Source organism: Lampetra fluviatilis, chromosome 6 (genome assembly GCF_964198595.1).
Source record: "Lampetra fluviatilis chromosome 6, kcLamFluv1.1, whole genome shotgun sequence".
Taxonomy (NCBI): domain Eukaryota; kingdom Metazoa; phylum Chordata; class Hyperoartia; order Petromyzontiformes; family Petromyzontidae; genus Lampetra; species Lampetra fluviatilis.
The window spans coordinates 903425-1187557 of record NC_136280.1 but is presented as its reverse complement, the minus strand read 5'-3'; the positions used below and the strand labels follow the sequence as shown (position 1 = coordinate 1187557).

Below are 284133 nucleotides of genomic sequence, written 5' to 3'. Positions count from 1 at the left end.
CGTGGGGGGCCCTCTCGACCCCCAGGCCGATGGGGGCGCCACTCACCGCGGCTTGGCAGCTGCTGCCGCCGCCGCTGGGTGGCACCGCAGAGACGCCGCGGCTGCCGGAGTCGCTGGCTCGGCGGCGGGAGCGGGGGGACGTCGACGCCCAAACCCACCCGTCAATCAACACCTCCCACCACCACCTACCCCCCCCCCACCATCCACCCACCGCCCCCACCACGCGCTTCGAGGAGTCGTCCCCGTTCGTGCGGACGAACTGCGCGCTTCTTCTTGCCGAACCTTCGGGGGAGTAATCGGACCGCTGCAAGTCCTCGCCTGAGCCGCGGCGTTCACGCAACGCGAGGTCGCGACGACGCGGCGCTTAACATTTGGGGAACGCGTTGAGCGAAACGCGGCCCCTTCGTAACGGAGCGCGCCCATTGTAAAGGAGAGCGCCCATTGTAACGGGGCGCGCCCATTGTAACGCAGGCCGCCCATTGTAACGGAGGGCGCCCATTGTAACGGAGGGCGCCCATTGTAACGGAGCGCGCCCATTGTAACGGAGCGCGCCCATTGTAACGGAGCGCGCCCATTGTAACTCAGGGCGCCCATTGTAACGGAGGGCGCCCATTGTAACGGAGGGCGCCCATTGTAACGGAGGGCGCCCGTTGTAACGCAGGGCGCCCATTGTAACGGAGGGCGCCCATTGTAACGGAGCGCGCCCATTGTAACGCAGGGCGCCCATTGTAACGGAGGGCGCCCATTGTAACGGAGGGCGCCCATTGTAACGGAGGGCGCCCATTGTAACGGAGCGCGCCCATTGTAACGCAGGGCGCCCATTGTAACGGAGGGCGCCCATTGTAACGGAGGGCGCCCATTGTAACGGAGGGCGCCCATTGTAACGGAGGGCGCCCATTGTAACGCAGGGCGCCCATTGTAACTGAGGGCGCCCATTGTAACGGCGGGCGCCCATTGTAACAGAGGGTGCCCATTGTAACGAAGGGCCCCCGTTATAACGGAGGGCGCCCGCGTGATATTGGAACCGGTCCTTGGGTCTCCTAAATTCACCATCTCGCACTGGCCAACGTGGTGAAGTATGGCTCAACGACCAAGCAGCATGACCGACACGGCTTATCGCAGTCATTGTCAGCTGCAGAATCATCATCAGCAGCATTTCATAATATAATCCACAGCCTTCTTTGTCAATCAACTGCTGGATGGATTAAAGCTTACTCACGCTGTGTCCGTCATGGAGACTTTTCGCCCATGCTTCACCCCAAGTTGCTGACGTGGGAGGAGTGGAGGCTTGGGGACCGGTTCAGGTATCACATCGCTGCGCCACGGACGTTAGCCGTGGGCGGGAATCCAACTCATGTTCGGCCGGGTTCCTAGCGCCGTGCGCTAACCACCGCGCCACCACTCCCCCCCCCTCCCTCCCTCCATTGAATAAAACATAACATAAATATACAATTAGACGGAGATTTGTGCAAATTAATTGGCAGGGAAACGAACCGGAATCCACCCAAGAGCCCCCCCCCCTCCACTCTCTCCCTGTGATGATGTACGGATTGTACGGGGTAATTGCGAGCGTTGTGAATTACATTCCCTCTCCGTTATCGCAGCGTTCGTGTGTCGACACGCGGCACGACAGGCCCTCAAATCTAAGCGCGCTTCAAATCGCAGTCACATCCAACACAGATGGTGTGACCCGTCTCCACGAGACCCAGGGTTCGTAACTCTCTCTCTCTCCCTTTCTCCCCCTTTCTCTTTCTCCATCTCTCTCCCGTGGTGCTGCACTCCGCAGTGTCACTGCACTCGCTCGCTCAATGCTTGCATCTTTCACTCGCTCAATTATCCCACCCACCCATCCACTCAACTCACTCGCTCACACACATACACACCTATTAACACACCCACTCATCTATTCATCCACTCTCACACCCACATACTCTCACTCAATCGCCCACCTACCCACTCACTCACCCACCCACTCACTCACCCACCGACTCACTCACTCACCAACCCACCTACCCACTCACTCACCCACCCACCCACCCACTCACTCACTCACCCACCTACCCACTCACTCACCCACCTACTCACTCACTCACTCACCTACCCACTCACTCACCCACCTACCCACTCACTCACTCACCCACCTACCCACTCACCCACCTATCTACCCACTCACCCACCTACACACTCACTCTACCATTTCACTCAAACCTCGCGACCGCCGCGGCGTAAAGAGGCCCTCATCCAGCAGTGGATTATCTAAAGGGCTCAATAACAACCCGGCCGCCTTTGTCTCCCTAGTGGCGATGTTTGCACACCGCACCAGGTGTCTCGTTTGAGGCTGAGTCGACCTAGACGCACACGCGCATGCACGGGTCGTGCGCGAGTCACGGTGAGGCCGGGTAAAGGGGCGGCCCTGCAATGACATGCTCCTTCCACTGCTGGCGGGAAGAGCGTCACAGCGGCTGTCTCGAGTCGTGGCGGTGTGTTTGGCCTACTCTTCCACCCTGGGCAGGCGTCTTGCAAACAGTACGAGTACCCACTATCACCCTACCAGTGACGTCTGTGGGATGTGTGTACTCAGTGTGTACGTATGGGATGTGTGTGCTCTGTGTGTATATATGGGGTGTGTGTACTCTGTGTGTATGTATGTACTCTGTGTGTACTCTGTGTGTACTCTGCGTGTACTCTGTGTGTACTCTGTGTATATGTATGTGTGTACTCTGTGTGTACTCTGCGTGTACTCTGTGTGTACTCTGTGTGTATGTATGTGTGTACTCTGTGTGTACTCTGTGTGTACGTATGGGGTGTGTGTGCTCTGTGTGTACGTATGGAATGTGTGTACTCTGTGTGTACTCTGTATGTATGGATTGAAACCAGATACTGCTCTCACAGCCACTTGGCTCATCTGTCTTGAAATTCGAGTGCAAACAAACAAAGATCCCCCGTATAGCCTTCACACACTGTTGGGGCAAGTGCTGGGGGGGGGGGTTCGCATGGCTGTCATCACGCCCGGCCGCCTTTGTCTCCCTAGTGGCGTTAGACGTCCACACCATCCATCGTACCAGATATCCATCTCGGGGTGATGTGAGCCGTGGGCGGAACTCAAAATCGAGTCGCCGGGTTCGTGGCGCAGCGCGCTAATCACACGCGCTGCTGTTCACACCCACACTCTGACACACACAAAGACAAAGCTCTCCCGTATAGCCTTGCTCTTCTTTTGGGGCAAAGCGCTGTTAGCGAGCACCTTTGAAGGGCGGCACGGCACACGAGCGGGTGGGTGGCCAACACCACACCCGGCCGCCTTTGTCTCCCTCCAGTGGTGAGGTTTACTACACACCGCACCAGGTACTTATTTGAGGCTGAGTCGACCTCAGAGAGGCCCAGGACCGGTTCAGATAATCGTCACCGGTGTTGGTGGCCGTGAGCGGGAATCGAACTCGGGTCGCCGGGTTCGTAGCGCAGCGCGCTGACCGCTGCACTACCGCGTACACAAAGACAAAGACTCCCCCCCACCCCGTATAGCCTTAGCAGACTGTCGGGGCAAGTGCTGTTAGCGAGTAGCACCTATGAAGGCCGGCACGGCACACGTCACTCACACCTAGATACACAACACACTGAGCCTCCCTCCTCCACGAACACCTCCCTCCATTCTCAATCAACCAAGCAATATTTTTTCTCGCAAGGGAAGCCCCCTGGGTTCCCAGTCGGCTCTCCGTTCTCATCTGTAGCGCACCAGGCGTGGACGGATCGCGGATTATTATGGCCAACCAATAATAACAACAACCACAAGAACGCAATTACCATTTGTGTGGTCACGATGTCGCGTGATTGCCTCGCCAATTAAAAGTGTCCTGCATCACATGTCACGGCGACATGGCTCTTCAATTCACGACTTTTTATTTCATCAGGCAAGGCCCACTGTGCTAGGCGGCTCTTCTCGAGAAGCGACCTGGCCACGCAGATGAACACGTTGTCCTGCTGCTGCGGAGGGAGCTGGTAGGAACGTTGGGTTGCTCGGTCAATGGCCTGCAGGGTCAACGGCGGCGTGGTGTATTCCGCAAATATGCCCGACTGTGAGGGCGGGCACAAGCCGGCGTGAGTAGGTTAAACGTTGAGTTTTATAAGGGCACCACGGGGTGACCAGCCCCTCCCCACCCAGCCACATCCCTCCCACCCCCCACCCAGCCCCACCCTCCCCACCCAGCTCCTCCTCACCCTCTCCACCCAGCCCCTCCCTGCACGACGGACGGACGGACACAATAATCCCCTGTGGGCTGGTGTAACCAGGAGGTTCCGACCAGTATAACTCAACGAAGTAGCTTATCATGTTGGAAAGTTATAGCAGCAACCAAAGACTCTAAACGCGTGGTGATGTTGATTCTAAATGTGGAGGGAAAACCCGGAGGACCCGGAGATAAATCCACGCGACCACGGGGAGAGTGACACACAAACTCCAAATATACAGCAGCGTCAGGGTCGAGATTGAACCCACGACCTCCTGCATACCGGGCGAGGTAGTCAACATCTCGCTACTGTGGCACCTCAACAATTGCCGCGCCCTGCGGTGTCCCGGCAATCGTTGTCTTTTAATGCCTCGACCAATATCGTGCAGAGTGAATGTTGGGGTTGTTTTTGTTGAGATCGCGTTGATGTGAATGATGCCGTCAAACCATCCACACACCGTGCCGATGAGTTACCCCCTCGGCACAGCGATGTGTGGGTGATTAACTCACAGACACGTTCTGTTTACGTGACAACCCTTACTAATTGGCTGTGTCGGGGTGGTGGTGGCGGGTTGCACGACACATTTGATATCCACGCGATCTCACCCAACAAAAACAACCCCACCTCTTGATCGCGTTTCTCTCTCCTTGCAAAAGCCGCCGGGGTCTCTTTGAACCGGGAGATTTCCCCGCTCCACGACGGGCCACTGTTTGCCCAATCCCGCTAATGAAGGAGCGCGCCAGGGAACTCGAGAACCGGAGAAAACCCGGCACCGGCTCTGCATACTTCATCCGAGGGTCTATCGGGTGTCGCACTGCGAGCCATCCTCTATCCGCTGCTGGAGGGGAACACACAGCTTCGCCCCGTCGGGTAAATGTTTCACGGGGAGTTGGGTTTCCGAGGGCGCGACCCCCAGGATAAGTGGGCCGGGGGGCGGGGTGTGGGGGGCTGGGGGCTGGGGGAGAGTTGGTGGGGGTGGTGGGGTGTCAAGCCAGGGCAGGGCAGTGGATGAGTGGGCAGCTGTTGACCCGGGGAGGTTGAAACAAATTACACGAATAAATGTACGGTGTAGGTGAATGAATAAAAAAGAACGAGGTACGCGAATTAATATTTTGATGAAACGATGACATTCACAAACCCCACGTGTGAAACCACGAACAAATGGGTACGATTGAATGAATGATAACTAACATGAATACGTTGTTGAATTAAAAGTACTGTATATATATTGAAGTACGGGAATGAATAAATGAATGAATGCGCTCACAACGCGTGACCCGTCGCGGTTGATGATGTCTCCTCGCGGCCGGACCGCGCGCTCCGCTAATGGGCCGGCCAATTCCAATTCATTAGCGAGCAGCCCGAACGGGGAGAGCTCAATACTCTCTCTCTCCCTCTCTCTCCCTCTCTCTCCCTCTCTCTTCCCTTTCTTTCTCCTCTCTCCCCCTCTCCTCTCTCCCCTCTCTCCTGTTTTTTTTAGGTTTCTTAATTTATTTAAAAATCTCAAGTACAGCCCCGGATGAATTACGCATCAGAAGTCTCAGGATGAATACCAAAACAAACCACGTGAAACACTCCTGACAATTACCCAACAATCGTATATTCACACCGTCACCACGCACGGTGTAACGATCTCTGTGACTGACACGGCGTGGAGTGGACTTCATCCGGCAGTGGATTGCCAAAGGGGCTTTCTGTACATCAGTTTCACACGTAAAATACAACAAAAACCCACAAAGATGTAGCGCATAACAGAACCCACATTATAATTACTGTAGCCACTAGAATCTATCCAAGTACGGCAAACTATATACACACAATCTTATACACGTGTTGTTATGCAGGTATCGGCGACTGAACGCCACACGCCTTACTGAACCGTGGATGGTTTTCGATGCAATCCTATCCTGTTTGGTTCACTCTCAGTGTGCAGACATGAGCCATAATATTTACATGAGCTTACTGATAGGTAAATATTGGTCAAGGCACATTGACTCAGGGGGGACGACTGACCTGTGCGAGAGACTTATGCATTCGCTCGACCCACACACCCCAGCAATGCCCCCCCCCCCTCCTCATCCACCTCCCAGAAGCCCGGCACAGTCCCGTGACGGTACACATCTCCCCCCACGACAGGTTAAGAGGTTAAGAAGTTAAGAGGTTAAGAGGTTAAGAGGAGGCAGACACGCATCATGATGATGATGTGTGTAGCTCCTTCGTCAATTTACTGCCGGATGAAGGCCTCCCTCCCCCACGTCATATCTGCTTTGTCTTTAGTTTGTTTCCCTTGCTCACCCCACACCTCCGATGAGCACGGTCGGCTACTTACGGTGGTGCGAAATGCGTCCAACACGCATCCCAACACATTCCTGCGGAGGGAGCTGGTAGGAACGTTGGGTTGCTCGGTCAATGGCCAGAGTCAACGGCGGCGTGGTGTATTCCGCAAGTATGGCCGACTGTGAGGGCGGGCACAAGCCGGCGTGAGTAGGTTAAACGTTGAGTTTTATAAGGGCACCACGGGGTGACCAGCCCTTCCTCACCCAGCCCCTCCCCACCCTCCCCTCCCCACCCAGCCCCTCCCCACCCAGCCTTTCCCTACCCTCCCCACCCAGCCCCTCCCCACCCAGCCCCACCCCTCCCATTTTTGGATGCACGACGGACGGACACACTAATCCCCTGTGGGCTGGTGGAACCAGGTGGTTCCTAGCAGTAACATACATGTAGCGCTATCTCCTTCCTTCTCTGGTACACGAGAGAGACGTCATCGGTCATGGTGGCTCCCCAACCGCACTTCTCCACACTCGTCAGGGTGGCTTGGTGGAGCGGAGGGGCCCACCAGGACTGGTCCGCATGTTACTCGCAGCGAGGCGACAGAATATGCAAGAGATAGAGGCGACGGAAATGAAGACAACAGAGATACAGATGAGACAGCTGTGGCGGGACGAGCAGGAGACGAGACAAAGAATGTGTCAAATGAAAGATGAGACAAATTAACTTTTGATGTTTATTGAAATATATTTTTCTGACTTTTTGCTTTGTCCCTATATTTTTCCTGAATCCAGAGCCCACTGCACATCAACTTTATTGCTGAATTTGCCCGTGTCGAGCGCCACCGCCGATTATTCCACAACGGGAATCGAACTTGAGTTGCCCTGTGCGTGGGGACATGCATTACTGCTCACCGATTTCCCAGGGTGTCAAATGCCCGCCAGTAATGGTCAACGCTCTCTTTTACTCGCGGCTTTTACACTTCTTTTATATCCCACCCCACCCTGCCCCTCAGCAAAATTTGCGTCACAGAGTAAATTCACCCGTCGTCAGACGAGCAGCCACCGTTTACACGATGATTTCTGTTTGTTAAAGCAAACAACTGACCCGCGAGAAGCTCTGTGTGTGTATCCTGGTTTGCGTGCTTTTAAAATGTTAACTTAAACAAATACACCCAACAACTGACTTCTTAACAGCAACACACCGATTTTTGCCTCGTAAAACACGCCACGATTTAAAGCACCACCCACAGCAATCCCGCCGATAGTTTGTTTTGACGCTAATAATTTAGATCAATCCACTACGGGGTTCAATCCACTCCTCGGTGAATGTGGTTTGCCAAAAAAAATGATCATTTCCACAAAAACAGCATTTCTGACCGTTCCGAGGGGAAACTGAGCACCGTTACCCAACGACCAATGACCGAGATGACAAACGAGCGGACGAACTAACGAACAAACAGTTTTCAAGTGTATTTATGAGTTATAGCCCTGTGAGCCATTCGGCTCTTGAATCGGGTGCAACCGAAACAAACAAAAAACAAAAACATGAACAAGAAAACATCTTCAAGTGACTACGTGACTAAGTGCAAACTGAAAATCCAGGAAAAAAAACCCAGCAAAAATTCCAGAAAAAAGCACCGTACACCAACGCTGTGTGCAAAATCCCAGTGGGATGCAAGTCAAACAACAACAACAAGCACAAGACAACTTAGATTAAGGCCATCAATCTAACTCCGTACTACTACAACAAACAAACATGGCCAAACCAGAAAACATTTTCGAAATCACCAAAATAAATCCATAAAAGCAATGTAACAGTGATCATAGGAACTGTGACCGAATTTTCACAATAAACGACATAAACAACATGTACCACCAAACCCGGCAGCCGTAGAACGAGCGCAGTCGAAACGCATCCGACGGGAGCGACCGCCTCGACTTCGACTCGTGGCCCTGGCGGACGGTGGCCAGCAGAGCGTCCTGGTCAGCCCGGTAGCCCAAGCGCCGCCAGACAGCGCCCAGGCGCTGCAGCTCCTTGCCGGACGTGAGGCCCAGCCGGCGGAGGTCGTGGCCGCTCACGGGGAAGGCCGGCGGCCTCCGACCATCCAGCTCGACGTCGGGCCCCGCCTCGCCCAGGGAGCTTAGCAGCGGCTCGCTCGCGCGCGCCGTCGCCTCCCCGTGCGGTGACGAAGGCCGTGATGGAGCCGAGCGGGGTCGTCTCCGTCAGCGTCGGGCCGCAGCTCCCCGCGGAGCTTGTCGACGAACGCCGCCAGGTTGCGCTCGTCCTTGGAGAGGCGGAGACGCGCGTCCAGCCGGCCCACGTCGTCGGCGCAGCGCAGGGGCGCCGACAGGAGCGTGACGGGGCGCGGGCTACGTTCCCGGCGCACGGCAGTCATGTGTGTGGTGCCACGCCGAGCTCGTAGATGAGAGCGAAGAGGGGTCTCGCGTGGTGTCCCATGAGCGACTTCTTCAGCTCCACCCAGATGCGCTCGCCCGCGATGCCAGTCCGCCCGCCCGCGTCGCGCTCGATCGCCGCCAGCGTCTGCGGCTCGTGCACGGATCCATAAAACCTGAAATATCGCACGATGCGGAGATAATCTTCCTGGATGCTTTTATCTGGGTCTCCTACGAAGCGCACCTTCTTATTTTTCTGATCCTCCATCCCGTTGAAATATTCGTAAAGTGTCCCATCAGAGTCCGTCTGCCAGTCGGTGGTGAACTCCACCTCGGCGTGGCGGCCGTCCGTCGTCACGTCCACTCGCAGCGTCGTGATCTCAACGCTCTGCTCGTGCACCTTGCGGCGATGGTGCGAACGCCGGCCGCTGAGAACATCTCCTTCATCTGTGCCGGGGTGGCGGACGTGGCCGAGTCGATGTCCTGAGGTCGTTTGCCGCTCAGCAAGTCCCGCACGGCGCCACCCGCAAATCCGCAGCTCGTGCCGGTGCTCCGAAATCAGCGCGGCAATGGCTTTGAGGCCATCAGTGAAGAGGCACTGGAGCTCGCTGGTGCCCAGCCTCATGGCGCGGCCCTCCACCCGGGAATGCAGCGTCCTGAAGGCAGCACGAGTCGGCTCCACAACATCCGCTGCACGCGGCGGCTGGGTCCAGTGAACTTACTCCTCCCCAGGCTCACCAGCGTCGCGATGCAACCTTGAAAACGCCCGACGGCTGGCGACGAGACGCTCTTCGAGGGCGTTGTCGCACTGCATGGGCCGACGCTCTAAACGTTTCGCATCACTGCGACATCTCTGCCACCGAACCTGTAAGGGACGGGGCGAAGGGGGGGGGGGGTATACAATCGACAGGTATGCCCCCCCAAACCTCCCAACACCGACATCTATGCACTACCCCCCCCGCAACCTGGACCCAGCATAGCCCCCCCCCCCACCGGGATTTAGTCTGCACAGAAATCACGCAGGGACCTCCGGTCCCCCAGTAATCCTGTAGACCCAACCCTACTGCACACTCGTGCACCGTGACCCCCAGAACCCTCGAACAGAGCCCCCCCCCCCCCGATCCACACACACAGACAGAGAGCCCCCCACCCCCGCCCCCTTCCCCCCAGGGGTGTGGGGTGCGGCGAGGTGGTGAGCCGGCACGAGGCCACGGCGAGGCAACGAGCTCAAGAGGCGGCCCGCACAGACAGGTTCACGAACTCACTCGCAGCAGCAGCAGCACTGCGCGTTATCAACAACAACAACAACAACGTAACACGAACAGCAATTACCCTTCATTGGCCGTCACGGGTGCCACGCTCAGGACAACTTGGAGTGGCCACCTCAAAGCCCGGCAGCACGCGGCGCTGGAAGCGCTCGCCGGAGGGTGCCAAGAGCCGAGGAGGGTGCCCGGGGAGCTGCCGTGCGCGTGCCTCGGTGCCACGTGGGACGCGTCTTCTTCCAACGACAACACAAATGCAGCAGCGCCTTTAATTATCGCGAACGATTGATCGATCCCCTTCCGAATCGCATTGACCAGGTGATGACGACGTCACACGTCAAGCTCCGTGTGACGTCACGCTCCGTGTGACGTCACACGCAGCGTGACGTGTGACGCCATCGCCTTGGCCGAAGAGGCTTACCACGTTGATCGCCGTGGTTTTATTACCCAAATTATTTTAATCGGTGCGCGGTTTTAACTCTAGGTTTAACTCTAGGAGAGAAGGCCTCGAATAGCAACACGACTTTAAAACTCAAATGTCATCGATGTACTTCGCTGGACTCTCTATGTGCTGTGGAGAAGGGACATGAATCGAAACGTGTTTTTTCCAGCTTTTTTTGTTATTGACAAACACGTCGGAGCTACTGTTGTTGTTGTTGTTCTCTGTGCACCACTGCAAACGGATGAGAAGCAGCAGCAGCAGCGGCCAAATACATTGCCGAATATCTTATCGGATCATCTTCATGCCGCTAATTGTGGCTGAACACATCTTAAAAAATACAAACTCGACGTACCAGCAGCAGCAGCAGGACCCTCCGACACATTGCGCGTCGCACGCCCCAGCGACGTGCCTCTCCCAGGCAGATCATCATCATCATCATCTTCTGCAATGAATAGCACGATTAAACAGGGAGGAATCAGTTTAATGCGCTCAGGGGTGAATGCGCTGCGTGCCACGTTTCACCTCGTCAAGAGCGAGTTGAGAGACCCCGTGGGGGAGGTGGTGGGGGGCTATGCTTTGTGCGCTCTTGGCCATTGGTGATGAGCTTACAGCCCCAGCGCAGGACCCGCGCGCATACAGATTAGCACCGGAGACTTCAGGTACCATCACGCGCTCAGTGTGGATTACCCGGGGCTACGCAGCGGGGTGGGGGCTCAGGTGTGTGGGGTGTGGGGGGGACTGGTGAAGAAGGCAACCGCTTGACAGTAGCGGACTCCGTGACATTACTACGGTCGCTTCTGTCTTCTTATTCTTCTTGCGTACGGCTGCTGCTGCTGTAGACGCAAAGCAGCCACCTACAGTGACGCATTCAGGCGATGAAGCCAGCAGCTTGCGGGTGACGTCATCACGCAGATGTTCCCTGTGACGTCACTGCACCCGCGTGCCAGCCGTGCGGAGAGGATTCGAGGCAGGAGAGCAGCCAGCAAAACTCGTAGATCGGATGCAATGATCATGTAGAGTCGTGTACTGGATGGGTTTTGCGTCGAATTCTAATCTAGCCGAGAGTGTGGGGGGCCCTTGCACTGTGCTGTGCCAGCCCCCCATGTACTCGACTCGTCCTGATTAATGGTGGGAGGGGGGGGCAATCAGGGGGAGGTAGGCCAGAGAATAATAGCGCCGGGAGAACAATCGCTTTGTTCTCTAGCGTAGGGGGGAAGGGGGAGGGGTCAAAGTAAAAGGGGGGTGGGGTGTTTTTTAACACCCAGCAGCAGCGGCAGCAGCCGGGGGCTTTCGCGACCAATATCATCCATGACAGAGGTTGTTTGGGTCAGATCGCCCGGCTAGAAATGTGTCGTTAAACCCGGCGCCACCCGACACAGCCGATTAGTAAGGGTTGTCACGGAATTGGCACGTTTCGTGACACGCCTTGACAATCGGCTGTGTCGGGTGGTGGCGGGTTTAACGACGCATTCATATTTACGCGATCTCACCCAAAAACCTCTATTGTGGTGGGGGGGGGTGTGTAATATTGGGGTGCCCCCCCCCCCCGGCTTGAATGGCGGAGGTTGTGGAGGGTAAGCCGTGGGGGTCGCCCTTAGGGCGAGTGTCACTCCCGCCGGGACCCTGAGGGGTTTCATATCCCCTTCCAGGCATTCCCGTCTGGTTGACTCAACGCAGGAGCCGCATCAGGAGAGAGACCCCCCCCCCCACACACACGTGGCATCGAACTCATTTCATTCCCCCTTGTACCACCGTTCACCAGCTGTGTGGGATTTGTGATGTTCTTTCACTGCAGGAGAGATTTGTCTTCCTGGCAAATCGCGTTCAGGGTCTGGAGCAGGGCTTGCTGGCGATCCGATATCTTTACTGGCTTCAGATCGCCCCCCCCCCCCCACGGTGTCTCCTCTTAATCGATGTCCGATAGGTTCGTGGCGCATAATAAAACCACAATGCGTCACATCTCGCGGTGAGGTTTCGCAATGTCTGGCAAGGTCAGAATACGTGGGAAGAACGGAGAGTTGTGCCTGGGGGTGCATCTGGGGCAATCCCCACCATCATAGATCCACGCGCACTGTCTTACAGCCAAGCCTGACTGCTGACGAGACGCTGAATGTTAGAACCGGTCCAGAGTTTTACCGACGTTGAATCAATTATTGCTCCTACGAAATTTCCCCTCCCAGGAAGAAGACGCTGATGGCGTGCGTAGAAACACAAACGTGCGTTTTACGTGCGGGGACGAGATATGGGAAGAATGAGTGACTATTATCTGCTTAGTTATTAAGCGTGGTGAAGTATGGTCAAACGACCCCCACGAACGAGGCCTACGTCCATCAGCATGGGAGTCAAAGAGGTCTGTTTGAAAACGACGTGGGACACAACAACAGCAACAGGAGCCACACGCGATGGAGGCGTGGAGGAGGGGAGGGCTGGGGGAGGTGGTGGTGGTGGGGGTTGCCAATGAGAGGCCCATGCCCTCCCGGCCCATCTGCTCCTGTTTCACCTGCACGCTCAGTCTCCATGCCCCGTATTTAACCGTGCGGGTGAGAGGAGCATGGAAACCCCACCTCCAGATTAGCACGGTCGGCTACGTACGGTGCGAAAGAGGTTCAACATAATACCAATAGACGTCATTCCACCATTAAGTGGCGGTGACGTCACCACGTCGCCTGTGCCAGGCCAGGTGCACTTTGAGGCCACGTGAATTGTCGAAGGCTCGCTGCTGACAGGATGAGGTCTCGGGACAGACCCAGCAGGTGCCATGGGTTGGCTGACTGAGATGACTGGTCGATGCACACCAGGTGTACTCCTCTACTGTGCCAGGCTAGGTGCAGGTCTCGGGACAGATCCAGCAGGTGCCATGGGTTGGCTGACTGAGATGACCGGTCGATGCACCGTCAGCTGTGCCAACTTGCCGCATCTTCGCCACCGGCGCTCCACTCGTGAGCATCGCTCCTCTGCCCTCCGTTGTTGCTGGAGGGCGACTGCTTCAAACTGCCCCATGAGCGTCCTTCACGAGTCTCCTCTGGCCACACTTAACATAATTGCGATGTTTACACACCGCACCAGGTACTCATTTGAGGCTAAGTCTACCTAGGGGAGGCCCAGGCCCGATTCAGATAATCGTCATTGATGTTGGCCATGAGAGCGGGTATCGAACTCTGGTCGCCAGGTTCGTAGCGCAGAGCGCTAACCGCTAACACTATACACACATACACACACATACACACACATACATACACACATACACACACACATACACACACATACACACACACATATACACACACATACACACACATACACACACACATACACACACACATACACACATACACACACACATACACACACATACACACACATACATACACACATACACACACATACACACACACATACACACACACATACACACATACATACACATACATACACACATACACACACATACATACACACATACACACACACACACATACACACACATACACACACATACACACACATACACACACACATACACACATACACACACACATACACACACACATACACACACATACATACACACATATACACACACACATACACACACACATACACACACACACATACACACACATACATACACACACATACACACACATACACACACACACATACACACACACATACACACACATACACACACATACACACACACATACACACACATACACACATACACACACACATACACACACATACACACACACATACACACATATACATGGACACACTCGTCCACTCGCACGCGACATCACGGCACATGGGTTTTGTGGCGGGGTGCGTTCTGCGGTAATGGAGCGGTTTGCGCGCTGTGCCCCCCCCCCCACTCTGGGCTGTGCCCACCCCCCCACTCTGGGCTGTGCCGCACCCCCCCCCCCCCTGGGCTGTGCCCACCCCCCACGCTGGGCTGTGCCCCCGCCCACTCTGGGCTGTGCCCATCCCCCCACTCTGGGCTGTGCCCCCCCCCCACTTTGGGCTGTGCCCATCCCCCCACTCTGAGCTGTGCCCCACCCCCCCCCACGCTGGGCTGTGCCCCCCCCCCCCCCACTCTGGGCTGTGACCCCCCCCCCCCCCACGCTGGGCTGTGCCCCCCCCCCCACTCTGGGCTGTGCCCCCCCCACTCTGGGCTGTGCCCCCCCCCCCCATTTTGGGCTGTGCCCATCCCCCACGCTGGGCTGTGCCCCCCCCACGCTGGGCTGTGCCCCCCCCCACTCTGGGCTGTGCCCATCCCCCCACTCTGGGCTGTGCCCATCCCCCCACTCTGGGCTGTGCCCCCCCCCCCCCCCCACTCTGGGCTGTGCCCATCCCCCCACTCTGAGCTGTGCCCCCCCCCCACGCTGGGCTGTGCCCCCCCCACTCTGGGCTGTGCCCCCCCCCCCCCACGCTGGGCTGTGCCCCCCCCCACTCTGGGCTGTGCCCCCCCTCCCACGCTGGGCTGTGCCCCCCCCCTGGCTGTGCCCACCCCCCCCACTCTGGGCTGTGCCCCCCCCCCCCCACTCTGGGCTGTGCCCACCCCCCCCACTCTGGGCTGTGCCTCCCCCCCCACGCTGGGCTGTGCCCCCCCCCCCCACTCTGGGCTGTGCCCACCCCCACCGTGGGCTGTGAGTGACACCCTTAATCAATGTGTAATCGGTTCAACTGAGTCGCAGACGTAGACTCCGACACACGGGGCAACTTCCCCTTAGCAGAATAACAACCTATGGTGGTGACAACCAGGCTAACTACACTAATTACTACACTAGTTACTACACTACACTAGTTACTACACTAGTTACTACACTAGTTACTACACTAGTTACTACACTAGTTACTACACTAGTTACTACGTAACTGCTGCTACAGACCGAGACCAACAGCTTGGGTCTAGGTCCATGTTTTGGAGACTCGTTGAACGTAGAACGTAGACGAAGGTTTCTTCCAGGATGAACAACAACAACAACCCCGGTCCCTCACGGGACCCGGCTTCTATTCTCTGTGGGCGTGGCCGGCTCCGCCCTTGGCCACGACCACCTTCCAGAATCCTCGGGAAGAATCTGGGTCCCAATCACGTGACCTCTCCCAGCCCCTCTGGGGGCCCCTCTGTAGACTTAACTGGTCACGTGTCCTCCCGAGTTGAGTAACCTCATCCCTCGGCCGGCACTCACACACCCTGTCCTGTAGGGTTGGCACTGCACGCAAAGCGTGGTGCCATCCAGCGCTATCAATCAGCGCTCACCGGGCCCCTCTAGGGCCGGTACTACACCCACACCACTGTGGTATCCGCGATGTCGTTACACCACACGCCGTGCCTCTCTAGGGCCGGCACTGCTCGTTGACATCCCGCGATGTCACTACATCACCCCCCCCCCCCCTCGTAGAACTCAGCCATCCCGGCTGTCAACTCCCCCTCAACAATACGACAAAGCCTCTTAGTGTGCCTCAACAAATAAATACCCCATCCCATATATACAATATATACAAAGACAAACGGGGGAAGGGGACAGAAGTACAGAACAACAATAGGCGAACACAAAGGAAGAGAGAGAAGGGAAGAGAATACAACAACACGTAGTAGCGGTAGACGCTGCCAACCCCTTATGTCGTTGCAAGAGCAGGTGCGCCTGGATGCATCTTGCAGCCTTGAGAGAAGACAAATCGTCTTGGTCGACGGCCGGCAGGACGATGTTGAGGTCCTTCGCCAACGTCATCAATCTCTCGAGGACCAGCGAGTCGACTCCGTCGTAGTCCATCTTCGGGAAGGCAGCCTTCGCTCGCGCCAATAGTGCACTATGGAAGGCGAGGGGCCTCTCGCCCTCCCCCCTCCTCCGCGCAGCTAACTTATGGCGAACGTTTGATAGCGGTTCGTAGATTGCCGCCACTTCAGCAAAGGCTTGTTGTAGCGTGGCCCTCTCCGACGGTGGGATGGTGTGAAACGCCGCCAAGGCGTCGTCGTCAAGCGCGGCGGGCAGCGCTCTCAGCGCTTCCGTCCACCCCGCCAAGTCGCAGTTCGTCTGGAACCGGCGCTTGAAGGCCACCCAGTCGCCTCCGGCGGCTGAAAATTCTTTAACAAAAGGTCGACGTCGCCTGAGGGATGGAATCTCAACATGCGAACTCGAACAAAATGGCGGCCGCATGCGCGGGCTGCGCCATGGAGCTTTCCCGCTGGCGGGAAACGGCGACGGGATGCTCGACCACGCACAGCTCCGGTGCTCTCTCCTCCACCGCTGGCTCTTCACGGTCGAGTTAAGCGACCACCGCAGCTACGGCCTCTAGGAGTTCCGCGAGGCGGGTGCGGAACGTGCGGCGCTCTTTCCCCAACGGCGGTGAGCTGTCGCTGAGATGGTCGTTGCGATGCTCCGCCGACGGCGCCTCACTCCCTTTTCTCCGGGGTCGCCATCCACGGCACTGTCTGAGGAATAATGCCTTCGTCGTCCTCGTCCTCCAACAACTTCCTGGTATGTAGTCTGCGTCGCGTAAGCATCACCTAACTCGGCCTATCTTACTGACAAAATAATGTTTGGCCACTTCCGACACCAGTTGTAATGAGTTCAACTGAGTCACAGACGTAGACTTGGAGGCAATACATTTATTCAACTCCACCACACGCGGTAACTTCCCCTTAACAGAATCACAACCTATGGTGGTGAATCCTGTCACGACCATCACTGAATGTAACACAACAACCGCCATTCGCCACTTTGTGCCAGGCTAGGTGCGCTTTAAGGCCACGTTAAGTTGTTGAACGCCCCCTGGCAGGAGGTCACGGGACAGCAGCCAGCAGGTGCCATGGGTTGACCGAGATGATTGGCCGATGCACCACCTGTGCACAACACACACTCACACACCCTCGTATGCACGGGGCACGTTTCCGTAAACAATATAACGAGCGAGAGAAGGAGGCGGGGGTCAATCACTGGAGGGCGCAAGGGCGGCGAGATGTTAACTACCTCGCCTGGTCTACAGGAGGTCGTGAGTTAGACCCTGACGCCTGTTCTATATTTGGAGTTTGCGTGTCTCTCTCACCGTGGTCGCGTAGATTTTTCTCCGGGTCTTCCGCTTTTTGCCTCCACATTTAGAATCAACATCACGCGTTCAGAGTCTTTGGCTGCTGTAAATTTCCACACGATGATAGGCCACTTCGTCGATCTATCACTTGTGATAGCCACGTGGCCTCTGAGCTACACGGCAGCTCAGTGGGGCCTCACCGGGTAAAAGATAAAAACCGAGATTAGTCGCTCACTCCGCTGGGGACCCGGTGGTGGAATCGCGCATGCGGGCGAGGAGCGCACCAGGGAGGTAGCGACCTCCCTGGCGAGGAGCGACCTCTGAACTGGTCCCGTACCCCCCTCGTCACCCCCCCCCTCGCACTGACCACCGGCGTCGTGAAGTATGGCCAAGCACCCCCTACCATCAACACGGCGCGAGCACGAAGAGTCCCCCGTGTAGCCTGAACAGATTGTTGAGGAAGGCCGGCACGGCACACAAAGGGGTGGCGATGTTTACACATCGCACGGGGGTACTCATTTGAGGTTGAGTCGACCTAGGGGGAGGCCGAGGACCGGTTCAGATAATCGTCACTGGTGTTGGCCGTGAAACGACACACACAGACGCACACCAAAACACACACACATCCAACACACACACACATCCAACACACACACACACACAGCCAACCCACACACACACATCCAACACACACACACATCCAACACACACACACACACAGCCAACCCACACACACACATCCAACACACACACACATCCAACACACACACACACATCCAACACACACATCCAACACACACACACACATCCAACACACACACACACATCCAACACACACACACACATCCAACACACACACACACATCCAACACACACACACACATCCAACACACACACATCCAACACACACACACAAGCTGCCTTCCACTTGATTCAAGGTGCGTGCTCATAGCGACCCGGGATTGCCCAGCGGCGGGGGCGAGTGGACGCACTGAGGGACGTGGGGGGGGAGTCTGTAAGGGGGGCGGGCTTTAGAGGGACAGGGTGGGCAGCGGGGGCAGCGGGAGCAGCAGGAGCCCCCCGCTCTCCCCGTGGTCCCGTGAACAGCCCCGTGTCCAGACCGCGTCACATCCATCATCGGCGCGTAACCGCAGCGACCGCAGCGATGCTCCTCCCTTCTCCTCCCTCCCGCGTCTCCCACCGCGATGCACAAGGAGCCCGCATCCAGCACAGCCCCGCCCCTCTCCATCCATTGCATTGACTCACCCCCCCCTCCCCCCAATTTATTTCTCCCCACAGACCCCCCCCCAATCACACAACACCACCTACAACACGCACGGCGTAGGTCTATTGCCGGGATCGAGATGGAGTGGTCGCGGAGCAAGGGTGGAGGAGGGAAGGGGGAGGGTGTGGATGGAGGGAGGAGAGAGAAGAGGGATTGAGGAGAGAGGAGGCAGGAGATTCATGGAGAAGAAGGTTGTGGAGGAGGGAGGAGAGAGGGACAAGGAACGAGGGATAGACGAGGGGGGGGGGTGGAGCAAAGATGAGATGAGAGAGCGGAGCTGGAAGCAGCCAGAAGGCGGCAGGGATGGTGAGATGGAGAGAAAGAGATGGGGGGAAGGAGGGAGTGAGGTGAGGGGGAGAGAGAGAGACGGAGAGACGAAGGGAGGGAGAGATCAGCCGGGTAGGAGTGGGAGGGTTAAGGACCCGCCTTCGCTCAGACACACGCAAGTACGCACGCACGCACACGCACGCACTCACACACCAGCGCGCAAGGACATCAATGCACGATGCACATAGCACGCTAACACGCCTGCGCATTACACGACGCGGGCACGCACACGCACACACCGCACACACGCGCGCACGCACACACACAGGCGCGCACGCACGCACACCGTACACACACAGGCGCGCACGCGTGCACACACACCGTACACACACACACGTGCGCACACGCACCGAGACGCACCGAGAGACATGCGGTTCGTCACCGAGCGAGCAGCGGTGACGGTCTCCTCCCTCGGTCGCTCGCAGTCGCCATCGCTTCCTTCCCGTCGCTCGTAGCTCGAACGCTGCCGAGCGTCCTCGCATGGCCGGCCGAGTCGAGTGGCAAACGCGGAGGCGGTGGCGGAGGCGAGGAGGAGGAGGGGAGGAGGAGGGCGCAGATCCACTGGACGGACGCGGCGAGCTCCACAGATTCTCACGTAGGGCGGCAAATGTCTCCTACAGTGCTCGGCTCGGCTCGATTGTGAATCTGTGCGGTAGCAGCAGCAGCGGCAGCAGCAGCAGCACCGTCAGTAGCAGCAGCAGCGGTAGCGGCTGAAGCAGTAGCAGCGTCACAACAGCAGCAGCAGCATTGTCGCCGTCATCATCATCAGCATCGTCGTCGTAATCAGCAGCGGCGGCAGTGGCAGAAGCATCATTAGCAGCAGCGGCGGCAGCTTCATCATCAGCGTCATCATCAGCAGTATCGGCATCAGTCCTCTCGTCATCAGCAGCAGCAGCACCACGATTAGCATCAACCGCAGCATCAGCAGAATCGACAACCGCTGCAGGATCATCACCACCACGGCCTATCCACTGCTGAATGAACGTCCGGCCTCCCCACGTCGTCTCCATCCCTCACGGACTCGTCCGCGTCGCCCCACATCACCACCGCCACCACCACCATCACCGCCACCACCACCTCCGCGCTACGGAATGACGATCAGCGCCGTTGCGGATTTCCGTCCAATTCTGCTTCTCCCGTCACCACCGCCGCCACCGCCGCCGCCACCGCCGCCGCCACCGCCGCCGCCACCACCACCGCCACCACCACCACCGCCACCACCATCGCCACCACCACCACCACCGCCACCACCATCGCCACCACCACCACCGCCACCACCGTTGCGTACACGGAGGGGGTAGGAAACCGCTCCGTGTCGCCGAGACGCGGACCACGTGCGCGAACACTGCACCCGCGAGGCATCCATCCAGCAGTGGACGGACCACGGGCTGAGTACGCAATGTCATGGCACGTGCACGTGGATTTGTTCATCGCTGTGCCCGTGCGTGTGTGCGTGTGCGTGTGTAGGACGCCCCGGTGAAGGAGGATTCCGACCGCTGTCCTCGCGCGCGTGAACATCGGTGAGACGCGCAGTGGCAGTGCGGCGAGGTGAGCACACGGGCAGACGAATCGTGTATTTGTCACAGGGAGACGGAGGGACGCGGGGTGGCCGTGCGGCTCGCATGTCTGGGGGTGCCGAGCCGCCGGCACCGCTGAAAACGTGGGCTCGAATCCTCGCTCGAGCCGCACAGCCGCAGTGACTGACGTCGAGGTCACGGCTGACTCGTGTCGTGACGGCGCAGACTCTCACCGAGGTCCATGCACTCGCACCGATAGAGCCATAGACTGAGACAGAGAGAAGCAGAGACTCGTGTGGAGACTCGTACACTCCCACAGGGAGCCAGAGACGTGCATGGAGGCCCACAGGCTGCGCTGTGGTAGCTGCGCACGTGGCCTGTAATGCAACAGTGTGGAGCAGCGAGGGTTGGTGGATCACGCACACACACAGCGGTGACACCCATTCCCGGGAGCGTCGGTGTCTCCGTCTCATGGCTTGGCCAGGGTGTGTGAGTACAGCGAGTAGGTTACCGTCCACCTCGACGGATATTGAGCGTTACCCACCCCCCCTCGCACGCGTGGGGGTTTCTCCGGCCGCTCCCGCTGACTCTCACAGTGTAAACAACGCATTCACTGATCGTGCCAAACAGAGGACCGCAGAGCTGGGGAAATTGTTGGCGTCGTTTCTGGCTGGCATCGCGCTCGTTTCTGCGTGGGGTTCCCCGCGCCTCTAAACCATTCTCCCTCCCTCTCTGTCTCTGTCTCCCTCTCTCTGTCTCTGTCTCTCTCTCTCTCCCTCCCTTTGTCTCTGTCTCTCTCTCTCTGTGTCCCTGTCTCTTTCTCTGTCTCTCTTTCTCTGTCTCTCTCTGACTCCCTCTCTCTGTCTCTCTCTCTCGATCTGACGTTGAACGAAGGCTGCCCGTTCCCAATTCTCGATATCAACAACATTCCAGCGGGATGCGCCTGCACCCAGCAACATCACCACTCCCCTCCCTCCCCTCCCCTCCCCTCCCCTCAGCTATCCCCGTTAGCATGGCCGTGGCACGTAAAGTCCGGACCCTCCTGGCTCTCAACCTCCTCATGCTGGCCGCGCTGCTCCTCTTCCTCGTCTACTCGCGCTCCGTGGACCGCACCGAGCCGGCGGTCGTCGAGGCGATGGCCACGGCGGGCGAGGCGGCCTCGAGGGCGGCCGCTGTGGCCGCCCGGGCCCGGCTGACGCGCGCCCGGGGCAAGGCGAAAGCGCGGGCGAGGCGCGCGGGCGAGGCGGGGTTCGACGCGGCGGCGGTGGGGGACCAGGGCGGCAGCGTGGAGGGCAACGCGGGTGGCCAGGGGGCTGTCGGCGGGAGGAGAGGGGACCCCGAGGGGCTCCTCAAGCGGCTGGAGCAGCTGGAGCAGTTGGTGTACCGGAGACTCGGGGGTGAGCCGCCTCCTCCCCCACCCCTCCCAGGCCGCGTCCGACCACCGGTTCGATTCCTGGTTCGATATTGGGACCGCTGCAGGGAGCTCCACGTGGCTCAGGATAAATGGAGCTCAGCTGATGAACACTTCGTAGCACGCTTTCGCGACCAATGTCATCCATAATAGAGGTTTTTGGGGTTAGATCGTGTAAATGTATAAATGTGTCGTTAAACCCGCCACTACCCGACACAGCCAACTAGTAAGGGTTGTCACGTAAACAGAACGTGGCCAATTCGTCACTAGTACAGCACCACTGGTAGTGTGTTGGAGAGCCAAGCCACAACATTTACAATCCGAGAACGACGTTTCGCCAGAAATTACAACCAGCTTCATCAGGCGACAGCCAGAGTTGTGGACAAGTCCACCTGTTTCGTTCCTTACACAGCTGATCGCTGTCTGCCTTGTCACACTGGGTCCACGTGCTCCGTACGGGCGCTGTGCCCGCCAGCGACACGCCGCGTGGCTCCGGGTTGAGGAGGCTACAAACTCCGCCTCGGGGTTGTCCAGTCTCGGCTGATAGCGCATGGCACGTGGAGTCATCATCATCATCGACATCAGCTCACGCAGAGACCCGCATAGAGACTCGCGCACAGATGCCCATCATGCGAGCACAGAGAGAGAAAGAGATCCATGGACCTCACGGAGAGTCCCAGAGACTCGCGCGGAGCCACAGAGGTTGACATGGAGGAGATGATATTTTATTTAAAAAAAAACGTAAATTGTAAAAAAACTAATTATAACGTAAAGATAATGTCATTAAATATGGCAGAGAATGGGGCAACTATGGAATGTCTAGGTGACGGAAAAAAATGTAATAGTCAAACTGTCTTGTTTAAGAATAACTAATAGGGGCAATCAACTAAATAGACAGCGGTATATTACATCACCTACTTTGTTTATGTCGGAATGTGTTGTTGTTGTAGTTGTCGTCTTGCTGTCCGCCCGCCCGCTCTGTCTGTGTGATGCGTCTCTCGCACGATTTGGCTCGACTCGAAGGCTGCCGACCCCTGCCCACAACGCTGATCGATCCCTCCCTCCCTCGCCCCCCCCCCCCACACAGACGGGGGTCGCTTGGGCCCCCCGCTGCTGGCGCCGGGCCCGCAGGGGGGGGCCCCCCGTTGGGAGCGGGGGGGGCCCTCCCCGAGGGCCCCGGGTCACGTGGGGGGGCGGCCCGGGAGGCGGAGGGCCGCGCGTCGCTGCTGCAGCTGCAGCAGGGGCAGCAGGGGGGGCAGCATGGGGGGGATGACGATGAGGAGGAGCTGTACCACAAGTACGGCTACAACGCGCACCGCAGCGACCGCCTGCCGCTCCTGCGGGACATCCCCGACTACAGACCCGGCGGGTGGGTGGGGGGGGCGGGGGGCACGGGGGAGGGGGGGTGAGTTTATATGGGGGAGGTGGTGGGTGGAGGAGGGGGGCGGGGGGCACGGGGGAGGGGTGAGTTTATATGGGGGAGGTGGTGGGTGGAGGAGGGGGGCGGGGGGCACGGGGGAGGGGGGGGTGAGTTTATATGGGGGAGGTGGTGGGTGGAGGAGGGGGGCGGGGGCACGGGGGAGGGGTGAGTTTATATGGGGGAGGTGGTGGGTGGACGAGGGGGGCGGGGGGCACGGGGGAGGGGGGGGTGAGTTTATATGGGGGAGGTGGTGGGTGGAGGAGGGGGGCGGGGGCACGGGGGACGGGGTGAGTTTATATGGGGGAGGTGGTGGGTGGAGGAGGGGAGCGGGGGGCACGGGGGAGGGGGTGAGTTTATATGGGGGAGGTGGTGGGTGGAGGAGGGGGGCGGGGGCACGGGGGACGGGGTGAGTTTATATGGGGGAGGTGGTGGGTGGAGGAGGGGGGCGGGGGGCACGGGGGAGGGGGGGGTGAGTTTATATGGGGGAGGTGGTGGGTGGAGGAAGGGGGCGGGTGGGTGGGGGTGAGTTTATATAGGTGGCGGGCGGGCCGTGGTGGGGGGGTCGAGGTCACGTGGGGGAGGGGGGCTTGCATTAAGGAACGAGAGAAGGGGGGGAGCGGTAGTGCGGTGCGCTACGAACCTGGCGACCCGAGTTCGATTCCTACTCACGGTCAACACCGATTACAGCTGTAGCTGTAGTTACAGCTGTAGCAAAAGCTGTGGAGGTCGGGTGGAGGGTAGAGGGGGAGAGTAGGGGTGGAGGGTAGGGGTGGAGGGTGGAGGGTAGAGAGGGGAGGGGTGGAGGGTAGGGGTGGAGGGTGGAGGGTAGAGAGGGGAGGGTAAGGGTGAAGGGTGGGGGTGGAGGTAGGGGTGGAGGGTGGAGGGTTAGAGAGGGGAGGGGTGGAGGGTAGGGGTGGAGGGTGGAGGGTAGAGAGGGGAGGGTAGGGGTGAAGGGTGGGGGTGGAGGTAGGGGTGGAGGTAGGGGTGGAGGGGTAGGTTGAGGGCGATTTGCGTCACTGCCTCCCACCACGTGGTAGTGAATAAGTCAATTGTTTAATTATTGATGCTGATGATCGCGTCTGCCCACAGCATCATCGCTAACGCCGCCACGTTTCTGATTTGCATATTGCATTATAATGAGTGTGTGTGTGTCACTGTGTGTGTGTGTGTCGCTGTGTGTGTGTGTCACTGTGTGTGTGTCACTGTGTGTGTCACTGTGTGTGTGTGTCACTGTGTGTGTGTCGTGTACGTGAGTGTGGGGAGCGGTAGTGTAGCGGTTAGCGGGAATGGAACCCGGCGACCCGAGTTCGATTCCCGCTCACGGCCAACACCGGTGACGATGATCTGAACCGGTCCTGGGCCTCCCCTAGGTCGACTCAGCCTCAAATGGGTACCTGGTGCGATGTGTAAACATCGCCACTAGGGAGACAAAGGCGACCGGGCGTGGTGCTGGCCACCCACCCCCTCGTGTGCTGTGCCCGCTTTCATAGGTGCTCGCTAACAGCACTTGCCCCAACAGTCTGTTAGGGCTACACGTGGGTTCTTTGTCTTTGTGTGGGCAGTGGTTAGCGCACTGTCCCGAGTTCGATTCCCGCTCAGAAGCAAACACCGGTGACGAATACCTGAACCGGTCGTGGGCCTCCCCTAGGTCGACCCAGCCTTAAACCATCAGTCTCATTGGGCGTGACAAAGGCAGCCAAGCGATGTTGCTGGCTGCAACACCTCAATAGAATAGGTGCTATTCGCCAACAGCACTTGCCCCAAGAGTCTGTCAAGTCTATACGGGTGGTCTTTGTCTTTGTGCACGGACGCGTGGTCGATTGGGGCGCCGCGTGATGAATCGCGTCCCGAGCGAAGCGCTGCAGACTGCAGGAGCGCCACGCGCACCAGAGACAAAGATCCCCCGTGTAGCCTTCACGCAATTTTGGGGCAAGTGCCGTGGGCGAGCATTTATCAATGCCGGAACGGCGCACCGGATGGTTGAGCGGGGGGGGGGGGTGCCCAGCATCACGCCCAGCGATGTTAGCACATCGCAACAGGTACTCATTTAAGGCTGAGTAGACCTAGGAGTGACATAGGACCGGTTGAGATCATCGCCACTGGCGTTGGCCGTGAGTGAGATAGGAAGTCTTGGTCGCCGGGTTCGTAGCGCAGCGCTCACCACTGAACTACCGCTCCCCACACACCACACACACACAGACAAAGATCTCCCGTGTAGCCTTAACAGACTGTTGGGGCAAGTGCTGTTAGCGAGCACCTATGAAGGCCGGAACGGCACACGAGGAGGTGGGTGGCCAATACCTCGCCCGGCCGCCTTTGTCTCCCTAGTGGCGATGTAAACGCACCGTCGCAGGTACTCATTTGAGGCTGAGTCAACCTAGGGGGGGGGGCAAGGACCGGTTTAGATCAACGTCACCGTGAGCGGGAATCAAACTCGGGAGGCCGGGTTCGTAGCGGCAGCACGCTAACCGCTACACCACCGCTCCTCACACACCACAACACACACGCCACACACACACAGACAATGTCATAGTTTCCTTGTCAGCGGATACTCGTGTCGAGATTGAATGCGACTCACGAGGGCGAGGTGGGGGCCCGGGGGGAGAGGAGGAGGCCGAAGGGGGAGGGGGTGTGCGCGCGGGGATGAGGGGAGGGGGTGTGAATGGAGGGAAGCCCTCATAGGACGCGAAGTGACCAGGTCACCTTGCATGACCGGGTGACTTCACGTGACCAGGTCACGTTATGTAACCGGGGGTCATTTCGCACGAGCGGATAATTTCGCGTTAGCAAGTGCGACGAAATGTGTGGCCAATGTTTGGCCTCGCAGCTGTGGTTGGCTTGCCTTGGGGTGGGAACATCGTCGCGCCAGGCGTCGCCAATGCTGCAATGTCACACGCGGCTCGCACACGCTGCACGCGCCCGATGATTGCTAAAACACGTGCGCCGTGAACGTGGCGTGATGTTAACTCCCTCGCCTGCTACGCAGGAGGTCGTGGGTTCGATCCCGACCCTGACGCCTGTTGTATATTTGGAGTTTGCGTGTCTCTATCTCTCTCCGTGGTCGCGTGGATTTTTCTCCGGGTCCCTCCGGTTTCCCCCTCCACATTTCGAATCAACATCAGCGCGAGTGAGAGTCTTTGTCTGCCGCTATACATGTCCACGTGATGAGCCAACTTCGTTGAGCTGTCATTCGTGATAGGCCAGGCCGTGGCCGAAAAATAAGCTTCACAGCTCAGTGGGGGCTTACCTGGTAAAGTAAAATAAACATGTCTAGTTTATTAAGAGGCTGCAAAGACAAGAATGACCCCGTGTAGCATTGGACAGATTGTTGGGACAAGTGAAGTGACCGAGCGAGCGCCTATGAAGACCGCCACGGCGTTTTACGCACCGCGAACTCGCTCGAGACGGAGTCGACCGAGCGGATGCCCAGGACCGGTCCAGATCATCGTGCACTGGTGGTGTTCGTTGGCCGTGAGTGGGCATCGAACTCGGACTGCCGGGGTTTGGGGCGAAGCGTGCTGAAGCGCTGCACACAGCAAGGCCTACGACCGCGGGGTAGATGGCGTGCATATGAACGCGCTCGTTAAAGAGCCACACACACGCGCGCGATCTCTATCGATGTAAAGGACAATATAAATTAGGCGGATGATAACCGACTTGTTCGTGTGGTTTCAAACAGCTGGGCGAGTCTAAGGGGCGGCGGGGGGGGGGGGTAACTCCTGTTAACCCCCCCTCCCCCTATCCCCATCCATTAAAGGCACGCTCGCTAATTGGCTGCTCGGTGATTCTGCGTGCGCGCGCGAATCGCCCGTCTGAGCTGCGCGCCTCTCTCTCCACCACTACCACCATCATCATCCCTCCCATCCACCGCCCCTCCCTCCACATTCTATCCATCCTCTCATCATCTCTGTCTTTCTCCACACCAACCCCACCATCACGTATCCGTCCTTGCCTCTCCCCATCTCTCTCTCTCTCTCCCTTCCTCTATCAACAATGCCCCCCCCTCCCTTTCCCATCTCCCTTACGTCAATTCGATCCTCCCACCTTCAATCCAATTCCCCTCCAACCACCATTGTCAACATCGTTGTCCCTACGACCGTAAACTCCTCCCCCCCCTCGTCCTGCCTACCTCACCCTCCCTCTCCCACACCTCGACATCCCCCCCTCCCTCCCCTCCCTCCCTCCCCTCCCCCTCCCCTCCCTCCCTCAATTCTCCCCCCCCCGCTCCGCTCGCCCCACCCCCTCGGCTCCCTTCCCTCCCCATTCCCTTAATCCCTCCCACCCCCTGCGCCCTTACAAAGACAAAGCGCCCCCCGTAGCCTTAACAGACTGTTGGCCAAGTGCAATAAGCGAGTGGCACCTATGAAGGCCAGCACGGCACCACCGAGGGGGTGAGGGCCCAGCACAACGCCCGACCGCCTTTGTCTCCCCAGTGGCGATGTTTCACTACACACTGCACCAGGTACTCATTTGAGGCTAAGTCGATCTAAGGGAGGCCCAGAACCGGTTCAGATAATCGTCGTCGTCACTGCAGTTGGTGGTCGTGAAGGGCAACAGAACTCGGGTCGCCGGGTCCGTTAGCGCAGCGCGCTCCCTCCCTCCCCCTCCATCCCCCCTCCACCACGTCTCTCCCTCCCCTCCCTCCCTCCCTGCCTCCCCCTCACATGTCTCTCGCTCCCCTCCCTCCCTCCCCCTCCCTCCCTCCCCCTCACACGTCTCTCGCTCTCCTCCCTCCCTCCCCTCCCTCCCCCTCCCTCCCCCTCACATGTCTCTCGCTCTCCTCCCTCCCTCTTCCCTCCCCTCCCTCCCCCTCACATGTCTCTCGCTCCCCTCCCTCCCCTCCCCTCCCTCCCCCTCACATGTCTCTCGCTCCCCTCCCTCCCCTCCCTCCCCCCTCACACGTCTCTCTCCCCCCCCCTCCCTCCCTCCCTGCCTCCCCCTCACATGTCTCTCGCTCCCCTCCCTCCCTCCCCTCCCTTCCTCCCCCTCACGCGTCTCTCGCTCCCCTCCCTCCCCCTCACACGTCTCTCGCTCCCCTCCCTCCCCTCCCTCCCCCCCCCTCACGCGTCTCTCGCTGCCCCCCCCCCTACCCCGGGCAGGTGTAAGGAGCTGCGCTACGCGGCCGACCTGCCGCAGGTCTCCGTGGTGTTCATCTTCGTGAACGAGGCCGCGTCCGTGATCGAGCGCTCCGCGCACAGCGCCGCGCGCCGCACCCCCGCGCATCTCCTGCGGGAAATCATCCTCGTGGACGACGCCCAGCGACGACCGTGAGTGGCGGGGGCTGGGATGGGAGAGACGGGAGGGAGGCGCGTGGGGAGTGGAGGGGTGGAAGGGAAGTAGGAGCGAGGGGTTGTCGGGAGGAAGAGACGGGGAGAGGGCGCTGTAGGGATGGTCGCGGGTTGTCGCGGATGGATGATGCCGGCGAAGATCGCGAGCGATTTTGGGAATATGGTGGGGGAGGGGTGGGAGGGGGGATGTGAGAGATGGGGGGGGTGTCTCGTCCCAGGAGAGGCTGCTGAGGGTGAGTGAGGTCCACGCTGTGGGGGGGGGGGGGGGGTCACATCGCGGCATCTCTCTTGGGGGCTTGCTCCTGGATCGGCCAAACATCCCGGCACAGCGGGGGCACCTCTTGAATACGTGAATTGATCATGCCCTGACCGACGGAGGTTATTGAGAATTTGATGATCGGTTGATTTTTTAAATCAACAATCAGTAATGCTTGAATTAATTGACCGTTAACGATGATTGTAGACGAATGTTACTTATTGTAAAAGAAAAATCGACTCGTGATTAATATATGGCCTCGTGGACGATGATTAATTTCCCAGTCACCTTCGTAATGAGCAGGCCACTCACTCCACGTGACCAGCTCGAGTTGCGGACCTGGTCTCCCTTGCAGGATCGGGTTGTCTTGCATGGCGATGTTGGTGCTCATCATGACGATGTTGATGCTCATCATGACGATGTTGATGGTGATCATGACGATGTTGATAGTGATCATGACGATGTTGATGGTGATCATGACGATGTTGATGGCGATCATGACGATGTTGATGGCGATCATGACGATGTTGATGGTGATCATGACGATGTTGATGCTGATCATGACGATGTTGATGTTGATCATGACGATGTTGATGGCGATCATGACGATGTTGATGGTGATCATGACGATGTTGATGCTCATCATGACGATGTTGATGCTGATCATGACGATGTTGATAGTGATCATGACGATGTTGATGCTGATCATGACGATGTTGATAGTGATCATGACGATGTTGATGCTCATCATGACGATGTTGATGGTGATCATGACGATGTTGATGCTGATCAAGACGATGTTGATGCTGATCATGACGATGTTGATGTTGATCATGACGATGTTGATGGCGATCATGACGATGTTGATGGTGATCATGACGATGTTGATGCTCATCATGACGATGTTGATGCTGATCATGACGATGTTGATAGTGATCATGACGATGTTGATGCTGATCATGACGATGTTGATGGTGATAATGACGATGTTGATAGTGATCATGACGATGTTGATGCTGATCATGACGATGTTGATGGTGATCATGACGATGTTGATGCTGATCATGACGATGTTGATAGTGATCATGACGATGTTGATGCTGATCATGACGATGTTGATGGTGATCATGACGATGTTGATGCTGATCATGACGATGTTGATACTGATCATGACGATGTTGATGGCGATCATGACGATGTTGATGGTGATCATGACGATGTTGATGCCGATCGTGACGATGTTGATGCCGATCGTGACGATGTTGATGCTGATCATGACGATGTTGATGGCGATCATGACGATGTTGATGGTGATCATGACGATGTTGGTGCTGATCGTGACGATGTTGATGCCGATCGTGACGAGGAGGCGCTGTGCCCTCCCTTCTCCGCCCCTCCAGCCGACCTGAAGGCCCCCCTGGAGGGGCGTCTGAGGGGGTCGCTGGGCCCCCTCGTTCGCTTCGTGCGCAACTCCAAGAGGGAGGGCCTCATCCGCGCGCGCATTGCCGGGTGGCGCGAGGCCACGGCGCCCGTGGTGGCGTTCTTCGATGCGCACGTGGAGTTCGAGGAGGGGTGGTGAGACACGCGGGGGGGGGGGGGGGGGGGGGGGGGGCACGCGGTGGCACCGCCAGGGACACGGTCGCAGGCAGCGGCAGCAGCAGCAACCGCCAATAGCCACTGTTGATGGTCACGGTGGTTGATGTTGTTGGTGGTGGTGTTGGTGGTGACGATCATGATATCAGTAGGGATAACGACGTCGGTAGTGACGATGATGATGGTGATGATGAATTTGGTGATGATGTTGTTGATGATGACGATGATGTTGAAAACGATGCTGATTTAGATGATGACGAGGATGTTGATGATTACGATGAAGTTGTTGATGATGAAGTTGTTGATGATGATGACAACGATGAAGTTGATGATAATGTTGAGGATGATGTTGATGATAATGTTGATGATGTTGATGATGATAATGTTGATGATAATGTTGATGAAGTTGATGATGATAATGTTGATGATGTTGATGATAATGTTGATGATGATGTTGATGATAATGTCGATGATGTTGATGATGATAATGTTGATGATGTTGATGAAGACGACAATGACGACGATGACGTCTTGGTCCCGTCGTGAGCAGGGCCGAGCCGGCGCTGGCGCGGATCCGCGAGGACCGCTCCCGCGTGGTGCTCCCCGCCATCGACAACATCCGTCACGGCTCGTTCGAGGTGCAGCGCTACCACGACTCGGCCCACGGCTACAACTGGGAGCTCTGGTGCATGTACATCGCCCCGCCGCGCGCGTGGGTCCAGCGCGGCAACAAGACGGCACCCATCAGGTGTCCCCCCACTCCTCGTCATCGTCACCACCACCATCACCACCACCATCACCACCACCGCTATAACCATCTTCATCTTCACCACCACCACTATCATCATCAACAACACCATCACCACCACCATAACCATCATCATCACCACCATCATCACCACCACCATCATCACCACCACCATTATCATCATCACCACCATCATCACTACCACCATTATTACCACCAGAACCACCATCATCACCACCACCATCATCACCACCATAATCATCATAATCACCACCATCATCATAATCACTACCGCCATCATCATCATATTCACCATCATCCTCAACACCATTATCGTAATCATCAGCACCACTATAACCACCATAATTATCATTATCATCACCACCACCATGATCACCACCATAATCATCATCATCACCACCACCACCAATGATTGGCGCACGGCGCTAATGATGATGCCGATGACGTGGTCGGTAGCCTTAGCAATGATGCCGATTCTGCCGATGCGGCAGTTTGACGGCGATGATCACGGCGACAGCAATGAGAGCGATGACAGCGATGAGAGCGATGACAGCGATGAGAGCGATGAGAGCGATGAGAGCGATGATGCTCAATGACGATGCCGATGCTGTCTTAGTTGTAGTGCCGATGACGCCATTGACGATGCCGCCGCCGCTGCTGCCGCCGCCGCCGCTAGCGCCGAGTCAGCGTGCCCTTGCGTGTGAATCGAAGCGCGAGGAGCGCCGAGTGCGAGGGGCCCCTTGGGAGTCCGCGCGTCTCCTCGCATCGCATCCACCTCCCAACGACGGTCACGTGACGCGCGCTGCTGCCCCCCCCTCCCCCCATGAGGGTCACGTACAGAATGAACCCCTTTGGGGGGGTGGGGGGGGGGTCGCAGGGTGGAACTAAATGATTTAACCCCCTTTGGGGAGTGGAGGGATGAATGATTAAATCTATTGCTGGGTAAGGGTGGATGTTTGATTGAACGACTCGAGCGGGTGGTGAGAATGAATGATGGAGTCTCCTGTAAAGCTCCCAGGGGGGGCGGCGGTGGTGGGATGGGGGGGGGGTGAATGATTGTGAGCGATTGAATCACGTGAATCGTTCAGCTGAAATGCTCCCGCACTGAAACCCAGCCACACTCTTGCTGATGAGGCGGCTCAGAGAAGTCAAAATTCGGTCAAAGCTTTGCTCGATTGGCAACACTCATTCACTAGGGGAGGGGGGGGGGTAGCGCGCCATTGCCGTTTGTGGCATTGTGACGGAACAGACCCTGGGCTGTTTCACCACATACGGCCATCTCTACCCTCCGGCAAAGCACGACCCCAAGTCTCCCGTGCGACCTTTCTGACATTTAGTTTTTGTTTTGTTTCCTATAAACACAACATTCGGGGCACAGGCTCAAAACGTCCAAGCGACCAGCAGACACGCGGCCACGTGAGAAGCTGCCGCGGACAAGATCCCACCTCGTCCCTCGTGAGGTCTCTTCGCCTCTTCGCTCAGATGCCGGCGATCCAACGGGGGGACTGCTGATGGATGCCGACATCTGCAAATCTTTAGACCAAAACACCTCCAAGGCAGGAAGCCGAATCGCGGAGCCGTCGGCCGTTAGATTCAACATCTGGATTCAGCGCCGATGCGCAGCCTCCACATTGATAGGCCACGAAACGCCCCCGCGTTGCAAAAACGGCGGTCAAAATAAAATAATACGTAGGTTGTACCCTTTTTGGCCATGATAAAACCGTTGTGTTAAGATGTTAAAACACCAAACTGAAACCTTTTGCAAGGAATCACGTCACTGCATTAACCACATCTACTTGTGGTGAGCATGCCCTGGTAGTGGTTGCATTGTCTTTGCCATTGTTAAAGACAATGCAACCACTACCAGAGAATGATTTTTGCTTGTAAAAGTTTTCATTTTGGTGTTTTAACATCTTAACGCAAATATTCCATTGCCAGAAAGGGTAAAACCTATTCTTATATTTTGATGCTGGCAAAGGGAGGTCCCATGATGAAACGGCAAATCAAGTTGAACGAGTTGTGTCCCGAAATACAGAAGCATGTCGGAAGGCTCCCGGATCTAAATGTCAGATGTGTTCAAGCTTTGTCTCGCATCCTCAACGTCTGAGATCGCCCGCAGGAACATTTACGCTCGCTCAGAATCTTTTTTCTCCTTCATGCCGGAGGAATCCGATGAGCTATGAAGATCTTTTTCAAAGAATGTCCACAAGGACATCCGTGACCGTCCTCCAACATTCATGAGCACATCAAGTCAAACTGGAGTTCTCCCCGTTTGCGCCCCCGTGTCCCCACGTCCCCCCCCTCCCCTTCCCGCCCAGGACCCCCGCGATGATCGGCTGCTCGTTCGTCGTTCACCGCGAGTACTTTGGAGAGATTGGGCTCTTCGACCCGGGCATGGACGTCTACGGCGGAGAGAACGTGGAGCTGGGATTCAGGGTGAGTGCCAGCGCCGGCCCTCGGCTTGGGGCCCTGGCCGCGTTGGGGCCCCTGGCCGCGTTGGGGCCCAGCACTACCAAAGGTCCCCTTTGCTCTCCCCGCCCCCCCCCAAGTTCACTCTGTTCCTTCGCGGCGAATCACTGTCACGATGCTCCCCACCGCACACAACGGCTCTGCTGCCCTCCCCCATCCAAGACGAGCCGGAGCACGCGACCTGACCGCACGGGTACCACTTCGGTTGTGCTCGGTGGTGCGGCCATCGAGTGTGGTGGTGCAGGCGGTCGACCGGTGCGGTGTGCAGACATCGCCACTGGGGAGACAAAGGCGGCCGGGTTGTGGTGCTGACCACCCAACCCCTCGTGTGTCGTGCCGGCCTTCATGGGTTCTCGCTAACAACACTTGCCCCAACTACAAGTACTTTATTGAGCCCTTTAGATAATCCACTGCTGGATGAGGGCCTCCATTACCGCGGCGGGAGCGAGGTTTGAGTTAAATGGTAGAGTGAGTGAGTGGGTAGGTGGGTGAGTGAGTGAGTGGGTAGGTGAGTGATTGAGTAGGTGGGTGAGTGAGTGGGTAGGTGGGTGAGTGAGTGAGTGGGTAGGTGAGTGAGTAGTTGGGCGAGTGAGTGCGTGGGTAGGTGGTGAGTGAGTCGGTAGGTGGGTGAGTGAGTGGGTAGGTGGGTGAGTGAGTGGGTAGGTGGGTGAGTGAGTGGGTAGGTGAGTGGTTGGGTAGGTGGGTGAATGAGTGAGTGAGTGAGTGAGTGGGTAGGTGGTTGAGTGAGTGGGTAGGTGGGTGAGTGAGTGGGTAGGTGGGTGAGTGAGTGGGTAGGTGGGTGAGTGAGTGGGTAGGTGGTTGAGTGAGTGGGTAGGTGGGTGAGTGAGTGGGTAGGTGGGTGAGTGAGTGGGTAGGTGAGTGGTTGGGTAGGTGGGTGAGTGAGTGAGCGGGTAGGTGGGTGAGTGAGTGGGTAGGTGGTTGAGTGAGTGGGTAGGTGGGTGAGTGAGTGGGTAGGTGGGTGAGTGAGTGGGTAGGTGAGTGGTTGGGTAGGTGGGTGAGTGAGTGAGTGGGTAGGTGGGTGAGTGAGTGGGTAGGTGGGTGAGTGAGTGGGTAGGTGGGTGAGTGAGTGGGTAGGTTGGTGAGTGAGTGAGTGGGTAGGTGGGTGAGTGAGTGGGTAGGTGGGTGAGTGAGTGGGTAGGTAGGTGAGTGAGTGAGTGGGTAGCTTTGTATTTGGTGGAGGCAACGCAACTGCGCCAGAGCCCACGGGGCCGAAGAGGCGCAGGCGCCAGGCGAGGAAGTGGAGGGCCAGGGGGGTGGTGACCGAGAAGGCGACACACTTAAAGGAAGTCGACCTAAGGGAGGCCCAGGACCGATTCAGATGAATCGTCACTGGTGTTGGCCGTGAGCTGGGGAATCGACTCGGGACAAACTCTGGTCGCCGGGTTCGTAGCGCAGTGCGCTAACCGCTGCGCCACAGCTCCCCACATATGCGCAAACACAGACATGCGGGGCTACACCTTGACATGCTTCTGTACAGATCGCATGCTACCAGTGCTGCTCTGTCCACGACCTTTCAGAAGGGCCAAGCAATGTGCTGTGGGAAGAAGCCGGAGAACCGGGAGAAAACTCATCACCAATAGCGGGGAACGCTCGGGTTCCAGAGCCCACTTGCTGTACTGCCCGCCTCCTGGCCACGTCACGGTCCAGCGCCGGGAGGGACTTCCACAAATCTCTTGGCGATCCAAACCAAACCAAACCCGTTCGCGCGATCCTCACGTGAAACTCCCCGCGACCGCGCTGTTAGATCGCGCGCGCGCAACAACAGCAGAAAACAACACGGACAATCATCATAAATACTGCGCTCAGAACAATCGATTCTCAAATCGATGTTCGACTGGAGCGACGCTGGCCGGGAGCGCAGTGGTTAACGGCGGAGCGGAGCCGCGCGCCCCGGAGGAGGAGTCGCGGAGCCGTGCGGACGCGCGCTCAATTACAAGCGGGCCGACCGACTTACTGCGGATGGAGAGACAGCGCCCCCCTCCCCCCATAGCCCCCCCTTCCCCCTATAGCCCCCCCTTCCCCCCATAGCCCCCCACCCCTTAGCCCCCTTCCCTCCATTGCCCCTCCCCCCCGTCATCCCCTCCCCTAGCACTCCAACCACCCATACTCCATCCTGCTCCAATCTCCTACCCTCCGGCACCCCCCTACCTCTCTCCTCCACCACCCCCCTCCTTCCCTACCGATCGCCTCCCCCCTCTCCTCCTCCACCACCCCCCTCCTTCCCCTGTACCCCCCCCTCCCTCTCCCCAACTAGCCCCGGCCCCCACCCCGTCCACACGCACGCAGATTCTCTGGCCCAAACCAGAATTAATTATCTCCAAAATATTGATCGCACATTTGTTGGATCTTTTTTGTTGAATTTCTCAAAATCTTCCTCGTGCGGCGGAGGTGGAAATGAGCTTCCAGCGAGACCCCAAGACCACAGCCGCACACGCAGATTCTGCGTGCGTAGTAATCGTCGTCGTCGTCGTCACTTTATCACAGAATACGAAAAACTCACACTCGTCAATTAGCACTGCCCACACAATTATAACACAGGCGGCGTTTCAGGCAATCACCCTTCTTCATGGCCATGTCGCTCTTACGAAGAAGGATCAGTGCGCGCGTACGCAACTACCACGCGATTTAAGGGGCCATTGCCCGAAACGTCGCCGATTATAACAACCCACCGCCATTCGCCACTAAGTGGCGGTGACGTCACCACGGCGCTTGTGCCAGGCCAATGTGCACCTTAAGGCCACACACACACTCACAGTGTTACTACTGACGAACACGTTGAGAGTTTGTTGTTGTTGTCTGTTGTTGTCGTCTGTGCTTGTGCACCACTGCCAACGCAGCAGCAGCATCAGCAGCATCAGCAGCATCACCAACATCACAAACCCGAGCGGCGCGAGTTCACCCCGTGGACCCTCGCCGCACAAATGTTGACGTTCTCCCTGCGGGTGGCGGCACAAACCACCACCCCCGACGAGACGTAGGTGGGGGGTGATGAGGCGAAGTGGCATCTAGAGTGACAGACAACGAGGATCGGTTATTTTCCTTACAGCCTCTAACATTGTTGGGGCAAGTGCTGTGAGCGAGTAGCACCGATGCAGACCGGAGCCGCACACGAGTGGGTAGACGGCCAGCACCATGCCCGGCCGCCTTTGTCTCCCTTGCGGCGACGTTTAACACCGGCGCACCCAGGACCCGTTCAGATAATCGTCGCCAATTTAAGGCCGTGAGCGGGAATCGAACTCGGGGTCGGCTCGGGGTCGCAGCATAGTGCGCTAACCGCCGCGCCACCATTCCACCCACACGCGCGCACGTGTGGGTGAAACCGACAGCACCATCATCACGACCCCACCGCGACCCCACCGCGACCCCACCACGATCCCGAGAGGGACAAAGTCATGCCGCGTGCGTCCGACAACGCCGCCGCCGCAACCACCACCAACGCGGTGGGATTTCGCTCTCGTGAAACGGGGTGGGAGAATGATTTCCCATCCCAATTACCCAATTACAGCCCTCATTGGGTCGGAAACGCGGCGACCTTGTAAAGCCCGCTTTCCTCATGACACCACTGATTTGCCCGAGTCTTTAACGAGAGTTAAACGCACTCACGAAATCGCGGGACTGCCCCGGTATTGACTCGAAGGCGAACAACATTTTACACTTGCGCAGATTACCGTAGCCGATAATGATGATGGCGTGGGGAGCGGCGGCGCAGCGGTCAAAGCAAACCGTGGCGTGGACCCTCTGCCACCCGAGTTCGATTCCTGATTGCGAAGCGCGGGACACGTGGAGGTCGAGCAGGCCGGAGGGCGGCGGCTTTACCGAGACCGGCATTGGAGAGGCGGCCTCAGGGGTGGCCGGCAAGGGGAAGGCCTCTTAAGCCAGGACAAATGCAGGGCGCTTCAAAACAATGTTTGAACACTTCTGAGAATTTGCAACAATACGCCAAACGATTACTTTGTGTTGAAGCCAGAGGCGGGGGGGTGAAGACTGAGAGCGCATCTTGGAAATCTGATTAACTCGAGACTGCAAGAAGACGATGATGACGACGATGTCGCTGCGTGGTCCTCCCCCTGGGCGTGTGCGTGGCGCAGGTGTGGCAGTGCGGCGGCAGCATGGAGGTGCTGCCGTGCTCTCGCGTGGCGCACATCGAGAGGCGCAGCAAGCCGTACGTGCGCGACCTCGAGTTCTACATGAAGCGCAACGCGCTCCGAGCCGCCGAGGTGTGGATGGACGAGTTCAAGAGCCACGTGTACATGGCCTGGAACATCCCCATGAGCGTGAGTCGCTCAAACAGAGACCCGCAGGGGAGGGGCAACGTCAAATATCTCCGTTGGCTCTTCACGGGCCGTGGCGGCGGTGGTGGTGGTGGCGATGCTGCTGCTGCTGCTGCTGCTACACGTGGTCGACTGTAACCCAGCACTGGAGAGGCAGCGGCAGCAGCAGCAGCGGCGTGGGTTGGCGGATCACCGCACTGATGTCGTCAAACTCCCTTCCCCCGCCCCGAGGCGTGGGGCCTTCTCCGGGCGCTCCGGTTTCACCCCGCACTCATAATTAATGTGGCAGCATCCTCCTGCACAAGAGTCATACGACTCACCTGTGGCTTTCCTGGATAAATGAGTAATGAGCAACACAAATATATCACGATAAATTATAGCTCTTCGCAAGGGTGGCCTGGGCTACATCGAGTAATCTTCAAGTCACGATCGTAAGTGCAGTACAACATTGCATGCTCCGCTTCACATCGGTTTGTGGGGGTGCATGAGAGGACCGTCGGGGGCTGTAGATCGTGGTCTCTGCGTCTGTCTCGGGGTCAGCGTCTCTCTGTGTCTACACATGGTCTCTGCGTTTGTCTCGGGGTCAGCGTCTCTCCGTGTCGTCTCACCGGCCCCCAATACCCCCTCCACCACGCCCTTCCCCTCATTTGCATAGACCCCCCCCCCCCCCCCACGGTGAGCACGTCACGTGCGCCCCCCACCCCCTGACACGTGCCTCCATCACGCTCCGCCATGTGGCCGCCGTTGAGGGATTTTGTTGTTGTTGCCGCAGTCGCGTTTGGCTGCGAGCGTCTTCCCGCAACGATGAGGATAAAATAAACAAACACCAGCGGCGGCAGCAGCGGTGTGCGAGTGGGAGGCGCGGCACCGCCGTGACGTCACTGAACTCCTCGTCCTGCACGGCCTGTCCCGCTGTGCACATGCCCCCCACATGCCCCCCACATGCATCCCTCTCCTGCGCCTTTCGCTCTCTCCGTCTCTTAACCCTTCCTGCTCCGCTCTCTCATCTGGCTCACTCCGTGCCTCCCTCTCTGGCGCTCTTCCTACCTTCCACCGTGCCACCCGCCCATCTCTTTCCCGGATTATTGTCCTCCCCGACCTCCCTGCGACCCTCTCTGCCTCCCTCTCCTCCACCTATCAATTAGCCCGCTCACTGCCACCCTCTTCTCCTCTCGATCTCCCCAGCCGCTCTCCCACCCCATCTCTCTCGAAACATCCTCGCCTCTCTCACCCTCTCTCACCCGTGTGTTCCCCTCTCACGCTCTCCCGGCATCTCCCCCTGGCTCTCTCCAACCCTCTGTCCCACTCTCCTCCCTTCTCACCTGCCTCCCTGTGCCTCCCCCTCCTCCGCTTCCCCCCCCCCCCACATCAGAACCCCGGCATTGACATCGGCGACATCACGGAGCGAGTGGCCCTGCGCGAGCGGCTCCAGTGCAAGAGTTTCGAGTGGTACCTGGACAACGTGTACCCCGAGATGCGGCGCTACAACAACACGCTCGCCTACGGCGAGGTGCGTGCCCACCACCGCCCACCCATACCTCGCCTTCGATGGGCTACATTTTATAATACAGGGGTGCGCTTCAAAAAGAAATGTTGACACTTCTGAGAAATTGCAACAATACCACGAGAAGTGTTGTGCTTCCGGGCTCTGGAGACCACCTGGAGAAGATTTCGGGCGTCCGTTGACAATGATGGCGAAAGAGTGGAGACTCTGACTTTTTGAAGCTTATTAACATTACATTTGTTGTCATGTTACAGTGTATTCGTGATTTTTCCATTAAAAACGATAGTCCCATATAAGTGTTAACATTTTTTAAAGAGTTATCCCAATTGCGCTATCGCCCTCGTCGGCGTCGCCAGTCGCGGCTCAAATACAAGTCGAGCCGTTTTACTCGCCGCACACGCCGGATGATCGCGACACGCGTCCCACGCGACGCAGAGAGCGCCGAATCAAATTGAGATGCAAAATAACAAAGACGACGTCGCGCCTACTACCACCTGCCCGCACTTGTCTCTCCACGTAAAACAAAACTCAAATTACACATCTCATCGGCCACACGGCCTTCTGGGAGTTATTTGTATTTCAACAGCATTGCTTCAATAAAAGCAAACACCGGACCCGTTGCAACTTTCAGTGTCTCATCAGCAGACTAATGATTATTTCGCGGTACAAATGAAGATGGAGGTCTTTGTGTGTGTGTGTGCACGCGGGTCCCAAGTGACGTAGAGGGCCGGTTAAAATTAATTGGATTGCAGGGAACTGCTCAAAGTCAATTTAAACTCTTTTCTGATTAACAAACCTTCTCAAACCTGTGGGGGCATGGCAGCCCGGGACACGCCTCAGCTGATGCGTGCGTGGCCCTCAAGAGGAGAGCCGCTCGATGTCTGGATTGGAAGTGGCATGAGCATCATGGCCGAACGTCAAGAACGACGAAGGGAGTGGCGGTCAAGGAATGGGACGCGTCCGAGAGGACGCCCATCGCGGAGATGGAGCGAGAATAACAATTGAGACTTGTAGCGCGCCGCACAGGATTCGCTCGCTCTCGAAGCGGGGAATGCAGCAGCCACTCAGTGTGCTGGCATCAACTCCCCTCCCCCCCCAGCTCTGGAGTCCTTTATATATGAAGGTGTTTTCAGCCAATTAACAAGTAATTTTACCAGTGGGAGGAAACCGGAGTACCCGGAGACAAATCTACGTGTGCGAAGGTCCAACGCTGTATCCCATACAGATGGAAACAGATGGAGATTAGTCCGTACTTTGCCGCACAGTCTTCTCTCGGCAAGCCAGGGTATGCACAGGAAGATTGTGGGGGTCACACGATGTTTGTGTGATCCACCAACTAACATTTAACAAATAACTTAATGTGCAGTGGCTAAGGTCGATTGTTACGTTGCAGGATTAGGGGAGATGGCAGCTGCTTGGATGAGGCCTTCATACCAGCAGTGGATTCGTTTTAAAAATCTTCACTGCCGCGATCGTTCAAAACTCCCACGTCAATGACCGCGTCCATCATCGTTCACAGGACGCTTCGCTCCGACGCGCGACAACCCCTGACATGGGGCCGGCTCGATATCCCACGCAGGACCAGGCACACTCAAAACACGGGAGATCAGACGGAGCAATTTCCTCGTCAAATACCAGCAGGGAATTCATTCCATTTCATTGCCAAAGTAAAATCACAACTTCATTGATTGACTAATCGAGCCGCGACTAAAGTATAAAAAAAAACTTGGCAGGATCCCTCCCGAAGTAAAAGTCTTGAGACTCGTGTTTTCCTGGTTAACGCGACTCAACCGTAAACGGCTGAAAACATCTTAATATGTAGAAGACTACAGAGCTTTGGGGCTGAGGGGGGTTTGGAGCCCCTTTATCATTGCCTGGCTGCTGCTGCTGCCTTCCATGCTCGTCTGTGGTTTTTCCTGACGCCTCCGAGTCGTCCGTGGATCCCTACGCGGCGGCGCCCCGCTACAAGTCGACGAAGTAATTCTCAAACGAGCAAAAATAGATTTAGTGCAGTCACGGCGTGGCTTGTTAAACGTTGTACGTATGTATGTAGAACTTCTTTCGCACCGTACGTAGCGAACCGTACTTTGGTATAGTATGTCAAACAATTTCGGTCTGGAATTCAGATTTTTTTTTGGTTTTAAAAAGGGGTTGCCGTCCCGTGTGCAGATGAGGAACAGCAAAGCGAACAACTTCTGCCTGGACCAGGGACCCCCGGAGAACAACACGGCCATCGTGTACCCGTGCCACGGGTGGACGCCGCAGGTGGGGCAACCACGGCAGGCGACGAGTCGCCACGCTCGGCCTCGCCGTGACACCGCACCACGACACGCCTCGCCACGCCTCACAGATGCCACGCAATGGCACACCTGGGCAAGCCACACCGTGGTGCACGCCACGCCACACCAACACGACACACCGCAACCGCGCCAGGATACACCGCACCATGGCATCACCGCACCACGGCATCACCGCACCATGGCATCACCGCACAAAGCCTCAATCTTGGGTCACGAGGGCTCGCGCATCCCCGCCGCCCATCATCAAGCAGGACGCGGGCAAGGTGGTGGCGGTGTGAGTGGTAGGCAGCACAGCCGGCGGTTGCAAAATATATGGGGGGGAGGGGGAGTCGGGGACACGAAAATGATTTCCAACGCCACTGTTTCGAGCAGAATTTCTCAACTCCACTCCATGCGACACCCCCCATGACGGTCCAACATTTCATGACTCCCAATCTCTTCTCACTCTCCTAACTCTCCCCTCTCATCTGACTCGACTCCCCTACCTCTCCCCTCTCATCTCACTCCACTCCCTTCCACGCACTTTCCTCCCTCTCCCCTCTCATCTCACTCTACTCCCCTCCAGGCACTCTCCTGCCTCTCCCCTCTCATCTCACCCGACCCACCTCCAACAGCCAAGGCAAATCTGTCGAGGCCCCCGGTCAACCTTCTCTCAGTGGGCGTCGCTCAACCTCCTCTGCCGCCCCCACGGTTGGGAACTCCCCAGCCACTCGTGCTGTCGACTCCCTGTCCCATGGTCCAACCCAGGCTCCGGAGTGGCCTCTTCTCCTCTGCCGAGTGACCGACTGCCTCTCTCTCTATAATCGCAAGCGCAGTTTCTGTGCGGCACCTTGAGCTGCTGCCACATCCACGTTCTATCGTTGTGTTACTCCTCTAAGGATGCATTAGGCAGCGCGTGAGACCGGCACGCTTTGCCAAATAGGGACTCGTCAGTGAGTCGCGACCACACCACCAGCCGATAACGACGGATACGCGCAGTCCGGGCGCGTATACCGTAGCACGCAATGCACTCCGTGGTACTCAATGTGTACCGAGCGTAGACGTAATGCGCCCACATTTGCGCCAATTTGCATATCTAAATTGGGCGCACATTTGAGAAATGGGTCAGGTGATATTGCCTCTTAAGGCCGCATTCAATTAATGGGAAACTCTACGCCAAAGTAAGTTTTAATTGGCAATTATCCATAACTGGCGTGCACAAATTAGCCTGGCGGCCCAAGTTGAGGCGCAGGAACCGAGGCGGGCATGCCGCCGCATTCCGCGCGAATTGCCGACCGCGTCGATGTCCCAGCCATGCGAGCAGCGACATTGGCGAGAAATTCACGCACGCGCGCACGCACACGCGCGATAATAATAAGAATATTATACAGCCCATTGCCATTCCATTTCTGTATGTATGTACGTTGAAATTATTTTGCTACCGTACGTAGCCAACCGTGCCTCGCCATACAAAGACAAAGATCTGCCATATAGCCTTCACAGACGCTCGGGGCATGTGGTGTTAGCGAGCTCCTATGATGGCTGGAACAGCACGCAAGAGTGTGGTTGCCAGCACCACGCCCGCCTGGCTTTGTCTCCCCAGTGCCGATGTTTTCAAATCACACCAGGTACTAATAGGGGAGGCCCAGGACCGGTTCAGATAATCGTTACCGATGTTGGCCGTGAGCGGGAATCGAACCCGGTTCGCCGGGTTTGTAGCGCATTGCGCTAACCGCTACACTACCGCTCCCCATGCACATACACACATGTATGTACACACACGTCCAATGCTTTTGTCAATGCACTGCTGGATTAGGAGCTTCTCCACACCGTGTGGGTTGTGGGGGTCAATTGATCGCAATATTGGTCAGCGCGAGCTGGAGAAGGCGGGGAAGCAGAGACGTGCGAGCAGAGTACAGTACAACGATTGGTTTTAATGGATATTTCTTCATTGCCCTCAGCTATAACCGATAACGACCAATCTTATGCACGCTCATGCAATTCCCAGGAGGTGGAATTGAGCCTAATCAACTGCAAAACCAATCTCAATATGCCAAGGCCCTTCCTTAGAGTGAGCGGCGACCGCTACACTTGAAACACCCGGTTTGAGCGCAGGTGGCTTGTAACCTGGATCCGAAGCGAGGTTCTCCAGCTGTACCAACTCAGCGCTGCCGAGCGCGAGAGTCTGGCTCCTGCCGCTGCCCAGTGACAGTCCCGTTACCGCACCTGCCACGCGTCCCGTTTGAACGCGGCCATCCATTGGCACGGCCAGCGTCACTGGGCAGGTGAGTTAGCCCGACACGTTGACGGGTGACACGGGCCAGCGACGGTGCCAGGGATACCGTCGCTGCGTTGTCTACCAGAGCGACCGAGACGTTAGCCAGTCAGGGCTGAGGAACTTCTTCACCTGACTCCGAGGTCGGATCGGACTTTCGACCACCTTCGGCGGGCAACCATTACATGGACACGAGAGGCCCTTGCAGTGACAAGAGGTGGCCGATCACGAGAGTGTCGTTGTCTCGCGAAAGATGGTCCCCTCTGAAATCCATTGAGTGCAGCTAAGATGCTTGGGAGAACAGATAAAACATCGTTTGTGGGCCGCGTCGAAGTGGTTAAGCCTCACGCCCCCGCCCCACCCCGTGCCCGCGTAGAATGAGGGTGAGGGCTGTACCCGGCCCGTGGGCCTCGCGTGCCTCGCGCCCGGCCTAGACACACCAGAGGCCCCGAGCTCGACGCCGTGGCCCACAGGCCCAGCCGCTTGGCACGGGGGAACCTGTGGCACGGAGGCCGCACATCCCAAACGGAGACCGCACAGCGAGCGGACCACGGCAATGTGCGGTGCATCCCGACAGCTGTGGCAGAGGCGCCCGAGTGGCACAGATGCGGAGCGGTAGCAATGTCGCTAACAATGTTCACGACAATGCCGGGGGGGGGGGGGGGTGGGGGGGCAGAAGCAAGCAACGGCGCAGCCCTCGGCCCACGCGGACGAAGCTCCCTCCGCGTGAGCGGAGCGCAGCCTGGCCGCGTCCCGCGAGCAGAGGTCGCGGCGAGAGCGTGGTGTGCCTGCGTTCAGCGGTGAACGAGCGCGTGTGCGACCTCAAGAGCAAGGGCGATGAGAATGTCGGCTGCGTGCGGTGCGAAAGAAGTTCAACATACGTAAATACGAGAGTGCTTGCAGAGCGTGAATGAGAGCGAGTGCGAGTGTGGTGTGAGTGACAGAGTGGTGCATACAGAGTGGTGTGCGTGTGAGAGCGAACGCGAGCATGCCAGCCATTGTAGGGAGTGGTAGTGTAGTAGCGTTTAGCGCTACACTGCGCTATGAACTCAGCGTCCCCAGTTCGATTCCCGCTCGCGACCAACACCAGTGCCGAATGTCTGAACCAGTCTTGGGCCTCCCCTAGGTCGACTCGGCCTCAAATGAGTACCTGGTGCGATGTGTTCCGCTAGGGAGACAAATGCGGCCGGGCGTGATGCTGGCCACCCACCCCATCGTGTTTCATCCCAGCCTTCATAGGTGCTCGCTACAAGCGGTTGCCGCAACAGTCTATTACGCCTATACGGGGGATCTTTGTCTTTGAGCTATTGTCAGAGAGTGGGTTGCATGTGGAACGTGAGACGGCAAGTGTGAGAGTGTGAGAGTGAGCGAGCCCCATCTGGATCTGGAGCGTTGAGCGCTGCGACATTGCCACTCGCTCGTGACGTCACCGTCGTCGCCTCCGTGATTAAGGCAATTGCCACTCGTCAAGCGCAAATTGACTTTAGGCAATTAGAGCGATGATACATTCACAGAACCTGGAACGCGCGTCCCGACAATCGCGTCCCATTACCCCCGCTAATGGGGCCTGCGCAACAACGGAGCGCCGATTTTATTAGGAACCAGAGATTTCGCCTCCTCCTTCCTCCTCTTCCACCTTCCAAGTACTCCCAGCGATCCCAAGTCTCGACACATTCTCACAATTGTCAAGCCTATTGCGGAGAGAGAGAAAAAATAGCAAAGCTCGCAAATGTGCGTTCTCCTTTGCCTACTGGTGTAGCTGTCGGGCGTGCCATCATTGGACCTCCGATGAGCACGGCTGGCTACGTACGGTGTGAAAGAAGTTCAACGTACGTACGTGCAGGCATTGCAGCTGCACCGGTGGCCGCGGGCCGGATTGGCCCAGCTGCTGAGGGTGGGGGTCATTTAATTCCTTAAATCACGGTCCATGCCAACGATGGACGTCACTGACAACCACCACCTCCCCCACCACGACCGCGACGAAGTGAGAGCCGCCTCCCCGCGCCCCCCTGGGGGCTGACGAGCGCCGGGTGACGGCGCTCGTCGTCGCGAGCCCGCGGGCGCCGTGCTCCCTGGCTCGGAGCCAGGCTCGGAGCCTGGCTCGGAGCCAGGCTAGGAGCCAGGCTCGGAGCCAGGCTCGGAGCCAGGCTCGGAGCCAGGCTCGGAGCCAGGCTGCGCGCTCCACTGAGCCTGCAGCCCGGCCCGCTCCTTGTGATGGAGCAGAGACGGGGACGACGCGATTCGGAGTTAGGGATTTGGGGGCGGGTGTACTCCGAAATAGGATTAGGATTCCCTAAACAGGGTTTGGGGAAGGGCATTGTCAATATCACCACCACCACCAACCACCACCACCAACCACCGCCACCCATCAACCACCGCCACTGTCACCAACCATCACCATCACCGAGCACTACGCCAGGGTCGGATTGGAATCTTGGCAGACGTGCGACCGCGACTAACTGTGCAGACCATTCAAGCCCAGAGGCACAGGGGCCAAACAGCATCGATGCCTCTGGTTATATAAAACACACAACACCCACGATTTAAGGAATAATGATGTAAATTTCACACCATAGGCTTTCGGGACCAATATCATTCGTATTGAAGGGTTTTTTGGGTTAGACCGCGTAAATGTGTCGCTAACCCACCACCACCCGACACGGCCAATTAGTGAGGTTTGTCACGTGAACAAGGAAATTGCACCTGGTAGGCCCACAGTGATGACGTTACCGTACTCTGTTTAAGACCAGGAAACAGGAAGACTTCTTCACAATTATGGCAAAATCGCCTGATGAAGCTGGTTGTAAAAACGTCGCATTCTAATTGTACACGTTGTGCGTTTATTCTTCGACACACCGGTGTGCTCAAGTAGTAACTAATTTCACGTTTTGTTTACGTTATAGCCCTTACTAATTGGCCGCGTCGGGTGGGTTAACGACACATTTATATTTACTTCATCTAACACAATTTTTTTTATTTATTATAAATAATAATGTCACCAAAATATGAACCATGGACTTTGACAAAGTAAACGGAATAAAAGATCACGAGCGGGCAGCCAAGCGTGGAGGGGTGGAGGCATGGGGAGAGACCCGCGGGCCAGAGGGAGCGACGACACCGCAGGTTAGAGACGACGTCCCGTGACCGGTAAGCACATTCGGCGGGCTCGGGGCAGGACACGCCGCACGGAGGAACGATGGGCGAAGCTACGGAAGGGGCACCACGGAGGCGAGATGTCAACTGCCTCGCCTGGTATGCAGGAGGTCGTGGGTTCTATCCCGACCCTGCCGCCTGGTTCCTCCGGTTTTTCCCTCCACATTTAGAATCAATGTGCGTTTAGAGGATTTGGCTGCTATAAATGTCCACGTGATAAGCCACTTCGTTGAGCTATCATTTGGGGCCTTACCTGGCAAAATAAAACAAACATTGTACGGTTGAGTTTTAAGGACACAATGCCGAGAGGATGTCCCACCACACGGCATTACATCAGATCGCGGGCAGGCGGTTCGTTTGCAGAGAAGGCGACGGCTCGACAAGGCATTCATCCAGCAGCGGATAGAAGGTGACCGATGATACATTTGAACAACAACAGCAACAAACAACCGTTGCGGCACGCAATGTTCGGGTCGCGTGCGTGGAGTCTCGGGGTTCTCGGAGGGGTTTGTCTCTTTGTGCCGATTAATCCGCGAATGCGCCGCCGAGTGAGAGTGGCTCAGCTGGATTTTTCTCTCCGTGGCACAAGACGGCGTCTCGACCTCAGCAGATTAAGAAGTGCGCGGTGGCGAGGAGGGGATGGGAGGGGGGTGGGCGAGAGGGGGGTGGGGGTGGAGGAGGATTGGAGTTGGGGGAAAGTGCTGGAGCCGAGTGCGGAGTTGGGCCTCAGCCAATTCAGTCACTGGCCCCGTCCAGCCAGCCACCGTCGCCACCGTTAATGTGAAAATCGCCAACAAATACAACCAACCTTCCATCACCATTACTGCAAACATCATCATGCACTATTCACCCACTACCACCACCACCACCACCACAGTAAACATCACCACCAACTCGCCCATACCAACCGCACACCGTTTAAACACTTTTACCGCATCGCGAATTTCAACGCTAAATCATGTCACTTCACCAACAGTGGCGGGGAAGCAAAATGGACGCAATTCATGCTTCGACAATGAATTCAATAACCGGCAGCGTGCCGCGGGACTTAGACGGAGACCCGAGAGAACACGTCGACTTGGATAGCTACAGACTTACACAGCGGCATCGCGATCGCGTGTGTGCAGGAGGTGCACCTGCATCAAGGCTGTTGAACTTCTTTCGCACCGTGCTAATTAGAGGTGTGACCGAAGTGGCCCAGACCTCCAGGGCTCTGAAGAAATGGGGGAGGGGGCAATTGGAAAGGGGGCCACTTTTTATCCCCTGCACCGGGGGCCCCACGCCGACCACGCGTGCGTGCGTGCGTGCGTTGCCTTCGACCTGTGCCGCAGCTGGTGCGCTTCACGGCGGATGGGCGTCTCCAGGTGGGGGCGACGGGCTCCACCACGCAGGTGCCCGACACGCGCTGCCTGCAGGACGACGGGTCCACGCGCCGCCCGCGCCTGCTGCCCTGCCGGGGGCCCGGGCCCGACACGCGCGACAACTGGGAGTTCACGCAGGTGCGTGTGTGTGTGTGCGTGTGTGCGCGCGCGTCTTTGTAATGTATGTGGGGAGCGCTGGTGTCGTGGTCAGCGCGCTGCGCTTCGAACCCAACGACGCGAATTCGATTCCCGTTCATGGCCAACACCAGCGATGATTTTTTTTTAAACAATCCTGGGCATCTCCTAGGTCGACTCAGCCTCTACTGGACATCTGTGAAAAAGACTTTCATATCTCATCGGATTCCTCCAGCATAAATATTCTGATTCTGAAATTAGTACACGGTGAGGTGTGTAAACATTAGCACTGGGGAGACAAAGGCGGTCGGGCGTGGTTTTGGCCACCCACCCCCTTGCGTGCCATGTCGGCATTCACACATCCACTCCAACACCCACGTGACAAACTACAACTACCCCGAGCCTGGCTCGTTTTCAGATCACGTCCTTCCAGGTGACATCAATTCTGACATTGAAAACACTGTAACAACATCTGCCCCTACAGAACGGACCCGTGGTAAACCGCAAGACCCGGCGCTGTCTCGAGGTGGAGTCCACGCCCAGCGGCCTGGAGCTCGTCATGCACGTGTGCTCGGGCCAACAGTGGAACATTCGCAACCTTCTGTGAGTGCGGATCACGGGACTGGGGACTCCTGTGAGCGAGCGTCGTCAGATTCAATCACCCGGAGAGCGAGCGCTGGACGGTGAAACGGCCTCCTTGTGGTTGAGAGGGTTGTGGAAACGTTCAAAGCGGTGGGCAACGCATGGCAGATTATCAGCATTCTGCAAGAGAGAGAGAGAGAGCTTTAGAAAGTCAAGAGGAGAGAGCGAGGATTTCAGAGCCGCAACCACCTGAGAGAGAGGAGAGTCACGGGAAGGGTCACTGTGGTGGACAGAGCGAGGGGGAGCGCTCCGTCCCCCCTCCCTCGGGAGGGAGCGACCAAGCCGCGGTGAGCTCACGGTGAGAGTGGAATTCCGAGAATTGACCCTCTGAGAGAGTGCGAGGAGACGGCTCACGGAAGAGGAACGACGCCCGACGCTGTGCCCCCCCCTCCCCCCCCCCCCCGCAAGAATCCTCGCTCGCAAAAGTCCGCCCCAACTTTTGCGCGCACAGTATATCTTTTTTGCCAAATGTAACTTTGGAAACGCCTTAAAAGTCGACTCAGAAAAAGCAAGTGCATGAACGACAATACTTGTACAGGTAGGTGTTTAAATTAATGTACGTGTACGTCCGTCTTCGGCGTTTGACTTATAGCGGCCATCTCGGTGTTTTTAATTTCTAACGGCAGCTCCTCGTGCCCGACGTCGAACCAGCTGTACGGCGCTGCCAATGTAACCCAGCCGAGGAAGAGGCTCGTGATTTTGTTTTGTAGGAGACAGCGTGTGGGGGGCGGGGGGGTTAGAGTTACGTGTCTCATCACAGCTGTTTCGTGGTCACTTTCGGGAAAGACAATCCGTCCCGTAGGAATGGGCAGCGCACTTTTGCCACAAGTACCCGAGCCCCACTGCAACTCCTGCCCCCCCCTACCCCCACCACCACATTCACATCACCACCTCTGAATGATCAACATCAGAACAACAACAACAACAACAATTCCACCCACCACCACAGTTAAGATGTAATTCACATCGCACCCCTCGCGATGAAGTGCTTCACGAGCCCCCGAGTGCTGCGTAATGTGTTCAAGGAAGGAAGAAAAAAAGGTTAATGATGAAACTAAAAATTGCCTAGGCCAGTTTACGAGATCCATTTTGTAAAACATTAGCGGAAATCTCAAGAGTCGCTTGCCGAGGGAGCGAGAGTTAACGTCACCACATTTAAATAATTAATATATTTATAAAATGATTCATCCCCACGAGGGGCTGAAAAGGGCTGCCAGACACACCGATACGATGCGTGCAAAGTGTCACATGCAGCAGCATTGTGTGGTATACAATGCATGACCCTCTTGTCACGTTGGTGTGTGGGTGTTAATACAAGGGTGTGTTTCACCAACAACAAATTAAAATAACTCACAAGTCCATCGCACTAATTGGCCTTCCAGACAAACATTTCCCAGCAGCGGTTGACAATTATTTTCCAGCAGCAGTCAAATTCTGGACTGGCTTCGACTTCCCGATCCTCGTCCCATTTTAAACAATTCGCCGCCGTTATCGGCAAAAAGCTCCTCGCTGAAGCCCACGGGGATGTGTGCAGCGCGGTTACAATTCCACGTCCTTGACACTGCTGATGAACTCTGGGAACTGCGGCCCCCTAAGGGGGGCTGCAGCCCCTCGCGCCTGACCTCAGGGGGGTCTCGTGCTCATCAACTCCGGAATCCCGACCTTGGGTCGTTAAGAGGCCTCCTGATGGATCAGCAGCCCGGCTGCCTCTCACAGCTCCCACACAGACACACACACAGAGACGGAGCCAACCCCAGCCAGAGCTGCCAGACACTCGACAACCACCGTGAGACATAACATCGCCACTCGCTCGCTCGCTCGCCCAGTCGCACTTCGCTCACAGGCTGCCACGTGGCGGATGATGCCCCCTCCGCTTCACCGTGAGCGCAGCAGCTTCCTCACCTATTCGTCTAATCTCTTCCCTGCAAGTACAATGTAATCATCTGAACCGTGTCGTTTCTTTACCGATTACGCTTCAGTATAATTTCTTCACCGAGCATAGTCTGATTGTTTCACGGCAGTATCGCTTCATCTCTTCAGTTTAAGTACAGTCTTACCTTGTAAGTTCAGCATCATCTATTCACCAAGTAGGGAATTCTTAACAAAGTACACGACCATAACACTAATTAACAACGGAATGTCTTCATTGCAAGTGCTGTGTAATTCATTCACGAATTACAGTTATATTATTCGCATGTACGGTATCGTTACACTGCAAGTAGTACAGCATCATGTCTTCACTATGCTTGTGTGACGGCACCCACACGAACACGACTACAGCATCATCATCATCATGGTGTTGTTAGAGGTTTTTGTTTCAATTCCACAGCAGCAAATTGGGTTGAGAGCGATGGAGATGGGACGTGGGAAGTGTTCTGTTTTATTCATATCGAGAGGTTATCCCTCTCCTTGAAACAGAATCCTCGACGGGAATTACACACGCACAAAAAACACCCCCCCCCCCCCATAGCCTTCAACACACACGCTTGGGAGGCCATGCGCTGTGAGCGGGCAGCACCTAGGAAGGCCGGCACAGCACACGAGAAGAGAGAGGGGTGGGGGGGGGTGGCCAGCACCACCGTCCGGACAGCTCTGGACCCACCAGTGTTGTCGTTTACACACCGCACCAGGTACTCATTGTAAGACTGCAGATAATTGCCACTGTTATTGGTCGTGAGCGAGAATTGAACTCGGCGGTTTCGTAGCGCCGTGCGCCAAACCACTGCGCCACCGCTCCCCACTTACAAACACACGGACGGACAACAAGCATTGAGACTGAAACAGATAAGCCATAAGCCATGATTATTAAATAAATGTAGTGTAACCAATTAAAGTCGAAATATTGATGAGGTTGTTTTGGGTTAGATCGCGTAAATGTGTGTGCCGTTAAACCCGCCACCACCCGCCACTTAGTAAGGGTTGTCACGGCAACAGAACATGGCCAATTCGTCACGATTCCAGCACACCGCTGTGTTGGAGAGTAAACCCACAGCATTTACAGTCCGAGCACGACATTTCGCCAAATATCCATATGCGAACTTCGTGTACAAACCACGAGGATGCATCAACCACAAAAATCATTCACATCTTCCATGGCCCATTATGACGTCGCGTCACTGATCCACGCAGTTGGTCATGGGACACTGTTTGGCCATACTTCACCACGCTGGTCAATGCCAGTTCGGGAAGGGGGGGGGGGGTCAGCCAGGACAGGTTTGGATACAGCTCGACACGTAACCATAGATCCACACCCCCCGTGGCGTAGCAACGACGTTATTAGCTCGGGGGGTGCGGCAATCGGTCAGTTGGGGCCCCCCAATATTTGATTTGTCTTGCACGGTCGCACCGAGGGTGTCGTCGTCATCATTATTATTATACATCGCGGCTCCTCTTTCCTAGGACCTTCCCCCAATTCGCTCCGGAAGCAGGGCTCTGCTCCTCTTCACTGGATACGCGATGACAACAACAACAACGACCCGCTATGCCAACAACAACAACAACACAGAGGCAAGCGTGCGGTGCGCAATTTGCGGCAGCCAAACGTTCCTCCCCTCATTAAGTTAAAATAAAACGTGGGACGCAGATGAAAGCATTTTCATAAAAAAACAAGTCTATTTGAACCGCGTTTTAAATAAGTTTCTTGTTCTTTGACACGGTTGTTGAAAACAGATCTCGGGGGGCCCCAACTCGTGGTTTTGGCCAGCAGTGGTGGTGGGTGGGGGGCAAGGCACCCCCACGCTCGTGACACTGCTACCAACCCCGTATGCCCACCATCGTCAGACGTGCTCTACCCACTGCTAGCTGAAGGCCTCTCTCCTCAAAGCCGTCGCCATCTCTCACGGCCAATGCGATGTAAACAATGTAAACGATCCATATAGCGAGCACGCACACGAGCCGATTACATCGCTCCATCTCTGCAGGAGACGTCCCCCACTTTTCTTCACGGTAAAAATGTATATCTCTAACCCGCGTATATTCTCTAATCCACGTGTTCGTCTTCCTGCATGAGTGCAATTCCGAGCATGAACCTCTCCCCATGTTTTATCATCATGATCTACCCACTGCTAGATGAAGATGAATACGAGGTCTCTATCCTAAGCATTGTGCTCCAACCCCACGCGTTCCTCCATCTGTCTGATGGTGTAATCCTGGACTTGGCAAACACAACTCAATACCCCCCCCCCCACCACGAACCGTGGGGGTCACGCGGGCCCCCCAAACTCAAGCCCATAAAAAATGCACCCCAAGACCGACATCCCCACCCGGTGGAGATTGCACTGCCACTTCACACTGCGGTTAGCATTGCGGTACGCGAGATGTAATGATTACAGATGAATAATATATAGACCTAATGTATTATACATGAATGACGTGTTCGATCATTTAAAATTAGGTTGGTTGGGGAGAGGGGTGGTGAATGCGTGTGTATGTTTGCGTTTATGTATGTATGTTATGGGGTGGAACTATGCATCAATTGCCATGTCCTACCGGATTGTACGACGCTCCGGAAAGTAAGACGCACCCCATAACTCGTGCCCGATGTCCATTTGAAGTTATAGTAAACAAATCACACACACACGCACTACCGACTTGTAAGACGCACTCGCAACTTAAGCTTTAAAATGCAGGGGGAAATGGTGCTTCTTACACTCTGAATATTGCCGTAAATTTTTAATCTTCAACTTAATCGAATCGCGTGCATTGTGTTAATGAGGCGCTACAATACACCATACAGAGACTACTCTACTTACGAACACCCGACTTACGAATTTTCAAGAGATACAAACAAACCTTGTCCGTATGTCCAGTTACCTGTTCAGATCGAGAGTCGCAAGTTCAACCACCGCACAATAGATGGCGGTGGTGGCACCTACATCTGTAGAACGTGAAGAACCAGTGGTATCTACAGAACATGAAGAACCAGTGGCATCTACATCTGCAGAACATGAAGAACCAGTGGCATCTACAGAACATGAAGAACCAGTGGCATCTACAGAACATGAAGAACCAGTGGCATCTACATCTGCAGAACATGAAGAACCAGTGGCATCTACAGAACTTGAAGAACCAGTGGCATCTACAGAACATGAAGAACCAGTGGCATCTACATCTGCAGAACATGAAGAACCAGTGGCATCTACAGAACATGAAGAACCAGTGGCATCTACAGAACATGAAGAACCAGTGGCATCTACATCTGCAGAACATGAAGAACCAGTGGCATCTACAGAACACGAAGAACCAGTGGCATCTACATCTGCAGAACGTGAAGAACAAGTGGCACCTACATCTACAGGAGATTATACAAATGTAACCTAACTCGTTCGTAAGTAGAGGAGTCTCTGTAATGTAACTAAATTCTAGTATTTAATTGTATCTCGAACATGGTACTGCTGTAATCATATATAAATATAAACAAAAACTCACACTCGGCAATGACAGCATGGACCTAAAATGAAAAGAATATAAAATCGGCGACGTTTCAGACAACTGCCCTTCATAGCACAGGGTCATTTCCCGAAACGTCGCCTATTATATGCTTATATTTTAAGGCAGTGTTATTGACGAATGTGGCAATAAAAGGAAAACAAATATAACGGGCAACGTGTCGGGCAATGACCCTGTGCTGTGAATTAGGTCCATTGCCTAAAACGTCTTTATATTTTGTTTCCGTTTAAGGCCGATGGTGTTATTGACAAATGTCGAGTTTTTGTTGTTATCTGTGCACCATATGCCAACGCACCAGCAAATGTCTACAATTCCATAGTTCCACCCCTAAGTGTGCGTTTGTGTAAATATCAAAGACACATCAGCAATTTAACATAATCAGGAGAGTATATATATACACAAACATATATGGCATTGTGTGTGTAAAGCGTGCGACTTGAGTGTGGCTCTGGGAGTCGATCTGAACACGTGCGTCTCTCTCCACGTGCGTCTCTCTCCACGTACGTCTCTCTCCACGTGCGTCTCTCTCCACGTGCGTCTCTCTCCACGTGCGTCTCTCTCCACGTGCGTCTCTCTCCACGTGCGTCTCTCTCCACGTGCGTCTCTCTCCACGTGCGTCTCTCTCCACGTGCGTCTCTCTCCACGTGCGTCTCTCTCCACGTGCGTCTCTCTCCACGTGCGTGCGCTGAACAAGAGGCCCGCACAGCTAACCCGCTCGTACATTGTTCCATTTTAAGAGGGCTCACACAACTCACAACATACGGATGCATTTCGACATGTATATTTTGTGATATTACCTAAACATTGCTATGCTATACGCTCATGTTGCAGCCCCAAACCATCGGTCATTAAATCACGGCCATCATCATCAACAACAACAACAATCATCATCATACTTTCTGGTTCTTTCCGTAAAGTCACGTAGATAAAAAAAAACGTTTCGGTCGCAACACAAGCGTCCGTCTTCAGGTGTGAAAATCATCATATTCTACTCGGGTCGATAAAATAAATACCTATTTGTGGGAATTCCACAAAGGTTGCCCGCACGGAGACACGTGGCCGACGCCAAGTACATGTGCATGCACTCTATAGCCCCCTTTTGTCATGAATCTACCCACTGGATGAGGGTCGTAGGTTGTTGTTTTTTGTCCCACACTTAACCGCCACGCTCGCTAGTGCCGGTTGGTGAATGTGGGCAGCAGACGACACAGTTCAGCAAAATACTAATTTGCTGAACCGCGCCACTACGTAGCCCCGCAGTAGCCTCCTATAACATCGTGTTATGCGTGGTGGTGGTGGTGGTTGTGGTGGTTGTGGGTGGTGGTGGTGGTTGTGGGTGGTGGTGGCCCATCCAAGCACTGCGGCAGGCTCACGACTTGCTGAGCCTGCTCGTTCGGCTTCATCGACTTTTCGAAGTGAATCGACAAATAAAATTGTCACACGGATCTGCCTCTGGCGAGGAGGCTATTTCCCTTGGTGTTCTATCAGCAATATCAGCAGCAGCATCAGCAGCAGCATCAGCGTCACGATGTTTGTTTAACCGTGCATCATTCCCTTCGGTAAAATAAATGAAATGCAACTAACAACTCTGCCAAGTCTGAATGATTGAGTCTGAATGATTGAAACGTGCACGCACAAAACACGTGCACCCGGCCCCGAAATCCACTGCTGGACGTCATGCTCGTCGTGGCAGGGGATCGAACTCAGGCTGCCACTCCCCGTGAGGACATGGGCTGTTGTCGTGTTGACAGCGAGCACCCATTCATCCCGGAGGAGAGCGGCGTGACCGCAGCCCGGCTTGGCTGCCTTTGTCTTCCGGGACACGTACACACACTCACATGCGCGCACGGCGTGCTGACGATGTTACCACTCACGACGTTTGCAGGAGTTTGGGGAAGCACGCGGGCACGGAGCTGCACCACGTGATCATCTCACTCGCTCTTGTGGCCACGTGGTCAACACCCACGTTTTACTTCACCACCACTACTACTACTACACTATTATTAATACTATACCACTACCTGTACTTTACACGGTACAGGGACTCCTCTATTTACGAACACTCGACTTACGAACTTTCAGAGATACGAACAAACCTGGTCCCGTATGTTATAGTTGCCTGTTCGGACCGAGAGTCGTTGGTTCAACCGCCATAAAATAGATGGCGTTGTTGGCATCTACATCTGGCAGAACGCGAAAAACCAGTGGCATCTACATTTGCAGAACATGAAGAACCAGTTGCATCTACATCTGCAGAACGTGAAGAACCAGTGGCATCTACATCTGTAGAACCTGAAGAACCAGTGGCATCTACATCTGCAGAACGTAAAGAACCAGTGGCATCTACATCTGCAGAACGCGAAAAACCAGTGGCATCTACATCTGCAGAACACGAAGAACCAGTGGCATCTACATCTGCAGAACGTGAAGAACCAGTGGCATCTACATCTGCAGAACGTGAAGAACCAGTGGCATCTACATCTACAGAACGTGAAAAACCAGTGGCATCTACATCTGAAGAACATGAAGAAGTAGTGGCATCTACAGAACGTGAAGAACCAGTGGCATCTACATCTACAGAACAAGAACCAGTGGCATCTACAATATACAGCACTGCATGATATACAACAAAGAAAAAGACCTCCCTATAAAGGCCGGCATGGCACACGAGGGGGTGGATGGCCAACATCTACGCCCGGCCGCCTTTGTCTCCCCGGTGTCGATGTTCACACATCGACCCTAGGGGAGGCGGCCCAGGACCGGTTCAGATAATCGTCGCCGGTGCCGGCCGTGAGTGGGAATGGAACCCCGGGCCGCGCTGACCGCTGCACCACCGCTCCCCACTCCGGCACGTGGCCCAAAAGCGGCCACGTGGCCCTCCACTGCTGGATGGAGGCGGCGAGCAGAGTGCGGCAGGCCTCGCACGCGGCGCCGTGCCGCCCTGTTGAGCTGACGCGGCTCGTTTGATGAATTATCGTAATTAGCCCGGTAATAATCATAATAATCACTGACAAGTTAAATTAAATTATAATTAACGAATCTATTAGGTTGATGGCCTCGGCGCGCGGAGCCCGGGAGGCAGGAGGCCCCCTCGTGGCCTACGCGGTAATTGTCTGTAAACAGGCGGCTGCTGATATTGCTATTGTGATTAATATTGTCACTGTTTCGATTTAAAGCTTTTGTGACTGCAGGGATTCATCTTCTTGGTTCTTTCGGTAAAGTCACGTAGAAGGGAAATAATAAAATAATAAAAATAAAGCATAATGAAATATTATTATTTTATTATGTTTTATTTTTATAAAGCATAATGAAATATTATTTTTTTTTGTTTTATTTTTATTATTTTATTATTTCCCTTCTACGTGACTTTACCGAAAGAACCAAGAAGATTGTCACTGTTGTTGATGATTACATGTCTAAAACATTGTTTTGTGGGATCGTTAATGTTAATGGGCGGGATTATGCCGCGATTTAAAGCGGGAGCGAGAATTTTTGAGGGGGTATGGGGTTTTGTATGTTTTATAAATCGTGACTACAATGCTAAGATACTGTTAGTGACGTTAAAACCGTTGTCTTTGTGTTTATTTATAATTTGTCTACAACTGCGCTAATAATACAGTGCAAGTGCGTTTGACGTTTTTTAAATGTAGGACATTGAAGGACTGCTATTTTACCCTCACGGCCGCTATTTATATTATATTTTCATTTATAAAACACTACACTGCTGCTGCGATCCCCGCCGACGTTATAACTGTAGTTGTTTTATTTATAAAAATGCGTACTAAGATTACGACAAAATGATTATGAAACGATTTTGGCGGAAACCGTGGCAGTTGTGGTTCTTAACGCTTCTGGGAGGCCTTGTCCACGTGGCAGGGGATGTAGCTCAGTGGTAGAGCGCACGCTTCGCATGTGTGAGGCCCCGGGTTCAATCCCCGGCATCTCCACACTTTTTTCTTGGCGCTCGTAAACCTTTAAACTCGCGGCAAACGGGCACTTTACTTGCAATTGTTATACACAAATTGTAAAGTTCATACATTTTTTTAAAACATGGACAATTTCCCTATTTGCCTACTACGCACGCCCCGTTCTCACCCGTATAAAATGAATCGATGATTGGGACTTGGTAATGTTTGATGCGCATTCAACCAAAATCAATTCACCGAGGAAGCCAATCGCCTTTCACACAGCTGTGTAAGAAGGCTAATGTGGCGAGATAGGTCCGGCTGGGCCCCCGGAACTGGCAGTCATGATTTGGCTGAAGATTCAAATCCGTTTCAGCGCAGTCATGCCAAGTTCTCTCTCGTCAGGTGCGGTTCCTCACCGCCCCCTAGCGGGGGATTCGAACCCGGGCAGGCATTGGTGTGTGAAGGACGGTCATTGCACTGTGCGACTGCATGTTGAACCTCTTTCGCGCCGTACGTAGCCAACCGTGCTACTTGGAGGTGCGGTCAAGGGGTGACAACTCGCCCGGACACAGATGGTCCTTGCCTACAAACGTGTGGCATTTCACCATTACGAGCTCAAGCAAACCGAACTGCTGATGAGACACTCAATGTTGAAACCGGTCCGGAGTTTGGCTTGTGTTGAGAACCAATGTTGCTGAAGCCATGCACTCCCAGAAGGCCGTGTGGCAAATGGAAAATAAAAAAAAAACGTGTTATGTTGTGGACGGATATGTGGAGGCGTTCTGTCTTGTTGTTGTTTCTCGACAGATGACCTTTGAGACCAGGCGAGGTGGCCACCCATGACCAAATAGCCAGGACTGTATTTATTTCGTCCGATCGCAACGCTCGGAAGCCGAGCATCGTCTTTGTCTCTTCTCAACACGTGGACATACCATCCAAGTCCTACCTCGATTACATGTCCAAGGATATGAGTAACCCTGCTTAGGATCGACCTTCGCTCTGCCTCCTTTCCCTTGCAGTATTCCTTAATTTGGGTGATTCTGAAGGGCCAATAGGCTCGAGTTAATGTGGACATTTTAATCTTCACTGGGGGTATCGTACTTCAAACGTTGTGCTTTCTCCGTTGGCACTACATATTTAAAATTTCAGTGGCACATTAAGTATTTACTCTAATGGTTCACAAACCCAAAGCACTCGCACACACAAAGACAGCAACTATAATTACAGCAAACAAAAATGTTGGGTGTTTTTTTTTTATGAATAAGTGCATTTCATATTAACCCTGGAGGATAAAATACAAATGCAACCGGAATTTCAACAACAAAAAATAACAAAAACGCCACTCCGGACAAATGCGGCAGCACGCAGCGCAAACGCAAATTTACAAAAATAATAACACAGGGGCAGAGGTGTTTTTACAAACGCTCTGAGCATTTAATCCTTTGAGAAACTGTCACGGCGACACTCCGCTCCCCACTCAGCTGTGAAAAATTAAAAAGGGAGCGCGGTGCCGGCGCTGATGACTCCAGGTCTCGTCAGTGAGATCGGAACGTCCACAATGGGATGTCTTTTTGAAATCTTCCAGCCTCGTCCAGGCGAACACAACTTCACTCCGATTCGCTGTTGCCGTCCGAATCTTCTCTTTTCACCTGCTGGAAACGGTTCACAACAACTATTTCAATATTTATGTAATGCTTAAATGCAACCGCATCTCATTAGTGAGGCACAAAGTCAGGGAAGATGCATGCATGGGAAGTGGAGTTGGGTCAAGTAGGGGACACACGGGAAAGGGGAGAGACCGGAACACTGAGGCAAGGCCCAGGGCGGGCCATGTTTTAAAGGTAATTGAAGAAACATTTTTAATCCCCCGATAGATGACAGCCTCCCCCCCATGCCGTGTAAGCCATGGAGGTTGTTTGACCTTGCTTCCCCACCCCCGGTCGGTGTGGCTTTGTGAAATCAGGCTGCGGGGAGGCTTGTACACTGGTTCTGATATTACACACAAAGCGATGGTAGCCGTGAGTGGAAAATTAATTCAGGTCACCGAGTTCGGAGCACAGCGACCTAACCACGGCGTCACCCCCCCCCCCCCGCTCCCTCATGTTTTACAATGATTTAAGTTATTTTCTTGGGCATGCGATGCATGGGCAATTTTGAAGATGGACAAATGGACAGATGCATACATCAAGTGAGGGAGCCATTATCTTATTTTTGCAGGCCGCTGGATTTTTGCCGATTCAGCATCTACATGTATAGTTTATAGGTTAAAGAATGCTGCGCCTACCAGGAAACAGTGATTGAGAGTTACGGCTGGCTGTGAAACGCTAAAGCAGGGCGATATTCGGCATAATGGCCAGTTTATAACAAGCACACCCATATACGTTACCGTTAAAGTCCACCATGCCAGCCGAGTTACCGCATTATATTGTTTTAAATGCACCCTATCAATAATTACTCTTAAAAACCATATCAATTCACTGCTGTATAAAGGCCTCCCCCACACTGTCTACGTAAGCTGTGCACCACGTGTTGTCTTTGTGTGTACATGTGGAGGGGAGGCGCACTGCGCCACGAAGCCTGCGCAGCCCCGCCCCCCATCGCCATTCCTGCTCACTGTCAACATCGGTGACGAATATCTGAACTGGTACTGGACCTCCCCTAGGGATACTCAGCCTAAAACGGGTAACCTAATGCGGTATTTAAACGTCCCCACTGGGGAGACAATGGCAGCTGGGTTCGACGCTGGCCACACCACCCCCCTTGTGCGTAGTGGCCTTAACTGGTGCTCAAAAACTGGACTTTCCCCAACAGCGAGTTGTAAGCTACACGGAGGATCTTCGCGAGTGTGCGCGTGTGTGAGACTTGCGCTGTGTACGGCGCGCGCGAGGCTGCTCGTGAAGTCGTGCTTGTCCAGCGTGCCGAGCCAGCGCCGCATGCTGCCCTCCTCGCGCTCCGCCGCCACGATCCCCGCGTGCACGTGCCGCTCGGCGAACTCGGCCAGCGCCGGCGCCAGCTCGGGCCACGCGAGCGCCGCGTGCACGCCGTCGCCCGCGTAGCGCGAATCGTAGCGGTCGTAGTGCACGCGCTCGAGCACCAGCCCGAGCCCCGGCGCTTTCGGTACGTCGAGCTTGTCGTTGGCGAAGGCGTCCTGCATGCGCTGGTCGCCGGCGTGGCCCCGCGCCACCGCCACCACCAGCCCCACCATCTTGCGGATCTGGTGCAGCATGAAGCTCTGGCCTGAGACGGTGGTGGCATTGACAAAGGGGGGGAAGACGATCGTTCAAAATTGGATGTTAGTTTACTGGGTTGCTTCGGTATCCGAGACGGTGTTACACTCCCATTTGTCTTCCTATAGGTGAAATAAAATACAATCTGCAGATCGCCGCAGGGCAACTGAAAAGGTAGCATGCTGGAACAAATGTTTAAAAAATTTATTTTAAAAGATTTGATTGTGCCACCAGCATTCTTGATATTATATTCTCAGGTTTTTTCGGTAAAGTCACGTAGGTAAAACATTAAAAGTAATGAAAGTAAAATAAAACAAAACAAAAATAAAAATAAAATTCACGACGTTTCGGAGGCAACACAAGTCTCCGTCATCAGGTGGGACCGTCACAGCCAGATTAGCTGCATCAAGTGAAGCAATGATTCAAAATGTAATCCCTTATAAGCAAGTTGAAGGGGGGGAGGAGAGGGGGGGGGGAGTTCATCAGAAAGTGGTAGCCAATGAATGGAACGTATCGGGAGGGAGGGGGGTGGGAGGGGGAGGGAGCCAACAAAACATTTGGCGACGGCTTGGCCGCGGCTGCTGCGCACGCCAACACAATGGGCAGAAAGGGGGGAGGGGAGGTCTGATACACATGATAGAACAAAGGAACGAAAATGCCCATGTTTATAAACATGGAACAAAGGAACGAAAATGCCCATGTTTATAAACATGGGCATTTTCGTTCCTTTGTTCTATCATGTGTATCAGACCTCCCCTCCCCCCTTTCTGCCCATTGTGTTGGCGTGCGCAGCAGCCGCGGCCAAGCCGTCGCCAAATGTTTTGTTGGCTCCCTCCCCCTCCCACCCCCCTCCCTCCCGATACGTTCCATTCATTGGCTACCACATTCTGATGAACTCCCCCCCCCCTCTCCTCCCCCCCTTCAACTTGCTTATAAGGGATTACATTTTGAATCATTGCTTCACTTGATGCAGCTAATCTGGCTGTGACGGTCCCACCTGATGACGGAGACTTGTGTTGCCTCCGAAACGTCGTGAATTTTATTTTTATTTTTGTTTTGTTTTATTTTACTTTCATTACTTTTAATGTTTTACCTACGTGACTTTACCGAAAAAACCTGAGAATATGAATCATTGCAGTCACGAAAGCTTCAAATCTAGAATTCTTGATATTACTTGGAGTTCCAGAGGCAGGGAACATAAGATTCAAAGCCAATGCCTCTCCTTATGTTCGATAAAAATGTATGCACATGCGAGCCCATTTTTGTCAATCCACTGCTGAATGAGGGGTTCACCACACCGTGTGGGTCACGGGGATAATTTTCCCATAATTCACCACTCATCATGACAGATTGAAGGTGGGGAGGATAGACCCAGAAGCACAGCACGGAATAGCTTTTGCTCGTCTGCCCTCTGCTGCCCAGGACATGGCAAAGCTCCACGGCCACCTTTAACGCGTGCTATATGCATTGTGGTCACCCATTCACGCAATGAGCCAAACTCAACCCACGCTTATGTTTGAGATATCACGAGGTCGGGCACAATTCCGGGTGATTAGTTCATAGGCGTATGTAGATCAGCACTCGGATAAAGAAAACCGTGCAATCTGCCGCAGTGAGTAACGCTACGTAAACATGGAAAATCACGCTGCAGGTGTCCTCAGGAGCATTTAGTGCCGTTCCCCGACAGCCACGGAAGATCCCTCCCCTCGGCTTCCTGGGCAGCTGGAGAATCATGACAGCAAAACAGAGTGAAGCAGCGGAGGCTGGGTGGCAGAGAGGGTGGCGAGGACCTCTGATTCGGATGAGCGCAAACTCGATCCCATGTTGCAGCGACGGCGGCTGGCAGTACGCTTCTGTCACGTAGCGCCGTGCGCTCGCCTCCTGGGCGCCCTTGCCCGACGTGAAGTTGTGGAAGTTGTGAGTTCCCACGTAGCGCCGCAGCAGCGCGTTCACGTGCGACAGCGTCTCCTCCGGCAGCCGGAAGCTCTCCTCCCACGCCGTGTCCCGCTAGCGCACAAGGCGGACGTCACGTGACAGGCAGAAGATGAAGATAACCCACGTAGCCTACGCAGACTGCCGGGGCAAGCGCCGTTGGCAAGCTGCTGTGTTAAGGCCAGCCACCCATCCTAGTCTCCTCAATGCGAATGTTAACACACCGCACGCCGGGTTCTCGTTTAAGGCTGAGTCAACTTGGAACGGTTTTGTATGTATGTTGAAGTTCTTTCGCACTGTACGTAACCAACCTTGCTAATCGGAGGTGCGGAGTTCATATATTAGCCACTGATGTTAGCCATGGTTGGGGAATGAATTCAGGTTCGTAGCACAATGCACAAACCACTGTGCCACCACTCCACCCCGATCACCATCAAACCTATTTGCAGTGATTTTAGCAAGATTAGTGGATCTTTTGTTTTTTGCTCTGGTTAATTTGCACATTCCCACCCTGCAACGTCCCATAACTGCCACCACTGCCACCACTACTGACGACGGCCTTTGGCTGTGATCTTCCTTGTAAAAGATCTGCTTAGCTCAATGGGCCTCACCAGGACAAATAACGTCCAATTCTGAGAGGGAGTTAAACAAAACATTACTTTGGAATTTTGGAAATACGTCAATCGCACGGACGACGATGACGACGAACGTCTGCCCCGAATTTGATCGCGTGAGCAGCCGAGACCCCGCCTGCGTTGATAACGGCGGCCTCCGGATGCACGCGGCCAGGAAGTCTCTCACCTCCCCCTCCCCGTCCCACTCGCCCTGTCCCTTGGGCCCAAACGTGAAGCTGGGCAGGAGGTAGATGTAGGTGCGCGCGTCGCAAAGCTGCTTCGAGTTGAATCCGTTCGTAACCCTCTGCATGCCTAACCCAGTGACAGCAGGACGAGAGAAAACAACGCACCAATTACCAACAACGCGACTGTATGGACAGATATGATATTAAACATTGGTTAAAGCCATTCGATTAGAGTAAACTCTCTCAAAAATCTGGGATAATCGTGGGGGGAGGAGGCATGGACCAGATAAAACATAAACACAGAAAATGGACTTGGGCAGGAGACTAAGTGCCGAGCGGCAGCTAAAGGAAGAAAAGCGCACAAGAGGCCGTGCCGCAGGAATGGAGCCACGAGGTCGGCTCGTGCGGAGGTGCTGGGGTTGATTGTTGCACCGCTGTATCGTCAAGGACGGTGGCGACGTTTAGCCATGGAACGACGAGAGGCGACGATGAGGGGTCGGTGAAGGTCAAGTTTGTCCTCACCCATGATGCGGATCTGCTGGGGCAAGTGGGCGTTGATCTTGTTCACAACATCGTCGATGAGCCACATTTTGAGGGACACCACCTGCCCAATGGCTGAAACACCCTAGCAGACGCGTACACAACAAGAGACCCCATTAGCACAACAACTATATATAGATAGCAAGTCATAATAATGACATACAAACCTTTGTAAATCCAATGGTGGATGAAGAGCATCCCCACATTGTTTTAGTCATGGGGCCTGTCTGACCATACTTCACCACAGTGGACAGTCAGTGAAATGGTTCATAAAGCACTCGCCGCTGATATTAGCCACGGCCGTGAATTTAACGTGGATCGCCAGGTTCGTAGGGCAGCGCGCTTACCGCCGATGGGGTCTCTCTCGCACGACAAAAACAACAACCTGGTCACCCGTGCAAATGAGACTGTGTACGTATGTACGTTCAACTGCTTTCGCACCGTATGTAGCCAACCGTGCCAATCGGAGGTGCGGAATAATGTGTGCGTGCGCTCTCGCTGACCTTGTCCGTGCGCGCACAGCGCTGGAAGGACATCTTGCGCATGTCGGCGGCGTGGTTGTCGGGGATGCACCCGGCCCGCACCAGCGCCTCCACCAGCTCGTCCTCGATGGTGCGGTACGCCGCGTTCCCTGCGTTTCGCTGACGGCCACATCCATCCGGAGAGAAGCGGTAGAGGAGCAGCCCCGCGATCGCTCGCGCCACTCCTCGCGGGAGGCCCCCCCCCCCCCCCAACTAGAGGGAGCTCAAAAGAGTCCCCTTTTAGAGGGTATTTCCTTTTGGCTGCTCTTCTACGTTGACGTATGGCAAAGATGTGCGAGTTCTAGATTTGAAGTTTTCGTGACTGCAAGGATTCATACTCTTTGGTTTTTTCGAAAAAGTCACGTAGGTAAATTTTTAAAATAAATTAACTGACGCTGTAGCATACGCTACAGCAATTTTACTGGAGCAGTTACACTTGATGACGGAGGCTTGTGTTGCTTCCGAAACGTTGTGAGATGTGTGAGTACCCACAGCACCACCACACGGGACCTGCAGATCGATGAACTGTGGTGTTGCCCATTTATACTGCTAGGTGGACAGAGGCAGAGCGACTTAGGAAACTTGCCCCACCGTTTCAAGTGCCACGACGGGAGATCAAACCAACGACCAGTGCGGCATCTGATGGGGAAAATCGGAGGAGGAAAATGGAAGAATCTACCCCGGTGATGAATCAAGGACCCAGTCGGCATATGGACGGATGCAGTCGCACACCCAGGTAAACATGATGTAGGGAGGCAAATTTTATACTCATATCTGGAAAGAAATGGATTGCGTTGTATAATGCGAGATAGAGGTATGGAATCGGCTCGTGTGCACACGCTAGGTGGAATTGAGGCCTTCGTCCAGCAGTGCATTGACCATGGCTGATGATGCTGAATATTAAATGCATCTAAAATGAAATATACATCGGGAATTATTATTTTATTATTTGCACTTTCACACTCATTAGCAAATCAAAAGAACGCTTTCTGACATCGTGCCAACAGCTTTACGAGACGTCACGGGGGACGCGGGCTACCCCGTGTCCCCCTCTGTGTGGCACCCCGAGATTGATGACCGCGTGGTAAGCGTTCGGAGACCCGGCAAAGGTTTGGACCCCGCGGTAAAATCAATTTGACCCCCATTACGAGAGGGGGGCAGCTCTCAGGCAGGGGTCGATGGGAAGCACCCTCCACCACAACTCCACTGTGGGCTCAAGAGCAGTTACACACCAGCAGGGTTAGTTACCACGGGAGATTTGTGGCTTAAATTGTCGCCACACAGTTTGTTCTCCCTCACTGGTTCCTACCAAGTGGCCCCCCCAACTCACTCAGCTCCTTGGGCTATCAGCAGCAGCAGCATCACACGTGGACATGGGAATTATCATGAGTTGCTGCTACACGGGAGCAAAGTGCCTATGGCCATTGCCTCACATCATCCCCTTCAGAATCAAGAGTCTGTATTTAGACTGCTGGAGGTGGAATCCGATGAGCTATAAGGCTCTTGTTCGCAGATGTCCCGTAGGGGCGGGTCAGCAAGTTGCAACAGCAAACACTACTACAACAACAACAAACGATATGAATGTATAACAGAGAAGAAGTTAAACGAGTCGCTAAATATAAAACTTTTTTTAAATGCTTCCCCTTAATTGATTTTCATCGCAAGCCGAGAGCAAATCCAGGAGTGTACAATGTAAGTAATGTCTCAGAATCGGTTGCCGATTGCACAACATAGTCAAGAGGTTTTTGTTGGGTTAGATCGCGTAAATATATAAATGTGTCGTTAAACCCGCCACCACCCGACACAGCCAGCTAGTGAGGGTTGTCACGTCAACAGAACGTGGCCAATTCGTTCCTGTAACAGCCACACCGGTGTGCTGTACTATTACATTACACTATACACTACACTACTTTACACTTCACTACTATACACTACACTACTATACACTACACTACTATACACTACACTACTATACACTACACTACTATACACTACACTACTATACACTACACTACTATACACTACTATACACTACACCACTATACATTACACTACTATACACTACACTACTATACACTACACTACTATACACTACTATACACTACACTATACACTAGTGCTGTACTAGTGACGAATTGCCACGTTCCATTTACGTGACAACCCTCACTAGTTGGCTGTGTCGGGTGGTGGCGGGTTTGACGACACAACATTATTATATTTACGCGATCTAACCCAACAAAAACCTCGATTATGGATATTGTTCGCGAAAGCCTAATACGTGTTAAACTGCATAGCATACCTCAACAGCGCTACACGATATAAACAGACGATAAAACACAGTCCTGCGTGTATATAAACACACACACACCAATCGCACACCGATGCTCAGACATTGGCGACACCGTCTCAAGAATCCACCCGCCGTTTGTTTGACCAAACTGCAGCCAGGGCCAGGGGGGAGTTTAACAACAACAACCACAACCAGCACAGAGTACCCACGAGGTTAACAACACCAACACCAACAACCAGCACAGAGTACCCACGAGGTTAACAACAACCACAACCAGCACAGAGTACCCACGAGGTTAACAACACCAACAACAACCAGCACAGAGTACCCACGAGGTTAACAACAACCACAACCAGCACAGAGTACCCACGAGGTTAACAACAACCACAACCAGCACAGAGTACCCACGAGGTTAACAACAACCACAACAACCAGCACAGAGTACCCACGAGGTTAACAACACCAACAACCACAACAACAAGCACAGAGTACCCACGAGGTTAACAACAACCACAACAACCAGCACAGAGTACCCACGAGGTTAACAACAACCACAACAACAAGCACAGAGTACCCACGAGGTTAACAACAACCACAACAATCAGCACAGAGTACCCACGAGGTTAACAACACCAACAACAACCAGCACAGAGTACCCACGGGGCCCGCACCTGCATGCCGTGGTAGCCCTTGCCCGAGTAGGCCACGAGCAGCGCCACCTTCTTCTTGGGGAACTTCTTCCTCGCTGCCTCGGGGCCCCCCTCGACTCCTTCGGGGCCCCCCTCGACTCCTTCGGGGCCCCCCTCGAGCCGGGCCCTCTTGGCCACAGGCGACCCCTCGGAGTCCACTGAACCCCCCCCTTCCTTCTGCTGCTGCACCCCCTGGCTGCTGTCCCCGTTCTCCGCGGGGCCCGGCGCCTCCCCGTTAGTTTCGGGGCCCCTTCGACTCTGTGCCTCCTCCTCCTGCAGGAGGAGGAGGGGGGCCGGGCCCCTGCCGTGCCCGTTGCCGTGAAGACCCCTCGAGTCCCCCTTTTCCTGGGGGCCCTGGGAGCCCTGGGGGCCCTGGCTGTCCCCTTTCCCGTCGGGGCCGCGTGCTTCGCCGTTCTTCTCCATAGCGACCGCGTCCCGGCCACAGTCAGGAGCGAGAGGCGGGCTGGAGGTGTGGGGACGAGGAGGGGAAGGGGCGAGAGTTGCGGAGCACGGCGATGCCATGCGGACCGCCGCGTGTCCTCGTAGCAGCAGCAGCAACAACGACGGCGGTGGTGGTGGTGGTGGACGGAGGAATGTGCCGAGGTGCAGACACCAGCGCAGCGACACCAGCGACGCCTGCCGCATCCAGGGCGCAGCCAAGACGCATGAGCCACGGGGGGGGGAGACGAGGCGAGGCTGCGGGGGGGGGGGGTGCTCTGGACTAGGGATTCAACTCCTCATTTCTCCTCCTCCACGTCGCCGTCGTCTTCTCCTCCAGCGGGGCTCTGCTCCAGCCGCTGCCGCTGCCCCCGCCGGCGTGGACGGGAAGGCCGCCCGCCCGCCTCCTCGTGCGAGGCAATGGGGCGGCCACGTTGGGTCAGGGTACCGTGAGCCGCGTGTGCGAGCACAAGCTGCAGCAACACGCTCGTCAATCACACTGCCTTACTAGTGGAGGGGGATGTATAAAGCGACGTTTCGGGCAAGGTTCCTTCTTATTCGAAGCACGTGCGAGACGGGGGGGGGTGACGTTTCGATGACGTGACCCGGGGAGGGGGGCCGCGTCGACTGCGGGCGCGTGGCGCCCCCTGAGTAAGATGGCGGCGCGCGCCCACGTGGGCCCCGCCGCGCGGAGCCGGCGAGGCGCACGTGGGCAGCACGTGGCGCGCGGTGGGGGGGGGCGGTCCCTGCAGCCACCGCGATTAAACTTGCAAGGGCTCATTGTGTGACACTTTGATTACAATAATAATTCATGGCAATAATAATATCATCACCACGATGCACGGGAAAGTGGCCCGTAGATGTCCACTGCACATCTTGTAATTTGTTTCCAACTTCCTCTTGTCTGGTGCCAAGATGCTCCAGTCCAGTAGTGCCACATCCCTCTGGTAATAATGTACAAAGGCATTGCATCTGGCAGGAGGGTACAACGCGTGGTGGGCTTTAGCCGCCTTTATCCATGACTTCTTGAGCTCGATTATGATATTTGTCTCAGTCCACTGCTGGATAAAGGCATCCCTTCCCGCTATCCACCACGAGGGTTGTTGTGTGTTGAAGGTGGTTGCTCAGATATAATTCTCCATGAATGTTAGTCGTGGACGGGAATTTAATTCAGTGGCCGTCTGGGAGTGTGCTCACGTACCCAGATAATATAGTTACGTATACAGCAGTGTGAACATTACAGCACTATGGATATACCGCATTTCAAGATGCTGTGTTTTAGAGATAGAATACTGGAATGGACTACATAAAATACAAAAGTTTCGACTTAGTTTGCAATCTAATATAAACAGCGAAACATTTACAATGTCCAACTGGCCACTGGGTCCAAGCATAAATCAAGATGTCACTGTGATGAATTGTCTGTAATGTACACAGCGACGCCTCATCTTTCATATCCAGCTGCACTTAAAAAAGACGGAAGACAAAATAGAGTTAACCTTTTTTTTTATATATAAAAGAAAAGAGTTACGTTACAGCAACAGAATACGTGAGAGAGTGCAGGGGGGTTTAATGCGTTGACGTTTATTTTACAAAGATGCGTCGCGGTTCACTCAGCACCAGGCCTCCCTCCTTGCATGCTTTCTTGAAGCTCTGCACCTGCAACGGCAACAGTTCGTCTCAATCTCGGTCTGTCTTCCACAATTATGCACGCGCCACGACCAGACACTGCACAATCGTGCCAGTGTTGAGAAGAAGAGTGATGTCATGAATAAAACATACAAGCAAAATACAAACGTTATATAAAAAACACATGGCACATTTAAAGAGGGCAGTATAATGTGTTTTAATGTATGCGTTTCTAATTGAAAACAATTGTGGTCGCCCAAGTGTTATTATAGGCTGCTGTGGGGCTACATGGTAGGTAGCAGAAAGCAGTGCAGCTAAATCTATTGTTGTACTGTATCATGCTGTGACCCACCGCCTTCACCAACCTGCAGCGACCAGTTGACAGCACGGAATGCAGGCAAAGGAAGGGCATCTGAGACTATGGGGGCGGCAGAGGAGAAGGAGCGAGAGACACGCACGCACGTACCGCCGCGCTCTTGTAGGACCAGGGAATGTGGCGGAACACGGCGTAGCTGATCCCGCTCTCCAGGCAGCGCTGCGCCAGGACGCGGCCCACGTTCTCGGCGGCCGCCACGTCGCTGGTGCTGTGGAGGTGGCGCTTGATGGCCCACTCGTGGGTGCTGACAGAGACGACCACGTGGCGGCTGCAGTGCTCCACCCAGGCCGACACGTGTTGCTGCGTGCGATCCAGACACAGCCTGCAGGGGTGGGCCGTGAGCGGTGCGTCGTTCATTTTTCTGCCGGTTTATATTTCATGTCTAAAGCGGCAACCATGGCCACTCTCCATCCCCGCGTGCCCCTGGCGTGTTTGTCTGCCTCTGCAGCGTGTGAACTCTCTTTGTTTGTTAGCCATGGTGGTGAGTTTCGTTGGTCCATAATGAGCGCAAGTGATGGACCGAGTCTCTCCCAACAAAAAGTGACGAAACTATCAGGAAATTATTGACCATTGGCCATAATCCTATCTGCTTAAACCCACTTTATTTCCTTAATATTAAAACAGATTATTTGGTGGTACTGAGTTAGCAGCAGTGCTTTAAACACCGCTTTGACATGCAGTGTTATTTCCTTTTAAGGTAAAAACACTGCCTCTTTTGGCATTGTTATTTGTTGAGAATCCGTTAATTTTCTTAATAGTCTGACATCATTAGCCTGCTTATTTTCTCTAATCCATGTCATCTAGTCACGGGCTATTCGTGGACTATCATGGTTTTTTTCACAACACCACTCAGACCTTTAATTCTGGTCCATGGAAGTCTCTCACCGGTGCCAGTAGCAGCGGTTGGGCCACACGGTGTCCCAGCCGCGGTCCTTGAGTGCGAGCGCCATGCGCTCCAGGTTCCTGGGGTTGCGGTTCACGAAGTCGGGCCGCACCGCCTCGTTCTGCGCCGTGCCGACCTCTTCGTGCTGCTGCTGGGCGAAGGAATGGGTGGAGGACCCGGAGGACGACCTCGCTCCTCCTTTGCCAGGTAAAGGACAGCGGCAGTTGAATCAGACCAGCGGGACACACATTCGCAAAGGCATTGGGTGTGAATAATTTTACAGAGCGTGCGTTGTTGCTCTGGGGACCGGGAGATCAATAATCGGATGTCCGGTCGCCGCATTGACGCCATTCATCGCGATTTCTCACTTAACAGAGTGGGCCCCGTGAAGGCTGCCATCTGAAATTGCAGTTGTTGCTCTGCATCTACATCAGCCATACGAAAGAGAAGATGGTACAGAGCCGTGTCAAACGGTGAAGGCTTGCCCACGCTGTGAAAGCCATGGGGGTGATATGACCATACTTCACCACGCTGGTCAGAGTGGATTGGTGAAGCTGGGAAGCACAGTACAGCACAAACATGGATTTGTTGCACTGCCCTCTGCTGGACACAAAGTGTAGTCCCACCGACGCGTTTCACACCCTGCCATACATAGTGGCCGCCCATCCACCCAATCACCTCTGTAAGCCACCACTGTGGAGGAAGTAGCATGGGTTGGTGGATCACCGCAAAAATGTTGCGAAATTTCCTTCCTGTGGGCGTCGAGGAGGTTGCCGTACCCTGGCTCGTCACGAGATTGAAGTACAGCGGGGATCGAGTGTTTCCCCCTTGCACGTGAAGGGGTTTTTTTCCACCCGGGGGCTCCGGTTTCCTCCTCCCACGTGTATAATAAACACTCGTCATTAATTTGCTGAAAATGTCTTCCAATAAAAACCTGCTGTAGCAGGACCCTCCTGAGAAACAGTCCTACGACTGAGTTGTGCCTTTCCTACTCGTGTAAGTAAATTATTATCGACCCTGTTTTGCGTCCTAGATTTGACGAGACGAGCGCATTCTTCTTACTGACAGTCAAGTCACCCGCGATTGTTATTTCAAGTTAACTCTGCAGTATTTCCCTTAATTAGCCCACGCGATGCACAATAACACAACATGAAGCGGACAACAAGAAGTGCCGATTAAACGGCGAAATGAAATTTTGTATTTGACGTTTTGTAACGATACAGGGGGCTCTCGTATTCACTTTACAGAGCTGTCAATAACATGTCCCCTCGTGCATCACCGGGGTCCCCGTAAACCCCACGGGTAATCCGTGCTGGTCCCATGGGGTTCGGGAAGCCAGGTCTCCAACCCTAACCCATGGTGTATTCGAGCCCCGTGAGTCTCCAGGAATCTTGATTCTCGTGGCCTCCGTAACACCCAATCCCTGTGTGTCCCGAGGGTCGCGTCGGTGACTAGGAGATGTCAACTACCTCGCCTGGTACGCAAGAGGTCGTGGGTTCGATCCCGACCCTGACGCCTGCTGCTGCTGTTTTTTTGGACTTTGCGTGTCTCTCTCTCCCCGTGGTCGCGTGGATTTTTCTCCGGGTCCTCCGGTTTCCCCCTCCACATTTAAAATCAACATCACCACCACGCGTTTAAAGTATTTGTCTGTTTACATTTACACGCGACAAGCCACTTCGTGGACCTATCTTCTGTGGCCAGGTCGCTTGTGAAAAAGTGCGATATAGCTCAGTGGGCCTTACGTGGTAAAATAAATGAAAGTTTCGTCGCCGAGATTCCGGTGGATCCCGTGTGCCCTCGTGGACCCCCTCCCCATCCCCCTGGATCCCCTCGATGCCCCCAAGTGTTCCCCCGATACTCGCGAATTCGCGCGCGTTCCGTTGTGCCCCTGAGGAGTATCCATAGATCCCCTCCCCTCTCTCATCTCCCGATGTTCCCCCGCGTACCCCTGCGAGTCCCCTCGCTCCCCGTGGACCCCCTCACGATCCCCGTGGACCCCCAGGACCCCCAGGACCTCACGACTTGCCTGCCAGGCCCCTACCAGCCGCCGCGTCCTTCCCTCCGCCGCCCAGAGTCGCCCCGACGCGCCTCGCCAGGCCGCGGCACACCCCGGCAAAACGCATTTCAAGGATGTCCCGGAGTCTCGCGGGGTTCCAGGGGGTCTCACGGGGTCACCGGGGGTCTCACGGGGTCACCGGGTCCCCTCGGAGTCCCCTCGGAGTGTCTCTGGGTCCGGAGGCTCGGGGTCAAACCTAAGGCGCACGCCGTGACCTCTCACCCCTGGCGGCTACGGCGGCTCCGCGGTGCCCACAAGTTTCGCGTTTTCATCCACAACCATGATTATTTTATTAAATATTCTAAGTCTATTTTTATGGTTGAATAGACACGAGACTCACTAACGTAACGATACACTTAATCTATTAATTATTGGTAAATACATTTTTTATATTTTTTGTTATTTCATGTATGTAATCCTCTTGCTTAATAAACATGACATTGGTTAAGGGGCCGTCCATAAATGACGTCACGCGATTTTGGACGATTTTTGACCCCCCCTCTCGTCACACGGCGTCACAAAGTCAGACCCCCCCTCAAATATGACGTCACAAAGCTCTGCCCCGCCCCCCCCAAATAAAACATGCTTCAAATCGCTTTAAACTATTGTCATTGTAGTGCGTGTTTAATGTGCCGCTGCACTCTGATGTTATAGGAGAAAACATTTATTAAAAAGTCTATTTAATTAAGTAGAACGTGTTGTCAATCTTTATTTAAAGTTGCGCATTTTGATGTGACGTCACATTTCTCACCCCCCCCCTCGTCACACATGTCTGACCCACCCCCCTAGGTGCGTGACGTCATTTATGAACGGCCCCTAAGCCATTAAAGCTTTGTTTTTTGGCAATAAACACGGATTTACGTTCCTAAGGAGGGCTCACGAACATGTGCACGCGTCATTGTTACGCGTCTATGAAACAAACGCCGCTACAGTCCCTAATGCAGGAGAGGCTCGCTCGGTGTCAACATCGTGTAGGTGAAGGCGCAGCCCCTGAAAGCGCTCGCCCGCGGCACTGCTGCGGGAAGAGCCTCCACAGGAGGCATCTCGAGACGGGCTTCCCTCGAGAGGGTGTTTTTGGCCTCCTCTTCCACGCTGCGCAGACGTCTTGAAAGGGGGTGGGGGGGGGGAGTAACTTGCTGACCCGTCCCGACTGAACATCTCTGAAAAAGAGCTTTCTAGCTCATCGGATTTCTCTCGGATAAATATTCTGATTCTGGACTCCGGTCTACTGAACTCATATACGCGGCTGGCTTTGACAAAGGCGGATTATTAATTTGAAGTGCACCATTTAATTCACAACTGCCGTGCCAGGAGATCGAACCCGTGACTTCTGGATTCAAAATCCAGTGTGCAGCATCTCCAACCGAACGTTTATTATATCCGGTAATTGATGTAGAATATTTCTCTTCCCAGATCACAATGACAATGAACTATCAGTCGGGGGGGGGGGGGGGTCTGATGTTTGTGTTTAATCGCTCTCTCTGCTGTTGGTATCGCAACATCTTCTCAAATCTTTAAAGTTGGTGGTCTACTCACGACATCATGGACACATTCAGTTATACTGGTAGGAACCTCCTGGTTACACCAGCCCACAGGGGATTAATGTGTCCGTCCGTCCGTCGTGCATCCAAAAATGGGAGGGGTGGGGCTGGGTGGAGGGGAGGGTGGGGAGAAGCTGGGTGGGGAGGGTGGGGCTGGGTGGGGAGGGGCTGGTCACCCCGTGGTGCCCTAATGCTCAACGTTTAACCTACTCACGCCGGCTTGTGCCCGCCCTCACAGTCGGGCATATTTGCGGAATACACCACGCCGCCGTTGACCCTAGCCATTGACCGAGCAACCCAACGTTCAGCAACCCTACCAGCTCCCTCCGCAGGAATGTTTTTGAGCTAGCGGTCTGGATCAGGCTGAGGGATGATGCATATGCAATACACATTTGCGTATTTGCTAATACGATAAGCTTACCCCCGCTGTCGTTGTTTGGTAGGTTTGGCATGCGATAGGTGCGTGTGTGAATTGCGACTTAAAGGTTCCGTGACCCAGAACCGGTTCTGATCGCACGATCCACTGTGGTCACTCATGGCCCGGAATATAACCTCGTAGCCGGATAGCAACATCGCGGTTATCGAAGCACCGCACCACCACCACCACCACCGCTCCAATCCCCGAATGAAATTCACCCATCGCAAAACACTTCATTACCGAAGCCGGTAAATGTTATAGCATTTATTAATTCGCTTCAACGACGACACGAAATCAAACCATTCCGTGATGTCGGTCTCACCTCCGACGTTAAAGCAAGACCCAGGGATGTGGGTTACGTGGTCAGGTCCCATGAATGCAAGTGCAATAGTAACCGTTTGGATAATACAAATTATGATCTCCCCCCACCCACCAACCTCATTATCAAAGGGAACATTTCCTGTGAGATTATTTAATTTACGTCAATGGAAACAGGGTCTCACCACCGCTCGGCAACCCTTCCAAAAGTCGCGTGTGGCTTCAAAACCTTGCCGCAATGTCCATCACACAACGTTGCCGAGTGCGTCGACTGCGCATAGTCATGCCGATGTGTGCTCCAGAGGGAGCTCTCAGCACGTGGAGCGAAACGTCGGACGTCGCAGCGCACGACACGCGGTACGACGCGAGAGTGCGTCGGACAGGTGACATTTTAAAACTTTTAGTTTTCAGTTAATTTGTGTAAATTTCCCAAGTCTTGATTTTGGCCCTTCCAAAGTTTACGAAAACAAGACGGGTATGAAGTTAGTATTCGTAGAGGCCATTTTGTTGTGCTGCAGAAAACCCTGCAAGTCATTATTCTGTTTCATGCAACTGGTCACAAGCTTCCAAAAATCCACGACGGGTTTTTGGAGATCGGTCTCGGTACTCGGGGGGTATTTTTACAAAACGTCATAAGGCAAGTCGACAATTTGTGAACACCCAGGAATGAGCGAACAAGTTTACCACGTCGACCCAACACGGGTCAGTCACCGCATACTCTTCAGGGTACATTCACTTGTATTGCTAAAAACAATATGGATTTCTGTTAGCAAGGCTGATGCAATTGGTGTCACGGCCTCAGCAGAGAATCTTAAGATACTCTACACATGCAAACAAAAGCAAATTCATATGTAGCCCGTTCTACAGAATCCCCATATTTTTGTAAGGGTCCCCATGGACCGTGTATTCTTCATGCCCTGGCAAAAGACAAACACTCGGTGTTTATCGACACAATGCAATACAGAAGAGAAAACGTGGCAAGTTCAAGTGTTCAGAATGGAGCACCTCCATTACAATACATTTTTCCATCGAGTTAAATCACGCCAGGTGGCCCATCGCCACGTCGCGATTGGTGGGGTTAGCGTGGCTACTCCCACCTCTTTCAAGATGTCTGGATACCTCCTAGAGGGGCTCTACAGGTCCTTCCGCTAGCAGTGGCGTGAACGTTATACGTGCAGGGCTGCACCTTTACCTTGTATGCCAGGCGTGTATTAAGCACAATGCAGAAGTGGCTGAACACCTGAGCAGCGCTTGCCACATGCCACTTGTGTGCAATGTGTGCATGCAAACGTGGTATTACGTATACATTCCGTGTAACGATCTTCATGTGGACATTGCAAATTTTCTTTGTCAATAGAGCAAGATTCAATATTGTCTGAATGGTACACCTCGCACCTCGTCTTCACAGCTTCAGGAAGCCAAGAAAATGCACTTCCAAAAATAAGAGGAAATTAAATAATCTTGTTAAAAACAAATCACCTGTATGCATATATATTTCGTTATTCTAAAACTCAAGACACTATAGTTTACACGTATTTAATATATATTTTTAATCATGCCTGCCTAGTTTGTTATTATCCCATTCCCGAAAAAAATAACTTTTGGCACAAAGAATATTTTTGGGCTACGTTTTTCAACATCCACCATCGACTTTACTGCAAAAACAGCGCAAGGGGCGCTCTCCGCAGCACTGCGCCGGAGCCCTTTCACTTTGCACGTCTGAACGATCATAAATACGGCGGTCAACGAATGGAAGTGTCAATCAACGACACTCGACAATTAACGACCTCGGGTAAGCAACGCTAAAAATGTTGCGATATTTGAATTTGTGGAAAAGGGAAGGTGCCCGTTTAACGGATGGTGCTATGACGATGCCGGAGAGAGTGAGGAATCATCACGCGTGTCTGCTTCTCAGCAGTATCGTTGCGAAGGAGAAAGGAGCGAACTTGTACCCCATGCCAGAGTAGAACTTGTTCTGGAACTCCACCCTGCAGTCGCACGCGCACACACACCAAACACACGTGCTCCAAGTACACAGCTACAACCGTCATACACAAACAGGTGGTGGTAGTAGTGGTGATATCGCCACCTCATTACCAAATCACCCGTGATGCGTCCGATCTCAACAGATCTCGGAAACTAAAGCAGGGCTGCGCTTGGTTGGTGCTCGAGGGGGTGACCACCAAGTAATGAACTGGCGTTGTAGGCCGACGCAGGGCTACGCTGCGGGTGGCAGCTGACACGCAGAAAGGCACCCGAGTCGGGAATCGAACCCGGGCTCTTCCTGCAGCGAGGCACGAGCGTTACCACTGCGCCAACCTGCTGCCCCAAGGCTTGTGGGGACGCAGGGAAGTGAGCGGGACTCACCAGTGGAGGCGCAGGGCGTGCAGGAACGCGGAGAGACCCTCCATGAAAAGCAGGATCACCACGGTGAGGGAACCGAAAAACCCAAACACCGGCACCAGCAGGGGCCCGCCTGCCGAGCTGGGCAGCTTCAGTCCGGTGCGCATCACCATGTTCCACAGCACCTCCGACAGCTCTGCATGGACGCAACGTAGGGCGCAACTGTGAGGTGGTTGTTATTTAATAATACTTCACCACGCCGGTTAGTGCGGATTGTTGAAGGCGGGGGAGCATGGAGTACAATGGCTTTTACTTCAACTACCCCTGTATGTATGTATGTATGTTGAACTTCTTCCGCACCATACATAGCCAACCGCGCTAATCGGGAGGTACCCCTCTGCTGGCCACCACGGTAGACCCGTAGCGACCTCTTTAATAAGCTAACAACGGCGATGAAAACACAAAATGGAAGTTTATTAAATAAGCGAGCGAAACAACAGAGAGGTCCGAACAAATACGGGGCGGGGGGGGGGGTGCGCGGGGCAGTAGGCGGGGGGCAGGGGAAGGGGAGGTGGGGGTGGGGGGATGACACGGTGGGAGGATGACACGGGGCGAGACGACACGGGGCGAGACAACGCGGGAAAACCTCACGGCACCTGCGTGGGCGAGGCTCAGGGCCCACAGGCGCAGGTAGGAGGCCGTGTTGGAGATGCAGCCCAGGCAGTACTCGATGGTGTGGATCGCCTGGTGCATGAACGTGTCGCCGGTGTCAAACTACAGGAACACGGACAGAGTGGGGACGAGTCTCAGGGCAGGGCTTCTCCAACTGCACTTTTTGGCGGTGCCACGCAAGTGCTGTGGTGACATCGAGAGCCGCGTGGGATCAAGCGTGGCGGTGTCGTGACCTCATACCGTCGACACGCGTGACCGCTAACCTCTATCGCTCGTCTCCATGCCACTCTGTACTCGTTTTTATCACTTTAATCCTACTGACCGTTATGTACGTATGTTGAACTTCTTTCGCGCCGTACGTAACCAACCGTCTCTTGCCTACAGCTCTGCCGTCTCGCTGATCTATCTCTTGTCTAAGGCTCTGCGATCTCTTCCTTCGAAGGCCGCGTCTGGCCCCCTGGCCAGCGGGTCATGAAATCTGTCTTCAGATCAATGCGGAAAGACGCAGCCTGTTTGGTTTTCCTTTCCAAAGATTCGTGAACAAAAAATTCGGAGAGTGATCATCCGTCTACCTTTACGAAGCGACTGCACAATCCTTACCATGTTCAAAATGACAAAGCCTTTAAAATAAAAGTGGCCCCTTTGCTCCGACGCGTTCACACCTCCTGCGACAGCAGTCGGCGTGCACCGCGACACACACGTCCTCCGCGTGTCCCAACGCTCGTGTCCGCGCGGCATTACGTCGCGCGTCGTGCCACAGTTGTACAAACGCGGCACGCGCGGTGACTTCACCTTCTCGGCGCCGGTGTCGGCGCCGGCGTCCGCACCGGGTTCGGTGTCCTCCTCCGGCATCAACATGGAAACGGTCACATCATCCGTCTCGTTGATGAGCGGAATGTACTCCTCCTCTTGGTACCTGCGTATGCGCTGCGAGCTCTGGCACACAAGCAAATGGCAAACGCAACCTTGCATTATCATTGGATACACTTCACGTATGCACACGTACAGCCCTTTGTCAATGTCACTGCTGGATGAGGGCCTCCACATGCCGTGGGGGTAGTCAAGGTTTGCTTGCTGTGTGGCCAGGTGGTTCGGTGGACGTGTGGCCCGGTGGACGTGTGCTCGTGTGGCCGGGTGGCCGTGTGGCTCGGTGGACGTGTGCTCGTGTGGCCGGGTGGCCGTGTGGTTCGGTGGCCGGGTGGCCGTGGGCCGTCTGGCCGTCTGGCGAGAGCCACGGTCGCCGCTGTGTTTGGCGTTGTGGAGTTGGCGCACCCCGTCTCGACGCGAGTTGGCGCCGTGGCGAGCCTGCACCATGTGCTTGCGATAGAGCACGTAGGGCTTCCCCAGCAGCAGCAGAGGAACCATCAGCAAGGCCACCATCATCAGGAAGTATTGCAGCCCCTCCTGAGGATGCACACACCAACATAGATTACAAACAAAATTTAAAATCCCTACGTAGCCTCAACAGGCTGTGAAAACAAGCAGTGTTCACCTATAATGGCCGAGACGGCGTACGGGGAGGTGGTGTGGCCAGAAACACGCCCCACCAACCATATCTCTCTAATTCTGATGTTCATACACCACCGAAGGTACTGTACATTTGGTGGTTGATTGGTCCAGATATTCATCACTAATTGTGGCCTGTTGTAAGAATCAAACTCAGGTTGCCAGGTTTGAGCACTGTGCACTACCACACTACTGCTCCCCCAGGGGGAAGGGGGAGTGGTTACAAAGACAAAGATCCCCCGTATAGCCTTAATAGACTGTTGGGGCAAGCGCTGATTGTGAGCGCCTATGATAACCCGCACGGCGCATGAGGGAAGTGGTGTGTGGTCACAGCAGCACGCTCGCCCGGCCGGTCGGCCGCGTCTGACGGTGCGACGTGCCTGTCCCGCAAAGAGCAGGCCCGGGCCGCCCTTTTCCCGGGACGAGGGGCGGAAGAGGAACATGTTGATGAAGATGATGAGGATGCTGGGAGCGGTCTGCGCGTCGTCCACACCCCACGCGCACCACTTGTAGAGCACCATCAGCACGAGGTATCCGAAGAGGAAGAGCATGAACACCATCTCTGGTATGAACACGAGCCAGATATCCAGAGGGCGACGGAAAAACCTGCCACAGTGCCGCGCAACCACGGGGTTAGCCAAGTGTAGTAGTGGTGGCTGCGATATACAACTGCGGTATACGACTGCGGTGTACAGCTGCGGTGTACGGCTGTGGTGTACGGCTGCGGTGTACGACTGCGGTGGTTTATGGCTGTAACCACAGTGTTGCTGTGGGCGGTGGTGAACTATGAATTGAGGGGTGTCCTGAAAACACATCATCACCACGACCACCATGCCTTTCGGTCATAATGGTTGTTTGGTCATACTTTACTACGCTAGTCGGCGCTGGTTGGTGATGACAGTGTGCCTCAGAATCAAACTCGGGTTAACCAGGTTCAAAGTACAGCGCGCGAGCCACCATGCCACCGCTCCTCCCCACTTCCCTGGTGTGTACGTGTGTGAACGAGCGACCGTACCGGTGGTTGAAGACACTCAGGATGACTCCAAAGGTCATGTGCACCATGCCCAGAATGATGGACATCTTCATCTTGTAGGAGTTGAGGAACGTGAGGCGATTGGCGGCCAGGTTCCAGATCTGCAAACGCACGATACCTAAGTCACATAACCTGTGCATTGCCTTTCAATAGGATAGCAACCCCTTAAAATGCAACGAGTACCCCAATTAAAACACAATTCGACGTCATTTGAATTAAAAAAACTGGATGTTTGAAACATGTTGGTAATAATAATCATCACTATTATACTTTACAAGCCTTTGTGAATCCACTGTTGGATGACGGCATTTCCCCATGCCGTGTCGGTCATCGGTGTTGTTTGACCATACTTCACCGAGCTCGTCAATGAAGTGCTGGTGGAGGGCTAGCTCAGGTATCACTTGCCGAGAATCCAACTCGGCGAACTGGGATCATAGCTCAGTATGTCAACCGCTGCACCGCCGCTCCCCCCCAGACTCATTTATGGGCACCGCGGTGGCGAGATGTTAACTCCCTCGCCTGGTAGGCAGGAGGCTGTGGGTTTAATCCCAAACCTGATGCCCGTACATATGGAGTTTGCATCTTCTCGTTGTGGTTACGTGGATTTTTCTCCGGGTCCTCCGGTTTTTCCCTCCACATTAGAAATATGCCCTTATGGTATTTGGCTGCTATATATTTCCACGTGATAAGCCACTTCATTGGGCTACCATTTGTGGCCAGGTCGCTTCTGAAAGAGAGCTACATAGCTTAGTGGGCCTTACCTGGTAAAATAAAAATTGTTTAGTTTACATATGACACAAACTAATCGAATCTAGATATGGTATGTGCACACTTTAGAGATACAAATCGTATTATACTTAAAAGTATATATGTTTAACTTCACTGTATTGCAGGGGTGACATCCCCTGCGATGGATCAAATCTTTATTTGCGTTCATTCACTGAACCAACAGACTTGGGCCAATTCCACAGGACACGCTATTGCACAACACTGGGCAACACGAGGCAGTGACACGAAGCGGCGGTGACTCACGGGGTCAATGCCGAAGGGGTAGGGTCCACTAAATACCCCCTCCACCTTGGGGTCCAGGCTCAGCAGCTTGTTCGCCCTCACGACCTCCGTTCTGTGACAAAAAGCAGATTTTAACACCTTCCTCCCTCCCTCCCTCCACTTCTGTCCACCCGGCAAGACAAACGGCTACACGAGGGTCAAGTCTCGCGGCAGGCCGCGTGTTGGTGCAGTAAAGGTGTGGGTACTCCCACCTTTTCCACGACGTGTGGCTAGGGTGGAAAAGTAGGCCAAATACCATCCGCAGGGGCTCCGTGGAGCTGCCTCGCGTGGAGGCCCCTTCCGCCAACAGTGGCGTCAGAAAGGAATGGCAGTGGCACTTTTACCGTGATACTTTGATATGAAGCTGAGACTGAAATGCTTATGTGCGTGTGTGCGAGTGTGCCTGTGTGTGTCTGCTTGTATATTCGTGCGTGTGCATGTGTGTATGCATGTGTGTGTGGGGAGCGGTAGTGTAGTGGTTGGCGCACTGCGCTACGAACCCAGCGACACGAGTTTGATTCTCGCTCTCGGTCATCAACAGCGACGATTATCTGAATCGGTCCTGAATGGGCCTCCCCTATGTCGCCTCAAATGACTACCCGGTACAGTGTGCAAACAAAGGCGGCTGGGCGCGGTGCTGGCCACCCACCCCTCGTGTGCAGTGCTGTCCTTCATAGGTGCTCGCTAACAGCACTTGCCCCAACAGTCTGTCCAGGCTATAACGGGGGATCTTTGTCTTTGTGCGTGTGTGCTTCTAGGCAGTGTGAGTGTGTGCACGTGCGCGTGTGTGCATATGTCCACGTACGTCCAGGGCCCGGATGAGTACATGGCCGTCACGTTCCAGGACGAGGAGAAGAGGTCGATCGACTTGGAGAAGCAGTCGTTGTAGATGAGCCCCGTGTAGATGGAGAAGAGCCCCATCAGCAGCACGATGTAGCGACCCTGGAAGAATATGCCGAAGATCTGGACGCACACACGCACACACAGACATCGTCGTCATCATTTACTACTCGCCTGGTGTACAGGAGGTTGTCGGTTTGTTCCCGACCCTGACGCCTGTATTTTTGGAGTTTGCATGTCTCTCTTCCTGTGCTCATGTTGATTTTTCTCTGCGTCCTCCGCTTCCTCCCTCCACATTCAGAAATGTGCGTTTAGAGTATTTGGTTGCGAGAAAATGTCCACGTGATAAGCCACTTCGTTGAGCTATCATATGTGGCCTGGTCACTTCTGAAAAAGAGGTACGTATCTCAGTAGGCCTTACTTTGGTAAAACAAAAATAGACTTTAGATTTTGGAAGAGAAGACCTGGGTAAAAATGTTGCTTGACAGTGTTGCCGTTCATTTCACCGTAGGTTACCTCCCAAGGTACGTCCCACTGACCTCAACCTCCCCGTATGCACCCCCCCCCCACTCCTCTTCTGCTGATTAGACCGTTCCCAAGCTGACACCCCCCACCCACCTCTCCCCAGCCACCCCCATCGTCACTCGCGGTTAGGCCAGTACCTCGCTCTCAGCGGCCTTGGGTGCTAGACGCTTCTCCATGATGACCATGGCCAGCGCAAAGAGCAGCATGAGAATCCCGTGGCCAAAATCTCCGAACATGACGGCGAACAGGAACGGGAAGGTGATGATGGTGTACGGCGCTGGGAGACAACACACACACACACACATGTCAAACATACTAATGACTATTTAAGCTATACATTTTTTTTTTTACCAGGTAAGGCTCACCGAGCTATATAGCTGTGTTGCAGAAGCGACTTGGCCGCAAATGATAGCTCAACGAAGTGGCTTATCATCATGTGGAAATTTATAGCTGTCAAATACTGTAAATAGATAAGCCTGTGGAAAGCACAAGGAGTTTTGTGCAAGGTCCAAAAGACTAAAATAACAAGACATGATACAGGCATGCATACACTTGGATTCAGTTACACTTTACAATGAGCGTTTGTTTTGGGATGGATTGAATTTAGTGATACGGAAGCAGATTGGGGAGCTGACGGGGCAAAACAAGTATGCATATTTGTAAATCGTCATTTTTGCTCTGGTTTGTGTCTCTCCAAGTTTTGTGAAATCCTTTGATAAATGTGTCCGGTTTGCAAAGTCCCTCATAGCAACACAACTTTGCACTAAAGTTTGTTTCATTTTGGATCAACTTTACAATAGGTACCCACCCACCACCACCCACCTCCGTTACGGACGGACTGACAGAGCTAACAAATTAACGATGATTTCAACTCTAGTCTGACAGCGTCGATATAACAGCGACGTGTCCTGGCGCACCTGGGTTGACCTCGCGGTAGCTGCCGACCCCGTAAGCGTCCACGATGCCCTGGAAGCCGCCCGTCAGCTTGTTGGTGCGCAACAGCGTGGGCGGAGACTCGCGCGTGGGAATGCGCGTCAGGAATGATGGCAGCGACGCGCCGCCCTGGATCTGTGCCCGGTCAGCGGACACACACAGCAACGTTACAGACAAGTGGCGTTGCAAGCGAGTGGCGTTACACGTACAGCGGCATTACGAAAGGCACAGTGGGCAGGTAGTTAGTTATTAACTCAATTCAACAATCGTGCCTTTTTATATTCATATCCCACTTCACCACTTTCTATGACTGATAGATAAATCCTCTGAACTCTAAACATTTGGCTCTGAATATAATTATTTTGTGTTTCGTTTGTTGTCCTTCCCCCGCGCCTCCGATTAGCATGGTTGGCTATGTACGGTACGACAGAAGTTCAACATATGTACATACAACATAAATCTGCACCAGTAGATTGTGCAGCAAAACAGATATCATAACGTTTGACACGGAGACTGAATGAACGCAGCATGGGTCATTTAGGATCAGGGGGTGTTTCGACGATGGGGGTCACAAAAAGAATAATGTGGAGGTGCCGAGAGAGAAAGGCTGCAAACAAGAAAGGTGGCCATATTCAGGACATAACATAAAGAGTGTCATCACAGCTGGAGGACATGGCAAACACGATTCTGCAGGGGAAATGAAAGGGAAGAGAAGATTGAATCGGATCGGTTGGCGAAAGGACGTGTCCGGCTGGATGGTACCGTTCGTGAGAGACGCAGAAGATCGGAAAGCACCCGTCACGCTTGCTCAGTGACGAAGTGAGACACTAGAAAGATGGTGGGGCAGGGATGCGCGCACACGTGCTCGTTCGTGATGCTCACGGAGACTTGTCGCAGCACGTCCTGCAGGCTGCCCAGGTCCGCCGTGGGACACCACACCTCCGCGATGAGGCAGCGGTTCGTGACGTCGTAGCGGCACAGGTTGAGCGCGTGGTAGATCGCCTTTGTCTTGCGCACCTGTGCAGCCCCGCGGGCAGAGGCAGACAGGCGACGAGACGGATTGATGTAATAAGGGTGACACTGAGAGACAAAAGGATGCAATAATGTCCGAAGCAACAAAGCTGGTAGAAGACAAAGACGGAGGGAGTTTATTCGGCGAATTGTTTACGCGGCTCTTGAGCCGACGGGAGAGGAAGAAGATGGGATCATATTCATGTTGCGCACCTGCGCAGCCCCGCTCACGCACAGCGCATGCAGGCACGGTTGTATTACAAAAATTAAAATTGTTTTGGAATTTTCGTCAATGTACGGGTAGAGCGGTGGGTGCAGTGGTTAACACACTGCGCTTGTGAACCTGGCGACCCGAGTTCGATCCCGAGCCACGGCTAACATCAGTGGCGACTGATGGCTGCACCAGACCTGGACCTGCTACTCGTCCCCCTTTGCAAACCCACCAGTGGACCAATGCATGGAGGTTTTGCGGAGAGAAAAAAATCGTGAGATACCATCAGGGAAGATTTCTTGGATCTGGACCTCACATCACCAGAAAAAGCCAGACCCTGCCAGAACTAGCAACGGTTGGAGATTTGCCGCGAATGGGGTGTTGCGGTGGCGAGATGTTATCTCCTCGCCTGGTGAGCAGGAGGTCGTGGGTTCGGTCCCGACCCCGACAGCTGTATATTTGGAGTTTGTGTGTTCTCTCCGTGATCGCGTGGATTTGTCTCTGGGTCCTCTGGTTTTTCCCTGCACATGTATAATCAACGTTCGGTTACAGTATTTGGCTGCTATCAATTTCCACGCGATAGGCCACTTTGTTAAGATATCATTTGTGGCCAGGTCACTTCTGAAAAAGAGCTATATACCTCAGTTGGCCTACCTGGTAAAATAAAAAAAAAGTTTAGTTTAGAGTGCACTTTCAGCATGTGCCGAATTGTCAGTGTCATCAAGGCATCAAGTCACGTCTTGAGCTGCCAACGCGCTCGGCTCACCTGGAGCTGCCAGGTGCTGATGTTGTCCACCGCCTTGAGCAGCATCTGGCGCAGGTAATCGTCTGTGCGCAGCAGCACCTGCCACGAGGGTGAGTTAGTGGGTTGTTGGATCAGGAAATTAACTGCTGATGCTGTCTGCTCGGTGTGAAATGTTCCAATCTGAAATAAGAAATTATAACTATTTGTTAAAATTTCCCCCCCGTTTGTAGTTTTCTTCACTCTGTTAGCCTAAATTTTACATTTAACGTATAATTTGCATGAATCGAAAATAATCTAATCTCATAAAGACAAATAGATGCACGTATCATGGGCGTAATAATAGATTGTCATCAGTCTACGCAAACACACACAAAACCATCCACACATTGACACAAACTCATCCAGTGGCACAAAACCCATTCAGACAGTGGCACAAACTCATTCACACGGTGACACAAAATCCATCCACACGGTGACACAAAGCCTTCCTCAGTTGCGAACAGCTGATACTCTCCGAGGTGTACCAGAAACGCACCACTTTTATGTCCTCGATGCGCGTGAAGAGCCCCATGAGCAAGTCTCGCCTCTCCTTCTGCGTGTCTGGGTACGGGTAGAGGTGGCAGTGGTAGCTGGGAGGGAGCGGGAAGGGAACGGTTACTCGACACATATCCTCCGTTTCACGAGTCGCTAGGAAGGCGCGGCTGAGCGACGGTCGACAACGATGACGGAGCGGCGGCCAAGGGGATGGAATGCGACGGGAGCGATGAAATAATCTCGCGTGTAGGTGCTGGGTGGATTATTGGATCGAGAGAATCGTTAAGAGATGGCAACGGCTCGGGGAGGTCTTCATCCGGCAGCGGATTGATCGTGGCCGATGATGATGATGACCAGAGAAGGGGGAGGTGAGCAATATGCATCGGAAAGGGTGAGAGCTCACCATTCGCAGATCATCCGGACCTTATTGCCGATCTGCTCACCCCAGTACGACACCAGGATGACGCACCAGTTCACATTCTCGCCCTGTTCCACACACCACGCATGTCAGGCCATAATCAATATGAACATAATAACCTTTGTGTATATGAATATATGAATACACAAGGTCAACTCAGCCTCAAATGAGTACCCGGTGCAGTGTGTAAACATCACCACTGGGGGGGGGGCGGGGAGGCCAAGGTGGTTGAACGTGGCATTGGCAACCCACCCTACTGTGTGCCGTGCCCGCCTTAATAGGTGCTCGCTAACAGCACTTGCCCCAACAGTCTATTAAGGCTACACGGGGGATCTTTGTCTTTGTGAGACATTGAGAGTTGGCGAGTCAGACCGAGTCGGGGTCCTCCAGAGGCTCCGGGATCTGCATCTGGTGGAACACCATGTAGCCACGGCAGGCCCTCCACAGCATCCGCTCCAACGCCGCCACCTTGCCGGGGTGCACCACGCCCGCAATGAAGCTGCGCGCGCACACACACGCACACACGCATACATACGCACGCACACACACGCGGAAGCACGCACACACCAATGAAGAGAACAGCTGTCATCTCAGGGCCAGCGCTAGCGGGCTGCTGGGGTGGGCCCTGCACCACAAAGTGTCCCCCCCCTTTGGCACCACCGAGGGTGTCACTCTCCCCCTTAGTGGTGAATCACTCTGACGGTTGTTTACCCCCTACACCACAGTTCTACTGCCCCCCCCCATCGACCTGGTCCATTAGAGAGGAGCTGGAGCCACGTCATCTACATACCGTTTCCCTGCAATGGGCAGGGGATGTGAAACAGAATTAAAACAATAAATTCTGCTGGACTATTTTAATAATAAACCTTCATACTTCATGGGGGGTGGAGAGGTGGCGCAGTGTTTATAACATGTTATAGTTATAACGAGAAAATCTTCATGGCAGGGCATATAGGCTCATGATGATGTACCATGTAATAAACTTCTGCAATTCTGTTTTTGTTTATGCGTTTGACTGCAGTGTGATGTTCATTACATCATGTAGGCTGTGTAAGTTATAGATTTAATATGTTTGTATACGTGTCCTTGTGTGTTTGCTACGTCACTTGACACCCTGGACAACCCGACAAAATGACATTTTCTATCTCAAGGAATTATGCAGGTAAAAAAATGGTATTAAGTAAAATATTTCGGAGGGAAGACATTCAGTAGAATCATGAGACCTCCTTTGCCAGTATTAAATGATGATAATAGGGTTTTGCCCTTTATGGAAATATTGCCAGAAAGAGAAAAACCCTATTATCATTCAGTAGAATGGTGCAGATGCGTGCAACCAGTAGAATGTTGCAGATGCGTGATCGGCAGTAGAGCTAGCGGCTAGCAATCAGAAAGGTTGCAAGTTCTAATCCCGTTGGGGGGGTTGACTCATTCCTCTAGGATGGATAAGATGAGTACAACTTTGCTGGGAAAGTCATCAGCGGTTTTCTTAAGGAGAGGCTCGCTCCTGTCTCAGGTCCGCATAATTTCCACCGCTGGCTCTGCAGGGCCATCAACTGGAGGGGAGTGCCAATGCCTTAATGGTAATTCGAGCAGAGCAGGAAACTGCTCTGCGACTTGGACCGCGACGGGAGAGCGAGCTCGCGGCCATACCTTAGTCGGGCTCCCAGGCGCTGCACAAGCCCAGAGTTCACCAGCGGCTCCTTTTCCACTGACGGAAATTCCTCGTACTCGCTGGATGTCTGCTCGATAATTTGCTCCTGCACGGTAGGAAGAGAGAACACGATGGAGAGGCCACGGACCAGCTGATCCAGCGGGTGGCATTTCACGTTGACAGGCAACTCCCACCAATTTCTATTTTATTGAATAAGTCACATTCCGATTTAAAGCTTTCGTGACTGCAGGGATTCATCTTCTTGGTTCTTTCGGTAAAGTCACGCAGAAGGGAAATAATAAAATAATAAAAATAAAACAATAAAATACGGTCTGTCTTTCCGACAGACCTGTTCTTCACCTGAGGATGGCTGCTTGCGTTGTGGCCGAAACGTCGTGAGAATTTTTATTATTTTATTATTTCCCTTCTACGTGACTTTACCGAAAGAACCAAGAAGATAAGTCAAATTCGTATCATTTTTATTATATTGAACTCTGCATTTATAGAGCGTAAATGTCTGAGCAACTCAAAGTGCCTTCTATCGCATCTCATCTCAAACATTCCAAGGGGACCCCCATTGGCAGCTGTCCCTTTTTGGCACGAGTTGACTGGGTACCGGGCTGCAAGTGGGCATGAGCCTGTGAGTAGAGGGCAATGGTTTGACAGTCGTAAGTTAATTGTGTGGGCATATACCGCCCTTTTGTCAATCCACTGCTGGATTGACAAAAGGGTTATTTCACCATACTTCACCACGCTGGTTATTTGCATATCCATTTGTTTTATCAGTTTCAGCCTTGACGAGCTCATATGCCTGTGTGCATGCAAATCAAAACTTTCAACCCATCACAATTCTTTTTGACGATTTCCATCAATCACATTTGCCCATAAATTTCATGTGAAATGAGGCCGGGTGAGATGCGGCGTGCGGGTGGGGAGTGGAGCAGAAGGTGGGGACGGGGGGGGGATAAGGCGGGAGGGATGGGGTGGGGGTGGAGGTGGAGAGCCGTGTGGAGCATGGGTGATGGCACCTCGGACTGGTCCCGGAAAGCCTCGGAGATGCGCAGCACGTGCGAGTACTCCTCCAGCTCGAGGCGGTTGTGCCGCAGCGTGTCCTGGTTGCGGCTCACCTCGCGCAGGTCCCCCTCGAGCTTCTCCGACTCCGTCTGAGCCACACGCGCGCAGCGGTGCGCGCACGCGTAAACACGACGACAAATAATCCTCCGTCTAGTCTGTACCTCCCTCTAATCTATGATTTGTTAATCCCAGCAGCAAAGCCATCCTGAGTCTTACGATTCTTTTTTCAGAAGGGTCCTGCAAAGTTTGTTTGCGGTAAGGGGGCGACGTTGCTACGTGTAATCCCAAATAGCAACACGGCCCCCGATTGTGAAAACTAGATAACCCTTCTGAAAAAAATTGTAATCCCAGTTCACAGGTAATAAATACACTTCACCACGCTGGTTATTTGCATTTCCATATGTTTGATCAGTTTCAGCCTTGACGAGCTCATATGGGATGTCTGGCCAATACCAGTTACATTGTATGGGATTTTTTTTGAGCTATAGGAGTAAACCGAATAACCCCGAGGAAACCCAGAGAGCAGCGGAGAACATAAAGCTCCATACAGAAAGGCACCCGAGTCACGAATCGAACTCAGGAGCTTCTTGGTGTGAGACACAAGCGTTGCCACAACCACGGTCACTGTTCCCATCAGTTTCACTCACCGATGTTGGGACTGACCATTAATCTCATCCATACCGTGTTCAACCCGTGCTCATTACTTCTCCCTCTACTCCAGCCTCCTCACGACCATCTACTCAATGCGATCATTTACACATAGCTGCATAAGAATTAGCAGTCTGCCTCCTGCAGCGGATCGATAATGGATGATGAGGATGACAATGATTCGAGAGTATCAACAGACCGGACAGCCCTGGCTGACACAGCGAAGACGGACCTGTATCTGCAGCAAGTCACGGGCCAGAGGAGCGCGGGGATTCCCACTCGTCAGAGGCAGCGCGACGCCGGCCTTCGTGATCTCCTTCTCGATGTAGTCTGGGCGATGGCCGACAGGGGCAGGCGGAGACACGGGCAAATAAAGCATGCCGTTACCGTTTGTCATCACGTTGAGAGACACCAACGCAAGGGATCAGAAAAACAAGTGAGAGACATCGGATTGACCGTTGAGAAAAGTAACAGGAAACGGTCATTAGCGGCGGTGTGGAGAAGAGAAGTAAAAACACAAATTTTGTGCCCTCCTCCCACATCTTTCTCTGCGCATAAAGTAAAGTATTTATTTTAACACGTGCCGTCGGTCGAACTGCCCTTCTGGTAGTGCATTTTTTCAGCAGCAATTCATTTAAAAACAAAAGTGTATTGTTTATGTGGGGAAACAGACGTGTGCTTCTTAATGAATAAAAGCGGGTTTTTGGGCAGGCATGATGGTCGATAACAACACGGCATCCACTCTGGATATGGAGCGAGGAAATCAGTTTGTGTGCAGGTGTCAGGTGGATTGCTTCATCGCAAAAATTTGAGATATGGATGATGACTTGGGGAGACCACCCAGCAGTGGAGTGATCATGGCTGATGATGATCACGTCTTATGTTCTCAATAAACCTGAATATAATGCAAGTTAAAACCAAGCCATGAATGCAAACATCACAATTGAGCCAAGACAGTTGCAAGAAATATAAATGTTTGGCAAGTATATGAAGTATTCCATCCTGTGAAGCTAGGGAAACATAAACTACAAGTCCCTAATTTTCCACAATTACACTCACTGAGAATTTTCTCCATGTCCTCGCACCTCCTGATGTCCGCCACGTGCTTCCGCTGAAAGGCGCTCACTTGTGCGTTCAACTGAAGACCAAGCACATGACACACAAGAGACAAATGACAAAGATCTCGTTATAGCCGTAAAAATTGCTGGGGCACGTGCTGTGAGCAACAATCCACTACGGCCGGCATGACGCACAAGCCGGTGGTGTGGGCAGAACCATGCTCGGCCGCCTTCGTCTTCGCCAGTGGCGATGCTTACACGCAACTCTGGGTACTCATTTAAGGCTGGGTTGAGCTGGGGGAAGGCCCAGGACCGGTTACAAAAACCCCTCGCCACTGACATTAGCCATGGCCCGGAAGAGAACTCAAGTCGCCAGGTTGGTAGCACAGTGCGCTAACCACTGCGCCATCGCCCCCCCACTCCAAACGCACACACTCACCACTGGTCCGCAAGGCACAAGCAGATACAAATCACTTTTGACATAAGCCTCCGATGCTCAAATAACAACTTTAATTTTTCACATTCACAACATACCCGCTGGGCTTTCGTGGGAAAACCAGGGTGCAATATTTTTTACAATGCCCAAAAGTGATTTTATATCCTACAGCACAATGAGACCGCCTCAAGCGAGCACAGTTTGTAGTGAATGGCTATGAACAATATATCATCAGAATCCTAGCAACGGAATTACTTTTGTCCTTGTGGATGCGAGGGGAAAGGGAAGATTTTGACAAAAATGCCTTCGGGACCATTCAACATAATAATAATAATAATTTACAGATCTTTGTCAATTAAATGTTGGTTGAAGACCTTTGTAAACTGTCAGTCAAGGAAGTTATTTTACCATACTTCACCATGCTGGTCAGTGTGGCTTGGTGAAGGGGAAGCCCAGGTTCTGATATCAATCCCCACTCATGAGCCGTGATCAGGAATCAAACTTAGGTCATAGGGCTCATAGTGCAGTGCGTGAGCTATTGCACCACCGTTCAACGCCATTGAACATTATCAGCATTTATAAACAGTTTAGAATCCATGCATCAGAAGGTCAAGATGTCACCATTGCCAATAACGCTGATGCCTGTACAATATCACAATCGCCAAAGCCTGTGGTTTTATTTTTACTAAGTCAACACCTAATCACCAAGTTCCACTCGCGCAGTTTGCTACCGTGTGGATTCTTGTTTCCCCTTTGGTTTCTGCCCTCATTGGGCAAAAGTTCAAGCCGAGCTGGGCATCGTGGCTCAAGAGCACGTGCACCGCAGAGATGGAGTGATATTCCCTGCACCGTCCTCCTCCTCCTCCTCCCCCCTAGGATTCTCCCGTGCACTCAAAACAAAAAGCGAGCGACTGTCCCCACAGATGCAGGGAAGGAAACAGAGATTAAAGCTTAACCATCTCTGAAGATATTCACCCAATCATAGCCCATATTTTTGTCCAATCACAGACCTGCCTTGGGCTGTCCTTCCCCATTAGCAGCCCTTTCTAATTCCTATTTGAATTAACTTTCTATTACCCACACGATCTAACCCAGAAGAGAAATTGCGAATCGTGACATTGGTCAACAGAAATGAATGCCTTGCAGTCGGCAAAGAGGTTTGAGATGCGGTCGCATTGGTAACGCACTTGAGAGACCGTTTTAGACTGGAGCTGTACATACATCTCTGAACTCCACCAGACCCATCTCTCCCAGCTCGCTCATGCAGCTGTAGGCGGTGCCGTCCTGCAGGAACAGCTGGGCCAAGCACATCTCCTCGCTGCGGAATATGGAGCCCATCTCTGCTACTGGTGGCCACCACCACCACCTCCTTCACCTCCTCCTCCTCCTAGCTGGTGGTGCTCCAGCCGAGGCTGGATTCCTGTGGCACGCGTGCAGCGTTAACGAGATAGCACAGCAAGTGGGTTAGTTAAAACCACCTGTGAACGCGTGGCAAGACAGCGTGCGTCTTGGATGAAAAGTAATATCTGCCGATGGGGAAAATGTAAAATGCTACTGTACATGTGTGCAGTGTGGCATGAAATCACTTGTATATGGAGAGGAAATATGTTTAGGCACAACAATGAAGAATGATGGGAGACCACGAAAATTGGAGTTGAGAAAAACCGAGTTACACTTGTGACGAGTGAAGAAGTGGTTAGCTGAAAACCCGGCTGCCCGAGTTTGATTCCTAGCCACGGCTAACACGAGTGGTGAGTGATATCCGAAACGAACATCCTACGTGGCAAAGCTTGGAGAGGCCTTCATCCAGCAGTGGATCAACCAAAGTGTATTAATCGAGGCTAACGACACGCACCGTTACAGAAGTTGCCGACTCGCATATCACCGAATGTGTTTCGGGTATCGCTGGCAGTCAGGAGTAGGTGGCGCGTGACTCGTCGCCACAGCCAGACTGAGATGTCCTCTTGACGTTCTACCAGGCGCGCAAATATTTCACAGAGCCGGTTGAACTGCTTGATGAGGCTCAATGATGTGGGCTCTCACGTCGTTCTAGAGACGTGTGTCTAAGTGTGGCTCCCCTCCCCAGAGCCACGTAGAGCGGCGATTATTGCCGGTGGATACAGCATCGCCGGGGTCACGGTTCGACTACAGCGGCCGCCCTGATTAATACTACGATGTGGGGAGCGGTGGGGTATGAACCATAAATAAAGATACCACGCGCAGTACGCTTCGCAGTCGAGGGTCCTGTGAAGTCAGGGTTCAAATGTGAAAACAGAGTACACCCGATAATTCTCGACTGGGATGACACAGCAACAACAATCAGAATCAGTATTTATACTGGAGGAATCCGATGAGCTATAAGGGGCTGGGTCAGAACGTTAAGAGTTGAGGCCTTGCCGGGCAGTGAAGCCGTCAATTCAAAAACTCTGAACCGCGGCGACGGACGCCAATGTACTGTACTCGAGTACAGTGCGCAGAGTACAGTACTCGAGTACAGTGCGCAGAGTACAGTGCGATGCAGTCCACGCACGCAAAGAAGAAGATAACACATGTACAGTGCGTACAGTATGGTTTCGTGATTGCGTGTAGTACAGATGTCTAGCAGCGCACGTGTTTACAGTACGAGCAGCGTGCCGTCTGGCGTGTTCTGTGCAACATCGCTGTTGTGCTGCGGGTCACAGCGCGTGCTGTATTGTAGTGTACTGCAGGTGTACTGTACAGTGGGTGACGATGTACTGTAGGTAGGTGTACTGTATAGTGGGCGACGGTGTACAGTAGCTAGGTGTACAGTAGCTCGTGTGTCAGTGTCGTTGTTTTGGCGATGGTTGAGCGAGGCCGATTGCGCGCAGCGACCAACTTGAGTGGCGAGTCGCGCGCAACGTCGCTGCAGTCGCGGACAGTGGAGGCGTAAAGTGACGAGGATTCCGTGAGCACGACAGTAACGAGGTGTGTGTGTGTGTCACGAGGTGTGTGTGTAACGAGGTGGTGTGTGTAACGAGGTGGCGTGTGTAACGAGGTGGCGTGTGTGTAAAGAGGTGTGTGTGTGTCACGAGGTGTGTAACGAGGTGTGTGTCACGAGGTTGTGTGTGTGTAACGAGGTGTGTGTAACGAGGTGTGGTGTGTAACGAGGTGTGTGTAACGAGGTGTATGTCACGAGGTTGTGTGTGTGTAACGAGGTAACGAGGTGTGTGTAACGAGGTGTGTGTCACGAGGTGTGTGTAACGAGGAGGCAGGGCGCCGTCGTGACCTGTCAATGGGCACTCGCCGTGATGGTGACTGGCGAGGTAGTGGAGGTTGTCAGCGCGTGTTATCTTGTTGTAACCGGTGAAGAATATTTCGTAGTAAGGAGGTGAGTAGAAATTAGATGTCGTGTGGAGTAGCTTGTGGTGACGAGGTGAGTAGTGAGTGGTAGCTTGTGGTGAGGGGTCGTGATGAGGTGAGTGGTGAGTAGTGGTGGTGACGAGGTGAGTAGTAGTGTGGAGTAGCTTGTGGTGATGAGGTGAGTGGTGAGGGGTGGTGATGAGGTGAGTGGTGAGTAGTGGTGGTGACGAGGTGAGTAGTAGTGTGGAGTAGCTTGTGGTGACGAGGTGAGTAGTGAGGGGTAGCTTGTGGTGATGAGTTGAGTAGCTTGTGGTGAGTAGTGAGGGGTAGCTTGTAGTGACGAGGTGAGTAGTGGTGGTGACGAGGTGAGTAGTGAGGGGTAGCTTGTGGTGACGAGGTGAGTAGTGGTGGTGACGAGGTGAGTGGTGAGGGGTAGCTTGTGGTGACGAGGTGAGGGGTAGCTTGTGGTGAGTAGTGGTGAGGGGTGCGAGTGAGATGAGAGCGAACGAGGTGACTTCTGTCGTGACGCGGCAGCAGGGAGGGGGTGAGGGGGAGGAGGTGAAGGGGGCGGGGCTCCACCCCGCATCGCTTCCGCCTCGCGCTGCTATCGCGAGACGCCTTCCTCTCGCGAGGTTTCCTTTCCCTGAGCCATTGCCTCTGTCTCACAACAAAGGCGCGCAGAGGCGTGTGTTTTCAATCGTGGTGGTAGGTGGGGGGGGCAACACAATCAACACCGTCCACCGCCACATCATCATCACCACCAACTCCACAACCACCGCAATCACCATCACCACCACAACCACCAACTCCATCACAACCACCACAATCACCAACTCCATCACCACAATCACCAACTCCACCACCACAATCATCGATTCCACCACCACAATCACCAACTCCACCACTACAATCACCAACTACACCACCACAGCCACCACAACCACTGACTCCACCACCACTACAATCACCGACTCCACCACCACCATAATAATCACCAACTCCACCACGGTTACCACCATCACCGACACCACTGCCATTTACTGCATTGAACCCAGATTGCCGATTTCACAGCCCAGCAGTGTGCTAAACACTGCGTGCACGCAAGACACATTCGACGACGATCCGTGTTCACGGTCAAAGATGAACAACCGCGAAGATGGGGTTGAGTTGAGCTTGTGTGACGAGGCGTTGCCGCTTGTGAGCTGCGTACATGATCGGGGGCCTTGCAGCTTTCACAGGAAAACTTCTAACAGAAAAGGGACGGTCTGGGAAAATCAGGGACAGGTGGCAACTCTACTCTAAACACACGTTTGGAGCTAGATGTAGTAACTAATTACCGGTAATCGAACTCCCAACACAAGTTCGACGTTAACTAATCTATATTCGGGAAAAAAAACCGAGTCTCATGACTCATTTTCAGGAGGGCCCTGCCTGCCAAGTTGTCGCTGTTGATGGAATGTTTGGAGGCTCCAGCACACGGCTTCACACAGACGAGGCATATGAACCATGCACGAGCACAGCCGAAAGCTGTGACCAAATCCCCCAGAATATGCGCCTGATCCCATTATATCTTGCAAGCCATTAGTTATAGGCTGCGTGGTTGTCAGCAGAGGACAATGCAGACAATGCGATTGTTACATCGTATGTACCTGCATGTTCCCGAGTCTTTGCTGCCCACCCCCCCCAATTTCACACCCGTGTTGACCAGCGTGGTGAAGTATGGTCAAATAACCCCCACTAACCGCATCCGCTAGTGGAATGACAAGGGTGGAAGCACGTGTGCACGCACGTGAACACACAGGAGCAGACTGAGAGCCTTCTCGATTATTGGCTAAGCCGCACGGGGCAGATCATTAGTGACACTGCCCTCCTGCATGTGCCCTTGATGTCCCCTTGATGTCCAGCTAATCGGATTTTGGAGGAAATGACCAACAGATGCGTCGTCTCGCCGACGGGGGAGCAGTCTGAGACGGACAGCTCCATCGCTACAGACGGCACACTCCGTGGCATCAGCCAACCGGCCAGCAGCCGGTACCAAACTGGAAAAGGGGGCATCTTGAGCAACGAAGCCATTATGTTTCGTGGGAGCAGAACTCGCCAGTCCAGAGGGGATCCGCCAGGGGCTGTCAGGTATGTCGTCGTCGTCGTCATCATCATCATCATCGTCGTTCCTGCTGTTTGTTTTTGGCCGCACGGGGGGTCTTTACACATAGATTGCCATTTGATATCTGCCGTTATGACGACCAAATCATCCAACACGGCCTTCCTTTGGCTATGAAAGTTTACGCTTGCAATGTCGGGCTGAGCGTGCACGTAATCTATTGAGTGTCAGAGCTGAGCTTTCTTAACACCAGATGATGCTGGCTGTATTCTCCAGCGAAACGTGGAATAAAATTGTCAAAATATGACTTGATACATCATAGACTGGATGGTAATATGTAGCGCAGTGGTTCGCACACTGCGCTACAAACGCAGAGACCTGAGCTTAATTCCCAGCAACGGCTAACATCAGTAGTGAAGGATGAACAAACAGCCACTTGAACTGACAAAGGGCCTTACATATTATATGGTAATTATATTTTCTATTTTATGTAAACGCTTAGATGATTAGGAGCTGAAGAGAGCCTTCGTGTTTTACATCTACTAGGCGCTTTTATAAAGCATATTTAATGCAGCTTGTGGTTACGCCTGGAGGACATGTATAGCACCTTTGTCATCCCATTGCCGAATAAGGACCTCCCCATGCTGAGGGGGTTATTTGACCATACTTCACCATGCTGGTCAATTGTGGGTTGGTGAAGATGGGGAGAATACACATCGGAGTACAATGGAATTTGCTGTGCCATTCTCTGTTGGCCGCAATGTAACCTTGCAGCTTATATCAACGTGTTTGTGCAGGGCGGTCACCCATCCAAGCACTATTCAGGTGCACCCCAGCTTAGCTTTAGAAATCTGATGAGAGACCATTCACTGGTTTCTGAAATGTAGTTAATGAGCAGCTGTGAGGGTCTTTATCCCTAGAGACTGTGATCCGAAATGAACTCCACTCGACCTCAGGATAATGAGCTCTGGGGGGCCCTTCATGTATCATGCCATCTAATTTTAGTGCCCTGGGAATTAGCTGCGCCACACATTTCACGCTCGGATGCAGCATGTCACCTGCACATACGCGATTGCAGTAATCAAAAGACAAAGGGGAACAAAAGTTATCCCCGGTTGAAAATGTTCGGCCTGGTTTTGATGAGTTGATACATTTGAATGGAGCGATGGCAGAGTGGTTCGCACGCTGCACTGTGAACCCGGCCACCTAAGTTTGATTTCAGGCCACGGCTAACATGGGTGGCGAGTGATATTTAACATGTCCTGGGTCTCCCCCTTCACCAACCTTCGCCCAGATAAGACCCCATTCAGACACCAACACTCAATGTAAGGGTCACCTATGTGTTGGGTATCCGTCATTGAAAATGATTGACAGTGTGGGAGGACCTTCATTCAGCAGTAGATTGACAACTCGCTGTAATTGCTCTTATTTCATTTTAATAGCAATGAGGTGAGCACAATTAGAACTCACAACTTTCCAATTGTGATTCCGGTGCTTTACCAATAGTCACCCGGCATGCATTTTCTCTAAAATGCACGCCCTATGTGTGCAAGTACTGTATACGCTGACCCATGCGCCTAGCTGCTAATCAATGGACGTAAACCTACGTGTTTGTGTGAACCACTCTCGCTCTCTCTACCTCTCAGCCCCTACCCTCACCCGCCTCTCCAGCCTCTCCCGCCACCGCCCGCCGCCCCCCAGCAGCCGAGCCTTCTGGCTCAGATGGCGAGCACCGCGGCCGGGGTGGCCATCGGGTCCAGCGTGGGGCACGTGGTGGGGAACGTCCTCACGGGGGCCCTGAAGGGAGGCTCAGAGGCCACCGAGGCCCAGCACTCCGAAGCACTTCCCCAGGTGCCGCGGCTTGATGGGGAATCTGTGGGTCGGTCGGGATCACGTTGTTGCGAATGTCGAGATTAAATTTGGCAAATCCGCCCCTTTGAAAACATTGGGTTCTCAAGCGTAGCAAGTCACCAGTGAATTAACAAGACATTTATAATATAAAAGTTGATATCCATAATAGAGGGTTTTTTGTGTTAGATCGCGTAAATATATGTGTCGTTAAACCCGCCACCAAAAACAAATCAATTTTATTTGGTTTTGCACTTTGGCTAAATTGCTGCTTTTGGAATTACAAATATTGGCTAGATTGTGTGGTGACAATATTATATCTCTGTGGCAAAGTGGGCAAGTGCTGCCCCCTACTTGTGTGGACCAGAGGTCACTTAAAGTAACCTTAGAGGTAGGTCTGTGATATCTCATTCTGTGGGCCGTTCTCTAACACGGATGGCACAATCAGGGAAACAATCAGGGGAAAAGATAGGAAATTATAAATTACTTTCTACTTTAACACAGACCGGCTGCCCTTTAAAGGGCTGCTCTTAGTGAGGGATTGGAAATGGGTGTGCCGAGTGAACGACACGACGGGTGGACATCCCGTGCACAGGGCTTCATTTCAGCTGGGTCCGTCGGGGTCAGCGCCTTCGAAAATATTTACACACCCGGGACACCACATCCAGTTTTCATCCCACTTTGGCTGCGATTAATAGTCAAGTACTTAGCTCAGCCTAGCCACGACCAGAAAAAGTATCGAGCGTGAAATCAAGCGCTGCTCGTGCTAGATCATGAATAGTTTCTCCCCCCCCCCCCCACCGCAGGCAGGGGGAGACGGAGGAAGGGACACGCCGGCCGAGGGGCAGTGCCTATGGGAGCTGCGGCAGTTCATGGAGTGCGCGCAGGGACAGAGGGACCCGGCCCTGTGCGCCTCCCTCGGCGAGGCTCTGCGCCACTGCAAGCTCGGGCATGGTGGGTGAATCCTGCAAGTGTCCGCTTCTAGGCACCAGGTTTCAAGCTCCCTGGTGCATAGCTCCACAGGCTTCAGGCTCCAAACTCTGGCATCTGAGCTCCAGGTTCCTGTGTGCTACGGTGGCGAGATGTTAGCTCCCTCAACTGATATACAGGAAGTTGTGGGTTCGATGCCGACCCTGGCGCCTGTATATTTGGAGTTTGCGTGTTATCCCCGTGGTCGTGTGGATTTTTCTCCGGCTGCTTTGGGTTTTCCTTCCACATTTATAAGCATGTGTTTTGAATATTTGGCTGCTATAAATCCACTTTGTTGAGCTATAATTTGTGACCAGGTCACTTCTGAATAAGAGCTATATAGCTCAGTGGGCCTTACCTGGAAAAATAAAATAAAAGTTTAGTTTAGTTTTAGTTTGGTTCTGAGCTTCAGCTTCTGAGATCTAGGCTCCAGGCTCTAGATTCTCAGATCTGAGCTCTAGATTCCTAGTTCTGAGTGCCAGACTCCAGACTCTGGGGCTGAGACTATCAACCAACTACACTCAGTTTAAGCACAGGCAGCTGTCTGGATTCAAACACAGGATCTCAGCAGTGCCAGCTCAGCACTCTGGCTTCTGAGCCACCCAGCCTCGTGTTGCACTGTTTTTAGTATGCCAACAGAGAAGAATATGAATTTGAAAAAGATAACAAAATTCGACGATAAATGAATTGTCTTTGCCTTGACAGGTCTCATTTAGGAAGGTGACACATCACCCTGGGACCTGAGTACAGAGGAGCGGGGATCTCACACCAACGATCATCGCCATTGGGACCCCTCACATCACACATATGTCACGGGCATGAGAATGTGTACATGTTTATACAGCCACCACAGCGCTGCACGCCACCCTAACACCCACGAGCCAACACACCACCACCGCCGGCCTCACACCAACACTAGCCAATCACCGAGCCAATCTCCGTCAAACACACGCATGACCCACCTCCCGACTTCGAGAGGTCTGTGCTGAGAACACCAAAAATGAAAAGTGAACAAAAAGTGAAAAGGGGCCTTGTGAAGGACCAGAGTTGGGGTTAGGGGCAAAGAATTAGGGTCAGTGGGAGCACCTCCGATTAGCACAGTGCGAACATATAATAGTGGCGGTAGTTCGGTGGATAGTTGGTTCGGGATAGTGGGAGGGCTAGTACTAGTGGCTGGGTGGGTAGTTGGTGAGGGTAAGTGGGACGGCTAGTACTAATGGTTGAGTGAGTAGTTATGGCTAGTGGAAGGGCTAGTACTGGTGGCTGGATGTCAAACTGGTTTGAGTAATGAGAAGGTTAGCGTTTGTTTAGCTAGTCTCTTCCTCCTCCCCATGGCCGGCTATTTAAGTGGCCACTTCTCAGTTCTGGTGTTACCGGACATTTGTTGATGGTGTATTGTGCCCATAATATCAATGCAATATTGACAATATTATTACCAATAATTTACAGCCCCATTTGGATCTACTGCTGGACAAATGCCGTTTTAATGATGTGCTAGTTCTCGGGGGTCGTTTAACCATACTTTACTACGCTGATGATGGTTGGTTCTAATCGTGAGGTGGGTGGGGGTGAACGGTCCGGGACCAGTTCGGATATCACTCGTCGTCCACTCCTCTTAGTCCTGGCCGGGAGTCGAACTCAGCTCGTCGAGACCCTAGCACAGTGTGTGAACCAAGTGCATCTCCGATCCATCTCAAACCATCGGCAAGTCTCCCTCATGAAACGAATGCACGAATCGAGTGAAGACTCATCTACTGCTGGCAGTCATTGAGATTCACGCTCTGTGTAATTACATTTGCATTGGTAAATCGATGATGGACGTTGTGATGGCATGCCTGGAGTTAGTCATAATAAACTCAAGCTGCAGCATCCCCTGTGGTGTATATGAGTGTGGTTTCTTCACGATCTGACCGTATTTTCCCATTCGCGACTCGCATCGCCAACTACAGACTGCAGTTCTCACAAACAAACATCAACTGCAGTGCGTGTGAGCACATTTACGGCCAAAAAGATAAGAGATGTAGTCGGGTAAAGAAAGCGTAGACCAACAGAAACGTCTTGTGTGAGGTGAGAGAAGAGATGCACACGGATCGGGTTGCCACCGGCCTGGGAATTGGAATCTGTGTTTGCGTGGTTATTGTGTAATGACGACATAAACGCACTTGTCTTGACATGGTTTCTTTATGAAGGAGCCACGTTCACTCGAACGGGCGAAGACCCCACTGCAACAGCCCCAAGTCTCCTGTGCATCTCCCTTATATACGGTCTGAGGCCACGCCCCCATTCCCGCACCTTCTCTTCGTCACCTGGCCACGCTCATATTCTCGATCATTCCCGTAGTCACCAGTCCATTCGCACTGCAGGCTGACTCCCCTGTCATTACCTCCCATGGCCACCAGTCCATTCGTGCTGCAGGCTGACTCCCCTGTCATTACCTCCCATGGCCACTAGTCCATTCGTACTGCAAGCTGACTCCTCTGCCATTACCTCCCATGGCCACTAGTCCATTCGCACTGCAGGCTGACTCCCCTGTCATTACCTCCCATGGCCACTAGTCCATTCGCACTGCAGGCTGACTCCCCTGTCATTACCTCCCATGGCCACTAGTCCATTCGTACTGCAGGCTGACTCCCCTGTCATTACCTCCCATGGCCACTAGTCCATTCGCACTGCAGGCTGACTCCTCTGCCATTACCTCCCGTGGCCACTAGTCCATTCACACCGTAGGTTGACTCCCCTGTCATTACAATTGTGCTGAACGTTATTAAAGTTTATTGGACTACTTTGATAGACCTAGAGGCTTAGGACTACGTCCAGATTTGGTTCTACAGTGGTGAAAGTGGCAAGCCTTGTGTGCAGGGCAAGATACGGATGAGCGGGATTCATTGTCTTATCTTAACTTAGCTTGGCTTATGTTTGAGGCGATCGAATTATCTATGCAGGCCAATCCTTTTTTCTCGGAACCGAGCAGATGGTTCGCTCTGGGCGCCCCAGCTTCCTGCCGCTTGTATAATGATCCATGCCGTATCAACCCATACGGGTTACCCATGTTATTGTTGTTGTACTGGGGAATTCAGTTTTCAGGTCCATTCGGCGTACAGCCGTTTTAATACTGTACGGACAACTTTTTTTAAAATTTGTGTTTCTTCCTCGTGATGGGACTTTCTGGGATGAACGTTGAGATTTATAAGGGGCACGGGGTGACCAACCAGGTCTGTTCTGTAATAAGGTCGGCAGCACTGACCAGGGGTTGACAGGTTTGATCAGCGCTCGCCGTTAGATTGGCTGAAACCACCTGAGATGAGAACCCCAATGAGGCAGGCCCCCCCCCTCGCTCCCCGTAGCCCCCCCCCCTCGCTCCCTGTAGCCCCCCCCCTCGCGCGCCCCGTAGCCCCCCCTCGCTCCCCGTAGCCCCCCCCTCGCTCCCCGTAGCCCTCCCCCTCGCTCCCCGTAGCCCTCCCCCTCGCTCCCCGTAGCCCCCCCCCCCTCGCGCGCCCCGTAGCCCCCCCCCTCGCGCGCCCCGTAGCCCCCCCCCCCTCGCTCCCCGTACCCCCCCCCCTCGCGCCCCGTACCCCCCCTCGCTCCCCGTAGCCCCCCCCCCCTCACGCGCCCCGTACCCCCTCGCGGCCACGGGGGGGCGCTGTGTGGACGAGGAGGGGTCCCCCCCATCCCCCACCACCACCACCGCTCCTCGCCACAGCGCCGCCTCCATCTCACCCGCGGGTCCACGGCGGTTCGCACCGAGGGGCTTCTTGGGGGGTAGCTCAGGGGAGGTCCCAGTGACACTCAGCCCCCCGAACAGACCCCCCCCCCATCCATCATCCTGTCATCAATCCATCACTCTCGCACCAGCTCGCCACCGCCATCACCATCGCCGCCGCCGCCCTCGCGATGGCTGGGAATGTCGCGGTCGTCGCCTTTACAATGGCGCTGATGTTCTCCGTCTGCCTGGGTCAGTGTCTGTCTGTGTCCAAGGGGTCAGTGTCTGTGTCCTGGGTCTGTGTCCTGGGTCAGTGTCTGTCTGTGTCTGTCTGTGTCGTGGGTCAGTGTGTGTCTGTCTGTGTCCTGGGTCTGTGTCCTGGGTCAGTGTGTGTCTGTGTCCTGGGTCTGTGTCCTGGGTCAGTGTGTGTCTGTGTCCTGGGTCGGTGTCCAGGTGTCTGTGTCCTGGGTGAGTCCTCTCTATCTGGGTCCATCCTATCTGCCTGGTACAGTCCAGTCCTGTCTCCTGGGCCACTCCGGGCTGCCCGTCTCAGTCCTGTACCACCGAGTCTCTCTTGTCTGTGTCTCTGTACGATCAGTTCTGTCTCTATGGGATCAGTTCTGTCTCTGTGGGATCAGTTCTGTCTCTGTGGGTTCATCTCCCTGCCTCGTCGAACGTCTCTGGGGCCATGTCTACACGTGGCTCCTGACGACACGGATCGCTTCTGCTCTCTCAGCACTCTATCATTCTGATTTAATTAGAGTCGCAAGACAAGAATTGTTATTGATTGTAATCATTGATTTATTTCAGCCCGAGTCGCCCACCCCCCGGGGTTGGGGTCGAACTTTAATCCCTTGCCCGAGTCCGTACGGGTTAATGCTCATGTCCACGCGGGTTCACGATGGAGCGCAGGTCAACGTGGACTCGGCTAATTGTAATGAATGCCCCTCTCCTCCACCACTCCCCTACCCCAAACAAATAGAATTGTGGGTTGTTTTTTTTTACGGTGCATTGCCTTCAAGTAAATTTTAAGAAAAATAAAAGTTTAGTTTTATTTGTACAGATTTTTGTTACAAGTGATTTGTTTACCTTTCCTATGCTTGTTTGTTGTCGTAACGTTCGGACCCGTCCCTACTGGACATCTGTGAAAAAGAGCTTTAGAGCTCATCAGATTCCTCTTGCAGTATAAATACTGATTCTGATTCTGTGTCCCAAAAGACTCGCGAGCCGTGTAGTGCCGAGTCTCTCGGTTGGATGGGTCCACCCGTGACAGTCGGGTACTCAGCGAGACAACGTGTGCTCCACTCACCAACTCGCACTGACCAGCGTGGTGAAGTATGGCCAAACAAACCGCTTCCCCCCGGTCACCAACGCACCGAGGTCACAGCCACCGCTCCAGCGATGGCAAAAAAACGGCATTGCAGAACCACGAGAGGAGGCGATGTCTTGGGGTCGCCTTCCCCTGTCCAGCAGTGGATTGATCATGGCCGATGATGCGGGCAGCGAGGACTGGCGTGTGAGACGCGCGGCTTAATCCCGTGCCGCACGCACGCACGCACGGTGCACCCACCACACGTCCACCTGGCAGGTGACGCCACCGCCACGCAGGCGGAGGCGGAGGACGGGGTCGTGGAGGACGACGTGGCGGACGACGACGACGCGGTGGAGTCGCACGGCATGGTCGAGATTCCCGGCGGCGTGTTCCGGATGGGCACCGACGCGGAGGACGCGCGCGACGGGGAAGGCCCCTCCAGGCCCGTAGCGGTGGCCTCCTTCCGGCTGGACCGCCGCCCCGTCACCAACGAGCGCTTCAGGTAGGGACCCGCAGCCGGGATGGTCAGACAGGCCCCACGACCCGCACGGCGTGGGGAGGGAGGCCCTTATCCCGCAGTGGATTCTACACGTACGTGGTATTGCATTTGGTTTGTATTACCCAGGAAAGCCTCAAGAATTTCAAGACTTTTTTTGATGATCCTGCTGGTTCTCGTAGGATGGGGGCGACGGTTGCTATGCGTTTCCCAGATAATAAAAATGCTGGCACATGTGGCCTACTTTATTTGAATATCGTCACTGGATACCCTGCTACGTCCGCTGTGACTGCTTGGGCTATGTCACAACACTTGAAATTTAATAACAAATTAGATCAAAAGGTTATCGTAACTGACGTAATTGAGCCCAGGTCTGTGGTGGACTGAGCTCCCCCCTGCCCCCACCCTCCCACCCCCCCACCCCCAACTGCGCTCCGCGCTCCACAGGGAATTTGTGCGGAGTCGGAAGTACCGCACGGAGGCTGAGGGCTTCGGCTGGAGCTTCGTGTTCCAGGACTTCGTGCCGGAGGAGCTCAAGAGTAAAGTGACGCAGAAGATCGAGGCACGTCGCGGATAGACCCACTTCTGGGAGAGACCCACGTCTGGGAGAGACCCACGTCTGGGAGAGACCCACACCTCGGATAGACCCACGTCTGGGAGAGACCCACGTCTGGGAGAGACCCACACCTCGGATAGACCCACGTCTGGGAGAGACCCACACCTCGGATAGACCCACGTCTGGGAGAGACCCACGTCTGGGAGAGACCCACACCTCGGATAGACCCACGTCTGGGAGAGACCCACACCTCGTATAGACCCACGTCTGGGAGAGACCCACGTCTGGGAGAGACCCACACCTCGGATAGACCCACGTCTGGGAGAGACCCACGTCTGGGAGAGACCCACACCTCGGATAGACCCACGTCTGGGAGAGACCCACACCTCGGATAGACCCACGTCTGGGAGAGACCCACGTCTGGGAGAGACCCACACCTCGGATAGACCCACGTCTGGGAGAGACCCACACCTCGTATAGACCCACGTCTGGGAGAGACCCACGTCTGGGAGAGACCCACGTCTGGGAGAGACCCACGTCGCGCCGCACCGCGTGGCCCACGCCGGTTTTCGTGACCCCCCCCCCTGCCCCCGCCCCACGTTCGTTAGCCATTTTTGTGTCCAGCTGTGTTGCCATGAAGGACTTCGTCATCACCTTCCATCAGTCTTCATCCATGAGCTCTTATTTCCAGATGCAAAACTTCGTTCGTGCTCAGTCACGGTGCAAACTGACGTGGCGTTGGAGTTCAGCACAAACACGCGGCGGAGCAAGGGTGGTTTTGTGTGTCATTGGAAGCGGTGGCGTAGCGGTTAGTGCACTGTGAACCCAGCGACCCGAGGTCGATTCCCGCTCACGACCAATATCGGAGTTGAACATCTGAACTGGTCCTTGGCCTCCCCGAGGTCATCTTAAATGACTACCTGGCGGCCGGGCGTGGCGCTGGCCACCGACCCCCTGGTATGCCGTGGCTGCCTTCATAGATGCTACTCCCTAATAGCACTTGCCCCAACAGTCTGTTGAAACGAAAGTGGGGGAGCAATGTTTGTGACGCGTGTTTTGTGTGCGTTAGAGTGCGCCCTGGTGGATACCTGTGGAGAGAGCCTACTGGCGGCAGGTGAGACGCGGAGGCTGCGAACCCCTCTCTTACCCACCGAGCCCGCTCGTGCTGTGTCGTCACCACTCCACCGTCCTCCTCCTCCTCCGATGAGGAAGTAAATGAATAGAGGTCTCCGTGTCAAGGTCGGGCGGAGCACTGGCACGACAGTGCCCCCCCCCACGCTGTGACCAGAAGAGACGCGGCTAACATCGGCGGCGAGCGATATCTGAACCGGTCCTGGTCTCACCGCCCTTCGTCAGTCCGCACGAAGGTGTTCATCCAGCAGTGAATTGCCAGAGAGCTGTAAATTTGTAATATATGCAATGTACATTTATTATATAACATCCTGACTGGGATTTTAACTCGTGACCTTCCGATGGCCCACGAACCGCTGCGTCGCCACGTGGACTTATCAGCTTCGTAAATTACATTTCTACCCATGTTGTTGTGAGGCACTCAATGATAATTCTTGGGTGCCACGGTGGCGATATGTTAACTACCTCGCCTGGTATGCAGGAGGTCGTGGGTTCGATCTCGACCCTGATGCCTGCTGCTGGATATTTGGAGTTTGCGTGGTCTCCCCGGTTTTTTCCTCCACATTTGGAATCGACATCACGCATTTTGAGTATTTGGCTGCTATAAATTCCACACGATGATAAGCCACTTCGTTAAGCTGTCATTTGTGATAGCCAGGTTGCTTCTGAAAAAAGAGCTCCATTTCGCTCAGTTGGCCTCACCTGGTAAAATAAAATTAACTGTTTTAAATAGTTTATTTACGATTCCACTTGCGATGCTCCTGCGCGGTGCCGACATTCCGCGCTGCGTCTCCCCGCCAGCCGTTCGGCCCGGGATCAGGGATCCGCGACCGCCTCGACCACCCGGTGGTGCACGTGAGCCTGCGCGACGCCGCCGCCTACTGCTCCTGGGCCGGCAAGCGTCTGCCCAGCGAGGAGGAGTGGGAGCGCGCCGCGCGGGGACACCGGCTCGTCACCGGTAACCTCCTCTTCCGCCACAACGACAAAAACAAAGATCCCCCCCCCCCTATAGCCTGAACAGACTATTGGGGCAAGTGCTGTTAGCGAGTAGCACCATTGAAGGCCGGCACGGCGAACGAGAGGGTGGGTGGCCGGCCAACACCACGCCCGAATGCCTTTGTCTCCGCAGTTCCGATGTTTACAACCGGACCAGGTACTCATTTGAGGCTGAGTCGACCTTAAAGAGACCCAGCCCCGGTTCAAATAATCGTCACTGTTGTTGGCTGTGAGCGGGAATCGAATTCGGATCGCCGGGTTCTTAGCGCAGCGCGCTGACCGCTGCACCACCGCTCCTCCGCCACACACACACCCGACCACAGCGTGCAGCGCACCACCTCGTGTCGTACAATGGCCCGGGGGAAAGGAGACATCCTGGAGCTACTGCCGAGTTGGTTACGCAGCGATTCAACCGCACCCACAAGCGATCGAGAAATTGTCACAATTTTGGGTTCGATTCAAGAATCAACATTTTTTCCGTCTCGTTTCTACTGCTTTGCTTGCTCCGTTCACCTGAATGTTACATTAGAATAGCATTTGCATATAGTTCGCATATCTAATCATCGATTATAATCGATGATTAGATGTGTTATAATGATCACACATGCCCACGATTAAATACGAACATCGTGAGCTGAATAATCTGTGCGTCTTTTGACATCTGCTGCTCGTCAAGCACCCACCACCGTGTGCGCGCGTGTGTCGTGTTGTCTCCGTCAGCAAGCGAGTACCCGTGGGGACAGAACTTTGAGACTGGACGCGCCAACCTCTGGCAGGTGATGGCCCACACAACACCCAGGGGTCAGGGGTCACGACTAATCGGAGGGTCAGAGACCGACCTCTCGACCACAGTGGCTTTAATCAGACCCAAACCGCGAGGCTATATCCTGCACGATGAGGATCTTTATTTTGTTGTAAACGGATTCCTTCAACACAGCTGTGCAGTCGTAGCATCAGGGTTGGCCGGATGTCTCAGAGGTCAGAGGGCCAGACCCCGGTTCAAATTCAGGTTTCTGCCGCAGCCCGCGATGAAACCGGGTTCTCCAGCATAACGAGTCGACGCTCTCAGCCCGGTCACCAATGACTGCATTAAAAAAACCCATCACATTCAATTTGGTTCTGCACTTAATTCTGCTGTGAGAATAAATGTTATTAAAATCAATTCTCCTGCCACGGTCTTGGGAGTGGCGGCGTGCTCAGGGTAGGGTCACCTGACAGCGTTTCAGCCAGGGTCAAACTGATGATGATGATGAAGAACAATAATTTAACTTCTTAATTTTGCCATCACGTGCTTTATCGTAAATGAAGACGCTCGACCTGGCCCGGGATGCACCGAGAATACATTACAATACGCAATATTTTTTCAATTGAACTTCCTCTTTATTTAGTTCGTAGAGAACATACAATACCGTGTCAGAGAGATACGAAAAATAGCAGCTACCATCCCGTTCACTTAAAGCACCCATCACATTTCCGAGCTAGAGGCCGGTGAATTTGAAACCACGACGGGAAGTTCCTCGTGCCACTCGATGACACCAAGGGGGCGACGCCGAACCAACAAGCGGCTCCAACCGGCTCTCCTCTTGCAGCCGCACACCTCGGGAGGCCCGACGCGACTTCCTTACCGAGACGTCGCAAGAGACTTTGGAGTGACCTGCAGGCGGCAGGCAGTGGGCTCCAGCAACCCTGAAATCGTAGTCGGGTTACGCTGCCATGGCAATGCAAGGGACGTCACCGGGGGGGGGCATCGCTCCTAGACGTCCCGTGCGCTGTGCCGGCACCTGTGATAGCGGACTTTGGGGTTTATTTTTTTTCTTCTTCTTCAACTTAACGAAGCTTCGGAGTTTGTGCCGCACAGCACCGACGACCTCGGTGTGCCGCTAGCCCCAGCTGTTTGTCTGGACGAGGTCTTCCTCTCAAATCGGGACACGGGGTAAAAATCCGCCCACATGGGTGACAACAACCGGCCACGGCGTGACCCACGAGGCATGTAACAATTCGTCAAACTGTACTTCTATGCTCCCCGACCCTAGTAATCTGTGACACCCGCAAGGGCCGTGCACGTCACACGCACGATCGCTGCGTCGTTACGCGCCCACCGATCGCCAGATTTACATTCCGTGCGTCATCCCCCCCCCACCCTCCCCCCACCCACCCCCCTCACTCCCCTCTCACTCCTTTCACCCCCCCCCCCCCCAGGGCGCTTTTCCTGATGCAGACGCCGCGGCGGACGGATTCCACGGCACCAGCCCCGTGGACGCGTTCCCGGCACAAACCGACTTCGGTGAATTTCACCGCACGGCGACACCGTCACCGGAATCCAAACAAACCACGACACCGCGGTGCCGTAAGGCTTCGCGGTCGTTCCGCTGCGTAGCTCTCCGATGTCGTACCGCACGACGTCCGACGTTTCGCTACATGCACTGGGGGACCCCCTCTTCAGAAAACTGACAATGAACTCAAAACTTTCAAGTCACTCTCAGGAACATCGTATCGCTCCAGTGATGTCACCGTGACATCACTTCATGACATCGTTCCTGGAGAAGCCAAGACAGGAGAACCACAATGCACTTCTTTAGGAACTGCCGATGGTTTGTGCATAATGCACAGTGGCTGTGTGCTTTTTCTTTCCCACGTTTTGTGGGAAAGCTGAAGCAGCTCCCCAGCAGCACGTGGAGCGAAACGTCGGACATCGAACACGCAGCAGATCCCGCAAACGCATCGTCGGGAGAGCAAAAAAACAACGTACGTAAGTCGCACACAAAAGTAGAACTGTACGACGCAAATAACCGAGCACGAACGAGCCGGAGAAGCTATCGACGGAGCCGTTTCGCTCCCCACAAGGCGGGTCGACCCGTCACGCTCGACGGGCGGTGGGGTGCCGTGACCTCTTAATCCCCACTTAAGAACCGCAATCCTCATTGTCGAATCAAATCGCTGCCCACTAAAGAGGGGGCGGAGCGTCGGCGTAGGTCACAGACACCGACCGACCGCCCGAGGGGACACGCGTTCCGTTGTCATCTCCACGTTGGACACAGAAGTGTGGCAGCAGCAGAGTTGCCGTCTGGACGTGGCCGAGTCTGCAGACTTCCCCCCCCTCCACCCCCCGAGGCTATGTGGGAGAACCACGGGGCCGCGTGCGTGCGTGTGTGCAACGGACGCATCTGCACATCACACTATAACAATACCATGTGGATTTATATAGCTCACAAGACGGTGAATAGACTCTGAGCATATGAGAGAGGCAGTCAGTCGCAGCGACTCAACACTTAGAAAGACTCAGAAATTTGTAGACTTACATCGAGACCTGGACACTTACACAGATCACCACTGACTAGTAGAGAAACCAAAGGACTTACACAGAGGCCCATAGACTCACATAGACCGAGTTGTGACGAAACCAGAAGCTCAAGTGAAGTGGGTTGATGGTCTCAGTGCGTGAACGAACGAGCTATAACTAGAAGCAAAGCGTTGCCAGCTCAAACAGTCTCCCTCTCGTACCCAGTTAGTGCGGCTAAGATGCCTGCGGCGGCGATGAACAAATATCGTTCGTGAGGTAGGCCTCATTTTGCCATGGGCCAGATGAACTGAAATTGCGGGCCACACGTTTGGCTCATGGATCGTAGGTTCCACGCCCCCCCCCCCCCGTGCCCCCCACCCCCCCCCGGGTATGAGAGGTGTTTGATGTTGCCCGCCCAGGCCTACGCGACATGGTGGGCAACGTGTGGGAGTGGACCGACTCGGAGTTCGCCAACCCCGGCGCTCGCTCCCAGCCGATGAGCGTGCTCCGCGGGGCGTCCTGGATCGACACGGCCGACGGCTCGGCCAATCACAGGGCGCGTGTCACCACGAGGTAAACGAGCCGCCGGCCGAGAGACGCCTGCAAACACAAACGCGATGCGGCGATGTCGAGTCCCCGCGCGTGGACTCGTCTCTCACCGGATACTATCCGGTTGAGCTGGCACACTCTGGAGTAGGTGGCACGTGACGACTGGTAGCCGCAGCCATAGCGAGATGTGTTACTTCACGTGGTGTGGCCGGGTGTGGGAACATTTTCCGGGTCACCGAGCCGGACAGACCCGGCTAGAATTGAGGCCTGCTCTCACCTCACCTGCCCCCCCCTCACTCCCCCAACCCCCACCACGCCCAGGATGGGGAACACCCCCGACTCCGCCTCCGACAACCTCGGCTTCCGCTGCGCCCGATCTCTCGACGACGGCCGGGCCACGGAACCGCGGCCACGCGGCCGGCCCGACGAGCTGTGAGCCGCCGCCGCCGCCGCCGCCGCCGCCGTCGCCGGGCCATCGGCGTGCCACCGGAGCCAGCGTCGCCGCCCTCCGAGGGGGGAGGACGGATCCCCGTCGCGGCACGCCGATCGCGCTTTGAGCGCGCCGATCGCCGCGGTCACGCCTCGGCCATTGTTGGCGAGGACACGAGAAACCGATTAAAGCGTCCGACTTGCACCAACCGGACTTTTCACATTGCTGCTTCCCGGGAGCCTGCAAACACGAACGCAACGTCCACACACGCGACTTTTGACGGCAGCAGCGGAAGGAGCACGCCAAGCCGAACAGGCGGACGCTTGCAGTCGAGCCACGGGAAACCGTCGAGGCAAGTTGCGGAGCGTCGTTGGCATGGGGCCCTGGTTGCAGGCCCGGCACCTGGGCCCATCCGGCCTGTGGGCCCCAGCGAAGTTGCACCGCCCGCACGCTTGATCGCTACGCCAACGGTTAACGCGAAGCCCCCCCCCCCCCGCACTGGGGGGAGTGATGGTTGTCACACGGGGTACATGGGTCCCTTACTGGGTTTACAATTAGTAGTCCCGCATTTGTGCTGGAATAGGTGGCGTTAATGTCTCGCCCAGGACCAACGGTAATATTTCACCATCACGATTACGGCTGTCGTCTGTTCCGCTGCCGTCGTCATCAACATTATTAAATAAAAGAGGTGAAACGGAGGAGGACGCGGAGGCGCTTCTGGGAAACTCGATTCGGTGACGAAGAGCGGCGTGCGAATGAACGTTGCCGGCGGTGGAGTCGACGTTCGTGTTTATACCGAGCAGAAATATTTACACGAGCTTAATGCATTTTTTTACGTAAATGCAATTGGGATTCAGTGAACAAGGAGAAATATTTAGCAGCTCTTCCGACGGGTAACCCAGCGTGCGCGACTCCGGGGGGCGATAGCGGCGCGCGGTGATCGTCGGTGCAGATCGAGCTGATGGCGTGGGGCACATGCAGTGAAGTTCCCTCCACCCCCCCATACCCCCCCCCCCCCAATATACCCCCCCCCCCAATATACCCCCCCCCAAATATAGCCGCCCCATACCCCTCCCCTAATATACCCCCCCCTCTACCCCTCACACCCACCCCCCGCACCCCCTCCCACCCCCCTCCACATCTAAGTATGGCACTTTAAATTATTGCCAGATGGCTTCACATTAATAATTGGGCAGTTCCACAAAGTAGGCAACCACAGTGTCAAACATCCAGATTGATCCGCATTATAACACGTGGGGCATCATTTTCAAGTCATTATTATTCCGCTTGTTTTATCCAGGAAAGCCTCGCTGAGTCTCTTGATTTTTGTTAAGTTGATCCTGTTAAGTTTTTACAGTCGGGGGGCAATGTTGCTACTGCTGCTGTGTGGGATCCCAGTGAGTGATTTGCAGTGCACATTTAATTTGTTTTGCCATTGGGGATGTTTAGCCAAAAACCAGTTACATTCTATGGGGTTGTTTTTTTACTCTGGGCAGGAAACGAAGAATCGAGAGGAACACCCCACGTAGGACAGGGGCAGAACATACAAACTCCAGAGAGAAAGGTGCCCGTGTCACGAACCGAACTCAAGGCCTTCTTGCTGCCAGTCGGCGCGCGAGCGTCACCCCCTGCACTGCTGCCAGCCACCCTGTGGCCCGTGTTCGTGCCCGCGGGCCGCGTGGCTTGTTTACGGGGAGAATCGTCGATGGTCTGACGCATCAACAAAACTGCAGGCACCACCACCAGCACCACCGCCGTTCCCAGCGTGGGATGAGAAAGGTCGTCCCGAGTACGCCCGGGCCCTGCCGTATGTCGTGAGAATTAGTTCCTACCGTCCCCTAATTGGCTGGCATGTTACGCCCCATGTAAAAAAGGCCACTTCATGATTGTACTAAGGATTGCCCCCAAGCGAAATTAGTCAGAAATGTACGTCCAGAATTGTGGAACTGCCCAAAGGGTCACCAATCACAGCAAACGACGGAACAACAGCGCCTGCACCCCCCCTCTGCTTCCCATGGTTCATTAGAATTAACGAGAGCCATGGGCTTTGAAACCAAAACGCGTAAACATCTTTGTTACCGTTGAACGGATATAATCGCTACCGATCCAAACTCTCTCACGGGCTGCTGCTGCTCTGTTTGTAAAGTGAATATCGGCACTTCCTTGGATTTCTACGGCCACCCGCCTTTCGGCCGTCGTCCGAAGGAGAGGAGCGGTGGTGCCGCTGGAGCGACGATGCGGCTGACTGGAGCGATGACGCCGCTGGAGCGACGATGAGGTTGGAGTGACGATGCCGCTGGAGCGACGATGCGGCTGACTGGAGCGATGATGCGGCCGGAGCGACGATGAGGCCGGAGAGACGTCGTTTGCCGTGACGACGCGCCGCGGTCATTGTGGCGACGCTACTTGAAGTTGCGCGCGAACTCCTCGCCGTCGCGTATCGCCGCCTTGAGCTCGGGCACGGCGGCGAGCAGCAGCTTCTCCTCGTAGCTCGACAGCGGCCCCAGGCCCATGCTCCTCTCGACGCCGTGCTTCTGCAACACGCAACGCCGCGACCTTCGTCAATCCACTGCTGGATGGCGGCCTCCCAACGTACGTCGCCACGCCGGTCGGCGCGGGACCGCTTCAGATATTGCTCTCACCACCGCGCGTGACTTTGCACCTCCACTGCGTCTCCACTAAACGGACTTCACTTGGCGCGTGCAAAGCAAAACAAACACAAAACAATCGTTGCCTCCCGATCCTCAGTGGCGCGCAGCGCAAGCCGATTCATCATCGTCGCCATCATCGTCGCCGCGAATTGGCATCGACGGCAGTTCCACGCCTGCTTTGTGACCCAGAGTCAATATTTCCGTAGGTCCCAGTCCTGTTGCTTCTACTGAGATTTGTTTAACGCCGTCCAGTGGCGGCACTGGCGGAAGGCGCAGGTAAAACATCGGCCTCCGGTTGCCACGGAGACGCACGCACACACGTACGCATAAAGCCAGCGATCCCCCCCCACCCCCCCGACAAGCTGTTGGGGGAAAGTGCTGTTCGCGAGCACCTCTGAAGACCGGCACGGCGCACCTATGAAAAGGTGGTCCAGTCAGGAACCACTCCAGCCGCTTTATATCGTCTCCACCAATGCTGAAGTTTTCACACACCGCACCCAGGTACTCACTTAAGGCCGAGTCGACCTAGGGGAAGCCCAGGACCGCTTCAAATATTCACCACTATTATTGGTCGTGAGCGGGAATCGAACTCGGGTCCCCGGGTTCGTAGAGTAGTGGGCGAACCACTACACTACCGCTCCCCGAACGCGTGTGCCCGCGGGCGCGCGTGTACGTGTGTACGTGTGTACGCGTGTACGTGTGTACATGTGTACATGTGTACGCGTGTACGCACCCCGAGCAGGAGCGGCGTGGAGAGGTACGCCGCCTCCGTCTCCTCGGAGCGCACGAAGGCGCACTCCACGAGGCCCTTGCGCCCGTCGCTCGCCTCCAGCAGCGACGACACAAAGCGGGCGCCCGCGTGCGCCATGGACAGCGTCGCCGAGCCTGGCGCACGCGGAGGTACAACGATTACCATTGTCGCTTGGACTAAACGTCGTCGCGAGGAAAACCCAAGGAGTCGCGAGAGATCTCGCGACGCAATCGCCGAGCCGGCGGCAACGCCTCGCTCACCTTCCCCGACCTTGGCCTTCACGACCTCCGTGCCGGCCTCCTGCAGGCGCGAGGTCAGCATCTCGATCTGATCCTGGCCGAGATCCACCTTGGGCAAGCTCTGGGGGCCACCGCACCGCCACGTTACACGCGTGTGTGCGTGTGTGCGTGTGTGCGTGGTGGGCGGGCGGCGCTATCACAAGGTGCGTGCGACGATGCTGAGAAACGGAGACTTTGCTGTGGTGTGGGCGACACAAACCGGAAAGGACTCGACCACAAAACCGGCCACACCACACCACGTTACCAAACCACCCCACACAATCCAGCCACACCACACCACGCCACGTTACCACACCACCCCACACAATCCAGCCACACCACACTACTAACCACACTCCCCCAAATTAACAACCGCAAAACACAACCAGCCACACCACACTATCAACCACACCACAGCAACAGCCACATCACACCGTGAACCACGCCGCACTACCAACCAGGCCACACCACACCCGTGTGCAGGCCGCCACCAGCCGTTGTCGTCACCTGGGACAGGAGGGGGATGATTGTCTTTCCTGCGTGACCTCCGACCACGGGGACCTCCACCGCCGACCGGTCCAGCCCCTGTGTGTGCGGAGGCGGCACACAGACACAGGGATGTTGAGACACCAGGAAGGCAGCACGCAGTGACCACGTAACACGCGTCGCTACTAAACGAGCTGGCTCAGAGGTTGGAGACGCTGAGAGCCTGGGTTCAGATCCGGGTTTCAACTGCCTGTGACTGAACCGGGTTCGAACGAGTTGATGGTCTCAGCCCGATCACCAATGACTCGCACAGGGACCCATAGACCCGCACAGGGACCCATAGACCCACACAGGGACCCATAGACCCACACAGGGACCCATAGACTTGTATAGGAACGCAGTTATTGATTGAGTGCAGTGAGTCGATATCAGCTTGATCGCCAACCAGTGGCTCGATAACAAAATGTCACATTCAAGGTTCTGCGCTTAATGTAAATTAATTCCCACTTAGAATTAAAATATCACGCAACAAACATCATCTGTAGCAGGTAAAAGTGCAGCCCTGCAAGTGTCTGCTCACGCCGCTGCTGGTGGACGGGGCCTGCACGAGAGGGAGCTCTAGAGAGCCCCTCTAGGGAGCATTCAGTCGACTTCCTGGCCAGACGTGCTGGAGGAGGCGGGAGGACCCACACTTCACCCCACCGCACACGCGAGACTGGCCGATCGGCTACAATGCGGCAGGAAGGCGAGAAGCTGCTGCTGCTGCGCACACAGCCCGCCCATCCCGCTGGGCGTCACTCGAAAGGGATCTCGGGGGGGAAAATGTTCTGTGGAATCCGCTTCCGTGGATCGCTCTGGAACACGGAAGGGCCGGCGGCGGCGTGTGCGAGAGGCGTCCCGGGAGCCGATGGGCCACGCCGCACCGACCTTGAGATCGGCCAAGAACACGCTGGCCCGGACCACGTCCAGGGTGGTGACCCCGAAGATCCGCTTGGGGTCGTAGACTCCGTGCTTCTTGAAGATCTCTGATGCGATGGGCACCATGGAGTTCACCTGGCCGGGGCGGAACGGCGTGCGGAGGTGAAAGGATTCGTCATCCCAAGATCACGGCTGATGGCGACGATGATGAAGAGGAGATGATTGATAATTAAGATGAGAAGTGATCCCGGCTGCTCACCAGGTTGGAGATGATGCAGAGCAGCGCTTGGGGGCACGTGATGGCGCACGCCTCCGCCAGCTCGGCCACGATGTGAGCGTTCATGGTGAAGAGGTCCTCACGCGTCATCCCTTCCGGCGGCGAAGGAGATGGGGTGGGGGATGTGGGAGATGTGGGGGGTCATGGCGGCACGGCACCGAGAGCAACGCCGAGACTGAGAAACGTGCCCGTCGTGCGGTATGCCACGTGCGGTGCCCGTCGTGCGGTGTGTGGTGTGCCGCGTGCGGTGTGCCGCGTGCAGTGTGCGGTGGGCCGCGTGCGATGTGTGGTATGCCGCGTGCGGTGCCCGTCGTGCGGTGTGGTATGCCGCGTGCGGTGTGCCGCATGCGGTGCCCGTCGTGCGGTGTGCCGCGTGCGGTGCCCGTCGTGCGGTGTGTGGTATGCCGCGTGCGGTGTGCCGCGTGCGGTGCCCGTCATGCGGTGTGCCGCGTGCGGTGCCCGTCGTGCCATGTCGTCGTTACCCGGTTTCCGGGGCACCCCCGCAGGGACCACGACGAGGTGGCTCCCGTCCAGCGCCTCGCTCAGCTGACTAGCGCCCTGGTGCGCTGCGGAGCATCACAACCGTCACCATCATCTTGGTCTTCATCATCGTCATTCACTTTACCATCATCATCATCATCGTTAACGTCGCCTCCACCGTCATTATTACACTAGCATTGTTAATAATCAAAACTGCCGCCACAACCTCCACCGCCAACATTACTCCCAACAATCATCGCCACCATCACCACCAGCATCACCATTCTCGTTATCGGTGGTGGAGCTGGTGGCGGTAAACGTGGTAGTGATGGCGGTGGTAATTGTGGTAGAGATGGTAGTGATCACAGTGTTGGTGATGGCAGCAGTGATGGTGGTGGTGGTGATAGAGGTGGTGGCAGTGATAATTGTAGTCGAGGTGGTGGTGGTAGCCGTGCTGGCAGTGTCTGCGGTGTTGGTGGTACTGGTATCGGTGGCGGCAATGGTGGTCGTGGTTTTGGCGTTGGTGTCGATGTGGGCGTACGTCCGCACCGGAGATGGAGGCGTGTGAGTTGATGTGGCCCAGGTCGACGGCGACGCCGTGCGCACGAGCGATGTCGTAGAGCGCCAGGCGCGACACGCGCTCGTTCATCTTGAGCAGCAGCGACAGCGGCTGCCCGATGCCCCCCGCCGCCCCCAGCACCGCCACCTTCATCCCGTGCTGCGCCCCCCGCCACAAAGACAAAGATTCCCCGTGTAGCCTTAAACAGACCGTTGGGGCAAGTGCCGCCAGCGACCGCCTGTTAAAGCCGGCGCCGCCTATGGACGAGGCCGACCCCACACGCACGCCGGCAAGCGTCCTCAAAAGGCGGTCGAACAACCCCCAAGCCCGACCCCGAGCGTGGAGGCCTTCATCCACCAGTGGATTTAAAACAATCATCCCAGGCCAGATCCCTCTGGGAGACCAACAAAAAAAACCCTGGACAAACACTGGAGCCTTGTGGGTAAAATAACTGTGGCGGCTACGTTTATATTTAAACCGCACCCACGCACAAACTCATCAGCCAAGCTCGACCGAGCGCGTCAATCATTCATTCGGGCTGTATCTGTCGCAGTGTGGGGGGGGGGGGGATCACGTTCTTGAGATTGCGCCGACTCAGCGCTTTCCTACCCTGCACGTACGCATGGTCACCTTGGCACGGCCGGGATCGCCCTTCACACTCTCGTCACACCATCGACGGGGAAGCCTTTACCACGGAGGTGGGACGGGGGGCAAAGGTGCCCCCGGTTGACACCCATGGGGCCCACGATCAATCCACCGCTGGATGAACAGGCCTCCCAATCTCTGACAATCTCGCCCCGCAACAGCCCATCTGGCTCGCACACGGCACGCGTATAGAGCAAGCGGCCACGTGTGCATTGTACGAATATAAACCATCGGCGTTTCCCGAAGAGGCGCACCGTGGTCGCCACTCGTCCTAGGTCACCGTCAACATTTATTTGAGCAAATGTGACCGACTGAGGACAAGAGGTCCAACAATGCACTCTTTCAGGAACTGCTGATGATTTGTTGCATAATGCACAGAGGCTGTGCGGTATATTTGTGTTTACGCAAACACTTGCCTCTGTGGCATCTGCACTCGCACTGTTACGCGAGTGGGGGTTGTTGTTTTTTTCTGCTACAGCACAGCCACCACACAGACAAAAAAAACCACGGTGACAAGGACGCACGCACGGAGGTTAGGGGGCCAGTGGAGTTGCGTGGAGTCGTTAATCGATACCCAGCGAGGCACGATCACCCACCACTGCTGGAGCCTGGACGGGGGAGGGGGGTGCCACGCTGGCTAGGAGATGTTAACTTTCTCGCCTGGTGTGCAGGAGGTCGTGGGTTCGATCCCGACCCTGACGCTTGCTGCTGTATATTTAGAGTTTGTGTGTGTCTCTCTCTCCCCGTGGTCGCGTGGATTTTTCTCTGGGTCCTCCGGGTTTTCCCTCCACATTTAGAATGAGCATCACGCGTATTTATCCGCTATAAATGTCCACATGACGATGAGCCACTTCGTCGAGCTATCGCTCGTGTTGGCCAGGTCGCTTCTGAAAAAAAGAGCGAACATAGCTCAGTGGGCCCTTACCTGGTAAAATATAAAAACAAAAACAGTTTCAGTTTTCGACAGCTGGGGGAAGGCAGTTGCGGAGCGCGCGGGCAGCAGATTAGAACGAGCGACACCGATCGCGATGTCGCCACGACCCCAAAGGACCCCTTCACCCCCCCACCTCCGCTGCCCCCGAATGCATCACGCGACGGACAAAACTCGCCCAGCGGAATCGCGTTGCACAACGCACCGCGCGCGATCGCTGAGGGGGCCGATTGGCACAGAGTGTAAAAGACGAACCCAGTTCGCCAGGGAGACGAGGGCACAGCCCCCCCCCCCCTCGGGCGGATTCCCCGTGGATTCGCGCACGGCGGTTTACTGCCGTTCCCGAGGAGCCGGCGTGGGTTAGACGTTCACAGAGACAACTATGTGACTCGTCCAGTTTTCCCAGGTCCTCACGGAGTTGTGCCTAAGGTGGCAAAACTTGAGGAGCTGCTGCCACCACGGTCCGCCCACTGCTGGATGAAGGCCTCCCCCGGTCCGCAACCATCTCGCGTCACCGTCTCGAGATGCGACGATTCGTCCTGGTTCCTGCGCGCGAGCCGATTTCATCGCTCCGTCTCCGCGATGAAACCCAAACGGAATCGTGGAGAATTAGTGAGCGGACACGGCCTTGCCTCGCACCAAACCTCCGCGCCACCGCTCCCTCAGAAGGCCAGCAGCGGGCCTTGTGGAATGCAGATTCGCGATTAAAAATAATTGCAGCCCTCGCCTTACCTCTAACCCCAAACCCAACCCCGCACCACGGTCGCCCTTCCGGGTTAATTAACTCCGTCCCTGTGACCTCGCCGCTCCCACCCCGAGTGACTTCGGAATTTGTGGAATATAGCGTCTCATCGAGATCCCAGCGCCGCACTCGCCCACATGGCCTGTAGAGCGGGAGCGAGATGGGTGAAAGGCTACGGGGAGGGAGCAAAAGAGACCGAAAGGGATGAAGGGACAAAGGAAGGGAGGCATGATAGAGGGATGATAGAGGGAGGGAGATGAAAGGCTTTGGAGGTGGAGAGGCATGCGGGTCAGCTGTGGGCTGCATCACGCACGTGTACCTGCACAGCGAGCTCACCAGCATGGGTCAGCCCAGGTGAGGCTGCTGATCACAGGTGACAAACTAAACTTTGATTTTTGTTTTTTTTTAACCAGGTAAACTGCGCCAAGCTATGTAGCTCAGCTTTTTCGGAAGCGACCTGGCCACAAATGAAAGCTCACCCAAGTGGCTTGTCAACGTCACGTGTAAATTCATAGCAGTAGCCAAATGCTCTAGACCCCCCCCCCACACCCCCCGAGAAGCCAGTGACAGCGGCGGTGGCACCGTGAGACCCCAGAGATGTCACCGCACCACAGGAGCAGTCGGGCTCCCGCAGGACTTCGGCGTTTAGCCGCCGAGCCCACGTGGTCCGTGCCCCGTACCAAGGCCGCCGTTCAGTGCAGCAACACCCGTGGATGTATTGTACTTCTACGCTCCCGCGTCGAACGCTGCGCGCGCCTTCACCGACCCAACAGCGCGAAGGCCGAGTCGAGCCCACGACCCGCGCGGCGTGAGAAGGCCGTCATCATCCAGCAGTGGAGTGACTAAGTGATGTATTCGTGTTGTTAGTTTAACCAAAGCCATTTATGGAGGAGTGGGGGCGCAATAGATCACGATTTTAAATCTAGATTGAAGACTCATTTCTTGAGAACTGCTTTTTGTGTTTAGTTTGTCCTTCCCCCGCACCTCCTATTAGGGCGGTTGGCTACGTACGGTGCCAAAGAAGTTCAACGTACACACACGTACACACACACACGTGTGCGTGTACGCGTGTGTGTGTGTGTACGCGTGTGTGTGTGTGTACAGGGAGTGTAGGGATTAGCGCTACGCTGCGTGACGAACCCGGCCATCCGGGTTCGATTCCCACTCACGGCCAACACCAGTGACGATTATCTGAACCGGTCCTGGGCCTCCCCTAGGTCGACTCAGCCTCAAATGGGTACCTGGTGCGGTGTGTAAAAACATCGCCACTGGAGAGACAAAGGCGGCCGTGCTACTCGCTTACAGCACTTGTCCCAACAGTCTGTGCAGGCTACATGGGGGATCTTTGTCTTTGTGGTGATCAAATAACAGAGATAAGCGAACACAATACGTCTCATTCACCATCCTCAGGATCTCGACAAACAAACAAACACTCCAAGTATAATCATTACACAGACAATCAGCCCTCCCCCCCGACCCCGTGCCGCCTGCCTTCTGGGAGTGCAAATCATTGCAGAGAGCAAACGATTCAAGAAGTCCCGAGCCAAACTCTGCGCCGGTTTCGACTCCCGGTGCCTCATCAGCAGTGCCAGGCTCGCCGGTATTCGCTGCTTGCGAATGTCCAGAAAGGGGACTCCGCCTCCATCGCTCGAAGATAATGGGTTCTAATTAGCAGCGAATGCATGTAACACGCGACACATGCTCGTGGGGCAATAGAAGTTACACAACAGACAAGCACATGTCTACAAATACACTACAGTATATATACACACACGTGTACCTTATCCGCTCAACAACTATACAAGTATTTGTTTTGTCTTTTACATCTGGCGGCGGTGATGGCAGAGAAGGCGAACCGAGAATTGATTTTCCTCGGCTCGGGTTTGATGCGCGGGCGCACAGAGGTCGAGAGGTCACGGAGTGACCGCGGTCAGAGACGGAATCCCCCACGGGCCCCCCCCCCAACTCGCACGAACGCAGCAGCAGCAGGGGGTGTCTGTGCCGAGATGAGAGACTTGGCATGCGTACAACGCGTGTACACACAGGGTGACGTGCACAGGGTCACACGTGGACAGGGTCACGTGCACACAAGGGTCACACGTGGACAGGGTCACACGTGGACAGGGTCACGGGTCGCACGCGTACGATTACTGCGGTAAATGCACCCACGTGTACACACCGTGACCCAGTGTACACACACACGTGTACACACCGTGACCCAGTGTACACACACACACGTGTACACACCGTGACCCAGTACACACACACGTGTACACACCGTGACCCAGAACACACACCCACGTGTACACACCGTGACCCAGTGTACACACACACACACGTGTACACACCGTGACCCAGTGTACACACACGTGTACACACCGTGACCCAGGATACACACACACACGTGTACACACCGTGACCCAGTGTACACACACACACACGTGTACACACCGTGACCCAGGATACACACACACACGTGTACACACCGTGACCCAGTGTACACACACACACACACGTGTACACACCGTGACCCAGGACACACACACACGTGTACACACCGTGACCCAGGATACACACACACACGTGTACACACCGTGACCCAGTGTACACACACACGTGTACACACCGTGACCCAGGATACACACACACGTGTACACACCGTGACCCAGTGTACACACACGTGTACACACCATGACCCAGTGTACACACACACACGTGTACACCACGTGACCCAGGATACACACACACACGTGTACACACCGTGCCCCAGGACACACACACACACACACGTGTACACACCGTGACCGAGTATATACACATCAACGTTTACACAACAACGTGTACACACCCATCCATGCATACAATCGCCACTGTGTATACATCGCCAGTGGACTCGTAATAGCCATACCCTCACATGCCCAACAACCGGTGCATGTATACACAACACAACTGTACACACACACTCACACTCGTGTACCACTGTACACACCCACGTACACACACACCGACAAAGATCCCCCGTGTAGCCTTAACAGACTGTTGGGGCAAGTGCTGTGAGCGAGCAGCACCTATGAAGGCCCGCACACACACACACACGTGTAACACGGCCCATGACCAAGTGTACACACACGCACGCGTTACACAACACTACACACTACACATACTGCACAGCAAAGTCACGTCCACAAACAACAACAATCGCCATTCGCCACTAAGTAGCGGTGACGTGACCACAACGCTTGTGCCAGGCTAGGTGCACGTTGAGGCTACCACGTGAAGTGTCGAACGCCCGCGGGCAGGAGGTCACGGGGCAGACCCAGCAGGTGCTACAGGTCGCCTGACTGAGATGAGTGGCCGATGCACCACCTGTGTCCCCCTACTGTGCCAACTTGCTGTGCTTTAGCCACCCGGCGCTGCGCTCGTTGTTGTGAGCGTCTCTCCTCTGCCCTCTGTTGTTGTTGGGAGGGCGACTGCCTCCAACTGCCCAGTAGCAGCGTCCTTCACGAGCCTCCTCCACAGCACACACACACACGTGCACACACACATTTCCTCGTGTGCACACACACACACACGTGCCCACACACACACGCATGTCTTCGTGTGCACACACACACGTGTGCCCTCGTGTGCACACACACACGTGTGCCCTCGTGTGCACACACACACGTGTGCCCTCGTGTGCACACACACACAGACACACACACGTGTCGCCCTGTCCCGTTCCGTACCTGGGCCGCTGCGCTCATTCCTCGTCTGGGCACAGCCCCCGTCAGGCGTCGACCCACCACGCGGAGCGCCACTCGCGACATGTCCCCGTGCCTCAAGGGGGTCCCCGGCTCGAGGGGTACGGCCCAGGGGGCTCAGGGGGAGAGCTGAGAGGGAGGGAGCTGAGAGGGCTGAGAGCTCTGAGACGCGTGCCCACCGCGGCAGAGTCGTGGCACTGGCTCAGCCTGCAGGGTGCGCACGGACCGCACACACGACACTACACACACACAACTACACACACACATGCCTTTCCGCTGGCATCACGTGTCAGGCCACACCCCCACTCACACACAGCCACTCACACACTACTACACATACACACACTACTACACATACACTACTATACACACACAGCCACTCACACACACACTACTACACATACAACTACACACACACACAGCCAATCACACACACAACCACTCACACACACACTACTACACATACACACACTACTACACATACACACACTACTACACACACACTACTATACACACACAGCCACTCACACACACACTACTACAAATACAACTACACACACACACAGCCAATCACACACACAACCACTCACACACACACTACTACACATACACACAACCACACACACAACTACACACAACCACACGCACACTACTACACATACACACAACCACACACACAACTACACACACACTTACACAACCACACACACACCACTCACACACCCCCACTCACACACACAGCCACTCACACACACAACTACACAACCACTCTACTACGCATACAACTACACACACACACAACTACACACACACAACTACACACACACAACCACTCACTCACATAATCACTCACGTACTTACACCCACACACACAACCACTCACACACACTCACGCACACACACACCCACTCACGTACACCCCCACTCACACACTATCGGACAATCACTCCCTTCCATACACACACTCATCCAATCACACACACAACCATTCACACGCCCCCACTCACACCCCCACTCACACACGATTGGACAATCACTCCCCTCCACACACAAAACAAAAGATAAAGATCCCCCGTGTAGTCATAACAGACTGTTGGGGCAAGTGTTGTTAGCGAGCACCTATGAAGACCCGCACTGCACACGAGGGGGTGGGTGGCCAGCACCACGCCCGGCCGCCTTTGTCTCCCTAGTGGCGATGTTTACACGCCTAGTACTCATTTGGGGCTGAGTCGACCTAGGGGAGGCCCAGGACCGGTTCAGATCACCGTCACTGGTGTTGGTGGCGACACTGCTGACATCGTCATGCACACGATCGGCACGTGTCGACACTTCTTATTGCTGCACGGTGCTTCATTTGTTGTGCTTTTGCAACGTTGATGGCCCAAGGTTACGCTTGAAGAAGAGCCTCAATCCTGGTCGATCGAGTTCTACACCTGGTGGACAATCATACGATTTCACATCTCCCACATTCAACGACAATAAAAACACATCATCCAATCTCCCGGAACGCGCCCCATCTCGTCACATCTTGGCAGGCGAGAGCCGAGCAAGTGCTCGGATGGACGACCCACAGTGCACACAACACGAGCTGCAGGCGCACAGCAGCAGGATACGTCAGTTATACTGCACTTGCTATGCTCTCTATGCTCCCGTGTGCTCCACCAACGCGCACTGGTGAGCTTGGGGTGCCAGGACCCGCAAGGCACGCACGGCGCCGGGTACATCCAGCAGTGGAGAAGGGGTCGTGCACACGTGACTCGTCACGCGCACGCTGCTCCCCTTCCCCTGGTCACCCACTTCTCGCTTTAGCCCCCCGTGACCCCCTCACCGCCCCCACCCCCTATCCCCCACCCCAGCAGCCCCCACCACTCGTCCGTGCGTAAATTCCGCCACGTAAGAGTCATGACGACCTCTCACTGCCCAAGCGGCGCTTTTACATCGTGCACCCAATAACATGGGTACAGCATGCTTGTGACATGTGTGCAGCATGCTAGTAACATGTGTGCAACATGGTCGTCTCGCACAGCCACGCCTCCTGCTCTCGCTCCTCCGGCTTCTTGTCCGCGTGTTCTGGTCACCGCGGCTCGGGCGAGGTGCCAGGTGTGCCTCATGGCTGTGAGACATTTAAAGGCGACACTCATTAATACAGAACGTCCCCCACCAATAGCCGCCTGTCACCACCAAGTGGCTAGGTGCACTTTGAGTGTGAGAGGCTAGCTGCTGGCAGTAGGTCAGAGGACGGACCCAGGTGTTTGGGTCAACTGGCTGTGGGATAAGTGGTAGATCACACACACACACGCTCTAACATACACATGCAAATACACACAGATTCCCCGGCGTATCCTTTCTACAGACTGCTGCTGATCATTAATGAGCGCTTATTCAGGCCCCAACTCGGGGGTGGTGAGATGAACGAATTCGCTTGGCCGCCTTTATCTCCCCAGTACCGGTGTTTATGCACTGTACCAGGTACTCGTTTAAGGCTGAGTCGACCTAGGGGAGGCACAGGGCAGAATATAATATCACTCGCTGCTGACGTCAGTTTTGGCTGGCAATTGGATTCAGGTCGCCGGGTTCGTCGAGCAGTGTGCCAGCCCCCGTATCACACAAAGACAAAGGTCCCCCGTGTAGTCTCAGCAGACTGTTGGGGTAAGTGCTGTTAGCGAGCCCCTACGAAAGCCGGCACGACGCAGGAGGCAGCACCATCCCTGCCGCCTTCGTCTCCCTGGTGCTGATGTTTACACGCCACACGAGGTACTCATTCACACTCGCATACACACCACACACACACACCACACACACCACACACACCACATACATCACACACACCACACACACACACCACACACACCACATACATCACACACACACCACACACACACACCACACACACACCACACACACACACCACACACACCACACACACCACATACATCACACACACCACACACACACACCACACACACCACATACATCACACACACCACACACACACCACACACACACCACACACACCACACACACCACATACATCACACACACCACACACACACACCACACACACCACATACATCACACACACACACACACCACACACACACCACACACACACCACACACACCACATACATCACACACACACCACACACACATACCACACACACCACATACATCACACACACACACCACACACACACACCACACACACCACACACACACACACCACACACACTCACACACCACACACACACACACACCACACACACCACATACATCACACACACACACCACACACACACACCACACACACACCACACACACACACCACACACACCACACACACACCACACACATACACACACCACACACACTCACACACACACCACACACACTCACACCACACACCACACACACCAAACACACACCACACACACCACACACACACCACACACACACACACCACACACGCCACACACACTCACACACCCCACACACAATCAGTCGGTACTGCACTTTAAATACCGTTCTCGTGACAAAAAACAAATCAAAATAATAACAGATAAATGTAAACATTTTAAACTCCTATTTTGCCCGTCCAAGCACGGGTGCATTGCAGTCAATCTGAAACCTGCAAGCGAAATTCAGAGCGCGACGTGAGATATTCATCGCATCAATTCGTGTGCAATTAGTAAGGGCGCGGTGACACGGACCTATTGCATTTAAAGGTTATATAATCCCTTGTTCATCATGACGTCCTTTTTACTTCGATGTCTCAACAGCGTGACGGAGATCACGTGACGTGAGGGAGAAGCCTTTGTAGTGAGGGTTGTAAGTTGACGCCGAGGAGGGGGGAGGAGGCGCCTCGCCCCTCCCCCCTGTGGAGTGACGTCACCCGCTTATTTTACTACAAAGTTTCAAGTATTTTTTTATAGTTATAATTACTTTTAATATTTTATAATCATAAGATAATTCAATATAATATAGTATTCTGAACATCTGCAGTTTTAGTTAGACGTTGAATATTTTCAAATTAATTTTATGCTCAATTTTAGCTTTCCAACGCCTTATTTTTAATACGTGTTTTCTCCTACAACATCAGAGTGCAGCGCCTCATTAAATACGCACTACAATGACAATAGTTTAAAGTGATCTGAAGCATGTTTTATTTTCAAAATGGAAATATGGGTTTGTGACGTCATATTTTTGTGACGTCATATTTGAGGGGGGGTCTGACTTTTTGTGACGCCGTGTGACGAGGGGTGGAGGGGGGGTCACAAATCGGCCAAAATCGCGTGACGTCATTTATGGACGGCCCCTAAGAACGTTACAACAACAAACTGTACAAAAACACGATAGGAGTGCAAAGTCCAAGAAAGGTAAACAAATGACCCAAACACAAACAAATACGACACTAAACCATCCCCATCCTACCAGGAAAATCCCACCGAGGTGTGAACTTCTTTCTCAGAAGCGACCTGCCCACAAATCGTAGCTCAGCAAAGTGGCTCATCATTTGGACATTTATGGCACCGAAAACAATCAAAATAAGCTCAATGCACGTTTGTAATTGTGGAGGGAAAAACCCGGAGGACCCGGCTTGTGGAGGCCTTCATCCAGCAGTGGATCGATCATGGCTCACGACGATAACAACCGCATGGGCTCGCAGCCAATTAGACCCCCGTGTTGCCAGTGCAGAGCAGGAACGGACTGGATTCACCGTTGGGACTCATCAGCGAACCGTGCCCTGTTGCAAAATTGCCAAGCAGAGGCATTCGTGAATGTTTACATTGCAAACAAACACGTCTTTGTTGTTGTTGTTGAGTCAATAACAACGTTTCGGTTCACTGACCTTGAGGAAGATGTATCGTGTTAATAAGTTAACTGCTGAGAGGGACGACCGATATCCACAGCCATCACCCGTGGCGTGATATCCGAATCGGTTCTGGACCTCCCGTAGGTCGACTCAGCCTCAAATGATTACCTGGCGCAGCGTGTAAATATCGGCACCTGGGGGGGGGGTGGTACAAAGGTGTCCGTGCGGGCGTGGTTCTGGCTACATGGCGCTCGCTAACAGTGGGCAGGCTGCAGGGGTGATATGTAATATGTGTCTTTGTGTTCAGACGTCGCAGGTCGCGACTCGCTGCGACTTGCGGGTTATTTGCTGGCGGGGTTGTTCACCAGACTCTGCCCAAACCACACACAAGTGTCACGCAAAGATAAAGATCCCCCGTGTAGCCTTGACAGACTGTTGGGGCAAGTGCGGTTAGCGAGCACCGATGAAGGCCGTAACGCCGCACGAGGGGGTGGGTGGCCAGCACCACGCCCGACCGCCTTTGTCTCCCGAGTGGCGATGCTTGCACATCGCACAGAGTACTCATTTGAGGCCGAGTCGACCGAAGGGGAGGCCCAGGACCGGTTTAGATTATAATCGTCACTGGTGTTGGAAGTCGTCAATTGATGTTGGACTCCAACTCGGGTCGCCGGGTTCGTAGCGCGCTGCGCTAACCACTACGCCACCGCTCCCCATGATCACACACACACGCGAGCAGACACGCACAGGACATCCATTAGCCTTGCAAGGGGAGACCGTCACATTCCAGTGAGCCGCTAACGACGCGCTGTTTACACGCGATGTTTACACAGGCAGCCCTTGCCAATCCACTGCTGGATAAGTGCTCGAGAATGCTTCACGGCCACACGCCGGTCAGCGCAGAGACCCTGCAGACTCGATCCATGGGCTTACAGCCCAGTGGGTATCCACTGCTCAAGTCGTGCCACATCTTCCTGGCACCACTCTCTCATGTCGTCGTCAAGCCGCGAGGTCCGTGTACTCTGTGTACACGGACTCATAATCCCACTGAGTCCCAAGTGTTCACCCATAGACTCACAAAAAGGCCCACAGGTTCACAAAGAGACCCGGAGACCCACAGAAAGAGCCAAAACAGCCGTGCATTGGCAATATCGTCACGCCTTGTCTCCATTGTGTCCCAACGATGCAGCAGTCCCAGCCTGCACGCGCGACCAGGCGAGACTGGAAACCCCGAGGCAGACTTTGTAGCCTCATCAACCTGGAGACTCGAAACGCCACTAATTGCGGCCCCATATCACCCTCTCAACGGGGGCGGGTTGTGACAATTGGTTAATGAGACGGCATTCTTTTACAATTAACGCGTCGACTCCACGTGTGTGTGTGTGTGTGTGCACGTGTCCAACGTGACGCAGAGAGCGTGTCACGTGGGGTTCGTTTAGCAATCATCAGACACGTGCGGCGCGTAACGAGATCATTTGTATTTGGCTGCTATACATTGCCACACGATGAGCCACTTTGTTGAGCTGTCAGTTGTGGCCGCGTCGCTTCTGAAAAACAAACTCATAGCTCAGTGGGCCTCGCCTGGTAGAATAAACAAAAATAAGTTTAAATTTCGATTTAAAGCTTTCGTGACTGCAGGGATTCATCTTCTTGGTTCTTTCGGTAAAGTCACGTAGAAGGGAAATAATAAAATAATAACAAGAAAACATAATAAAATACAATTCTCACGACGTTTCGGCCACAACGCAAGCAGCCATCCTCAGGTGAAGAACAGGGCTGTCGGAAAGACAGCGTCTGAATGAACACCACAAAGCTTGGCAGCGTATATTTAAGCTGGGTTAGAGGAGGAGGGCGCCTTGACCTTGTTTCCCTTCTACGTGACTTTACCGAAAGAACCAAGAAGAAAAACAAGTTGAATTTCTTTGTGGCGAGGTGGCGCGCCGGGGTCGCTCGCGAGGACTCGAGTGGGGGACACGTTGACCATACCTCTCCACCCCTGGGCAGGGCGGCTTGGCGGAGGGACACATCTCATCTCGCTATCACCCAGCAGCTGACTGGTATAGATAGAGGGCAAGTGTCAGGTCTGTAAGTACATTAATACTGGTAGGAACCTCCTGGTTACACCAGCCCACAGGGGATTATTGTGTCCGTCCGTCCGTCGTGCAGGGAGGGGCTGGGTGGGGAGGGAGGGGCTGGGTGGGGAGGGTGGGGCTGGGTAGGGAGGGGCTGGGTAGGGAGGGGCTGGGTTGGGAGTGGCTGGGTGGGGCTGGGTGGGGGGTGGGAGGGGTGGGGCTGGCTGGGGAGGGGCTGGTCACCCCGTGGTGCCCTTATGAAACTCAACGTTTAAACTACTCACGCCGGCTTGTGCCCGCCCTCACAGTCGGCCATATTTGGGGAATACACCACGCCGCCGTTGACCGAGCAACCCAACGTTCCTACCAGCTCCCTCCGCACGAATGTGTTTTGTTTACCAATTGTTTCCGAGAACAGAAAGCTCTAACATATTCGAAACTCGCACCCAGGGAGTCGCGCATCACCACCAGTGCGAGAACATTGTTCGCGGAAGGATATCTCACGGAACTCGCTCTGAGAGAGAGCCCTTGAAGTGAAACCCTGACCGTGATGTTGAATGAAACTGAAGGGTTTTTTCTTCTGCGTTCCTCTTTTCGGCCAACAGGGGGAGCCGTCTCCTCGCGAAATGGAGCTGCGGCCACGTGGAGTGGCAGCCAGACCAAGTGCGGTCACGTGTCTGTGTTGTCTGCGTGTGTGTGGAGCGGTAGTGTAGCGGTTAGCGCCACGCGGCGCTATGAACCCAGCTACCAGAGTTCGATTCCCGCTCACGTCCAACAACCTGTGACGATTATCTCGACCGGTCCTAGGCCTCCCCTAGGTCGACTCAGCCTCAAATGAGTACTTGGTGCGGTGTGTAAGCATCGCCACTGGGGAGACAAAGGCGACCGAGCGTGGTGTTTGGCCACCCACCCTCTCGTGCGCCGTGTCGGCCTTCATAGGTGCTCGCGAACAGCACTTGTCCCACCAGTCTGTTACAGGCTATACGGGGGATCTTTGTGTTTGTGTCAGTGGGCAAGGGTAGTGTAGTGGTTAGCGCGCTGCGCTACGAACCCGGGCACCTACGTTCGATTCCCAGCCAGGGCTAACATCCGTGGAAGTTAATGATCTGAACCGCTTCCGGGCCTCCCATAGGTGAACTCGGCCTTTAAACAATAATGGTTTGCACCTGGTGTGGTGGATAAACATTAGCGTTGGGTGGTGGTAGCCACACCCACCCCCTCGTGCGCCTTCATGCCTAAGTAGGCGCTAGCTGACAACACAACAGTCGATACGAGGCTATGGTGGCATCCTTGTGTGTCATCGTCACAAGGTCACGCCACACCGCCTGTATATCCGGCCACTGCTTACGACCGAGAGATGGTACGGCCTCCTGCATACCTCGCCGGTTATGCAGGAGGTCGTGGGTTCAATGCCGACACTAAATCCTGCTGTATATTTGGAGTTTGCGTGTCTCTCTCCCCCCCGTGGTCGCGTGGACTTTTCTCTGGGTCCTCCAATTTGTCCCTCCACATTTCGAACCAACATCACGCCGTGAATTTCCACGTGATAAGCCACTTCGTTGAGCAATCATTTGTGGCCAGGTCGCTTCTGAAAAAGAGCTAAATAGATCAGTGTAAAATTTTTGTTTTGTTTTAGTTGGGCCAGAATTAGAATGTTAATCGTGCGTGGCGAACTGCTGATAGCACGGTCAGAAAACGGGACATGTACACGAGTGTGTTCGTGGATCACCGCACAGATGTTGTGAAACTCCCTTATCCCCACGTGGAAGTCCACCTAAGGGACGGGGTGTTTCCCCTGTTGCAAATACGCGTGCAGTTCCTCTCTCTCTACGTGCTCCAGTGTGCTGCCCCGCGTACACACTCATTCGTTAGCCGATAACACCTCAATATAGAGAGGGCCGCAGAGCTTTGGCACTTGATGGCTTGTATTTGGTTCCTCCGAATCATCTGTCTCTCTGTGTGTGTCTACGAGAGAGAGCGATTCGCATGCGGTGGTGCACGCAGTGTCCCACGAGTCGAGATGATGGCTCCTGGTGTACACGCACTGCGTGCCCTTTTAATCAGAGCCCGCGGAATGCTGCCACTGGAGGTGGAGAAGTGGGGGGGGGTTACAACACTGGCACAAGAGAACATTGAAATCCTTCAGCAAAGCAGCACTTTTCGCAACACTGCAAGCGACTGTTCGGTACCGGCATCCCTCACGACATGGACTCACCGGGGGGTTCAGCTTCACCCAGACGCTCTGCAGTTAAATTCCTGAGATTACTCCCAGATGCTTTGCCCCCCCCACACCCCCCCCCCCCAAGTGGTCCAAGATATACGCGTTGGAGCCCCCTTGACAACCACCATGGGCGTCACGGTGGTGAGATGTCATCTCCCTCGCCTGGTATGCAGGAGGTCGTGGTGGCTTTGGAGTTTGCATGTTCTTCCCGTGGTCGTGTGGATTTTTCTCCGGGCCCTCCGGTTTTTTCCCTCCATATTTAGAAACATGCGGTAAGAGTATTTGGCTGCTCTAAATGTCCCCACGATGTCAAGCCACTTCGTTGAGCGATCATTTGTGGGCAGGTCGCTTCTGAAAAAAGCTATACAGCTAAGTGGGCCTTCCCTGGTAAAATACAAAAATATATATTTAAATGTTATCAACAGTATTGGGGCCGCACCTGCCATATTGCAGCACCCCCTGAGCTGATAATGTCGTTACTACGCCACTGATTCCTGCTCTCTGCTTGGTATTGGCCAATCATCCCAATTGCTGAGAAATGTACCCGCAAATGACTCCGTTGGGATGACACACACACATAGCGGCGGCAACATCGCTACGCAGTCTCATCCTCCTTACTACTACAACTCGGCAGGGTCATCCTGAGACTCAGCGAGGCCTTCCTGGGGTACACAAAAGCGGAGTGATAATAACTCTAATAATAAATAAATTAATAAGGCATGTGCCCACATCCTGTTTGCGTGTGGTAGCCTTTCTCGTGTTAACGCTGGGCTCTGTTGTGGCACAAACACAAAGATCCCCCGTGTAGCCTTAACAGACTGTTGGGGAAAGTGCTGTTAGCGAGCACCTATGAAGGCCGGCACGACATACGAGGGGGTGGGTGGCCAGCACCACGCCCGACCGCATTTGTCTCCCCAGTGGCGATGTTTAGACACCACACCAGTTACTCATGTGAGTCTGAGTGGACCTAGGGGAGGCCCAGAACCGGTTCAGATATTCGTCACTGGTGTTGGCCATGAGTGGGAATCGAACCCAGGTAGCCAGCTTCGTAGTGCAGCGCGCTAACCGCTACACAATCGCTACCCCCCACACAGACAAAGGTCCCCCTTATAGCCTTAACAGACTTTTGGGGCAAGTGCCGAGTTGTTCACGCACCGCTCAGGGGAAGAGTGAACTTTGGGGGGGAGAGGGGCGGGGAGAGTGGCGGTGTGGTGCCGGGCCAAGCCAGGGCCGCCCGTTTTTTTGTAGCCTCTGGGCCTTCTTATCAGTGCCACACCCAGCGAGAACATTTAGGAATGGGACAACATCTTTTAATTATTAACAACAATATGAATGATTTACAGTTATGAAAAGTCTAAAAATGTATCTATAAGCGAGCCTGACTGCTGATGAGACACTATCAGGGCGGTGGTGGCGGCCATGCACGCGGCCTGTAATCCTGGACCGGTTTCGACACAGATTTTATTTTATTTAACTTATTTTTCCAGGATAGCCACACTGAGTTGTAGAACTCGTTTTCACGATGGGTCCTGCTGCCACGTTGGGCTGTTATGTATTTAATTATTTTCAATCTTGACTTGAAGCTTTCGTGACTGCAGGAATCCATATTCTTTGGTTCCTCCGGTAACGTCACGAACTCAGCCAATTAATGGCGAGTTGGTGCACGTGGGAGGAAACCGGAGAACCCAGAGACCCCCCAGGCGCGCGAGGAGGCAACAACACTCGGATAAGCCCCTCCATGCCTTGCGCGAGGGGGCTACACTCGATCTCCGTACAGATGGAAACAGATGGCGATTAGTCCACACTTTGCTGTACTGCCCTCTCCTGGCGAGCCAGTGTATGGCACCTCTTCGACAACGACCACGGGAAAGGAGTTTCACAACATTAAATTTTAACAACAATCTCGATCGAAAACTCGTTTCTTTCCAACTGCTTTTTGTGTGTTAGTTTGTTGTCCTTCCCCGCACCTCCGATTAGCACGGTCGGCTACGTACTGTGCGAAAGAAGTTCAACATACTGTACATGTATCTTGGTGGTGATCCACCAATCCCTCGCTGCTGCCTCCGCAGCGCTCGATCACAGCCACTTGGAGCAGCGCGGCCACCACGGCTCGACTCCCACCACCACCACGACCACCACCACCACGACCACCACCACCACGACCACCACCACCACGACCACCACCACCACGACCACCACCACCAAGACCACCACGACCACCACCACCACGACCACCACCACCACGACCACCACCACCACCACGACCACCACCACCACCACCACCACCACGAGGACCGGCTCCTGACTTTCGTAACCTGGAATCGATCCGTTTAACGCCAATGAATCCTCGATGTGTAAGATACTACTGGAGCTGCATTGCCAGCAGAGGCCGGTGGAGCAAGACGCGACGTTGTACTGTACTTCGCTATGCTCCAGGGAAGCAAGGAGAGGACAGCCAGCGACGAGACTGAGCGATGCACTCCGCGTCGTGCGGCTCCTCGTGCTGTTTGTCACATCGCAGGTGACGAGAGATGGCGACTGCTGGGAACTTCATTCGGCAGTTGATTCACCCACCACTATGGCTGCTGCTGCTGCTGATGATGTTGCTGATGATGATGACGACTCTGGTCCCTGCGTTCACCGATCCACCAGTGCGGTGAAGTATGGTCAAACAACCCCCAAACAACGGCGGCACGGAGAGGGGGCCGTCACGCATGTACTCAACCTGTCGCCACCGTCTCCTTCGTGAATTCCTCCTCGCGACTTTACAATAATTCTTTTTTGAGAAATTCTAAATGAAACAGAAGTTCAAAGTCGCTTCATTTTCGGCTCCGATTTCTCGTCGCGTCCCTGCGGTCGACGCCGCCGTGTCCCTCGTTAGTCCTGGGGGACCGGATCGTCGCCGAACTGGCGACCGGGAGGCCCTCATCCAGCAGTGGACTGATCAAGGGCTGTACGTGCACAGACATGGCATTGGTGGGGAGGGATGGCATTGGGGCGGGGAGGGGGTGTAAGGTTGGTATTGGGACTAAGGTTGGAATAGAGTTTAGGGTTGGCATTGGGATTGGGGTTGTCATTGGGTTAGGGCTAACATTGGGGTTGTGGGTGTAGTGGGGGTAGGGCTAGCAAGGGGGTTGTGGGTGTAGTGGGGGTATGGCTAACATTGGGGTTGTGGGTGTAGTGGGGGTAGGGCTGGCAAGGGGGTTGTGGGTGTAGTGGGGGTAGGGCTAGCAAGGGGGTTGTGGGTGTAGTGGGGGTAGGGCTGGCAAGGGGGTTGTGGGTGTAGTGGGGGTAGGGCTGGCAAGGGGGTTGTGGGTGTAGTGGGGGTAGGGCTGGCAAGGGGGTTGTGGTTGTAGTGGGGATAGGGCTGGCAAGGGGGATGTGGTTGTAGTGGGGGTAGGGCTGGCAAGGGGGTTGTGGTTGTAATGGGGGTAGGGCTGGCAAGGGGGTTGTGGGTGTAGTGGGGGTAGGGCTGGCAAGGGGGATGTGGGTGTAGTGGGGGTAGGGCTGGCAAGGGGGTTGTGGTTGTAATGGGGGTAGGGCTGGCAAGGGGGTTGTGGGTGTAGTGGGGGTAGGGCTGGCAAGGGGGTTGTGGGTGTAGTGGGGGTAGGGCTGGCAAGGGGGATGTGGTTGTAGTGGGGGTAGGGCTGGCAAGGGGGTTGTGGTTGTAGTGGGGGTAGGGCTGGCAAGGGGGATGTGGTTGTAGTGGGGGTAGGGCTGGCAAGGGGGTTGTGGTTGTAATGGGGGTAGGGCTGGCAAGGGGGTTGTGGTTGTAGTGGGGGTAGGGCTGGCAAGGGGGATGTGGTTGTAGTGGGGGTAGGGCTGGCAAGGGGGATGTGGTTGTAGTGGGGGTAGGGCTGGCAAGGGGGTTGTGGTTGTAATGGGGGTAGGGCTGGCAAGGGGGTTGTGGTTGTAGTGGGGGTAGGGCTGGCAAGGGGGATGTGGGTGTAGTGGGGGTAGGGCTGGCAAGGGGGTAGGGGCTGATATTGGGTATCCGGTGGCATGGGCAGTGGGAGGCTCGGGGCTGAGGAGGCGTGCGCCCCGCGCGAGACCAACGCGGATGTGGCGCAGGAGTCTTCTTCGGCTGTGTTGGATTACCGCTCCCACAGCCACCTCCTCTCGCCCCCCCATCACCCCCCCCCCCATCATCTCACCCCCCAACCCCCTCCCCCACGGAGCCTCCAACTGCAGCAGGCACCGCCTCGACAGCGCTCGCCGAGACCTGGGAGAGGAACCAGCGGAGGCGCTCACTGCGCGCGCGTGATTCCTCTTGCACGCGGAGTACGGCAGTGGGCGAACGAGGTCGTTCGCTTCGCTGTGAGCCGTACCCCCGGGATCGGGGGGGTACCCCCTTGCCGGCGACGAGGCGTGGGGGGCCATGCACCCTGACGCGGCCATGTACCGCGCCCTGGAGCTGCGCAAGCTGCAGCTGAGTAAAGCGAAGCTCAAAGCGTCCAGCGGCACTTCCGCGCTCCTCTCCGGCTTCGCCATGGTGAGTGTGGAGGGGGCGAGGTGGGGGGCCCTTTAACTCTTAGGACCCCCCTCCCCCCAGATGTTAGCCCCCCCCTCCTCCCCCTCCCAGATGTGCGCTGCTAGGAACCATTCACAGCTGGTTGATTCTTGTCCGAATCATCAACTTTGAGAATCTCATTCCCCTCTTTCCCGCGTCTGTTCGTGCACGCTCGCCGCTATCATTGCCCGCAATTACCTGGAGTTTGGACATTCTTGGCAGCTGTTTGGAGAGTAATTGGAGGGGTCTTAATTAAACTGCCCCCCCCCACTGCTCGTGCCGGCCCCCACCCCCTCCCGAGTTTCGTGCGAAGCCCTCGAGGCAATCAGTGGAACGGGTCACGTTGTTTCCGTGTGGGGCTGTCACGGGGAAGCGAACCAAGTGGGGAGAGCTCGCGAGTGTAGGGGCCGTCTCGCGCGTCGCAGTGACTGCAGCGGGCACGGCTGGGTGCCCGGTGGGCTCTCTCTGTGTGTGTGTGTACACGTGTCACTGTGTGTGTGTGCACCTGCCACTGTGTGTGTGTGTACACGTGTCACTGTGTGTGTGTGTGTACACGTGTCACTGTGTGTGTGTGTGTACACGTGTCACTGTGTGTGTGTGTACACGTGTCACTGTGTGTGTGTGTGCACCTGCCACTGTGTGTGTGTGTACACGTGTCACTGTGTGTGTGTGTACACGTGTCACTGTGTGTGTGTGTGTACACGTGTCACTGTGTGTGTGTGTGTACACGTGGCAGTGTGTGTGTGTGTACACGTGGCAGTGTGTGTGTGTGTACACGTGTCACTGTGTGTGTGTGTACACGTGTCACTGTGTGTGTGTGTACACGTGTCACTGTGTGTGTGTGTACACGTGTCACTGTGTGTGTGTGTACACGTGTCACTGTGTGTGTGTGTACACGTGTCACTGTGTGTGTGTACGCGTGTCACTGTGTGTGTGTACGCGTGTCACTGTGTGTGTGTACGCGTGTCACTGTGTGTGTGTGTACACGTGTCGCTGTGTGTGTACACGTGTCACTGTGTGTGTGTGTACACGTGTCGCTGTGTGTGTGTGTACACGTGTCCCTGTGTGTGTCTACACGTGTCGCTGTGTGTGTGTACGCGTGTCACTGTGTGTGTGTACGCGTGTCACTGTGTGTGTGTGTACGCGTGTCACTGTGTGTGTGTGTACGCGTGTCACTGTGTGTGTGTGTACGCGTGTCACTGTGTGTGTGTGTACACGTGTCACTGTGTGTGTGTGTACACGTGTCGCTGTGTGTGTGTGTACGCGTGTCACTGTGTGTGTGTGTACACGTGTCGCTGTGTGTGTGTGTCTACACGTGTCGCTGTGTGTGTGTGTCTACACGTGTCGCTGTGTGTGTGTGTCTACACGTGTCGCTGTGTGTGTCTACACGTGTCGCTGTGTGTGTCACTGTGTGTGTCACTGTGTGTGTGTACACGTGTCACTGTGTGTGTGTGTGTACACGTGTCGCTGTGTGTGTACACGTGTCGCTGTGTGTGTGTGTACACGTGTCACTAAAGCACAGCAAGTAGGCACAGTAGGGGGCATAGGTGGTGCATCAGCCAGTCATCTCAGTCGGTCGACCCAGTGGCACCTGGGTCTGCCCCGTGACCTCCTGCCAGCGGGCGTTCGACACTTCACGTGGCCTCAAGGTGCACCTAGCCTGGCACAAGCGCCGTCACGCAGTGGCGAATGACGGCTGTGTTGGTGTACGCGTGTGTGGGGAGCGGTAGTGTAGCGGTCAGCGCGCTGCGCTACAAACCCGGCGACCCGAGTTCGATTCCCGCTCACGGCCAACACCATTTGACGTTTTAATTGAACCGGTCCTGGGCCTCCTCTCGCTCGACTCGTCCTCAACTGAGTACACGGCGCGTTGTGCAATTATCCCCATTGGGGAGACAAAGGCGGCCGGGCATGGTGATAGCCACCCACCCCTCGTGTGCCGTTCCGGCCATCACAGGTCTTCGCAAACAGCACTTGTCCCAAAAAGTCTGCTAGAGGTGTGGTGTGTGTGCACATGTGTGTGTGTACACACGTGTGTGTGTACACGGGTGTGTGTGTACACGTGTGTGTACACGTGTGTGTGTGTGTACACGTGTGTACACACACGCACACGTGTCGCCGTGTGTGTACATTGTGTACTGTGTGTCGAACTTCTTTCGCACCGCACGTAGCCAACCGTGCGAATTAAACCGCCCGCGATGGAACTGGGTTCTCAAGTCCAGCCAGTTGAAGTTCAGGTCTCGCCAAATAACTACACAAACAATCTCACGTGGAATTCATCACTCAAGAACGGGTTATTCCTGCTCAGATTGATTAGTTTAGAAACGTTGTCTCGAATTGATTGCCCTAGCGGATAACAGCTCAGTGGGTTGCACGATGGCTTTGGAAGTGACACCACCCACCGCGTGATTGGTGTGGGTGAGAGGCGTTTGAAGGGGGACCTCGTGAAGTGGTGAAGCGATATCATCTTCCGCACCACCCCCCCTCTCCTCCAGCACGGGCTCAATGGGGCTGCGCTGATGTTCGGGACAGTTGCCAACCAATCATTTCAGAATTGAGATACATATTTAAAACATCATCGTAGAGCGATGATTATCGGTTTATAGCAAGACACCATCGCTCGATGGGTTCTCCACTGCTGGATGGAGGCTTCGCTGTCATGGGCCGCATGCTATCCACTGCTGGATGAAGGCCTCCCCCATGCCACTTGCGGTGCTGCCACTGCCATCGTCATTTGAGCCCCAAGGTGACTCCGTTCGGAACGCACCGTGGTGCATGCTGGGCGTGCTCACTGCCCCACGAATGACGCCACCGAACGCAGCTGCCGCTGCTGCGCTACCGACCGCATTCGCCGACGGGGGATGCGTTCCGCAAGCCCCTTCCCTGCCGCGCGCAACAGGCAATTGGCACGTGGAAAGGTTCTCTCGGTCCCGTTCCCCTTCTTCTAAATCAGTGGGGTGCGAGACATGGCCAGATTTTGTGTTCGAAGGTAAACCATCGAAAACACAACTTACTTTGTTTCATCAAACCCTCTGTACTTATTAAGATTGAACGTTGTTTTAAACGCTTGAGTAGTATAGGTTATAGACCGCTGCTCTAAATTAAGCGAAGTTATTGGGCGATGCTGCTGCTGCGATGGCAGTGTCGCACAGACAACACAACACCGCGCGCGTGTCGTGGGGAGCGGTGGTGCAGCGGTCAGCACTACGCTGCACTACGAACCCGGCGACCCGAGTTCGTATTCCCACTCACGGCCAACCGGTCCTCGGCTTCCCCTAGGTCGACTCGGCCTTTAATGAGTACCTGGTGCGGGGAGACAAAGGCGGTCGGGCGTGTTGCTGGCCACCCACCCCCTTCGTGTGCCGTGCCGGCCTTCACAGGTGCTACTCGCTAACAGCACTTGGCCCAACAATATGCTAAGGCTATACGGGGGATCTTTGTCTTTGTGGCATTAAAAGGACAATATATAATAGGCGACGTTTCAAGCAGTGGCCCTTCTTCTCGAGCACACGTTTAGAGAGGCCAGAGAGACAGAGTGGATAATGAGAGTCGGAAAATGTACTTGATAAGAATAACCATGGTCGTCTGGATCATTTACCTCTGCGTCTTTCCACTTGGAGCATCCACATGGCCCCCTCCCCCCTCCATCCATCCTGCTTCGTTCGACTTTCGTGTCGCGTTGCCAAGTGCGGGATCCTATTCCGGGCTCATTCCCGTCGAGGAGTTTCGATGCGAAGCGCCGTGGCGTAGTGTGCAGGGCGATGTCGATCAGATGCCGCGTCCACGGTAACCAGCCGACCGACATGTCTCCGACTGGAGGGGGCCTTGGCTGAGCCGGCTTTGACGTCTACGACGTCGTTAATGACACATTTATATTTATAGTTACGCGATGTTACCCAACAAAACCTTCCGGTGTGGGTCATATTTGTCGCGAAAGCCTACGCGTTAAACAAATGACCTTCCTTAAAGTTTTTAGTTTGTTTACACATTTGCGAGTGAAATTTAGCGTGGTGCCGCCGTAGATCGTGCGTGACCCCGTCAGCTGACGAAGGTTGCCGTATCGCACCTCGCTCTGGCACTTCGGCTCGGATCATCGCTGCGTCTCTGCCAGCCGCCATCCCCCCTCTGTGCACGCCCGCTCTTCTGTTAAGTCTTGTCCGTGTCCTCCTCCTCCTCCTCCCTGCCCGTGGAGTCGAATTGCGTGCATTGACTTCCGTGGCTAACTTTAGCCGACGATTTAATAGGAACGTCAGCACGAGCTGTTGTCTATCCGCCGCTGGACGAAGGCCAACATCTCTCGCAAGCCCGACAGCCCAGCAGCTAGCTGCATGCACCTGTGAATATCATCACTCGCTCCAAACGAGCCGACAGAAAAACAGTTCACATGGTAAAGATGGAGCTCAAAGCGTGCGGCTCAAGTCTCATCGACGAATGTTCCTCTTCTTTTCCGTTCGATCTTCGGTGAAAATGCGGCGATGAATTTCCATACTGCATTCAAAACTTTCACCGTCAACTGTTGAAGCTCCCACTCCTATTCCTCCTCCTCCACGCGAAATCATCATCATCGCAACCGCCCGACGGTGACGAGGTGGTGGGGGGGGGAGATTGCCAAGGGAGATGAGAGCGCCAGGTGGGCGGACTTTGAGCCGGTGGCTCGAGACTTGGGATATATCGATCGGCTCCATCGCTCCCGCATCAATGGGGCGGGGGGCAGGGGGGCGGGGAGGCCAGGGGGGGGGTGGCTGGGGAGAAAAGAAGTCTCGACAGCTTCAGGATGGGACAGCGGCGATGAGAGGAAAGGGGGGATGACGAGATGCGGTGTCGGAGAGCGGAGGTATTGGCAAAAATTGGGATCGGAGACGATTGTGGTCAAAGGAAAGAAGGGTGTGAAGAGAAAATTGGGTAATACGATGGGGGATCAGAGGGCGATGGGAGGATTCGATAAATGGGCTCCGAGGCAAAGGGATTCGGGGAGAGGCAGTCGGAGGAAGGGTGTCCGTAATATCAATTAAAATGTAGCACACACAGGTACACACAAGACAAAGATCCCCCGTATAGCCTGAACAGACTGTTGGGGCAAGCGAGCACCTCTGAAGGTCGGCACAACACGAGGGGGGTGGGTGGCCAGCACCGCACCCGGCCGCCTTTGTCTCCCTCGTGGAAATGTTTACACACCAGGTACTCATTTGAGGCGGAGTCAACCTAGGTACACACACAGCTATACACACATGTAGACCCCCATGCACAAACAACAATGAATCTGCGTATACACACCTCTCGCAGAGCGTGCGTGCACGGCACGTGCTCTTGGCGAGCATTTGTCACACCCACACACGGACACGCGTGTCGCACACGCGTGGAATGCCTGCAGGCCGCGTGCTTTTTTTAACGAGTTGCGCGTGGGTTGTTGTTTGTGCCCCGTCCGGGATGTCCACGCGACCCGACATGGCCCCCGAATAGGTGGCAAGGCCCACCGGCAGCGCGGCGTTCGCTGTCGTTCTCGACAATTGGCGGCCTTCGTTTGGCACACGCTTCGGCCCGTGTCACGCGTGACCTCCACAACGCCGTACGCCAACTTCACGGCCGCATGTTGCTCGCGCACTCGGCACGGAGCGGCGCATCAACATCAATTGTTGGACTGTACTTCTACGCTCCCGCGTCAGTGCTCTCCCCCCCCCGACCTTTGCCGACCCGCTCCGAGCACCCGTGCTGAGTTGGGGTCAAATAACCGCCACCGCCCCCGCACGGCGTGGGGAGGCCCTCATCCAGCAGTGGATTGGCAAAACAAGGAGCACGCATGCAGTGGCGAGCGCGCTGCACTACAAACCCGGCAACCCGTGTTCGGTTGTCTGAACCGGTCCTCGGCCTCCCCTAGGTCGACTCAGCCTCAAATGAGTACCATGTGTGATGTGTAAACATCGCCACTGGGGAGACAAAGGCGGCCGAGCGTGGTGGTGACCACCCCCATCGAGTGCCGTGCCGGCCTTCATAGGTGCTGCTCGCTAACAGCACTTGCCAGAACAGTCTGTTGAAGGTTATACGGGGGATCTTTGTCTTTGTACACCGTGCAACAGACTGGTATCGCCACAGGAATGTGCGGTGCCACCGTGCGGGTGTGCCGCTGATGATGCGCTTTCGGGGGTTGTTGCCGCCCGTTGTTTGGCGCGATGTCCGACGTTTCTGTCCAAGTACTTGTTGGGAGCTCCTCGTTTAGAATCCGAGCCGTCTTCAGGGCCCTCGTGCCCAACGGCGCGCGGTACGACCGACAACGCGCCGCAGGGGAATGTGGAAATTTCCACAACTGGATCGGGGATCTCAACCGAGACGAGCGATGATGGGGGGTGCGTTGTGCGTCTGCCAGATCCCCCGGAGGATTGGCAGACAGCGAGGCCGCTCCGCGTACTTCACCACGCCGGAGGATTTCGAGCAGAGCCGCCTATAGGGGTACGGCGAATCATCAGGGCGACCGCCTCGGGCCCCGCACTTTGGGGGGGAGGGGCCTGGCGCTTCGACGTCACGGTGTCCGATGCAATACTTCCGGTTTAGTTTGAAGGCGTGCAAGAGGGCCACGTGGTGGGATTTGCCCCGTGCTCCGTGCTCCCCCACCTTGTGTGTACGTATGTTAAACTTCTTTCGTACCGTACGTAGCCAACCGTGCTAATCGGAGGCGCCTTCCTCGTAATAATCAGGGCGGTCCCTGGTTATTACGAGGAAGGCGAAATGAGGACAGCGTGTTCACACGTTGGGGCCTGTGACCCGCCAGCCAACATTCCCCAAGATCTCCTCTCGACGTTCCGTCTGACGTTTGGTGGCGATGCCTTTCTCTCTCCATCATCGCCGACAACGGGGGCGGTGGGGGCGGTGGTGGCGGCGGCGGTGGTGGCGGTGGCGCGCCCAGGTGACGCGCCGGGGTCTGCGTCTCGACTTGCACGCTGGGCGGACCTAACCCTCACCCCCAATGGTGGGGATAAATACGCGTGAACTGGATTGTCAGTTTCCTATCGATCCGTAGATGAAGACACCCGTGAACTGGAGATAGGTGTTGGGGTAGTGATAGGGGTTGGGGAGTGATAGGGGCTAGGGTTGGTCTGGTCTTAGCTGGGGGCAGGAGTAGCAGCAGCAGCAGGATGTGCTGGGCGTTGTTTCAAGGGAGGAAGGGAAGCAGGTCGGTGAAGATGAGTGCTTGATGTGCTTCAGTGGGAGTTGGCTACGTGTAGGGGAGCAAGAAGGGAAGAGGAACGAAAGCGGGAGGGGGGTGCAGGGCGCAGGAGGCGCTTGAAGGAGTGGACTCCATGTAGAGCTCCATGTAGAGCTCCACCTCGTGGAGGCCCTTCCACTCGCAGTGGCGTGAGCAGAACATTGCAGGGCTGTGCCTTTGCGTTCACCTTCCGCAGGATTTGAGTTGGTGCCCTGCACTGGCCCCCGTACACGTGGCGTCAGGCGCCGTGATTGATGCCCCGCGGTTTCGTATTCTTGTTTGCGTAGCCTCTGGCTCACAGCCATCGCACGACTTAAGTGCAGTCGTGTCCAAACGTGGGGAACACGGCACCTAGAGACCGAGAGAGTGTAAAACAGAGCGAGAGAGCGAGTTGCAGAGAGACAGACACAGTGAGAAGTATGGAGAGAGAGACAGACACAGTGAGAAGTATGGAGAGAGAGAGAGACAGACACAGTGAGAAGTATGGAGAGAGAGAGACAGACACAGTGAGAAGTATGGAGAGAGAGAGAGACAGACACAGTGAGAAGTATGGAGAGAGAGAGAGACAGACACAGTGAGAAGTATGGAGAGAGAGAGAGACAGACACAGTGAGAAGTATGGAGAGAGAGAGAGACGGACACAGTGAGAAGTATGGAGAGAGAGAGACAGACACAGTGAGAAGTATGGAGAGTGAGAGAGAGACAGACACAGTGAGAAGTATGGAGAGAGACAGACACAGTGAGAAGTATGGAGAGAGAGAGACAGACACAGTGAGAAGTATGGAGAGAGACAGACACAGTGAGAAGTATGGAGAGAGAGAGAGAGACAGTGAGAAGTATGGAGAGAGAGAGACAGACACAGTGAGAAGTATGGAGAGTGAGAGAGAGACAGACACAGTGAGAAGTATGGAGAGAGAGAGACAGACACAGTGAGAAGTATGGAGAGTGAGAGAGAGACAGACACAGTGAGAAGTATGGAGAGAGACAGACACAGTGAGAAGTATGGAGAGAGACAGACACAGTGAGAAGTATGGAGAGAGAGAGAGAGAGACGCAGGGAGATGCACAGATGCGTAACAGACCCACGCACAGAGGCCTGGAGAGATATTCAGACAGAGAGAGAATTAAATAAACGGAGAGATGAAGAGATCGAGAGGCGGACAGAAAGGCACGGGGAGAGAGACTTGAAGATGATTACAGTAATAGAAAAGCAGAGAAACGCACGGAGAAGGGTGACACGCAGTGAGATTAAAAGGAGAGAAACTGGGCGGTGGTGGCTGTGCACGCGGCCTGTAGTCCAGCACTGAGCGGTTGGTGGATCACCGCACCAACGTTGTTAAAACTCCCTCTCACGTGGGTGTTGAGCGTTTTCCGGTTGCTCCGCTTTCCTCTCACATGTAAACAATTATTAATTGACCGATAACAATTTACTATTGCAGAGCCACTTCTGAGGGCTCCTCCAATCCCCTCTTGTCCCACACCATACGGTGACAGCGGCGGTGTCTCCTTCTCACAGGCCCCACTCCGAGAGCTGTTTGACGCGTGACAACCGACTTAAATGTTTCGTGAGCCTCTCGGACCAGAAGTTGGCCGGATTAAGCGACTGAGCAAATCTAACGTGCGGCTTTCGTTTGCGCAGTCATTCGGTGAAGCGGGCTCAGACGGTCAACACGGTACACTTGCTCACCTGGATTCAAACCCAGGGGCTCGATCGTCCGTGGTGGCTCGGTGCTCTGTCACGATATTGACACCCCAAGCCACCCGGCTACATTTGTAAACTCTGACAAAACTGTGTTTGTTGAGTTCCCAGACCAGTTTTGTTTGTTTTAATACTCTTCATTTAATCAATGCAGTGTGCAAGCAAATTGAATCAACATCGATGACATTTAAGTTCCATCTTAATTGGGGTGAATGGGACACGCTATTTATTAAATTATGCAGCCAGCTGGATAATTAGACAGGAATAGGGGCAGGATACGGGGAATTAACGGAACGGAGGACGCAAAACACATTTTAAACTTCATATTTTATTTGTTTTGGGCTCGTGTCTAATTGCTGAACTGTAGCTGTGACATTTGTTCACCGGTGAGCAAATGTCACACGATATCAACTCGGCACGTTGTTAAACGCTCGTGCGCACCACAATTAAATTGTGTTTGGCCTTGTCGGGTTCAGGGTCGCTGTACCCGATTGTCACCGTAAGCACACTGCCTAGGGTCTACGAAAACTAAAGGGCCTACGAGAAAAATGTGGCCATGTTTTTTGTTTGTATGTATGAAAAAAAATGTAACCAAGATATCTTCTTGAATTACTAATATAATGAGCCAAGAATGTCTGTTTGTTTGTAACGCGCGTGACGTCACTCCATGTCGACCAGCCCCCCTCATTAATAATCATGAACGGGTGACGTCACTCCTCATGGATCACCCCCCACCCCTCTCTTTAATAATCATGCGCAGGGGACGCCACTCCACATCGAACAGCCCCCTCATTAATAATCATAACCAGGTGACGTCCTCCAAATGGACCCCCCGCTCATTAATAATCATGAGTGGGTGACGTCACTCCACATGGGGGGGGGCGAGGCGCCTCCACCCTCCTCAGCGTCAACTTATAACTCCCACTTCAAAGGCCGAACCCTCACGTCACGTGATCTCCGTAACGCTATTGAGACATACAAGTAGGAAGGACGTCATGATGAACAAGCGATTATACATTTTTTATGAAATAAGTATGCGTCACCGCGGCCTTACAAATTGCACACGAGTGGATGCAATAAATATGACATCGCGGTCTGCTTTTCGCTTGAATGTTTCAGATTTACTGCAATACACCCGTCCTTGGATGGGCTATAGACTAGTACATATCTATAACAAGGAGAGGCACAGTGTGTATGTATACATAGAGGCAAGAGTCGTGGCAATGTCAATCGTTTTTTTTTATCATAAGGTGAGGGAGAAATTAACACCGGAAGATGTTATTGCAAAATTACCAATAACATCTTCCAATGGTGTTTTTCGCACAATCTCATTCTCAATAAAAACAATTAGTGCAAGGGAAGGCGTTGTTGTCCTATGTTTGAAACAAGCAAGTGACGGCGGCGGTCGTAACATGGGCAGCAGTAGCAACTGTATAAAGTTATCCTTGAAGGCCTACGAAAAGGAAGTGCCTAGGGCCTACAAGAACCCCAATCCGGCCCTGGTCGGTTTGCTGGAGGGTCTTGATGATGCAAATGCAGCCAGATCCATTACTCGGTGGCCTGACACCGGCGAGGAAAATCCGGCACACTTTTTAAGGATCACGTCTCCGCCCCCCGCGCGCAGGTGGCCATGGTGGAAATCGACATAAAGGACAAGAAGGAGGGCTCGAGTGAAGACGCCATCCCGCCGGGCCTGCTCGTGGCCTTCAGCATGTGCACGACGCTGCTGGTGGCCGTGCACCTGCTGGCGCTGCTGCTCAGCACGTGCCTCCTGCCGCACGTGGAGGCCGCCTGCAACGCATACCTCGCCGAGCAGAGCCTGCCGGGGACGAACGGCGGCGCGTCCCCGTGGGACGAGTCCCCCGCGGGCGTCGGAGCGGCGCCGGCGGGGCACAAGGCCGCCCAGGCGTTCCACCGCGACGCGTCGCTGCAGTCGCTGCAGGCGGCGGCGACGGCGGCCGACATGCCGGCGAGACCGGACAGGCCGCACCACTCGGCCGGCCTGCCGCTGCCGCGCCTGCACCGCTACGTGGAGGTGGCCTGGCTGCTCTCCACGGCCGTGGGCACGGTGCTCTTTCTGCTGGAGCTCGGCCTCATCTGCTGGGTCAAGTTCCTGCCGCTGAACAACGCGGGCGGCATTATGGCCGCGTCGGCCGCCATGTGCGTGACGCTGCTCGCGCTCTGCGCCTTCGTGTTCGTGGCCGTGCGCTTCTACCTGACGCTCGTGGGCCACACGGCCGAGCGGCACTTGCGGGACATCAAGGCGCTAGACAGGATGCACGAGGAGCTGTCGTGCGACCCGGCCATGATGGGCCTGCAGGGCCAAATGAACGTGTGACCCCCGACCCCTCCCCCCGCGCTGCAGCGCGCGTGCCCTTTGTTGGCGGTTTGTGTTACCGTCACCTTCCATTGTGCCCGGACCATCTTCTCGGTCAAATGTGAAAGCGGTCCAGGGCTGAGTGTGGAGGTCGTTCATGGTGATGTCATTTCGCACAAAACGTGAGCCTCACGGCCACATTTCCTTTTGCTCGGCTCCGAAACGTGGCCACAGGATTTAGCTCGCCGACCGTACGCGCAGTCGTGAAGACGTGTTAATTGAAACTAGTGTGTTCACTAACTTATCGCCATAATAATCCCTCCGACACCACTAAGTTTAAGGCAGGATCGGAGTTTGCGATGAACACTGAGTGGCCATGATCCTAGTTTATCTGACATCTTTCTTTCCTGACCCTCTGGAAGTAACTTGACCCCTACTTGAAATACATTATCCCTGGCTGTAACCTGGCCTCTGCATACATCTAACTTGACCCTTGGCTGTAACTTGACCCCTGCAGCTCTGTATAACATTGCATTTCACAGCACATCACATCCCTGTTACAATCCACCAACCCCGTGCCGGTCTCCCCAGCACCGCATGCCGCCCACACTCGGGTGCCGAACGCTGCCGTGGCTGTGCGAACCCCATGCCCACGTCTCGTGGCACTGGGAACCGCATGCCTATGTCTCAGTGCAATCCGCTTCGATGAGAAAAGTGGAACTCGGAACTCCGTTTCCTTCCCACTTTTTCGGAGTTCGCAGAAATTGCGCATTTCCGCAGTCACGCCTCCAACCGTTTTGCAAACGCCTTGTTTTGCTTTATTTTGTTATATTCAGCCTCGTCCACCCACGGTGTTGAGACCGCAGAGCTTTTCAACGCTCGCACACAAGAGAGCCTTTCACGATAGCTACATTCACGTGCGGGGCGGTATGGGGTGGGGGGGCATTCGCCAACCTTAAAATATTTTGGTATAAGATGGCCAATGCAGTACAAGTTTACATGTTTTAGATGAAACCGCATCTCGAGATGCTGCACAAATTGGAGCCATGTACATCGAGTGAACATTGGCTCAAACCATATCAATATATACAGGACTGCAGAGCTTGGAGGATTGCGTTTGGCGCTGGCTCACCGCCTGGCCGGCTTCCATCTTGTCTGTGGTTCTTTTGTCGATTGTGAGATGCAACAAGGGGGTTTCGTGCAGGAATCGAACTTGGGTCCCTGTCTTCATGGCGCAGTGCACTCACCCTTGCACCACCGCTCCGCCCGCCAATTCACGTGTTCAGTCTTTTTGTCAATCTGCTGCTGAATCAGGGCCTTCGAACACCATGGAATCTGCACGTGCTGAGTGTAATTGAGTGGCTGGGTGAACTGGGAGGGTTGGGGGGGGCATCACTGCTGATCATTGTGAATATACACGTGCTGTACATGTAGATGTGTCACCTCCCATGCTAAAGCCATAATAATTTGATTACACAATGACCAATATATTTTTATATCTAAATATGTAAATATCATGAAATTACAGCTTCAGCGAACACACACACAAACACACCTACACAGTACTGTAATTGCCAGTGCCAATTTTGCCAAAAGATGTGTAATACAATATTCCTTTAAAAAATGTCCGTCAGGTGCTTTGAAGATTTCTACACCGTGAGATGTGCACACACGGTTGGGGCAAGTGCTGTTAGCGAGCAGCACCTATGAAGGATGGCGTGGCCATTGCAATGCCTGGCTGGCTCTTGTCTTCTGCTGATGTTTACACACCGCTCCAGGCACTCATTTAAAGCCGAGTTGACCTAGGGGAGGGCTGCCCAGGTAGCAGTTCAGATAATTGCCACCGATGTTAACCGTGGTAGGGGATTGAACTCGCGTTGCCGGGGGGTGGCGATGGTGTTTACCATCGCCACCCTTTACCATCACCACCCTTTACCATCGCCACCCTTTACCATCGCCACCCTTTACCATCGCCACCCCGCCGCTCCACGCACACGCCCCTACGCTCGTCACAAGATGCAGTATATATGTCTGTTTCGTTAGTTGTGTTGCTTAAGTTATGTCGACTTATCAAGGACTTTTGAACATGGTTCATAGATGCATTTCTGTTTATGGCATTGTGAATGCCTTTTGACTGGGGGTTGGGGTTTTTCTTTATGGGTGTAATGAGTCACCCTGCCCACTTGTGATTCAAATTATCACGATATCAGGGTCCCGATTCGAATCGATAATTTTATTTTTACACTGTGGCAATAATGTAGCAGCCAATCGTGGCTTACTGGAGTTCAAGTGATGAACCCATTACATAACGTGTATGAATTGTAAAACGGCGATACATGTATCGAGAGAGAGAGAAAGATTAAGAGTCAATATTGATCAATGAGTCTGCATAGTTTGCACCCAGCACTTAATTTCAGTCGGAACAGTTCGGAACTGTTCTAAAAATATATTTCCACACCACGTCTGCCTCATCTCGTTGTGTCCTCATTGTAGCCAATATTCCTATAAATCGGTCCATATAATTATGGGAATATATGGCATAATGATATAGGTTTATTATGAGTGATAGAGATGTACTCTGCGACCTCGTGGTAACAGTGCCTTTACACCCCTTACTCTGAGCCAGCCTAGCTTGCAGCCTTCCGGAAAATCTAGAGAGAAATTACACCCTGGTTTATACCCCGAGGTGTCCGCGTCTGCTGCAAAACGTGCATGTTTGCACACGCAGTAATGAGTGACTGTGTAATAAGACTGGCCATACATAGTAATAAGACTGGCCATACAGAGTAAAACGTAATAATGACAAATGTAACCAGGTGTCCAATTGACTCCTTGGGTGATAAAACATTTTTTAAAAAAACATGACTTGCAGCCCCTTTTAAAATCGTACACCGTAGGCTTTTGTGACAAATGGTGAGTAACATTAGACTTTTGGTCCAAAAATCGTAACAATCAACCCATTGTCAATCGACTGTGTCCGTCATACTTGACCACGCTGGTCAGTGCAGGTTAGTAAAGTTCATGGGGGGAGGGGCATCACGACCAGTTCATCTATCACTCGCCACTGATGTTAGTCATGGCCAGGAGTCAAACTGTGCTCGTCGTACCGCTGTGCGTGACCCACCCCCACTCCCACTTCCCCTGCTCGCACCAACTGAGCCCCGAGTGGAATCGGAAATAAAAGGCACTGGAAAATGTGAGTAGAGATTAACATTTTTACTGGCCGGCCTAAAATAATACCTCAACCAAAGACCAGAACAATTTTAGAATCGGATCACGTATATAAAGATAGCATAACAATTATATTCTCTAATCTCTAAAACCCTCGGTGAGTCTCTTGACTCGTGTTCGGACGGGTGCTGCAAGGGGATGTTTTTTCCAACGTTCTGCCGGCCAATTCATTTCTCCCACTCCTGCTTGGAAACCCAGCGTCGTCTAGCAGAGAGGTGACGGGGAAACGCCGCGGGGCGTGGGTTGAAACCACGGAACAGCGCAGTCACTCGCCACCACCGCAATCCTCGCTGTGTCGCATTGATACTCGGCTACGGCTGGACGTGCTACAACCGGTCAATAAAATAATCCGTTGGACAAGGAGCTACATTCTCTCTCCGGTGTGTTTTTGGATCGTACGGTACTTGCCCGTCGTTCTCAGACATGGTGTCCGATGGTTTCTGCTCCACGTTCTGAGAGCCTCTTCAGGAAATTCAGTTTTGACTCTTCACTCTTACAAGCTCAGGCGCTTCAAGGACCAAAGTTCCAGGAAAAGCGTTGTGCTTCTTCGGGTGACTCGGTTGGACGTTTCGCACCATGGTGGGAGTTTGTTGAGAAACTTGAGCTCCCGTAGCAAGTGCTCAAAGAAGCTGGATGTAACCAGCGAGGCGTCGTACGATCCAACACACCAGTAAATTGACGCGCTAACTAATTGGCACGTTTTGTTCACGTGATAAAACCGAACCAATTGGCTGTATCGGGTGGTGGTGGTGGTGGATTAACGGCACCTATATTTACGCGATCCAACCAAAAAAAAAGCTTTACGAATAATATTGGTCGCGAAAGCCTGCTACTACGGTGTTAAACTTCCTTAAGGAACTTCAGCTCCTGAAGAGGGATCGGACATCACGCGAACAACAACACGTGGTCGAAGCCAGCAAGCGCGTTGGAGAGGCGTGCACAGTCACGAAAATCAACTCCGTCGAGAAGGATTTCTATTCCAAACATTCCGCCGTCTTCTGAGTTCGACGGATCATCCAGAATGCGCCAGCTCTCGGAAGCTAAGCAACGTTCGAGCCTGGATAATGATTGAATGGGTGACCCACCAACACCATGCTTAACAGCTGTCATAGGTTACGCTTTTTTCCCCAGCAGTATTTGTTTATTGGGATAAACACAATTCACCATGAGAAAAAATAATTAAATAAAAAAATTCGTCGGTGAACAACTTGAGTTTACTGTTACTGACAGCATCCAGAGTACATAAAACACAAAATATAGCTTTTATGTGTGTGGCCAGGAGATAGCAGTACAGCAAGTGGGTCTGTTAACCTGCCTGGGTGGACCTGAGAGTGTAATCCTCCCCGTTGTCTGCAGGGGGCTTTTTCCAGGCGCTCGACTCCACTTGCCTCCTGCCGTGTCCCTCTCGTCCTCCTCGCTCCCAATCGTCTCTCTCTGTGTGTGTCCCTCCTCCTCCCTGTGCCAGTCCCCGTGCTCGGTCATTCTCCCTCCTTGCACCCCTCCACTGGAATACACTTCCCCGGTACATTAAGTATCACCGCTACCCATAGACTCAACACTGCTACCCATAGACTCAACACTGCTACCCATAGACTCAACACTGATACCCATAGACTCAACACTGCTACCCATAGACTCAACACTGATACCCATAGACTCAACACTGCTACCCATAGACTCAACACTGCCCATAGACTCAACACTTCTACCCATCGACTCAACACTGCTACCCATCGACTCAACACTGCCCTGTACATTGAGCAGTCCCCCTCCTTCACCTCGGTCCGTTCCTCTCTCAAGCCTCGCGTCTTCTCCATCGCCCAATCTCCCCGCCTTCCCTTTCGTAGTCCCGAAGCGCATCATCGCTCTATCGCTGTCACTCGCTCCTCACTCACCGACTCGTAGCACGCCCCCGCCACCTGCACCGTCACACTCTCGTGTCGCCGTGTTGCGAGAGCTGGCAAGCGCTTCAAGTGTCAAGACGCCCTCTCTGTAAATAAGTCATATTTTTTTTAAAACTTTTTTTTTAAGACACGCTTTAATGAAATGTATCGTACTGGCAATGGAAGAACTCCACGACTCCAGCAAGTGGCCCGAAGCTTGCCGTAACGTAAGGGAGCGTGGCCAATTACAGCCAACGTCGGTTGAACGCGGACAATTAGACCCAAGCCGAAACATAACATAAAAAGAATGTTTAAAAAATATAGTTTTTTAATGATAGAATATAGTATTGTCATCAGTATGACATAAGTATACCAAGCTTGCAGTCGATACCGCATTGGGAAGTGGGTAAAAATTGAGTTACAAGATTTGAGGATACAACAACGACAACAACAACAGAGTGAGTTAATAAAAAACGTGTAAAATAAAATAATAATAAAAAGCGTGTAATTAAATAATAATAAAAAGCGTGTAAAATAATAAAAATCGTGAAATAAAATAATAATAAAACGCGTGTAATTAAATAATAAAAAGCGTGTTAAATAAAATAATAATAAAACGCGTGTAAAATAAAATAATAAAAGGCGTGTACTAATATATACAATTACATTCTGCTCAGCAACGTGGCGGGCAGCAGAGGGCACTGATGCTGCAGCAGCAGCAGCCACGCCGCATGGTTGTACTCTACTCCTCTGCTCCCACGCCCACGTGGCCCCGCTGCCTTCGCCAACCCGCACTGACCAGGGCGGTGAAGTATGGTCACGGGCCGTCGTGGTGTGGGGGGAGGCGCTCATCCAGCAGTGGATAAACATAACTCGAACCTATTATTCAAAACAATATTATTTGCTGATTCTTGATCAAGCGGCCGGCGACAAACCACCGTTGTGATAATAATTTAAATTAAGTAAATTACGAGATTTATAATCGCTTCATGGTGACGCAACGCAACTATATTTCCTAGCACTGATTGGAAGTGTTATAGAACACATTAGAATCGCCACCACGGATAAGAGCGATTTACTAAAGCTGCGAGCCTTTACACTCTGTAGGATTGTAACTGCAGAAAGTTCTGGAAGTCGTGTTTGTAATGTTTGTAAACAATACACACACATCGTTAATCAGTATTTTAGAACATATTGACATAAAATGCCCCGGGAGTGAATTCCACCGCTTCACAATGTCTTTTATCCACTTACATTAAACTCATGTATACATTTGACAATTAAATGCAAATGTACTGAAGCGGACGTGACATTCTGAATTGTTCAAAAACAGAATCGGAAAGCACGTATTGTTGAATGGGTCTTGTAAAAGACTGCCTCAATGTTAAACACTCAGTATTTAGTGATATATATGTAATTAGTGATATATATGTAACACTTTTAGGAACCTCTGGTTACACCAACCCACAAGGGTTTAATTGTGTCCGTCGTGCAGGGAGGGGCTGGGTGGGGAGGGGGTGGGGAGGGTGGGGAGGCGCTGGGTGGGGAGGGTGGGGAGGGGCTGGGTGGGGAGAGGCTGTGTGGGGAGGGGTGGGGCTGGGTGGGGAGGGGGTGGGGAGGGTGGGGAGGCGCTGGGTGGGGAGGGGCGGGGCTGGGTGCGGAGGGGCGGGGCTGGGTGGGGTGGGGCGGGGCTGGGTGGGGAGGGGCGGGGCTGGGTGGGGAGGGGCTGTGTGGGGAGGGGTGGGGCTGGGTGGGGAGGGGTGGGGCTGGGTGGGGAGGGGGTGGGGAGGGTGGGGAGGCGCTGGGTGGGGAGGGGCGGGGCTGGGTGCGGAGGGGCGGGGCTGGGTGGGGTGGGGCGGGGCTGGGTGGGGAGGGGCGGGGCTGGGTGGGGAGGGGCTGTGTGGGGAGGGGTGGGGCTGGGTGGGGAGGGGTGGGGAGGGTGGGGAGGCGCTGGGTGGGGAGGGGCGGGGCTGGGTGGGGAGGGGCGGGGCTGGGTGGGGAGGGGCGGGGCTGGGTGGGGAGGGGCGGGGCTGGGTGGGGAGGGGCGGGGCTGGGTGGGGAGGGGCGGGGCTGGGTGGGGAGGGGCTGGTCACCCCGTGGTGCCCTTATAAAACTCAACGTTTAACCTACTCACGCCGGCTTGTGCCCGCCCTCACAGTCGGGCATATTTGCGGAATACACCACGCCGCCGTTGACCCTGCAGGCCATTGACCGAGCAACCCAACGTTCCTATTAGCTTCCTCCGCAGGAATGTGTTTAGTGATATATATGTGATTAGTGATATCTAACCACTCGTTTTCCTTACCTAGATATGAAATTCGGCGGTTGCTATGCGAGTCTCCTCCGCATAGCAACAGCGCAGCACCCGTGGCCAGCTCGCAATGTTTATTATTTAACACGGCCATAAAATACCGAGAGACTCGCTTTTATATATATACAGAATATATAACTAACTCTGTTTGATCTCCACCTGCGGACCTTTTTATACAAACACGGCCCCCTATTGTCAATCCACTGCTGGATGAGCCCCCCCCCTCCGCACCACCAACACTTGGGGGGTTATTTGACCATACTTCACCACGACTAACCGCAATATTTGGCGCTGCTGCTGCTGCTGTGTTGACAGTTGTGCACAATTAACAATTAACATCCTCAACATGTTCCGTGTCAACGTCAACACGGTGCGTGTCTCTTGTCTGTTTGGCCTTAAAAGGGGGAAATAGATACGAGACGACGTTTCGAGAGATGGCCCTTCTTAAAAGCACATATAGCAGCGGCTGAGTGGAATTTTGTTTGGGGGGCATAGACGTAGAAGAGTGGCACGTCGCCAGGCAGTAGCCGATGATAACAATTACTATAGATGGCGCGACTCGCCTAATCAGTCACCCATTCAGTCACCCAATCAGTCACCCATTCAGTCACCCAATCAGACACCCAATCAGTCACCCAATCAGTCACCCATTCAGTCACCCTTTCAGTCACCAATTCAGTCACCCATTTAGTCACCCAATCAGTCACCCATTCAGTCACCCAATCAGTCACCCATTCAGTCACCCAATCAGTCACCCATTCAGTCACCCAAGTCACCCAATCAGTCATCCAATCAGTCAGACGTGCGAGTGACAATAATTATTACAATTTGATGACATTCATTTCATGTTTTTTTCCCTTTCCCCCAGGCATGTTTGAGCTATCATTCGTTTCGTAGCCAGCTCGCTTTTGAAAATTAAGTTTAATACGTCAGTGGGGCATTGCCTCGTCGTATTGGGGATGGTTTCGTGTCGTATTTGTGTGCGTCTGGGTCATTAGTTTACCTTTCCTGTACCGCCCCGACTGGACATCTGCACGTAAAGCGCTTCATAGCTCATCGGATTCCTAAATAAAATATTCTGATTAAGCCAGCAGTAGATTGAGTGTGGCTGGATGTTAAAAAACAAACCTCTGATCTGACACCGCGCTCCTCGCTCTCCGTGTTGACAGCCAGGCCGGTCACGTGGTGCCCGTGTCGCGCGCTGATTGGTCGACGACGGGGGGGGGGGTGCACGCATCTCGCCGTTCTTCGCTCGGCGATTTCACGACGCAGCCTCGTCGCCCGCAGCGATGTCCCTCAAGCAGTGCATGGACGAGTGGGGCGAGCTGGAGACGGAGTACAAGACGTTACAGGTGTGACGCGCGGCCTCTCGGCTCGGGGGCGAGGGGGGTACCCTTCTTGCCTAATCACCCTGCCCGCCGATGCTCGCCCTTACGGGTAGCGCCAGTAGGCCCGAGGGCCCCCCTCCTCCTCCCCGATCGCACCTCGTAACCATTGATTAATTACCATCATAATCCATGATCAATACGCTGCTGGATGAAGCCCCCACGCCGCCCCCATCACTCGCGTTCCAGTGATGTTTACATCTCACTCCATCTCCGCTTTGGGTGTCTCTGGACGTGTTGTTAACGATGGAAATTAATTGCAAATTCATTTTTTTGCATTCGTTGTTGCCGATTTTGTGTCTTGGTTCTTGCAATTATGGTCAAGCACTTCAAATTAGTCGTTGTGCACGCTTGTGAGTGGAGTGCTTTATAGAGTGCGGTGTACGTGAGGGGCTCGGTGGGGTTCGGTTCGCTTTGGAACACAACGTTGAGTGGGGGGCGCGATGTTCCAGATACGAGAACGTTCCAAACCAAGAACCCCCTCTGGCGGATTGGGAGGGCTTTGGTCGGGGGGTCAGCGTGGGGTTCATTGTGGCCACGACCTCGGCACTGGGTGTCGAATCGCCCGTCGGTCGTGACAAGGCTGGGGGGTTAGGCAATCCTCACCACGTGTCCTGAGGGTGGCGCACGGAGAGGCCGGACTGCGCTGCGCCGTCTGTCCATTTACCCCTTTCATCTGCTTGCCGCTGGTGTTTTGTATTGTCTACTTAATCGTTCTTGTTTAAATATTTTCCGCAACGACGCCAATTGAAATGTTGCGTGTTGTAGTTTTTTTGCGTCGATTTAAGAGCCATATCTAAGAGAGAGAAGGCCACTGCCACAAAACAAAAACATCTGGCAGTTTCCCAGCGTTGGTTTAAGCAACCCTGACTGCTGATGAGGCACTGGATGTCGAAACTGGTCCAGAATGGTTGGGGGAGCAGTGGCACGGTGATAAGCGCACTGCACTATGAACCCGTGACCTGAGTTTTATTCCTGGCTAAGGCTAACAGCATTGGTGTGTAATATCTGCACAGTGGTGTAGCTGTGAAGATTGTAGGCGGTGCAACTCTTCCAGGACCCATGTGCCCAGAGGGGCCCAAGCCCCGGCATATGAAGAGGGGAATAATTTGACGGGAAGTCTCATTTAATCCCTTGCACCAATGTCCATTCCTGCTACGCCACGCCACTGCCTGTGGCTCTCAATGTGAAGTTGTGGATGTCTTAAGTCGTTAGGCTATGGATCTCCATGCGGGTCCGTTGGTCTCGATGTGAGGCTATGAATGTCCATGTATGGGTGGGTCCCTTGGTGAATCGTAGGCATCATGCGAGTCTGTGGGCAGCGGTGTAGCTGTGTGCAGGTGGTGCAAGTGCAAGAGTGCCCACAGACCGAAGTGACCTAGAGTGCCGACCTACAAAGAGTGGTGAGCAATTAGACAGGGGGCCGCATTTAATTGCTTGCACCAGGGCCCTCGCCAGCTGCACCACGCCGCTGGCAGTGAGAGAGGCGTTGAAAGAGGCGAGAGACAGGCGAGAGAGAGGCGAGAGACAGGTGAGAGAGACAGGTGAGAGAGACAGGTGAGAGAGACAGGTGAGAGAGACAGGTGAGAGAGAGGCGAGAAACAGATAAGAGAGGTGAGAGACAGATGAGACGGATGAGAGAGGTGAGAGACAGAGGTGAGAGACAGAGGTGAGAGACAGAGGTGAGAGACAGAGGTGAGAGACAGAGTTGAGAGACAGAGGTGAGAGACAGAGGTGAGAGACAGAGGTGAGAGACAGAGGTGAGAGACAGAGGTGAGAGACAGAGGTGAGAGACAGAGGTGAGAGACAGAGGTGAGAGACAGAGGTGAGAGACAGAGGTGAGAGACAGAGGTGAGAGACAGAGGTGAGAGACAGAGGTGAGAGACCGGTGTTGCTTCCTAACACGAGGTGGGTTGTCTTGTTTGGTCCCACAGGAGACGCACAAGTTGTATAAGCACAAACTGGACGAGGTCACGAGGCTGCAATCGAGTTGCTGCGAATCCATCGACAAGCAGAAGCGAGGCATGAAGGACCTCCTGCAGTCCCTCAAACAGTACTGGCCTCTCACCTGCACAGCAGGATTACACGCATGCGCACTGTACAATAACAAAAGAGAACAAAGATCACCCGTGTAGCCTTAACAGACTTTTGGGGCAAGTGCTGTTAGTGAGCACCTATGAAGGCTGGCACTGTGGCACACCATGCCCGGCTGCCTTTGTCTACCCAGTGGTGATGTTTACATATCGCACCAGGTGCTCATTTGAGGCTGAGTCGACCTCGGGGAGGCCCAGGACTGATTCAGGTAACCGTTACTATTGTACAATAAACACAAGCACTAACACCCACGCATGTGTGGTCGTGTCCTGGATCATAATTTACAACTTATCTACATTCCAAGTGCTTAGTGTTTGTTTTATACTGTTAGCGGTTGTTGATCTATTTAAAGCCTTACTCACGGATTGTTTTTTGTCAAACAAAGTTTTCAGAGAAGCATGTTGACTTCACGGTGGAACATTCTGGCACAGTGACTTGAAATGCTCTATTAACTGCTTTGATGTACAATCCGGTTCATATTTTTACAAAGTATCTTAAGTGCAACCACACATATCACAAACTCTGTACAAAACGTGGAATGTTACATTTCTTAACTGTAACCATGCATTTGCATTACTTTACTACTTAATTAAAAATTCACATTGAGTTGTCTGCAGCGGACGGTGCAACAAAATCCATTGTTGTACCAGAATTGTACGCTCCCAACATCTGTGCTACCCAGCTTCCCCAACCCGCGCTGACCGGCGCGGTGAAGAGTGGAGAATCGGCGCCCATGACCAACACGGCTTGCGGAGGCCCTAATCCACCAGTGAATGGACAAAAATAACGATGAGAACAAGTTCGGGCGAAATGGAGCGGTGGGATATTGGTTAGCGCAATGTGCTATTAACCTGGCGGCCTGCGTTTGGTTCTTAGCCATGCCGAACATCAGTGGGCAGTGTTATTTGAACCGTGCCAGAGCCCTCACCATCACTATCCTGCACAATGGTCAAAATAGCCCCTAGACTGACTAATTCGTCCATATTGACTAATCCATGTTGTATTCAGACACCGCACTCCAGATCAATACGCGTCTCTGTTTGCTTTTTTCCTCGCACTGCTGGCATGAACTGACCATGGAATTCCTTTCCAGAGTATCTTTACCCAGATTCGTATAACCGTTTCTGGAATACATTAATAGTGTTGCTTGTTACACGCGGCTTGGCATTCCTGACCTTTGGACCCGTACTCCGCCACTGATAGAAACAATATTTTTTAGGAATATTGTTTCGTGGCAGTGTCAACAGGCGTATCCTTTGCGGTGAACGTGGCGCGCGTGGGAGCGGTTGGTTTTGTGAGCGCTCACCGCGGTGTGTGGGTCTGCGTCACCCGCTCCGTTTTCATCTGCAGCTGTAAACCGCCCAAGTTCCCCGAGGAGAGGGAGGTGGTGGAGAAGGTGGAAGCGGCGATCGAGGAACGGCAGGCGATTTTCTTTGACATGGAAGCCTTCCTGCCGAAAAAGAATGGGTATGAGGAACAGGAAGGATGCACCCATGACCTTTGTCGAAATAGCCTTTCACATGGCTCCTAACTAGCCGGAGGAAACTTGAGCCCATTAGTTGTATTGCCATTGGCGGAGGTTTTGTCAGGAATTAATCCAGCAGTGGATATTTGATGATGATAATGATGAAAATGATGTTGGTTTTTTATGGAAGTTACTAAATCCTGTTTCCAGGTTATTTTAATCAATTAGAATAATTTGTACGCATGTGTTTTTACGTTTCTTTTTAAAATTCAATTCAGGCCAAAAAGGCAATGACGATTAGAGAAATCTGAACGCGTTCCACGGAGTGTTGACTTAACGCCTTGGCCCAACACTGTCAAAAAGATAACACTGTGCGTGATGTGGGAGAGAGATCCTTTTCGTTTTGCTTTGCTTGTCACGAACCCATGACAAAACAACGAACAAGAATCTGGATGCACAGCTTCCGTAACCCTGTGAATGACATCACATCGTTGGAGTAATTTCTTGAGTAAAATTCCTTGTTGGTTTTGGCGTTACGAGACAGACACGGAATATTTTGAGCAGTTGTACTTGCAGCGTAAGCTTTAAGCTCCACAATATATTTTAAGGAAATTGCACGTTAATGGTTCTGTGAGAGCCTTCACATTCGGTAATTGACACCCCTGATTAGCACGGCTGGCTACGTGTGCTGTGAAATACGTTCTACATACATACATTCGTGTCCAATACTTGTCAACTTGTATTTATAATCAATGATTTCACATCTCCACCGTGGAGATTGAGCAATTAGATAAGTTTCTGTGTAGGAGTGAGATGGAAGTCAGCAGAACTGGTGATGGGGTGGTGAGGCCTTCATCCTGCAGTGGGTAGACAATGGCTGACGAAGGTGATGATGATGATGATGATGATCCCGTAGACTATTAACTTTTAATCTTTTGTCCACGCCTGGTGTAGATTTATAATGTATTGAACCATGCCTGTTATCAGATGCTCTGCTGTAGCATTCTCACATCGTATGTTGGTTGGACATTACATGTAAGTATCAGTGACGTGCGGTCAGGGGAGGCAGTGGAGGCAGAGCCTCACCTGTCATACTCCAATTAAAATAGCTGTTACGAAAAATCTTTAGATTTTTCCACTGAAATAAATGTAATTTCTGTATGATTCCAGTCATTTTTATAGTCAAAATATGTCACCAATGTAATCATTACTATCTCTCTGTCACCAATGTAATCATTACATTGGTGACAGAGAGATAGTAACAGGCACGCACTTATTGCCCGCGCTCCATCCAGTTTCTGAGGGGTTGCGCAATCAGAAGGGAGGCTGAGCTAAATGCTGCCTCACCTCTCGTCTATCCCTGTATTTGCAGCGGAGCTCCGCACATTTGGCGATTTTGACTATAAAAAGTGGGAGAAAAAAAAATCATTATTTTTATTTTATTTTCATTGGAGTATGACAGGTGAGACTCTGCCCCTCCCCTGCCTCCCCTGACCACACGTCCCTGCTGAGTATATACCAACAAGATAAGAGCTGCTATTTTTGGCTTGCATCCGCTCGAAAGCAGTCCTCTAAAGATCAAGACGTCATCCTCGCCAAAGCCGTTGATGCCCTGGTTGTGGTTGGTGGCTGGAAGATGACACCACCGGGAGAGTAGCCACGCAATACCCACGTGTGTGTGTGTGGATGCCACTCTCACACTTGAGAATCATTTGGGATTACTTATAGCGATCGCCATTTTGGTATGATACACAGCCATCATCATTTGGGATTTTACATCTCCATAATAATTTAGTATTTTACATAAGCATTACCACCTGGGATTATGCAGAGTAATCATCGCCCACTACTGCCAGACTAATGCCCTCTTGCAGGCCAGGTGCTGAGTCACCTTATACCCACAGGGACACTTGCCACTGGGGGTGCCCCCTTTCACATGTTTGAGACGGGATGTGATGTAAAGCGCTCTGAGACGACCCAGCGCATGGTGGCGCTATTTCACAAACATTGCTGTTATTTTTATTCGATTTAAGTCATCAACAGGTTATCCAGGGTCTCACGACCCTGCTGTGGGTGCCATTGGTCTTCTTGAGGCTCACATGCCTTGGGGTTTACTTAGTTACAACTACACCAAGGGTCCCCCCAAACCTAGAGCCCCTTTAGGCATAACTTTCAGAGAGACCCACTCGTGATATTTCCCCATCTCCCGCAATGATGCTTGGGTGGAAGGGGTTGGCATTTGTGAAAGCTGTCTTTTACGCCATTGTCAACCCTACTGACGGTGACAATTTGTATTCTGTTCCACAGGTTGTACTTGAACTTGGTGCTGGGAAACGTGAACGTGACGTTACTGAGTAAACAGGCCAAGTACCCGCCTCCTCTTTTGCCACACCCTCCTTTACATTCGCCGGAAACCCGCACGCAAAATCGTCATTCACGGGGGGGGGGGTGGGGGGGGGTGCTCGTGGGCTTTGTGAACAACGACACGCCTTCCTGCACCACTTGCACGTCCTGGCATGCCGCCGTTGTAATGCACCGTCGCCACCAGTGGGGAAAAACATGCCGAGCGTGTCAGCCGCATGCCACTGCATTCACAGGAAAGCTTTAATCACCCTTTCTCGTTCCAATGACGTACAAACTGTTCGTCGTCAGTTTTTATTCCGATTCCGTTCCGATAACGTACGCGTACATCGTCAAATCAAAAACAAGAGGAAAAAACGAATGTAACGTAACTTTATCGGGTACCAAAGCTCCCACAAGGCCATGCGGTAGGGCGTGTGGCACAGGCGTCAGCGGCCATCGAATGCCGCGGTCGTGTCGCTACGGTTCTCTGCCGTGAGTACAATGTCTTTAAAAACAGCGGCGCTATACCTCTCTTGAATAAAATTACCACCGAGCCTCTTGCACGCTCCGAAATTCGGGGGTGAACGAAACACCCCCCCCTTCAGCTTGCGGATGTCTCGGAAGGGGAAAGGGTGAGTACTGGGGTGAAAGCCAAGAGGACTCGTGGCAGCAGACAAGGGAGTGCTTGACCCTGTGCAGGTGCCCCTCGGAAAATTTTTGGAGGCAAGTTATTGTTCCTCCCCATCTTTAAAGTACAACCTATTGGTGTTTTCTATTTTATTCATCCGCTGCTAGCCTATTCACTCCGGAAGTGTATCACGAGTGAATTTGCATATGGCAAGGAATAGTAAATCCTGATAAGGCGGGGACGTACTTTGGTGGTCTGGTCATGATGCATGGAGGTCAGAGACATTGCACAGCAGCAGCCACTTGAAAACTCTACCTCTGCTCTCACGCCATCGCTCGGCAATCCCCGTGTTGTGCACAGGCGCCACCTGGTGGCGGGGCGCGACCCACACGTGTCACCCTGCCGTGTTAACCTGCCCCCCAGTCGCATGTCGGCCAAATGGACAATATTTGTGCCCATTTGGGCAAAAAAGCGAATAGATTCCTGCATCAACACGAGCTGGGAAGGTCGCCAAGCCGATGTGTTTGGCCAAAATGTGAATCGGTTTTTATAATTTCAACTTCCCCCCCCATCACCACCACCCCCATCACAGGAAATTCCACAGTAGCCCGAGATGGGAAAAATGAGTCTGCGTGTTCACAATGAAACTAATTATTTGGTGATGCTAATGCTACGTTGGCAGTAATGCACAAGCGCAATTAACAAAACGCTCACTGCGTTCGCCAATCACACTGTGGCCTTCAAATAAGAATATAGGAATGGCCAACGTTTCGGGCAATGGCCCTTCTGCATAGCGCCTAAATATAGGCCAGAGAGATATAGTGGATGATAAGAGTTGGAGACTGCATTTAACAGTTTACACCATGGGGCCTGATGAGAACTACATAATTAAAAAATAATTCTGATTAACAGATTTACAACTGTCATATGAATAGTTTTCTGATACTAGATTTGAAGCTTTCGTGACTGCAAGGATTCATATTCTTAGGTTTTTTTCGGTAAAGTCACGTAGGTAAAAAACATTAATAAGTAAAATAAAATGAAATAAAAAAATCACGACGTTTCGGAGGCAACACAAGCTTCCGTCTTCAGGTGGTACCGTCACAGCCACGAAAGCTGTATCAAGTAAATGAGAGATTGCAGGAGCTACCACTCCGTTTATATAATGGTTGGAGAAGGTGGTGGGGCAAGGGCCGCATACTTTTTATTAATATGGTAAGGTGAGGCTTAAGACTAAGAATAGACTGCATAACAAACTGAGCCTTTGTTTGGAGAGGCACGGCTTGTGACTCAACCTGTGACGGGGAGACACCACTAAACATGGTAAAACTGTAATAGTTGTCTGTTAAATATGATTGGCAAATAAGTGTAGTTAAATCTTTTTTGCATGGTTAATCACATCTTTCCAATGATTACTCAGTTTGTAACCGTCATCACGGTTGAGTCACAACCGTCATCACATTTTCAGGGCACCCTCACTTCTTTGCCCAGCAAGGTTAATGACGTCTCGGCTTACCACTTGTGACGCCCGTACCTTGGGGAGCGGTGGCTCAGTGGTTAGGGCGGTGAACTATGACCTGAGATATCTAAGTTTAATTTTGGCTTCGGATGACATCAGTGACGATTGATATCCGTTATGGTCCTGGCTCCTCATTTCACCGACCGGCGTGGTAAAGTACGGTCAAGCAACCCCCGTGACCGACATAATATTAATCCAGCATTGGATTGACCGAGTGCTGTGGAGTATTTTAATCGTTATGGAGTGCACAGCTGATGTGTTGCGTGACTTAATATTTAAATTGAACACTGTCATAAAGTTCAGCAGGAATGTGCCCGATCTCACAGTGAGCAGTACAACGCTGTGCAGAACATCCGTTATTGTCCAACCCGCACTGACCAACGTAGTGAAGTATGGTCGTACGACTCCCACGGCCAGTGGTGGATTGACACAGGGGCTGGACGTGTGTGCATGCACTGCCACATTGACCCTCACTGATGTGGAGCGGTGACGCAAGGCAGAGTAACCCCCACCCCGTGTTGGCCATGCCCTGCAGATTTGCTTACAAGGACGAGTACGAGAAGTTCAAGCTGTATCTCACGACACTCCTCATCCTCGCGTCCTTCACCTGTCGATTCCTGGTCAACTACAGGTGTGTGCTACCCTTCCCCTCTGCTGCCGCCAGCCACCCGAGCTGTCGATTCCCTGCCCCTGTTCACCACGTCCAGGCTCGAGACCTTCCTTGTCTCTCTCTGCCTGTAGCTGACCACCTCTCTCTCCCTATGATAAATTTATTCCCGCTGTTTTCGTACCGCATTTTGAGGTGTGGTTGTATGTAGATGCTATATCCACATTTGATCGTTATTAAACGTAATACTGTTTTTTATTTGAATTGTACGTGTCAGATTGATTTACATTGTATGCACATTGTAAACATGTTATGTGCTAATGTTATAATTGGGCTTAAATTAGGAACATTACAAACGAGTTGGTCAAAATGAGACAATTATTGAATAATTTCCCATGGTGACAATTCACCGGCTTGCTGTGGGAGGGGAGTGAAGTGGAGCGCATCTTCCGTGCGGTGTCAGGGAGCTCGCACAGTCCACTGGCAGCAGCTCTTTGCCTGAGGCCTTCATGACAAGACCCTACGTGGTTCATTTCTTTATGAACTCATAATATGCGTGTGTGTGCACGCATGCCTGTGAGCGTGCGTGCGTTTGAGTATACAGTAAAACCTTGGATTGCGAACATGATGTCTTTCCTGAAACGTGCTTGTAATCCAAAGCACTCGTATATCAGTTGTGATCACGTGACGCTCGGCAGACAAAGCGTATACGCACTACTCGTATTGCAAGACCTCGCTCGTTTATCAAATTAATATTTACTTTACAAATTTTGCTCGTCTTGCAAAACACTCGCAGACCAAGTTACTCGCAATCCAAGGTTTTACTGTATATCTATTTGGGGAGCTGTAGTGTCGTGGTTAGCACGCCGACTACCAACCGGATGACCCGAGTTAAATGCCCTCTCATGACCAAGAACAGTGGTGAAAATTTTAACCTGTCCTGGGACTCCCCAAGGTCGACTCTGCCTTAAATGAATACCGAGTGCGGTGTGTAAACATCAGCACTGGGGAGAGCAAGGTGGCTGAGCGCGGTGCTGAGAAATCGGCTCCCTCGTGTGCTGTGCCGGCCTTCATGGGTGCTGGTTGATTGCCTGTGAGGGACTGTTACGAAATGTGCTTTCTTCCCCAACAGTCTGTCATTGGCTATCTGGGGTACCTTTGTTTTGTCTATGAGTATATGTGTGTGTACGAGTATATGTGTGTGTACGAGTATATGTGTGAACACGCGTGAGTGAATCTGTAAAATGTCTTTGGTACGGCAGAGTAAAAACAGAAATGTTACTGGCGTAAGCCAGCACATCATAAAAGCGTGCGGAACACAATTCCCACCGTGCAAAAGACGTAAACGATAACGTCCAAGCGCATCCTTTACCATCGCTTGTTTAACACAGCCACAAGCGGCGTTGCGCGGACTCTTTCGCGAGAGAGCGACTAAAACGTTGGAACAATGCTTCGTTCCCCCGCTCCCGGCGCCGCCGCTGCCGTGTGATTTCAGGGTGACGGACGAGATTCTGAACTTCCTGCTCGTGTGGTACTACTGCACGCTCACCATCCGCGAGAGCGTTCTCATCAGCAATGGCTCTCGGTGAGTGTCACACGCTCGCCGCTCGCCAGGCCCACGCAGGCCTGTGGTTTATTTTCACTGAAGAGTTCTACCCCCCCACCCCCCCTCGCTAAAAGTCGACGCCTGATTCATTCGCGCCGGTACGACCCCCCACCCCCGTTATCTCCTTTGTGAAATTATGGGTAGACGATGCTTGTTTGCGATTCGTTTGATTTGTAGGTTGCTGGCAGGCGCTGCCTTGTCACCAAAGGGCAGCGCAGCAACATTAATTGTTCTATGGTAGTAACATCTCCAACGTATATGCTCCCCGCCTTCACCAAGCCGCACTGAGCAGCGTGGTGAAGTATGGTCACGACCCGCACGGCGTGGGGAGGACCTCATCCAGCAGTGGATTGCCAAAAGTGCCTGCATGTGAACATGACGATCAACTCTTAATTGCGCACACACACGGGGTTATGCTGACGTGAGCGCTCCCCTGACAAATAATAATAATAAAAAAACTGACAGTGTCTTGCACTTCATAAAATTGTGCATGTGACATTTCCAAAAACTTCCAGGAATGAATTGCTGATATATATAATATATAATTCTTAATATGTGACATTTTTTATTTTTGTTTTTGTACACCAAACAACACGTACCGCTGTGCAGTGACGATAAGACACGAATGGTGGCATTTATGGATGATCGATGTACAAAATGGCGATGGCAGCCTGTCACAACTTTCCATGCGGTCTATCCCCGGCAGGATTAAAGGCTGGTGGGTGGCGCACCACTACGTGTCCGCTTTCCTCTCGGGAACGATGCTCACCTGGTACGATCACGCGCCGACACCGACGCAACGTTGAACGGCGTCGTTATTGTGATTATATCGTTTCGCCTGCTTTTAGCGACGAAAGTCACGCTGGTTCTCAAGACTTTTTTTTCAGGAACCCTGAAAAACATTCGTAGAAAGGTTGCAATTTCCCGATTCAAGTTCTGGTTGCGAGATCAAGAAAGAGCAGCAAGCGGTGTAACATCAATCAATGCGTGTCAGAAAATGGCCAGAGAAAGTTGACATCAAAGAATAAGTTCTGAGCTCCCTTAAGCTGCATCTTATCCATACCCTCCCAGGTGCCCTGTTACCGACACATGTAACACTTGGCAGATCAAAGGAAATGCACCCAGCTATCCAGGTGACAACTGGAGAGAACCGGGATATTCTCGTTTGCACGAGTGACCTCTGGGGCGTTAGTCTGCCAGCAGGGGGGGCGATGACTGTCGTGTAAAATCCCAATCGAGTATTTTGCGGGGGATTAATTTTTTTAACTTGCAAGTTTGGATAATGGTGCCGGCATGTAATAATGGTCTGATGTTGTGGATGACGTTGGGGGGATCTTTAACATCCACTGTTATCATCGTGGTTATTACAACCACTGTAATGTATGTATGTTGAACTTCTTTCACAAAGTACGTAGCCAACCGTGCTAATCGGAGGTGCGGGGGAAGGACAGCAAACTAGACACACGCAAAAAATTAACCAGGGCGGCCACTAGAATCGAACCACGAACCTCTGCAATGAACTGCGCTACCACTCGGCCGTGCCACCATTGTTGGTGACATGGCCTGAGACCGTCCACTCCCTAAGCTTGAGGAACCCGGGTTGGTCACAGGTCGCCGAAAACTTTGAACTCCCATCGTTTTGGGAGAGCTGGCACGAAAGTTAAGAGCTGTCATGTGTTTCGGTCCGTGTGCATTTACACGGTTTGAATTCAGAGGAGGCAGCCAAATGCATGCCTATACATAGATTTTTTTGGTATTTATTTTACAGCTTTCCTGGTCAAGCGTCATTGTAAAAGACTTCAGACGGCATCAGTCACTGTAAAAGTTGAACTTTTAGAACCCAATACATCGAGTTGGCTGACTGTCTTCCAGTCGCTAATGTAGTTCATATTTAATCCTCGACGCATCGTGTGTATCTAACACGTAGGCTTTCATGACCAATATGAGTTATAATTGAATTTTTAGTAAGATCGTGGAGTGTGTTGTAAACCCTCTTCCACCCAACCCAGCCACTTATTAAAGTTGTCACGTGAACAAACGTGCCAATTTGTTACCATGATTAACTTGTTTTTCAAGTATTTTTGTTCACTGCCTTCTGATGTTTTTCTTGCTGTTCTCAGGCCAAATGGGCTGATGTACCAGATGTTCAGAAACCAGTTTCTCGCCTTCACGATGTACCAGAGTGAGCTTCCTTCTTCTCCTCCAACTCGCCCACACACTCCCGAGCCAATCCCCACCAGCCATCACGCAATCACAGCGCGCGGCACATATGTACGACCAGAGCCGTCCCTCGGAGTATGGTAAATCGGGGCGACCTCCCCGGGCCCCGTGCTTTGGGGGGGCCCCGCACTTCGACGTCACGGTGTCAAATGTAATACTCCCGGTTTAGTTTGAATGCCTCGGAGGACCCACACTTTGGGATTTCCCCCGGATCCCGCACCCCCCGCTGTGGACAGCCCTGCATACAACAAAGCTTTAATTCCAGCTGGGTCTGTCCAGATTTACGAACCAGCAACTATCTCCATATCCAGCACACCACGGCCATTATAGCTCTCGCTACGGGTGTGGATAATAGTCTGCCGCACCTCCGATTAGCACGGTTGGCTACTTACTGTGCGAAAGAAGTTCAATATACATACGTGCCAACCACTCCGATCCCCTAATGACCCGGAAATTACTCTGTGAGACATTAAGCCCTGTGCGCGGGTGGTACGCATTTTCCACGGGTATGTGCGATTGCTGTTCTTTGTCCCAACAGACTTCCTCCAGTTCCTGCAGTATTACTACCAGAGCGGGTGTCTGTACCGGCTGCGTGCACTGGGGCACAGGCACAACATGGATCTGACCGTTGGTGAGCGTCGCTCCTTCAATGCCTCGCCGGCGCTTTGTCCTCCTGCCACCTTTGGAATGGCCTTGACCGCAGGGCCACGGCACATTCTGTCTCGTGACCTGTGGACGCTTGTGTGTGTATGTTTGAGCGTCTGTCAGTCGTGTGCGTGTCTGCCAGTGGGGAGCGGTAGCGTAGCGGTTAGTGCGCTGCGCTTCGAACCCGGCGAGTTCGATTCCCGCTCACGACCAACACCAGTAACGATCATCTGAACTAGTCATGGGCCTCCCCTAAGTCCACTCAGCCTAAAATGAGTAGCCAGTGTGCTGTGTAAACATCGCCACTGGGGAGACAAAGGCAACCGAGTGTGGTGCTGGTCACCCACCCCCTCGTGTGCCGTGCCGAGATTCAAAGGTGCTCACTAACAGCACTTGACCCACCAGTCTGTTACAGGCTATACGGGGGATCTTTGGCATTTGCCTGCGTGCGCATGTCTGTCTTTGTTTGTGTGAGCATGCATCTGTCTGCGTCCATCTCCATTTGCATGTGTGTGTATGTGTGCGCGTGTGTGTGCGTGTGTGTGCGCGCATGTGTGTGTGCGTGTGTGTGTGCGTGTGTCTTTCTCTTGCCCTCGTGTGACCCAGAGGGGTTCCAGTCGTGGATGTGGCGTGGACTCACGTTCCTGCTTCCGTTCCTCTTCTTTGGCCACGTGAGTTCACACCGAGCAAAGCTTTGTCGTTTTGGCCGACAGGCCATCTTTGGGAAGATCTCGATGTAATGAATGTAATTGCATCGTAATAATTACCATTACATTTTATGATTTTAATGAATGTTTTACTTGGACCATGACGCCGGCACACAATGGCCTATTCATGCGAATGACATCACGGGATCTCCAACGTCCCAATGTGAAGCAGACACCGCGTATATATTTTTTACGGTGAATACACCCGGCATGTGCCCTGCCAGATTCACCACAACAGGCGTGCGACCACCACGCCCGGCTCTGCCAGGATCCTCTCCCCAAGGGTGTGGCAGGCACGGCCGGCACATTTGGCACCGTAGCCTCCGTGATCCCGAAGCACACGGGAGGAGGAGCCACGCCACCGCGCCGTGGGTTTTAACCCCGAGTCTCGCATACGCATCGGCGTGCGTTGTGCCCCCTTTCTGTCTCGCTCCTCTGCACGTGCCCCAGGTGCTCTCTTTACGATTTCGGTCGCCCACTTAATCCAGCGAGCCTGGCGGCCGAGCCCGTAACGCCGCCTGCCGCCGGGTCGGTTTGCGTGGCCTCCCCCAAACGTTTCATCGGCAGGGGAGGGAGTGGCGGGACCACCGACTGGTCCCGCTGTTAGCCCTGGTCGGTTTATCGAACTCGGTCGTCGGATTCACAGCGCGGCGGGCTAACCGCTGCTGCGCCGCCGCTCTGCCCTTGGCGGTTACGCGGAGCGTTACGGACGCTTAGCCACGCCACGTAGATTAACTATCGAGAAGATTGGGTGAAAACCACAGCGGCGGTCTCTTGCGTGCTCATATGAATAGTCGTAAGCGCTCATGTATGAGACTTACGTCCAAAATTAGAACTAAACCGTCCTTGCGTAAATACAGCCCACAGGGTCGGCCTTGCGCAAGAGAATGAGTGGGAGGCGACCGGGCAGCCCGTAGGCTCGCACCGCATTGGGGCACTGAGTCGGCGCTGCTGAGGTCCTGGGATCACATCCGGGCCACCGTCCGCTAATAGATCGGGTGGTTGTCGTGTGCGGCGAGTTGACGGACTCGGCCCGGTCCCCAATGAGTGCACAAGGAAAGCCACCAGACTGGCTTTTCTTGAGAATGACGAGTGTTATCTTTTGACGTGCTACCAACACTCTTTGAAAGGCTTTTAAAAGGTGTGTCCCAAGTGCGGATAAAGATTCCTGTTGATGCGACTTCAGAAGTAGTTGCGTGATGTCACCTTCTGAGCCTGTTCTCCAACACGTGGTGGTTCGCTGTGAGAGAGTTCAAAATTGAAGTCTCCTTGGCCTCATGACGTGACACCCGCAGCACAAACGGAATTTGGTTTTCACGACATAGGCTTCCGCGGTTGTGCCGTATATCTCGCCGGTGTGTGTTTTCAGGTTGTTACCAAACAACGCACGCGGTACAACCTGAAAACCCCATCGGTGTGGAATGTAATCAAGAGATAGAAATCTCAATGTGTCTGTCATTTGCATAAGTAAAGGCGGGTGGGCAATTGCTGGATTAAGTAGGCTTCTCTCTGCAAATTTGCGTCGCCATACATCTGGCGGAGACCATCTTCCTGTGTGCCAGGCGGGGACACTCGCCGCTGCTGCTAACACGCCTTCTCGCCCCCTGCAGCCCGCGAGGAATTTGGACGGGGGGGCGGGGGGCTAACCTGAACCAAGCCAACATGAACTTCGAACTTGCGCATGCTCCGCATACTTTCCGCGTGCATTGTGAGCGACGATAATTAAATATTTGCGTGGAATCCCGAACCGCTGACAAAGGGACTGTTCGCTGCGACCCGATGTTTGTCTTCTTGGTTGTGAACTGTGAACCCCTGCTGGTACCCCCTAATCGCGAGCACGCCGCTCGTGTGTTTCAAGTTGTGGCAGCTGTACAACTCCATCACGCTGTTCAAGCTGGCTCAGCACAAGGAGTGCAAGGAGTGGCAGGTGAGCCGCACGCTGAAATCTTCGGCGTCCTCACGCCCACGACAAAAATGTGCATTTGTTTTGTAATCTCTCGCCGCTTTCGCAGGCTTAGGAGGTGACAATGTCTGTTTTGCTCGCCGCGTCCAAATGCCCCAAGCGGCGGCACGACTCGGTGTTGTCGCGTAATAATGCGACGATTCTCAAACCTTGCCTTGGGTTGTCACCGTAAACCTGAAATCTGAGTTTGCACAGCTAAGCCGCGACGTTTACGTTGGTGCGAACAACAACGGACGTTTCCTTGAAGGCTTTTGGCCATCCGGTGTGCGCGGCGTGGGCTGGCACTCGAGCCGCCGCCGCGTGGCACCGTCGTCGCAAGCGGCGGCGCCGTCGCTTAACCTGGAGCCGCCGCCCCCTCGTGCGCAGGTGTTCGTGCTGGCGCTCACTTTCCTTGTGCTCTTCGGTGGGAACCTCCTCACCACGCTGCGGGTGATCCAGCAGAAGGTGCAGAGTGTACACGAGGGCACGGGCGACAAGGACAAGAGCGCCTGAGAAACCGCGACCCCCGACAAACCCAGAGCCGTCCGTGTTACGAAGAAACGTTCATCCATTTTTATATCGACCTGCGTCCGCCCCGACAACAGCGAGAGTGCTGACTCTACGTTTTAAAGATCACCTAATTTTACTTTTCAGCGTCGACGACGGCGCGCCTCGGCGTCGATTTGCGCGCACACGCACAAAAGGGCGCGTTCCGAGGGCACCCGCGTCTCTGCCGCGCCGGTCGCGCCGCCGCTGGGATGACGGATGGCGCCCGGAGGTGCCGGGGGGGGTTCGTCGAGAGAGAGCGAGAGCCGAATGCGATTCGCCCGAGGTGATTTTTCTGCCGATTAGCGTGCATGCGCCGTACAGCTTGCCGCAGCATCCGCCAGCCTTGGGCTACTCCGCGGGGCGTTGGGCCGCACCTCCGCCCTGCATCGCTTGCAGCGTCCGCTTCAAAGTCTTGACGAGTTCCGTGACCATGGAGGCAGAGTCACTGGTGGTGTTCCCGTGTGGGGGCCAAGCAGGGATTACATAAACGAAATGTCGCCTCCGTGGATTTGAAATCTCCCAGAGGCCAGCTCTCACACCCTTGCCATCTTGTGCGGTGGAGGGGGCCGGTTGGAATGCCCCACATGGTGTAACCACGGTGTCATGTTTAAGAAATGTAACCGGCAATTGTGCAAAGTAGTATTGTAATAATTTATTATTAAAACTACAACAGTATTTCACGTCATTGTTGCTGCTTGATAAGATCCACGCGGCTCGTGTCTCAGATTTGGCTTTTTTTGTTGTTGCTTTTTATCCTTTCCCCCCGGTAAATACAACTTTACGGTTCTTGTTAAAAATGAAAAAAATTAAATAGCATTACAATTTTCACGTGGCTTTAAGTTGTGCAAAGCGGTCAAACGTTGTCGCAAGACATCAGCATCATCATCGTTTCAGGAGCTCCCACCGTCATCATTCCAGTCGTCGTCACCAATTATGGACATTAGTCACTGTTCAACAACCAAAAGAGGGGTTTACGTTTTAACTTTTAACCGAGTTAAGAGCGGTGCCACCACTACGGCCTCTCAAGAGCTGCCCCACGATGTGGACGGAGAAAAGTCACTGGGTGAACTTTAATTAGAACCGAGGTGTGAGAGAGCCCCTTTTAGAACAATAGGTTAATTCTCAAGGCAGACCTCAAATGCCATTGCGTTCACAGGCGCTGCCGACGTGAGCGCCGCCGAATGAACACCGTGCAGCGTGGATGCGTTTGGAGCTTATGAATGGGACCACGTCCCCAGTTACTCCGTGAGCTTCACAGCTGGACCCGATTCGCGTGTTCGTGGCGAAATCCCTTTTCCTCTTTGTCCGATATTTGGCGAATTCGCCATCGATGGCCAACGCCAACGACGAATCCCCACGGCGGCGCGTTACTTGACCGTCGAACGCCTTCCCCATCGTCTCCGTTTCCCCAAGTTCTAAACACCTTTTGTTCAATTCAGCATACTAACTCCTTGTCCATTAAACCTTTATTAATAGTGCTGTTTGTTCCTGGCCGTTGGGGGAGGGGGGGGGGTTTGGGCCTATAGGTAACCGTGATTTTAGTTTTGTGAAGACGTGAATCTAACCCCGTGTGGATGACCTGCAGGAGCGGACACCCAGCCCCGCATCGGAATGTGGGGCGCCGCAAAGATCCAACGGCGAGTGGCCTGTGGCATAAAACAACTTGAGTGGACTTTCTTTCGTCGTTCGTTTAAAAGAATACAGTATAAGTTAAAGGGGGAAAAAATGTCACTTTGCGGCATTGCCTACAATATGCCACGGGGCAGCCTTGAGGTTGGTGACCGCGTGCACAGATGCACGGTCACAAAGGCAGCGGCGAGTTATAGATTAATAAAGTGTTAGCTGGCGGGGTGGGGGGTCAGAAACACTGGCTGGAAACACTGCCAGTGAACCGCGGCCAACGGTTTGGGCAATGGTCCTTCAAGGCGGGCAGGCAAGAAGAGTAAACAGCCCAATTCACAATTGTTTTTTTTTACAAGTTTTTAGTTTTTTGTCCGCATTTTTTGGAAAAACCGTGCCGATGTCTCCACCACCACCGAAACATACCAATCGGCCGTGTGACGTCGAGTGTCTCGGCCTTTCCACCAGCATGTACTTTGTTTTTTTAAACACCACGGCACCGCGGCTGGTCCTAGTGGCTGAGCGTGACGTCGTAGCCACGGCTGGGATCACCCGTGGGCGCCTCTCCCGCAGGATTCCAGCAATCCCTCTGGACTTGGGGCTAAATCCTTGATCCAGACCCTGACCCGCGTGAGGGGATGCTCCTCGGCCGCTCACACTTCTCTCCCAGACAAGTCGCTCCTCTCCCGGAGCCCCTTGTCGCCCGTGACTTCGAGCCGCGATGGTTTGCGTCCAGGTCCCGAAGACGGCAGTTCAACGGTCTCGGGTTTGAAGGCATGTGCCCCGCGTCACCATGCAAACGTTAGCAGAATAAAGTAACAAAGATAACTCTTAGCTCTCGAGGGGAGAGTTCCTGGCCAGGAGTCGGAGGATCCTCTGGTCCCTTCGCGTGTGTCTGAGGAGCCGTTGAGCGGCACGTGGGAGGCGAGCGTTTGGCTCGTTCAGGGATTCATTCCTCCCTGGTTGTGTTCCCGGTCCACTGGTAGAGTGGAGTTGGTGGCATGTGCTGTTGTCGCCACGGCCACAGCGAGAGGTATGATGGATGTGGTGTGCCAGATCCGGAAATACTCGCCGGTTTGCAGACTCGGACATGGCTTCAATCCATTCGGTGGGGTGGGGGGGGGGTTGTTGACTTGAGGTGGTGGTGGGTGGAGGAGTTGTGGTGGGAGGTGGTGGGTGGAGGAGTTGGGGTGGGAGGTGGTGGGTGGAGAAGCTCATCGGCGGCTGTTGGAGGCCATCGTTTGGTCCATCACGTGGCCACTGGGGTTGTCGATGGCCGAAGAGGATCGGGCGAGGCCGAGGAACTCCAGGAGGAGGCCGCTGCTTGGTCCATCCCAGCGGTCAATGTCACGTCGATAGGTGAGGACGATCGAGGATGTTTGAGAAGGGATGGGGGGTGGGGGCTGCGGTGGCTCAGAGCAGGGTGCACGCGCGAGCCTTCCGCCCCGCGCGCCGCCTCTCCCTGCGCTGCGTGCGCAGCCCCAGCTGCGCTGCGTCGCGGAACACGGAGCTCACGTTCTCGAAGAACTTGGCCGAACACTCGAGGTATTCGTGAGCCTGGATGCGCTGCGCCGCCTCCGTGGCCTGTGGGGGGGAGGGGGGCAGAGAGAGCGAAAGCATGGGGACGGGGGACGGGGGTCGGGAGGTCGTGAGAAAGGGTACGGAGACGCGGGGAAGGCAACACGGGATATGGGGATGAGGGAAGCATAAGGGTAGGGGGTAGAGGAATTGGAGGACACGGGTGTACACACGGAGAAGGAGGGCACACATGCACGGGGGTAACGGTGGGGGTGGCGGAACAACAGTTCGTGTGTCGATTACGGATTTTCATCGATTGCAAAAAAAAATGCCACGTCGCTGCGTGAGAGAGAAACACGTCGAGTGGGTCGCACTGAGCGGATCAACGCCGAGACCCCCTGACCACCCGGCCTCTGCCCCCTGTGAGATGGTGATGATGGTGGTGGTGGTGGTGCAGGGGGGTGATGGAGGCCGGGTCGGTGCGCGACTCGGCGTGTCTGCGCCCGTCACGCCGAGGGGGCTCGGGGCACGGGGGGGCCCCCCTCGCCGCGCCGTCCGTCTGCGGCAGGGGCCCCCGGTCCGTGCGACTGGCCGTGTTTGGCTTTCTCTGCGTCTGCGTTTCCCTCCGTTCGGTTGAGTGCAGGTGACGTCCCGCGTGAACCCAGAACCCGAATACTTATTTAGACTGGAGGAATCCGATGAGCTATAAAGCTCTTTTAAACAGATGCCCAGTTCGGAACGGATCGTAACAACAACAAACAAAACACGATAGGAGTGCAAAGTATAGGGAAGGTAAACAAATCACTGACAATATACTAATAAAACTAAACTATTTTTGTTTTTATGTTTGTAGGTAAAGGCCACTGAGATATTTATTTTTCAGGAGCGACCAGGCCACAACATGAAAGCTCATGTGGAAATCTATAGCAGCAAAATAATCTAAATCCACCACTCAACTCACCACTCAACTCACCACTCAACTCACCAGTCGCCTAACTCACCACTCAACTCACCACTCAACTCACCAGTCGCCTAACTCACCACTCAACTCACCATTCGCCTAACTCACCACTCAACTCACCACTCAACTCACCACTCAACTCACCACTCGCCTAACTCACCACTCAACTCACCACTCAACTCACCACTCGTCTAACTCACCACTCGCCTAACTCACCACTCAACTCACCACTCAACTCACCAGTCGCCTAACTCACCACTCAACTCACCACTCAACTCACCAGTCGCCTAACTCACCACTCAACTCACCACTCAACTCACCACTCGTCTACCTCACCACTCGCCTAACTCACCACTCAACTCGCCACTCCACTCTCCACTCGCCGCTCACTCATCCCTCACCCGTCTCTCACGACCCACCTCTCGCCCCCCCCACCCGCCCCCCTGGTGCCCGCACATCTCTCGCCGGTCACGGGGGGCAGCGCTGCGGTCCGACGCTCGCACGCCAGGGGCGGGGGGAAGGGTCGGTGGATCACGCGGGGATGGGCGTGCGTTCGCTCACCGCCATGTAGGTGACGGGCTCCTGTCCCTGCTCGCGAAGGCGCCGCAGCCGCAGCTTGTCCTTGCGCAGGTCGCTCTTGCAGCCCACGAGCAGCAGGGGCGTGCCGCGGCAGAAGTGGCCCACCTCGGGGGCCCACTGCGGGGGGAGGGCACGGAGACAAAGGCAAAGATACAACCGTGTAGCCTGAGCAGACTGTTGGGGCAAGTGCTGTTAGCGAGTTGCACCTACGAAGGCCGGAACGGCACACGAGGGGGTGGGTGGCCAGCACCACGCCCGGTCGTCTTTGTCTCCCCAGTGGCGATGTTTACTACACACCGCACCGGTACTCATTTGAGGCTGAGTCGACCTCGAGGAGGCCCAGGACCGGTTTAGATAATCGTTACTGGTGTTGGCGGTGAGCGAGAGTCGAACTCGGGTCGCCGGGTTCGTAGCGCAGCGTGGCGCTGACCGCTACACTACAGCTCCCCACCACCACCACCACCACTCTTGTTGTTGTTGTTGTTGCGCTTGTTTACCCAGGAAAGATTCACCCAGTGTCAAGAGACTCTTTCAGGAGGGTCCTACCGGCTTGGTGTCTTTCTGCAGTGGAGGGCGATGCTGCTGCTGCTGCTGTCATCCCAACAGAGTCATTTGCCGGTGATTTCTCAGCATTTGGGATGTTTGGCCAAAAGCAGTTTCATCGTGTGGATGTGTGTGTGTGGATGTGTGTGTGTGTATGTGTGTGTGTGTGGATGTGTGTGTGGATGTGTGTGTGTGTATGTGTGTGTGTGGATGTGTGTGTGTGTGTGTGGATGTGTGTGTGTGTGTGGATGTGTGTGTGTGTGGATGTGTGTGTGTGTGGATGTGTGTGTGTGTGTTTAGCTTTTCATTTGTGTATTATCGTCCTTGTCTGTAATGCTAGTCGTCGTCGTCATAATCGTTGTCACCGTTATCATGATCGTTCAAGTCACTACCATCATTCTGGTCACGGTTATCGCCATCATCACAATCGTCGTCACCGCCGTCGTCATGGAGGGAGGAACGGCGGGGGATACCTCTGCAGGAGGAGAGGGAGAGATGGGGGGGGGGGGGTGAATGTGAGGGATGGAGAGATGAAGGTGGAGCTCAGGGAGGGAGTCGGGGGGGGGGGGACCCCCGCACCTTGGAGAAGACGTTGTCGAGGCTGTCGGGACTCGTGACGTCGAAGCAGATGAGGATCACGTGGGTGTCGTGGTAGGCGAGAGGGCGCAGGCGGTCGTAGTCCTCTTGTCCTGCAGGTGAGGAGCGCACAGGTGAGGGGTGCAGGTGGTGTCGGTGTGGTGGTGATGTGAGTAGGGCGATGTCGGTTAGGGAGGTGTTGTGGCTGTAGGTAGGGTGATGGTGTAGTTGATGTGGCTGTAGGTAAGGTGGTGGTGGTGATGGTGGTGTTGTGGCTGTAGGTAGGGTGGTGGTGGTGGTGATGGTGGTAGTGGTGTGGGAGTGGTGGTGGTGATGTGGCTGTAGGTAAGGTGGTGATGGTGGTGTGGGAGTCGTGGTGGTGGTGATGGTGGTGGTGGTGTGGGAGTGGTGGTGATGTGGCTGTAGGTAAGGTGATGGTGGTGGTGTGGGAGTGGTGGTGGTGGTGTTGATATGGGAGTGGTGGTGGTCATGGTGGTGGTGGTGTGGGAGTGGTGGTGGTGGTGGTGGTGTCGGAGTCGTGGTGGTGGTGATGGTGGTGGTGGTGTGGGAGTGGTGGTGATGTGGCTGTAGGTAAGGTGATGGTGGTGGTGTGGGAGTGGTGGTGGTGGTGTTGATATGGGAGTGGTGGTGGTCATGGTGGTGGTGGTGTGGGAGTGGTGGTGGTGTGGGAGTGGTGGTGGTGGTGTGGGAGTGGTGGTGGTGATGGTGGTGGTGGTGTGGGAGTGGTGGTGGTGGTGTGGGAGTGGTGGTGGTGGTGGTGTGGGAGTGGTGGTGGTGGTGTGGGAGTGGTGGTGGTGGTGGTGGTGTGGGAGTGGTGGTGGTGGTGGTGTGGTGGTGGTGGTGGTGGTGTGGGAGTGGTGGTGGTGGTGGTGGTGGTGGTGTGGGAGTGGTGGTGGTGTGGGAGTGGTGGTGGTGGTGGTGGTGTGGGAGTGGTGGTGGTGGTGGTGGTGGTGTGGGAGTGGTGGTGGTGGTGTGGGAGTGGTTGTGGTGGTCATGGTGGTGGTGGTGTGGGAGTGGTGGTGGTGGTGGTGTGGGAGTGGTGGTGGTGGTGGTGGTGGTGGTGTGGGAGTGGTGGTGGTGGTGGTGTGGGAGTGGTGGTGGTGATGGTGGTGGTGGTGGTGTGGGAGTGGTGGTGGTGGTCATGGTGGTGGTGGTGTGGGAGTGGTGGTGGTGGTGATGGTGGTGGTGGTGTGGGAGTGGTGGTGGTGGTGATGGTGGTGGTGGTGTGGGAGTGGTGGTGATGTGGCTGTAGGTAAGGTGATGGTGGTGGTGTGGGAGTGGTGGTGGTGGTGTTGATATAGGAGTGGTGGTGGTCATGGTGGTGGTGGTGTGGGAGTGGTGGTGGTGGTCATGGTGGTGGTGGTGTGGGAGTGGTGGTGGTGGTGATGGTGGTGGTGGTGGTGTGGGAGTGGTGGTGGTCATGGTAGTGGTGGTGGTGGTGTGGGAGTGGTGGTGGTGGTGGTGTGGGAGTGGTGGTGGTCATGGTGGTGGTGGTGATGGTGGTGGTGGTGGTGTGGGAGTGGTGGGTGCGTACCCGAGGTGTCCCACAGGGAGAGCGGCACCACCGTGTTCTTGTTGAGCGCCACGGTGGTGGAGAACTTCTCGAACACGGACGGGGTGTACTTCTGTGGCGGGATGGGGGCAACCAAACACGTGGACACGGTGAGAGGCCTGGCGCAGGGTCAGAAGATGATGACGACGACTCCAATGACAATTGTTAACTGAATGACGATGAGTCTCATTATGATGATGGCGATTATGATGACGTGAATACGATATGCTTTGATGGTGATGATGGTGGTAATTAGTTGAATGAGCCATGCAGGGTCTCATTGTGGTCACGATGATGACGGGCGTTGACGTGAACGCAAGGGATCGATGACGGTGATGATGGTGGTGGTGATGGTGGTGATGGAGGTGGTGGTGGTGGTGATGATGGTGGTGATGATGGTGGTGATGGAGGTGGTGGTGATGGTGATGATGGTGGTGATCATGGTGATGGTGGTAGTGATGATGGTGGTGATAGTGGTGGTGGTGATGATGGTGATGGAGGTGGTGGTGGTGATTATGGTGGTGGTGATGATGGTGATGGTGGTGGTGATGATGGTGATGGTGGTGGTGATGGTGATAATGATGGTGATGATGATGGTGTTGGTGATGGAGGTGGTGGTGGTGATGATGGTGGTGATGATGGTGGTGGTAATGATGGTGGTGGTGATGATGGTGGTGATGGTGGTGATGATGGTGGTGATGATGGTGGTGATGGTGGTGATGGAGGTGGTGGTGGTGATGATAGTGGTGGTGATGATGGTGACGATGGTGGTGATGATGGCGACGATGGTGGTGATAATGATGATTATGGTGGTGATGATGTTGGTGGTGACGATGATTATGGTGGTCATGATGGTGGTGATGGAGGTGGTGGTGATGATAGTGGTGGTGATGATGGTGACGATGGTGGTGATGATGGTGACGATGGTGGTGATGATGGTGGTGGGGATGATGGTGGTGATGATGTTGGTGGTGACGATGGTGGTGATGATGATGATTATGGTGGTGATGATGGTGGTGATGATGATGGTGGTGACGATGGTGGTGGTGATGGTGCAAGGCAGCCCGCACGCGCTATTACACCGCTTGCCCATTAATCCTGGCTGGCGCCTGCACCACGTGACGCCAGGCGAGGCACCAGGTGGTGTTCGGAAATCTGCGCGTTTAGATCTCACGAAACCACGACCGCTGACCCAATCAAGACCCCTAATTATCGAGAGCCCCCCCCCCCATTGTGACGTCAGCAACACTCCCCGCGCTCTCTGTTCCCACGGTGGCGTGGGCTCGCCAGAGTTGGCCAATGCGGTGCTGGCGTCATCGGCCATAATTGTAACAGTGACAGAGCACGCAAATCGAGTCGCTTGTAATCGGCAGGACAGCCGCTTCGTTTCATTTGTGTTTCGTTCAAACCGCGGGTGAGAACTCGAGATGCCGCGGGATCGGAGTCGCAAGCCGCGAGAGTGGCCTGGGCCAACAAAAGTTATCACATCAAGAAGAAGATTGTTAAACTTGTCAAGCCAGCGTCGTCGTGTTACCGATGAATGGCATTCGGCCACGAGCTAAAACAAAATAATCCAAAGCTCCCCCTCATAGCCTGACAGACTGTTGGGTCAAGTGCTGTTCGCGAGCACCTATGAAGGCCGACACGGTACACGACTGTGGGGGTGGCCAGCACCACGCCCGGCCGCCTTTGTCTCCCCAGTGGCGATGTTTACTACACACCACACTGGCTACTTATTTGAGGCTAAGCCGACCTAGGGGACGGTTCGAATAATTATCACCGGTATTGGCCGTGAGCGGGAATCGAACTCGGGTCGCTGGGTTCGTAACGCAGCGCGCTGACCACTGCGCGCGTCTGCACAATGTATAGCTGGTACAATGTATAGCTGGTACAATGTATAGCTGGTACAATGTATAGCTGGTACAATGTATAGCTGGTACAATGTATAGCTGGTACAATGTATAGCTGGTACAATGTATAGCTGGCACAATGTATAGCTGGCACAATGTATAGCTGGTACAATGTATAGCTGGCACAATGTATAGCTGGCACAATGTATAGCTGGCACAATGTATAGCTGGTACAATGTATAGCTGGTACAATGTATAGCTGGTACAATGTATAGCTGGTACAATGTTTAGCTGGCACAATGTATAGCTGGTACAATGTATAGCTGGTACAATGTATAGCTGGTACAATGTATAGCTGGTACAATGTATAGCTGGTATTGGCCAAAACATCGCAATGACGAAAAGTCGCCTGCAAATGAACTCAATTGGGATTAGACTTGGCAGCAATCATCGCCTCCCTTAATGCCCAAATTCCGGGCCGGGATCCTGCTGAGAGAGATTCTTGAGGCATTCCCCGCGTGGTAAACACGCACGATGGCGATGTCAATCGCGATACATTTATTGGATAACTTTGACAACCGTTCCGCAAAGAATCATTCCGCTGAGTCGGAACGTTCTCATTACGCGAATCGGGGCCCTCATTTCTCGCGGCCTCGTGCGCGAGTCGGGCTACGTTTGATTGTTCCTCGTGAGGTCGGGGCTGAGGTTGATTGTTCCGCGCGTTGAGGTGAGCCAGGGAGGGCTGCTACCAACAATACCCTCGACCTCGTCGGATCTCGGAAGCTCAGCAGGTTGGAGCCTGGACGGCGCTTGTATGTGCGACCACCACAGTGCATAGAGCCCACGTGTTGATAAAGTCTGATGCTGCTGAGCTACGTTGTGGCCGGCGCAGCGACATCAATTGTTGTGCTCTACTCCTATGTCCCGACGTACTTCGATGCTACCCTCCTTCACCAACCTTCACTGACCGGCGTAGTGAAGTATGGTCAAACAAGCAAGCAGAGAGAGGGCCTCCCTCCAGCAGTGGAATCACAGAAGGGCCGTTCGCGGACGACCGCGGTTCTACTCGAGTGGCCTGCGACGTGAAAACACGGAGGCTCGAAATCCTCGCGGGAACTCCCTCGGGAGTCCGGACCGCGACCCTGCCGCGCGTCCACGGAAATCTGACCCCGAATGGAGCGAGAGAGAGACACGCTGCTCGAGGCAGAGACACGCTGCTCGAGGGAGAGACACGCTGCTCGAGGGAGAGACACGCTGCTCGAGGGAGAGACACGCTGCTCGAGGGAGAGACACGCTGCTCGAGGGAGAGACACGCTGCTCGAGGCAAAGACACGCTGCTCGAGGGAGAGACACGCTGCTCGAGGGAGAGACACGCTGCTCGAGGGAGAGACACGCTGCTCGAGGGAGAGACACGCTGCTCGAGGGAGAGACACGCTGCTCGAGGGAGAGACACGCTGCTCGAGGCAGAGACGCTGCTCGAGGGAGAGACACGCTGCTCGAGGGAGAGACACGCTGCTCGAGGGAGAGACACACTGCTCGAGGCAGAGACACGCTGCTCGAGGGATAGACACGCTGCTCGAGGCGCACGCATCGAGTGGCTTCCAGCGAGCGTCGTGCGCGATCCCCTCTCACGCCGCCCACCAGCCGACCTGACTGCGACGGAAGCCGTGTGGCATTGCCCATCCACCATCGCTGCCCGGTAATCATGGAACGGATAGGCCCAATGTTGGCACAGCGGTTGCAACGAGATGCCATCGTTGGCATGCTGCCTGGGTGGTTACCTGACACTGGCGCGCTGTTTGGGAGGAACCCGCAGAGAGACAGAGAGAGAACCCAGAGGTGAGCTCACCGCACGCACGAGGTGAGTTGCCGAGCATCCAAATTCCCGTCTCCCTGGCCACGACACGCGTTTTACAGTGTGAGGCCAAGCGTTGCCTGCCGGATTAAACCTTGAGTCGTCGACCTCGGCCCAACTGGTTGGGTGTTACATCCCAGGGCTCACAACATCTGGCAAAATATTAGTGCCAATAATCCACCCAGCTGATCACAAAACAAAAGTAACTCTCGCAAACCCGAGTCAGTGATTGAGTTTTTTCCTGGTTGGCACGCACAGACACATACAGACACAGGCACACACACAGACAAATAAAAAAACAGACAAAGATCCCCCGTATAGCCTTAACATACGGTTGGGACAAGTGCTGTTAGCGAGAAGCACCTATGAAGGCCGGCACGTCACACGAGGGAGTGGGTGGCTAGCACCACGCCCGGCCGCCTTTGTCTCCCTCACACACACAGTAACACACACAGTAACACACACACACAGTGACACACACAGTAACACACACACAGTAACACACACACACACAGAGTGACACACACAGTAACACGCGTTAGTTTGACTTGACTCGAAGCAGGCGGAACCCCGCCCGAGCTCTTCACAGCTGTCCCGGACTCTGGAGCGCTCCGGGTGGCTCGGACGCACTGCGCGCGCCGCGGCAACAGCGGCAGGGGGAGCGGGGGGGGGGGGCAGCGGGGGGACCGTGAGGGGGGCAGCGGGGGGGGCGCGGGGGACAGGGGGGGTACCCACCTCGGGGAAAGCGCCCTTTGCGTAAACCATGAGCAGCGAGGTCTTCCCGCACGCTCCGTCTCCCACGATCACCGCCTTCACCTCCCGCGACTCCTCCCGCCTCTCCGCCTTGGCGCCGGGGTCCCCGTTGCTTCCCCCGGGGTCCCCCGAGACCAGGGGAGCCCCGTGCGCGCCGCGGGGTCCAGACGCGACCCCGTTCTCGAGCTTTGGGATGGTCCCGCCGTGTAGCTGACCGTGCGTTTGCATGAGTGTGTGAGCGTGCGTGTTCGCGTGTGGACTTGCCGGTGTGCGAGTGTGCAAGTTCCCGTGTGTGTGTGTGTTCCTGCGACTCTGAACGCGCTTGTGTATTCGCGTCTGTGTGTCTGTGTATTTAGCCGGTTGTGCGTACGTGCACCTGCGTGTGTATCCCAATGTGTGTACGCGTGAGTGTACTCGTACGTGTGTATGTACCTCTGTATACACGTGCACGTGACAGGCACGAGTATGTGCGCGCGTAGCTGTGTGCGCACGTGCGCGTGTTTACTTGCGTTTCTGTGCGCACGCGTGTTGGGTCGGGTGTGTGTCTACGTGTACCTGTGTATGGCACGAACGCGTGGCTGTGCGCGCGCGTGTGTGCGTGTGTGTCGCTAGCAAGCGTTGTCAGCGAGCGCCTATTAAGTCCAGGGACAGCGCGGCGATCGGCATCCACTCGTGGCTCGCGCGCGCTCCGTGTCGCGACTGATGGCGAGGATCACGAAGCGCGGTCTGGGTCCTGGGATCACAGGGGCGCCGCCAACTCCCCGCCTACCCCCCTCGCTCCACCCTGCCCCCCCCCCTTCCCCTACTCCACCCCTCACACACCGCGACCCCCAGGCCGCCACGAACCCCCTTGTGCCGTGAGGCACGAGAGGGGTGCGCCGCCGTGAGTCACCACGGACCGTTGCGCAAGCGAGCCTCTGCGTCACACCGTAGCCCTGTCCTGCCCTATCATGCCCTCTCCCCCCTGCTCTCTCCCCCTCTGCCCTACCGTGTCCTCTCCCCCCTGCCCTACCATCTCCTCCCCTGCCCCCTCGTCCCTGCCCTCTCATCCCATGTCCTCTCCTCCCATGTCCTCTCTTCCCCTGCCACTCCTCGCCCTCCTCTGCCACCCCTCACGACACGATGTGGATTGACATTAACACGCTGAGACGGACATCGCCTCGGGAGGGTGGTTAAATACAGGGCCCAGAGCTTCGTTTCTCGTGGCCGATTATCCCGGGCACCCCAACCCAAGGCCGCAATTATAATATATATTGAGTGGGACACATCCCCCCCAATATTCAAATATTCTCAAAATGTCCCTCCCCATACATTGCTTTAAAATAGATTTCTGTTTATATGATTGTGGTTAAACAAGAAAAGGTAAAAAAGAAAAACAGAGCAATGCAATACAATACACTATTAGATATTATTGTAAAACATTAATAAAAATACCGTCCTGTGTGTTAGTGAATTTTTAAATATTTTAGGCAGGAAATTCGTTTTCAAATTTAGATCCAATCTTGACTCCATGGCTACGGCCTTGCCACAACCCCAAACACCTCTGGGCCCCGCCCGCTCTCGCGGTGCGTGGGGAGGGGGTGGGGGCGGGTTGGATTTTTCGGCGCTCAGCCTCGGGCAGCTCTGGCTAATTTTGAAGTCCTGATGGTGCTCACGTATTGATTTGTTCTCGAATGTTTTCGACCCTCGCTCGTGACAGCCACGGGGCTAAAGCACAGCGGGTTGGCACAGGAGTGGGCACAGGTGGTGCATCTGCCAGCCATCTCAGTCAAACCATGGCACCTGGGTCTGTCCCGTAACCTCCTGCCAGCGGGCGTTCGACCCTTCACGTGGCCTTATCGTGCACCTAGCCTGGCACAAGCGCTGTGGTGACGTCATGGACACTTAGTGGTGAATGGCGGTTGTTGTTGGTGGTGAGTCACAGGGGTGGTGGGAAAGACCCCCACCGTCCTCTCACCCTCTCACCCCCCCCCCCCCGGAGGGGTGGGGTCAAGGCAGACTCATCGTGTCACGCGCGCGCACCCACGCGCGTGCGCGCGCACGTGGGTGTGGGGTTCACGAGAGCAGTGGGACACCTCCTCGCTACGAACCCGGCCACCCGAGTTCGATTCCCGGCCACGACCAAACAGAAGTGGCGAGTGATATCTTGACAGTTCTCGGGCCTCCCTTAAGTGAGTAGCCGTTCCGGCCACCATAGGTGCTTGCTAACACAGCGGTGCTCGCCCCAACACTCTGTTAAGGGTATACTCTGTTAAGGGCTACACGGGGGGGAGTTTTGCCTTTGTGGCTTGGCAAACAGCGCTAGGAATGTTCCCGGGAGGGCGTTGCTTTACCGACGGAGATTTTTTGCGCGACTCTAACAATTACGGCGCGCTAACGCCGCGTGTACCCAGGGCGCTGCGTTTAAATTATAACCACACGAAATAAACAAATCGGTGCCAGCGAGGTGTGTGCGTGGTTGGTGAGGGGTCGTGGTTGGTGAGGGGTGGTGGTTGGTGAGGGGTGGTGGTTGGTGAGGGGTGGTGGTTGGTGAGGGGTGGTGGTTGGTGAGGGGTCGTGGTTGGTGAGGGATTGTGGTTGGTGAGGTGTCGCGGTTGGTGAGGGGTCGTGGTTGGTGAGGGGTGGTGGTTGGTGAGGGGTGGTGGTTGGTGAGGGGTCGTGGTTGGTGAGGGGTGGTGGTTGGTGAGGGGTGGTGGTTGGTGAGGGGTCGCGGTTGGTGAGGGGTCGTGGTTGGTGAGGGGTGGTGGTTGGTGAGGGGTGGTGGTTGGTGAGGGGTCGCGGTTGGTGAGGGATTGTGGTTGGTGAGGGGTCGTGGTTGGTGAGGGATTGTGGTTGGTGAGGTGTCGCGGTTGGTGAGGGGTCGTGGTTGGTGAGGGGTCGCGGTTGGTGAGGGATCGCGGTAGGTGAGGGATGTGGTGACGTCAGCACGCTTCCCAGCCATCCCTGCATCATCGTCATCATCAGCAGCAGCACGGCGCTTGCTTTTGTTTTATAATGATTTGTTTCTATAAATAATCGTGATTGGAAATAACCAAATAAAGTATCATCAGCAGCAGCAGCCATTGTCAATCCACTGTTGGATAAACGTCTCAATATCTCATCACGGTTTAAAATCCCAAAAATTCGCATTTACCATGTGTCGCCTCCCAATATATCTAGGGAAGGGGGGGGGGCTAGAAAGCCGACGTTTCGGGCATAGCTCCTTCTTCATAGTAACAAAAAAGTACATGTTTAAGTCCTCAACTTGAAAGCAAGGTCAAGTTGTCGTTGGGGCCAAGGTCATTTGCACCATCGCAGATCCTCCCCACTCCCCCTCCTCCCTCTTCTCCTTCGTCCCCTCCTCTTCCACCTCCTCCTCCCCCCCCTCCTCCTCCTCCTTCCCCCTCCTCCTCCTCCCCCTTCTATCCCTCCTCCTCCACCTCCTCCCCCTCCACATCCGCCTCACTACCACCGCCCCTCTCTGTTCTCCGCCGCGTCTCACAGCTGCTGCGCAGTGGCCGCGTGTCCCCAGGTCCCAGCGATGTCGCGCCTCTCTCGAATCGGCAATGAAAGAGGCATTGGTCCTCACCTCCTGAATCCAGCCCCGCAGAGCCAGTGGTTGGAAATTCGACATTGCCATGGTCGGGGGCGAATCTGGCCTTAGGACAACATTTATTGTTTACTGTAAACAATTTGGCTGCGTATTTGGACCGGTTTTAACCGGTAACCACATCCCTTTTCCCCTACCGCCCATCATTCCGAAGAATACATAAACATGAACACTCGACACACTCGCCAATAACACAGTGGCAGTAAAAAGTAATCAGCGTTTAATAGGCGACGTTTCGGGCAACGGCCCTTATTCACAGCACACAGCGAGGTGACTCAGCTCATCATCATTCGTTCGGGAGCCGATAAATCGAGCACCACATTGTGTGGAAGTCGAACAGTGGTTGTCCTGTGGATAGACTCGCCCCCGCCATAGCTCTGTGGAATTCCCACCACTGGCTCAGAGCTGTGAACACGATACGAGCACCGATGCCGCAAGGAAATCACTCCGAGGACGTTCATGAATTCGTCCGTTTTCAGAATCTATTTAACATCACGTAAACAATTCTGGCAAATCGCCTGATGACGCTGACTGTAATCACCAGCAAAACGTCGCAGTACTAAAATTGTAAATGCCGTGGGTTCACTCTCCAACACACTGGTCAGCTGAAGTAGCAACGAATTGTCACGTTTTTGTTTACATGACAACCCTCACTGATTGGCTGCGTCGGGGTTTTGGCGGCGGGCTAACGACCCATTTTTATATGGACGCGATCACAGCCCAAACCCACTGGGGTTTTTGCACAAAGCGTACAAATGCAGTGCTTTTTCTGGAAGACTTTGCTGTTTTTTCCTGGATTTTTCTGTTGCGCGTAGTCACTTTAAGATGTTTCTTGTCCATGATTTTGTTTGTTGCGGTTGCACCCGAGTCAAGAGCCGTATGGCTCACAGGGCTATACCTAATACATGAACTGAACTGAAACCCATCCTCCCTTCTGTTGTTCAGATTCACGTCGTTCGTGAAGCGGCCCGCGGTGACGCCTCGCAGCCTCTAGGGGAGCTGAGTCCACCCCGCGTGGCACCGCCGCCGCGTTCGCGAAACTCGCCAGGCACGGCGAGGGGGCGGTAGAGGCACGCAGAGGCCACGGCGCTCCGTTTTGAAATGGATTATTGCTCGAAACGTCGCCTGTTGCACGCCATTTTTTTTCTAATCTATTGCTGCTGTTGCTTGTGCGCCCACTGGCCACGCAGAATCACGATCCGCTGCCGGATGGAGGTTCTCCCCACATCGTGTCGGTCCCAGGGTGTTGCATGACCATACTTCACCACGCCTGCTCATTGCGGGTCGGTGAAGATGGGGAGCCAAGGACCGGCTCCGATGCATCACTCGCCACTGGTGTTGGCCTTGGCCGGGAATCGAACTTGGGTGGCGGGGTTTGATGGCACAGAGCACCGGATAACTGCTGCTCTGCTCATCGGACGCCGCGGTGGCGAGATGTTAACTACCTCGCCTGGTCTACAGGAGGTCGTGGGTTCGATCTCGACCCTGACGCCTGCTGCTGTGTATTTGGAGTTTGCGTGTCTCTCTCGCCGTGGTCGCGTGGATTTTTCTCCGGGTCCTCCGGTTTTCCCCTCCACATTTAGAATCAACATCACCACGCGTTTAGAGTCTTTGGCTGTTGCTGCTATAAATTTCCACGTGATGAGCCAACTTCGTTGAGCCATCATTTGTGACCATGTCGCTTCTGAAAGAGAGCTGCGTAGCTCAGTTGGCCTTACCGGGTAAAATGAAGTAACAATGGCAGTGGTGATTACAGTAATTGGGGGGGGAGCGTGGGATAGGGGGGGCAGGGCCGATGTTGTCTGTCGGCAGGTCGCTAGGTAACACGACGCAGTGCGCAAACCGCTGCGCCACCGCTCCATGCCGACGTACGTAGTACAATGTTGAACTTCTTTCGCACCGTACGTAGCCGACCGCGCTAATGGACGGTGCGTGCCGCGTCATCGATTGGTGCTCGCACGGAACGTGAGACGCCGCTTCGCTTGATTCATCGTCACATTCTATTGTACCTTGAAAAAGGAATAAGAACTCGACTCCTCTGGCTTACGTCTCCTTGTCAACTTTGAAGAAACTCCCTCGCGGCGTGCCCTGCAGCGAGTCCAAGCCCCCCTAGACCACCTCGGAGCTTCTTCCCCGCGCCGCCTTTCGCTTCGACTCCGGCACCGCGGGTTCTCCACGCCACAGTGAGCGACCTGGGGACCTGCGTGTGCTGCCAGTAGGGGGCGATCATTGCTGCTGCTGCTGGGCGCGATCCCAATCGAGTCATCATCTGCGGGGTGATTTTTAAATCCTTTATATTAAGTTCGCTTGCTTGCTTGCGTGCTTGCGTGCTTACTTGCTTACGACCGTGCAAATCTTTCGGTCGTTTTTTAACCCACTTTCCGTGATCCAATCGAGCTGACATTTTCCACACAGACTCGTTGTGCGTGACAATTAATTTTAGTGAAATTCTTTTTCCAAAATTTTACACTGTTTAGGGAAAACATTTTAAATATTTAATTACCAATTGCTTAATGCTGGCAGACAATCATCTGACCCATAGGTGGCAGCCATCTCAAGCCAGAGGACGAGAGGACTCTAGCCGCCACGCATATAAAGGATTTAGAGTGAAAAACTTTGTTTTTACGGGTTAATTTTTTTTATTTAAACGTGTCAGACTGAGACCGTGGCCCCGGCAAGCCAGTGGCGCGCCCTCTTGGGGACGGTGCCCTCAGTGGAGTCGCCGTGACGCGCACGGCGTGCGCGGTGCTGCCGCGGTCGTTCCACCACCGCGGTGTTTACCAGGGCGGCCGCTAGGTTCGAGCCGCAAGCCACCGCAACGAGCGGCGGGCGAACGCCGCTGATGAGAGATAACGATGATGGCGGTGATCGTGATAATGGGGATGCGATATGATGATAACGATGGTCGTGATAATGGTGATGAGAAATTATTTTTGGTGATGAGAGATAATGAGAGATAATGGCGAGGATGTTGTGGGAGATATTGAGAGATAAAGACGATGATCGTGCTGGTGAGAGATAATGGGAGATAACGATGGTAATTTAATGGGCGCTGATGTGGAAAGTGGGCCCATGGCACGGGCGGTAATGGAGCCTGCGGAGGGCTCGCGAGTGACGCGCGGGGCTAAAATTGTGGTGGCGCAAACTCCACCACCACCCCCAGGAGTTTCCACTCAAACACCCCCAAACCCCCACACCCCCACACACCCCCACACCCCCACACGCCCACACCCCCACACGCCCGTCACTCTCACTCACGACCACAAAGACAAAGAACCCCCCCGCCCCGCCCCCCGGTATAGCCTTCAACAGTCTGTTGGGGCAAGTGCTGTTGGACGAGTAGCAGCACCTGTGAAGGCCGGCGCTGTGGCACACGAGGGGGGGGGGCGGGCAGCATCTCCCATTAGCAGCGTTGGCTACGTACGGTGTGAAAGAAGTTCAGCATTCATACATGCACCACGCCTCGGCCGCCTTTGTCTCCCCAGCGGCGATGTTTAGGCACCACACCGGGAACTCATTTGAGGCTGAGTCGACCTAGGGGAGGCCCAAGACCGGTTCAAATAGTCGCCGCTGTTAATTGGCCGTGAGCAGGAATCGAACTCGGGTCGCCGGGTTCGTAGCGTGGCGCGCCACTACCGCACTCACATCCTGACCCCACAATCCTCCACTTCACCCCCCCTTCCCACTCACCATCCTCATCATCCTCACCATTCCTCCTCCAAACCATCCTCACCTTCACCACACTCCTTCATCCCCATGGACCTCGTCCCTCCTCACACCGCCCTCGTCGCCCTCCTTACCACCGCACCTCACCGATCGCCGGCCTCCTCACCCCTGCGTCTTCTTCCTCATCCTCACCCACTTCAGCATCCTCAGCATCACCAGCATCATCCTCCTCCTCTCATCCTCGACCTTATGATCGTCTCGTTTCTATTGTTCACGGGATGGGGGGGGTATTGTCTGTCTTGTTTGTATTGTTCAAAGTCCGCCCGTACGTTCCGCTTCAGCAGAACGTACGTTGAACTTCTTTCGCACCGTACGTAGCCACCATCCTCCTCCCACTGTATTTGTGCACCAGATGGAAATTCCTTTCGGCACCGCCATGGAAAGCATCTCGAAATATGCGGTCGTTAATAGCGTACAGAGAGGCCAGAGGACATCCCCGCCGCACCCCAAGGTGAACAGGGAATGGCTCTGACTCCCGGCCTGCCCGCGATCGTGAAGGTCCTTAACGAGTGTGAGTCAGAGGGTCAGAGACCCCCGAAACCAAGAAGAATCACCCAAAGCCCGGGCCCTAATTGATGGCATCATATTCCACGATTCAGTCAAGCAAGCAGAGATGTAGGTGCTGTTGTAGTTCCCTACGTCTGTGCTGTAGCAGACGAACAGAGAGAGATACGGAGTAAGTGCACGACCCCCCTTGCTTGAAACCACAGTGGGGCTCTGCATGCCTGGCAAGGCTTCGACGAATTAAACTCTTGCCAGGACGTTTCCCGGAATGACACTGAGCAGGGAGATGGACTGAGTGATTGCATGTACACAGAAGCACGTCCAGATACATCCACATATACAGTTACACAGACACACACACGCGACGAACGCGTACACACACATAAACAAAGACGCACTCGGATGCGTACAGCTACACATACAGATATAAAGACACAGGTCCCACCGTATAGCCTCTTACAGGCTGTTGGGTCAGATCGCGTAAGTATAAATGTGTCGTATGTAGTTACCAGCGAAACGTGGGACTCAAATTGTAAATTTTGTGGATTTAATCTTGATTTGAAGACGGTCGTTTGCGTTGCGATCGAAACGTCGTGATCTAGTAATTTTCTATCTACGTGACTTTACCGAAAGAACCAAAGAGTTGAGGGTGTACTCTCCAACACACCGGTGGGCTGAAGTAGTACACTACATTATACACTACACACGAATACACACTACACTATACACTACACACTAATATACACTACATTATACACTACACATTTATATACATTACACTATACACTACACACTAATATACGATACGCCGCGCGCAGCGTGGCTCGGGGTGCGCTGCGTCTCGAGTAGGAGGTGCTGACAACGCCTCCACCGCAGCTGCAGAGAGCCACACAGTTACAGAGCGAGAGAGAGCGCGCGCGTGTGGGTGAGTGACTGTGATTGGGGAGCGGTGGCGCAGCGGTTAGCGCTACCGCTGCGCTACGAACCCCGGCGTCCCGAGTTCCATTCCCGCTCACGGCCAACACCGGTCGACGATTATCTAAACCGGTCTTGGGCCTCCCATAGGTCGACTCAGCCTCAAATGAGATCCTGGTGCAATGTATAAACATCGCCACTAGGAAGACAAAGGCGGCCGGGCGAGGTGTTGGCCACCCACCCCCTCGTGTGCCGTACCGGCCTTCATAGGTGCTCGCTAACAGCGCTTGCCCAAATAGTTTTCTAAGGCTATACGGGGGATCTTTGTCTTTGTGGGGAGCGGTGGTGCAGCGGTTAGCGCGCTGCCGAATTCTTTCCCGTTCACGGCCACCCACGGCAGTGACGATTATCTGAACCGGTCCTGGGCCTCCCCTAGGTCGACTCAGCCTCAAATGAGTACCTGGCGCGGTGTGTAAACATCGCCACTGGGGAGACAAAGACGGACGGAAATTCTTACGGCCAACATCGCTCCCTTCATGCTAACAGCCCTTGCTCTAACATTTTTTGACATTTTATTTGACCAGGTAAGGCCCACTGAGCTGCCACCTGGCCACAAATGATGGTTCAACGAAGTGGCTCGTCATGCCGACATTTGTAGCGGCCAAATTATCTAAACGCGTGGCGATGTCGATTCTAAACGCGACCGCGGCAGAACACACAGACTCCGAATATACAGCAGCAGCAGGCTTCAGGGTTTCGGGATCGAACCCACGACCTCCTGTATACCAGGTGAGGTAGTTAACACCTCGCCACCGTGATCCTCCCGCATAAAGCTATACGGGGGGTCTTTGTCTTTTTTAGTCTCAGAATGATTAACCCCTGTAAGTGACGAGAGCTAGCCGTTAAGAATCGTATTATTCTGGTGTAAGATTTACGACGTCCGTTAACTTTACAATGCTTTTCATCCGCGGGTAATTTGTCCAATTGACGCGTCCTTACGCGTTGACTGATGTCGTTTGAGTTGGCGAGTCGGCGGCTCTCGACGAGACGTCTGACCCGTGGCCACCCACACGGCGAGAAGGGCCGTCGAGTGCAGGAGGCAGTGCGCGGGGAAAGGAACGGCAGAGGGGGGGGGGGGGCAGAAGTCCCCAGGACGGGCAAGGCGAGGAGGCGAGGAGGGGAGGAGGAGGGGAGGGAGGGAGGAAGAATAACCGGGCCAAGATGTCGGGGATGAGAGGGTGATGATGATGATGAGAGGGAGATGATGATGAGAGGGTGATGATGATGATGAGAAGGAGATGATGATGAGAGGGTGATGATGAGAAGGTGATGATGAGAAGGAGATGATGATAACAAGGGAGGGAAGAGGGGGAAAGAGAAGGAAGGAGCGAGCAGCAGAAGCGATCTGCATGGAGGAGGAGGAGGAGGAGGCGCAGCGGCTGTTTTCACAGCGGGCGGGCGGTGGGGAGAGAGGGGGGGGGGGATTCACACTGAAGCCACGTGGTTTACGGGAAGCTCGAGTCGACTTGCATGCATGGACGATGCGAGTCACCGACGGGCAAGGTTCAAACCTTCAACTCGCTGGACTCCAGGAGCCGGTTTTAGTCGCGGATCGCGCCGCTAAAACCCCGGGGCACCCGGGAGGTGTTGCCGCATCTTACTCGGACACGGCCATTGTGTGCCGGAGCAAGCCCGGCCACCCTCCCGACTTTGACCCTTTGACCCGTGCGAGATTTCCATTGCAACGCGGCTGGCGCGTCACGGCTCGACAGGGGGGGGGGGGGGGAATGCGCCCCCCCCTCACTCCTCCACCCATTACGTCATTCCCCGACGCGAGAGGCACCGAGTTCCAAAATAAACGTCGCAAACCGCCGCCCATTCATCTTCTTCACGGAGACAACGATCCCCGCGGAGGCAGGACAGAGTGCTGTTAGCGAGCACCTATTAAGGCCACGCACGGCCGCACGAGGCGCGTGATGGGCGCACAACGTCGAGCGCGGTGACCGCTGCACCACCACTCCCCAACCACGTGCAAAGACACGTGCCCCCCCCGTGTAGCTCTACGTAGACGGTGAAAGTCGGGGTGCTGTTTGCGAGCACCTATTGAGGCCGGCACAGCCATAAAAACCCCCAGCACCGCCTTCGTCTCCCCCGTCGCTTCGTGAGCGCGGCTCATGAGGCCAACCGTGTGACGGTGGTGCTCCAGGGACCGGAGTCTAACTCGGACTTTCTGCCGCGTGAGTTGTCAAGGTCGCGGTGCTCAGGACGGAGTGTGCTGCATTTATCCCGAGGGAGGGGGTGATGGGGAGGGGGGGCTAAGAGAGGGGGAGGGGCAGTGGGGGCTAGGGCGGGGGGCTGTAAAGTCGGACCCCCACCCCACTGCACCTCCCACTGAGTTGGCAAAGCACCAACGACAGTCACTGTTATCATCATCATCACTGTTATTATCAACATCATCATCATCACTGTTATTATCATCAACATCATCATTATCACTGTTATTATCAACATAGTCATCATGAATATCGGCAGACGCACCAAAATCAGCAGCAGTAGCAGTCACCACGCTCACAATCATCAACACAACTGTTAGCACAAGCAACATCGGCAGCAGCAGCAACATCAGTAATCGTTCACATGATCAAAAACATTGTTATCGTCATCATCAGCAGCAGAATTGTTACTGCCACCATCATCATCAGTAGGAGCAGCAGCGCCGTCATTGCCATCATGGTCGTCATCGCAGGGGATCTGCTCCCTTGCCCTCACTCCTGGCCAACGCCACTGGCTGATGCTGCTGTGGCTTTGATGGCAGTGGTGAGGCGGGGAGATAGAAGGGATGGATGCACGCTTGGCTGCCCCTCCCTCCCTCTCTCCGCCGTACTCCACAACTCCTCCGTGGCTTCCACAACTACCGCGCGCCGCTCGCTCGGAGTGACAACTTAATTAGGGGTGGTGGCTCCCGGCGTGGAAGAGGGAGGAGGAGCGGGTGGCACGGGACCCGGCACGGGGGCGCGCCGCGCGTGCTTCTCAGTGGTCGCGGGCACGCGGCGGCGTGAACGTTCTGACTCCAAGTGGACGACACCGCGGCGCGCTCATTGGGAACTCGCCCGGGGGAGGGGGGTGGGGGGTGGAAATGATCACAACCCACGGTGGCTCACCGGGCGTTGGACGACCACTCCTATCGACTCGATGAATTATCACCAATTCGAGCTGCGATTCGATTAGGTTTTTTTACAGATTGTTTTTTTGTGTGTGGGCACAGCTCATGTGTGTCCCGTTAAAGCCTCCAGGGAACGTGAGCATAGAGGATTCACCGCATACATTGTAAATAATCGATACAGATATAGTCATAATCGATACATATTTCGTAATTTTGGTGACCCAAGTCACGCGGTACGGGGGTCATCCAAGTCACTTGGGTCCTCGTCATTTGGGTTCCCATCCGGTTGCGCGCAGTCGACTGGGCAACCTGAAAGCGCTCTTCGTGCGCACGATTCGATGCGTCGTTCGTGTTTCGTGAATATATAAATAAATAAAATGTGATCGTTTTTAATCGTCGATGAACCGACGCGCCCTGACATCCACGCGTGGTGGATGAGGTTGATAATTATATTATCCATCTCCTGGGTCGCAGAGTTGGCGCGCGCGAGTGCGAGAGAGAGCGAGAGAGAGGGCGAGAGTGTTTAACACGCATCGCGTGAGTGTCGCTGCATGAAGCGCACAGCCTCCCGTGGACCTGTCCCTCGCTATGAATAGCGAGGGACAGTGGCCTGGGCCACGGAGCTGACGGAAGAACCGCTGGGAATCACACAACAGCGACGCCCCCCCCACGCCCGACTCCCTCCATCATCTCCCCCCCCACCACGCACAGCAGCAGCAGCAGCGGCCTGGTACCCCCTGGACATTCGCTCCCCATTCTCTGTGATCCCCGCCCCCCCGACCCACCCAGCGCCCCTCCCCCCGCCTTCTATCCACTCCGCCGCACAAAGCACCAAATTTGGCGACTGCATCGCCCGTTGCGCCTCGTGCCGCTCGAAAATAGCCCCGGACAGCCCCTCCCCCCTCCACCCCCCCGTACCGCGTAGCCCCCCCCCACCCCTCCCAGCACCTCGTCCCGACCCCACTTCATCCTCCATCCTCCTCCTCCATCATCTCCTCCTCCTCCATCCTCCTCCTCCATCCCCCCCTCCTCCTCCTCCTCCCTCCTCCATCCTCCCTCCTCCTCCATCCTCCTCCATCCTCCCACCCCCTCCTCCATCCTCCCTCCTCCTCCTCCCCTCCTCCTCTTCCTCCTCCTCCTCCTCCATCCTCCTCCATCCTCCCTCCTTCATCCTCCTCCTCCATCCCCCTCCTCCATCCTCCCACCTCCTCCTCCATCCTCCCTCCTCCCCCTCCTCCTCCATCCTCCCTCCTCCTCCTCCCCTCCTCCTCTTCCTCCTCCTCCTCCATCCTCCCTCCTCCTCCTCTCCTCCTCCTCTTCCTCCTCCTCCTCCATCCTCCCTCCTCCTCCTCCCCTCCTCCTCTTCCTCCTCCTCCTCCTCCATCCTCCCTCCTCCTCCCCTCCTCCTCTTCCTCCTCCTCCTCCATCCTCCTCCATCCTCCCTCCTTCATCCTCCTCCTCCATCCTCCCCCTCCTCCTCCATCCTCCCTCCTCCCCCTCCTCCTCCATCCTCCCCACCTCCTTCTCCTCCTCCATCCTCCTCCTCCATCCTCCCTCCTCCCCCTCCTCCTCCATCCTCCTCCATCCTCCCACCCTCCTCCTCCATCCTCCCTCCTCCCCCTCCTCCTCCATCCTCCCTCCTCCCCCTCCTCCTCCATCCTCCTCCCCACCTCCTCCTCCTCCATCCTCCTCCATCCTCCCGCCCCCTCCTCCATCCTCCGTCCTCCTCCTCTCTTCCCGCTCGTTACAAACTCCCCGCGCTTCCCCGTGGCGTTGGGGCCGGTGAGGCCCCATTTACCGGGGGGGGGGGGTTGATGAGGGGGGGGGGGTGATGAGGGGGGGGGGGGTCACTTCACTCTGTTGCAGTGAGCGCCGATAATTTCTATGAGTCGTTGTTGGTAAATCGATACTGACGGCAACGTGTGCGTCCTGCCACGAACGTCACTCAACTCGCCAACAGGATGAACGTGCCATCATAATCATCATCAGCATCATCGTCGACAGCCAGGGTCAATCCACTGCTGGATGAAGGCCTCATCCCCAAGCCGCCGCTGCCTCTGTCGATCCTGAGATTGAGATACACGGGTCCCGGGCGCAGTGGCGAGTGGACAAAACCCTTCCCGTGACAGATTCCACCCGATCACAGACGCTCATAATCCCCGAGCTGCTGAAAGGAAAATATCGTACAGCGTACTGTACACATATAGAGTACTGTAAATATAAATCAAAGCACAGGACATTGAGTTGAGATGCCTGGGAGGGACCTCGCAGTCACGGAGTCCTGTAAGTACGCACCAGCTATCCGCTCTATGTATGTATGTTGAACTTATCTCGCAACCGTGCTAATCGGGAGGTGCTAACCACACGATCTGACCAGCCCCTAGCCACAGCCCTGGCCCGAACCCGAACCACACAAGCGAACCAGCCCTAGCCACAGCCCTGGCCCGAACCAACACAAGCGAACCAGCCCTTAGCACCAGCCCTGGCCCGAACCACACAAGCGAACCAGCCCCTAGCCACAGCCCTGGCCGAACCACACAAGCGAACCAGCCCTTAGCACCAGCCCTGGCTCGAACCACACAAGCGAACCAGCCCTTAGCACCAGCCTGGCCCGAACCACACAAGCGAACCAGCCCCTAGCCACAGCCCTGGCCCGAACCACACAAGCGAACCAGCCCTTAGCACCAGCCCTGGCTCGAACCACACAAGCGAACCAGCCCTTAGCACCAGCCCTGGCCCGAACCACACAAGCGAACCAGCCCCTAGCCACAGCCCTGGCCCGAACCACACAAGCGAACCAGCCCTTAGCACCAGCCCTGGCCCGAACCACACGTCCACCTGTGACTCTGAACGCGACCGTTCTTCGCTCTTCAGCGTTCAGCGCGAGAACTGCCGCGCCGGGAGGTCGCCGCGTGACCCCCAATTATTCACTTGCGTTCATCACGCATCGTTGTGACGTCATACGGGGATAGGGGGGAGGGGTGACCCACGTGCTGCTGCCAACGGCGATGTCCCCCTCCTCCAGGAGGTGTCGAACCCAGGTCTGGCGGCCTCCGCGGCGAGTGACGTTCAAAGCCGCCGAGTTGAGGTTCGTGTCGTCTGCGCGTCTCTCCCAATCTCCCCCAAACGTCGGCCTCAGCCCACCCGGGACTCTCCCACGCTCTCGCGAACTCTCCCACGCTCTCCGCCACGAGGCCCCACACACCTCAACACGCTCCTCTCCCAACGACTCAAACTCCTTCACGCGTCACCCAGTCTCGAACCAAACACGTCTCACTCTCTCGACCAGACTGCCCCAGAACTGAAACTCTCTCACACTCTTCCAGAGTCATAAGCTTATCCACGTTGCTCAAGCACCACTCCCCCCCCCCCATCACGCGCGTCTTTATATCCACGAAACTCTCCCAAACGCCGGCAGTCTTCCCCAACTGCCTTGAACATTCTCAAACACCCCCCACCCACAAGGCACTTCTCCACACTCCGCGATGCTCCTCCACCTCTCCCGGTCTTTCCCAAACTCCCCCAATCTCCCCCAAATGATTCCAGTATCTGTCAAACTCTCCTAGTCTCTCCCAAACTCTTCCAATCTCTCTCAAACTCTCCCAGTCTCTGTCAAACTCTCCCAATCGCTCTCAAACTCTCACAATTGCTCTCAAATGCCCCAAATCTCTCTCATACTATCCCAGTCTCTCTAAAACTCTTCCGATATCTCCAAAACTCCTCTCCCAGTCTCTCTCAAACTCTCCCAAACTCTCACAATATCTCTCTAACTCTCTCCCAACCTCGCCTAAACTCTACAAATCCCCCCCCCCCTCCCCCCCACATCCATCACGGGCTGGGAGAACGAGGAGTTCGCGTGGTGCAACTCCCCTGTGCCCCCCTCCCCCCCTCTACCATCCCCCTACGGTGAGCGAGAGGGCGGGAGTCAGTGTCACGGAGATACCAGACCTGGGTTTGTGAGGCCAAACCTGGTGACGTGAATGGCACGAGGGATGATGATGGTGGTGAAAATGATGATGACATTGAATGACTCATGGGCTGATGGTGATAAAGTGTAACGTGAATTACTCGGGGAATGACGATGCCAATTCACTTCTCGATGAAAGCCTCCCCCGACGCAATGTCTAACATGGGGGTTGTTTGGTTATACTTCACCACGCCGGTCAGTGCTGGTTAGTGAAGGGTTAGTGAAGGGTTAGTGAAGGGTTAGTGAAGAGTTAGTGAAGGGTTAGGGGTGCGGGGGTGGGGTGAGGCGTTGTTCAGCTATCTCTTGACGCTGATGTTGGCCGTGAACGGGAATTGAACTGTGATGTCGGGATTCGTAGCGCGGTGCACGAATCGCGGTGCTCCCACCGCTGCCCCAGGAACGCAGATGATGGTAATGATGACAATTAGCCTGAACAACGCAGGAAGTTAATAATGCTCCAGGAATAGTAATAATGATGATGATGTATTTATGCAAATTATAATGACGATGCTTAATGTGCACGACACGGGGGGTGTTCGATGATTATATTTAACGCGATGAACTGCAGACATTAGCTCGCGACGAGAAGCCATTTTCACGAAACAAGAACCGATGTTGTTGCTGTTGATGGCGGCGGTGATGATGATGAATTAATTAACGAATCTCATTACCAAGCCGCAGACGGCGGCTAATTAGAGAACCTGAGCGGGGATGCTGGAACCGAGTTCCGTGGATTTGGGGGCACGTTCCCTGCCGTCGTTTTCTGGGGTCCGAGGAGACCCCCAGCCAAGGGAGGGGTCCCCTGCCCCCCCCCCCCCCGAGTCACCGCCCTGCAATTGTTCTATCGGCCATTGTTCTCTCTGCAATGCTGCACCGGACACTCAATAGGGGCGGATTAGTTTTTTACCCTTCTATCTGGCAACAAAACTGACACCTTTTTACAAGGAGTCATGTTTGCATGACTCCTTGTAAAAAGGTGTCAGTTTTGTGAGGTTCCCATAGTGTAGATGCTTGCCCCGAGCTCTCATACTCTGATGGTGCATTGTCTTTGAGTTGTGCGCCTTTTGGCGTCATCTGGTCCAACACCACGTGAGACTAGGCTCTAAGGAAAGCTGTCTCGGGTGTGGACCAATCAACTTCAAGGACAGTGCACATTATCAGAGTTATGTCTTTTGTTTGTATTATGACTGCAGGTATTGCGGTCTATGCAAACATGACTCCTTGTAAAAAGGTGTCAGTTTTGTTGCCAGATAGAAGGGTAAAAAAACAATTATCATATTTTTACTGGCAAATGAGGTTCCCATAGGGGCGGATTAATTATGTTCATAGCTGGGGTGGAACACGTGGGGTCGCGGGGGGGTGGGGGGCAGGTGAGAGGGTTCGGTGGGGGGTAGAGTTTGCTCTGGGACCCCCCCCACTCACTCCACATTTACCCCCCCCCCCCTTTCCCGCTGCCCCCCACCACCGCGACTGCCTCCTGCTGCCATCTCTCACCCACCCCACCGATAAGTGCGTGAGTGGGTCTGTGGGGAGCGGTGGCGGAGCGGTTAGCGCGCTGCGCTACAAACCTGGCGACCCGGGTTCGATTTCCGCTCACGGTCAACACCGGTGACGATTATTTGAACCGGTCCTGGGCCTCCCCTAGGTCGACTCAGCCTCAAATGAGTACCTGGTGCGGTGTGTAAACATCGCCACTGGGGAGACAAAGGCGGCTGGGCGTGGTTGCTGGCCACCCACCCCCTCGTGTGCCACAGTGCCGGCCTTCATAGGTGCTCCCTAACATCACTTGCCCCAACAGCCTGTTAAGGCTACACGGAGGATCTTTGTCTTGTCTTAGTGTGCGTGTATATCCATGATGTGTGTGGGTGTACACGTTGGCCTGTGTGTAGTCTATGCACAGCAGCATCAGCAGCTGTCGCATTTCTAATTAGAAATGAGACGGCGCTACTTGTGTGTAAACGTTGGCCTTGATGGGGCAGTGATGGGGCTGTGATGAGGTGTGATGGCGATGAGGTGTGATGGCGATGGGGCTATGATGAGGTGTGATGGTAATAGGGCTGTAATGTTCACGAATGGGCTTCATGGTTTGTGAAGGGCCCTGATTGTTTGTGGATGTTCTTTGCGGGCTGTGACGATCTATGTCGGCCTGCGGTGGTTTGTTCGGCTGTGATGGTCTCCAGCGGGCTACAATATACGCCGAAGGGCCCCGATGTGCTGTGCATGAGCTGGGATAATTTGCGGTAGTCTGCGATTGGGGATTTGGACGTTGATGGTTCTGTGGTGGTCTTCAAATGGGGTATTTATGAACTGTGGTTGTCTGTGATGGACTTTGCTGGATTGTGATGGGCCCGTGATGGACTCTGCTGGGCTGTGATGGACTGTGATGGGTCTGTGATGGACTCTTCTGATGGGTCCGTGATGGACTCTGCTGATGTGTCCGTGATGGACTGTGATGACCTGCGACTGAGGCGGCCTCTCTGCGACCCCGACCGTCTGGACCCCGTGTGCAGGAGCCCACGTGCTGCTTCCACAAAATTGAAAAAAGCCATTCCTCCCGTCCACCGCCCCCCACCCCTCTTGAGGGGGGGGGGGGCGGGAATACCACCACGTCACTTGGGGAGGACTCAATGTCCCAAACAGCGCCGCTTGTCCCATCGAGAGGAGGAGATGTGAGCTGGCACCAGACGCCCATGTGGTCGCTCACTCGCTCGCACCTGCGCCGCGTTCGAGCTGGGTCCCGCGGGGGATGAACCCAGCCCGGCCTGGGATGGGGGAGTGGTGGGGGGGATGGGGGAGTGGTGGGGGGATGGGGGAGTGGTGGGGGGAGGGGAGACGTGGAACTGAGCCGGCTCCGACCTGGCTCGGCCCAGCACCGTCCGGACCCACGCGGCTGCCGCTCGGATTGCGAATTCTCAGGCGTCTCAATTGCTAACAGAGACGTCTCTCTCACAGGGTTACAGGTGCAGGGTAGATGTGTGTGTGTATATGATGTGTGTATGTATGTGTGTATGTGTGTGTATATGTGTATGTATATATGTGTGTGTGTATGCGTCAGTTGACCCGTGGCACCTGGGTCTGCCCCGTGACCTCCTGCCAGCGGGCGTTCGACACTTCACGTGGCCTCAAGGTGCACATCGCCTGGCACAAGCGTCGTGGTGACGTCACCGCCACTTAGTGGTGAATGGCGGTTGTTGTTGTTGTACCAATGGCAGAATCGCCCAGGACGCGCCCGATCTTGTCAGATCTAGGAAGACGAGAATGCTTGGATGGGTGACCACCATCACTGGTTAATCCACTGCTGGATGAATGCCTCCCCACGATCTCGCGATAGACACACGCGGCACACACACAAAGACAAAGATTCCCCGTATAGCCTTGAACAGACTGTTGAGGCAAGTACTATTAGAGAGCACCTATGGAGGCCACACGGCTACGAACCTGGACATCCGAGTTCGATTTCCGCTCACGGCCAACACAAGTGACGATTATCTGAACTGGTCGTGGCCATCCCCTAGGTCGACTCAGCCTCAAATGAGTACCTGGTGCGGTGTGTAAACATCGCCACTGGGGAGACAAAGGTGGCCGGGCGTGGTGCTGGCTACCCACCCCCTCGTGCGCTGTACCGGCTATCACAGGTGCTCGCTAACAGCACTTGCCCGTACAGTCTGTTAAGGCTACACGGGGGACCTTTGTTAGTCTTTGTGTCGAGGGCCATCCCGCAATTGGAGGCGCACTGCGACACAATCCCAGCAGTCGGGAGTTGGCTGGCGTTGAACTGCTGAAATGATGCACTCCACAGAAGGCAGCATGGCTGATGGGATGTGAGAACAAAATGTGTTATTGTTCTGTGAAGGGACAGATATGTGGAGGAGGAGGCATATTGTGTGCTTATTTTCATTGTTTCAGCCTAAAACTAACCCGTTGTATTTAACCAGGTAAAGCACACTGAGTTATTAGCGCTTTTTCAGAGGCGATCTGGTCACGCATCGAAGTGGCTGATATCATCATCATCATTCCACGTGGGAATGTTTATCAGCAGCCAAATAATCTAAACGTGTGTTTCTAAATGTTTCTAAATGTGGACGAAACCGGGGGAAAAAAAGAATCCACGCGACCACCACGTGGAGAGAGGGAGGGAGACCACGCGAACTCCGAATGTACGACAACAGGGTCCGGGATCGAACCCGAGACCTTATACGTAGCGAGGTCGGTGACGGGGTCTCACGCAGCTGTGCGGTTGAGCGGCTCAAACTCGATCGAAGCAGCCAGGCAAGACGGGTTGGGCGGTTTCTCTCGCTACTCTGAGGGTCTTCGAGACGTATGTATATGTGCCGTATGTTGAATTTCTTTCGCACCGTACGTAGCCAACCGTGGCTAATCGGAGGTGCGGAGGGAAGGACCCCGCACTAAACAGAAAAAGCAATTCTCATGAAATGTAACAACGACCGGCAGGCGACGTTGGGTGAGATTGGATCCCGGGGCATTTGATATTGACACGTTGTTGCTGTTGTTGTTGTGACTCCGCTTGTCTACCCAGGAAAAGCTCACGGAGTCTCAAGACTCGTTATTCAGGAGGGTCCTGCCATGTTTTTGCAGTAGGGGGCGATGTTGCTGCTCTGTGTGATTCCACAAGTTGAGTACATTTGTAGGTACATCTTCAGCAGTGGTATGTTAGTCCAACGTCAGTGAAATTGGATGGAGGTTTTTTTTTCATCTATGGGAGGCTTCTTGGAGAACCCGGAGGAAACCAATGCACAGCAGGGATAGAGAACGCACAAACTCCACACAGAGAGGCCCCGAGACCAGAATCCTGCCTCCACTGAATCTTGAGAATAAAAAAAGCGCGGTCTGGTGCGACGTAGCAAAACTTTCAGCGACTCACGGTTCTTGAATCGTCACCAATTTGTAAAACAAACAGAAAAAATGCACGTGACAGAAGATTTGAATGTACTTCATCGTTACAACGCGGGCGCCACGAGCATTCGTCTGATATAAGTTTTATATTCGTAGATAATGTATGGGCGGAGAAAGTCGTGATATAAGGAGACATCTTTTCATACCTCTCCCCCACCACCACCCCTTCCTCCCCCGCCCCCACCACTCACCCAGAATCAGTATTTATACTGCAGGAGGAATCCGATGAGCTATAAAGCTCTTTATCACAAATGTCAAGTAGGGGCAGGTAAAAACGTTACAACAACAAACAGTACAAAACAAAAACCATGATCGTCGTGCAAAGTAGACGAAAGGTAAACAAATCACCAACACATTTACAAATAAAACCACTTACAAACAAAACGAAACCATCCCCATCCTACCAGGAGGCAAAGCCCACTGAAGTATCACCTTCTTTTTCGGAAGCGACTTGGCTACCAAAAATGAGTACAGTCCTCCCCCTACGGGAGACATGAAACCGGTGAGAAAAACCATGCACGCGCGTGGACGATGGAGCGATTTCCGACGCGTGCTCTCTGTCTTCGGCAGGGTTCGATTATATTAGCAGCGGACCTGCTCAGGGCAGGGCCCTGTTTGCCACCGTTTATAATGCGATACGTACAAGGGTCCCCTTCGGCTCTGAATGTCTATCTCCAAGTTTTGTGTGCGCGACACTTTGATCAACTTGGACGGCTTTCGATCAGAGCAGATCTCTACAACGGAAGCTTGGTTCATATGGGATCATATTTAGGGTTAGGGTTATAGGGCCGAGCCGTTACGGACGGACGGAGCTTGTTGGTATAGCGGCGATGAGGAAGTGAAAGCTGAGTGGTTGAAACGGGCGCGTTCCTACCCTTGCCTAAATAATGTCGGCACGCATTAAGGAATTCCAGCAATGACGAGAACACGTGTGTACGGTGTTGCAAAGGAACATTAAAAAGATATAATAATCAACACGTTCGTCAATAATAATAGAACAGGCGACGTTTCGAGCAATAGCCCTTCTGCACAGCACACAGAAGAGGCCAGAGGTGTTGGGGTGGTGCGCGTTGGCCGCTTGTGTACCCCTGTCAACGCAGCAGTGCGACCAAAATAATTCGTTTCATCTTGCAAGGTGGGGGACTTTTAACTTCAAACGCTGCAAGAAGCGGAGGGTTTGTGTTATAACCGCGAAGGACCCTCGCGATCTCAATGTGACACTGATGGAACATTGTTCCATCGCAGCGGCGGCACCAGACGCGAAAGGAGAATTTCCCAAACTTAGCGTCAACTCGTGGGACGGCGCATAAACATTCCGGGGCCACTCGCGCTGCGCGATGCCTTTTGTAGTACAAAGACAAAGAGCCCCCGCGTAGCCTTAACAGACTGGTCGGGCAAGTGCTGTTAGCGAGCACCTATGAAGGCCGGTACGGCACACGAGGGGGTAGGTGGTCAGGACCATGCCCGGACGCCTTTGTCTCCCCAGTGGCAATATTTTTACACACGGCACCAGGTACTCATTTGAGGCTGAGGCGGTCTAGGGGAAGCCCAGGACCCGTTCAGATAATCGCCACTAATGTTGGCCGTGAGCGGGAATCGAACCCGGGTTTCTTAGCGCAGCGCGCTCGCCGCGACACTACACACACACACGTGCATCTGTGTGTGTGTACCTGTCTGTGTGTGCACACGTCTTTCTCCGTGTATCTGTGTCTTCATGTCCTTCTGTGTATATGTGTGCGTCTGTGTGCACGTGTCTGCGTGTATATTTGTATTGTTTAACGTGTGTATCCAGTACGTGTGTACGAGTGTCTGTGCGTGTGTCCGTCAAGCGCGTGCACGTGTGGTGTCTTTGTCAATGTGTCTGTGCGCGTGCCCTATGAAGAACGGCCATTGCCTGAAACGTCACCTATGCTTTGCCTTTGAAGACACAGTGTTGCTGACGAATGTGTCGAGTCGCGTGTTCATTGTGCAGTATCAGAAAAAATAACGTGTGCACATGTTTGTGTGTTTATACGCATACACGGTACGTGGTGCTGGCCACCCACCCCCTCGTGTGCCAGTGCCGGCCTTCATAGATGCTACCGTGCTAACAGCACTTGCCCCAACAGTCGGTTAAGGCTGTACAGCGGATATTTTTCTTTGTACGTTTGAGAGCGGTGGCGCAGTGGTTAGCGCGCTGGTCTACAAATCCTGCCACCTAAGTTCGATATCTTGGGGGGGGGGGCGGGCTTGTGTGGGTGTCTTTGCCGAGTGTCTTTGTGTCGTGTCTCTGTGATTAAGAGCAAGGTCATTTGTTTTGGAATGGGTTCACACGCAAGGGGCCCTTAGCCGGCTCCTCTGCATGTCCCCGATTCTCCAAATAAACACCTGCCTCTCCATACCTGCATTACTCTCTCTGACCCTACAACACTGGGGACTGATGCCCCGCCTCCACCCCTGGGTAGGTGGGGGGGCAAAGGGGGGTTATCCCATCTGTCCCATAATCTGCTCTCATCTCAGCGTCAAAGCCTCAAGTCGACGCCGAGCTGTCGATTCTTCACGATAACGTCACCCGCAATGGTCACGTGTCCTCGTCAGTTCACGTATTGGTGCAGTAGCCACCCGACATCTGTTTCGGTATGAATGCAACTTATGTTCATAATTGTGCGACGATCGCTCTGGAAGCGATCTGCCCGGGCCCACTCGGCCTACACGGAGTGTATTACTTCACCTCAATTCGTGTTTTTGCAGCGTCTTCGTCTTCTCAGCTGACGCTGTTGTTTTTTCTCCGATTCCTCAGCGCTTTGTGTTGCCTTTGGTGACCCAGGCCACGATTAACTCTTGAGTTCTGAGCTGGTTAAACAAATATGCCCTGCAAAAGAGTTGTCGCTGCATGTTAAAATAGTAACAGTTCTGGAATCTGAAATAAAGTGAATCACGTGAAAAACAAATGTAGCTGTGTGTGCAGTCGTTGGTGACGAGGCTGCGACCACCAACTCACTGGGCTTGAGAAATCCGGTTTAATCATGGAAGGCTCAAACGCGGATTCCAACCGAGATGTCTCAACAGTACGGGCTTGGTGTATCTGACACGGCCATTATAAACCCTACAAGCCACCCGGCCACATCTCTGTCTCTCTCCTGAATTTGATTTTTTTTGTTTTAATTCAGGGCTGGAATACGACGGCCATCTCTTGACATTCCTAAGGAGCCGTGCGGTGTGGACATGGTAGCGACACGTGGTGCACTCGTGCTGCGGCTGCTGAGCATCACGTGGGCTCAGCGAGCAAGAACGGTGCTGGGGATTTTGGGGCCCCACTTACCACAATCGGGTTTTTGGGACCCCACTCATCCCAGAAGTAATGTTGTGTTCCCCATTCAACTTAACAGGGCTTGTGAGATCTCCCTCCAACCACCCCAATTGGGCTATTGACACCCCACTCATCTCAATAGGGCTTTTGGCACCCACGCTCACCCAAATAGGGCTTCTGAGACCCCCCGCCCCCGCCCATTCACCTCAAAACGGCTTTTAAGAGCCAACTCTTCCCAGTGGTACTTTTGGGATTTGTGATCCCATGCAGTGGGGATTTAGGGATCCCACTCACCCCATTAGTGTGTGCACGTGTTGCATTTTTCTCTCACTGTGACACGTGTCTGGGGAGGGGGTTGTGGTTGGAAAGAGAGGGGGCCAGGATTAGGGTGATGGTGGTGGTGGCTGTGGTCCACAGAGAGATACACACACACACATCTCTGGACTCAGGACAAAAATACATTATTGAGCCCCTTTCACACCACGGGACCCCCAGAACATCCCTCCAGGTCCCTAAAACAGCGCACGAGGCCCTGGGAAACCACGGGGCACCTGCCACGATGGCCCAGGTGGTAGCGGCGCTGGTCGCGTTGGTGGTGGTGATCGTGGAAAGTGAAGGTGGTGGCAGTGGTTGCAGTGGCGGTTGTTGTGATGGAAGTGGCAGTACCGGTGGTGGATATGGTGGTGCTAGTGGCGGTGGTTATTGATGGTGGTGCTGTTGATGGTGGTTGCAGTGATGTTAGTCATGGTGGTGGTAATGATGGCAGTGGAGGTAGTGGTGTTGGTCGAGTTCGATTCCCGCTCACGGCCAACACCAGTGACGGCTGTCAGAGCCGGTCCTGGGCCTCCTCCTAGGTTGACTCAGCCTGAAATGAGTACCTGGCACGGTGTGTAGACATCGCCACAAGGGAGATAAAGGCGGCCAGACATGGTGTTGGCCACCCACTCCCTCGTGTGCCGTTCAGGCTTTCATAGATGTTCGCTAACAGCACTTGCCCCATCGGTCACACCTCCGATGAGCACGATCGGATACGTACGGTGCGAAAGAAGTTCAATTTACATAGATACAGTACATAGTCTGTTAAGGCCGGAAGATCTTTGTCTTTGTGAGTCGAGTTAGCAGTGGGGGTAGTATTGGTGATGCAATATTAAGCCCTCGCTGATACGCTGTAAGAACCAGTAATCGTTATCTTGTCGGTACAAATGACTCACTCTTATCTTGTCAATAGCAAGCTGAAGCTTCGGTACTGCGATACGTTAGCCAACACTGCAGTTGCATCGCTGTTGGCTGTGAACTTCTTCAGTTTCACACTCGCGTGGCACAGCCCGGGCACGCAGCCGTTGTGTGTAGTAGGTAAAATATAATAATAATAATTCTGTCGTAGGTACAAGATAATAATACTACGATAAGCGTTTCCTTTGTTTATCACGGAAAGTTTCACTGAGTCTGAAGTCTCTTTTCACAGAAGGATCCTGCTATACTCATTGGGGAGATGTTGGCCAATAGTATGAAATGAGAGCTCAGCCTCGGGTGGGAGGAGATCCGAGAACCTGCTGGGTGACCCACGCTATCTCCCATCCGAGCACGATCCAGACTCAGCCCTGCTGAGTGACCCACGCAGCCTCCCATCCGAGCACGATCCAGACTCAGCCCTGCTGGGCTTCTGAGATCTAACCACAGCGAGTGCGTCCAGGGAGATAGATGTGCTCCTCCGTCCGTCGCCCCTGCTTGTAATGCCGAACATCAATGGTGGCGACGGTTTGAGGAGGTATCCTTCATCCAGCAGTGGATTGGCCATGGCTGCTGATGATTCCAAATGTGATGATGAACAGCACGGACCCCCAACAGTTTATTGCCGTATTATAAAAATAAACAGTTGGGGATGCGTCTTGTGATCCGGTAGGTGCTTCGGTGTGTATGCGACCAGATTCGCGTCACTTCCTCTCCACGCAGCACGTTCTCTAAATCCGGAAAGTAAGACGCACCGCACACGTGTCGCCGTTCTTCCTCGCATCGTGCCCGGATTATAAGACGCACCCAACACGGCGAGACAAATCTGACTTGAAGCTTTCGTGACTGCATGAATTCATATTCTTTGGGTCATTTGGTAAAGTCACGTAGATAGGTTCAAAGACAATAACAAAAACCTACGACGTTTCGATCGCAACACAAGCGGCCGTCATCAGGGTGTCGCGATCGAAACGTCGTAGGTTTTTGTTATTTTCTTTGAACCTATCGACGTGACCCAAACAATACGAGACACATCTGGCCACGCGTTATGGGTGCGTCTTACATTCCGGTGCGTCTTACATTCCGGTAAACCTACAATGGGCTGGTGGGGTGGGGGTTGAGAAGAAAGGAGGGGGGGGAATAGTGGGGGAGGGGAGGGGCCACTGCCCCCCCCCCCATCCTGCACCCCCCCTAACGGTTGCTGACGTACCCCCACGTGACGGCCTCCTCGACCAATCGCGAGCTTCCACATTCGGGCGGCCGCTGTGGGCGCCAGGCATAACTAGCGGAGCTCCGAGCGGCATCCTCCTCCTCCTCCACGCAGCCCGCCCGCCGCGTGACGCCTCGCGTCCACCACCACATCCACCTCCTTCGTCCTCCTTCGTCGTCCCACAGCAGCTGCTACAGCAGCAGCACCAGCAGCAGCTCCTGCGCTCCCCGCCCGCTCTAAGCTTGCCAAGCGCTGTCGCCGTTCCTAAGCCGAGGACGCGCCCCGCGCCGTCATCGTCGTCGTCGTCATCGGCGGCGTCTCCTCTAGCGGCCGGCGGCACAGAGAGAGAGAGGGGAGGGAGGGAGCGAGAGATCAGTGGCTGGCGAGGTGTGGCTGGCAGTGGCGTGCGGTAATTGAGATCTATCCAGTCGGCCTGTCTTTTATTTGATTGTCACGGTAATTGTAACAGCAGCAGCAGCAGAGGAGGAGGTGGGCGGCGAGGTGGGTGGGGGGTAGCTAACAGTGGCGTTCGTAATCGTTAACCCTGAAAGAGAGCCAAGAGAATCTCACACGGGGTCACGAAGAGGAGTCCACGTGTAGCCGCTTCCAGCCAGAGCGAGAGAGAGAGACAGACGGCCACATACACAGAGAGACACCGAGAGAGACCGAGAGAGACCGAGCCAGTCGGCCAGCAGAGAGACTTGAGATCGAGGCCGCGACCCCGGGGCCGCGCACACGAAGCACCCCACCATGGAGAACGGGCACGGCAAGACGGTGGAGGAGGTGTTCACCTTCTTTGGCGTGAACGAGAGCACCGGCCTGAGCCCCGACCAGGTGAAGAGGGCCCGGGACAAGTATGGCCCCAACGGTGAGTGGTGGAGTGCGACTCGCCTCGAATCCCCGGCGGATTCTCTCTCTATCCTTCGGGGAACCCTCAATCCCCACGATCTCCCCGTATTCTCGGTGGGCCTCCAGTATCCACAATGGGTTGTTCCCTGTACCCCCAGTAAATTCACCCCCGAAGATCTTGGATGGTTTCCTTTTCTACCGCCATTGATTCATGGTTTTCCCCCTTTCTTTCAGAGTATCCGTGGTATACGCTGTCCAAACCCTCCTGCCAGTTTGTATCCCCGTTGGGTTGGGGTCCCCTTTTCCCCCATGGAAATCCCAATCTCTGCGGATGAATGAATGGAGGGAACCCTCATTGCAGCCGTGCTGTGTTCTCGCTTGTTCCGCAAAGCCGCACATCCATCTGTCAGGAAGACCGCAATGGGAGACTTTCTGGAACATTCGTGACACGTGTCGGGTCACCAAATATCTCCACGGTCTTGTCACAATCCCTCAATTTCGGACTTTGTACCCCTCGTATATCCCTTGCTAAGTCTGTGTCCGGGTCTGTGCTGGTGGACCCTGTCCAACCCCAATCTCCCAGGCCCCCTCCTACCCCCTGGGGCCCCGGTCTTCAACACGGGTGGCCGGTTACAGAACCACGCCGCGTGTTGAGTAGCACGGCTTTGTGTCACGTTGTGTTTGGGGGGGGGGGGCACGGCGTGTAATGTGTCTCTCTCTCGGTGTCGCCGTGTGGATCTGTGCCGCGGCGAGGGAGAAAATAACCACGCGGCGGTGTCTCGTGTCACGAGCCGCTAAATTACTAAAACCTCGCTGACAGAGCCTGTCCGAGAGCCCCCCCCATCACACATCTCTCTCTCCCTGCGGGTTGGGGGGGGCGCTCAGTCAGTCAGTCATGGCTCTCTGGCTCTGCTCACCCATTCACTGCCCTTCCAAGACCCCCTGAAATCCTCTTAGGCGGAGGATGCCCTCTTGGTCTTCGTCTACGTCCCCGACCCCGGTAAGGGGAGGTGGTGGGGGGCTTTTGTTGTCGCCTTGTGCCTCCCGAGGGGCAACAACACAAATGAAGCGTCAAGAATGTCATCGTCTCCCATCACGACTCCGGAGCCCCCCCCCATCCCCGTAGTGCCGCCCAGACTCAAGCCCCCCCCCTCACCGACCCCCTTTGTCTCCCTTGTTCCCCGTCTAATTCCTCTTGTAGCATTCGTCCTATTCTGGATTCCCGTGTGCCCCTCCATGCCCCCTCGCGTCTCCTCGTCCCCAGGGCCCCGATCCCTCCTCCCTGGCCTCTCATCCCCCCCACGAATCGTCTCCCTCGTGTACGCCCGGCGCAGACATTAGAGTTCCCACTACGGTTTGGCATCGCGAGTGCTCTGCTCCGAGTTTCATTGGTCGCCTCGGACCCCACGTGACGGCGGGCGACGAATTGGCGTCGGCCGTGCGGCGCGGCGCGCGCATCTGCGCTGGGAAGTTTGTGCGGCGCTGCCAATTCATTCGCATAATGGCCGAACCGGCGCTTCGCCACCTCGCTCACCACTACCTTGCCTCACCACCACCTCACCCACCTCACCCACCTCACTCACCACCACCTCACTCGCCTCACTCGCCTCACCACCTCACCACCACCTCACTCCCCTCACCTCACCACCTCACCACCACCACCTCACTCACCTCGCCTCACCTCCCTCGCTTCACCATGCCATCTCACTCACTTCGCCTCACCACCCCACTCACCACCACCACCTCACTCACCTCACCCACCTCACTCACCATGCCATCTCACTCACCTCACCACCACCTCACTCACCACCACCTTACTCACCACCTCACTCACCATGCCATCTCACTCACTTCGCCTCACCACCCCACTCACCACCACCACCTCACTCACCTCACCCCCCTCACCACCACCTCACTCACCACCTCACTCACCATGCCATCTCACTCCACTCACCTCGCCTCACTCACCTCACCACCACCTCGCTCACCATGCCACTTCACTCACCTCACTCACCTCACCACCTCACCTCCCCTCACCACCTCACTCACCACCACCTCACCTCACTCACCTCACCACCACCTCGCTCCCCTCACCATCTCACTCACCATGCCACCTCACTCACCTCACCACCTCGCCTCACCACCACCTCACTCACCTCACTCCCCTCACTCCCCTTCTAGCATCTTACACCATCCCTCATCTCACTGCTCCACACCTCTTTACTCACCTCCGCATCTTCTTCCCTCACCTCACCAAATCGCCCCTCGCTCCCTAATAACTCCCAACGGCGCCTCATTCTTGAAACCTCAACTCACTTCATCTAACACATCACAACACCTCCTCGATTACACCTCGCCTCTCTCCATGTGCCCCATTGTTCCTCAGCTCCTTCACCCATTTACAAGCCGCACGATCCACTCCCCACACCACCACCCCTTGACACCTCTTCCTCGCACCTAACGCCCATACCACCTTGACACCACCTTGACACCACCTTGACATCGCCTCACTCCCCACACCACCTCACAGCTCTTTACATATCTTCACTGCTCTCATCACTCTGCACCTCCTCACGCTTGACACTACTACCCCAAACACTCTGAACACCCATTAAGCCCACACCACAAAACCGTGCCTGTGCGTGACTTGAGCCAATACACTGTGCACGTATATTACTTGCTGCATCAATTATTTAGATAATCACTACGCTGCACAGGACTTGCTGGAGACAGGTCTTGTTGCTTAGCAATGTTGCGGTACAACTTGGCACCAGACGTGTACCTAGGCCGTAGTCTGGGCCGGCCATAACCAATATTCACCTTTTACTGGGCATACACTTCGGACTGGTGAGCCATGCAATAAGCATGCACTAAGCATGGCTCACTGTAAATCCCTTACTGTATACATGGCACACAAGAATTAGCGACGTACCACTTTACTTGTGGTACTGCGTACACCACGTAAATGTACAAAGTATTGTCAATTAAAATCCCAAGCACCCACACGGCATGGGGAGGCCTTCATCCAGCAGTGGAGTGACAAAGGGCTGCATGTGTACGCCGTGCATTTAGCGTGTCTGCAGCTTGATGTGTACATCATTCATTGGCCCCGGTTTACTGCATTAGCCAAGCGCTGGAAGTTTACATGAACCGCCGCCGCATTAAGAGATGGAGGCCGAGCCTGCCCGTGACCTTTAAGCTGCGTGTTCATCAGTAAGTGGCTGTGCGTCCAGCGTTAAGCGACTGTGTACATTACCTCATGGGTCCAGCATTCCACATGGGTCCATCACTGCTTGTGGCCTCCTTATGCCTGCTTTACGCATTGAGTGACATTACAAAATGTGGGCGATATCAGATGATGATGATCACGACAACTTGGGTGGTTGGCCATTTGACTCTTTTATCCCCAGTCTTTTGCAACAACTTGAATGGAACCCTTCAGCACTGTGACCTGTAGCTGCTAAAGAGGTGCATGCTGCTAGGCCACATCAAGCACCTGTGTTTAGCTTCATCTACATGAATGTTTGTGTCCACAAGGCAACCTGGGGTCCTGTCAGGGCCCTGTCACTCTTGTTCTGAACCCCCACGCGGTGAGTCTGGTTTATGGCAGAATGCCAGTGTTGTCTGGTTCTTACAAATTGACTAAAATGTGCCCCTTTTCCCCCTCTTTCTCCCATGTGCTCGTCGGAAACTTGTCGTGGAAACAGAGCTACCAGCGGAAGAAGGTAATTACCGCATACTGCGTGATTACCTCGCGGGAGCGTACACATTGTATATTTGCAAATCACTTTCAAGCGAAATAGAATTACTCTCCGCTGCCCACTGTTGCGTGCTCGCGTAGGTAATGTGCGTACATCATACCGTCTTGCGAAATGGACGAAGAAGCTCTTACAATAATTAATGCCGAGTCATCGACGTACAGTATACATTGAAAAAAAGTAATTGCTTGAGGTCTGCAAGGATAATTTTATTACTCGCCCTTTTAGACTGATGTTCGCTGTATTTTTTTTTATTATCAGCATCTTTGTTATAAGTCCAGCTACTGCAACGGCCCTTCCTGCATGTGAACGTTCGATGTTAATGGGTTGATGCGATGCTCTACTTTAGTTCCTTTTCCCGCGGTGTTAAATCAACTGCATTTGAACATGCCAAAACGTTTTCACCCGCAAGACTCTTAAATCCAGCCTGCGGGGTAACTTTGTGTAATTGTCCATAATACAGTAAAACATTTTCGGTTGGATCGCGTAAATAGCATAAACGGTAGCATTTGCTGCGGTGCAACTCGGCACACCAGGCACGTATGGACTTACGCCGCAGTCTGCGCTGGCCATAACCAATATTCATATTTTACTGGGCATACACTTCGGACTGGTGAGCCATGCAATAAGCCAAAAAACCTGTATTATGGATGATATTGGTCGCGAAAGCCTACATGTTTTGGATAATTGTAGTCGTAGTCCCTTAGTACATTTTGGTATTCGCAACATTACAGAGCAAGGCTCCCACAAAGGTGTGAAGTTTTGCATACAAGTATGGTCTTCCTGTGTGGGGTAATGTTGCTCTTTGGTTTTACCCAGTTAAGTAATTTGAGTAATTATTCAAATTCTAACTGACACTGTGGCACATTGCCTTCTTTTTTATTAACAACATTACAGAATCTTGAACGTTCACCGTGAAGCGGACTGGTTAACACCGCTCGCAGCTTTAAACCGGGTGACCACAGGGCACGAATTGGGAACCTCTGCAGACGTACTGCCGCTCGCCCACGCGATCGCCCGTAGTTGCATTTTCTTTTGAGGTGTTGAGCGGAGTGCGCGTGCGGTGGGCCCGCGTGCGGAATCGCACGCTGATGTGATTGTGATGGTGGTTTGCCCTGACAGGCAAGTCCCTCTGGGAACTCGTGATGGAGCAGTTTGAAGACCTCCTGGTCAGAATCCTGCTTCTGGCAGCCTGCATATCCTTTGTGAGTATTTTTGGGCACTGGCGGGGTGGGTGGTTATCGAAAGTGCGTTGGTGGGATTAGTCCAACCCTGAAGTACGGCCCGTGATGCTACAGGACCAGGTGTGGGGGTGGAGCTATTTGCCAATCTAAGAACAGCACGGTCGGAGTGTGCGACGCTTGGCGCGTGTCTACCCTCACCTCGCACTCACTGTGAGGACGTCCTTGGCAAGACGCACCAGAGGCATGTAAGGTTGCCATTTTGAGTCGCGCTTTTGATGTGGTTATTGTTACGCAACCACCTGTCAATTGCACACTCGTCCCCCTCGTTCAGCAGCTGCTGTTCCAGGTTCGTCGCTTTTGTCTTTTTTTATGCGCTGAACTTTGAACCGCAGCGAGCGGGGGGACTGCGAGTGCCGTGGTGCTTCTGGCAGAATTGGTGGCGGCGTTTGGCTTGCAACCCTCCGCTCACTTAAAAGTTCCAAACCATATTAGGACATTGACCTTCATACAGCTAGACATATTTATAACTGTCCTTGATCCACAGTGGTGGGCTTTAAAAGACTCTCCGTGGCAAGTGTTGCTGCCCAAAGGTATTGATCTGGAGTTTAAAAGGCGACCACTGCCTGCTGTGCCCACGTCGTTGTTTTGGAAAAAGCGTGCTGGTGACGTTCATGAACCCTCTTAAAGTGGTGATGTTATATATTTTTTTACTACTTGTCGTTTTCAACAGTAATTCCTTTCTGCCGAACCATTCAAAATTGCAAACGTACATCGAGTCTATGCTATTTATAGATGAATGTGCGTAGGTGGTGTACGAGTGTACGCCCAGTCCTTCTGCGCATTCACGGCAAAAATCATTGGCTGCTTCTCTGCGGTCGTTCATATCCATGACACAGGCACAGTGCAGCATGTACAGTCGTGCGTTATCCTTTCTCACGGGGCGCGCGGACACAAAGGACAGGCAATGACGCGCCGCCTGGCTGCTGTCTCTCGATATGGTTTGAGCAGCGGATGGGCAGAGATAGACAGATGCGCGCCGGGGGTAATGTGCGATTGCCCGGGTCGAGCCCGTTGATCCCTGCTTATGTAGACGTCCAAGCGTTGTACAAACTGTGGGCTCGGGTGTCCATGCCGCTCGTGCCACACTTGACGCGGGGAGGACACATGGGAAATGGAGGCATGGCAGCACTTGCCAGCCCGCTCGCTCACCCTGGCCTGCAGCTGTCACTTACCGAAGGAGGGTGATGGGTGGGACGGGCAAGAGGTGATGCGTGAAGGGGGGGGGGGCTGTTAGGTGCTGCCCAGAAACAACAGCTGTTTGTTTTGGGGGATTAATGTGCATGGTTGGCAGGGTGGGTGTGCAGGGGGAATGAAGTTGCTCCAGGATGCTGGCAGCTTGTGCTTTTGTACTGTGGACCGACAAGTCCTTTTCACGTGTAAAGTGATCAGAAGCCCAGCTAGTTACTGTGTACAATGAGTGAAAGTTGCAAACGTACTTATTAACTTGATTCTTGTGGGTGGTGCGGGTGTTGGTTCTTGTGGCGGGGGAGGGCTAACTTCCCTTTTGCGCAAGACATGCCAAGGCCAAGCAGAAAAAGTTGCATCGTATGCTTACATAAACAATAATTACGTAACAAGTTGAAATAATGAAATATGTGGATTACATATGTATACAGTAATCCTCAACCCCATTTTTTATCTCGTGCCAAACAAAAAAAAGGATCCACTAAGCTAGCGTTGTATTACATTTCTGTTTCGTGTGTTTTCACAATAAGAGTACAAAAATCCTATCTCATCTGCTTCTCAGTGTCTGGAATGAGCTTCCCTTACAGCTGTTTTACGTGCGAGTGCTCGTGTGCTTCATGTACAACCTCGTGAGAGTCCGTTGAGGCTAAATGTCTCTGTCTGGGAAAAACTGGATTAAAAGTAATTACAGCAGAGATGCACAGCCATAAACAATTACTAATCAAACCGTCCAGAAGAACGTGAGCAAACGCAGATGTTAATTGTTCCAACAGAAATACTGTGTTATGGTTGAGAAATGAGTTTATTACGAGGTCAAGAATGTGTGAATGTTTAATTCAAGATAATTAATGCTAAAACACTTGCATTCACACTGACCAAATAATCAAGCCCCTTATTGAAAACTTGGTTTCACAATACTTTATCAACTCCACACGCGCAATATTATTCCACGTGCGAGTACTGTCTCATGCATGAAGGGGAGTTTGTATTTGCATGTATTTGTGTGTACACTGCACGTATCCCACAATACCCGACCGTGAGGGGTCTCGCATTTCGTTCCGGGCGTGTAATGACGCGTGGGTTAACCAAGCAAAATATAGCGTCGCTCGCACGGTGCGTGCGTTGAAATGTGCGTGTCGAGTGTTGACAATCGAGGCAAAATCACGCAAATGATTTTATTTTTACTACGGTCAGGCTAAAAGATTCGAACAAAACTCGACAATTTGGGACCTAACTGCATTGAGAAGCGACGGCTTATATTGTTTTTTTTTTCTCACGGTGTAAAGTTGAGACTAAAAATGATCGATTCTTTAATAGAATTGTGACCCTGTGTTAGGAAAATGTTAATCTGCTGGAGGAGTGAAGTTTTAAAGGCCTACTGTGTCATGCATGATTTGGGTTGATCCTGTGAACTCCCTTTCCGCAGCCATTCGTGGCATAGACTTGCCACCACAGTTCGTAGTCCACACTTTCAGGCCTGTTTCTGCCCCTGCCTATAACTGACTGCCATGTATAAACACCCTGCGTGCTGTCTCTGTGCAGCGATGTGGTAACATTTTAGACTCTATAAATCCGCATCGTGCTGTTGCGTTGTCCTCCTGCGCACGGATACGTGATGATCGCTGTGGCGTCGGTCGCTTTAGGTGCTCGCGTGGTTCGAAGAAGGCGAGGAAACCATCACGGCTTTCGTCGAGCCCTTCGTCATCCTCCTCATCCTCATCGCCAACGCCGTCGTCGGAGTCTGGCAGGTACTCGTCTCTCCTCGTCGGAACACGACGAACTCGCGCCGACGGCTCCGGTTTACGTAACGCCGCTGCCCCTGTGCATGACCTCCGCCGGCCAACACGAGTACACGCGAACTTGGCTCCAACTTGTGCATTTTTTTTGCTTTGCGGCTCCTCGTACAATGTCATGGAAAAATGTTGCGAGCCTAAATATACGTCCTTTCCGCAGGGCACGCGAGTGTTTATCTTACGGGGGTTAATTCAGTATGGGAGCGGCACCAGTGGAGCAGGCTTGGCACGGCACCGCTCCGTGAAGCTACTGTGCGGACGGTCCGGCACGGCAGCGGACGTTTAAGCCGGGCTCTGATGCACGGCCATCGGCAGCTGTAAAACAACACAATAAAATCGCACCATGCTGTCCAACGTGCGTTTTGCCCTCGCAAGTATTCCGTTAGCGATTAATACTGTTACCTTCTGTTCCACCAATGAGATTGATGCTGCACTGCACGTGACGTCCCGAAGCGCCGTTGCGCGTGATGACATAGGGAGCGAGGGCGTGGCGCGGGCGTGATGCGTGAGGTCGTCGCCTGGGCCGAAAAGACTTGTTCATTATTATTGAAACGTTTTGGAGCAATCCTTTGACGGAAATGTTGATATTGGATCATCTTTACGAGAGTTATTGTTAACCACGCATTCTGGGCGGACGGACAGACGGGAGAGAAGTGAACAAGTTAACGCATTCAACCTTAGTTGGAGCGCGTAAAAAAAACATTTTGCGTCTGTTGGTGGCAACCTGCAGCCTCGTCGCAAGGGTGGCTTCGCGCTGGTCCGGTGGTGCCACAACAACAACTAGGGTGTAGGAGCTCTGAAGCCTTTTGACATTCCTGGCTCGTGTCAATGATGCGGCAAGTAGAGGGCGACAGGCCTTCGTGCTTGGCAGGGCAGGGCAGCCGTTTCCTCGGAAACGGCAGGGGGTAGCAATTATTGTTGTTTCGCGTACGCGCTGGGGTGGTTGTGCTCTTTTAGAATTGCGGAAAAGGGGCCAAAAATAATAGTCGTGCAAGAAGCTCATCTGTCGTGTCTTAGTCCGTGTAGGGAAGCGGGGCGCCTCGGCTTAGCTCGTTTCGCGTGGGAAATTGCTCGGAAAAATAACCATCCTCGTGTTTAATGTACATGAACTGTGTAAACATGTACCTTGACTCGTATTGTTTGCGTGGTTTTCAATGGGTCGCTGTAGTCTTGGCAATATTTAGCTTAAAAGTTGGTCGCTCACGAGGAAGCAATCTTTTTCGTGCGCCTCTAAATATACGATGAAATGTGTGCTGCTTGTCGCCTTTGAAAGCCATTAATGCCCATCACTGAGCAGCATCATACTGTGCGACAGTCGGCCGCCCATCCTACTGTCGGCGCTGTGCTGATGCGGAGCATTTATAAGCCCTCTCCCACTGATGCGCTGCCCAGCTTGTTATTGGTTTTTCATTTACGGAATTATTCAGTTCCACGCGCAGTCTCCTGCCAAAAGTTATGAAAGCCCGGCTGGCCTTTTCTTTGCCAGCAGCGCTCTGTGTGCGTACCTCGTGGCGTTCCTGCCGTTGGAGCCCAATCAAACGTACGGCCGTGTGCTGCTCCCGGTCTTGGGCCCCTGGAGTACAAAAAGAGCTGGTACTGATGCGGGAACTATCTTACGTCCTTTTGCACGAGGGCAAATATTGATCTCGCCGTGTGTGCTTTAGGCGTCGGTTTGTCGACGTCACGATGCCTGTGCTGCTGTGGCGCACACATGGCGTGCAGGAGTAGTTGGCGCCAGGTAATTATAACCCGGCGGCCGGCTGCTTATTTTTAGAATAGTAATTTGGCGCTCTCCGAGTTACAATGGCCTAGTGAGAACTCAGAATTCCGAAATATGCTGACGCAGTACGCTCTGCTATAATAAGTACATCTGTGTAATTGACGACAGATTACCTCACAGTTGTCGCTGGTGATTGTTGCCCGTGTGTAACGTCCACAGGAGAGAAATGCGGAAAATGCGATCGAAGCGCTCAAGGAGTACGAGCCGGAGATGGGCAAGGTGTACCGGCAGGACAGGACGTCCGTGCAGAGGATCAAGGCCCGCGAGATCGTGCCTGGAGACATTGTCGAGGTGGCAGGTGGGTAGTCGCACGTGGTGGTAACTGCAAAATGTGGGGGGGGGGGGGCGGGTGGCAGATGGGTCGCGTGTGCGTCTGTCTGCACGTTCTGTAACCTTGCGTCGAGCGTGCGGTGCGGGAAACGTGGTCTGCTATCCCGTGGCATTTATTTATCCAGAAAAGTTCTGAAGGCTTTTTTTCAGGAGGGGGTCCTACATTGGGATGTTTGGCCATTTCCTTGTTTAGGAGTGCTTTGTGTGTGAAAGGAAACTGGAGTTCCCAAAGCAAATCCAGGCCTACAATGGGTTTCTACTCTAGCACTCGCAGATGGGTTTACGAACCCAGTTACTGTAGTACCTACATTCTAACAGGTTTGCGAGTTAAAAAATCTACACGCGATCCACCAACCCTTGCCTCCAATTGTTGGATCACACGTGTGCACCACCGTGCTTCCACGGCAATGTTTGCAGATTTTATTTTTCCTCCCCCCACCCCCCCGGAACGGACGCGTGGTCACAACGCTGAGTATGACGCATGGCAACGCAGATGCACGGCACTCGAGACGTTAGTGGATGGGTTCTCGCGGGTGGTGGGGGGGGGGCTGCGGAGCAAGGGGAAATGTCTTTAATCCGCTCGGAGCTTTTGCTACCAGAACCAAGTTGAAGCATTGCAATATACCGGGAGCTGTGCCTCGCGAAGGTGTGAGCGTTTTAATTTGGTGCCAGTATTGGGGAAAGCCTGTAATGCGTGAAAAAGTGTGACCCCCTTCTGTCAAGGAGATTTGAAATCCTTGCTACAAAAAAATATTCTCCTGACATGAGCATCAATCACGCCCCTCGTGTTCGCTCGTACTCTCCTGGGTTCAAGCGAGGAGTGGGTGTGAGTAGTCTGCTGACGTGACTGATAGCTTTTGCATGCAGAGCGGGGAGGGGAGCTCTTTCAATTTTCTTGCAGTGCATCTGTGGACCGGGATCGAGTGTTTAATCGATGCTATTGATCACCCTGCATTACCAGCCGTTGCAAGCGGCAGCTTCGTTGCTGTTGTGCGCCGCCGTAAATGCGCGCTCGCATTTTCAACCGGGGCGATTGAACATTTTTAGATGCAGGCGGTGAAAAATCGGTGTGGGGGAAAATTCACAACGGGGAGATGCTGCTGCACCGCCTCCCTACGACCGACTTTGCTGCCTGTCTGTCGGATTGTCGCTGGATGCATTCCCCCCCACCCCACCCAATGTTTTGTTCGCAGTCCGATGCAGTTGAATTTTAATAATGGTGATTTTTCACTCGCTTGTCAATCCACTGCTGGATGAAGCCCCCCCCACCCTTTAGTTGTGTTACAAATGCAAACCCGTGTCACGCCCACGATGATTCGAGGCAGAACAAAAAACCAAAGCTTGTTGGCAGCCCTCAACAACTTGTAACATTACACGATTGCCGTTGTCGAGATTGACCAACGCGCTGCAGGAGCTGCAGTGTTAAGGGTAAAAAAGGACGAATGGGACACGTGGTGGCAAACATTTGTATTGTATCGGAGTTCAAGTACAGCAGGTGCTGCGCCGGGCCGTTATGCATGGCCAGCTGTAAATCCAGCCCGTGCTGTATTTGTTTTTGCGCTGCTGGTTGGTATTCTGGCGTTAGATCGGGCGCATCTCTGCGCAGCACCCGAGTATAGATGAGGATTTACGACTCGAGGAGACGTCGGCTTCTTTTTAAAAGTAAACTGCAACATAGCTGTCGCTCTTTGGGGATTAAGGAGGAGATGACACCCCCACCGCCCCCCACCGGTCTTCCCAAGCCGTGGAAAAGTTGACCACCCCTGGCAGGCGTGTGGCGGGAGGAGAGCCGATTGATTCCTGCGGCTTGTGAAAGTGTCGAGTGCCTCCAGCCCACCTGCTCCTGCCATTCGTAAAAATAACCCGAGGTTGGGTTCCTGGCGCGTGTGTCTGTGTGTTTGTGTTTGGAAGTGCTTGTGTGTGCACATAGGGGAGTGTGTGTGTATAAAGTGTAAACAAGCCTTTATTATGAGTCCCATGTGATTGTGTAAGTTATTAATCGGCTCCTATTGAGGCTTTGTAGGGTCTTAAGCTCTAATGATGATAACCAAATGAACACGAGTGCTTGATTATTTATAAACGATCGTCACTTAATACGTGTGCTTTAACGTTTCATTAGTTGCCTTGTCATTCCTTTGGGGACACCTAAGGGCGCATACTCGAGCATTTCAATGTCATTTTAAAAATGTAAGAATAATTGCCGTTGTAAGGCCACATGACCATTTCTTCTCCATCATATTACACGTGAAAGATTCTCTCAACGTATTTGGCAAGCTGCCTTTTATGCAATTCAAATATTTAAAGCCCATATATCTCTCTCATGCTGGAAATACAGTCGAGTCTTGCACGCACGATGAGGATGGTTGCATTGGTTTTTGTGTGCCAAATCGAATGACATTCAATACTAGTGTTGGGAAACTGTCGATGAGGATTTTTTAAAATGTTACTCTACGCTTACTATGCAAATTATTTGCTCAAGACGTGAGCACAATCGCATATTAAAAACAAAAAATTACACCGATTAATAACACTGATCAAATAACACTGATCAATATGCCATAACAATGTTATATGTTTTGCCTTCAAAGAAAAAATATATATCATGGCAATGGTCTCTTTCTCGGCATGCAAAATGTATCTTTTGTTAGTGTCAGTTAAACAGCATATTCTTGCCATGCAGACGCAAATTACATTAAAGTATTGCACATGTACAGCCCTTAGCAATGTGATGGCCTCCCCACTATATATGTAGATCATGAAGGTTTTTGACTCCACTTCACCGGGCAGCGCAGGATGGCGGTGTGGTGCTTAGACGTTGGGGAATTGCATTACAGCAGAACGACAGATTTTTGCTGCACTGCAGTCTTTCCCACAATGCATTATAATATCTAGATTGTATTGTGGCCCGACTGCCTTCAACGGAGAATGCTTCCTCGGCGCTGCTGGCGGCTGGATGTGCGTACGGGCACGGCGACGGCGCGTGTCCCGCGGCGGGGTCCCTACGCTGGCTGAAGAGTGCGCGGCCCGCGAGATAGCTGGCCATGTAGGGAAGATGGACGGCAGGCGTGAGAGCACTCTGCTGATTGCGTTCCCGCCCTGCAATTCGCCCCCCCCCCCCCAAATTGACACTCTTGCATACTCTCGCGCACGCACGTACACAAGCACATGTTCCTGTCTTGCTTGCCCGGCAGCCTCGCTTCTAAAATGCCGTGGCGAGGCCAGAGAATGGTAACGGTTCTCTCTGGCAATTGTCTCTTGTCACTTTGCCCCCCCGGGGGACCGGATTGCAATTGCAATGGGGATGAGTGGCAGGCGAGGGGGAGGGGAGTAGTGATAGCTGCGCCATTTGTTTTGGCGTAAGCTGTTAGGACTTTGCCCGGCGTGACTGGGGACACTTAAAAAGAGCTTGACAGCCCTAGTGAAACCGTGTTAGAACAGTGGTTTAGGAACGCGTTATCGCACTTGCCAGTGGGCCCCCCCCCCTCCTACATACAGCCGCAGGCTAACCCTGTGCTCGATAAGAACTCTCATAACCCGTCATAAACGTAAGCCCCTCGTCAAAAAGTAAACCTGCGTAATGAGGATGCGCACCGACGGCTTTGTGTGTGGGTGTATATGGATATCGATTGACAATGGTGAATGTTAATGCGGTGTTATATTACTGCAATTGCTGTCTAAACATTACATCGGCCACCAAGTGCTTTCCCAAATAACGCTTTTGGATATTGGTCGGGATGCCACTGCGTGATTTACGACCTTGCTCGCGTTCGGTGGTCGCAGGGCACAAGGGGGGGGGCCTTGGTGTCCCTCTTTTGCGTTTTTCTTTCATTTTTAAGAAACCGATCTCTTTCAGTTTCCTATTCTAAAATAATTACTTTCATTTCTTTAGACTCTGAAGCCTGGGTAAGGAGCTTGGTGGTGTGGTAATGTAGGTTTGCCCATTGTCGGCGCTTCGTGCAATACCATCAAAGTGACCTTGGGCCGGCGATCTTTTTTTTTTTTGGGGGTGCCCGAGTGGGGGACGCGCGCGCACGGCATGTGAACACGAGGCCCCCAGCGCACCAGCCGAGCGCTGCCCGCGGCCCCTTCCTTGCGCCGCCGGGGCCCGCGGACGCGATGTTCCCTCCTGTGGTGGGGGAGGGTGGGAATAGTGGGAATTCTTCGCTTTAATAAGTGAGGCACTGTGTTCCCAACGCGGCATTGCATTTCGAAATAACATTGGTCGTTGGGATAAAGTGTACTGAATTAGCGCCATGGTGATTGCATCGTCTGAGAATCGCAACAGAGTTATAATTACCCGGTGAGTGTTTGGTTTTGTCAGTCCTCTATCACCTACCCCCACCCCCCGGTCCCTCCTTTAGAACGCCGTTATCATGCCCGCATGTCCCGCATGGTAACTTTCGTCGTAATCAAATCTGAATGCAACCAGTGGTGTGCATGGCGCCTCCCGGCCACATGGCCGGGCCTTTCTCGGGTCGAGGAACTTCAAATAGCCTTGCTTGCCTGGAGCCGGCTGAAGTCGTTCACTTCGTTCAAACATGATCGTATCTCTTGGCCCCAGTATTAATGTTGCTGATAAACAAAGGCATTTCTTGAAAAACATTCTCAGAAGGACTTGTAAACAGTCCCAACTCCGTGAGCGTGTTTTACGGGCGCTCTTCGTGGTACGCTGTAAATTTACGGACCGGCGGTTCGGAAAAAAGGGGATTGTGTTTCTCGCACCGGGTTGACGTGACGCGGCGGGCGTTTGCCTTGACCCCCGCGCGTGGCCGCTCCGTGAAGCTCGCGCTCCGTTATTGGCTCGCGTTGACGAAGTTCCCCACCGCTACTGATTGAGCCGTGGAGACCAGCTGTTTGGCAGGCTTCTACGGTTGTGTGTGTCCACGTCCCCCCTTGCCAGCCTTGGGTCCCAGCGCTCATAGCTTGTCCTTATTTGGTGGCACGGATTTTAGGGGGCACCCTCCCCCGTCGGCCCTCTGACGCACGACCCTGCTGCCACGCTTCTCCCCACGCTGCCTTCGAGGTCTCTCGGGGACCTGTGACCGATTGTTTAAAAAAAGGCAGCGTTTAAAGCTTAAAGAGTCGACATGTCCGCTCGTGGCCATATGCACCCATTAGCTGCGCACGTGCCTGATAATTTACCCGGTGCGCGGTGATCCTGATGATAATGTGTGCATCTGTCGTCCTGCGTTTTCTCCCTTGTCTTGCAGTGGGAGATAAAGTGCCAGCCGACATCAGGCTCACGTCCATCAAGTCCACCACCCTGAGGGTCGACCAGTCCATCCTCACCGGTGAATGGTGGAGGGGGGCAGGGTTGGGGTGGTTGTTTCATAAGAAAGAAGATAATGTTTGTGATTGCGCGGAGAAGAAGGGAAGCGGACACCAGTGCAACCCCATTGCGCAGCTGAAAACCGACCGAACGTTTCCTTGGAAAAGATTTACTTAATGGACCGTTAAAAGGCACGGTTGTATTGTGGATGCGATCTAGAGGCGCTGCTGGCGAGTGAGTTTAAGAACCGTTTTTAGCGTACGTTTTTTTTCCCCGTTTCCACGACCAAGTTTGGGTTCGTTCAAGTAGGCGGCGGTGCTTTTCGGCAAGGGGGCAACTTGGGGTTTGTGTCATCCGGCGCTGCGAGATGGCGACACGAGACGTCTACAGCTTGGCAAAGGGCCCCACGAAGTCACGCGAGCATCGCAGCGCCATTCCTCACGCGCCCATCGGCACGAGGCCCGCACACTCGCTCATACGGCGTGCTGGGTGTGCGTATGGCCACAGTGGCGGCTCTGTCACTTAGTTGGCATCGCTAACGATGCGACCTGGCAAGCGAACGTTTTGTTCAGCGAGCTATTATTAACGCCGGCGACATGATTTACATCTTGAGGAAATGGGACTACAGTGTTTATGGTATCAAATTGACACTCGTTTGCCCAGTAAGTCGAGTAAGATGAGAGTGAATTGAAATCATCCGATTTTAAAACCTAATTCGGCAAGGTTCCATTTTAAATGTAGGTCATGCAAATGAGAACTTTAAAAATGTCGTGTACATGGCAATCACTTCTAAAATAATGTTAAAATTTTGTATCCCTTTTGCTTCTTGCTTCTCTGTAATTGAAGTGCTCATCCCTAATGCTGCAGGCAGCACTCGGGAGCAGCTCTTAACGCTCTGGTGGTGTCCAGTTACGGTGAATGAATGGGCCATGCATCTCGTATACCAAGTACAATAATGCCAGCTATTTACCCACAAAAGCCTTGGCGAGTCTCGCGGTAATTCAGGAAGGTCCTGCTACATTGGGATGTTTGACCGAGTCCATTAAGCAAGGCAGAGTTCCCCGGTAAAATATTGTGGAGGGCCACCACATCAGAAACCTGTGATTGTTGTTGTCGGGCTATAGCGGTCCCCTCATACATTGGAGCTTCGGAAACATCCGTACCATGATTTTCGCATTGCCTTGCAGCTGTTATGTCTGATGGTTGCAAGAGACTGATCTCTTCCAGTACTTTGTCCTTTTGTTTGGAAATTTAGTGAAAAGAATGTTAGCAGATTCAATGGAGCATTCCTTTACAATTTCCGTGTCACCCTCGGCCTCCTTTTGTTTCTCAAAAAGAGGCTTCGGTAACTTACGATTTCTGCTCGGTTGTCGGCGCTAACAACTCCTTCTGGTATTCCAGGCAAGGTTTCAGTTTCTTGAAGTGTTCTTCTCTAATTGTAGATCCTGTCGGAAGGCGTTCTGGATAATCGCTCCGTTTCATGGCTGACATTGCTTTCTGGCAAATCAAACCGATGGGGGTATTAGCCAACTCGGTAAAGAAAATCCATAAAATGAGGAACACTGCTTTAACGGGTGTTTCGCTTAATTTGCCAGACACACACCACTAAATTTGCAACGTGAGGGTGGTTACACGAAAAGCTCCACACAGGTCGATGCAAGAACCCATTGCCATATCTTAGCTAATTCACAGCCCTATGGCGTTTGGAAAACCCTGGTGTTCACTGATCTCGGCACTAACCAGGATGAGGAAACCTGCTTGTATTCTAAGATCTGACCAGGTCGGGAACATTCGGTGAGCTTACTTGTCTGTGCGTTCACCCGGCCTCTGTTCACAGGCGAGTCTGTGTCGGTGATCAAGCACACGGACCCCGTGCCAGACCCCAGAGCGGTCAACCAGGACAAGAAGAACATGCTTTTCTCTGTAAGTCAGACTTCTCCGCTTTGGTCAACAGTGCCCCCGCGATGGAAAATGGGTCATTCATTCGTTTGCTTCATTCATTACCAGGTGGTGAAGTATGGTCAAACAACGCTTGTGATCTACACGGTGTGGGGGGGGGGGGCGGGTGGTCGGGAGAGTGGGGGAAGTGGGGTGGGGGTAGGCCTTTTGTACAGCAGTGTATTGAACATGGGTTGCACATTTCATCTTGGTAAAAAACATTCTACATTTCCATTGAACTATATCTAAAGATTGTTTTTTTTTAGTATCACCCTGGCAACTCGTTAGGCGGGCAGGTGGAGCTGCAGTGTTGCTCAAGAATACAGTGAGTGGGGGGGGGAACCTGATCCCCACCTGCCATTGTGCTGCGTGAGCGGGTGACCTCGTTATCCAGCACGCCCGTCGTCATCGCTGTGATCCGTAGAGCAAACAGAATAACACAAGAAGCACACTTCATTATTATTATCATCGTGTCCCTGCGCTTTCCCCTTCTCATTTCCTCTGCTGCGGTGTTTCTGATGTGACTGCGTGCCAATGTTTGGTTTTTCCGTGACATTAATTCTAATCACCTTGTCGTGAGTGCATCATCTACCATGGATGATTAAACAAGAAATGCAAGACTCTAAATATTTATTTTTATGAGGACTACTTAGGGCCTTTGTGTCATCGGTCAATATGATGTCCCATATTTTGAGATCCGATCCGTGTATTTATCTTCCTGTGTGTGTGAAACTCCAGACACGCACCTCACCCTTCCTCTTTCTGCACTGTTGACAACTTGTCTAACTACGAGGGATAGTGATGGCGTGGGGAGGCATTCATCCTTTTATCCAGCAGCGGCTAGATCATAATCGATGCTTTTGGATGTTAATGCTGGGGTGGAGCAGTGGCACAGTAATTAGCACACTCCCGGCCATCGATCGGTGAACAGGATTGATTGGCCTTTCATGTCTGACCTTGCCCTGACCACACGTGTTTTAATATGGACAAACTAGTCCCATGACTGACATGGCATTGGGAGACTTTCGTCCGTCAGTGGATTCACAAAGCGCTGTAAGTGATTTCTCACGCTTGCTCTGGTAACCGGCGTTTTGGGCAACGGGTTAAATAAAAAAACGCGCACGCTTTGTCTTATGCAGGGAACGAACATCGCGGCGGGCAGGGCGGTGGGCGTGGTGGTGGCGACCGGCGTGAACACGGAGATCGGCAAGATCCGTGACGAGATGGCCGCAACTGAACAGGACAAGACGCCCCTCCAGCAGAAGCTTGACGAGTTTGGGGAGCAGCTGTCCAAGGTGCCGCATGCGCGCACCACGCTCGCGAGTGCGCGAACCTCTTCACACTCGCACACACGTGTACTTTGTTCTAACCACAGGAGCGTTCGCGCACGATCCATGCGGTACGAATGCGCGATGCACAGATGCGTACACCGCCCACGCACCTCACGATTAGCTCACACCGTGTGCTCAAGAGGCACATGCAAAACCGCCCTAACCCCGCCAGCGTGGATAACTACCAACATCGCGCCAACGCGCACACTTCCCGTACAGCAGCAAAGTGCTGAACGCCCACGCGTACAAGCCACCGCTTACACGGCTCAAGCGGGCACGCCCTTAACAAAAATGTTACGAGTTTGAACAGCCCGGCAGTTTTGGGTATTTTATTTGTGAAGGTTATCTTTTTGGAACGATTGCATACATGTTATCATGCCTTTTCAAGTGCTGGTCATCTCTCGTTTAACAGCAGCGGTGTAGAGCTGGGCTATCCGATTATTTTAGTAATTGATTATCGATTATTGGTTTGATTACTCAACAAGATGACACGAACACGTAAAAAAAAGTCACCTTTTCCCACGTGTGCCGCTTGACGGGAGGTGATGGGGGAGGCCTTTGTGATGTTCTAGGCATCAACTGCCGCGTCGCACCATGGGTGGCTTCTTGGTGGGTTTCCCACCTTCAGGAGGCAGCTGCTCTTTTAAAAGGGTGGGGGGGGGGGCCCGGAGTAACTGGCGCCAAGGAAAATGAAGCAGATTTTTTTTATTTTAGTCTGTTAATGAGCCAATCGGGCCCAGCTACACACACAGCAGTGGAAATTATCCGACACGTCGCTCCGTGCCGCTCCACGCTTCCGCAGGTCATCTCGCTGATCTGCATCGCCGTGTGGATCATCAACATCGGCCACTTTAACGACCCCGTACACGGCGGCTCGTGGATGCGCGGCGCCATCTACTACTTCAAGATTGCCGTGGCGCTGGCCGTGGCCGCCATCCCCGAGGGCCTCCCGGCCGTCATCACCACCTGCCTGGCGCTGGGCACGCGCCGCATGGCTAAGAAGAACGCCATCGTGCGCAGCCTGCCCTCCGTGGAGACGCTCGGCTGCACCTCGGTCATCTGCTCCGACAAGACGGGCACGCTCACCACCAACCAGATGAGCGTGTGCAGGGTGAGCGAATTGCGAACGGGCCACCGGCTGCGGTGACGTTGCCGCCGCCGGTGAATGGAGGATTGCGATTGTTGTTGTTCTCGTATTGTCGTCGTGTGTTGATGAGTGGTGGCGCAGTAGTTATCGCGCTGATATTATCCCAAAGGCATGAGTTGGATTCCTGACTCAGATAAACATGTGTAGTAAGCGGCTTCCGAGACACGTCGTGTAGAAGGCTTCTTATTTATTAGGAACACATACATTTATGTAACGCAGCTACACGTAGACGACCCTATCACGCAACCCCATCGTCGGCGTCCGACTAGCGCAGCGATGGCGACGATGAGAGTCTTGCAGAAGATCGGCCACGTGGTCGGACGATTAAGAGCGATGACGGCGAGCAGCGACGCACCCAGGACCCACAACAGCACCGAACCTCTGGTTTGGTCCCCCTTGTATACAGCGCAGCCAAGCCCCGCCTTCGGCCACGCCCCCTTCCAGAACCTTCAAGCAGGTTCCCGGAGCTTCGACTGACTCCGCCTTTCACCTTTACCCCAGATACGCCCCCCTCATAATTAGGCGTTACGTAATATACCCATTACCGCGATTACCCCGTCAGGCCGACAGGTGGCACCCTGTCATTACACCTGCATAGGTTAGACATGCATACATCTCATGAGAATATTTATTCTGGAGAAATCCAATTGCCCTATGAAGCCCTTTTACAGATGTCGAGTAGATTTAAGATGCATTGAGTGGGAAAGGGAGATGCAGGCTGTTTTGTTTAATCAAATTGCGGACAGCTGTCAACACTGTTTATACACGCTGTTTCTACACACTGTACATGTACAGTATATACACACTATATACAGAGCACACCAATGCTGTTCAGGAGAAATGATTTAATTTTTGGAAGTGTGAAGTCTTTAACGTATGTATGTTGATCTTCTGTCGCATACATAGCCAACCGTGCTAGAAGGCCACTTAAATTTTATACATTTTAGTAGGTAATTTCGACCGTTTAAATGAAACTCTGTATATCTACTAAAGTAATTGGTTGAAATGCAATATGAAAACCTTACGTCACACTGCAACAAATGTGAATTTGTGGCTGTGCCATCTTGTTTTGTGATGCGAGGTCCGCGAGCTGCCTCGCTCACCGCTGGCCTTGTGTTGTGTGTAAACATTGCATTGCAGATGTTCATCATCGACCGTGCAGATGGCGAGAACTGCAGCCTCAACGAGTTCACCATCACGGGCTCCACCTACGCACCGGAGGGAGAAGTGTAGGTGCCCCAACTCCTCACCGCTAACCTGACCTTGCCACGGATGACCTGGCCCACCACGGTTAACGGAGGTCCCCTTGGTGAACACAGGCTGCCAAGGTTTAATTGGGTAGCCATGGCGTATCCAGGCTACCCACAGTTGACTCAATCCACTTGGCCACCTGGCTGCAATTGTTTTCTATTGTCGTGATGTGGTTTGAGATAATGCCAGCCTCCATTCATCGACGGTTATAGCATTCTTGTAGCGTGCCAATGTTTCAATTGCCAATTTTACACGTGTATCCAGAAAATACACAATGTTCTTTGGGGCCGCACCGGCTAACCCAGAAGTGACGGGGTGTTTATTTATTACAAATAAAACATGTTGTTGAGATTGCGGGTGGCTTAGAATTCCTCGGTGTTTTAAAACATATTCTTATAGATAATTTTTTTGTTTAACACGTAGGCTTTCGCGACCAATTTTTAAAAATAGATTTATTTTTTATAAATAAGCTTGGTTCTGCGATCAGTGTTGGGCAAATTGCCCGAACCGGAGATTAGGTATTTGTTCGCATCGAACCTTTGTCTTAAAAAAACGTACACAACGTTTTCGTTTTGACGGTCGGTTTTGCTTTAATGTCCACGGTGGCGGACGGGTGGTTTTTCAGGTATAAGAATGATAAGCTCGTGCGCTGCGGACAGTACGACGGGCTGATAGAGCTGGCCACAATCTGCGCGCTCTGCAACGACTCCTCGCTCGACTTCAACGAGGTGCGCGCATCCTCTGGCAGCGCGCACATGCACACCATCTCAAGGCGTACGGGGGTCCGAAAGCATCGATGTTGAATGAATTATTTCATTAATGTTTCCCCCCCCCATGTATTGTGTATTCTTGACACAACTAGGGTATTAATAGCTTCTGTTTGTGAAGAGCCACGATTTAATTGAACCTGGTATTGACTCCACTCCAGAGTTTCTCCACAGTTTATTAGATGGTGAGGACAGCGTGGAGGATGTTATTTGGGCACGTAATCATATGCTGTTAACATGGTCAAATTAAGCGCAATTAGATGGATGGCTCGTTTCATTTAATTGTGCAACACAACTTTATTAAAATGTCAGATTGGGTGTTTTTCTATTGCAGGGGGTGGGGGTAGCCTGAGTGAATGGGAATTTCAAAATACCATTTGGCGGACCACGCATTAACACGCACCCTCCTGATGCCACGCATTAACACGCACCCTCCTGATGCCACGCATTAACACACACCCTGCTGATACCACACATTAACACACACCCTCCTGATGCCATGCATTAACACGCACCCTGCTGATACCACACATTAACACACACCCTCCTGATGCCACACATTAACACGCACCCTGCTGATACCACACATTAACACACACCCTCCTGATGCCATGCATTAACACGCACACTCCTGATGCCACACATTAACACGCACACTCCTGATGCCACGCATTAACACACACCCTCCTGATGCCACGCATTAACACGCACACTCCTGATGCCACACATTAACACGCACACTCCTGATGCCACGCATTAACACGCACACTCCTGATGCCACGCATTAATTGCAAATAGCGTTTAATGGTGATGGACAAGGGCGGGATGTCACGTGTGTCGGTGTGTGCATCCGCAGGCTAAGGGGGTGTACGAGAAGGTGGGTGAGGCCACGGAGACGGCCCTCACCTGCCAGGTGGAGAAGATGAACGTGTTCGACACCCACTTGGTCGGCCTGTCCAAGGTGGAGAGGGCCAACGCATGCAACAATGTGAGTGGCAGCGTCTCCTCCGGACCCCACCACCACCCTTGCATAGCTCCTCCTCCCCCCCTATTGATACTTCACGCACCTCCAAGTTGTCCACTTGAGGGGGGAGAGGATTTGTTTAATTGCACTTCTTCGTGGAAGAGCGAGTGGCTCGGCTCTCAATCGGAAGAAATTCGTGGTTGGGAGTTTACTCGGCTCATCGTTCCTCCTGGGGTTGATAAAATGAGTACCACTTTGTAGGGGGAAGCCAACCGTGATTGTCCTATGCAATAAGTAATCCCTGCCATCGGAATGCATAATTGGTGGACATCTCCGTCTGGGCCAGAAGGCTACGAGCTTTGTGCCCCCAGTGGTAGTTGACGATCTGCACACGAACCACTGCTGAAAATTAATTTCTTTAGACCTGCTTCTTGTGTTTAGTTTGTCTTTCCCCCGCACCTCCGATGAGCACGTTTGGCTACGTACGGTACGAAAGAAGTTCTACATCCGTACAAGTGCAGTGGTTGAGCCCCCTCTCACCTGGGCCTTCCCTGTCTGCCCACGCTGCCACTGCAGGTGATCAAGCAACTGATGAAGAAGGAGTTCACCCTGGAGTTCTCCCGCGACCGCAAGTCCATGTCCGTGTACTGCACGCCCGTCAAGCCCTCGCGCTCCTCCGTTGGCAACAAGATGTTTGTGAAGGTGATTGTTGCGCTGGTCACGAAGTGACCGTGGTGTTCGTTTGCCAATTGGACCTAACGGAGGCACCCATGTAACCATCGTAAAGGCTATTTAAAAATGTTTTGGCCTGTTTACAAAGGAACACGCATTGTAATTGTATCCCAAAACGTTTGGCTGTGGTGTATTTTTTCTCTCATGCAGTGTTGGCAATGAAGGTTGCAAGTTACATTGTTCTACACCTACATTATGCGTTCACGCGATAAACGCAATGCCTAGTAAAGCGCATAAATAAATAGGCGCGTAAATAATGAAGCCTAATCAATAGTGTAAATTGAATCGGAGGGAAAAGGCGAGGGTTGTTGACTGGATGCAATGGGGCGCATGCGTCAGGGCGCCCCCGAGGGAGTGATCGACCGCTGCTCGCACGTGCGCGTGGGCACCACCAAGCTGCCCATGACGGCCGGCATGAAGGAGAAGATCCTGGCGACGATCCGCGAGTACGGCACGGGCCGCGACACCCTGCGCTGCCTGGCGCTGGCGACGCGCGACATGCCGCCCCGCAGGGAGGACATGAACCTCATCGACTCCACCAAGTTTGTCTCCTACGAGGTGAGCGGAGGGGGGGGGGGGTTCACACCCGAGGCTGCGGTGTCATCTGATTTTCAGTGAAATTATCGATCGCTCCACCGATTTTTATCGGTTCAATTTATTTGAACGTAAATATAGTCGGGTGCGAAAAGTCTCTCCTCTGTTGGCCACGTGTGCTGTTGGGTGGGAGGCGAGGGGTGGTTGGGGGTTTAGTTGACAATTCGATGAACCATTTCAAGCTCTTTGTCGATTCAGGAGAATGGTGCGTATGGGGGGGTATTGCTGAAAGAAATGGGTTGGTTCATACAGAGAGGGGGTGTCCGTGTTGTCGTGTATTTCTCTTAGCAAGCAAATGGATTGTAAGTGTAATTATTAAATAGTGTAATTAGAATATACATTTGTAAAAAGACAAACTTGATGGATATTGGCAGTGGTGAAGAATGGGGGGAAAAAAACAGGAATTTGCATTGAGGGGTCACGCCTAATGAAGCTTGCAGTTTGTCGATTGGGGTTGGTCTCTGAAGGTAGCATTCTGCTTTGTGGGCGTGCCTTTTGGGCCGAGCGATTTAATTCGCCCATGATCAGGCCTTAATTTCCAGACGCTCTGACCAGGTCGGTCACTGGCAGAATATTTTCACACCGGGCACACACCACGTCCAGTGTACCTTCTCGCTGTGGCTACCGGTCACGTGGGCCTACTCCAGTTTGCTAGTAACCAGGGATATTACCTACTAGAAGGAAATTAAAGCAATGCCCCCCCCCACTTCCGTGCCTCTCCTCCCACCTCGCAGGTCGACCTGACATTCGTGGGCTGCGTGGGAATGCTGGACCCTCCCCGCAAGGAGGTTTCCAGCTCCATCATCCTGTGCCGCGAGGCCGGAATCCGCGTCATCATGATCACCGGAGACAACAAGGTGACGCAACACCGCCCGGGGGTCGGGGTTTGGGTGTTTTTGTCCTGCGAGGTGCTTGCGGTTAAACGTCTCAACAAGTTGGTTCTAGTTGTTGAATCGTTTTATTTAACGGGGAGGTGAAAAAAAAACACGATTGAGAGGCGTGAAACAGCATTGCCTCTTTGGAAATTAATCAATTGAACAACTGCCGTCGGCTGCAACAAGTGTGTGAATGTGTCTTGAGTGACTTGCCAACAACAAACGTGTACTTTTGAGTCGCATAAATAGTTGATGAATTAATTTTGACATGTTATGAACCTGCAGAATAACTGTATCCATGTACGGAGCTCTAAGCGATGTGATTTGGGGTGGGGGCATCGTGCAGGGCACGGCCGTGGCGATCTGCAGACGCATCGGTATCTTTGGCGAGGACGAGGACGTGAAGGACAAGGCGTACACAGGCCGCGAGTTCGACGACCTCCCGCTGGAGGAGCAGAGGTTGGCTTGTCAGCGCGCACGCTGCTTCGCCCGCGTTGAGCCCTCGCACAAGTCCAAGATCGTGGAGTTCCTGCAGAGCTGCGACGAGATCACCGCCATGGTGAGTCGCGCTGTCCCTCCGCACCGGGGCCTCCTTTTTGTTTTGGAAACCTAGCTAATTGCAGTGAATGTCGATGGATTTTCTAAAGCTGTTCCCTGCTCGAATGAGCAATGGGGCACGACATTCGTCCGTGTTGGTGTGACCTTGAGGCAGTGGTGAGTATTTTGCATTCCTGTCAGGTCAAGCGAGTCATTGTGGTCACTTGTTGATGCCGGGACATCGGGAGGGGTGGAAGGATCGGGAGCTCCGACCGCCATCCCTGGGTGCGCCTCCGGCGACCGTGGCCATCCCTTACAGGCAGCAGTCACCGCTGGCGAGAGTTGCAAGCGAAAGTTTCAACGTTCGTTTGCTCCTTTTTTTAAATGTCCCCAGACTGGCGACGGCGTGAACGATGCCCCGGCGCTCAAGAAAGCCGAGATCGGTATCGCCATGGGCTCCGGCACGGCCGTGGCCAAGTCTGCGTCCGAGATGGTGCTCGCCGACGACAACTTCTCGTCCATCGTGGCGGCCGTGGAAGAGGGGCGCGCCATCTACAACAACATGAAGCAGTTCATCCGCTACCTCATCTCCTCCAACGTGGGCGAGGTGGTGTGGTGAGCGACCTACCCTGCCGACTTCCCGTATCGCGTACTAGTGCACCGACTGGCTGGTCTCACGGCTACTCAGAATTACGACCGCTGGCTACTCGCCTACCGGCTACCTGCACACATTTGCTAGCTCGCCACACATTGTGGCTACCCACACACACCTACTGGTTATTTAGTAACGTGCTGAAATGCTCGTAAAAATACTGGCCCAATCCCAACAATTATCATGCAAGGGAAGCTTTGAGTTTGAAGTGTCATTTGAAACTCGCATTGGAACGGTGCAAAATCAACTTTGGTATGTAGCTATTGCCTATTAAATATAACACGTGCATCAGTTTTATGATGCACGTGTTATATTTAATCGCTGTTTTGTAATTCATGTTTTGTTGCAATGTTTTCTTCTTACTCACCACATCCACTAGAGGAGTTGCCACATACCACATTGTTTAAAAAAAAAATTGTTCGAATCAAATTGTGACCCTGAATTAGGACGTTTTTTTGCATCTCTGCGGTGGGGAATCATTCTGACTCACCTGCACACTTTACCCCGAGCACATTGGTTAAGGCGAATGTGTGCAGTGGTTTAGATTAAACTCCTACAGCCCCTGGCCCCGTTTGATGTCTTGGCTCCCTCCTCTCACCGATGACCCCCCCCCCCATAACCCCAGCATCTTCCTGACGGCCGCCCTGGGCTTCCCCGAGGCTCTGATCCCCGTGCAGCTGCTGTGGGTGAACCTGGTGACGGACGGGCTCCCGGCCACCGCGCTCGGATTCAACCCCCCCGACCTGGACATCATGGAGAGGCCTCCCCGCAACCCCAAGGAGCCCCTCATCAGCGGCTGGCTCTTCTTCCGTTACCTCGCCATCGGATGTACGTTGCACTTGTTTTGTAAAAAAAAAAAAACTATTTTTTTTTTTCTCCTTCATGAACGGGGCTGCCCGTGCCACGAGATCAAAGTATCCGTTGGGGCTGTCTCCCCGAGCAGTGCAACCCGTCGCGTAGGAGGACGGCTCGCGTGTGTGGAGATGGCAGAAGCTACCTCCCCTGAGATCCATTTCAGTCGCCACCGATCCACGCGGTAGAGATGGCAGGCACCTTTCCCAGTGCTTGGCATCCGGGCGAAGACCACTGCCTCGCTTGACTTGAGAAGCCAGTTTAATTGCAGGCAGCTACCTTGATTTGAATCCTGGATCGCGGGTGGTGTTGGCTCGGCCACCCGGTATGCTCAGATTGGCATTGCTCTCGAAGTCGGAAGCAACCAGGAAAGCTGTGACTACGTTTGTGAGCGTCCCCTAAAGCATCACGTTTTAATCGCCGATAATTCTAAATTGACAGACAGCCTGGGACACGCAGCCCAGGTTTGTTTTTCGGGGTTCTGTATTTGATGCGTTCTCTTTAGTTGTATTACTTTCCACCACCCTTACAAACAATACACCAGTCCATGTGAAATGGTTGTTGGTGTATATTCGTTCGTCGCAGGTGAAAATATGCCTCGGCATGTTTTTAAATGCCATCGCTGAATTGTAAAATCTATTTTCCCCAAAATGCCTCTTAAGTTGGGTTTAAGAGGTCATTGCAGTCACGCTGGTTATTCCACTTAATCCCAATCTCGTAATCACTTCCTCCTGCCGGATCCTGTAGATATTGTTCATTTGAAACCCAATCTTTGCGGTCTTAAGGTCTGTGGCCATAGCACTGAGCAGTAGGCAGCCTCCCCTCCCAACGTTCCGATGGTTACCACAAGGCACGAGTCCCCGATCCCACCAAATGGCCACCAACCTTTAATCTACCTCGAGCACCACCTTCACAAGTGGAAATTCAACGAAAGCATGGCACATGATTGCGGAAACACAGACCCAACCTTGGACCGCAGTGTAGTGAACTGCCATGTAATTGGAAAGTTTTACAGGCATTCTGTACAATCGACCATTCTTTGAAGCCATTTTCTTGCTAAATAATTACTCGACCTCTGTGTGCTGTGAAGATGGCCCATTGCCCCTATTAAATATTGTAATTTTCAGCCCACAGTGTTGTTGGCGAATGTAAGTTCGTTATTTGTGCTTTTGCATCACTGCCAGCACAGCAGTGCCACCAAATTATTTGTTAAATCTGAATGTAGACTCATAGATGGCTGTCCATGCATCACACGCAAGAGAAAGACTAATCTCCCGGAGCCCTCGATGCCTTGAGCAGATGCACTGTGCCGAGTGTTCCACAACACGCGATCAGGGTCCCTTTTAACCACCACTTTCAGATGATCTCTACTCATTGTGTTTGGTCACATCTCACGGCCAGAACCCGGATCTTTGGAGAAGATTAGAAGTTGCCTGTTATGCGTACAGGTTGTACCGCGTGTTCGGACGTCGTGTTGAACGCGACGCTGTCCAACCGGAAAGCACGTGGGGAACAATACGGCCCGACCACGAAACCTGATATGGTCCACAACAACAATCCTCGCAGTCGTAATTTGTTGTTTACTTACCGAGTCTCAAGATGGGGGGAGGAGATGGGAGGCTGTTGCAATGACTCCTCAACTGTCACGTGTCATCGCTGCCACCTTCAGGCTACGTGGGCGCTGCCACGGTCGGTGCCGCCGCCTGGTGGTTCATGGCGGCCGATGACGGGCCTGGTGTGACGTTCTACCAGCTGGTAAGGGGAGGCACAGCCGGAACTTCCACCCCCTCCGTCGGGTCGTTTCAATGAGGTTCTGCTTGTCATGGTGTCATTCGTCGATGTTTATTTAAACCCAGGTTGCCCTTTGAAATTACATTGGGGCCCGTCTTGGTGGAATCTAACCTGCTTATTTATGAAGGTCATCTGCCTACCCTGATCCTTTGAACTATGAGTGTTTGTGTGGAGAGTGGTGGTGTAGTAAATCACACACAGTCGTACACTCTGCAACCTGCGTTGGATTTCCCAGCCACAGGTAATGTCATTTAGCAATTGGTATCTGAACCTGTTCTGGGTTTCCTGTCGGTCAACTCGCCTGTCAATTATCTGGTGGGTGTAAAACATTAATATTGGGGAAAGGTTGCTGCCGGGTATGGTGCTGGCTGAATCGCACCCTGATGTGCTGCGCTGGCTTTAATAGGTGCTCACGAACAGCACTTTACCCGCTAGCATAGGAGGCAGAAGGTACGATATTGTAACGCTAACATTGTGCAAAAGGCGACTGATGCAGCAAACGGCGGCACACTTGTGACCATAGGCACATTGCAGCGCAATGAAACAACGTTACAACGGCTTCATCTCGATTGAGCAATCCTCAGTACAGTCTAGCCATGTGCTGTGTTGGGCTTCAAGGTGTTCGTCATATGTACAAGACCTCCCTGATCGCCACTCTTGTCCTGTCGACGAGAGCCAGCGGACACTGCGCCGGCGCAGTGACGAAGTTTGACGTTCATTTTTGTTTCTCCTGCAGAGCCACTTCATGCAGTGCACCCCGGACCACCCCGACTTTGAGGGCCTGGACTGCCACGTGTTCGAGTCTCCGTACCCCATGACCATGGCCCTGTCCGTGCTCGTCACCATCGAGATGTGCAACGCTCTCAACAGGTGGGGCTCGCCGCATGTCTCCATCGGTGTTGGGGGCGGTGTGAGACCGGTTCTGGAAAAAATGACCCAATAACAATATTCTATTGCGTTTTAATATTAAAATATGTAAGAAAATATACACTAACTTGTATTGGCCAAACAAACCCAATGTTTGTATGTTCTCCTCCTGTTGGGCACCATGTGTTACCTCCGGCCTCTCGAGTTTCATCCTCTCGTATAGCTAAACGCAAACCACACAGAGTAAACCGGTATTGGCCCAAACCACATCCGAATGCTGGAAAAAAAATTACCTGAAAATCACTAAATTGGGATCACACACAACAGCAACGCACGCCAACACCCCCTTCCCCTCCCCACTGTAAATACTTGGCAGGATCCTCCTGAAAGAAGCCTGAGACCCTGAGGCTTTCCTGTGTGGACAAGCGCGTTATGGTGTAATTTATTTGCTGCATGCTACATCGCGGTTGGACATTCGCGTGCATTTCACATCGATTGCCACTGGGCAAGTCACCAGCGGTTATCCTACGGAGATGGTTGCCCCGCCCTGGTGGGGGATGTGGAACTTCCACCGCTGGCTCGGGGCTGTAAACGGGAGATTAGCGCCACCTCTGCTCGCTTAAGCAGGAAATGACTTGGAATGTGTAAGTTATTCATTATATATTACATATTCGGAGCCGCCATGGTGTGACGACTGGCCATACTGGGCTTCAAAAGTATTGACTGGTAATTGTGTTTTTTGTCCCTGTGTGTTTTTTTGCCCCAAGGCTATGTTTTCAGCAGGGGCCAGGGCAGCTCAATCCAGTGTTGTACTGTACTATGCTGTCCTTCAATGTGTATGCTGCCCGCCTTAACCAACCCATATTGATGAGTGTGGCAAAGCGTGCTCGAATAGCCCCCCAAAATGTGTTTTATTACCTACCAAGCCAATGATGGGTTCTTTGTCCTGCAGCCTGTCGGAGAACCAGTCTCTTCTGCGCATGCCGCCGTGGGATAACATCTGGCTGCTGGGCGCCATCTGCCTCTCCATGTCCCTGCACTTCCTCATCCTCTACGTGGAGCCGCTGCCCGTGCGTACTCGCGTGCCCTGGCGCTGGCGGCGCCGGCAGGAGACTGTAATACCACGTGGATTTATACAGCTGAATGGAAACGTTTGAGAATATTTTATTTTTATCGAGGCGGTCTGTTATAGGCCAAAGTAAATCGGAAGGTATTGAGCAGCGGCAGGGAGTTGACAGCATATCATGGGAATAAGAATATCTTGCAATGACAGAAAAGGGCAGAAATACATTGCCTGGAGTGGCGTATTATTACGCAACTGACAGACACTGGCAATTTTAATGTTCCAAAAAGACTTGCAAGTTTCCCAGTAAGGCTACCTCAAGTAGAGTACAAATCCTGTCAAAACCAGGACCGGTAGCAACCCTAGTTAGACCGTCTGCACACTCGACAGCCACCCTCCCACTGTGGTCGAGTGTGGGACGTTGAATTGGTGCCGAACCGGAAGCCGTCGCCCAGTCAACCGCCCGCCCGCCACCCAACCGACGCCCGTGCCATTTTTTTTGTTCCGCGCGCAGATCATCTTCCAGATAACGCCGCTGAATCTGGAGCAGTGGCTGGTGGTGCTGAAGATCTCGCTGCCCGTCATCCTGCTCGACGAGACACTCAAGTTCATCGCCCGCAACTACCTGGAGGGTAAAGAGCTCGAGTCTCCGCACTTCCCTGGCAAGGCGGGCGGGCCCGTCTACCTGGGCTCACACGCGCACGGCATCTCCTGGCCGTTCCTGCTCATATTTACACCACTCATTGTCTGGCTGTACAGCGTCGACACTAACATCAACCGCATGTTCTGGGCGTGATTTACCGTCGTTTTCGTTCCCCCCTCCCCCACCTAAAACCACCACCCCCACGCCGCCGCACACTTCCTGTATTTCCAGACCACCCACCCTCCCACGCCAAACCCTTCCTTGTTTATCGTTTTGATTTGGAAGAAATAATTGTTTATTCTTTTGTTTTGCCAACTCCAAGCAGACAAACAAGGTTGCGTCGTTGATTTGTACCGTCTCCCCAAGCCCGTGCGTGTACGTAGAGAGGAATCTGCACCGATGGCGGTTGTGTTGAGACGATGCAAACGCGTCTTTATTGGTTCTAATTTGTCACGCGAGAGTTTGCGCGATGGAGGGAGAAAAGGTATCCTTCCGTTGCAGCGTTCCATAGCCGCCGTCCTTGGAGCGTGCGTCCCCCCCCCCCCTCACGCACCGCGGGCACCTCTTCGCCTGCCTACGAGAAACTCTCGAAGCTCTGTTGACTTGTCGTCTATATGTATTTTTTTTTCATTTTAAGAAATTCCAACCAACACCACTCGAACCGCCCACGAGCGGTCTGCGAGCACAACCGCGGGACGTCCTGTTTATTGATTGCATTATTCTTGATGATTTGTTTTTTGCAGCGGCAGTCCTTTTGGCCCCGGCACACGTTTGTGTAATTATCATTGGAAGGGGTTTTTTTGCGTAACTGCCCCTAGTTGTTTTTACCTTTTTTTGAAGATTTAATAGTTAGGTTATTAGAATTCTAAATGAATTTTAAATCTTAAACAACAAAAACAACTAAATTAGTGGAAAGACGGTTAGAATTAATGTTGGCATTGCCTCAAAGTGGCAACGCTTGTACGTTTTTTGTGATGCCATAAACTATAAAAGACATTGAGGTAACGAACCAATCTTGCATGGTGTGAAGGTGCTTGATCAATTAACTGCTCGTGTCGTTCACTGTTTGACTTGACGTGCTAAAAGTGTAGTCTTGAAACCAAGCATCAGTTGTGTTTGCGTGTTTGTGCGTGTGCGATGCACGTGTGCGTACATGCGTTCCAGCACGCGCGCGTGGACACACGCACACATATATTAATACAAGGGGGTGGAGGGGGGTTTTCTCCTGCACATGCTAAGAGTGGTGTGTCCTGGCTGTCTCGTAATCCCCTCTCGCTTGAATTCATTCCCTCGTGTTCGTTTACAAAGCTGAGGATGAAGAGCGGCCGCATCCGACCGCCCAAACTCAAAATCTATCTTCGTGTGCAGAAAAAGGCCCCCCACCTCCACAGAGTTCGTGTTTGTTCTCGTCTCGTGCTGCTGTCCCCCCCCCCCCTCCTTACCCCCTTGCCTCTCTAACCACACTTCTTCCACGGATTTTTAAAACGAAGGTATTTATTTGAAAAACAAAAACACGGATGTATTTTTTATTGTCTGAGCAGACAACTTGGAATTGGTCCGTTAAAAAGTTTATAACGCAAATGCTGTTGCAGGATTAACGATCCAGATATTGTTTAATGAATTAATAAAACTTGTAAATGTACAGTCACACCTACAAACCAGTGCTTGTTCAAGTTTACTCTCCTTGTTTTGCGGTCTGCATTCCCGTTGTAGGTAACACCACCAACCATCATCACCCACCGCCACTAACGCGTTAGGACAAAGTGCTCTCAGTGGGCATGCAACGGAGTTCCCCTTTTATTTAAACTCCATTGTATTTGTTGCTTTTAAGGTGGGGATTCTTTGTAAACCTTTTTGGCGGCTACCTGCCGCCGCGAAAGGCGCCTTGCCACGTGTCACGATGTAGTCATTCCAGTTGGTGAACGACGACCTGTTTTGCTTGCACGTGTGTGCGTGTGCGGTGATCCGAGGCGAGGCAGTCTTGTTCCACGGGCCCCTGCCGCTACCACCACATCCCTGGGGGGAGGGGAGGGGATTTGGTAGTCTTGGGCTCGCTCTTAATTCTGTGTAGAACTTGTATCACTTTGACAGCGTTAACAGTGTAAAAGTGATGCGTCGGTGGGCAGAGTAAGTAGCAGCCATGTACGGGTCGTGCATGCCGCTATGCCCGACCGCGCACGCGTTGTGTGTGTGTGTGTGCGTTTCCCCGTTTGCCGTGTCTTTTTATTAATCACCTGCGGTGTGTCCTCATGTTGCCTGTTAATGTTTTCATGCCTGCCCTCTTCGGGGTTTGATGAGTGAGTATAACTACTTTACATTATTTATATAACCCTGACGCGCGCGCGCACTCTCACTAACGAATGCATTCCATGTCGCTGGCAGACAGGTTTCTCCGTGAATGATTTTTTCTGTGTTTTTTACCTGCAGATATAATTAATGGCCTATTTGCCTGCGGACTTGTGAATTGTCTTAACCCCGGCCCCGATGATTTGCAGTAGCTGCATTTGACTCTAAAATGTTCATATTACCCAATACGGCGCTGCCCCGAGTTGCCGCAGCAGCAGCCTCTCCTCTCGTTTTCTTAAGCGCTTGCAAAGAAGCACCACTTTCTTGATTAAATCCGTCAACGCGAAATTACCTGGCATGTTTCACTGCACGCACATCCCGGTGATGTGTAATGAATGCGGCACCGGGGCTCACGTCGCTTTGATTTATTCCGCTGCTGCTGCCGAGCACGCTGCACCACGGCATGGGGTGGGAGCACGTGGGTGGGTGGGGTGCACGAGGCGCGGTGGCTGAAACGAGTCGGTGCTCCGCGACGCATTTGCTCAATGCGCCGCGTGTTCATATATTTACACACACGCACACACATGCACCCCACAATAATGCTCGTTAATCCACTGCTGGATACACAGCCCTCGCGACGCCGTGCGTGCGCGTGGTTGTTTGGGGGGGGTGGGGGGGGTAGGTTAATGTCACCATGCCTCCAACCACGAATGGCCATTGCGGGTCTGTGGAGGGCGGGCATGGTTGTGACTCTTGCCAAATTACGAACTCTGGGGCAAAGTCGCCCGTCTCGTGCGCAGTAATGCAATGTGCATTGTACACGAGTGATGTGAAACAACGGGCAACATTGGCACGTACATCAGTGGTGGTGAAGTTGTGCTACGGTGCATTCAATGAGCCGAAGCCGGTGGCTTACGGAGCGGCATTGGGGGGGGCGCGTGGCATCAGCGCGCCCCGGGCACACGGATCCCGAGTCGCGCTCGCCGTCGTCGCTAACGCCGCTCCCTTCTGTTTCTCTCTCTCTCTAGGAATGAACACGAACTTTTAGGCCTCTCTCCTGTCCGCCCTTCAGCCCCTTGAACAGTAGTACGTAAAACAAACAAAGCGGGGAAGAGGCGCGTCACGAGCGTCTTGCATGTTCTAGAAGAACAAACAAAAAACCAAAACGGCGGAACCTCGCAACAAGATCTCTGCCGCGCGTGTCCCGTGTGTGTGTCCCGTGTGTGTGTGCGCGTCTCGGGAGAGTGGGTAGAGTGGTAGACCAATGTAGGACGGTGTGCCGAGTCCATGTGTTTGTGGCGTAGAGGTGAGTATCCCGTGACAGGCGGCGGGGTGTGGGTTGGTGTGAGACTCCCGTCTGGGGCGGAGTACGTGACCACCCCCTCGACTGTGCACGGATCCTACCGTAGGATTGCCCCCCCCCCACCGGCCTCTCCCCGTTCGTGCCGCTGCCAATGCTGCCCCCAAATTCCCCGTGGGGTCGCGTTAATTTTATTAAAGAAGCGAATACCCCTAGGTTAGGTGGGGGGGGTGAGCGGATGGCCTCGTCTCTCCCCCAAGCTGCATGCGACCTGTGTGCGTCTCCTGCACATCCCCTTGCCCCCCCCATCCCCTTCCCGGTCCCCTTTCCTCCCTTCATCGGCCCCCGTAAAACCCCGAGTTTAGCCGCCGGGTGTGTTGTGATCAGTCGAACTCCTCCTCCACCACCACCGACGACGATGCTCGTCACCGATCGTTCCTCTCCGTCCAGACCAGGAGGAGCCCATTCGACTCGGTGGCTGCTGCTGCTGCTGGTGTCACGAATCGAGCCCGACGGACGCGCTGCAGTCCCGTGCGGTGCCCTAATTGTATCCTCGTCCCTTTCACGACTTTCATTGTTAAGAACAAAAGACCCCTAAGAGTGATTCGCTGTGACGGTGACAACCGATTGGCTCGACGACGACGTCGAGGGACATGGTGGGGGGGAGATAGCCCGGCCCCCCCCGGGGCTTCGGTTTTAAGTTGTTTTGAATCGTGTTGTGGATTAATTTGTAGTTTCTCTCCCTCCGGCGAGAACGCGGTTCTGCGTGGGTTGAGGCGTCTGGCTGTTGATTTGGAATCCATCGACCGCACCAGCCCCACGCCCCCCCCCCCCCGTGTACAAACGAACGAGTTGGTGGCGTCTCGCGTTGATGGATCAGCGTTCGCAATCGGCGTCCCATAACGCCGCCGTCCTATATATACTGTATGTTCATCCATAGCCCCATTGCGCGGTGGATATTGAGAGCGGTACTACTGTAACAATTGGGGGGGGGGGGGTCGTGGGGGGCAGGGCCAACCAGGGGTGGGGGGCCTTTTAAGATGGAGCCCCCCCTCCCCCCTCGGGTTTTCAACAGCAGCGCCCCCCCCCCAACCTCCCCCCCCCCCGGCTCCACGTGTACAGGCCCACCAACCTTGGTTACAAAGACGTCGAGACATTGCGTGTGTATACAGTACTTTAATGGAATTTCCATCTTTGTTTAAAATAACATTAATAATATAAAATAATATTGTAATATTACAGCATGCCTTACGTGACTGGTACTCCTTCTGGTGAGAAAAATGCAAGCGCCAGATAAGAAGATTAACTTATAATCCCGTGACCCAGAAGATGTTGACGATGAGCAGTTGTGGAGGGGGAAGCGATGGACGGATTTAAAGGTGGTTGTTGTTGTCTGGATGAATGTACGGACGACGGAGGAGGTGTAACGGGTTCTCCCGCAGTAGCAGGGATCGCAGAGAGTAGATCTCGTCAGAGGCGTCGTCGCGAGCAGATTTAAAAGTCCTCTCCGTGCGCGCGTCCACGTGTCCGCGTGTCCGGGCACTGTAGCGTGTACAGTAGCGAGCGCGTGTTTCCTACTCGTGCGAGGTGGGAGGGTGGGCGAGACGCGTGTCTCTTCCTGCGAGCCGCCTCCTCTTCCTGCTGCTGCTGCTGCTGCTCATGACGATGCTGGGTTTTGTAACTCGCACAACCAAAAATAAAAGCGCCAGTCTCTGACTGTTAAAACAGAAGAGGGTCTCCCGCTCGTGTATTCGGGGTTCGCTTGCGCGGCGCGCGCCCCCTTGTGGGAGAGGCTCTCGCTCAGCCATCCGTGGCGATGATATTGGGGTTGGGGGGGCAAAGGCAGCATTGAGTTTCGGGAGATGAATCTCAGAATCTTTACACTGGAGGAATCCGATGAGCTATAAAGCTCTTTTAAACAGATCTTCAGTAAGGGGCAGGTCGCAACAACAAACGATACACGATAGGAGCGCAAAGTTTCGGAAAGGTAAGTAAGGCACTTTTTTAAAACACGTTCCTTCGTAGTGGGCAGGTAGGAACTTGGTCGGACAGTGCATTCGTGCACGACAGACAGACAAATAATCCCTGGTGGGTAGTGTGGAACCTGTTATTCCTACCTGTATAAAATGTAACCATATAAAGCCCACAGCGTTTCGTTGTTTTAGAACAAGGTCTGCTGCTGGCCACGGCGCGAGGACTTCAGTTAATAATAACTTCACGAGGGGTTCGTGTCGTCGAAGGGTCGCAGCCTGCATTGGGCCAATTGTATAATTGTTGTAAAGCGCATTGAAGTCGAGGCGCGATATATCTACACACGAAGATGTGAGCCTCGGTCTGCTGCTGATGTTCTGATTGATGCGATTGGTCGTTCCTGGTCGCTGCGGCTCCACGTGTCACGCGCTGTTCGTGTCGCCACGAACACGACCACCACCGTCACCTGGGCCAAGGGGACGTTCACTCGAATCGAGATGTGACGGGGAGAGCTAAATACCCAACCAAAGTCTCTCAAGGGCCCAGACATCGATCGTCTTCGAGCGAAACAAACTCAATATCGAAGGACTCTCAACAATTAAATGTCACTTTCCAGCCAGAAACGTTTTGTCAACGCAACTATTACGAAGGAGAGCCATCATCACAGCGATACAGGACGCGGTTGGTCTGGCTCCACCAACTGAATGTGAAATTGTAGATGTTGCTCTGAAGCAACATCGGCCGTGCGAAAGAAGAATACAACCTTTGGATGAACGCATTTCCCTCCCCACGCCATACGTAGATCGTGGGGGTTATTTGATCAAACTTCACGCTGGTCACGGCGGCAACCTAATTGAGAACATAGATAGATCACGATGTTTTTGCTGCACCTGCCGTCAGCTGAAACGTAGCCCTTGCATCCCAGTGATAAGCTGTCTGTGATAATCACGCATGCAAGCACTATCCAGGCTCAACGCTGCTTAGCTTGCAAGATTCTGTGTTGATTTGGTAAGTGACCCGACTGTGAAAACAGCTGTTGCAAGGCTGGTACTGCAGCCCATCGATTGTCCTGCAATGATCCCCTTTGTTTAAAAATAAATCCTGAGTCTCAAGACTCGTTTAGGACAGTCCTCTATTGAAATGCTTCGCCATTTTATTAAACACATTCCTGCGGAGGGAGCTGGTAGGAACGTTGGGTTGCTCAGTCAATGGCCAGGGTCAACGGCGTCGTGGTGTATTTTGCAAATATGCCCGACTGAGGGCGGGCACAAGCCGGCCTGAGTAGGTTAAACGTTGAGTTTTATAAGGGCACCACGGGGTTGACCAGCCCCTCCCCACCCAGCCCCAGCCCCTCCCTGCACGACGGACGGACACACTAACCCCCTGTGGGCTGGTGTAACCAGATGTTCCTACCAGTAGGAGCAGTTTAAGCACAGAAACGTAGTTCCCAGAGAAAATCTGCCGCTTGTACCACACTGCCACCTACTGGTCACCTCACGACTTGGTAAACAGGAGAAATCCAGTGACAGCCCCGTGTCCATCTTCACTGCGAGATGAGGGTCTCACCAGTAGCCCAGACTTAACCCTGCCAACTGTGTTTCAAAACATAGTTGTCGCACACATTAAGATGATTTGTGGACTGTAAAAGTAACTTTTCATTTGCAAAGCAGCAGCACTTTCACAGAATGGCACCCCAGCCCCTTGCATCAACTTGTTTTCACTCGGTTTGATCACAGGATCTCAGCGGTGCCAGCTCTGGGGATTTGACCTTGGGAGTCACAATTCCACCACGGAATAAAACGGTGAACTTTCACGTCCACCTACCCTGGACGGGGAAACCCAAGATAAAACAATATTTCAAGTGACTTCAGGTATCAAGAATACAATTGACGGCAATTCTCATCCTGATGTTAATACCGAAGATCAAGGCAGACCTTGCTCAAGTTGGACCCAATCGCCTGCAAAGGGCAAGTCGAGAAAGAACGAATTGTACAACTGAGAATACTACAAATGATATCATAAATGCTGAATGGAAATTCAACTGGTGACTCACCTTGCATAACCACACCAAAGCATGTGACATTAGTCACAAGCGACGATCGATGTTACATCCAGCATTATGAATCTGTGGCTCGAAGTTTTTTTTATTGAATACAGACAACAAATGACGATGACAAAAGCTGAGCTCCGTTACAGGCAACACAGTGGCAGAAATGGGGATAGTTTTTTCTTTAGTTGCGTATAAATAATTGCTTATAGCAGGCAGAACGGCACAGTATTAGAAATAGCTGTCTGCCTTTGCGAGACCGTGACAGATTAACATGACATTTTTTTTGTAAAAAACAGCAAGTTTGAAACATAACGACACGATACAGTAAGAGATGCATCATCTTATTCGAGATCAAACAAAATTACGCTGAACCTAATTATCTCAGAAACATACTTGTATTTTGTTGTGTAACTTCCTGCTTATATTTTATAACTTTCATTATACTTCATCGAACTCTCTCAAATTCACTGGCATTTGACAAAACCATTGAGCTCCTCCAGGAAGTGGATGTACTCCTGGTGCTCCAGCGCCGTGCTCAGTTCCACCAGCTCGTCTGCAAACGTGTTGTCCACCCCGCGGTCCGCCAAAAAGTCCATCATGTGGTCGTACAGCGTCTGCAGGTGGGCGGCATAGCGATCGGGGGATGGGCATCGGTGGGCATGCGTGGGTGGGGAGCGAACGTGGCTTTCGTTATTTTACCGACGCAGCAGCAGCAGCTGCACCCATCAGCTGCTCCAACTAGATTCGTGTCGGTTCTGCGCAATGTCCAGCTACGACAACGTAACGCGAGGAGCCCTCCATCGACCACTGCTGGTCACGGGGCTCCCGATGCAATGTGGAAGACGAGGGCTGTTTGACCGGACTTAACCACGCTGGTCACCGTGGGGGAACATCGGGAGTGTCGAAGTGCAGCGCACCATTACATGTTGCAGCACTGCCCTCTGCTGCCCAGTAATAATGAGTACAGCCCACAACCCGAAATGCATGCTGGTCACCAATACAAGCATTAACAGGGCTCAATACCAGCTCGGATTTCTAGATCTGGGCTCAGGCACAATCCATGCGATTTGGTCATATGCAGTGCTAAATATTACGGCTCTGTAACCAAGAAGCGTAGCGGCAGACCGAGCACTCACCCAGTCGAGCGTGTCTGTGTTGAGCGTGTAGCTTGTGTCCTTCCAATCGTCCTCGGCCGTCGGCTGGAAGCTCACCTCCCGGATGGCGAAGATGTCTCCATCCTCATCACCCTCTTCTCCGTGCGCGATCTGTTCATTGTGACACGACAGGCGAATCGTGATCAGAGTGTGAAGAGGGGGCCCTGAAGACATTCTCTTCTGTTGTCTCTCAATCGCGTTCCAATTGCGCATCATGTTGTCACGAGAGCAGCAAGTTTTCGTTCGGGGCAGTGTAACGTCACCGCGTGTTCGAGGACGGCCTCTGGAAGGTGCCATCACAAAACTACTTCTGAGGTCCCATAAATGTTATCCATACTAGTTAGTGCTGTCACACTCCTACCAGCCCTCATACAGTTGATGTGATGCATGACAAGTTAAAACAAACACATTGAAATCTTCAGAGCTGTAAATTTGATTGGGATGAGGCCACCAACTCGCTGCACTTGAGGAAGCAGTTTATTAGCAGGTGGCTGAAACCCGATATCCAACCCAGGACCTCGGCAACGCCGGTTCAGTGGCCGCCAGCCCTCTAAGCCACCAAGGTCACTTCTTATGAAATGTATTGACACGGTGCTGCCATGAGACACCTCCTCACCTCATCGTCTGGGTAGTGGCAGTCAAATACGAGGTTCAACTTGGAGTTGCTCTTGTTGACCTCCACCACGAAGTTGGGCGTGGACACCAGGTCGGGCTGTCGATCGCAAACGGGGGAGAGACAGGTCGGCATTACCGACATGCTCGTGTGTGACACACACACACACCGCTGTGTAGAGCCGGTCACAGCTGCAATGGGAGCGAGCGAACGAGGGTATCAGAAGCTCACCTCCTCACTCTCATCCTTCTTCTCTTCTGCAGGCTCATCTGCGTTCGGGGGGATGCTGTTGTTGATGTTAAATGTCACTGTAATGCTGTGAATTATAAAAACAAAACCCAAAGACAAATGTGAGGATTTCCATACAGTGTATAAGTTCAGTATTGGCAAACGTGTGTGTGGTGGGCACCTGATGATTAACCACTACTGCCAGGATTTTATTCATTATCATCACCACCACCGCTATTTTCTGGAGCGAATCTCAGATGTCCCCTTCGCAGTCTGGCGAGCGGTGGGGCCTGTGAGCGTACGTGCGCAGGGAGGCCTCACCACGGCAGCAGCGCGAACAAAGACCCACTCGCCATGCAGGGAACGGGACATCTGAGCGGGCCGGTTTGAGAGTGTGATACGGGAGAGTGTGATGCAGGAGAGTGTGATACGGGAGAGTGTGATGTGGGAGACCGTGGGGGGGGGGGGGGGGGGGCTCACGTCTCGCCCTGGAGCTTCTTTATCAGCTTGGCTTCGGTGCCGTTGAACTCGATCTCCCAGCCGGCCACCTTGGGCAGCGCCTTGTGCTTCTGGATGTTCTTCTCCTCCTTGATTTCGTCCTTGAGGAACTCGGTGAAGGCTTTGTCACCTGAACGAGGGCCACGTGATCCCCAGGAGCAGACGCGCACACACACACACGTGTTCAGAATCACCATGTATTATGTATATAGCGCTCCTCCCGTGCAGCGAGTGCATCGAAAGGCGTTTTAACAAAGGCGCCGATGGCAACATGGACTTACTTGCCCCGTCACGGGAATGTGTAATTTACACCACTGGCTCTGGGCTGTCCCAAGTGAATTATTTAAGTTTGGAGACACTTTGGGTGCCAGCGTACGGACACACGAGAGACGCATGACGTTTACAAGCTGAACATTACTCATGAGATGATATAAGATATCGCATTGAAATATATTGCACATTAGCTTGGCTTTCAAAACAATAAACATTAACACGAATTATCAATCAGTCACTGCTATCATTACTCAAAATACGTACTTGTTGCAGCAAGTACGCCCACTCACCTAATTACTGGGGTTTTTTCCAATTAACCAACCCATTGGCATCATTAAATCACGTTTAAATATCACAATTAAAAAATAACCCGACGTTAATTAGGCCCTCCGACGGTGCTAATTCTGGGCTGCGCTCACCGATCGTCAACGAGGCAACACAAACCACTGAGGAGCCGGCTGCGACTGGAGCACGCGGGCCGAGGGCTTCTTAGGCCACACCCGGCGCCCTTGAGCCTCCATCGCAGCCCGCCTCGGATTAATCCACTCAAGACGTCTGTGCACCGCGGAGCATTCGCTGCTAAATCAACGCTTTTAATTCTGAAACGTTTTCGTGATCAAGTTGAACATTTCGGAGGGCGTGAGATTAGGCGGAGGAGGCGCAGCTCCAACCCCCGCGTCCTCTCGCATCTCCCCGTCGCCCTAGGCCCGGCCGCGCACCGGCAGTACGGGCCCAGAATGTATCGATGATTGGCATCAGACAATTATTGACGTTTCAAGCTATCAATTGAGTTAAATTATACATCTTTTAAGAACCCGGACAGTCAACAACTGCCACTTAAAAGTGTTTTCTGTAAACGTGCGCTGGGGGTTAGGAGGAGGCACGGAGAGGCAGGCCTCGGGGATGGATCCCGGGCAAAGAAATCGGCTAAGGGACCTCACGGATATGCAGTGGGGATTAAACAGAGCAGGCGGGGTGGTCACAATGAGAGTGCTCGGAATCGCGAGATCGGGCATCGGGGACGATATCAGAGAAGGGAAGCCGGTGAAAGGCCCCGCGGGCTGACAGGAGGTGACAGAGGAGACCTCGGCCGCCAAGACTAAGCCCTTGGGGCCCATTACAGCCAGAACACTGCGGCAGCCTTACTTTCCGTGTGGAGGCCGCCGCAGCCACACGACAGGCTGCCGGGCACCCGCGGGATGAGTCCGCTGCACGGTGCGGCCCAAGCCCAGGCGCGGCCTTGAGGCGGCGCGGGCCATGGGGCCCGCGAGCCGGACAGCGGCAGCAGCCGCGTCGTCCCGCCTCGGCTGAGGGTGCTGAGCGGGGCCGCGCCGCACAGGCGAGCAGCCTTGGCCACTTTGCTGAGGAACATGGCTGAGATGAGAGAGCCGGTGACCGGGAGGCTGGTGGCGGGAGGGTTGAAACGTCGGACACGAGAGGGGAGACAGCCACGCGGACCCGACAACGCGAGAAGCACGTGTGCAAGGGGAGGGGCTTCCTGGCGCGCGCCCATTGGGCGGTGCGGCCACGTGACGCTGCGGCGGCGCGCGCCCATTGGCCGCAGCGGCGCGCGCGTGCGCCTTGGCGAGGGGCGCGTCACGTGGGGCCGTGACCGCGATGACCGCTCCCGGCCACGCTGCTGCATGAGCCCAGCGCCTCCCCCCCCGCTGTCTCCAGGATCTATCCACTGCTGGATGACCCCAGTGTCCCCTCCCTCCGGGATCCATTGCTGGATGACCCCCGGACCCCAGTGTCCCCCTCCAGGATATATCCACTGCTGGATGAACCCAGTCCCCCCCTCCTCCAGGATCTATAAACTGCAGGAAGAGCCCAGTCCCCCCCCCCCACCTCTTACTCCAAGATCTATCAACTGCTGGATGAGCCATGTTTCCCCTCCCGCCAGGCTCTATCCACTGTTGAAGTGTGTTCATCACGCTCTAGGTACGCGACGTGCCTATGCACGGTTGTAAACGTCCGGTGCGAAAGACGTTTAACGTCCACGATCTGTCAACCGCTGGATGCGCCCAGTGTCCACTGCTGTTCTCATCCGTTTGGCAGAACCCCGCGGGGGGTGTCAGGGCAGATTGTGGGACAAAGAGGATCCGTGAGGGCTTCACGGTTTGACGCCAGGGGGGGGGGGGGGGTCCATCGATTAACTGGCCGAGTGTGAAACTTCTGCAACTGCAGTGAAGTGTTTGGAAGATAACATAACAATGCGTATTCATCTACCTGCTGACAGCCCGAGGGGACATTTAAACATCTTCTCTAACCTATAAATGCCATTCTTGATTTGAAGCTATCGTGACTGCAGGATATTCATACTCTTTGGTTCTTTCGGTAAAGTCAAGTGGGTAGAAAATAAAATAAATCACGACGTTTCGGGCGCAACACAAGCGTCCATCATCAGGTGGGAAAGCATGGTCTGCTGCCGGGGCAGACTGTTTTACAAGGTTTGAAATGGAAATGGGTGTAGCCCAAGGATCATAAAGAAGTGGCCGGGGCTAGTGATGTTAATGTGAGAGATTAGCATGATGTTCATGTGAAATCGAAGAGTGGTGCAATCCAAAGGCATGAGAGTGCAACCCAAAGCTTAGGTCGCAGCCAGCGCCGTGTATCCACATCGTCAGGATGCTACTTAGAACGCGTTTCGTAAAGCCCTCATCCCAAAGATACCCATCGCTATTTGTTGAATGGATAATTAATTAATTAAAGTTCCTATTTCGTTTTCAACTCTTAAACAAGAGCTTCCTGACACCTGGCGAGGTGGGAGGGTTGGGTTCTGGTTACCGCAACTGCTTCGGCTGTCGAGTGTCAAACACGTCCCATGGACTCTCCCGTGAGTCGTGTCTCCATCTGTGCCCCAGAACCTCCTCCAGTCACCCCGAGCCGGGCCTGCATTCACTCGCTAATTCACTGTATTGGGTGTTAGGATTCTTGTGGGAAGAAATCAGAGTGTCCGGAGAAAACCCCATCATGCGTACGAGGGACGTAATGTGTGTACGTTGAACTTCTTTCACGCCGTACGTAGCCAACCGTGCTAATCAGAGGTGCTTAAAGTTCCGTACAGATATAATTTAAGAACCCATTGTTGCACTAATATCTGCTGATTACCTCATAGTAAGAAGAATAAACACCTAATTTGAGATCCAAACATCGCACTGCCTCCTGGTTTAGTTTTAATACAGAGGCTTTCGCGACCAATATTCATAATAAAGGTGTTTTGGGTTAACCGAACACCAACTGAGACTTTGACATTCCTCCTCAAAGACACAGTGGTGTAATCATCAACCGCATGGTCAGAACATCAACATGGCGATGTGAACACCTTCATGAATGGAAAATGAAAGACACAGCCACAAATAATGCAGTGTGCGATTGTGGCCACGCAACCCAAACTATGGACCATTTAGTAAACAACTGTTCCTTGAATGGAGGAAGAATAGAAACACAACACAAACTCTCTCTCTCTATGGAAGCCATCTCGTGGCCAGCAGCAGACCTCCACATCGGTATTTAGCTCCTGAACATGTTAATGCCATCCGCCTGAATATAACATTACAAAACATACGAACATCTGGTATTCCTAGGCAATGTCCCATTCAGGCGGGGGACTACTCGGGTTCAATTCTGCTGATTTGCGAGGTCCGACTCGATCGGGCACATTCACGGGGAGCTGAACGGAGTTCAAAAGAACTCGCAAACACCAGCCTATTGTGAAAGACCCAACGCAGAAGATCCCAGGATTGCATGTTCCACGAAGCTGCTTATGGTCCACCCTAAACTACATCCACGGCATAAATCATGGCAGTAGATGGGGATATCTGATGATGCACACATTGAAAACTAAAACTCTCCAGTGTGCGACTGTGGTCATCCAGAACAGAGACCGTACAACGTATAACGACGCAATGTCCTCATCCACAAATACGAAGGAGACATCACAGCGATGATGATGATACACTACTACCACTCTGCTTGCTCCTGACGCTGTTGTCTCTGGGCTTGACCACCTGAAAGTGACGTTGTAGTCGTTGATGCTCTGCATCTACATCAGCAGCCGTACCAAACAACAAGAAGACGACTGGGATTTTACCATCGCCAAATTGTCAGACCGATGTTGGCAAACTCTGATTTTTTTTACTTTCTCCGTAATTCACTGACTAGTCCACGACCATCTGGCCCTTTCAGGGGAATAATGCATTTTGACGTTTGGCCAATGTGTGGTGAAATGAACGAGTGTTGTGTTTTGTGTGGGAGGAAGCTGAGACGCTAGGAGAACATCCTCCACGCTGACGAGGGAGCAAGGCTGACGAGTCCGCACAGATGGGTTCACGAATCCACGCGTTTTCCCCGTGATGTCCTCACAATATCACTGCCTGGCGGGTTTGGAAGTTTCGCACAACACCGCCTCGAAAGGAATTGGAGAAACACCCTCAAGCAGGATCCTACTGAAATAAAACAGTCTTGAGACGTGCCTGGATTAATTGCTGAACTACTACCAAGGGACATCATGTAGGTATTTGTTATGAATCCGGTTACTGCAGGAGTGTTAGACGATGCGTTTATTCGAAACGCATTCAGGACAGCACGCGCAAGTAATGTTCTATTGGTGTGTAATGTGATAGTGCCGTTGTCCACAAAGGGCAACACACGTACAACACAGGTACACGTGTTGCTATGGTACACACAGGTACACGTGTGTACACGTTTTGCTATGGTTACACAGGTACACGTGTTGCTATGGTTACACACAGGTACACGTGTTGCTATGGTTACACACAGGTACACGTGTTGCTATGGTACACACAGGTACACGTGTTGCTATGGTTACACACAGGTACACGTGTTGCTACGGTACACACAGGTACACGTGTTGCTCTGCTATTTATGTACACTACTATGCGATATTCGCACAGGACGCATACGGCACTTGTGCTCTCATTTGCATGATTTATAAAATGTTCACGTTTGACAAATGTTACTTGAACAACAGTGAATGTATAATTGCTCCACCGACACGCATTATTCCCCAACACGTTTAGCATTGTTTTATTTTCATACGCAGTGATGAGTTAAAAGCCGAACGTATATCGTTTAAACCCAAACACCATGGCAACAAAATAAAACAATCTGGGCGATTCCGTTTCCCGCTGCGCCCGCGGCGTTGTCTTTGATGCCACGTGGCAGTCACGCGCCTCGATCTCACGACCACGTGGACGTACTCCTGCCCAAAGTGAACGCCACTTCTATTCGTCAAAGTCTAATTAGCTCGTCGCTTGAACGTCGACTGTCTTCATCGCTGCTGGCGGGGCACACGATTCTTTGGAAGCGGCGCAGAGGTCGCTTTGTTTGTGTGTTTGTGATTGCCGGAGAGCCTTGGCGGCCAGCTGCTGGTGGTGGTGGTGGTCCGCGTGTGACGAATCTTCGTCTTGCGTCGTTTTCGGCAAAGTGACGGGATTATTGGAGCGTTGTGATGGAGGTAGCGGGGAAAGTGAACGAGGGGTTTAACACCAAGTTAGGAGGCTTTCGCGACTAATGTAATTCTTAATAGATGGGTTTTTTGGGTGAGATCGCATAAATATATAAATGTGGTGTCGTGAAACCCGCCACCACCCGACGCAGCCAATTAGTAAGGTTTCTCACGTGAGCAGAACATACAAAACATAACAGTACACAGCACACCGATTGTGTTGTAAAGTAAACCCACATTTACAATCTCATATTAATCCACAGCATTACAATCTTGAGTACATTTACAATCGAGATTGTAAATCTGAGTACATTTACAATTGAGATTATATTAATTCTGAGTACAGAATATAGAATGAGTATTGTTAATGTTGTTGATATTGTTGATATTGTGGATGTTGTTAATGTTGTTGATGTTGGGGATGTTAATGTTGTGGATTTGCTCTCTAACTCACAACCCGTCACGAATTGTCGCGTTCTGTTTGCGTGACAACCCCCTCACTTATCGGCTGTCGCGAGCTGGCAGCGGCGGCTTTTAACGACACCGCATTAATATCCACGCGATCTAAACGCCCCCACCCCACAAACAACGACAACAACAACAACCCCCCTCAGGGTTGTGGAAGTTAAAGTGGGTACAAGTGGGTACAAGTGGGTACGAGCGAGCGAGCGGGCGGGCGGGCGGGCGTGGAGTTTCTCGCCGCTCCATTTCGCAATCGCGTTCCGCCGCGGGCCTCCGTAGGCGAGGCGCGCGCTCTCGCGGTGCACGTCGGGAGGCGCGGCCTGAGCGGCACAAGGAGCAGAGGAGGAGGCCCCCGACCCCGGCCTCGGCTCCCGGCTCCGGGTCTCGGCCCACCGCCCCCGCGCCGGGCCCCGTCACAGCGGCCCTGACTCCTCTCCTCCTCCTCCTGCTCGCCACGCGCGGGGCAACCGTCGCGATGCCTCCGGCGCCGCCCCGGGTGAGTGCGACGGCGAGCGAGGCCTATCCCGAGGGCTCCCGCCTACCCGCCAGCCTGACCGCCCGCCCGCTTCGAGGCTCCTCCGCTCGGATTGGGGGTCGGCCGCGGGCCCCCTGCGCGCGGCCGGAGGGGCCGCGGGGCGAGTCGCGGGGACTCCGCGCCGTCGTGGTTCCTGTGCGCCGTCGCTGCCTCCGATCGCGCGGCGTCTTGTGGGGGAACTCTTTTGTCTCGCGCGGTGTCACGGGGGTCTCCCGGGGTCCCGTTCCGCCGGCTCGCTCTCGGCACCTTGGCGGTGCGTCACGCAGCCTCGCCGCGTCTTCTCGTGGCGGTCTCGCCGGGGTCTCCGTGCGTCACGCCTCGCTGGTTCTATCGGTGTCTCGCGGGGCGGGCGGGGGGGTCCCTTGTCTCACGCAGTGTCACGGAGTGTGTCACGCAGTCTACCGCGGTGTTGACAGCGACTCGGGCGGTCACGCGAGTCCTTGGGGGCCCGCGGCCCCTTGTCCTTCCTAAACAACTAAACTCATAAACACTTCGCCGTCTGCACCCCCCTCCCTCCCTCCCTGTCTCTCTCGCGTGCCCACCCACTCTCACCGCGCTAGGTGTGAGTGAGCACTCGCGGCAGAGATGGATCACGGCTCGGCGAGCGGCGAAAGGCGAGGCTCAGCGCCGGCGGCCTCGCACCCGTCGGGCCAGCAGCAGTGGAAAGGATACAAGCTCCTGGTGGACCCGGCCCTCAAGAAGGGCCACCAGAAGGTCTACCGATACGACGGCGCCACCTTCTCGCTACCCGTGAGTGTAGCGGGAGCAGTTGGGGGTTTGGGCGGCGGCGGTGGTGGTGACGACGTTGGTTTTGGGTGCCTCCCTTTGAGGTGGGAACCTCCCTCGGAGGTTGTGAATTTAACCCACCGCGCGGAGTGACGGGTCGAGTTCACGGTGGGAGGAGATGCCTCGGCGGGAGATGTTGCCACGTTCTGGGCGGCGTCTTAATCATTGATGGCAGTGACGGTATTGTGTGTTTTTATTGTGGCGGTGTTGCTGTCCAGCCCTGGTGGTGCTGGTGGCAGACCGTTCAGTGGTTGGTTTAAACCGACCATCATCGCAGTCTTTTTAGAGAGACCACAACATGACAACTGCTTATTGTGGTAAGCGGTGAAGGAACTGATCGCCGCCATAGAAATGTGGAATTTCCATCGCTGGCTCGTGCCCTCGGTTGGAGATATGCGAGCGCTTTCCATTACTCAGCAGGGGGGATACGCTCTGACTTTTAACTGCTGTCAGACACATGAAGACAGCACTGTTAAAGTGTAAGCGGCATTCGCCGAGATTGCAGGGCTCTTGGTACAAGACTGTGCGTGGTGCAAATGTTCGAAGCTCCGACTTGTGGTTGCGTGCAGAATGCGGGATTCCCAGCCGTGGACAGAGTTCGCGATCCGCGGCACAAGCGGTTCTGGGCGCGGACAAGAGAGGTCGACCTCCCCGTCCCCAAATTCAAGGTGCTGTGCTCCATCACGCTGAAGCAAAATAAAAGCGCCAAGAAAATGAACGCCAAACATTTCACAGGCAGAGACTCGTGGACCCACCATTCATGCATATCACCAAATCACCTAGAATTCAGCCGAACTTGTCAGATATCGAACGCTAAGCAGCATGCATCCTGGATATTCGACCTGTGCTCGTACGGGTGACCATCACACACGCTAGTTGGTCATAGGTTGCTGCAGGGCCACGTGGTTGACGATATGGCGGTGCAGCCAAATCCATCATTGTACTGTACGCTCTACACCCCCGGGTTTATGCTTCCCACCTTCAACCCACACTGGAAGCGTTGTGACTTCTAGGCAAAGAACTCCTATGACCAACATGGCATGGGGGAGACCTTCATTGAGCAGTAGATTGCCAAAGGCCTGTGGATAGACGATTTCAGTCCAAATACATACTGTAGTTTATGTACCAGTACACGGTATAGCATGTGTTGCATTCATGTACGTTTTAAAGCGTTGTTAACAAACGTCCGTCTGTTGTTGTTTGTTCCAGATCGATGAGCATTACGTAGGACAGATCCCGCCCAAGGAGGTGACGTTCGTGAAGCTCAACGACAATGTGAAGGAGAGTTTCCTGGTCGAGATGTGCAAGCGCTTCGGGGACGTGGAGGAGGTGGAGATCGTCTACAACCCCAAGAACAGGAAGCACCTGGGCCTTGCCAAGGTGGTGTTCACCACGGTGCGTGGCGCCAAGGAGGCCGTCAAGAACCTGCACAACACCTCCGTCATGGGCAGCATCATCCACGCGCAGCTCGACATCAAAGGCCAGTGTGCAACGCCGTGTCCGTGGGGTTCTCACACATTGCTCTGATGAGCAGCCCATACTGGACGTCTGTGAAAAAGAGCTGCATAGCTCATCGGATTCCTCCAGTCTAAATGAAGGCTCTGATTCTGTTTCTCAGCCCTTACTCCCCTGCCTTTCCACCCCGATGCAGTGTTTTTTTAACTTCACAAAGCCTCTTAAGTTGCGGTTGCATTGAGATTGCTATGTGCAATTCATAAAAGCTGTTTTGAAATGTTTACAGTAAAGGTTACAAAGAAAGCTAAGAAATATTATCTGGATGCTTGAGAATGCCTGTTTCAAATATTTGTACAATAGCGTATAAATGAGGCCGCCGAAATTTGGACACTACCAAACCTGGGCATATTCAAAAACATGTTTTGTGTATTTGATGGTGTTTAGACATAGAAATTACAGAGTGGACTGCTGCTGTTAGACTGTAAACACCACCGTTGCTGCTGTATAAAATAAATAGTTTTCTGTGTGTCCTGCAGGCGAGCAGAGGAAAAAGTACTACGATCTGATTGTGAGTGGCCAGTTCACGCCGCAGTCGGTTCCCACTGGGAGCCGGCCACGTTTGGAGATGTTTCCACCTCCCATCCCCGAGCCCATACAGGTGAGCAAAGGGAAGAACACCTTGACAGGTTGTTCTGCGGCGCACGTCGCACCGCTTTAATTGTCCACCCACCGAAGCAACGTTGAGCCTGGATAGTGCTTGGATGGGCGACCACCAAGTATAAGCAGACACGGTTGTGGAAAATCCATTCCTTTTTTTAAACTACTAAGCTCCCATTTCTTTGCTGCCCACTGTCACGAACCTGCACTGACCAGCACGGTAATGTACGGTCAAATAGCACCCTATGACCCGCACACTGGGGAATCCCTCATCCAGCAGTCTAAATAGAGAATCTCTACATGTACGTATCACAGCTGAACATCAGTCAGACCAATGGCAGTGCAGTTGGACGAGCTGGCAGGCACTGCTACAGTGGTAAAATAACAAAAGCCAGGTTCACTCCCCACCCTAATTTCATTTTGCGACATTACCCCCCAAGGCTAACGACCCACGAATCCGGCGCACGTCCGAAACGAGCACGGCCGGCCCGTCCCCGACGGCGCGTTCCGGCACGCCGTACTCTCAGGACACTGGCTACGCGGGCTCGGGGTCCGGCTCGTTCGCTCCGCCCTTCACGCCGCACTCCTCGTCCACGCAGAGTACGCCGCGGCAGGGCCCCGGAACGCCGTACACCCAGGACTCGCCTTACCCCACCGCACCACAGGTGAGGCGTCGGTGTTTACAGTTCTCGCTCCACGCCGCTGTCATCATCATCGTCGTCACTTATTAGAAGTATAAAACAAGTCTCCAAGTGGGTGTTGAGAATAAACTAACACGTAGAACAACTTATGTACAGAGATCTGAAAACTTTCACAGAAACTTGTAGCACAGCTGTAGACTCGCATATCATCACCATCGTCATCTATTGCTTGAGGCATCGCACCTCGCACAAGTATAACAACATAATTAAGAAGCACGGTTGGAGACAGGGAGTGGCACACCTGAAGTTATAATCACAAACAAACTTTCTAAGACAACCAATAACATTGTATTCACCGGAGTGTACGGTAAACTAAGAACTGGAACAACTCGTGTGCAATGACATCGTTGTAGGGATGCATTGGTGTCAGAGCAATAGGGATTTAGATTCGTAGCCGAATCTAAATCCCTTTGGCTGGGTGACGAACGGAGATGAGCTTTCTCTTGTCTTTGCAGGGAACGCCTGTGTTTTCCTATCCGCCCCTGCCTCTGGAACCGGCTGGCTTTAATTCGCGGAGGCACGACGGCCCGTACACGGACACGTACGGCGTGAGACAAGAGCCGCACTACCCGCCACCGCCGCCGCCGCCTCCCCCGCCGCCGCCCATGCATTTCATGGCCCCCGAGCCGCCTTACCCTCCGCCGTACGCCAAGCAGTTTCCACTGGAGGGCGCCGGCTATCCACCCGACTTCCCGCCACCGCCTCCCCTCTTCTCGTCAGCCTTCCCTCCTTACCCCGAGATCCCTCCGCCTCCGTTCATGCTGCCCCCGGCAGAGCAGGAGTTCCAAGCGCCTCCGCCCGCGCAACCCGAGCCGGACGGTTACCACTTGGGTGAGACGGGACACCGGGGCGGCGGCTCCGACTACTACGGCAACACGGGGCCCCCGCCCGGATTCTACAGCCCCGAGAGGACACAGACACCCACATCGGTGCCCCCCGCCAGCGTGCCGGCAACCGCTCCCCTCGTTCCCGGCGAGTCCGAGTCGCCGATCAAATCGACGTCTCCTGAAATTGTGCCGGACGCGGCGTTGGCCGTTGACGGCGTTGGCTGCGGCGTCGATGCCCAGAACGCCAGCACTTCTGTCCACCACCAGCCGCCGCTGCTGCCGCCACCACCGCAGACTCAACCGCCGGAGCCTCCGCCGGCGGAGCAGGAAAGCCCGGCGAAGCGCGAGGAGGCGGTGGTGGACGAGCAGCAGTCGAGCCTGGACTCGCGCATCGCCATGCTGCTCAGGGAACAGCGGGACAAGTTTTCTTTCCTGCAGGCCACGTCGGATTCGGACGATGACGAGGAAAGTGCAAAGCAGCAACTCTATTCGGACGGCTCTGTGGCCAAGCTGGCAGTAGGGGCGACGCAGCACCAAGAAGAATATCTGGTGACCATGCAGGAGCCCGGCGATGTCATGCTGGCAAGCGACATCACAGGCATCACCGTAGAAATCGGCACGCCCACCAACCACATGGACGTACGTGGGAGTAATTTCCTATCGGCATTTTTTTTCCTTGTAAGGCATGTGTCATTGCATAGACTAGTTAACGCACGCATCAGAGTAGGAATTTAAATGTTATGCATGCAATCTAATGAAGTAGTTTTTTGTGATTTGATGATGATGATAATGATGATTGTGATGGGAATATTCACCTTGGCCAGTCCGGGCAGCAATCTGGCGATGACATGGAGATTTCGGACGGCGAGGCGTCCCCGCTGGCGGAGCACGGCGGCCACGGGACGGGCATCTCCCTTCCGCTGCCATCACGGGGCTCGGCGGCGTCCATGCTGCCTCCCCCGCCCATCCCTTCTGCTATGCCGGGCATGCCGGTGCCGCCCCTGCCGGGCTACGTGCCGCAGCAGCCGCCTCCACCGCCTCCGGGTGCCGCCTACTCCGTGCACATCCCGCCGCTGCCCCCCATGCCTCCACCGCCGCACCCCGGGCACGTGGCGGGCGCCGTTTCGGCCCCGCTGGCGCAGCCCTCCGAGTTCTACGGCGTCATGGAGCTGATAAGCGGGGCGCTGGCGCGGCTGGGGGCCCCGCCCGTGCCCTACGCGGCGCAGACGCAGGTGGTGAGCCGCGTGCTGTACTCGCTGCACGATCGGCTGCCCTTCCTGGTGAGCGAGCAGCATCACACGCCCTTCTCGGCGCTACCGGCCGACATGGCCGAGTTGGTGGTGGACATGGTGCGCGACGCCGTCTACTCGGGACAGGGGCAAGGATTCATGTACCAAGGCGTCGGCGCGGATGATGGACCTGCTGGTACGTTGACCTGTGCTTCCTGTGTGTGCTGTCGATATGTATGTATAGTTTTAAAACTCTCACCGTTGCCGTTGTGTGATGTTGCACTCTACATGTTACTGAGCAATAGCGACTACATTATTTAAACCTTGTTGACTTGCTGTAGTAGATGACCTCATCGTGGAGTGGAGCTGGTGCTTATTTCAGAATCTATAACCTGTGCGTCTTGTTTGCTTGAAGTGCATAACTGCAACGATTTTAACGTATGATCTCGCACGCTTTTAAATGTACTTTGCTGTGAACCATTTTTTCAGTGGTATGTTTGTTTTCTAATTGTTGTGCCACACTTTAGTTTTTTGCGCCTGAGGTTTGCCTTTCAAGAGAGGCTTTATCTGCGTGGGCTTTCATCTAATTACACAATCTTCATGTCAGAATGATGAGGCGGTTGGGTGGGAACAACAGGGTGAAGAAGGATGATGGACGTCGCAGGGTGATAGTGAATCTCTTTTTCCCGTGCGTCCGTGCGTGTGTGCGTTCATGCGTGTGTGCGTTCATGCGTGCGTGCATGTGTGCATGAATGCAGGCTTCCCCTTCCAGCACTACGATGGCGGGAGTACCGCGAGGAGTGCAGGGAACAGTGGCGGCCCCGCAACCGGGGAGTCTGAATTCAATTTTGGGTCCTTCCGCCTGCCGACCTTTGACCCCAACTCGATGGACTTTGAGGAGCCTCACCGCCTGACCGTAGAGGAGGTGTTGAGCACGTTGGTGCTCGAGATGAAGAACATCATGACGCGTGACATCGTTCGCAAGATGGTGGAGATGGTGGCCTTCAAGACCTTTGACCTGTGGTGGGACCTGCGGGAAAGCAAGGCCAAGGTGCGGGAGGGGCGGCGTGACAGTCTATGAGCTTGCGCTGCCATGAAAAGCGCCGTTACTCTCAACGTTACTGCTGCTGCTGCTGCCGCTCAGAATTGTGTCTGGAATTCTGAGTGGCAGCAGTTGTTTACCTAGGAAGGCCTCATTGAGTCTCACGACTTTTTCAGGAGGGTCCTGCACAGTTTTGCAGCAGGGGGCGATGATTGCTATGCAAACTGTGTTCCAATTGAGTAATTTCCTGGACATGCTGCTTGTTAATGCGCGTATGGAAAATGGTTTGGTGAGGGGAAAGGGTTTTAATTTATTTGGCGCAAATGCGGGTTAGGGATAGAGCCAAGGCCTCTTAGATACACTGCAATTTCAGTGCAATCAATGGGTAGATGCTATCACGAGAGATCGATTGCAACACAATCAACGCTGCGTCATTATTTCACTGCACAGTCGATGCGGTTTGGTTGTGCACTGTCGCACCCAATGAAGCCGGATTCTAATGTTTGTAATCGGGCACAACGCGCTCATTCATCAATCGGTGATTTAATGTGAGCCCACATAGCGCGCATATGAGAGTAATAGTTTTGGTGTGTGTCAATGTACGTGAGAGTGTGTACACACTACCGAGGAACACCGTGCTCAGCAGTGTCACACTTCCCATTCTCGGAGCCTTTGAGGACAATGCGCTTATTCAGATTCGCGTACGTGTCGTGTTGCAGAGCGAACAGCCGTCCCTGGCCCAAGGCCAGACGAGGGACGAGGATCGCCCGAGGCCCAAGGAGATGTTGTACGACAGCCTGGCCAAGGGGGGGCCCTTCGGCGTGGAGGGCCTTGGCATGGCCATGGGTTTCCGTGGCCTCCACATGCCGTCCTTCAAGGTGAGCAGAGCAGAGCCGATGGGCCGGTCGGCAGCTGTGTGGGGAAGCCACTCGTCACTCGGGTGGGGGTGGTGGGGGTGGTGGGGGGAGGTAGGAAACGATGGGAAATGCAGAGGCAGGTTGTGCTGTGGAATACCCTCTCAGAATCATGACCCAGAACCCCAACCCTCTAAACCAGGGGTTGGCAACCTGTGGCTTCGGAGCTGCATGCGGCTCTTTAAGGACTGCTTCGGGACGTTATTTATTAAGGCTCATTTTTTATTCTGATACATTGCTGCTCTTGAAATATTAAGTTTCTTACCGAATTCGAATTTTTTTTGTTATTTTGGTTGCCGATCCCTGCTCTAAACCCTACTCTTAAACTCTATATCCAAACCATAAACTCCAACCGGGAACCCGAACCCGATGCTGTGTTTTTTGTAATTTTATTTGTAAATTAAAGTAGTTTTGTTCCTCATTGCCATGCTGTCTGTTTTTTTTTGCGTGTAGGTTAAGAGGAAAGACCCACCAGAGGGCGACTCCATGAGCGACCCGAAGAGAATGAGGCCCTCCACTCCAGCTTACGACTACGAGGAAGGTCGGTTGGCTCACCCACTGGCAGCAGGGAGAGCGGCACCTCACACGGCCAACCGCGCCACCGCCGTTTGTCGAAGTTGCTGCCGCGATAGCCACCGCGATAGCCACCGTTTCATAATTGTAACCGGAGTGGCCGGAGCGGTGGCCCGGTGTGTCCCTCCTTCCCTCTTGCGCATCACTCCAGCTGATTTCTCTTTTTGTTCTGCTATTTTGCACTGGGCTATGATAGAATCGCCCAGAAAGCCCCGGTTCACATCCGACCTCGAGCTAAGCAGGTTGGAACCTGGGTAGTGGTTTGATCGGTGAAACGGTGATTTACGCTCTGATCTCTCTGTTGGCTTCGTGGCTTTTGTCGTTGTGGTGACCCAGGTCGCTGCTGACAACGAGGCTCGAGTTCTCGCCTGGTTAAACAAAGTCAACTTCAAATGTGAAACTTGACCACCATGCGGGATAACCCGCACCGATCAGCTCCGTGAAATAGGTCAAGTAACCCCCCGTGACCCCCTTCGGGACCGACCAAAGGTGCCGCACGTGCGACGCGTTTGGCGCCCGCTCGTGTTGATCCCGACCCTCCTCTCCCACAGAGTCGGAGCAGGGCAAGGAAGCCGCGCTGCCCCCCATGAAGCGGGACAAGCCCCCCGCCAAGCAGCGGCAGAAACGCGCTCGCTCCCTGGACCTGGACAGCGAGGGAGAGGAGGAGAGCTCCGACAAGGTGGGCCCCGGCGGCACGGTTGACGGGCGGTTTCCTCGTCACCGTAAGATCCTGGCACGCAGCCCTGGCTGGCTCCCAAGAGACGTGGTATTTTGACACCTGTAAAATTGTGACCCAGGGATCGGAATGCCATATATATATGAATGACTGCCCTTTATTGTTGCAGGAGTCCGAGGAATCTTCCCGCGACTCGGACGACGATTCGAACGGTAAAGTTCTTAACCCTTTTTTCCCTAAGCGCACAAACGTGAATGCACACGCAGTAAAAAGACCAAGGCTTTTCTATCGTGATGTTTAAAAAGACGTGTTTCTCCTTCGCCAGCCGAAGAGGCCTCGAGCAACGCCTCGGTCAAGGGATCAGGGTCGTCGTCCTCGTCGTCATCATCGTCATCATCGTCGTCGTCATCGTCTTCCTCGTCGTCCGAGAGCGAAGACGGGTCTTCCTCGGAGTACGAGAGCAGCTCCTCTTCGGACGAGGAGGTGGAAGAGGCGGATGACGATGGGAAGGACGTTTTCAAAGTGCCGACGGTCAACAAGGCCTCGGTGGTGAAGGTGGACGCCGGCGTGGAGGAGGTGGAAGTCGGCGTGAAGGAGGGTGACACGGCCGCTGCTGTTGCAGGTTTGCGCTCTGCTCCACGTGGCGCTACGGCATGTCGCCCCCGTTTTATGGAAGTCGTTTGCCGTTGCTCTTCCAGACGTTTCTTAACAATTACTGCGAGCCGCGTCGCATCGCTGCATCTGCGTTGTATCTTGGGTGGCGGCTAAATCTACCGAGCTGCCTGCTGCGGTTCGTGTCTGTCCGCCAGGGCGTGTCGTGACGGTCAGCGTTTCTCTCTCAGTGCCGAAACCTGCTGCTGCGGCGAGCAAGAAGACTGAGGAGGTACCAGAAGAAACGGCACCTGTCGAGACGGCACCGGACAGTCGGTTCCAGGTCGGTGATGTCGGGTTGTACCCCTGTTACAGCATCCAGCATCTTCATCGGTGTTCTCCACTTATTTTCAGAGGCGGGGGGGGGGGGGTTACTTTCGCCGATAAGACATCAGTGTGAGGGCCACCACACATTTAAAAATCATTGGGTTTGACGGCACGATGGAGAGTGTTTTCACATGTTGTATATTGTCGGGGGCCGCATGTCAGGGGCCGCACTAAAGGCCACCAGCGGCCCCTAGTGGCCTCCGGGCCTTGCAATGAAGAACACTCGACTACAAAGTTCCCACGGTCATGGAACATCATGGCCATGGCAATAATCCAGTTTTCTGATTTGTTTAAATCTCAATTGAAGTGTGCATTTGCAGACCTCGTTCATTCTCGTGATACTCAAGTACTCGGCAACTCTACCATGTGGCAGTCGGTCACCGAAGACCTGAAATATTCTACGACCAGAATACAAATGCCCTTGTTTACAGACTGAAAGGGTGTGGTGCCCCTTTGACACCAGGGCTATCCTAACGGCCTCGTGTTTACCAGGCATCTCGAGCTGTTGTGCATGACCTGTGGTTATGGTCTGCGTAGATCTCGGGGTGGTGGTTTAGGGATTTCTTCGTGCGGCGCGTTTACTAGCTCTTCAGCTGAAAATGTATTTTGTGGGTAGCAGTAACCTAGACTGATCTCCATGAACAACCACAGCATATGAAGCGGCTCATTCGTACATTTGCCTGTGATGAGATGGCATCACTGTGTTCATCCCATTGGACTTGTCAACGCTGAGTACAGGTGGGTGTTCTAAATAGAAAACCAGTCATCCGTCATGGGAAAAAAAAAATCTGGTTTGTGCACGAACCTTGCTCCTGGTACTTGTGTGTGTGAATGTACTTGTGTGTGTGAATGTGCGTGTGTGTGAACGTGTGTCTCAACCAACTTTGTTTAAAAATCTTTAATTTTCTTTTTCACAGGTTCCAGCAGCACCCAAATCTGCCGGCACCCCTCTGACGCCGCCGAGCGCTAAAACGGAGGAGAGCGACTCGGGCCCGGAGACCCCGGTGAAGAGAAAACGCGGCGGCACGCAGCATCGCTCGCCTTCGCCCCCGCCGCCCCCACCGCAGCCCGCGGAGGACGCCGACAGCGACCTCCCGCGAACGCCCGGCCGGGACTCGCACGCCGCGCTCTCCGACTCGGACTTCTCGCTGCAAACCATCACCTCTCCCGCATCTTCCACGTCCACTCTGCTGGCGCCGACGACGCCCGGTCCCAAGGACGTCCAGCAAGTCGACGCCGCGCCGGCCCCCTCCCCTGCCGCCTCCGTTCCGCCGACGGCGGAGCCGGCGGTCGCCGTCGCGGTCGCCGTCGCGGCCGCCATCGCGGCCGCGTCGCCCCAGCATCAGATCCCCGTGGACCACGCGGCGCTCGTGAAGTCGCCGCCCCCCGAGCACGGTCACGCGAGGTCGCGCGGGCGACCCCGCGGCCACCACCACCACCACGACGGGCCGCGGCGCCACCAGACGCCCAGCGACCCCTCCGAGTCGCCCTACGTGTACGGCGTTCCCGGGTGGGAGTCGTCCGAGTCGTCGGGCGACCCGCCCTCCACGCCGGGGCGTGGCGTCGGCGCCGTGGACAGCGAGGACGAGCGGCTTTGGTGCAAGGAGCGCCTGAGCGCCAACTCGCTGCTCGAGCTCGCCAACTGGGCTTCGCCCCTGCACCGCATCGGTCGGCAGGCCGCGACCACCCGCGACCTGGACGTTCTGGCCGACGTGGCGCTCACAGCGATGAAGCCCCGGGTGGCCGGGAGCGACCGCGAGAGCGAGGCGTTCGAACCGACGTCCGAGGTGGAGGAGCTGATGCAGCTGGAGCTTGAGGAGGAGGAGGAGGAGAAGGAGGAGGAGGTGTCTCTGGTTCAGCAGCAGCTGTACGTGGAGCACAGCTACGCGAAGCTGCCGTCGCCCAGCGAATGCGCCGCGCGCAAAGCCCCGAGCGGCGAGGGCGCGGCGTCGGTGGCGCAGGACGGGGCGGACGGGAGCTCGGAGAACGACGAGAGGGCCCGGCGCCTCACCGAGCGCATGGACAGCGACATCCACAAGCTCCACGTGGAGCACGAGGTGGAGATCACCGACACCGAGCCAGGTGAGCGGACGAGCTTACACTCGCCCATTGTCGTCCACGCTCGCCAATCATTCTGCCTCGCCCAGAGATGCGTTGCCGCTCACCCACGCGTTGACGCTCGCCCACCGATGCGTTCCGTCACACCGCTCGCTGATGTTCGTGCCTGACTGGATGCATTGTAATGCGTGCGTCTATGTCCGGAGTAGATAACCGGGTTTTCTTCAGTTTATAGTTTTGGTGGTTTTAATCGCTGGCCGGTGCGCGTTTTGCGTTGCGCTTCCTCGCAGAGCCGGGAGAGGTGATGGAGGACGTGGAGCCGGGGGAGGTGCGCGGCCGCGACAGAGAGGGGAGGCGCGAGCGCGAGCCCGGGGAGGTGCGGCACAAGCGGGAAACGGATGCCGCCGCCGCTGCCGCCACCGCCACCGCTGTAACCGCAGACAGCAAAAGCGTGGAAACGGCGGAGGACCGGAGCGCTCTTTCCACCGCCGCCGCCGCCGCCTCGGACCACCGCGCCGAGAAAGAAAAGGTGGTGGATGTGGGTGGCGAGGAGGATGAGGACGAAGAAGACGACGACGATGACTTTGAAGAGAAGCTGCCTCTGTACAAGCAGCGCACGGAGCTGGAGGAGATGGCGATCCTGTACGACATCTGGAGCGCCGGAATCGACATGGAGGACGTCCTGTACATGAAGGAGATCTACAGCAAGCTGCTCACACAGGAGGGGGGGCCCGACTGGCTGAACGAAACACACTGGGTCTGGCACTGCCATATCCTTGACTTCACCAGCAGTGCTTCTGTATGTGTGTGTGTGCGGGCACGTGTACATTGGGTGGATCAGTGGCGTAGCGGTGAGCAGACCGCGCTACGAACGTGGCAATGCGAGTTTGATTCCCAGCCATGGCAAACGTCAGTGGTGGCTATATGAACTGCCCTCGGCCTCCCTGGACACGTATGCATGGTTATTGAACTTCTTTCACGCAATACATAGCCAACCGTGCTCACCGCCAACCGTGCTAATTGTAAGTGCGGGCAGGTTGAATGTAAGACTAACGTTTGGTAAGTAAACATAGGCACTGGTGGGACAAAGGCAGCTGGGCGTGGTGCTCTCTTAGCCACACAACCCCCTCGCGTGCCATGGCTGGCTTCATAAGTGATTGCTGACAGCACTCCTGCTGCGACCCAACAGTCTGTTACAGGTCACGGGGGGGGGAGGGGGATGGCCTGTCACGAGATGGCTTTTTAAACACAGGTGTCTGTAACGTGAGGTGTCACCATGTCAAAGCCGAGCACAGGTCGAGCGCGTAATGGAAAACCAGGCATCTGTCATGTGTACGTGTTTTAACTATTTTCACCAAGGCACATTGAATGCGTTTTGTGCAGATGTGGGGGGGGGGGGGGCTCGTGTGTCACGGTCATTTTCAAAACAATGGCGGTGCAACGACCGGTTAAAAAAAAAACGTTTCGAGACCGTGACGAGCAAAGCTCGCACCTTGCCCGTCTTGGCGTGCCGGCCGTCGCCGGAGATCTGCGTCGTTTCCCTTGACCCCGTGGCACCCAGCATCGTGCCGGACGGCCGCAAGAAGAAGGGCAAGAAGAAGAAGGACGAGGAGAGCCCGCGCGAGCACCTGTCGGGCTGCGCGCGCTGCGAGGGCTTCTACAAGCTCAGCCACAAGGAGAAGCGCGAGGGCAAGAGCCAGGAGAGCCCCTCGCAGATCCAGGTTGGTGGAGCAGCCCCTAACAGCCTCCAGTCGGTGGGGAAGTGTTGAGGGGGGGGCGGGAAGGGGACGGGGGGAAGACTACGTATGCCCCAAGATGATGTAGCCACGTGCAGGAAGGAATCGGCGCGAGTGGGTCTACGTTGGGAGCGTCTTTGCCAAGGTGCGCAGCTCCTTGAGATTAACACGAGAGTCCGGTGGGTAGATCCGGGGAGGGGGATGTGTGAGTGGTAGGTATAGTGGTCACCTGTGTATTGTTGGAATTGTGTTGTTTGTATTCAGCGAGTCTGTCCACATGGGGGTAAACCGCGGTTAGCCTGTGGCTAGCAGGACCTCCAACCCTTCTGACAACGAAGTGGTTTCTGCGTTAGTCCTCCCTTCAGTTGCGTGAGACGGCGTTGATTTTGTCGGAAGCCGGTGGGTGTTCTTTACGGTGATGCTGCGGTTTCTGTCTCTGCTGCTGCACTGTGATGTGGCAGCTGGCAGAGGGCGCCATCGTGGTGAGCTGCTCCCGGTCTCCAACCCCGCTGCATGCCGCGTCGTCGTCATCGTCGTGACTTTGTGTGGCGCCCGCTCGTGCCGTGCCTTCGTCCGCGTGCGGCTTTCGGTGTCTGCGTGCGGCACTTGAACATTTCTTCGTTAAACTCGCAGAGAGTTTATTCAAAACCCCGGGCTGCACATTTATTCGCAGCATTTTATGTTTCGGCAAACGCTCTGCACCCCGTTGAGACGGTCGTTAATTTGTATGCCCGCGTGCTTCCTTGTCTCTGCGTTGGCCTACTTTGCGATCGTGTGCGTGTGTGCATACGCGCGCTTGCCAGCGGTTGTGTGTGCGTGGACTCTGCATGGCATGTGCGTTGTTGCGTGATTGCGTCATGTGTCGCGTGTGCTTGGAATGCCTGGTCCTGCGTGTTGTTCAATATTTTGTTGGCACTGTTCATGCCTGCATGGTGATGTGCGTGTCATATTGAACACACACACGCACACACGCGTACGTGTGTGTGTTTCTTCGTCGGTGCTCACTAAGGGCACTTAGTCTGTTAAATGCTACACGGTGGATCTTTGTCTTTGTGCAGGGCGCCAACGCCATGAACCAGCAGCTGCAGCAGCAGCAGGGGGGTAGCAGCGCGGCACGGGCCGGCTCTGAGCGCCGGTGGGAGCAGCGCCGGCTCCTCGCCTCCATCGGCAGCATCGGGGGCGTGCTGGCCGACAGCGACGTCTTCAAGTTCAACCAGCTCAAGGTGAGACGTCCATGGCAGAGTCCCGCCTGCGGATCCACGAGACCCCAAACCTCACCTACATCCTCGACAAGATTATTTGACCTTTCGCCACGCCGGTCAGTGCTGTTGGTGAAGGCTGAGAGCTAAGAAATCGAGTACAACAATTAGATAACCAACAATAACAATATTACTTATTTTTAGTACAGCGCTTTGAACAAACACCAACGTCCCAAAGCCGTGCAATCTAAAACAAATAAAAAGGCAAATGCAAAACAATAACTGTGAAAGGAAAAAAAACACAATTTTAAAGGCCAGTGAATAAAAATAAGTATTAGGATGAAGTTTAAAAATACTGCTGGTATCTGAATCTCCGATGGCCTTGGGCAATGAATCCGATCTTGGAGCGGAGGAAAAGAATGCACTGCCAACTGTGGAGACAAGCCTCGTGTTGGGGTCCATTGGTCGTGTTGCGGTCGAGCATTTGTGTTGGGGTACAGCAGTCGACCGGAGTCTGACGAACGGAGGTGACGTGCCAGGTACGGAACGGCAAGCGGATCTCTTGGGTCCAACGTGGGGAGCCAGACCATTCAGGGCCTTGTATGTTCATACCAGAACCTTAAAACCATTCCTGTGTTTCACATGCAAGCAATGCAAAGATGCCAAAACGGGCGTTATATGATCACAGGATGTAGTTCTTGTTAACGCTTGATAGTAGCTGGGTTCTGCAAAAAGCGTTTAATCTCTAAATGTGCGTACATTATGTTTACTGCACTGCCCTCTGCTGCCCGACAGCGGCCTGCAACACGTGCTTTATACATGGTGGTCGCTTATCCAAACACTATACAGTCTCAGACCTGCTTAGCTTCTGGGATCTGATAGCAATGGGTGAATAGTATTTAGCATCTCAATCTACATTCGGGTTGAAGGGGGTTGGGGTTGTGGTGGAGGCGTTAGGGCAGGGAAATACAAGAGAGAGGAGAACAACAGTGCAGCACAGCTCCGGACGTAGCAACCAGGGCCCAGCACTAACAACGACAACAAAGACAACAACGACATCGAGCCCCGGGTCGGCCGGGGACAGCCAGGGCAGCATCGTGACATCCACGGTGGGGGGAGGGGGGTAGGGTGGGCGGCTTTCACCAAACTCATCGCAAAATTGCAAATGCAGCGTTGCCAGGTCCAGAACGTTTCCCTCTCGTAGCCGACTCGCTTCCAGTGACGGATGATTATCATTCAGAAGCGTGGCCGCAAGCCTGATGAAATAAAGTCGCACGGGAACGTAGATTGCCCCCCTCCCCTGCTGTACAAGACGGAGAGTTTTGCGAGTTTGGAGATTGCGGTGAAGAAGGGGGTGTTTATTTTTTTCCCAAGACAAGTGTTGAGTTAGCCAAGGGGTCAGCAACCTGCAGCTCTTGACAGACTGCTTCGTGACGTAATGTACGTACGTCTCTGTACGACGTATGTCTTCACGTGCATTGCGGCTCTTGACAATTTGAGTTTTGTACCGAATTTGTAAAAAAGGGCTCTTCTTGTTAGTTCGGTTGCTCGACCCCTGAGTTAGCCAGAGGATGGTGCTCGGGGAAGGGGATTTGTTTGTGTTAAAACGGCGTCGTTCTCGCCGGTAGTTCCGCAAGAAGAAGCTGCGCTTCACCAAGAGCCGGATCCACGAGTGGGGGCTCTTCGCCTTGGAGCCCATTGCTGCCGAAGAGATGGTCATCGAGTACGTGGGGCAGGGAATCCGACAGGTAAGCCTCGCCGTGCCCACGCTCACCGCCGTGCGAGCCTCGCCGTGCCCACGCTCACCGCCGGGTGTCCGCGCGCGCGTTAGCTGCTTGCGTTGCATCCTCAAATCTCCCTTTGTTGTTGAAGCTCTGGCAGGATATCTACGATAAGTACAAAGTACAATTGGATCGTTACTGCGTCTGGTTTTTGACTGTTTTGTTTATCCAGGAAGGCCTGGCTGAGTTGCTAAATAATTTTTCAGAATGGTCCCACATTGTGGATGCAGTCTGCATGTCTGTCAGTTTATTAGTGTCCAACAATACTTGGATTCTACAGTTATAATTCGGTTATGACATAATATGCGCAAGGTTAACGACATTTTTATACCTGTTAAGAAAAGCAACTGGGCTAGGCCAGGGCGCGTCGCTGGAAGGGACGTTACAGTCGGCGGTAAAAAAATTAACGTCAGTGACAAACGAAGGAGGTAACTCGCCCTCGAGAGGACGTCAACCGTCGGAGATGGAGCGATGAAATCCTCCCGTGTGCACGTACCGGATGGGTTGCTACGTCGCAGCGTGAGAGTTTGATGGTTGCAGTTTGGTGGCGAGGGGGGGGGGGCTTTTATTCTGCAGTGAATCGATCGTTGCTTGGCGACGGTGATGCTGACGTGTTGAACGCTCCTCGTGCTCCGCAGCTGGTGGCCGACATGCGGGAGAAGCGGTACGAGGTGGAGGGCATCGGCAGCAGCTACCTGTTCCGCGTCGACCACGACACCATCATCGATGCCACCAAGGTCGGAAACCTGGCGCGCTTCATCAACCACAGCTGCAACGTGAGTATCGCGCGAGCGTAATTATCGCGGCCCTTTTTCAGTCCACCGCTGGGCAAAGGCCTTCCCCTGGGGCTGTCGGTCATGGAGTTTGTTTTGAGCATACTTCACCACGCCGGTCAGTGCGGGTTGGCAAACGAATGGCCCAGGATCGATTAATTTGCCGCTGGTGTTGGCTGTGGCTGGGAATATTATTACGTCCATAATTAATCCTGCGAAGTTAAGAGAAGGGGAAGAGAACGGCATCATCGATGATTTTAAGGTTGTTAGAGGCTTGTCAAACTTCATTTTTCGGAATTTAGGAAGCGCTCACGTGCTCACTTTTTTCCTTTGCTTTAAATTGTGGTCAAAGATGGTCAGAAACGTTTTGAACTTGCACTGCTTAACTTGAGAAAGGTCGTGTATGGGAGGGTGGCAGAGGCCCCGACTACTGCCTTGTAACACACGCCGCCTTTGTTCAGTTGCTCATTGCTCGGCCAAAATGACACCCGAAGGTCACCACGGCAGCGCGGGTGGCCGTTGTTGGTGCCGTGCCTGACTCTGCGTTGCCGATCCGCAGCCAAACTGCTACGCCAAGGTCATCACGGTGGAGTCGCAAAAGAGGATCGTGATCTACTCCAAGCAGGCCATCCACGTCGACGAGGAGATCACCTACGACTACAAATTCCCCATCGAGGAGAACAAGATTCCCTGCCTGTGCGGAGCGGAGCACTGCCGCGGCACGCTCAACTGAGCCCAACGCCGGCGGTGGCGGAAGCGGCGGCGTCGGCGTCCCTACCAGGCACCGGTTCCTGTCCCGGCGTCCTCTCCTGCCCGTGGGAATGGGGGGGGAGGGCGTCGTGCGGCGCGCCGCGTGGCACGCGTGGATATTTACGCCTTCCCGTGGTGGCATTCCCACCGGCGGGAGTGGCTCCGTGCCCCGAGCTGGCATTTCCATGATCGGCCGCCGTCTGTGCCCTGGAAAAATAATGCCGAGGTGGGGGGAGGGGAGGTGTCGGTGATGCGGCGACCCCTCGCCGCTGGACGAGCCTGCAGAATAAAGAGGTGGCCGGGGGGAGGGGTGGGAGAGTTGCGTTCCATCTTCTTCACGTCCTTGTCGACCACCCACCCGCGTGACCAAAGTGACGTGCTCCGATCCCCCTCGGTCAGTCGCACGCTTATTTATGTGGTCGCCGTGACAGTTTACTTACGCGAGGAGGTCAGCGAATTGAGCAACCTCAGAAGACACAATGAGAGAGAGGGGCGCGCGCCGCCGTTTGGCCCGTGTCTACCTGCACCTCGGCGGCAACCGTCCGTCGCACTCGGCGACTCGCGTGTCGGTGCGACGGCGCTGTCGGCGAGCGCCCGTGCACACGCCTCCCGCCGTTGCGTGATCTGCCGTGTCGCTGTCGTTTAAAAATTATAATAAAATCGCAACGGCATGAAGCTGGCAAATGTGATTGCTCAACAGAATCGTTTGATTTTCAGTGCTCAGGGCATTTTGGATTTCATTTCCTGACTAGTATAAGGTAACTCCTGCCGGTTCGCCAGCAGCCACGGATACTTGGCCCGTCGCTTCCATCTAAAAACCATGGCGAAAGTGGCAGCTTGGGGGGAGGTGGGGAGGGGGGGGCCGCTCTCTGCCAAAAACCTCTCGCCTGCGCCACCGCCGGTACACGTCGTTTGCGAGGCACGTGGAGGCTGCTCCCGATGGACGCTCCTGCGTCAATTGATGACTTCTTAGACTGCGAGAGAGAAGGGGGCCGCAGTGGCGCTCGTGACAATTTGGGGGGGGGGGGGGGGGGACACGAATCCCACTGGCCTTTGGGGAAAGCGGGGAACCCCAGGAGAGCTCTCGTTCCCCCCCCCCCCTCCCCACCGGTCCAGTTGGCCCTTAGCCTTAGTTCTTGTACATATTGTACTGTATTGTTTCTGATGGGGTTTATTTTTCTTACGTTTTTGTAAAGGCAAACCTTTCTTATGCCACGCGTGGCTCGGCTGTCACGGGGAGTGGATGTTAAAGAGGCCGGCCCCGTTTCGGTTGCCTGCGTTCTGCCCTTCTGTGTTGTCCCTTTTGTCCGATTGCTAAAAGGCAGCGTCTTGGCCTGTCGTTATTTTGCCCGTGTTTTTTTTTTTAAATGTACATATGTTTATATGCTGTGTATTGTTTAACATGCAGTATTTGCCCCGTGTATTATAGTACATTTTATATAAAGGACAATAAATTTACAACCCTATTCTCAGGATCTGTTTGTTGTGCGGTTTTTAAAATGTTTTAAGTGCCAATACACGAGTAACGTGTGCGTGTAGTCATACGCTTACATGGGCTGTAATTATACGGCATAACCAGGAGAGATTATTTTAACGCAGGCATAAATATAATGCCCTTCATTTACCCAGGAAAGCCTCACTTCAGTTCAATTTTTTTCAGGAGAGTCCTACATTTGGATGTTTGGCCGATCCGAAAATGTGAATGTTTGGCATGTGGGATGAAACCGGGGTATCCAGGCATACGATAGATTCGAGAGTGCGTCGCTGCTCTGCCATCTGCTGACGGCACCACGTGGGCGAGCGTTTGTGCTGCACGCTGTGGGGGGTTGACTGACGTGACGGTGCTCCGGTCACGTGCCCAGAAGTTCGCGGCGCGTCGTTTGGGTTCGAGCAGCCGACGCGTCGCGGGCGAGTTGCACGGAACCCCCGCGGAAGCCGCTTCGTTAAACAGACCTTTATTTCACATTAAAATAATTTTTGCGGAACGTTAAAACAAAGTGTACATGTAAATCCGTCCAAAAATAAAATCACAGCCGATCGGAGCATACGACAATTAAGAACCGCCGACAGATTGACTTAGAATAAGCAGCTGCCGCTCTCCCTTTCATCTTAGCGCACGCCTACCTTAGCACAGCATTTACAGACTCTAAAACTTAACGGCTACTCTTCATTCTTGACACACATACGACACATTGCACTGC

At 53.9% G+C, this 284133-nt stretch overlaps 14 protein-coding genes, 1 long non-coding RNA gene, 1 other non-coding gene and 1 pseudogene across 24 annotated transcripts in view; 9 read left to right on the top strand and 8 right to left on the bottom strand.

Moving 5' to 3' along the window:
* The window catches only part of LOC144932943 (CCA tRNA nucleotidyltransferase 1, mitochondrial pseudogene), a 9750-nt pseudogene extending 11 nt beyond the window's left edge, over window positions 1-9739 (bottom strand).
* Window positions 9740-18935: 9196 nt separating this feature from the next.
* On the top strand, window positions 18936-56601 carry LOC144932997 (polypeptide N-acetylgalactosaminyltransferase 9-like). The gene is given in 16 exon segments (XM_078857419.1): window positions 18936-19355; window positions 19692-19831; window positions 20704-20784; window positions 21752-22150; window positions 23252-23275; window positions 23278-23533; window positions 28684-28840; window positions 28842-28851; window positions 30529-30703; window positions 31272-31469; window positions 33809-33926; window positions 38069-38254; window positions 39624-39761; window positions 41925-42020; window positions 48794-48961; window positions 49443-56601. Coding segments are annotated over 13 exon segments (2034 nt in total). The 5' UTR covers window positions 18936-19355; window positions 19692-19831; window positions 20704-20784; window positions 21752-21765; the 3' UTR covers window positions 49566-56601.
* A 2322-nt stretch (window positions 56602-58923) lies between these two features.
* On the top strand, window positions 58924-58995 carry TRNAA-CGC (transfer RNA alanine (anticodon CGC)). Its single transcript has one exon. It is a non-coding gene; the product is annotated as a tRNA-Ala (tRNA).
* Window positions 58996-60209: 1214 nt separating this feature from the next.
* PUS1 (pseudouridine synthase 1) lies at window positions 60210-69941 on the bottom strand. 2 transcript variants are annotated; one of them, XM_078857420.1, is made up of 7 exons: window positions 68937-69941; window positions 65958-66095; window positions 65437-65539; window positions 64917-65041; window positions 63974-64190; window positions 61823-62193; window positions 60210-60608 (listed from the first exon to the last, which is right to left on the bottom strand). In XM_078857420.1, exons 1-7 carry the CDS (start codon window positions 69597-69599, stop codon window positions 60564-60566), a joined length of 1662 nt encoding a protein of 553 aa, XP_078713546.1. In that variant the 5' UTR covers window positions 69600-69941; the 3' UTR covers window positions 60210-60563. The 2 variants fall into 2 exon arrangements, with proteins under 2 accessions (XP_078713546.1, XP_078713547.1); XM_078857421.1 differs by having other exon boundaries at window positions 60210-60605.
* Window positions 69942-70889: 948 nt separating this feature from the next.
* On the bottom strand, window positions 70890-74572 carry MRPL18 (mitochondrial ribosomal protein L18). Its single transcript, XM_078857428.1, has 4 exons — window positions 74307-74572; window positions 72283-72478; window positions 71488-71719; window positions 70890-71051 (listed from the first exon to the last, which is right to left on the bottom strand). Exons 1-4 carry the CDS (start codon window positions 74401-74403, stop codon window positions 70977-70979), a joined length of 600 nt encoding a protein of 199 aa, XP_078713554.1. The 5' UTR covers window positions 74404-74572; the 3' UTR covers window positions 70890-70976.
* A 1972-nt stretch (window positions 74573-76544) lies between these two features.
* Window positions 76545-96704, bottom strand: LOC144932995 (V-type proton ATPase 116 kDa subunit a 2-like). 4 transcript variants are annotated; one of them, XM_078857417.1, is made up of 22 exons: window positions 96567-96704; window positions 94523-94721; window positions 92867-92945; window positions 92040-92137; window positions 91114-91248; window positions 90085-90191; window positions 88807-88933; window positions 88420-88502; window positions 88018-88111; window positions 87504-87662; window positions 86398-86532; window positions 85500-85650; window positions 84720-84859; window positions 84023-84180; window positions 83200-83290; window positions 82150-82268; window positions 81515-81740; window positions 80901-81032; window positions 80421-80564; window positions 79613-79730; window positions 78981-79152; window positions 76545-78601 (listed from the first exon to the last, which is right to left on the bottom strand). In XM_078857417.1, the coding sequence occupies exons 2-22, from the start codon at window positions 94637-94639 to the stop codon at window positions 78508-78510; spliced, it is 2679 nt and encodes an 892-aa protein (XP_078713543.1). In that variant the 5' UTR covers window positions 94640-94721; window positions 96567-96704; the 3' UTR covers window positions 76545-78507. The 4 variants fall into 4 exon arrangements, with proteins under 4 accessions (XP_078713543.1, XP_078713542.1, XP_078713541.1 ...); XM_078857416.1 differs by having other exon boundaries at window positions 96549-96673; XM_078857415.1 differs by lacking the exon at window positions 96567-96704 and adding an exon at window positions 96159-96286.
* LOC144933007 (coiled-coil-helix-coiled-coil-helix domain-containing protein 2-like) lies at window positions 96137-103348 on the top strand. 2 transcript variants are annotated; one of them, XM_078857429.1, is made up of 5 exons: window positions 96137-96247; window positions 98527-98752; window positions 100370-100574; window positions 101378-101525; window positions 102246-103348. In XM_078857429.1, the coding sequence occupies exons 2-5, from the start codon at window positions 98547-98549 to the stop codon at window positions 102254-102256; spliced, it is 570 nt and encodes a 189-aa protein (XP_078713555.1). In that variant the 5' UTR covers window positions 96137-96247; window positions 98527-98546; the 3' UTR covers window positions 102257-103348. The 2 variants fall into 2 exon arrangements, with proteins under 2 accessions (XP_078713555.1, XP_078713557.1); XM_078857431.1 differs by lacking the exon at window positions 96137-96247 and adding an exon at window positions 97299-97327.
* A 1842-nt stretch (window positions 103349-105190) lies between these two features.
* SUMF2 (sulfatase modifying factor 2) lies at window positions 105191-114695 on the top strand. The gene is made up of 9 exons (XM_078857425.1): window positions 105191-105492; window positions 106829-107054; window positions 107496-107610; window positions 108674-108718; window positions 109537-109693; window positions 110452-110507; window positions 111931-112015; window positions 113431-113584; window positions 113882-114695. The coding sequence occupies exons 1-9, from the start codon at window positions 105432-105434 to the stop codon at window positions 113994-113996; spliced, it is 1014 nt and encodes a 337-aa protein (XP_078713551.1). The 5' UTR covers window positions 105191-105431; the 3' UTR covers window positions 113997-114695.
* A 419-nt stretch (window positions 114696-115114) lies between these two features.
* LOC144932999 (malate dehydrogenase, mitochondrial-like) lies at window positions 115115-126854 on the bottom strand. The gene is made up of 9 exons (XM_078857422.1): window positions 126437-126854; window positions 120381-120549; window positions 119834-119917; window positions 119334-119443; window positions 119084-119209; window positions 118178-118255; window positions 117653-117752; window positions 117375-117526; window positions 115115-116524 (listed from the first exon to the last, which is right to left on the bottom strand). The coding sequence occupies exons 1-9, from the start codon at window positions 126515-126517 to the stop codon at window positions 116393-116395; spliced, it is 1032 nt and encodes a 343-aa protein (XP_078713548.1). The 5' UTR covers window positions 126518-126854; the 3' UTR covers window positions 115115-116392.
* Window positions 126855-128694: 1840 nt separating this feature from the next.
* Window positions 128695-138517, top strand: LOC144933008 (uncharacterized). Its single transcript, XR_013636967.1, has 3 exons — window positions 128695-128730; window positions 129092-129205; window positions 138075-138517. It is a non-coding gene; the product is annotated as an uncharacterized LOC144933008 (long non-coding RNA).
* A 1216-nt stretch (window positions 138518-139733) lies between these two features.
* LOC144933003 (calcium release-activated calcium channel protein 1-like) lies at window positions 139734-154875 on the top strand. The gene is made up of 2 exons (XM_078857426.1): window positions 139734-140045; window positions 150583-154875. The coding sequence occupies exons 1-2, from the start codon at window positions 139932-139934 to the stop codon at window positions 151294-151296; spliced, it is 828 nt and encodes a 275-aa protein (XP_078713552.1). The 5' UTR covers window positions 139734-139931; the 3' UTR covers window positions 151297-154875.
* A 5027-nt stretch (window positions 154876-159902) lies between these two features.
* On the top strand, window positions 159903-176748 carry LOC144933000 (transmembrane protein 120B-like). Its single transcript, XM_078857423.1, has 12 exons — window positions 159903-160052; window positions 162020-162138; window positions 163530-163646; window positions 165952-166011; window positions 168670-168765; window positions 170237-170326; window positions 171054-171119; window positions 172468-172529; window positions 173106-173198; window positions 173819-173883; window positions 175778-175846; window positions 176249-176748. The coding sequence occupies exons 1-12, from the start codon at window positions 159990-159992 to the stop codon at window positions 176372-176374; spliced, it is 1026 nt and encodes a 341-aa protein (XP_078713549.1). The 5' UTR covers window positions 159903-159989; the 3' UTR covers window positions 176375-176748.
* A 415-nt stretch (window positions 176749-177163) lies between these two features.
* On the bottom strand, window positions 177164-188985 carry LOC144933005 (rho-related GTP-binding protein RhoF-like). Its single transcript, XM_078857427.1, has 5 exons — window positions 188221-188985; window positions 183763-183853; window positions 182211-182320; window positions 181071-181205; window positions 177164-179614 (listed from the first exon to the last, which is right to left on the bottom strand). Exons 1-5 carry the CDS (start codon window positions 188464-188466, stop codon window positions 179444-179446), a joined length of 753 nt encoding a protein of 250 aa, XP_078713553.1. The 5' UTR covers window positions 188467-188985; the 3' UTR covers window positions 177164-179443.
* A 25783-nt stretch (window positions 188986-214768) lies between these two features.
* LOC144932994 (sarcoplasmic/endoplasmic reticulum calcium ATPase 2) lies at window positions 214769-252273 on the top strand. 3 transcript variants are annotated; one of them, XR_013636965.1, is made up of 23 exons: window positions 214769-215613; window positions 219302-219319; window positions 220475-220557; window positions 223425-223529; window positions 225514-225652; window positions 230895-230975; window positions 232791-232876; window positions 234031-234186; window positions 235025-235333; window positions 236510-236598; window positions 237246-237348; window positions 238244-238375; window positions 238928-239053; window positions 239423-239641; window positions 240412-240534; window positions 240899-241111; window positions 241484-241704; window positions 242367-242569; window positions 244263-244348; window positions 245121-245254; window positions 246204-246321; window positions 246829-249254; window positions 250272-252273. XR_013636965.1 is itself a non-coding variant. In XM_078857414.1 (23 exons), the coding sequence occupies exons 1-23, from the start codon at window positions 215496-215498 to the stop codon at window positions 250289-250291; spliced, it is 3000 nt and encodes a 999-aa protein (XP_078713540.1). In that variant the 5' UTR covers window positions 214769-215495; the 3' UTR covers window positions 250292-252273. The 3 variants fall into 3 exon arrangements, 2 of the variants coding, with proteins under 2 accessions (XP_078713540.1, XP_078713539.1); XM_078857414.1 differs by having other exon boundaries at window positions 246829-246946; XM_078857413.1 differs by lacking the exon at window positions 250272-252273 and having other exon boundaries at window positions 246829-249814.
* Window positions 252274-254640: 2367 nt separating this feature from the next.
* C1QBP (complement C1q binding protein) lies at window positions 254641-258885 on the bottom strand. The gene is given in 8 exon segments (XM_078857424.1): window positions 254641-255178; window positions 255701-255829; window positions 256335-256430; window positions 256563-256647; window positions 257040-257187; window positions 258477-258714; window positions 258717-258818; window positions 258820-258885. Coding segments are annotated over 8 exon segments (1014 nt in total). The 3' UTR covers window positions 254641-255028.
* A 4635-nt stretch (window positions 258886-263520) lies between these two features.
* LOC144932992 (histone-lysine N-methyltransferase SETD1A-like) lies at window positions 263521-283399 on the top strand. 2 transcript variants are annotated; one of them, XM_078857410.1, is made up of 23 exons: window positions 263521-263758; window positions 264358-264547; window positions 265153-265251; window positions 265793-266063; window positions 266575-266696; window positions 267136-267360; window positions 267852-268862; window positions 269048-269648; window positions 270211-270503; window positions 271214-271372; window positions 271862-271949; window positions 272533-272660; window positions 272827-272869; window positions 272983-273279; window positions 273500-273591; window positions 274553-275717; window positions 275984-276463; window positions 277251-277414; window positions 277891-277911; window positions 278488-278652; window positions 280257-280376; window positions 281048-281185; window positions 281742-283399. In XM_078857410.1, exons 2-23 carry the CDS (start codon window positions 264383-264385, stop codon window positions 281913-281915), a joined length of 6021 nt encoding a protein of 2006 aa, XP_078713536.1. In that variant the 5' UTR covers window positions 263521-263758; window positions 264358-264382; the 3' UTR covers window positions 281916-283399. The 2 variants fall into 2 exon arrangements, with proteins under 2 accessions (XP_078713536.1, XP_078713537.1); XM_078857411.1 differs by lacking the exon at window positions 277891-277911.
* Window positions 283400-283871: 472 nt separating this feature from the next.
* POR (cytochrome p450 oxidoreductase) overlaps window positions 283872-284133 on the bottom strand; it is a 15213-nt gene continuing 14951 nt past the window's right edge. Inside the window, exon 15 of the mRNA XM_078857409.1 lies at window positions 283872-284133. This exon is cut by the window's right edge and continues 1215 nt beyond it. The gene's annotated coding sequence lies outside the window, so the exon portion shown is untranslated.

Coding starts and splice junctions, on each gene's coding strand:
- LOC144933003 (XM_078857426.1), top strand. CDS start 139,932: ATGCACCCTGACGCGGCCATGTACCGCGCCCTGGAGCTGCGCAAGCTG. Junction 140,046..150,582: donor TCCTCTCCGGCTTCGCCATG/GTGAGTGTGGAG, acceptor CCCCGCGCGCAG/GTGGCCATGGTGGAAATCGA.
- LOC144932992 (XM_078857410.1), top strand. CDS start 264,383: ATGGATCACGGCTCGGCGAGCGGCGAAAGGCGAGGCTCAGCGCCGGCG. Junction 264,548..265,152: donor GCGCCACCTTCTCGCTACCC/GTGAGTGTAGCG, acceptor GGTTGCGTGCAG/AATGCGGGATTCCCAGCCGT. Junction 268,863..269,047: donor CGCCCACCAACCACATGGAC/GTACGTGGGAGT, acceptor CACCTTGGCCAG/TCCGGGCAGCAATCTGGCGA.
- PUS1 (XM_078857420.1), bottom strand. CDS start 69,599: ATGCGGCAGGCGTCGCTGGTGTCGCTGCGCTGGTGTCTGCACCTCGGC. Junction 66,096..68,936: donor AGGGCTACCACGGCATGCAG/GTGCGGGCCCCG, acceptor TGTGGCCGTCAG/CGAAACGCAGGGAACGCGGC. Junction 65,540..65,957: donor GCTGTGCGCGCACGGACAAG/GTCAGCGAGAGC, acceptor CGCGTCTGCTAG/GGTGTTTCAGCCATTGGGCA.
- LOC144932995 (XM_078857417.1), bottom strand. CDS start 94,639: ATGGGCTCCATATTCCGCAGCGAGGAGATGTGCTTGGCCCAGCTGTTC. Junction 79,153..79,612: donor CCTGAGCCTCGCCCACGCAG/GTGCCGTGAGGT, acceptor GCGTCCATGCAG/AGCTGTCGGAGGTGCTGTGG. Junction 78,602..78,980: donor CACGCCCTGCGCCTCCACTG/GTGAGTCCCGCT, acceptor GTGCGACTGCAG/GGTGGAGTTCCAGAACAAGT.
- MRPL18 (XM_078857428.1), bottom strand. CDS start 74,403: ATGCGTTTTGCCGGGGTGTGCCGCGGCCTGGCGAGGCGCGTCGGGGCG. Junction 72,479..74,306: donor GGCTGGTAGGGGCCTGGCAG/GCAAGTCGTGAG, acceptor TACCTGGCAAAG/GAGGAGCGAGGTCGTCCTCC. Junction 71,052..71,487: donor GGTCCTACAAGAGCGCGGCG/GTACGTGCGTGC, acceptor TTGCCGTTGCAG/GTGCAGAGCTTCAAGAAAGC.
- LOC144932994 (XM_078857413.1), top strand. CDS start 215,496: ATGGAGAACGGGCACGGCAAGACGGTGGAGGAGGTGTTCACCTTCTTT. Junction 232,877..234,030: donor AGAAGAACATGCTTTTCTCT/GTAAGTCAGACT, acceptor TGTCTTATGCAG/GGAACGAACATCGCGGCGGG. Junction 234,187..235,024: donor TTGGGGAGCAGCTGTCCAAG/GTGCCGCATGCG, acceptor ACGCTTCCGCAG/GTCATCTCGCTGATCTGCAT.
- LOC144933000 (XM_078857423.1), top strand. CDS start 159,990: ATGTCCCTCAAGCAGTGCATGGACGAGTGGGGCGAGCTGGAGACGGAG. Junction 173,884..175,777: donor CGTTCCTCTTCTTTGGCCAC/GTGAGTTCACAC, acceptor GTGTGTTTCAAG/TTGTGGCAGCTGTACAACTC. Junction 175,847..176,248: donor AGGAGTGCAAGGAGTGGCAG/GTGAGCCGCACG, acceptor CCTCGTGCGCAG/GTGTTCGTGCTGGCGCTCAC.
- SUMF2 (XM_078857425.1), top strand. CDS start 105,432: ATGGCTGGGAATGTCGCGGTCGTCGCCTTTACAATGGCGCTGATGTTC. Junction 107,055..107,495: donor GTCACCAACGAGCGCTTCAG/GTAGGGACCCGC, acceptor CGCGCTCCACAG/GGAATTTGTGCGGAGTCGGA. Junction 108,719..109,536: donor AGAGAGCCTACTGGCGGCAG/GTGAGACGCGGA, acceptor TCTCCCCGCCAG/CCGTTCGGCCCGGGATCAGG.
- LOC144933005 (XM_078857427.1), bottom strand. CDS start 188,466: ATGCAAACGCACGGTCAGCTACACGGCGGGACCATCCCAAAGCTCGAG. Junction 183,854..188,220: donor CAAAGGGCGCTTTCCCCGAG/GTGGGTACCCCC, acceptor ATCCCGCCACAG/AAGTACACCCCGTCCGTGTT. Junction 179,615..181,070: donor AGCCCGTCACCTACATGGCG/GTGAGCGAACGC, acceptor TCCCCCCCACAG/GCCACGGAGGCGGCGCAGCG.
- LOC144933007 (XM_078857429.1), top strand. CDS start 98,547: ATGACCAACAGATGCGTCGTCTCGCCGACGGGGGAGCAGTCTGAGACG. Junction 98,753..100,369: donor GATCCGCCAGGGGCTGTCAG/GTATGTCGTCGT, acceptor TCTACCTCTCAG/CCCCTACCCTCACCCGCCTC. Junction 100,575..101,377: donor ACTCCGAAGCACTTCCCCAG/GTGCCGCGGCTT, acceptor CCCCCACCGCAG/GCAGGGGGAGACGGAGGAAG.
- LOC144932999 (XM_078857422.1), bottom strand. CDS start 126,517: ATGTCGCGAGTGGCGCTCCGCGTGGTGGGTCGACGCCTGACGGGGGCT. Junction 119,918..120,380: donor CTCACACGCCTCCATCTCCG/GTGCGGACGTAC, acceptor GATGCTCCGCAG/CGCACCAGGGCGCTAGTCAG. Junction 116,525..117,374: donor CCACGCCGCTCCTGCTCGGG/GTGCGTACACGC, acceptor TGCGTGTTGCAG/AAGCACGGCGTCGAGAGGAG.